Source organism: Gymnogyps californianus, chromosome 4 (genome assembly GCF_018139145.2).
Source record: "Gymnogyps californianus isolate 813 chromosome 4, ASM1813914v2, whole genome shotgun sequence".
NCBI classification, from domain to species: Eukaryota; Metazoa; Chordata; class Aves; order Accipitriformes; family Cathartidae; genus Gymnogyps; species Gymnogyps californianus.
In genome coordinates this window covers 38,318,338-38,606,695 of record NC_059474.1, presented here as the reverse complement: position 1 = coordinate 38,606,695, position 288,358 = coordinate 38,318,338, and the positions used below count along the sequence as shown (strand labels likewise).

The following is a 288,358-nucleotide window of genomic DNA, read 5'->3' as shown; positions in this document are numbered from 1 at the left end:
ACCAGTTATGCTGCAGTTGAAGTTCTTGAAGTGACAAAGCAACACTTACATTACCTATAGATCTTAAAAAGATACATTAAAATGAACAGGTGATGCCCTCTGCTTGCTGACATGCAACAGGATATGAATAGATGTAATAAATACAAGAGAATACTAAGTTTTAAAATTTTGCTTTATGAATATGTTTTAAGAAAGTCTGTCATCTAGAACATAATAACTTGCATTTATTATTCAAAAACTATTATTGAACATCTATTGTGCATGATTCCAACAAAATAATCGAGACATTATTTTAAATTAATTAGTATAACCCATTGCCCTTCATCCCTGTATCCTTTGAGGACCTGTTAGCTAAACTATTCATTTTTAAATTGCAAATCAAATTTATTTTTAAAAGTAACTGATGTTCTGTTTGATTAGAACTGCTAAATTATTAGCATCTTGATGCTGCCACCTTCAGGCACCGAGGAGGGCAATAGGAAGCAAAAACAGATACTTGGTTCTAACTAAAGCTGAACTTCTGTTATGCATAGTGGGGAAGAAAAAAACCCACACTACTCATTACTAGATGAGAGCTGCTTCAGCAAGATCTCTAGTTTCCTAGCTTATGTGTTTACAGAGTGTCTTGAAGAAATATGTATTCAGGCATATGCTTAAAAGAAGTGATAGAGAAGCTTTTGTTTACTCAGGAGAAGGCCACAGCATTTTTATCCATAATGAAACTATTCCTGGACTCTGCAGGGTGGGCATGCTTGGTTATAAACTTCCCATAGTAAAATAGCAATGGAAAAGTGTACATAAAAAGGAATCAAGATTTTACACGTTCAGATATTGTCTGTTTTACTATTCAGAAACATGTAAGAACAGATACTCCCTTAGGTGAGACCAAAAGTCAATATTGTCCAGTATCCTGTCTCTGGCAGTAACCACTACCAGTTGCCTAATGAAGAGGGCAATCACGTAATGATGCTGCCCTAGAAAACTGTCCCATTCTAAAGTGTTTGAGATTCAGGAGCCAGAATGCGTACCTTCAATGGATTTTTCTTCCATAGATTTGTCTAGTGGCTTTCAAGCTCATATAAACTTTTAGCATTCACCTTTCCAGCTGCTCGTGCTTTTCTAGGTGGTTCCATATCTTGGCTCATCCTTGTCACCCCTCTGTTTCTTCACTGTTGAAGTGTGTCCCCTCAGAAGTGGAAGGAACACAACTTGCATAGCATTTGTGTGAATTTATGTGAAGGCATAATGATGTCTTCTGCTTCATTCTCTATTTCTTTCCTAATAGTTCCTAACACTTTGAGTTATTTCTTTTTACCGAGTATTGAGAAATGTACAAAAACAATCTATAAAAATCTCAAGATCTCATTCTGGAGTAGTAATAGTCAATTGATAGCCCATGTTGGGTTTGGTTTTTTTCATCTCCTTGTGTTGGATTGCATTTCTCTGCATTTAATTGGATATGCCATTTTATTGTTTCAGTTACTCAGTGTTGTAAGGCTCTTAACAGATAGTACTTGTTATTATGATCCTGCATAACTTAATATCATCACAGACTTGTCACCTCACTAGTCACTTCCTGGGTCATTTGTCGTCTGAATCTCTGGAACAGCATAGGTCTTATTCCTGACTCTTGTGCAACTCAATTAGTAATCCTCTTCCCTGTGATAATTCATCATTACTCTGTACTCTCTCTTGCTATATTTTCATCAAATTACTGCTCTATGTAAGAGACTTCTTTTGTCTAACAGCAGCCTGATTTCTTTAATGGACTGTGGTTGATGGAATTTACCATACGTCATATGGAAGCCTAAGTAAACCAGGTTGGATGGATCCTATGGTATGTTCATTCCTTAAAAAAATTCCAGTGGATCTGAAAGGCATGTCTTGCCTCTCAAAAGCTGACTCTTGTCCATAACTTCTTATTTATCTGGGTCCCTGCTAATACTTTTCTTTAGAGTAATTTGCACTAGTTTGTTTGGTACAGATGTCAACTTAATGGTCTGCAGTTTTCTAGGTCTTCTTGGAGCTCTCCTAAAAATTCTCACCAGGTTAATTATTCTCAAAGCCTCTGGTATGGAGACAGTGTTAAGTGAGAGTTTACACACCATCATTCGTAGTTAAGATCTTTCATCCTTGGGTTCCTTTAAAACTCTTAGATAAATACTGTCTGGTGTTAGTGATTTGTTACTACTGATTTTGTCTATTCCATGATCTCTTCCACTGGCCCTTAGTCTCACTTTTCTACCTTCTAAGTCCTCTATAAAAGGAGTTGCAGTATGGGCAGCTCCCCAGACTGCGGGTCACCACAGATGTAAAACATTCATTTGGCTGTTTGTGTGTCTTTTATACCTTGAGCCTTTGTTGACCTTAAAGGCACTGTGATGAGCTTCCTACTTCTGATGTGCTTTAAAAGGATCTATTACTAGTTTTTGTGCTTTTTGTACTTCTTCCCAAAACTTTTTAATGGCCTGTCTTATTTGCATTTCTTCACTTAAAGTGCCAGAGCTTATGGTCATCCCCGTTTTCCTCACTCAGACACAGCTTAACTTTTTCTTCTCGTTTCTGATTGCCATTTTAATCCTCACTCTTTAGCCACACTGGTTTCTTTTTGGACCTTCCTCATTTCTTTGTGACTCTGTTGCATTTGTTCTGAGTCTTGAGAATTTTATTCTTATACATTTTCTACAACATCTTTAAAGATTCAACTTTTAACTTGCATTTTTTCCTTCTTCTGAATAAGTTCTCATGTTTTACTATAGTACCCCTTTTGGAAATGAAGTATAACCATAATGATTTTTTTTTTTTTTTTTTTGCTCCTGCAAGGATATATTGAATGTGTGTGCACTGTGATTACTGATAAAGAGCATCTGTTCAATAGTAACATCCTATTCTGTCTTCCCTGTACACTGTGCATCCTGGTATTAATGTCCCATCGATTGTCATCCTTCCCTCCAGCTTGTGATCTGATTATTATGTCAATAACCTTATTCAAGAACAGGCATTCTCATTTCATCATTTTATTTCTTAGACTTCACATGTATCATTGCTTCACTGTCCTCTGTTTCACTGTCTGTATTTGGATACTTCTCTGTTGCTGCTTGCTTGAATATTTCCAACTTCCATCCTATCCTTCACTTGAAGATACAGGATATTTTGACATCGTGGTTGTCGGGTACATCATGAGCACAACAAACTTCAGCACATCTTGGTTGAAGGCATTCTACCTATTGGTGTTCCTCATTTTTAGCTTTAAAGATCTTGTATGACCCTTGTTGTGGTTTAACCCCAACCGGCAACTAAGCACTACGCAGCTGCTTGCTCACTCCTCCCCCTCAGTCGGATGGGGAGGAGAATCGGGAACAAAAAAGTAGAACTCATGGGTTGAAATAAGAACAGTTTAATAACTGAAATAAAATATTATAATAATAATAATAATAGTAATGAAAAGGAAGATAATAAGAAGAGAGAGATAAAACCCAAGAAAGACAGGTGATGCACATTGCAATTGCTCACCACCTGCTGACCAATGCTCAGCCAGTCCCAGAGCAGCGATTGGCCCCTCCCAGCCAACTCCCCCCTGTTTATATACTGGGCATGATGTTCTATGGTGTGGAATACTCCTTTGGCTAGTTCGGGTCAGCTGCCCCGGCTCTGCTCCCTCCCAGCTTCTTGCACACCTGCTTGCTGGCAGAGCATGGGAAACTGAAAAGTCCTTGGCTTAAGATAAGCGCTACTTAGCAACAACTAAAACATCAGAGTGTTATCAACATCATTCTCACACTAAATCCAAAACACAGCACTGTACCAGCTACTGAGAAGAGAGTTAACTCTGTCCCAGCTGAAACCAGGACAGTACTCTATGAGCATCTGGAAGAACATCTTTTGCTTTCTTCCTTGGAACTGTTCATTACAGTCACACCTGAGGCTGTATTTTTATTTTTACTTTAGTTATTAAACTGTTCTTATCTCAACTCATGAGTTTTACTTTTTTTTCCTTTCCTCCTCCCCACCCCACTGGGAGGGGGGAGGGGGAAGCAGCTGCATGGTACTTAGTTGCTGGCTGGGGTTAAACCATGACAACTACCTAAAATATACTTCTGAAAATTCTTTTACTTCTCAGGCACATAAATAAATTTGAACAAAACCAGAGTGGAAATTGGCATGTAGTGTTGGGGTTGCTGAAAGAGAAGTAGGAAAATTACCATTTTTGAACCTACTTTTATGCCTTTTTTGTCTTCTAGGAATGCTTGCCAAAACACTGAACACCATGAGGTGAAGGTATGAAAAGAATATGTAAATAAAGGAGTCTAGGATTCAGTTGTCAAAATGTAGCCAACTAATGCCATTTAAAATTCTTCGTATCTTGTCTGGCCTCTGGCTTCTGCTCCAGAGGCATTTCAAAATGCAATTGCTAAAGTTAGTTCCTGTTGACATGAAAACACCTTTAGTAGTTGTAACAGCATCCCCTCCATCTTCTCATACATTAAGTATTTCAAGCCTTTACTTTATAAACCTCCTTAGAGTTTGGGTCATCTGTACCGTTGGGACTTTTTTCTTACTGCAAGGTTATCCGCAGCTTTTAATCTTCTTTGATGTCAGTCTCAGTTGTTTCTCTGTCATAAAGTTCAGATTTAGGTAAGTACTTAGGACAATATTTAATGTAGGCCAAACATGTATGACAGCCTAGAACAAACAAATAGAAAACACTAAGCAGAATGATAGAGGTGGAATTTAAGCAATCTTAATCAGCATCATGCTTTTCTAAACTTTCTCCATCTCACAATGTTTGGGAGATGTAACCAATAAAAGCTTGGAGCACGATGATGCGAATTTTCTAAACTTCAGACTGTTTCTTCCAATGCTTATACATCAACTTGTAACATGATGATAGCAGTTGGTAAGTTGTGAGAAGAATTACTGATGATCTAAGAAAAACATGCACCTTAATGTTGCTTTGCATTTTCTCTTCTTCAGCTGCCATGCATGATTCATTTGTTCAGCTGCACTGTGATGCTGTCTCTCACATTTTAGAATAGGGAGTTTTGTTTGGGGAGTACCCACAAAACGAAGGTTTTGAGGATCAATAAAGTTAATTGATAAAGCTAAATGTAATTAATATTAAAGGTCATTATTTTTTCTGGCTTGTGAATTTATTACCCACCATTTTTTCAACCATATGATTAAACAATAATAAACAGTATGTTCTTTATAAACAGATGTCATCAATTCTTTTTATTTAGATGAGATGAATTAAGTAGGTAAACTTTTTTCCCCCTTTGCGTGTCATAGTATTGCTGAATGAATTTTGTCTTCCTTTTGCATTTTGTTTTTGTGTATTCATGCTGTACATATAATCCCTATGGAGAAAATTGATAAATTGGTTGTTAATATAAAGTCATTTGTGAAGTTGAATATGGTTAGATATAGGTCTTTTCAACATGTAGGAAGAATTTAATTAAAATGAAATTAAATTCTAAATTAAATTCAAGTAATAAATTGATGTTATCCAATATAGTAAGCTATTCTCATAAGAAATTAACACTGTCCAGTAAACGGATTTTAGGTCTTGAGGCTAGGTTTTCTGGCAAATAATTGTATGACTATAAAATAAAGGAACTAAATTAGGAGTTTCTAGATGCCTTTCTTTCAGTGTAAAGTGCCACAATATAGAAAAATTAAATTCTTCTCCCAAATTCTTAGAGACTGCTAAAATTCATTATTTCTTGTAAAATAAATTGGATTAAAAATTGTAGCTGTGGAGAAAAACACTGTCCATATTAGTGGACAGCTAAATTTGCAGTCCATTTACAGTGTATGTGCTTCTTATAGACATCCCATTATATTTATTTCCAGTCATGACTTTATTTAGAACTAGCTAGTAGTCTAAAAGCTATGAAATAAGAAGAATAAGTAATATATTACATATATTTTACATCTGAATCCTTTTACTGTTAAAATGGCTAGGCAAGAGAGACATTGGGTTCTAACACTGTTGGGAGTAATGTAGAAAACAGTAATTGCATTATTTCATGATGGAAAAATATTAACATTTTAGTCTTTTCATATGTGAGAATTAGGGAATAAAGGCGGGCAAACAATGCATTTTCTAGAGCTCGTTATATTTGCTCTGAAGTCAGTAAGTGTGCTGTAGTTAGAAGAAACACAGACTTTGATTTGAAACCAACTTGCTGAAGTGCCTCAAATACATTTATCTGCTCTAAGCTGGAAATAATAAAATTATTGCATGCTAGTTTTGTTCTGCAAGTAAAGACTTATTTACACAGCATTATTTTATCCTTCAGAAAGGAGTGGAAATATCATTAGAAAGAAAATAACATTATGGATTTGAGTTTATTATCATCAGCATGCTTTACTTCAGACTGCAGTGTGGAATTTTGTAGGAAGTAGGATGTTCACCTTAGATTTATTTCCTCTTAATGCAGGGGAGTTTAAATTGCTACTTTCTCTTGTTTGCTTTTTGGATGAATGATAACAGGACAGGGAATCTCATGTTTGGCATATTTTAAGCCATATTTTATGTTAAGTAAAGCATGTTATACTTACATCTTTACTTTTCTAGTGTGGGAATTGTACATAGAACACAATAACAGATCTTGTTCTAAACAACGGAAAGGATTACAGAAAAAAAGACAGGGAAAATCAGGTAGATTATGTAAAACATTTTTTTTACCTTTTGGGTCTTCAAATATTTTATATTCACTGACAAATTTGGGTAGTCTTTCTCATGTTAGCTGATACATGTTAGGAATACTTTCAGCTCTGTGAGAAATATTTTAATATATTGAATAAATAACAGTCAAAATGTATGTGTGCTTTGCTAAGTAATCCTCTGCAGAAATATTTTCTCTCTCTTGATACACACATACATAAAAATTTTGGTTTTTTAATAAGTAGATATTTGTTATTGTGTCTTGAGGGATTGAAGTCAGGGTGTTCGACACTAAGATTAGATGAATTCCAGTCAGGGACTTCCACATCCCGTGTTTAATGTCCAAAAATCTTGAAAATTGTATGAAATCATGAAGCTGCCCCTCTTAACAGACGGAAGTTCACTAGTTCAAATGGCTGTGACTAGTTTAACTAATGCCTATTAAAATAAGGAAGATGCAGACTGAAAATGCTACAAAAATTATGCTACAGCAATGTGCTCCTTCTTGAAAGGGACCAGAGGATCCTGTGGAATGCAAAAGTGTCTCAGTCATGGTTCTTAAGCCTTCCCCCCGCTAAACAAAAAGAAGCAAAATAAATAGTCAACGTAAGTTGGTGTGAATGCTTGCTTCCTCCAAAACACATTTTTTTCTTCCAATTCATTTTTTTCTGTATGATGCAACTAGAATTGTGAAACTTCAGGCAATTTCTGTTCATCAAATAGCACATGGTATCTAGTCAGTTTAGAATATTTACCAAAGATAACTTTATAGAATTGATATCAGTCATCCAAAGACCAGCCCTTAAACTGACAGTTTAACTGATCTCTTCACAGGAAGTAGTTTGATGGATTTTATTCAGCTTCAAAGGATATCATGGTAGTTTATAATGACAGTAAGGAAAACAAAAACAACATACACTCAAATTTCTATTCTGCTAGAAAAGCAACTTTTGGGATGCAATTTTTATAGTAGTCTGCTTTAATCTGTGATAAATAATGTCAGCTGTTATGTTTAAGACCTAACCACTGATACCTAACTATATATCACTTGAACAATAGTCTGACTATAAAGTGTACTAAATACAGAATAGCCACATTTCAACTGTATATGTCAGAACCAAGGTCATAATTCACTTTTTAATCCAAAATTGATTGCTGAAAATTTTCAGCAGCTACAAATCTTGCTGACTTCATGGGAATCGGTGATTGTGATATCTGTAGTCCTCTTTGTTGGTAGTTAGCTGTTTAAATGTGTTGATGTCTTCTGGTGGCTTGTCCTACTTTCCACTTGTAAGATACTTCTTCCTTTTCCAGATGTATAACAGAAAAAGGTTTTCCATTTAAAACCAAAGAAAGGGATAAGTTTTAAGAGAGAATGGTTTGCCATAATGATAGATTTATTTCCATGCAAGTCCGGGAAGTTATGCCTGTACTGGTAAGAAATGAAGGTGCATGTGCATCTTAAAAAAGAAAAATGAAATTTCTTTGAGCATTATTACTATTTTTCATTCCTTGTGTTCACTGCTTAGTGATGCAACTAATCCTGATTTCAAACACGAATGTTGAATGAAGATCACTTACAACCTACAAATGAATACTAAGTCTGAAAAGTGGTCTCTAAAAGATGAGAAAAGAACTACCTTGTAACCAGAATGAACCTTAAATGAACCTTCATTAAGAATATTAAGCCAGCTCCTAATAGATACAGGTATTGATCTAATTAACAGGAAGTGCCTAGCTGAGCGGAAAGGTCCCATAGAATAAATCCCTTCTTGTTGGCACAGTGTTGGCACAGAATTTAGGCACTGGGGAAACTCTCAATAATATCTCTGGTCTGTTCTCCCCACCCCTGCCCCCAAATTCTCTCATTTATGGTGAAATCGACTGGGAATGCCTTTCAGCGTGCGTACGGACACTGTGCTTTCATTGCAAAGAGTAATTTAATAGGAAAAAAAAAAGAAAAAAAACATTTACAGCTTTTAGGTTGCCTTATATTCTGAAAATGAGAAGTAAAATGTATTATTATTATTATTATTATGGACATTTTATTATTTGATGTACTTAACATCTTCTGAGTAACTGAAGCTCTAGCAGGCCAATATTACCAAAAGCCAGAATGTAAGTGTACATGTCAGTCTCCTTTGTCTGTAACTCAGAGCTAGCTCAAGAGTTTTGAAGACTAAAGATCTTGCTAAGGTGAGCAGGACTCAAGCTTTTTCTAACTTAAGCAGATTTGATCCTGAATTTTGAACAGCTTAGCCAAGGGAATTTTAAAAAGTGTGTGTATTTGAGTCTTTACTTTTCATAGGTTTCTGTGTGCTGTATTAACTTAAACCTGTTGTGATGATTACATTAAACAGGAACCTGGACTGCACTAGTTTAATCAAAGTTAAGATAAAAATGGTCACTCTGGGCACAGTCTCAATGGTAAATAGGGAGGAAATTTCTGATAAAGAAAAAACAATTTAAACATGTGTCTTGAAAGTAGGAGTATATGAGATGATATTACCAGGTCTTCTTTTGATGGAGCCATGGAGATTTTAGTTTTAGAGCATACATTTACATTTTTCACCTCAGTAAGTTGTATAATTAGAGAAGTAGGCTAGCTGAGGTATTTCAAGTTTTACCAAGTCTGTTTTCATTAGGTGAACAGGAAAATTAAATGTAAGTGCCACCAATTTTATACCATTTCAGAACAGCCTTAAGATTTTCATAAATTCGTATTTTATTCTTTTTATTTTTGAAACCATTTGCTAGCTCTTGAGAGAAGATGAATGTAAAATATATTTTTTTCCTGCACTGTAAGTATTAAAAAGGAGAAAATGGCTAGATTTTTCCAGTAGTGTAAATCATGGCAACACCATCCATTTCAGTGAAATTGTAGTAGTTCTGCTAAAGGGAACATTTGACCAAAAGCTTATTCATCTCTCAGCCAATATGCATTTTATTCATCTATCAGCCATTTTAAGGACTGGAAGACTACAATATACTCCTTATAATATACTACTACACTCCCATTCATATTGATTGGTGACTCTCTATGTTCTTACAAGGCAGAGGATTAAAGAGCATTATTTTTTAAAACGCTTACTTTTGTGATAATAAGAAGGCGAAATATGCTTTTATTGGTTTCCTTTTTTTGACTCTCACATTCCTATTTAGTTTGCCCATTTTATGTTGAGTTTCAAAAGAGTAATTTATGTTACAGATGGATGATACTTGTTTTAAAAATTTATCTGATGTTTGCTTGACTATAGTTGTAAGAAAGGTGTAGGTACTGACACTGCAAAGTACATACATTTTGTATACCAGCCTACCCACATGCACAGTTATATGTACACTCTAGAATGCAGTATACAGGAGAGACAGCCACAGACATGTGGAGTGTGTATAGAACTCTAGAATTTGGATGAAAATGGGAACAAATGGTTTTCAGGTGATACACAAAAGTAATTTCAAAGTCTGTAAGCCTATGAAATGCTTTCAAAGATTTTGGGAATCATTACTTACAACAGAAAGTAATTCCTGCTCTTACCCTAAATGCGGTTTGCTCAGAAAAATGTATTATGAAAATCTTGAAGCCTAATCAACATAAATAGATAAGACCCATTCCCCCTTTTTTTTACTCAAACCCATGTGTGAACTCACAAAAAATAAGTATAAAACACTGCGACAGTGTATGATAATGAGCATCTCTTGTTCTGTCAAACCACCTACATTTCTGATTATTTGTACCAAAAAGTTTCAAGGACAACCATTGTAACTGCATGTTCCAATTAGGTAACATACTTGTGCATGCATTATTTTTAACTTTGACTCCAGAATTAATAGTAAATAAAGTCACATAGTAGTTTACAGGAAAATACTTCAGAATTAATATAAAGGAACAAAAAACATAGATAAAGAGATTCTTGGTTTTTTGCTGTATTGTAGTCCCAAAACTGCATTTTCTTTGGGACACATTTTATAGCTTTAATTTGCTACCCTTTGCTACCTTTTTGTAGATATTTCCTCAAAGTTGCATATGCTCAATATTACTAGAATTTTCATCCAGAATAGGTTTTGGATGATCTGCAGTGTAGATACAGGTTTTCACAAATCAATTGTATTTTCATTACATTATATAGTAAGCATGGATTTGCCAGCTTTCATCTTTGATTCCTAGTACTGATCAAGATCCTACTTACACAAGAATAATTCCATGCGGAGTGAGGTAATTCCAGCCTTCAGTGAATATTTTGTCACTTCGGTTTCTATCAAAAAAAGAAAAAGATACGAGTTTTCTTTATTTGTATGCATATTTTTGGCCATTCCGCCATTCCACATTGCTGATGTATAATAGCGATAATAATTATGATCGCACATTTGCAATCATTTTAATTTATTCATAGCTAGACATTACTACCCACAAAGAAAACTTTCACGTCTAATGAACTCAGTTTGTTTACTGCCCCTCAGCAAACCTCATTTCAATCTCATTTGAAAGTTAAGAAAACTCTTTCCATTATTTTAGGGAAAATGGGATAACATCGCTAAAATAAATATTAAATGTAGAATTCCCTTCTAAAAATATTGATTCATCTGTCTTCTCTACATTTCAGAATAAAGAGTATCATACCTACAAAACAATGCATCTTCATGCATAGCATTAAAGGATGATAATTCCTTAACACGATTTAGGCCTAGAGTATGAAATCTACTAGCTGCATGTATATAAATATTTTATGTATAGCTGTTTCATATATAAATGAAACCAACAGATTTTCTCTCAGTATATGAAGATTTTCACTGAATGTATTAACCGTCTAATGACAATCTCAACCAAATTATGGTTACATAATTGTACTCTTATTTCTGTCAAGTGTGTCGGTGGCCAACCTGTCTTGCTGAGAAGTGCCTCCATCTAGTGTATGTGAGGTATTTTTGTAGTTTATTAAATTGATATAAAAAATGTCCTGAAGCCCAACTGTCTAAAATACAGCTTACAGCACATTAGTAGGGTAGTATATGGAAGCTTACATTACCTCTATGTGTCTATAAATATTCTGTAAATAAAGCAATTCAGTCTCCATTGTAAACCTAGATGTTTTAAGGAGTATTCTGTTTCTGCCAGGAGTAAGCACACGAATACAACCAATACAAAATCATAATTTAAGATACTGCGATATCATTAATTGTGTATTTAAGACTATATCCAGTAAGAAAGACTAGCCTTTCTGTCTTCACAGCTATCCTAATATACTGAAAAACTCGTAACAGAATTTCCAAGGCTTTTTTTTTTGAACTGTTAAAATTGCTTTGAGTCACCTCCCTGGGTGATGCTGAATCAGTGTGAATGCTGTAAATAGATCAGTTATTTTTGCTGCATGTTGAAAGTATATAATGCATCTTCTGTTTGATTCAGAATTCGTATAGTTCATGAAAAGGAGGACGGCAAGATTCAAATTTCCTCTCTGGTTCTGATGGATGTACTGACCTTGGGTAGGCTTTGAAGATTACTCGTCTGTTAACTGATTTGAACTTTCCTAAGGAAGTAGAAAATACAGGAGAGGGAACCTTCCAGTTTCTCATTCAGAGGGATACTAGTCAGTGGGAGCTCTGGCACCCCTACCAGTTTCCACTTAAATGGTGGGTAGGTGCTTTATGCAGCTCACCTCCTGGGTATTTACATTAATAAGCATAGCCTACCACTTAAATCCACCTCTTCCTTCACATTAGAATCACAGAAACATAGGATAGTTTAGGCTGGAAGGGGACTTTGTCTGAGACACTATTCAGAGCAGGGCCAACGTCAATGTTTGGTCAAGTAGCTCAGGGTCTTTCCCAGTAAAGTTTAAGGGTCTCCAAGGGTGGAGGTGGCAGAGCCTCTCAGGCGTCCTGTTCATTCCATGCTTAAGGACCCTTATGGGTGTATTTTGTTTCCTTTTATCTAGTCAGAATTTCCCTTGGTCTTGAGCTGCAGAAGCTGAATTTCTGGATATTACTTTCAAGTTGCTTTCCTGAATTTTTATGTAAAGGTGATGAGAGTGGCTTTTCGAATCTCATAAAACATGAGACTGTTCCTTATTACAAGCAGTATTCTTGCAGTATTTGCTTCTCAGATATTATCCTGTATTTTTCAGATATTATTTGACATTCTTGATTGAAAGTAAAAAATATTGCTTCTTATCTTGGTGTGTTCTAGTTAATCTTGTTTCTTTAAATCATAACTCAGACCTTTACCCTTCATGTAATACACTAGTGGCAATTTTACATTGATAATAAAATAAATTCTGAGGGCAAGAACATACATATATACAAGGGAAAAAACAAAATTATATATGAAAAAGCCACACATAAATGTTATGTTAATGCGGTCTATTCTAGTAATTCTTGTCTATAGATAAGTAACGCGTACATCAGACAGAAATAAGCTCTGAGAGAAATAACTGAGAGCTATATCTAGTTGTGAAAGATCAAATTCACACACTGGAAAATTAAGAAGAATGAATGTGAATGCTCTATTTATGTTCCAGGAAGACATCTATATTTCTTCTGTTTGTTTTTTACTTATTCATTTACTTATCAGAAATATTATTTGCCAAGCCTGAGCCTTAGAGGGTTATAAATTGGTAACAGGCAGGAACATTCCTAGTCAAGGGAGCTAAACTGGCTTTTCAGAAGGTGCTACCTCAACCAATTTGTCTTGTCAACAGGTATAGAGCCTTTAGGACTACAAAAGGACTGAGAGTGAAAACCAAAAGAGATTCAACTATATTGCCAAAGAAAGCCAGAGACACTTTAAGAGATTAAAGTGAAAAGTGAGGCTTTTCTTCATCTGAATTTTTAACATTTCAGTCATATACCTTCCATGATAGACAGCACACTAACCAGTGGGGAAAAGATGATGCAGCACAATATTGCATGATCTGTCTAAAGTCCTGAATCCCTCTTATTGGTGAGAACAGGGGTTTGAACTACAGCTAATGTAAGTCATTCCACTGGCAGGCTAAGGAATGTGTTGTATTGGTTTAAGAACTACACTAATTTAGGTCAAACTGATTAAAAAAGAAGATATTTTAATGTCATGATGAAAATAATAAAATTTTGGAAAAATCAAGTTTTTATTTTTAGAAGCTGTGCGTCATTCTGACAGTAAATAATAGAAAAAGAAATATTTGTATAGGAACTGGGGTTTAATGAAAATTAAGGGAAAAGAAAATTAATTTAAAAATTATGATCAGAAAGTATCATACTGCCCTGCAAGTAAGAAGCATCTCTTCTAATTAAACGTAATTAAAACCTAAACAGGAGATTATGTTGTACAACAATAAAGCTTATTTACAGTCCTCAGTGATTAAACTATACTGTGCTGAAACTCTATGAAAGTGACTGGTAAGGCAAATTTCTACGATAAATAATTAAAGGAGTTTTACCAACCTGATGTTTTGTACTGCCAACACTTTTCTTCAATAATGGGTGAGTTAAAAAAAACTTTCTAGTGCCCAAATCACAGTCATGTAATTCTCTGGATGAGAAGCTGTATTGGGTTTGCGTGGCAAGGTTTTGGTAGTGGGGGGGCTACTGGGGTGGCTTCTGTGAGAAGATGCTAGAAGCTTCCCCTGTGTCCGATAGAGCCAATGCCAGCCGGCTCCAAGACGGACCCACCGCTGGCCAAGGCCGAGCCCATCAGCGACGGTGGTAGCGCCTCTGGGATAAGATATTTAAGAAGGGGAAAAAGCTACTGTGCAGCAACAATTGCATCTGGAGAGAGGAGTGAGAAGATGTGAGAGCAACAACTCCGCAGACACCAAGGTCAGTGAAGAAGGAGGGGGAGGAGGTGCTCCAGGCATCAGAGCAGAGATTCCCCTGCAGCCCCTGGTGAAGACCATGGTGAGGCAGGCTGTGCCCCTGCAGCCCATGGAGGTCCACAGTGGAGCAGATATCCACCTGCAGCCCATGGAGGACCCCACGCCGGAGCAGGTGGATGCCCAAAGGAGGCTGTGACCCTGTGGGAAGCCCGCGCTGGAGCAGGCTCCTGGCAGGACCTGTGGCCCTGTGGAGAGAGGAGCCCACGCTGGAGCAGGTTTGCTGGCAGGACTTGTGACCCCGCGGGGGACCCACACTGGAGCAGTCTGTTCCTGAAGGACTGCACCCCATGGATGGGACCCATGCTGGAGCAGTTTGTGAAGAACTGTAGCCCATGGGAAGGACTCACGTTGGAGAATTTTGTGGAGGACTGTCTCCCATGGGAGGGACCTCGTGCTGGAGCAGGGGAAGAGTGTGAGGAGTCCTCCCCCTGAGGAGGAAGGAGCGGCAGAGACAATGTGTGATGAACTGACCGCAACCCCCATTCCCCATCCCTCTGTGCCGCTCGGGAGGAGGAGGTAGAGAAAATTGGGAGTGAAGTTAAGCCCAGGAAGAAGGGAGGGGTGGGGGGAAGGTGTTTTTCAGATGTAGTTTTTGTTTCTCATTATCCTACTCTGATTTGATTGGTAATAAATTAAACTGATTTCCCCAAGTCAAGATTGTTTTGCCTGTGATTTAAATTGGTGAATGGTCTCTCCCTGTCCTTATCTCGACCCATGAGCCTTTTTTTATATTTTCTCTCCCCTGTCCAGCTGAGGAGGGGAGTGATAGAGCAGCTTTGGTGGGCACCTGGCATCCAGCCACGGTCAACCCACCACAGTCGTATTTGCAAATAATTCTGAATACCTTGACCTTCATCTGTTTCAAGAGAGGCAGTCCATACAAAGCTAGGTGTTTCTGATGGGTTATACCTTCCATATAAAAAAAACAAAACAAAGTCATTTTCCTTAATTTCTTGATAGCAACTTCAAGGTGATTTCTCTTTCTAATGCTGAAAATTAGCTTCAGCTGGCCTTGAGACACTTGAGTCATTGCTGAAACTGTGTATTTCTCTTCACAGAGTGCACAGGAGTCCGTAAAACTCTTCTTCTCATGTTTTCCTTCAGTCATTATTGGTCTCAGTATCAGACATCCCCTGCAACATCTGATATAGTTTTATAAACTGGTGGAACTGTTTTCTGTACCTCTACCTGAAATTGTATTACATGTATAAGGTATCAGACAAGAATGAGATATCATATTTGATGTCTGAGACATTTTTTGTATCCAACCTTTCTGCCATGGGCAGGGACATCTTCCACTGGATCAGGTTGCTCAAAGCCCCGTCCAACCTGACCTTGAACACTTCCAATGATGGGGCATCCACAACTTCTCTGGGCAGTCCTTGACTTCCTCCTCAAAAATACTGCATACTTGATGAAAGATTTTAACTGAACTGAGAAATGCAGAGGAAGAATGTGAGCATAGCTATGCGGTATCCTATGTGCCATTCTCTCATCTTCCTTTGGAGAAAGATAACTTCTGATCTGGAAGGAGAAGAGGAGTTGTGTGTGTGTGTGTGTACACTCATTCATATATTGCATGAGGGTCTTATCTGGATGTTTTGAAGCCTGTTTTTTAAAGGTCTGGTTTGAGAAATAGGCAAAATAGGGCACATGTTTTTTTCTGAAGAACTGAAGTGGGAGAGGTGTCAGTATTTTTTGCTAGTTTAGTTTGATTTGAAACTGAAGAGGAAGGGGAAAAAGGTTTTGTTTCTTTGCTTTTTGCAAGGAAAAGTCAGAACTGAGCATGTCTGAGATGGTAGGTGTTTTGCATACTCATCCTCTGCTGTTTTTCTTGTCTCGCTAATGTTTGCTGCTTTCCATCCAGCCACCTTTAAGGATGAGAATCTCCCAAATCAGGTTTATGCAAATGTATTTCATTAGTTTTGGACAACAGCTCAGTTACTTGTATTTTATGTTGCATTTCAAGTTAATTAATTTTAAAGCTTATGGGAGATAACCTCAGAAATTATCACTGTGTATGTTAAAATCAGAAGGTGGATTTTTAAATTATTATTTTTATTTTTTAATATCCCTCATAGTAGCATTTGACTATTGTGAAGAAATTGCTCAACACACAGAATTTTTAGAAACTTACTGGAATCCAACCAACCAGGATTTTTTTTTAAGGGTGGCCTTCAACAGATGTTTTTTCACCTCTTATCTACAGGTAGAACCTGATAGCAGGTATTAGACTGTCAGCACATCTCTAAATTTACTTTGATGCAGGCTGGCAGAAGCAATAGGTACTGCAAAACTAGTCTTTCCAATAACATATGTCTCCTAGAAAGAGACAGGACTGTATGTATTAAAAATAGCTTGACTGAAGGAAAAAATATATTGAATAGGATTTTCTTATCTGATATTTACTTTTATGTACTGGCAGCCTTCCTTCTTTCTCTCTTCTCTAGTCCCATGAGGAATAAAAAGAGGCCTGTGCTCCTAGGAGATCTACTTCTATATTTATTTTTTTTATTTTTCATTTTTTTATTAATAGTGTACGTACTATCTTTTGAAAAGGGAAGAAAATCTTTGGGTTTGTTTTCTTCTTCCAGTTTCTCGGATGAAAAAGTAAGCTATACCTACTTTTGAAACAATCACACTTCTTTCTACCTCACTGTTAACTAGTATCTACCTCCAGAGTAATATGGTGAATAGTTCTGTAGAACAAATATTTGAGTTAGTTACTGCACATGTTCCTTTTAATAAGCCTACAAAATAGGCTTAGCTTCCAGATACTGCCATATTAATTTAATTTTTTTTCATTTATTAATATGAATAAAAATCTATTTGAGATTATATTTTTGAATAGGAAAACCTTGCTTATGTATATCTAGAGGAGGAATTTCCGGGATCAGGGTTGTTATTTTAATACCAAATTTGGCTTGACTAAAACCAAATTATAAATAAAATATTAATTAAAATCTAATTATGGAGACAAGTGAAATTTTGAATTGTTAGGAGGACAGCACATTACTGTTTAGGAGTCATCCATTCAGTTACATTGTTTTGTTGTAGTAATCTAAATTGTAAGCAGGATGTTCTTGTACGAATGTTTCATGCCCAGATACAGATCTTTCAGATTTCCATACCACCCAGATGCCTGAACTGTCTGAACAGGAAGGCATCTGTCTCCTTGATAGTAGTTCTGGTATATCCAGGTTCCCTTTTAGCTGTTAAAAACCTGGGACTCACCCATAGCAGGCAGACAGCTGTCTGCCCTTCCCCTGCAACTCTGCCTGCGTTTCCGCAAAAATTCATCAAGCCCGATTGTATTTTTTTTATCAGATGGCTCTCACCTGCTCCAGGTATGCCCTCAGTTGTACAGCTGAGATTCCTATTTCCATCAAAGCAGAAAACATATTAAGTACATAAAACTGGCACTTACTCCTTAAAAATTACTTCCAGAATTTGTTTAATTGCTTTTGTGCTTTCGCATCTATTATATGTGCTGTAAATGTTGTTGCTGGTGCAGTAGCTGCTCTTTCTGTGTTTTTTTTCTCTGAAGCAAAATAACAGTTAAACAGGCTACTCCAACTCAGCGACCGCATTAATTCAACTTCTAAAAATGTCTGAAGTAGCAAAATATTTTTCGCATGTTTAGAGATGAGCACAAGAGAGATGAAGTGACTTGTCATAACTTTTGAAGTGGGAAAGAAACAAGCTCCTGTAATTTTTTTCTGGTTTTGTTTGGTTGGTTTTTAAGTTCAGCCATCCACCTTTATCCTGAAGAAATATTCCTATTTTAAAGCAAGTGTCTGCCTGGCACAGACACCTGCTGTTGTTTAAGACCTTTGCCAGGTAAAATTATAGAGATAAGATTGTTTCTCCATTCATGGTTTCTCCAAGTAGACTGCTTCTCCAAACTAGAAACCAAACTCAGAGGAAATGTCGTCTCAGAGATTAATACAAAATGTGCATTTTTCCCCTCTTGTCTCTGCACCACTATTTTAAAGGATAAGACAAAAATATGTAAGAGCATTATTCATGGTTCAGGGTGAGTCTGGTTGAAATTTGACAATAAAAGCCAACCCAGTTCTCAACTCTTAGCACATTGGTATAATTTTCTTAAAATGTCACCTTTTTATTGCAATCAGTGAAAGCGTCAGTGTAAGTGATATTCCAGGCCTGTACATAACTCTGATCATCATGGGTGAAATACTTTCCCTCTAACTCGGGCAACGCTTCACTGGAATGTCAGAATCAGGGTCAGATGCTCCTGACATACGGTATAAATGCAGTATACACAGCAGTTACACGGTTTGCAATCTGCTTAAACTCCTTACCTAGTTAATGGAGGAAAAAACAGACCCTAAAACCCTGAGAATTGTCAGAGGAATCAAGTCCACCCAAATTTAAATGCTTTCCTTCTCTAATTTATGCTGAAATGAGGTACTGCCAAAAAGTGTCTTCCTCTTCCACGGGAAGTAGATGGAGGTAGCAGGAGATGTCAAGCTCTTGCCTCTCTCAATTTAGACATCCTCTGAGACTGCGACAGGAGTTGTGTTCACTTTTTTTTCATAATAACCTAGCAGCTGGAGCAGAATAATCTGGCATGTAGACCTGAGCTCTGAATGCTTCATAGCCCAAAGCAGACTGAATCCAAATTGCAGGGGAATACCAAGGAGTGTTGTGGTTAGAAGCATTTCTGTCCTCTTGCTGAAGCTGAGCCAGGAAAGCAAATTTATGGGTCATGAAGAGAACAAGCAATTTGGAACCTGATTCCCACCTAATTCAGCTGAAAAGAGAACAAATATTTGTACTGGTTTTAGAAGGCCTTGTTTGTGTGTGTGTAGCTGTTTGGTTTACTTCAATGGTAGAGTAATGCAAAATTTACCAGAAAGCTGGGTCTGAAGCTTCAGTTTTACTCTTCTCTGAGCTAAGTATCCAAAGGACTCACAAGCATGACTGGGGGCAGGACACAGCCCTGCCTTGCCCTTGGGTGCCCCTTTGCTAACACATCTTGGCCAGCAGCTGCTCCACTGGGGAGCAGCCACCAGCAGGGTCCCACCAGCAGCTGACCTCTCCCATGATGGAGAGATACAAGGAGGTGATCCTGGACATGCTGGCTGATATTTATGGGAGGTTTTCAAGCTGAAGCTGGGCTCTGACAACAGGCAGCACATGGTTCACTTTGCACAGGATCAGCCTAAAATCACCTGGTAATTCTTGAGGCTTATCTGACCTGCCCAGAATAACATCCTGGTTTAAATCTTAGCCAGCAAGATACAGAACATGAGGAGCCACTTGCCATCAGTGTGTCTCAGCTGTGGGACCAGCAGACTAGCTTAAGCCAGAATTGCTGTGCTATCATGGTGATCATCAGCCTGCTGCATTTTGCCACACAAGAACCTGTTCCGATGGTGTCATCAGTCCTGGCAGCTGTACAATACTGGATACAAAGCTCTGGGAGAGGAGTCCCAAGTTGGAGCTGAGGGACATGGGGAAGCTTCAGGAGCTGGCCGGTGCTAATTCACTGTGCCTCGACTGTGTGCTGGGGTTGCCAGAATTCACTAAATCACAGTTTCCTGGAAATGGGAGATGGAGGAAGAGTAACCATGGCTGGGAGGTCAGAAATTATGTCCCAGATTCCTGGGAGAAAGAATAAAGACTACTGAAGAGTACAGGTTTGATCATTGTGTCTGCAACTTATGTGGGTTTTAGAAAATATGAGGTCTAGACACTAGGGTAGCGTCAGTCACACTGTCATGAAGATTTTATCTACACAAACTCTCTTAGCCATACTGTTTGGTAATATACAGTACTAAGAAAGTTTAGGGTAGGTAAGTCCCTTATCTTCTGAACACTACGTTTTAGGATGAATTTCAAGGATCACACCAAAAACTACCTGGCCACTGTTCACTTACAGTTTGTGAATGAAGCAGATTTTAGTGATTTGAACACCAGGGGTGGATAGGGATTTTTCACCTAAAGGACTTCTCTGACATGGGATAGGTACCCATAGGCAAGTCATTTAGCTTGGATGTTTTTACTTGCTTCTCTGAGAAAAGAATTATGAGATGAACCTCACAACTTCAGTGAATATTTAGGATTTTATAAAATAATTTGAGTAATTGAGTTTGTAAAATTTTAGAGTTTCAAATATATTTGCTGTTATTAAATTAATATAAAAAACAAATACAGATTTAATAGCATGCAAGTAGTTTTTAACAAGAGTTGTACATTCAGCTAGTTGAAAAATATCTATTTTCATACACAGATTATATACTTCATTGCTTTTTTATATTCTGTATTAAAATAATACCTTCCATGCATGAATACAGCTGGGAATCAGTCTGTTTGGCAATCTAGCAGAGATATATTGTCAGCTTCCTCACTAAGTTGTTCCTCATAACCCTCTAGTAGCAAAACTGAATACAATATTGAGGCATGTTTATAAAATCACATAATGGAGTAAGGCAAATTTCTTATATTGAAGTGTCCTTTTTTCAAGTCAGTTATTAAAAACACTAGTTTGTGACACTCAAACATTGTTAATTTCTGATATTCACAGTTTGTAAGCTGTCTCCTCAGAAAGCAAGTGCTAATGTTTGCACAAAGCCCTTCTGACCTCATTACTTAGGCTACACTGAAAAATCTGGTTGTCCTGCTTCTCTCTTCCTCCTCTCCCTTCAGGAGGCTTTCGAGCATGTAAAAGGAACACTTTTATGGGTATTTTTTGGCTCAATTGATGCAGCAATATATTATTAGCTTAGTGTAACTCTCTCAAAATTTTATGAGGCTTCACAGAGTAGCTGAGGTGAACATAGGTTTTATGTTCCATACCTAACAGATCATGCAAGTTTCTGTCATTATCAGTTACGATATGCTTGATCAAGTTCAGACAGTTCACAAATGATGGGGTATTTTTTCTTCACTGTGTGATGCATCTGAAAGTCAATAGATTATTAAGGGGACTGGTTCACAGTTTCAAAATACAGAGTTGTTATTATTACTAAAGCTAGATCTAGTTAAATAGTAGCAAAAATTGTGTTTTCTTAAATTCACTCACATCTAAGCAGCTGTTTCATGTGCATATCTATGTGATCCTCCCTGTTTGACTGCTATGGACCAATACACTCCCTTTCACAGAGCAATGATTATTTATTTGTAGGAATGAAATCCTATCCTCCTAGAAAATCTTTATATCAACAAAAACTATGGTCATGTAAATGGTATTTGGCAAAGGGATTTTTACTGTAACTGCATAAATTTCTGTACTGTGTTTCCTTGTGAATGAAAGTTTCAGTGTGCAAAATGATAATCTCTCCCATTCTTCTGTTCTGTAATTTCCGTCCCTCTATAAAAAGTATAAAAAAAGATACACAATTATCTGTTAGGATTAATTCAGTCACTAAATGGAGAAAAAGTAACAATTTTAAAAAGTGCGGTAATCATCATGTAACTCTTTTAGATGTATATGAAATATAGATAGTTAAATAGATGATAAATAAGATATAATGGTTTCTCTGGAAAATTTAATACATGGACAATGAATACTACTATAACTGAAGATTTTAGCAATTCCGAATTTAATCTTGCTAGATAATTTATAACCCCAGTTTTGAAATAATGCCATGCAGGTGCTCTTTGAGGGACTACTACCAGCATAATTATGTAAAGAAGTGACAGAATGTGACTGAAAACAGTTCTCAGTTTTCAGTTTATAGGTATTCTTTCACTCAGGATGAAAGCTGACTTTCTGACAAGGAATAAACCATGAAGCAAATACCAACTATATTTTGTTCTTGGTGAACAAATATTTTTAAGAAAAATACAAGAAATTAACAGAATAGAAAACTATTAGAAAGAGAAAGATAAAATCTTACACCAAAATTCTAAATACAGAGGTAAAAAATGACATAAAGCTATAACTCTTTAATTCCTCAAATCTTTTCCATGCAAATACCCAAAGGTAGGCAGTTACAGTTATGTTAGTTTCAGTGAAAAAGAACATAACAACATTTCTTTGATCCCTATTCTTTTAAAGGTGTGTTTAGTATACAACTGCTTCCCAGGAAGACTCAGTATGTTTTAAAAGAAAGTTATTTCACTTTTCTGAGAGTACATATGCTACTGATAGCAATAAGCATATGAAGCCACTAAGGCAGCAGAATGTGTCTTTTTTTCTTCCAGTCTTTCTCCATTATGTGCTTCTGAAGTCGTATGTCAGTTTTCCTATGAAAAGCATGGTAGAGTCCCCATGATCAATTTGAGTCTACCAAAAAAATGACTTTAAGTTACTGACTTTGAGTCTGGAGGAAATAAATCTGCAGCCAAAAGCCACCATGCTTTATATCTACACTGTGGTTTCCACCTCCTTTCCCCAAGTATGCCATTGTTCCTAAGGGTGGTGTACCTGTTAATACCTAAGTATCATCATTTGAAAATTGAACTGGTGGCATGTTTCCCCTTCTTTCTTAAAAAGATTTTGTGCTTGGAATTTAAGCAGAAATTTCACTGTAATATGACAACAGGAATAACTGCAAAATAAACACATACAAGTCAGTGTACAGAAAAGGAGTGAGAGCATTGAGTAAAAAAATCCAATATTTAAATGTACACTATTCTGAATATGAAGTGTAAAGTTATACACGAATAAATTCCCTTTTTAAAAGGTTAGTATACAAATATGTACACTTTCAAGAAACAATTTAAAGAAAAAACAACAAAAAGAAATCCTGTGGTGAACCTGAATGCAAAATCTAAGCTAAGACTTCTGAAAACAGTGTGCAATATTGATATGTTGAAAGGGAAGCTGTAAATTTGTCCTGCAATAATTATACAATGTTTATTACTCTGTTGCTACCACAAGCAGAGTACAGTGTCCAAAAGGTGGATTCACAGTTGTTGAATTTCAGCAGGATCCATCTTCAGTGTCTCTCACCTCTCCTAAATGAATAGAAGCACTGGTTAATTAAACATTCTCAGAGAGGTTCCTAAAGGGTTATTTACTAAATCCTTTCTTTCTTAGCTAGATCTTTAGGCTTCTTCCCTAGTTTTATGGAATAACACATGTTCTTCCTCCTGGGCTGGCTTCCATTCTCCAATCAAGTATGGGTGGGCTCGAAGTTCTGTAGAAGTGTTTCACACAATCCTAATGCCACGTTATGGTGGGCGTAGAGGCTGAAAAAGGAAAGCAAGGGGAAACAGGAGCTCAACTGACAGAAGTTCAGAAAGGTATTAAAAAGCAAGTCACATGATGCAGCAAAACATCCTTAGCACATTCACTTCTCACATCTGGCAAGTATGGTGCCTTCAAAGCCACATTCTGTGTCTTACCTGTTTTGACTAAGACTGTGTAACTTAAAGGCAATGAGGTATGTTGTAAATAAACATGCTTATCATCTTTCCTTTTATTTTCCTTTTTTTAATTTTTCTTAGAACTCTCATCCTCAAAAGAGGCAGAGTGGTATCACTGGAGCATAGAAGGAAGAACCTTAAACCTAGTAAGTGAGCTTAGAGTAGAGTTTTCAAGAGGGAAAATTATGCAAATAAAACAGGTCCTGATGTAATTATTTTGTTTATCATGAATCGGTGCATTTATTTTTTACTTCACAAAAATGTTTCTGATTCTTTGGTACCTTACATTGGCATTGGCTTTTTGGGTGATAGCTAACCAGGGAATAAACTAATCCAGCCCAAGCCAGGTGAGTTGCAAGCTTTAGCAAACTACCCTTCTGTGCATCCATCCTGCTTTGTGGGGCCCTGTCAGGACAGAATAGTTCATTCTCAGTGTTTGGTCTGTTCTAGAAGAAGAAATAGTTCTTTTTTTAATAGAAATCAGGAAAGTGACACATAGGGAATATTGGGTCATAAGCTGCTATTTGCATACTAAGATCTTAATTATGGGTAAGTGCAACTTTCAAAAGTGATGTTAATTTCAATTATATGCTCCAGTTGGTCCACTTAAGACCACATTACTTTGTTCACTCAGTTATCACCATCATGAGGATAAAATTAGGTTGTCCTGTATTGAAGAAACAACTGTACTGCGCTAGTTTTGTGTGAGGCAATGCACACATACTGGAGGAGACCCACTGCCTCTTTTATCATGGAGGGTGTAACAGTAGCAGCACTTTGTTCTGTGTTGGAAGCGGAAGTACTCAACTGTGCAACATGAATCACTGCTCAAACAGTTGTCTCCAATTTCTTTTTACGCTAAAGCAGTGGTTTCCACTAGGTATGTGTACACTAAGGTGTGACTTGCTCACAGAACAGAAACTGTACAAGACGGGACGTTATTTACTAAAAGCAATTTTTTCCTTATTGCCTATTTTTATATGCCTATTGTCAGTAAAATACAGAAAAAATAACTCTCTCTTTTGAATTTCCCTGAGGTTTAAATACATAATAGTACAATACGAATGAATATATTTATATTAGTTTGATTGAAGCTAGAATTATTATTTTTTTCAGTCCAGAGCTGGGTTTATACTAAATTTCAGCATAAATGACCTTCCCAAGTGTATTTCATATCTGAAGGACCGAAAACAGAATTAATTGTGTCTTGAATATCTGACTACTTGCACGTCAATGGCAAACATACCTAATGCAAGTTTATTGTGAAAAAGGAAACCTTTATGCCCTTCAGCCAAGGTACCCTCCACTACATACATTTACATGAAGTAAAGCATCCCATGAGACGCAGGAAACGTCCAAGGTAATAATCTTCGTTGTCCTGGCCAATATATTATTTCTGAGTAAAATAGAAACAAGTAGTTGAGATCTCTTAGTGAATAATATGACCTCCCTTGTTTGCCTACATAATGAATTGGCAAGCCATATTTAACTTTGTGAAGTACATGGCAATGATGCAGTAAACCCAATGTAAAAATGAATTTTATTTTTTAAGATTATACATTTCCTGGGCATTTTAATCAAGACTACAAAATAAAACAATCTTAAAAATTCGTTCATAACTTTAGTGTTATTTTTCTTTACTAATATTTTAACAAATATAATTTTGTTGTAATAAATTATGGTTTAAAGAAGATCACATTTACAATTTTACACATAAATGATAATCTCATCTCCCAGATAGGTAGTTAAATAGATAGCTTTCTTATTAATAACACAATGATACAACCAAATGATGGGTAATTTCTATTATCTTTATAAATAGATAAGTATATAGATGTGAAAGAAGCATTGATGTGGAAAATGTTAAAATAACAAATCTTATTAGAAGAAAGAATTTAGAAATAACTTGTCAGGAGGGTAATGACCTCAATTAAATTTTATGTGAAATTATAATTGGCATTTTTAATAAAGGAATGCTATTGCAAATTGCATATTTGATATAATATTGCATGACATCTTATTTCCTCTGGCTTGTATTTATATTAAATAAAAATCTTTGAGATGATCAAGGAAGATTCATAATTTAGAGTTTTGGGAATCTGCTCAGGTGATAGGTTTAAAATAGCTTTCAGTACAATGGAGAGGAAAGTGGGAAAGTTATCTGAAAGTGATCCTTTTGTTCTTTTGACCAAAAAGATGTTGATATTCAACATGGTGTGGTGTATATTCTTAGATGTAGTCAAGATTGTAGCATCTTTAAGATGTAGTCAAATAGAATCTTTTTTTTTTAAAACATCTCATTTGAGGCCAAAAAGTTCACTGTGTGCAAACTCTCTAGATGAATTCCTGAGAAGGTTCTAAAGATGACCCAGTTTTCATCTTTTGTACACATATACATAAGGAAAGTATAATGTCTCTCATCATTCTGGTCATGTGCTAATTTCTAATCCCAAACTAATATTAGAATAGTAACTTCGAAGTAGTTCTACAAATAGTATCAAGATGTATGTTGGGGAGGAGGAGGGGTTGCCTGTGGAGTCGTCCAGAAATCACTCAATATAAGGTTTTTAATTATTTATATTGTCATATACTTTTATTAAAATTCAACCTAGATACACTTAATGATACCAGAATAGTGCAGATTTCAAATCTGGGAAAAATATTACAAAGAGAAAAGTAATCTTAAACCATCTCTTGTTTAATGTTTCTCCTTTCCTTACATAAAATAGTAGTAGAAGGCTTGCAGTTATAGACGTAATAGTAGAAGTGATGAGTTAAACTGGTGCAAGAAAAAGCAACAACAAAAGTCAATAAGGAATATTGGCTTGGGATGACATAGCTAAAAATAAGCTATAGTAGTTGTTAGGAAACAACATGTTGTTAGTTGTTAGTAATTGTTGTGGTTTAACCCCAGCCAGCAACTAAGCACCACAGAGCCGCTCGCTCACTCCACCACCGGTGCGATGGGGGAGAGAATCGGAAGAGTAAAAGTGAGAAAACTCGTGGGTTGAGATAAAGACAGTTTAATCAGTGAAACAAAAGCTGCGCGCACAAGCAAAGCAAAACAAGGAATTCATTCACCACTTCCCATCGGCAGGCAGGTGTTCAGCCATCTCCAGGAAAGCAGGGCTCCATCATGTGTAACGGTGACTTGGGAAGACAAACGCCATCACTCCGAACGTCCCCCCCTTCCTCCTTCTTCCCCCAGCTTTATGTGCCAAGCATGACGTCATACGGTATTGAATACCCCTTTGGTCAGTTGGGGTCAGCTGTCCCGGCTGTGTCCCCTCCCAGCTTCTTGTGCACCCCCAGCCTACTCACTGGTGGGGTGGGGTGAGAGGCAGAAAAGGCCTTGACTCTGTGTAAGCACTGCTCAGCAATAACTAAAACATCCCTGCATTATCGACACTGTTCCAGCACAAATCCAAAACATAGCCCCATACTAGCTACAGTGAAGGAAGTTAACTCTATCCCAGCCCAAACCAGCACAGTACCTAATAGAAATTCTAAGCAAAAAGAAGTGGTGTCTGTAGCATTTGCAAATAAGCAGCTGCTACCATTCACAATCTACCCCAATTACCTTCTGTTAATCTGGCACATCTTTAAAATGGAATACTGTGCATAATTTTTCATGGTTCAGATACTGCAGACTTTTCTTCAGGCTCACCAAGAAAAGTCACTATCACAAGTGACCTGTGTAATTGAATATGAGTTATTTTAGAAACAGATTTCCACAGAGGGAAGGAGAACTGTGGCCATGGGGAATTCTCAGCATTTACTTTTTAAATTCTGAGCTGATACATAAATGTAAAAAGAGATAAATTGGTATTGTTGAAAAAGAAATGATTGTTCTTATATGGAAAGTTTATCATTTACGTACTGTCATATGTATGTAGATATGTTTGTAGATACGCTTGGGATTTACTGTAACCTAAGGACTAGATTCTGATATAGTTTTGAAGATGAAATGTTTTATGTATGAAGAGCAGAGTACTGCACCATCAAAGCACATTTCAACAGACCACTCTGGGGAAGAGCTGCTATAACTTCTTCACAGATTAGGTCAGATTTGGACATTTAAGACCAAAAGCAACCCAGAAATCCTATGTCTCGCTTAGCTTTGGAGATACCTAAATTGATCTTATATTCACATTTTGGACTACAGTTTTTAATTCATCTAAATTGAAGGTCCTTGCAATCCTTGAGGCTAATGCTTAGTTCTCATAAAACACACTTGTGATCCAGTATGACATTGAGAGCTACCTAACTCTAGTGTGACCTTATGCATGAAATATGGTCATAGAAGAGTCAGTTGTAACAAGGATGAAACTTATACCAGCTGATCTTGCAGCTGAGTATTCAGTTGGTTCACCTTTTTTCACAAATAATAATTATATTTAATTCCTTTACAGAAGAAAAAAATCACATTTCTCAGAACATCAATGAAGGGATTAGGTTGCGTTAGTAATCCCGAGATCAAAACTGATCACCACAGTCCACTGTGCTGTCCCAGGACAGTACATTTTCACAGTTTTACCAGAAGAGTTTTGTTTCTTCTTTTTTCAAGATTGTCCCTAGAGCTCCATTTCAAGTTTTCATTCATTCAATACAGTGTTTGAGATTAAAAGTAAACTTTTTACAGACTACATGTTTGACAGGTGTTTCTTTGCTGTATAAAATTTGCTGAACTTGTCTGGAACAAGCAATCTGTAGGAATCAGTGTTTCTAGAGACGAGGAGTGCTTGAAGTTGCAGGAAGCTGAGATGAGTAGAGATACTTTGAAAGCTGTGCTTTTGCTTAGTGAAACTTTTCTCATGCTTTGTGTAAACTCACCCAGGACACTAAATTACTGAGCAATATCCTTTAAGTTAATGTGTGTTGTCCTGTTAATTCAAAACTTTCTTTTATCAGCAATTTTGCAAATTTAAAATACCTTACTGCAGTATTTATTGTATTTTTAAATTCTGAAAATACTGTTATTCAATATATGACTAGGCAGCTGATTACCAACAAGACATGTATTTTATTCATGTCAGTCAATGCTTTTCTACTCGATGTACAGTACTATAAAATTCATTATTACATAACATAAAATACCACAAGAGAAATAGTGGCAATATTCTAAGTTACACTTTTGCAAATTAGTTCCTCTCCTATATCACCCTTTTTGTATCTTAGTGCATTATTATTAGGTTTTTAGAATATTTTAAATATGATTTTAAATATGAAATTTATTATAAAAGCTATCTTGTAGCGCCATGACATACCATGGTGATGCACTCATGGTCAAGTTCCCATACTGGATGAACTGAGGGATGAAAGCTTTTGGAAAGTACTCTTATTCGCTATCGCTACAGCCTACAAACAGTCTGTCAAGAGTACTTCTAGCACTGAGGCTGTGGTGAATTTGTCTTTGTCAATGAAACTACCACTTTCTACTAGCCCAGTAGGAGACTTATCAGATGTTTTAAGAGCTTAAAGCAATACATACTGCTATAACAATTCCGACTGCCCAACAAAATCCTGACAGAGGCTACTATAACTTGGAAGCCCTGAATCATCTAAATAATATCAAAAAACATTTCAAACTGAGAAAAGGCCAAAAATCAGAGGATGGAAATGTAAATCAAGGATCCATTTATTATCCCATGTTCATCACCAGATTTCAGTTATAACTTCAGAAATTGTTGGAGGAGGGAGTCTGTTTATACAAGAATAGTAACATAATTGCACCTCCATTTACATGAAAATAATCTGATTTCCAAGTGGCTAAACTGTAAGACCATAGGCTAAGTATTGTATTATGATAGCATAAATTGATTATCTCTTAGAACAACGTTGTAGCAATGATATTACTACACTTCTAAACAAATACAATTATTTCATAATAAATAAACCTCTCTTTCACACACACATAAAAAGCCCTAAACTCTTGACCTTTTCTGTGGTATCTGCAACAGACCTGAAGTAGCTTGTAAACTCTGATTATTTCATGTCACTAGAGTGTAAACTTTTTATTACAAGGTTATAATTGAAAATATTGGTTCAACCAAAAGAGTGCATAATGCTGATATACCTGGTTTCTGATATACCACCAGAATGATTGCCATGAAATACTTATTTCCCTAAAACATAATGTGGAAATCACAACCTGGGAGGCATCTTCTAAACAAAGGCCTTTGAGATAGTGTGCTAATGGCCAAGCCATTGAGAAGTATGCAGTGCCAAATCATTGACATGCTCCACAAAGTGTTTGGGTGAAGCCTATAGATGCTCTTCAGTATTCAGTACTATTTTAGGTTTTTCTTTTTCTGTTCTTTCTAATTGCATGCTTAGGAATTATGTTTGGGGCTTTTTTATTTTACTTTTTTGTTGCTGGATACTCATCTCATATTTATTTCTTCCCGTTTGCAAAGAAAGTCCGCTAGCAAGATATACATAATATCTAGCTAGGACTAACGAGCCTCTAGGATAAGCATCAATATGCTCGCCAACCCCCATGTGAGACTTTATGTCTATGTTTACTCAGACTGATCTTCGATGCTGCTGAGTTCTTGTCTTGCAACTCTTTCAGTATACTTCAGGATTTCATACCTTTCTCTGTCAGTATTTTTCCTCTTGAATTTTTGGGCAGCTATCCCTATCTCAACAGTCTAACCTCTGCTGGCAGTATTGCCTTTCTTACTGTTTGTGGCTGCTTTCTGTGGACTTTCTCGAAGTTCTGCATAATCAAGCAATTTTTCCTAAGCCAAGCTTAAGCAGCTGGACTTTATCAAAAAGACTTTGGATCAGACAGTGGAACCTCTTGGAGGAGAGTTAAAATTAAACTTGTAAAAGAACAGTAGTTTGGAGGGGGTAGAAATAGGAACGCTGGTAAAAGTAAGAAGCAGAGTAATACTTTATAATAGATTTAATAAAGTCATTATGTGAGCTCCACCTAATCCTAGCTGTAATTGAGAGCAGAACAAACATAACTATTTATGAGGCTCTTTGGATTCCTTAGTTAACACAATATGGAGAGGACGGGGGCATATAAAGAACTTCATGTTCTTAATTCTGTAAAAGTAAATGATAATTTTAGCTACCACAGAGGAGAAAGACAGAGAAACTCTTTCTCTTGTGCTGTTTAAGAATTTATAAAGAGAGAAAAGAAAAAGTTCACAATGGGGAAAAACCACAAGCTCCACCTTTCGTTATTGTTTCGTGATCTTCAGACTTGAAGAAGCTCATCTGAGAACTTAGGCTTATGCTAAGCTAAGATAAACCTCTGTTTTTTTCTACTGGGATTTGATTTTCTGTTCATTGAGGTTTTTGCAAAAATATGTCTTGTCTTTGTCACTTGGCTTTTTATAATCTTGGCCAGTATACATTTAAGTTGTTCATCCCTCACAGTCAAAAACTGTCTTCATGAATCACCTCTTGGTGCCAACGATGATCACTTATTTTGTAGGCAACAAGAAATTGGCTACTTTTTCAAGGTAGACTTTTCATTAACAATTTATCCTCTGAAAATCTGGATCATTCTCAACACTTTATAGACTATGTTCCAAAATCTATAGATTCCATAGACAATGCATTAATTTTCTTTGTTCATGATTAAATTGAAAAAGGTTTTCATTTTAGAGAAATATTAACTTTAAAATAGCAAACTAGTCTCTGCTACTTTATATAAAAGATCCATACATTTAAGAGTAAGCCTACTTATATAGCTGTTTTTAGTAAAGGTTTTATAATTAGATTTATATGACTCAGTTAAGAGTAACAAAGTCATGCCAAATGTCATACTGAAGTTGTGTTGAAAGTAATCTCAGGTTTAGATAGGGCAGAGATGAGTAAGGAGAGTTGATTAGTTATACTGCATTATGATGCAAAGCTATAAAAAATTCATTTATAATATTGCTGTTTATATTCCAATAAAATCTAAAAGGTTCACATTAAGATCATCCCCCCAGCACTAGACCTTGTACAATCAGAGAATAATAATCAGTGTTTGCTAAAGAAGCTCTCAGTCCAAACAGATTAGAAAGTGTGGGAGGGAAAAGATTATTTAAATCTCATCTCTCATAATTATCTCTAGGATGATTGCTAAAGTATATTTCAGGTATGAGAAAAGTCAGTTTGATAAAGGTAAAGCATCATATTAACATTATTAATTTCTCACATCCTGTGTGAATGTATCCTTGGGCTGCTCTTTAACAACTACTCTGTTTTGTCTGCAACTCATAAGAGATCTGGTCAGTGGTTCTTAAAAAAATTGATGTTAGTGAATCAGTCAGGATAGAAAGGAGGTATTAAAGTATACCTTATGACATTATCTGTCTTCACAGTCTGACATAGCTGTCATTAGATCTGTTGATAGACTCCCACTGTGAAATCAGTGTCTATAAATATAGTAAAAGAATAGGTAGTGCAAGTTTCTGTACTCTTAGTATTGTGTCCCAGTTTTTCAAGGATCACTTAAAAGAATGACTTAGTGGTTTCATTTTCATCCTTATTCTGCCCTATCTATTCACTAAGGCTACTCATAAGGAAGAGATTTACTTATGCTTGCTCCTAGCCTTTAGGAACTTAAACTGAGATCATCATCTCCCTTTATCTAAATTTCTGACCAACTGTTAGAAATTCTATTTCTTTCGCAGGATGGGTTAGAATTGATGACTTCTATCCCTGCTACTGAAAGATAGTACTGAATAATCCTTCATACTAAATTCGATTTCTCCTGTTCATGTCTTGTTTCACATTAAATGTGCTATGTGCAAACAAACACCAAATCCCAGAAAACTGAGGTTTTCAGTCTGTAGCATCTTACATACTGTGGCTACTTTAAAATATCTAAAACAAAAACCAAAAACCAAAACCACAACCAGAAAGTAAAACGTGAAAATTAAAGTTTCCCTTTGGAAGTATGAATTATAGGCCCTTATTCAGGCCCTATGGAGAAAGTATTTTTTTATTCTGCTCAGTTGGTTCTGAAAGTGGTGCAGGGGTATCAAGAAAATGATCATATTCATAGAGTCACATATGCTAGTGATTTAGTGCTTATTCCACAGCAACGTTGGGATTTCCCCTCCCCAAAACAAAACACCAAAACCAGACCATTGTTCTTAGTTTTTTATAGGAGCAATGTTTAGAAAAGTTTTCACAACTTAATTGGCAGAAGGTGCTGACTTATACAGAAACACACATATATATATTTCTTTTTAAACATTGGCGTAAACCCATGGACTTGAATGAAACTACTCACATAAAACCGTGTTCAATACTTTGATGAATGAGGAACATAGTACTATTTTTATTTCTGCTGTGCCCTACAGCTGAGCATAAATTTAGAAAAGAGGAAAAAGTGTGAAAATAAAAAATCCTTTTCCATAGTCACTACAGAAGCAGGAAAAAATATAGGAAATGGCTTATTACTACTGTGTTTTCTCAAACTATTACATATTACATTTTAATTTATTGGCTGAATCCAAGCTTGTATGTGGTGACATATTGAGTGAAGTATTTAAACAGAAGTAACATTAAGAGATCTGAAGTTAAAATGCTTTACTTGAAGATACCAAAAAGTTCAACTGTATCTTTTTCAAATATCGTTATCTTGTTTGACTGTGGCATCTTCAAGATGCCCTGGTAAAAATTAATATGTTCCTTAGTATTAGATAATAGCTTCAAACTTACAATCCAATCAAAGCTTTTTCATATACCCTCGTTCTGAGTGAAAAAAACCCCCGCAATTCATAAGAGGTTGTGAACCTGGACATAATCCTAATTACTATGGGATTTCTGCATTATGATCTGCACGACGTTTTACAGAAGCCTACAATTCTGAGTCAGATTTTGTTACGGATAGTTTTTGTTTGGATACTTTTTTTTAAGCTAGATAAGTAAATCCCATCTTCTCCGCTCTCATCATAGTTTTCCGCATGTTAGTGCCATAGGCAGGAATTTATATGTATTGTAGCAACTCTTAAAATAAGTGTTGCCTCTTCAGATATCCTAAAAGATCCATGAATTTTAAAATATGAATCATAAAATAAGTATATATATACACACACAGATGCATGAAATTGCACTTGCATGTTTTTCATTACTGCATTCTGTGATATTAACCAGTTGTATTGGTTTATGTACTGCCATAAAACCACTGAAATGTGAGACACGTGAAATACAGTTTTAAAATGAAAAACAATAATGCTTTCAGCTATATCTGGATGTAGACCTGGAGATCCATCAATAACTTGCAATAAAATGAAATTATGCACACATCTGTATACACAACATTTATTTGAACCAATTTCTAGATGAGACAAAAAGGATAGGTCTTATCAATCTGTTCTTCAACAAAGCATTTAATGTAGTGACGCCTTACTGAATACAATGAAAGTGTCTGCTGATAGAACATTAGTAAACATAGAAGTTAGAGTTACTGTAATGTGGATAAAGTTTTGAGCAAAAGAAAGGGCGAGACAACACTCTGGACTTATCTTGCACTGAAGAGAAATTAATCACCAGACTTTCTAAAAACTTGGATGATTGATCAGTATTTTTATGGAGGATGACACAAAAGGTAGAAGCAAGCTGGTAATGTTTTGTAATAGCCCAGGTTTGAGAATCTTCCTTGATAAGGAGCAGGATTAAAATGTCATACAGGGAGAACTGAATGATCTGAAGTGGATTAATGTATGTGAGAACACAGTTAGTAGTACAGAGTGCACCCTCATGTATCTAGGGACTGAAAGGAAGAATTTCTGCAGTTAAATAGGTTTTCAACAGATACAAACAATAAAGAAGAGAAGGATGTGTATGTTAAGCATAGTCAAGCCATCACACCATTGTTAGCTATGAAAAAAATAACAGCAGACAAAATACTCCTGGGACGAATGGAAAAATGGACAAATAATCAGTGTGCTTTAGAACACTTTGTCTGGAATATAAGTTTTGGTTATAATAGATGTGAAGGTCTGAACCAGTTTTTCAGTGGAGGATGTGGAAATATAAAAATCTAGTTATACCTAAGGTACAATTTGGTATCAGGATTGTCTGAGGAGATGCCTTCTAGTCTTTTCTTTTCTTTTTGTCCCCTCTTACTCAACAGTAACTACATGTTGCAAATATGTTTTCTTTCTCAGCTGCAGTTAGAGGACTGCTATCAGTGTCTGACACCTTCATCCCTGGTTCTCAGTCAAATACTGACTAAAAGTCATTCTGAGTCAGTGTGTCAAGAATATTCTGATAAAGATTCAAATAAGTACAAGTTACAGCTTGGTTACAAGTTACAGGGAGACTGGGAGACAGATTTACAATTGCAGCAAATGGACCTTGTGGACATTTGCTACAAGTCAATTCCAAGTGAACTGGAAACTTGGTGCTGGAAGCAATGGGGAGTACAGTGAGTGGATAGGCACAGCTGTTAGGCAGCAACAATTTAGATCAAAAGAGAAGACTTTCATGTTCACAGGAAGGAAAGAGGATTTATAAGCTAAAATACAGCAATGCAGGCATGCTGCTTCCAGACTGAAGCAGTGTGATGGCATGTTGCACTAACTGGGCCAGTGAGAACTGAAGGATCTGTGCCACACTCGAGTGGTATATTCACTTTTCATAAAAGTACAAAAAAGAAATACCATGTTATGATACCAGCTTCTATCACCTTCTTGTTACATTTTCAAACCAGCACTTCCATTCTTTCTCTCATGGGAGAAACTTTCCTATAAATATCCACAGTACTGTTTACTTGACAATAATTAGGCTGCTGATGTCTTGAAAGCACTGACTAACATAATGTATATTAATAGTGTATTATTGTTTTCTCACACTTCACAGTTTTCCTTTACACTTTTTCTTGCCTCGTCTTATAAAAATAATAATAAAACCAATTCAAGCCAGGTGTTTTTGCTCTGTATTTGTTTAGTGCTGCCAAAATAGGATTTAGTTCCATGACTTTACAATTAAAGTGCATGCTACTGGGTAAAAAACATTCATAAACGTGCAGGTTATACAATGTCTTTTGGAGGTTCTTCTAGATTTACTCTCCACTTTAATGCTTTTGATATCTTTGCTACAGAATATTGCAAACTGCAGAATGTAGATTGAATGTTCTTTCATAAATTCCTTAGCAGTTGGCTAGAAAAAGACTGGCCATTGCAAGAGTTATGTTAGACAGAGGGGAAAAAGTGTTCACTCTCTTACAATTTTTGTAATTTATCCCTTTTTCCATTTGTCTTTTTCTTAACTTTTTTTCAGGAGCAATAAAAATATGTTTCTCTTATTTTACCTAACCAAGACTATATCCTGTATCTATTTTTCAGTTTCAACACTTTCAGGATTTTTTCTGACTTCTTCATTTTCTAAAATCTAATCTTATTTTACTAATTTCAGTCGCATGTAGAAGAAAAAATCTCATATTTAAAAACTCATAGTGTACATTTGATGCTGTAAATCTTGGTATCTCAATAGCTGCCAATAATCTTGGAGTCTCCTATTTGTATGATCTCTGTCAAATACTTAATGTGTTTAGTTACTTTATTTCAAAACATCTATGTATAATATCTATTCTTTCCTTCCCCCTGCAAATGCCCAGCAGAACTTATTTTATTTACTTGTTGACAGAATGTGCAACAGCTTACTTTTTGCTCACTCCTTTAGAAGTGAACTCTTAGAATAAAATTGGATCCTTTGCAAAGGACTGCACTCGGGGAATACAAAAGAATGTGCATCACTTAAGCCTCATCTAAGATTTAAAACAAATGATTTAAATAGATTTTTAGATGAGTCATAATTACTATACAAGCTTTCTGCACATAAATGAATGTGATTTACCTGCATATTTTTACTCAGAATGTAATTACTTGCCAATCTATTACCACTCAGTTTTGCTGAGTCTATTTTTAGAATTAAATCATTACATGTGCTTCTCCTATCACCACATGGAGGACCTATGCTAGGATCTCTGTGCTGCTGAACTTCCAAAGACAAGGCTCTTGGAGGAGGCCTCTGAAGTGGAATAAATTGCCCATAAGACAGGATTTAGAATAACTGAAGTGATTTTATACATAAATTGATTTTTGAGAAATCCTGAGAAAGGATGTTTTGATTACTGAAAGTCATGTCACTGGATTAAATATTAATTGTCTCTAACAGAAGCTCTCTTAGGAATCAACATGCTAGAATGATGCAGCAGGCAGAACCTTGTATCAGCTCTAAATAGATGAGGCCCTTGGCTATGAGATGGGCCATCCCTGCCCTCACCTCAGGCTTTTTTTGTACTCAAGGAGTAAGCTATTCCCGTTCAGTATTTCTAAAACCAACATAGCTTCCTAAGTCTTTTGTCTTTTATTTGAGCTAATGAAATTTTAAAAAGATTTCACCTTTTCATCTTCACTGCCCTTTTTCTCAAGCTGTGCTATTTTACGTATTCTGTTTTGAACCTCCTGAGCCCAACCTTCCTTCCCATTTCTGGGAACAGCACCCTGACTGATTTCTTCCTACAGAGACAGAAGCCATCACTCTATTTCTGGACTTCTGCTGTGGGTCACTACACAATGGTCTAGTTAGTCTGTTACCTGTTCTCATGGGGTTTTAATAACCTAACTTCCTTTAGGAGCTAGCTAGGAAAAATTTTTCCAGTTCCTGAGGTGGTTCTGGGCATGTGATGTCATATCCATGACCTGGATTTCCCAAACTGCCTTCTCTAAAACTCTCTTCTTGTTCTCCTAACTGCTTTGTGTTTTGTTTTGGTTTTGTTTTTTTTTTTCTCTTTCCTGTGTTGATGTGGTCTTGTCTGCATCTGATTAATTCAGGCACAAAGAACAGTGTAAATACCTCCATAAAGTGGTCTTGAATCGCCTTTACCTCATCAGGCTTACCCTGAAATATGTTATTTGCAGGGAAACTTCTTTGTCAAGTGTAATCTCAACATTGATTTCATTAAAACAAGGAACCAGAGAATAAGCTATCGTCATCAACTCTTTTGTATTTGTCATTCTAAGGATTGACAATATGAAGCAAAATATTTCTGTACTTCAGGAAAACATTCCAAGACTCTTTCAGTAATGATTATAATGGAAATGCAAATTCTCTGAAAAAAATTATTAACATCTTTAAATCATTCTGATTTATGAAAAGAAACTGTACTGTATTTTGAATACAAGGCCTCAACTGTAACAGTTTTTCTCTACTGACTTTATAATCTCAGCACTGCAGATAACTTTTTCGATCGATACAGATTATCCAAAGCGGACAACCAGCGTGGTGCAGTGTCACTGCACTTGTGTAAAGCAATTCCCCTCGCCCCCTGCCCCATATTTCCAGATCTTAGTGAAAAGGTACCTGAAAAATTAAGTGTTTTCTGTCCTTTATATGTCTGACAGAAAAAATGGATAAAGAATTGGCTATAGACAGCAAATTATTTTACCATTGCTACGTAAGGCTAAGACAGAAAAACATCTTTCTACTGGAAGTACAACACAAGGGCTTCTTTGATCCATAAATATACAGTCTAAGGTCATTTAACACAGCAGATAGCTCAGCCTGATTTCTGGTCAGTCACTAAATGGTAGACCAACGTACTCAGAAATGGTTTCCAAGGCTTCAGGGGTGATGAAATAAACCACCAAGACGGATATAGCAGACCATACTTTCCTGGGTGTGGAGAAAGGAGAACAGAACTCTGAATTGCCTTACCACAGGGAAGGTTTCTGTTTGCTTTTGTCCAGCAGTTAGTATATTATCCCACAAGAACACAATTTTCCTTGCTATAAACACATGCATTTGTCATTTGTCCACAAGTGAGGACATCTTAGGTAGCAACATTTCTATTCCTCTATTGTATTGCAAATGAAATTTTAACCGTAGTCCTGTCTTCACACTGATTCCTCTTCTTCCTTCCCATAGATTTCCTGATTATCCATTCCCGATCCTCCCATATTATTTCAGTGATGCTATGTTGTTTCTTTTTTTTTACGTCCAACTGGGAAATCACTTTTTCTTCTCTTTTTTTTCCTTGTTTCAGAAACTATATGAAATAACACATTAACTTCAGAAATTTAACAAAAGGGAAACCCTACAGCTTGTCTAATTCATCCATTCTGTTGCGAACCAGACAGAAATTATTATTTGTCAAGGCTTTAGTTTTCATTTGGGCAGTTGCCTAAATATGACTGGGTAAAGCATGTTTATTTAATTTTACTGCAATGTACTATTCAGGATGTGCCCCAAACTGTTCCTTAGCATTTGCCTTGAGGAGCAAAACTCCAAATATCTGAAAGCTACTGATAACCTCTAGCCAAATGAATAAATCTGTGATTATGAATTTTCTCTGCAGATGAATTGCTAAAGGGAGAGCACAGCAATTCCAGTTGCTGTCTGCTATAAATTAATAAAGTTAGTGAGTGAATTACTCCAGTCCAATAGGATATCCTGGAAAAGTCTTCATTAACTAATACTTTTTCCCAAGAGAATCACTAAAACTGTTTGGATTCTAGCATAATCAAAATGGATTCTGGTAGTGCCTGACTAGGCATGTACCCAGAAACATTTATTTTTCTGTATTTCAAAAATGTAATATGGGAAAGGCATATGCCAAGGCGTATGCAAAGTGACTACATTCACTTCTGAGATTAAAATGACATTCAGTTTTACATTTTGATGTCAAGTGAACTTTGACCTAGGATGTGTTACGGTTGATTAAGAAAAAATAACAGATCGGAGAACAGAATAGAACAGTTTAGAATTGTGAATTCTAAGTTTATTGGTCTCCCGAAGTGAGATTTTTTTTTAAAAACTCCTGATTTAGATTGCTAAATTAATGCGTCTTATTTTTGCTCAGTTTCCTGCTGGTATGGAGACTTTGATTTTATAACTTTTTCTCCCCTTTGCTGAGGTGCTGGTGTGTGACAATGTTCTCTTGATTAGAAGGATGACTGAATGTACTTCAACAAGAAACGGTGCTTTATAGGAATGAAGAAATAATGATATATGCATCTGTCTAATAAAAAGTGATCTTGAAGAGGAGGGAGACTTATTTTCTGAAGCTGTGAAAGGTTTTGTTTCTCTTTAACGAGGCCTGATCGCTGGAAAAGCCAAGTGCCAGCCATTCCAGTGCCGATGGTTGCTTCTGTCTGGCAAGGCTGTGCCTTCCACTTTCTTTTTCAGTTCTGAATAATGTGCATGTTTGGAATATGGTCTAACTTGACATTACGTCCTGAGGACCCAAATATATCCTAACGGAGGATTAGAGAAGCCATTCAGTGGGCATTTTTGTGAGCGTAGTCACCTTAGAAGACCCAAAAAGCAGTCAAGGTTGCTTGGCTTTCATTTGCTTTGGTCCTTTGCTTTTCCTGCCTTGTCACTATTCATAAGCCTCCGGGAGAAGTTCCCTGGCTGCCTGGTGGCTCTGAAACTCCCCTTAATAAGAGCTCAGGGAATTCCTCACTGCTAACACAGTGAGCTACTGCAGTCGAGCTCAGTGCTACTGGCTGTTTCTGAGCTGGAGCTGCTCACATTGCTCTCTGCCTGACACTCCTGGTGCCACAGAATAGCTCTCAAGATGTGGGGATAGGGGAGGCTGTTTTACATTTGGCCAAATGACAAGAGCTGCTTTTTGACGTTTTGAAATGTGTTTTCGTTTTAGGACATGAACGGCATCTTTTGAATACGTTGCAAACTGCGTGTGCAAATGCTGCTTTTGATATGAGTCAAATATTTCTCATTTCCAAAACACCCAATCTCCTTCTCACCTTATACTCTAGCATAAGTTTTGTCAAACTCAGTTCATCTCCATTAATATTTTACCTTGAGAAACCAGCATGCTTTGTGATTTTCCTGTACATATTACTAGATATAAGGAAGACACAAAGATTATAGCTCTCCTTTTCTCATAACTCAGTGGCTGAATTCCTTTTCCTTCTGGCCATGGGAACGGATCTCACAATCGGTACCTGTATCCATTAGATTTTTTAAAATAATATGGAGTAATCTTTAGCTCTGTCTCTGAGTATTTAGGTCCCATTTTTATTCTCTGTTACGGTGGTTTTCGTACAGATGCTAATATTATGACACTACTTCACAAATAGTGTCAGAAAAATATTTCTTGTCAATTGGATTTCTTTGTGAGTTTCAGATATACATTCAATTTTTCCATATTTGACACATGATATGAGAAGAAATATTCTAAAAGATTCCAGACAAGGAAAGTTTATGTCAGCTATATTTAAATATTTTTAAGAGGAGGCAATGCATTGGCTACATGTCCAACTGCATTCTTCTCTTTTATATCCTCTTACCTCAAACTTTAATCTGCCTTGTTTTTCTGAATACTGCAAAGAAACTATATCACGTGAAACTGCCACTAAGAAAAATTGCCTGAGGGCATTCTGACTTTCTGCTTAAGCTTTATTTTGTAATTTATTTCTATTAACAATCATTAAGCAATTTAATAATTATAAGCCTCATTAGCATTTTAATGAGACTAGTGGCCATTGCTAAGTGTAATTGAATTAGTTTTATTGTATGATATTTTGAAGCTGTGATTAAATTAAGTTTTACTGTGCTTTGAAGAATAAACCTATAGAGATCACTCTTCAGTAATGGTCTTGTTAACTTATGAGGAGTCTGTAAAATAGACATACCCAGGAAAAAAAGCAAAGTGTTCCCTACTGAGGTTAATCATAAAAATAGAAAAAACAAATGCTCCTGCTGCCACCAGCTCCAAGATTACCAATATATTCTTAGTGATAATAGTAGTCTGTTACATAGCATTCATTGTGAGTAGCTTTGTGTAATCTATTTTTAATTTTTCAAAAGAGCATCTAGATGCTGTGGTGAATTGTTCTTTATAAATCAAGGAGAGAATCCTGTAGTGCTTGCTCAGACAAAACTCCCATTGAGTTCAAATGGAATTTCACCACAGTAAGAACAGCAGGGTGTGCAAAAGCTAAGTATTATTGGTGGTGGTTGTTGTTGTCGTTATTATTATAGTTTTAGAGAGATAAATCGGGTAGTGAGGAAAGACAGTGAGAAGAGGAAAAAAGGTACTACAATCAGAATCAGTTAAATTCCTATGATCTATCAGTTAAATTCCTATGAAAAGATGTACAAACAGAAGATTAGACATATCTCTGTCAATGCCCAACCTCTGTGAAATCTTTAGCAAAGTGTAGCGTACTAGAACAGGTTAAGCACTGGGTAAACATTGGATAGTGGCTTGTCCTCACCCATTTAACAGGTAAGAACTGCTGTCTGTCTTCCACTAGCTAGTGCTCATCTTCTGTTGTCGTCATGATTGTACCTGAATGTGGTGCACCATTTAGCTGGACTTCAATGAGCATAAAGTTTGTTAACAAGTAAGTTTGCATTTGGTTACTATGGTTTGAGATGTTAAGTATATTTATGGTTGCATAACTTTTTTCCTTCTTAAAACCATTCTGTCCAAGGTTTGTCAAAGTTGAACTATTTGGGATTACATTTTCCAATTGCAATGTCTTTCTTAAGACTGGATTTTTTTTTTTTTCTTTTGATTACGATGTTCTGCAGTGGGAGAAAATATACAGTTTCTCTGTTAAAACACACAGCTATGTCCTGGTAAGCTTCATGCCTGAATTTTTTGGAGCAGTGACTTAATTTTGGACAAGTTTCCTCATGCTAATGCCCTTGTGGTTTGCAACTTCATAAAAATTTCTAAATTCGTTCCAGTTTGGAAAAGATCATTGTATACGTATGTACAATACAACTTTGTTTCAGTTTGATTATTGCCGAAATTAATGTGTTCTGGGTGTGTTTCAGTTCTTCATAGCTTCAGCATGATAACTTTTGTGTGGCCTGTTTCTAGAGTGACGTGGGCTTAGCAAGACCTGTAGTTTCTCCTAGCAACACCACGATGTCAGCCGAGAGAGTAAAGGAGGAGAACTGGAGATAAAAGGCAGGGAGTTCAGTAAGAAGCACAAAGAGAACAAGAACAGAAAGAAGTAATGGAAAAAAAGCTGGGGAAATAGTAAAAGGGCAGAGAGGAAGAACGGGAAAAGCATAAGGGACAGTAGAGAATAGAAAATTTGGGCAGGAAAGGGGCAGAAGAGCACCACTAGCACACTAGAAGATGAATGAGAGCAGGAGAGAGAAGCATGGAGGGGAGGAACAGAGACAGGAAACAGTGGAGAAGTAGCTGGGGTTGGGTAAAGAAAACATGAAGCAAAGAACCCAGAGTAGAGCAGAAATAGGTATGGGGCAGGGCCCATGGACTGGATTTTTGAGAAACAGATAGTCTGTAACTCTTAAAGACCATTGCCTGTGTAGGAACCAAATCCAGGATCCCCGCTAGTTTCATAATTTCTGGTATAATTGTGCTTCCTCTGCCATTAGTGATTGTTTCCTGTTAAAAAAAAAAAAAACAACAAACCAAAAAAACCCAAACTTAATATGTTAGTTCAAACAGCAGCAGGCAGGGATGCAAATCTAAAGGTTCCAGTCTTTTTTTATAATCAGTAAGGATTAAGTATAGTCAAAAGGTTACATTTCTAGGGCATTCCCTTATTTTTCTTGTTCAATAATTAGCATGTTATTTCTTTTTATGTGATTTTACAACTGCAAGTTGTAAAATTCAGGTAAGATTCAGGTAGCCCACATGCATATATGTTAGCTGAGGTCAAGACAGCGCTTAGGATAGTGCAGACCAGGGAATCCTTAACAAAGTTGTTATCAGATCAAATAATTGTAAGCTGTAGAAAAACGTAGCAGGAAAGCGACCAAAGCAAAACTGTGTGATCAGTTGTAATATTGGGAAGTTGTTGCCATTTTCAACCTCAGATTTGCTCTCCTAAATCAAATGTAATACATATTTGTTTGTACTTTAACTTATCTGTACTTTAAAGAAGGACTATTTAGCATCCGTAAAACTAATTATGTTGTGATAGCTGACAGAGTATAGACCACACGGGACTTCTGCCAATAAGGCAAATGACTGACTAAATCACAGATCAACACTATTAGCAGCTACATTATAAGCTGGGAGAAAGCCTCCAGCTTGGATACATGGGTCCTGGTTATACAAAAATACTTAACCTGTGAATAGTCTCATGCGTTTAGAGGGTTTCATCCCAGCCTGGAAGAAACAATTTTGTGGTATGCACTTGTATCTCTTCTTTTAATATGCCCTGAATCTAGTCAGGCTTGTACATTTGAGTACAGAAGTGCTTCTGCATTCAGCTCACATATTAAGAATAAAACATAGCACTCTATTTTTAGCTACATTGTAACATTTGATGAACTGCAATTCATCAACGTTAGGGGTATTGCAGTGAGTAAGTCTTTTTATCGTCGCTAGACTGTTCCAGCAGTATTTTTATAATAAAGTAAAAGTTCATAGTACATAAAACCACTAAGAGTGTCCTCAGTGCCTGTGAGAAGAATATGGGAGAAGCAAAGATTTTACATTGAGAGAAAAAAGCTGGATCATTTATTACTCATCTCTGACACTGTAAGCTTGTTCCCAGAAAGGTATTTCTAAATCTTTCTATGGTTTTTAATGGCATGAGGAACCATCTCCGCTTCACTTGTGAGACGTCTCCACAAGCCATCCATCAGCGCTGAGTGTGGAGGGAATTCCTCCCATTGCAAAGCCCAAGCGTTCCCTCTAAAATTGTTTTTTCTCTTTCTGTTAGTTACAGATAGAACAGAGTTTAGGAATTCTGTTCCTGTGATGTTTGTTTATTGTATTCAGATACCTGAAGAGGGAACTGTCAGGGCTCCTGCTTGCTATTGTTTGCTCTTAGACCTTGTTTTAACTGATACTGCTGGTATTAAGGAATGAAGTTTTGAAATACTCTCAAGAGCTTAACAAGATAGTTGTGTTTTCTGATGAATTGCTTTACAGAGAATGTAATTATGCATTTTACAGGATAGCAATTTGTATACCACATAAAGCACGTGCTTACTTGTGGGAATTGTGTGGTTTTGCTGTAATTATTAGAGCCTATTGATTGTCTTCCATTATGTTAATGTTTCCAAATTAAGCAATATGAAGCAATTTTCTGCCATGCTGTATCTCAGAAGCCTTAGGGATATTATCTGCAACTTTTAGTGCAAGTCTAAAGGCCTTTGTGAATAAAACTTATAATTCACTTCATTGTAAGTTTTTCTCCTGATTGTAATCAATGAATCTTATACTGTGGAATATAAATAAGGTGACAAAGGAGGTAGCCTCAGCCCTTCTGAGGTAGGAAAAGGATGATGGTAAAAGGCACAATGAGCATTCAGTTGACTTCTTAAACAAAAATACTTTTGCCCTTTCTTTTGAAGACTGGCTACTTTTGGATAATCATAAGCTGTTTGCAGCTATGACCACTTTAGAAAAGAAGAATCATTTCAATGATGAGTCATTACCGTAATTGCTTCAGCATTTCCTGCACTAGTTAAGATAGCTTATTTCTGGCCATATAGTACTTTACTGGCTTTTGAAATACTGTATCATCTGTTCAATTTGTGGAAAACTATCAAAGGAGAATAACTGAATGTTAGGGGTGGAAGCACCAAAAGATTTCTGGCAATTATTCCAAGATCAGCTACAGTCAAGTTGTCCTGGTTTTACTTCTTCTAATCTTACTTCAAGAATTCAGACATATTCTCTCTTCATTTTTGGTTCTACAGATTTCTTTTAGGCTAATTCCTGCCACTCACCATTCCTGTTTCATAGGTTTGTAGTTTATTCTCATACTTTGTATTATTTAATCCGTTCTCAATTTTTCCAGTCGATTCTTATTTGACTTCTACTTCACTTCATTTCCTATCTTACGTATCTCTGCTTTTCTTTCTATTTCTTCTTCTCTTTTCTTCCTAGATTTGTTCTCTTCCTTAGCATCCTTGCTGTTTTATTTTTCTGCTTCTTGTTATTCTCTTTTTTTATCTTTTTCCCTTCCACTTTTGCGTACATTTCCTATTTTCTTTCATGTGGTACCTCGTACAAGAAAGAGAGAAGCACAACTTGTGAGGTCACAGACATAATTAAAAATGAAAAGGTGGCTTTTCATTTCTGTGTGTCCCGAAGTCCTTGGAAAATTAAGGAAACAGAAATATTCAAAGGGGGGGGGGGGTGTTATGTATCTGTGTTTGTAAATGAATGTGTAAACACATGCACCACTATTTGTATATTGCTTTTGAAAAAGGAAAGAATTATCTCAACTTCTTCAAGTAGTCAGAGGATCAGAAATAAATTTATTGGTAAATTTGTGGACAAACAAGTCTGTAATTTCCCACCAGTTATTCTTAAATAAGAAAGATAATGAAAATATTTTTGCATTCTGAGCCCTTCCTAGCAAGAACTTTAAATCTGAAAGTTTGCTGATACGTCAGGAAAAATATGATTTGTTTACTTTTTTCCCAGAGTGATCATTGGCACAGAGCAAAGTTTGTGCTCAGAATCCAGAGGAGAATATCTATGTCCTTTGTTTAGAAACTGTAGTATAGTAGAAATGTATGAGTTAGTTAAATACCAGTTTCTCCCTTGATTTCTTTTGTGATGGTAATTGTGGTCTTGTTGTTCTCTTGGTTTTTATTTTGCTAATAGATTTTATACATCATCCTTTAGAGTGATTGATCTATTTGAACTGAAATGCTCTATCCCAGTTCAGTTCTAAGTGAGCTAGCTTTGATAGAAAGATCTACCACCAAACTGAAAGGAAAAGGCTGAATAATCATAGAGACAAACAGGGATTTTTTTCACTGCATTTGTGGATGTTAACTCACATGCCTAGGATAGGAGGCTTGTTTCCCTTGGTTGCTTCTGTATTTGAGATTAAAAGATAGGCACTTTCAGAAAGATTAAAAAAAAAAACAACAAAACCAAACAGGATAAAGAACAGGACCATGTATTCACAAGTTTTTGTGTTTGTACACAGAAAAATGTAACCTGTAGCCCATAAGAGGCCTGAACCCTGGTCAGAGGTTGCCTGGTTACAGAAAATATTCCCTGCCTGGAAAACATCCTCACACTAAAGTGGATATGCATAGGAACAGTACTTTATCAAGTCAAAGAAGCTTAGGTACATATAAATCTACACAAGAGAGAGGATTCAGCCAGTAGCATGACTGACTTACCCATTCTGGGATAGGTTTAATGGCATCTATTGCAAGGAAGCCACCAGAGCCCATGGCTCTATTCAGTCCTATGTTTTATGTTACAGAAATAACACTAAAGTAGATTGCGGTGCTGCCTTTACACTGTTCAGGCATACTGAACTGAAAAAGCAAACACAAAAGGATAATTACTATGTCTTAGGTCCATAGCGTGCCACAGGGTGCACACAGGGCCACCACCACCACTGCAGCTTGGTCAAGCACTGTATTGTGTGGGCGTACCAGGCTGCTTTAGAGAACTAACCTTTAGCAATATGGACATGGGCCAAGCTGTATGACTGCTGGTGCAAATGCATTGATCACTGTAGACACAGCCTCTATTTACCAGGTCTCTGAGTCCTGAGCAAGACTTTGAATCCTACTGTCAGCACAGGAATGTTCTAGAAGCACTAGGAGACAGCTGGAATGGATTACTCTTTTGGGAACAAATATAAGACGTTAACTGAGCTTCGATAGGTATGGATAAGCACTTCTGCACAGTAAAAGATTTTGTTTATTTGTATTAAATCAAAATTAATTTTCTGTTTTCTCTGTTGAGTCATTTCAGCAGACTCGTTGCCTTTTACATTACTTGATCATGCACTGAGAAGGAGTAAAACAGCGTACAAGAAGACTGATGTAGGTTTGCTTTTGTAAAGGCACTGAATATCAATGATCCTAAGTTGCACTACTTAGGGGGAAGTCTTAATAGAGGAAGCAGACTTAAGAGGACACTAGAGTTAGTACCAAGCAGATGGACTCATCCTGACTCTGTTGTTTTTTTTAAAGGACCCCTTCCATACAATTTGGGCAAAGAGGGATAGTAATTTTTTTTTTAATACAGTAGTATTTTTTTAACAAATGCAATGGTAGGATATGGGAGGCATGTATCCCCCATTTTCACACTCAGGATGTCAGGAGAAGAATTGCTTTTTTCACTATCATAGAATCATAGAGTGGTTTGGGTTGGAAGGGAACTTTTAAAGATCATCTTTCATTAGATCAGGTTGCTCAAAGCTCCTGATCATACAGCTGTCTTCTTGGTACCTATCCTAAATACATCTTTCACATTTAAAAGGAAAGAATTTATGTTGGCTCCTCTTACAATGATTAATTTGGAAGATTTTGAAATTTTGAAGATTTTCCTGGAAACTCTGCAGAATATTTTGGTATACTCCTTCTAAAGAAGAAATTCAATGAGCACAAACACAATCCTTTTAATATGGTTCTAATGCTGTACCAGTGACCACACTTGCACAGCATCCATGTGTCAGATTCCCTAATGCTTGACAAGGATTCACCGACTAAATCTCCTGAAGAGATGTAGCCATACGCAAGCCCTGAGATTAAATAACCATTCATACGTACAACATCTAGTAAGGACGCCTTTTGGGTTATAACTGACAATGAGTGCATACAGTCCGTTTTAGTGCGAAGGTCAAGAAGGAGAACTTAAACCACTAGTCAATATGTTTCAGATAGAATACAGTAAGGAACAGCCTCTTAGCCTGCCTTTCACCAGATTAATCCACTGCTGCTACATCTTGGTAAAAATTCATGCTGCTGAGCATGGGCATTTCAGTCCACATGATAAGCAAAGGAACAATTTTTTTTAGCTTACCAGAATCCTTTCTGTTCTTTGACAATACTAATGGGCCAGGTACCTACTAACCTACTGATGTGGAAGCAGTTAGTTGACGTGTTGTGTCTGAGTCCAGGATTAGATAAGTAAATTGAATGACTCTCCAGACATGACCTCTGTTTTTAAGAAGCTGTTGTTCACTAGAAAGGCTCCTTGCAAACTTTCAGAGTCTTTGAACATAAAAGTTCCTTTCAAGTTAATAATTAAGCCATTTAAAAATAAAGAAGTAGAATGCATTTGATCTAGCTTTTCATACCTTCTGAGTATGATAAATAGAGTGCCTTGAACAAAGCTGCTTAATTCAAAAGGTTATGGGTGTGAAGTAAAATAGTGCCATCTGGTTTAGAGGAGGAATTCATGCAAGGGAATGCTCAGACAGCATTATTCCGAACAACTTACACCAGGAGATAGAGACTATATTAAATATTGTTCAAACAATTTCTTATATAAAATCATACTTTTCAAAATTAATAAACCAAATTTTTTTCTAGTAAAAGACAGCGGCAATATTCATTCATTCTTTTCTCCCAAGATTTGCTAGTATTTCTGTAGAAATTGCAGAAGGACAAATATGAGGGGAAAAAATTGAGAGCAAAAAGAATTCTTAGTTTAATATAAAAATTATTCTTCTGAGTTTGAAAAAAAGACATTTTTGCAGAAAAGCTTATATACCTTTGTCAAAGGCAGTTTTAATTTGCAGAATATAAAAAGAATTTTTTACGTTTTGGATAAATGCAAATACAGCATTTAAGAAAATGACCTTTACATTACTTACTTCACTAATTACCTCCAAAGCACCTCCAAAGCATACAATATAATTTCAAATCATGTTAAATGGGCAAAAATTGCAAAGTACTTTCCTAAAGTTCAGGTGTTAGAACTAACATCTTTGACATATTTTTATTTACTACAATTGTGCACCGTGTCTTGAAATTTTCTCATTACAATGATCACTTCATGAATTGTTCACTTGCTTACCCAAGTATTTCTTCCATTTTCTCTCTTTGCAGTCTATCCCTAATACAGAAACTATGTACTGGTTTTTAAAAGCAAAATTATTATTTTTATGATATGGAAGAGAAGTTGGTAAGAATGCAAATAGAGAATATTTCCATATAATAACAGCAAAGTCCATAGAATTGATTCTTCATTTTTCTCTATAAACAAAGCCCTCACTAGTATTATTTAATTTCTGATCAGAATATGATTGCATAGTATTAATGGCTATGGTAGACAATTAAGCCATTTTTAAAACTTTTCAATCTCAGAAAATATTAAGAGTAGCACATCTCTGAATGCGTATTAACAGCTTAGTGGTAATACTTATTCAGTCTGTAAACTTCTATTCATTGTCAATGACATTCACTGTAAAGGGAGATTTTCGTGATAGAGGTAGGAAGTTATGCTGCTATAGTTGCCATCACTAATCTTATCTCAAGCATTAAAAAATTATCTTCAGTATCCTGTATTCATTGAATGTAAACATCTTTGAACCATTTTACTAGCGGTGTTTAACTTTCAAAGGTAAATTCATACAGTTTGTACAACCGTAGAGGTTTTGAAATAAGTCTTTTGGGAGTAGTATACAGAAACTAGAAAAATCCTAGAAAGCACTACAGATCTGCAAAAAGATAAATGCTGTAGACCTGACCCTTCTTCACTACCGATGGTCAGAGTACGTAAGATGAAATATTGCATCTTATATAACAAAAAGTGAACATTTACTGGAACTGATATTAAGAAATGTTCATATAAACTACTTCAGAAAACGTAAGCAGAGATTTTTTTCATTAAATCTGCTTGGAAGAGCAACCTAAGTTGTATTTTCTGATTGTAATGGAATATCATAAAGTTAGGTAAGATTAATTTCCTAGGAAATGCATAATGTAGTCAAGTAAGCAGAGCTGGACATGAGCAAAGAAATAAGCATAGATTATATAATAACCAATTTAAACCTCTGTCTAGTAGTGTGTCAATGCCAGTGTGCAGATACAAAAGCTGAGGTCATAAAATGAAGGAAAAGCAGAACTGGTAGCAGTTACATGTGTAAGCATCATGTATCTAGAGATACTTAGAATAGTCTTTTCCTCATTTTTTTCTGTTCAAATACATTTCCCTTTTCAGCTTAAATATTTTTGGCATATATTTTATGAATGTCTAACCTTGCTATCGCTATTATCTACAAAGACAAAAAGCTTCCCATGAATAGTCAGAACTGTTTGATCAGTAAGACAACTACTTTACAAAATGTAAAACCATTTGAACTGATTTTTTGTGTCATACTGACATTTGCAATTATAGTTCTTTTCATGAAGATTAAAGCTTGAATAAATTCTGAACTCAAGCAATTTGTAGAAAATATTTTTCATTTTACTTTGGAGCTCTGAGAGGAAAAGGTAGGAATCCACTTTCTCTGAATATTTCAGGAAAAGGAAAGTTGGAAACAGTTGCATATGTGACATTGTCAGGGAAACAAAGCCTCAGCATTTTTTTTTTCTTTTTTTTCCTAACAATTAAAAAAGTTACTTAAAACTTTATAGGTTTGAATTGTTTCCAAAGTGGAATTTTGTTTTGGGAAAATATGAATAGAAGCAGGTCAGTTCCTTTAATTTACAAGAGTATAGTATGTTTACATGAGCAAATATGTATTCTTGGAGGGAGTTTCTGTGCATGAATAATCTAAAACAACTTAAACCTTACATCATAAGCAGCTTTCCATGTTACTGAATGCACTTCCTTAGTGTTGTCTATACATCAAGGTTCTCCTAATTCCCCTATTGATAACTCCAGTAATTGTCTGAAACCACAACCTTCCTACATCCAAAGTAAAAGAAATTATCTTTATAATGTATGTGATGAGCTATGCTGCAACTTTCCCTGTCATTACTGTAATTCTTTCCCAACAATATATTTTCCCTTTGTTTAATGGTAAGCCATGCTTCACATTACTGTTTCCATTTTCTCAGAAAAGCATCTGGAGATAGACATGTAATGGCATTACTCTGGTAATAATTGTGTTAAATAACTGCAGAAAAGAGATAGCACATAACTATTTATTATTATAATTCTGCTGCTATTGCACTCCAGTGAAGATCAGGGCTCCAGTCTGCTATATAACAATATACTAAGAGCTTGACAGTGTAAATACCCAGATGAAAAAAGGGTTGCTAAAACTAAAAGAATCATGAATAGAGTGATGATTTGAATATACCATATTTTTGGTTCCTTTTTTATTTTTTAATTAGTTTTAGATTAAGTAATACATACAGAAAAAACCTAGAAAAAGCATGATGAAAATAGAATTTAGAAAGTAACTAAAAGATGTAAGAAAAAAAAAAAGGAGAAAAATGTGGAAGTTTGGGCAAAAAGGATGTTCCGAAGCATTGTTCAAGATTTACACTCAGTGGTACATGAGAGCGAAAACCATTGTCTAATAACATCCTGGTAACTGCAGAAGCAATCTCTGCAGCTGCTTCTGCTAGCTACACTCTGCAGCTGATCCCCCTAAGAATACCTTTCCCAGTAGGTTAGGAAAACTATTATTCTGCTACAGAAAACAGGCTCACAATATTAAAATGCTTATCATAACAGTAACAACATATTTTCTATTCTAAGCCCTTGCAAAGCAAATCTAGCATAAAGTCTTGCTTTAGTTCCTCTGTGGGGTGCATTTTTTTGTGTACAAAGTCTCAGAACCGTTGCACCTGAGCAGGTGGTGTGGCATTTGAGCAAAGAGGAGGTTGGGTCAGGCAGGTGTGTTGCGTTACGCGGCAAGCTGGGAAGTTTGGAGCAGGGAAAGAGGAGCAAATGCAAGACAAAGAAGTGAGAGAGGGAGAGCAAGCAGGGGATACCTGTCAAGGCTGATTGAGCACACCTAAGAAGACCACTTCCCAGCATGCCTTGGGAGATCACTGAGGGCTTGCTCTGAGGAAAACACAACATTTCTGGGGTTTGTTGCCTTTATCAGCTGGAGGAAGAAGGCTGTTTGAGTTTGGAGAGTTCTGTTTTGGTTTGGTTTTTTTTAAATAAGAACTGCTATATTCTGAAAGCAAATGAAGCAAAGTACCTCTCTAGGAAAACAGACAATGACATAGTTACAGATTGTCAATGATTTGTGGAGATGGCTGCAAAATGGAGAAGCTGAACTAACAGAGAAGAAAAATGAGAGAAATCTGGAAAGAGAATTGAAAGAGATGTAGACAGCGCCATAGTCTGCTAATGAAAAAACTCTAAGAGTAGGTATTTGTGACTGAGGGAAAAACCTCAATGAGCCTAGATGCTCCTCCCGTAAAGTCAGCAAAAAACCACCAGGGCTGCATACCTTGTGGCTGAGCGGAAGATGGCACGTCAGCAGCAGGGTATTTGCAATGTGTGGAGCAGAAGACCGAAGAGAGCCTGGCTGATTCTGGAACTAGGTAGGTGTGGGCCTGGGTGATAAACCCAATTGCTTGAAAATACTCTTACGCTCTGCATGAAAAAAGGAGCTGATGCTATGATGAGTTAACTGGAGTGAACTGGTCCCATCTTTTGTTTTGTAAAATTTAGTATACAAATCCTGGAGGATCCTAGAGGAAGGTTTGCATCTTCATTTTACCCTGCGTCCCCCCACTAGTCTTGCCAGAGGGGAAGACACTGCCTATCAAAACTGCAGAAGATCTTGACAGCAAGATGAATATGCTGGCAAGCAAGGCACACCAACTACAGATGGCTCGGGACAGGAGTAGTCTTAACAGCTTCTTAGCTGTGCTTGGTGTGAAGCAGGTGATGGAGATTTGCACTGAAATGTTGGGTATGGCAAAGAAGGGAAGTCAGTGTGGGGATGAAGGTGAGGTGCTGTTAAGTTGTCCTGCTTTCTTCCATAGTCTAGGAGCTGTTTGCAAGCCCATTCTGGTAAACTAACAAATGTCTTGGGAATAGCAAGGTAACTGTAAACAAGAACTACCAGAGGGAAATATGCTGCTGGGTCAGCTACAGAAGCTACAAGTTAAAGGCCATGTTTCTGCAACTTGTGCTGAGCTACTCTGTGCAGTATTCTTAAATTAATGAATGTAGCTGTGAATGAGTGATGCTACAGGAGTTCTTCCCAGGCTGGGCAGCTCTGTGGAACAGTTCCCTTTTCCTGGCATAGCGAGCTCTGAGACTTAACAAGTAGATGAAGCACGAGGAGCGTTGCTGCTATTGCTTGCTTCTTCAAGTACTATTCCTAGCATGCCTTCTTTTATTCTTGCACTGCATTACGCTGTGCCGTGTAACATTTGCCATTCTTTCCAGCTGAAGTCTATTCTAGTCCCTTTTCTATCCTGTTCCTTAACTCTTTCTTTCCCCTATATCTTTTTAATTTTCATACTTTTTTGATGTTTTCCTCCTTGAGCACGTTCTTTTATCACCATTCATTTTTGCTTCCAATTCCCTCTTTGTGTCATTGTCTTTCTAGTCCTGTTTTCCCACCTCTCATCTTGTTCTCGTCTCATTCTGTTCTCATTACATGTCTCTCAAGGAGAGTTTGTTAAGGTAAGAAGAAAAAGAACTAAGTACTTTGCCAGTTCCCTCTAAAGGTCTTTCCTCTAATTACTAGCAAACCAGTTGTACTTGCTAAAACAAATTACCAAACCATGTTTTCTCCTGTGACTCACTTGTAATTCACTTATGTATGGAATGTTAAAGATAGAGATAGGCTGGTTCACAACGTAGTCGAGCCTAAGCAAAGACATCTGTGTAAAAGCTTGCAAGAAGCTAGTATTTTTAACATGAAGTGATTTTTGGTGGGCACAATTCCTAACTGCAGGTGTCCATGTGGAAACTGCAGAATAAGCTGATGCCTCAGTCTGGTGAAAGCTACTTGGCCAACAAATATTTGTCTGGTGGGAGGGAAGTTGAAATATGGGAAACACCTGAGAGAGTGTGAATTAGAAAGCTAACTGTAAATAGGATTTTTTTAAAAGGCAACTTCAGTGACAAAATGAGAGTAAATATCAATTCACTGTTATGTCTATGATTTTTAGAAGTTATTAAAAACAACTGGCAACCATAGAAAGCTGGGTCACTCCAATTAGTCCTTCTTTATAAGAAAGCTTGTTTCAGACTGTCTTTCAAAAAAAAAAAAATCAACTTTCCAAAGGCATAGGGACACTTTTGGAAATCTCAGATGCATGAGAAGTAAAAGAAGTTTCTTTATGTTCTTTTTTGATGCTTTTAAAAGATTAATTTCTTACTCTCATTTCCTGCTAATTATCACTAACCATAATACTGCTTCTTGTAACTCTATTTTAAATGACATTCTATAGACCTCTAACCTATACAGTAGAAACTTTTTCAGAAGTATTACTTATTTAACTATCAATACTTTGAAGCTTTTTTTAAAGTAGTGGTGGGTTGGGGTTTTTTTAATACATCTATTGCACTGTATTGGGTTTGTGTGGCAAGGTTTTGGTAGCAGGGGAGGCTATAGGGGTGGCTTCTGTGAGAAGCTGCTAGAAGCTTCCCCTATGTCTGACAGAGCCAGTGCCAGCTGGCTCCAAGATGGACCCACCGCTGGCCAAGGCCGAGCCCATCAGCAACAGTGGTAGCCCCTCTGGGATAACATATTTAAGAAGGGGAAGAGTTACTGAGCAGCAGCAACTGCAGAGAGAGAGAGGAGTGAGAAGATGTGAGAGCAACAGCTCTGCAGACACCAAGGTCAGTGAAGAAGGAGGGGGAGGAGGTGCTCCAGGCACCGGAGCAGAGATTCCCCTGCAGCCCGTGGTGAAGACCATGGTGAGGCAGGCTGTCCCCCTGCAGCCCATGGAGGTCCACAGTGGAGCAGATCTCCACGTGCAGCCCATGGAGGACCCCACACCGGAGCAGGTGGATGCCCGAAGGAGGCTGTGACCCTGTGGGAAGCCCATGCTGGAGCAGGCTCCTGGCAGGACCTGTGGCCCCATGGAGAGAGGAGCCCACGCTGGAGCAGGTTTGCTGGCAGGACTTGTGACCCCGTGGGGGACCCACACTGGAGCAGTCTGTTCCTGAAGGACTGCACCCATGGATGGGACCCATGCTGGAGCAGTTTGTGAAGAACTGTAGCCCATGGGAAGGACTCATGTTGGAGAAGTTTGTGGAGGACTGTCTCCCGTGGGAGGGACCTCGTGCTGGAGCAGGGGAAGAGCGTGAGGAGTCCTCCCCCTGAGGAGGCAGGAGCGGTAGAGACAATGTGGGATGAACTGACTGCAACCCCCATTCACTGTCCCCCTGTGCCGCTGGGGGGAGGAGGTAGAGAAAATTGGGAGTAAAGTTAAGCCTGGGAAGAAGGGAGGTGTGGGGGGAAGGTGTTTTTCAGATGTAGTTTTTGTTTCTCATTATCCTACTCTGATTTGATTGGTAACAAATTAAACTAATTTCCCCAAGTCAAGTCTGTTTTGCCTGTGATGGTAATTGCTGAGTGATCTCCCTGTCCTTATCTTGACCCATGAGCCTTTTTTTATATTTTCTCTCCCCTGTCCAGCTGAGGAGGGGAGTGATAGAGCAGCTTTGGTGGGCACCTGGCATCCAGCCAGGGTCAGCCTACCACATGCACTTTAATGGCTGATTACTTTAGGACTGAACAGGTTCTTTTAATTTACAGTCCTTGAAGTCTTGCTGTCCTCTGAGGACTCTTTTTCTCCCTCTAGGAAAGGAGTATTGGTGGAAATGGGAAAAATAGGCAATAAGCTTGGTCCTGACTGTAGGTCATGTACTCTCAATAGCTGATGAATAGACAGCAGATATGGTTTAGGGGAGAGGGAGAAAAAAAAAAGCGGGGGTGTGATGTGCTGCAGTTACAGTATGTTCACTGGTTCAGGTGGCTTCAAGATGTTATTTGTACCAGGTTCTAAAAAAAAAAAAAAAAAAAACCACCAAACCCCAACACAGGTAAGGATATGTTGACACCATTCAGTGGAAGGTAGTGTGGCCATGTGAGCCAGTGCTGGCCTGAGTTCCTGCATCTTGATTCTGTGCAGTGCAGCGTGGTATGAGTATATTGCATAATGATAATACATCTGCCTTACTGATGTGATGGGTATGCACTAATATAAGCCTTGCCCCTGAAGTGTAGTATTTGTTAGGTCAGGTGCAGATCTATACTGAGTTTTCTATGCTAATACATAACTTTGGAGTCGGTAACCTCCAGGAGACACATTTCTCTGCAGTACTCTGTGTTGTACCGAGGATGTGCTTGCGGTTCCAAGCCCTTTTCTAGATAATGTTTGGCTTCAAAAATTATGTTTCTCTGTCATTTTGTTGTTTTTGTTTAGTCATATTTAGTTACTTCTATTTACCAATGTGCATATTTTCAAAAATATACAAGAAATTTCTATCCAGTCAGTTCACCTTCTCACTGTGCCTGTGTTTGAGCTTTTGTGAATGAAATAACTGACTGAGAGACTGTCTTAAATGAGTAGATGTAAAATATGACTGAAGCACAAGTGGGGCCTGTATTGAGTCAGAAATAGAATGAAGTTTTCCTTTCAGTGTCCTATCACGTAGGGACATACCTTTGCTCATATAAATGTGATAAATTGCCTATGCATAATAAAAAAGTTTCACCTCTTTATGATTCGCCATATAAAAACTGATTTCTGTAGAACTCTTGCTGACTCTTGTGTGCTTTTATTACTGCTTTTTAGATTTAGTTCATCCTTAAATTGTTCCTTAAAGCGGTATTTTTTTCTGCCTTTGTTCTTAAGCGTGTTCATACAGTTGTCACGAAAGGGAGCTCCCAAAAGTATTTAATATCTCTAAGTTTTTATTAAGTGATTTAATAAACCATTGATTAGCAACTTTGAACTCATATGAATGTACATATGCTTATTCTGCATGATTTTGTGTGTATGTTTTTATATCCACAAGTTCAAGATCAGATACGTGTTAAATAGATTGATAGCTTTTGACTAGCAACCTAGCAAGCTGCCTGCTGTAAGCTCCTGCCAGCAGCAGACATGAGGAAAGGAATTGATTATCTTGTGGTTAACTCTTTTCTTTTAAAGCACATTTTTAATGTGTTTCAAGCCTGTCAGCACAGCATGCTGTGTGCACCTTGGTATCTTAAGCCCTGTCAGCCCTTTATGGCTACCAGTCACTGGCAGACACTTCTTACTGCTCCAATTTCTCTGGTGCCAGCCCTCTACCTAGCACATGAAGCTGAAACAGGGGCCTATGTAGCACTACTATGTTTGAGCTAAAGTGGAAGGTGTGCTTGGCAAGTAGGACACTTCTCAATGTGCTCCCTTGCTGTAATCTGCAGATTTACAGCTGCCCTATGTGAGGAAAGTCTTGCTGTTCATGTGGTTGTTGTGGAATTAGTGTAACTCCAGGCATGTTAAGATAAAATGAGTACTTTTTTATCAGATTCCAAATAGACAAGTTAGTTACAAAGCTTATAAAGTGTACAAGTCAAGAAATGGTTTTGATCTAGTCAGGCTGAAGTTCTGTCAAGTCTCCTCTCTCATCTCCAGGGGTTCTGCTTTCCCTCTTGGGCAAGGGGCAGTGAGGGCTTTTGAGCCAGTTTTCCTCTTCAGTCTGCCCAAATCTCATGGACAGGTTCAGTCTTTCAGTTAAAGTTCTCTCTTTATATTGGTTTCTGTCCTGGAAATAGTCTGGCCATTTAATTAAAGTAAACATTTCTTCAGTCTCTTATGAATGTGTCTATCTCTCTATTAGAGCAATGCCATCAGCTCTACTTGGCTTGCCATTAAATAGCTCCTTGCTGCATTTCTACCAGCAAGTTGCAAGTCTTACGTTGCACTTTGCATTCCTCATTAAGGTGTACATGAGCATTTTGTGATACAAAGGTTCAAAAAGAATAAATGTAGCTCATTACTAACTAGATATGGTGATAATTAATTGCTTTGGAATACCTGATCTCCAATTTCTTTCTTCAAAGTAGACAGACCTTCGATATTCACAGTTTTCTGTTGCACAGATTCCATTGTGATTTGTTGTGAAAAGCAGTTATTTTGGAGGATATGGATTGTAAAATTGGAAGTAAATTCTTACAGTTCAGCCTCTAATTTTATGTGTTTTGGTTTGCTCTTTTAATAACTTATTTTCAGTTTTTGGAGAAAACACATGCAACTGCATGTGAACTTCACAATTTCTTTTGTGTTGTAGTTTTTATGGCTGCTAGTGAGTTATAGTGATCAAATATACAGATTTGTTGCTATGTAAGATGTGTACAATGTAGACTTTGATCTGGTATAAAAAGAACAAATTCTAGCTCTGAAGTTAAATATTTGGCTTTGTTCTTAAATCTTGCCCACGTCTCAGTTGTGTATACATTTTTTTGGTTATGCTTTTACCTTGCCTTTCACCCGACCAAAAAGAAAAACACCCACCCACTCCTGCTTATTTAATAAAACAAAGAAAGAAAACACCCAAGGAACAAAATGTGCTGATGACTATCTTTTCTCTTTAAACAGAAAGATCTATAAAATTTAGAAATTATCTGAAAATAATTCAAACAATGAAGTAAATAGAGCATTTCTACTTCAACAGATTTTGATCAGATATCCTTGGCCTAGCAACAAAGTTTTGAGTTTATCATTGTATTTTTTTTCTAAAAGGGGAAAGGAGAAATGTAATATTTAGTCAACATTGTGAAGAACTAGCAATTACTGTGGGGCAAAAAAAAAAAAATACAGCATTATGATCCACCCATCTTTTAAATGCAACAGCTTAGAAAATGTAGCTTACAGGAGTGATCTGGGTACTTTTAACCTCAGATGTATTTATTAATCATGCATACATAATGTAAAAATTTAAGTTTACCTGTGATTCCGTAATCTATGTACAGATCCTCATGTTTACTACATTTTATTGTAGCTAAACTTAGTTTTGTTCCTCTAGTTGCTAAATGGTTAGTTCACTCGCCTACCTGTAAGATAAAATTTTGTGCCTCTGGTCAGTAATGTTAAGTGTCTTAAAAATGTGCACTTGTTCATTTAATACTGCCCTTGGTGTAGAACTCAAGTTTTCTGTGTAAGGGGGGAAAAGTAGGAGTCCAGACATGCTCTCAGAGCAATTGATGGCTCTTCTTTACTTGCTTGTGTGCATACTTGCGTTCAGAGGTGCACAGCAATGGCCTTTGATAGCCATAGAGAACAAACCAGAACTTCCATATCTTACAGAAACTAAAGCAGAAGAGTTGAAATGTACTTCCTGCTTAAGCAAAAGGGTTTGGGAGGTGAAGGCAGGCAAATTGGAAATGTGCTAGGACTATTAATTTTACAAAGTTCAAACACTGATGAATTGCAGGTGAAGAGTTGTGGGGTTTGGGGGTTTATTTTTACAGCTCTAGACAGAACTGTCATGTGGTGACACTTGTCATTATTTGGCAGAGATGTGTTAAGTAATGATGAAATGGCTGGTGTGATTATTGGAATAGAGTACCTTGAGTAACTCCCACATGAAGTCCTAGCACTGAGACTGAATTGAAGCTTAACTTTGAGAAAAGATCTTGTCTTCATGTAAGGTCTAGATGGATGGAGAATCTTCTCAATATCTTGATTAATCATTCCCGTGGTTATTAATCCTATTCTGTTGGATACAGTTTTTAACCTTTTATTTAACTTCTTTTTTTAGACATTAATCCTTTAAGCATATTAACAAGATTAGAGAGCTATCTTTTCTCATGTTGCTATTATTTTTCTCTTAACCTTCTCATTGATAGGCAAAATAGATTGAGCTTCTACTCATGGATGGTGTGTCTTCTAGTCCTTGTGAGCAATTTTAAGTGTTACTTTTAAGATCGTCTGCTCTTTTTATTAAGTGTGAGGGGGTAAACTAACATGGCACACATTCTACTTCTCTAATCCTACTTTTACTGTGTATATTTTGTAATTGGGCCCTTACACCACATGGAGTCAGTCCCAGGTGGGTACCACCTGGATGCTTTTAAAGTCTGCTGGATTTGTATATTGTTTGTCACTGTATATAGCTTATGGAATTCTTGGCTGTGAGCTTTTTTTAATTTTCTTTTGATATAATAAGGCAGCTATCTGTATGTCATAGTCCAAGTCTAAATGCAGTCCAAAAAGCAAAGTCACTACATGCACTGGCCCAGAATTTTACTGAGACAAGTAAACAAGGAAAGCTTTAGGAGTGGTTTTCCTTAATCAATAGAGTAAAAGATATTTGCAGATATCAGTCATATGGTTGCTTTGCTCTCACGCCTGCTGCAAGTCTGAAGTTTGTCAGTGCAGGAGTGTAAGCAGAGCTCCATTGTTCACTGCCACTGGGTTAGCAGGAGAGATGTCCAAAGTTGATAACTTTGAACAAGTTGAGTTCTGAGATTAATGTTGATCATCTTTTCTGGGATAAGCATCTTCGCAAGGTAGCTTATTAATATTCCTGTTCAAGGCAATAAACTGATGTTTACCAGGTACTGCGAAGTATTTCAATTTCCAAGCATGTTTTTTAACCTCTGAGTAGCACAGTTTTGATGTCATACTGCTCCTATTCAAGCAGAAAGCTTTTATTTGGGAACCAAGGCTTAAATAGAATAACAAACTTAATTAAAAACTGAAAAAATTATTTTACCATTGGGTCATGCCCAGTTTCTAGGGTTTATTGTTCTCATTTTGTTAGTAAAGACTTGCTAATTAAAATGTGTATAAATATATATGTATCTTTAGCAATGGTAGTGTGAGACTTGAGAGAAACCAAAGAATTCTGTTACAGGTAATGCTAATATTATAAAGAACTAAGGCTATCCTTTGTTAATTCATATGTTGAATAAAATCTGGTTCTTGCTTCACAACAATAGTTAACTCTGTTGAATGAGAATATAAAAAAAAAAAACCAAAACCAAAAAACAGTAAACTTTGAGAGACAGAGACTGTTTATCTTGCATCTCAACCTGTACCAGAACATCTCCTATTTTAATGACCTTGCAAATCTGGAAACAGTGATCTTTAAATTGTCTAAGTTCCATGATCTGAATGAATATTACTGAGTAATATTGGAAAGAACTCTGTGTATGATGTGAGTTATTACATGTGTTGTTCAACCTGTACAAGAAAATAAAAGATGACTTCTGTGTGTTAGAAGACTAATTCCTCATAATCCTAGCATTTGAAATGGGCAAAATGGGCTTTCACTTTGGAAGGTGTTTCTAGGTTTTCTTGTAGTGGAAAATATGTTAAAAGAAAATGCAGGTTTTAATTTCATTGTTTTATTGCTGAGCAATTTATGACTTTCATTTATTACTTCTTATCATGCAGTTATCCTGACGCTCACCCAAAGTTCTGCTGGTCTAAACTCAGTTGCAGTCTTTTATCCAAAGCTCTCCTTGTAAGATTTACTTTTTTCCCCATTTTGATCTGGAGGCCAGATGAAATGAAATGCAGAGTTCTACCTCAATTATGTTATATATAAACCTGCAAATAAGGTGTTTCTGTTGCAGGATAACTGTGTCTCGCCTTTTGTATTGAATCTCAGCTTTTATGTTACATGAAGTATGTAACATGCTGGTGGAGTTTAAAATAAAACATAATTGTACTTAATCCTAGAACTTGCATGTGGAGGGTGGAAAATGGAACAATACTCGAAACTAAGATGTTTTAATGGGTGTAAATACATATTTACTTGGACAGATCATTTTAGTCCAGAATGACAATTTTTATCTTTATTTATATTGCTTCTATAATTTTAGGGTCTCAATAGCTGAGGGCACATGGACATGGATTTTTCGTACTACTGTAGCATGTAAGGAGTCGCATTAAGAATTCAGAGACACTTTAAGTGTTAGAGCATTAGCCACATCTGTGGGCTTAACTATTTTCATGGATCTTAAAGGCTTCACTTTGTCAATGTGTAATACAATTCATGTTGTTTGCTATTTCAGTTACTAGAAATTGGTATTTCTGTATAAGGAAGGGAAAATACAAGTAGCATTACCTGTAAGATAAGCAAATGATATGAAATGCCTTTTGCTTTGGTTTTCTGCTTGTTTCTTTCTGCTGTAGCAATACCCCTTTTTATGTCAAAATGGGAATATAAAAATGTAAGAGAACCTATTTTTGTGCTATTTAATTGCTGATTCTAGATATTGTGATATTGGCAATGTGATCAGATTTACATTTTTCTCAGATCTGATACATTTGATGAGTCTAATGGAATAAGTGATAAACTGGAGATACCATCATCTTGGTTTCAGTGTTTTATAAAGTCAGCAGAGTTATGTCCAATGCATATCTTTATTATCTGGTCCTAATCTTGGAATTCACTTTGCCAGTAATAAAAGAATGTGTCCTTATTGTAATAATTTGTGTCTACTGCTGGAGTACTAGAATAAGTTAGAGCTTGTTTTTCATTTCATTAGGTTTTTATTTGTGCACATTCTGAATTTTTTTTTTACTATGGTCCCAAGGCGGCATTTCTTAGCTCATTCTGTGACAGTGTCTCTATTAAGAGATAATTTCCACTTGTCCTGCATTTGTGATTCTTAATTCACGGTGGGGGGAGAAACATAGACCTTATTGTGGGTATATTTCGTATTTATGGTCTGAAAAGATTCTTATTAGCTGTTGCAATTCAAAGTTTATTCTATAGTAAATTAACATATTCATGTTGTTTTGACTTAACAGGCAATAACTTCGAACTCTAACTTCATGCTTTCATTGAGAACATAGATTCTACAGCAAGGAAGCAACAGTAAGTGTTTATGTATGTGTTATAACGTCTTATTTTTTTATGAAGAATTTTTTTGTAAGTCTTTGACGTTTACCCTAAATGTGTTCTGGAAAGCCATTGTGACTACCAGCTGTGGCCAATGCTGAAATGCTACAAGTAGGTTCTTTCAGTGGATCAGATGGTTCTTGTTCAGAATATTTAGTTATCTTTCACAAAAAGGAAAACCAAACTGGAGTAAAGGCCTCCATTTCAGTTGGCTGTAATTCTCAGTACTTTCATTGAATGCCATAATTGTGTTTATGAAACAAATTTCTGAAGTTGTTATTAAATGAAAGTGGAAGAGTTACTATACCTTTACAAGAAGTTTTACTATGTTTTAATGGGTAATAGGAAACCTGGAAAGAAGAAAATTGTTATGTTAAAAGGAGAATGTCAGTGTTCTGAAAGACTAAACAGAGGTACAAAACTGGTTCATGATAAGCTATTTCCAGGTTATTGCATTTGGGTTTTGCAGCTGGAGTTAAAAAAAACACTGGATGCATGTCATCAACAATCATTTTAAGAAGTCTTCATCATCTTTCATGAAGACACTATTCTTAATAGCTTTTAAGAGTCTCCGTGCAAAATAACGCAATGTGAAATTACTGTGCACATTAAGACTTTATATCCTTTGTAAATGAATTTTAAACACATACCTGTTGTACGATTGAATATAAAAGTAAATGTGTAGCAGTTGCTGTGTTTATCACCAAGGGATTGATTTGGGAAGCTTATATATTTTATTAGCTTCCAGTTTGGCTTCAGTTTTCATTAGACATTGAATAAGGATTGTTGGAGGGAAACAGGCAGTCTTGCACTCAGAAGCAGAGTGTGATGCTGCTAGAGGATGTTTCTGGCCTCAGGACATCATAGCTTGGGGCAATGTCTGGGCAAGATCATAAGAGTAAGCCCTGTAGTATTTGGAGGGGTCTGTAACAATCAGTGTTGTTACAAAACTGTGTTATTAAGGCTATTTTTGGTTATTTGTTTTTGAACTTAGTATTAATTATCTACCTCTTTTCCTAAACTCATCTCTACCTCTGAGTTATCAAAAACAATTATACTAGTCTTCCACCTTCACAAGTCGTGGTACAGTGAATTGAGATAAAAATCTAATTAAATCTTTTAATAAAGAGGGATACTGAGTATTCTTAAATCAACTTACCTCCAGCAATTTTGGTGGATATATATAAATTGACACAGATGTTGAATCAGTTGTTCACTATTCTTTTAAAGGAAGAGTCAGCGATCTTTGGGGGGGAACGGAAATCAGCTTTAATTTGCAACGTGAAAATCGGGCTGATGTAGGATGCAGCATCTTAGGAAACACTTATAACCTTTCCCACATCAATTTCTCTTTATAGGTTTTTTTTGTAGAGCTTTTTTATTTATTGCTAGTGGTCTGTTGTACTTGAAAGCAGTAGGGAACTCTTGAAGGATTCTGTATAAATATTTACGTAAATGCAAACTACATCTCTCCTGATCATCACAAACTTGTTTAAACTTGCTTCCTGATGGCAGTGTGGTCTGTGTGGGGAAAAGTGGTCTTTCTGCATCACATGATACTATTTTTTTTAAATATGCTGAGGGTGTTCAGGTTTTGTTTTTTAATTTGTGCAATTGAAATGAGACTGGAGGTGGGTGGGGGCACAAAAACCTACCATGACTGTTTGCTCAAGCAGTTGAGTCTCTTCCGAAGAAAACCTGGGCCTTGAGTTGCAGAAGAACCAATAGGAAGAATTAGGCTTTCATTTTAGAGCTTTGTGGTAAACTTTTTTTTTTTCCCCTTGATACCAGCTTTTATTTTTAACTGGACAATCTGTTTGTCCCCACATGCTATGATATTATTGAGCCAAGGCATATCACTTGCCTCTCAACTAAGCAGTGAAGAAATGTCAGAGAAGAAAATATCTGCTAGATGTAGAGGTGATATTTTGTTCCAACGTAGAGGCAAATGAATTTGAAAGCTTCCCAGGAGTTGCTTAAGAGACGGTATTTGATCTTGGATAGGAAGATCCATTTTCTGCTTAATCACTTGCAGTTCTCACTTGGATAAAAAGGGAAAACTGCATTGCTTTCCTAAACATAATACTGAAATGTGCTTGCTTCACTACCACTAAAGAAATTTGTTTTTTTGAAAAAATCCTGTTATGCATAAATATTTTAGGTGACTTTTCAGGAATATATTCTAATGTCCAATGCATAGACCAAAATAATAGATGGTGAAGCAATTCTGTCCCCTTCTTTCCCCAATTCTTAGTACATCTAGAAGCCCTAGTAGAGTTTATCCTGAAAGCTCAGCTGTTCTAATACATGTTGTTTAAAGAGACCCTTTGAGGATTGCTCCACTGACTAGGGGTAACTCTTATTTACGTTTTCTGTGTTCAGCTATATTTCTTGCCTGTGTAGAAATACCCTATGACTTGAAGGAGACGAAGAACAGCAGGGAGCCCATTATCTGGCTGTCTCTTTAGGTTACCATTCTTATGCATACTCGTTATTTCACTGGAGAAAGCTGATTACTAGAAGGGATATTGCATTTTCAGTATGTTACACAATACTGTAAATAGTTTGTTTTGATTGAATTAGTAGCCTTATATTCAAATATGAAGGGAAAGCAATAGGTGATACTATAGTCAGTCTCTCAAAATCAGTGTTTTTAGATGCCGCCTTGGAAGTTTGATCAGTGGGAGTATAATATTAAAAAAAGTTTTAAATATTTGAATAGGCAAATTCACTGTAATTTGTATGGGATTTTTGTTCCTTTTTTTAATACTACAGATTCGGTTGCCAAAAGAAATTACAAAGATTGTTATTTCAAGGATGAAGAGCTAACATTTATGAAAATCATGGTGTTGACACAAATGTGCTTCTCCCTTGATTTTTACGTCTCTTAAATGTTAGGAAACTGGATAATCCATTAGTTATTTGTTTTTACAGAATGCCCTTTTGCTCTGTCTTCCAGAGTAACCCATCTATTTATGGTGCTTGCACAGTTCAAAAGCCTGTTGTTACAGGTAGGCCCGGAGTGCAGAAACCCAGGTCCTTAAAAGGAACACTGCTATATTTAAATAAAAGCTTTCTAAATTATGGTAAATTAAGTAATTTTTGGAGACATTACTTTTACTTTCAGATGTAAAATAATTAGTGTACTCCAGTTCACATAGATGAGACTTTTGTAGAGCAATAACTGAAAAAGAGCCTGTCATGCTATTCAACCAGATGAGCTTTGAGATAAGCGCATGATGCATGTGGATTTGGGGGTTTTAGCTTTTTTTTGCATAAAAGAAGCATTGTTAGCATGGAATCAAAATGATGATGATAGTCTGGAAGACATGCTTTCAAGGGTAACTTTCACAAATGAGGGTCATAACTAAAAGCTCTTCAACTAGCAGAGAACACATTAAACTGGAAGAACAAACAAAAAGCTGGTGTTGGCAGATCAAAGAAAATGAAAGCATAAAAGATACTCTTAGAAGATCAGTTGGCCTAAATATCAGAATTGTAGTAATATCTTTTCTGTCTTATTCTCCTCTGTTTTACCACTTTCATGTATACCTTGATTATTTTAGCCTCTGGTATCGTTTCCTTTAAAAAGTTGCTCATTTGCTGCCTGGAATTTAATGGGATAGTGAGTGTTCAAGCTTATGAGAAGAGACTTATATTTTTGTTTGAGAATCAAGTGTCATCAGTCTTAGGAGAATTAACTGAGTTCATGTTCTAACGGGAATAAAATTTTTAGCTGATTCTCTTCTACTTTGTTCAGTTAACTCTAGCAAAGGTAAACCAAACATTGAGGACTGCATCTGGCATGTATAAAATGTACTTGTGTGTGTGTATGTGTATATATAAACGCACATGGACTTTGGCATATGATAGCTGTAGAAAGTGAGATAATATCTGCCTGTTTACCAATAGTGCATTTGTACAGATCAGTCACAACATGCATTTTTGTATGATCAGTAACTTAAAAGCTTTCAGGTATAGGTGCTTCTAGACTAGATAATGACCATCTATGGCCTGAAGACTGAATCAGATCTGTAAACCCATAGACCATTCTTTGCCTCCCTCTTTTTTTTTTCTTTTTTTAAAAACTGAAATTCTTTCAAATAGACAGGGAGTGAATGAGGGACTAGATGAATTGTTCTTGCAGCTCATTCTTTCGTAAGGCCTTTTCACTTTTCATTTGACTGAAAATAGGTCCACTCTGTAAGCAAAATAGTCCACTGTGTAAGCACTTCTGTATCTTTTGGTGTTCTGATGAATATACATGTTTAACTAGTCATGCAACTGGCTTTCTCCATGTGACTTGGGCTAGATGCCAGCCCCTTCATCAGGCACAAATGTCCTATGTAAGAGGGTTGTCCTGAGCTTTATTACAGCTGTCCTTCTGGTCACATAGGAGATGAGGGGTCAGGCTTGAGATTTTAAAGTGCCTCTGAGAGACTGTATGCCTAGGTCCTGACTAAAACTGAGCAGACGGTCACTCTCCCAGCAAGGGAACCTTTTCCTAATTAGGCGGAAATGAGCTGCTCCATTACAGGGAAATCTGTGTCAAATAGACTGAAGTGAAATATAATTCATTTGGCTTTTTATCTTGAAATAAGATGGAATTAAGCTACCACAGAGCTTCTATATAGCAAATAAAAAAAAAAAAATCTTGGTTGGTGACTAGAGTTTTAGTAGAGAGATAGCAGGAGAAAAAAGCACTGGTCTCTAAACTATGTATGTAAATAATAATAAAGTCATATTTTGAATGTTCTTGCTCACAGCTTTATACATAAAAGTGATTTGCTATTATGAATGAACTCATTCTGGTTTAGCATAAAATATTATCCTCCTCTTGTCATAGAAATGGAGATTGGAACATATAAATCAGTGGCAACTTTCAAAAGACATTCTTGTGGGGAGCACTGCATGTTGTACCATAAAAGCCACTGCTAGCTCCAAAATTGAATAGGACACAAATATATCACACTCACAATATTAACTATAAAATTTGAAATTAACATCAATTTCTGCTTCCATTACCATGTGCTGATTAGCATAAAAGAAACTTTGCCTTAAGAACTGTGAGGTAGTTAACACACACACACATACACACACACAAAAAAACAACCAAAAAACATTTCTGACTCAGGAAAGGCTCTAAATGAAAATAGCTGATGGGAAAGCACCGAGGCAAGGATGATACATTTTTTTTTTCTGTTATGCACTTCCCAGGTGTCTACTTTGGGCCAAATTTTGGGGGGGGGGGGGGGGACACGTAATTTGCTGGGCAAGGCAGACCTTTGATTCACTGCACATGAATATCACCACAGAAAAAAAATTAAAAAAACATTATTTCAGATTGCTGTAGTAAAAATACATTTTAATTGCTGCTTCCCTTCTGGAAGCCCTTTGTTATAGAGTGGCAATTATGCGAATGATGCTACAGTGTGTGTTAGTTGTCATTTCTAATGCTCAGCCATTAGCCACAATGTTGAGTTAAATTATGAGATTTTGATCTTTTCAGATCATCTGACAGTGCTTTCCCTCAAGCATCCCAATAGCTGTATGCAGAACAGTCTACAATTTTTCCCCTTTTTCTAAGAGGGGAATATTTTTATATTCTGGTGGAATGCACTTTACCCTTTAGTATGGAAGGGTCAAATGGATAGAGAAGCCTATCAAATCAGGGTTTTGCAAATCAACTAGCAAATAAAAGCTAGTTGACTTGACACTGTGTAATACAAAGCATGAGATGGGAAATAAAAAACAGTGGCTTTCCCTAGAGAGCTACTAGCACTTGTTCTGCACTGAGGTCCTTAGCTTCACTAGGAAGCGCGAATAAATCCCCTGCAGTCACTAGAGGTTGACTTATTTATTTATTTAACAAACTAGTCCAACAGCTGGACTTTTTAGAAACTATTTATAACTTTCTCCGCTGTTAGTAACAGGAAATACTGCTTATATAGCATTCAAATGTGTGGGATTGCCTTATTCATAGTATGTAGCCTAATAATTTTAAAGATAACCTCAGCAAATATCCAATATGCAGTTCCAGTGATTAGTATTACATATAGCATATTTCAAAATAAATCAGTATAATGCTGCATCAGCATTTCAAAGAGTCCTCATGATTACTAAGGCCACAGAGGGGAGAATAAAGTGTGGAGAAGGTAATTAGAATGACCTTACATTACCGAGCCGGTGAGTGGTACTGGATCTTTGTCCACAAGTAATGGAGTTTTTCTGTAAGACGCTGCTTATCAACAGCACATGCATACAGATATCAATGAAAGGTAATGAGAATACCTACATGTGAATGTAAATAACAAACCAAGCACTGCTTATGTTTTCCAAAAGCATTATAGTTTTAGCTCAGCTATTCACAAAGTATTTTTTCTTGTTCTTATTTTTATTGACTTAAAGCTTTTAGCACACTAAAAATCGTTTTGAGGATATTCCTTAATTATTAGTATGTTAACAAGATTTTTCTGTTGTTGATGCTTTAAATCAGGCAGTGTGCCTTCTCTAACAGTTAATGGCTGGGTTTGGGGTTAAACTAAACACATACTAGTGTAGTGTAATAATGGTTTATAAATTAGCATACCTGAGAACTACTACAGAGGTAACACTAGATGCTAGGTTATCTTTAAAATAGATTATTTATTAATATACAAAATCTACAAATGCTTGTTTGCTTCTTAGTTTGCATTTTGTTTTTAGAGTTAAGGAAATTAAATAAGTGTCTTAAGACAAATATTAGAAAAGTAGACTACAGAATGCTGACGATCTTCTAAAATATATATAAAGGAACAGCAATTTTAGCTAAGCATTGAGAGTTGTGTTTTCTTTTTCCAGTATTTCTGCCATTGACTCTTATTGCAACTATGGTAAACTAGCCTGAACTCACTGTGAAATGATCTACTCAGAATATGCCAAGTTGTCTATAAGCAGCCTTGGGACACAAATCTTGAACTTTTGCAACTATGTAATTACTGTATCAACATTTACCCAGGACATGAAGTGACATAATTATTATGTTACACCTTACAGTTTTAGCATTATCAATCAACTTAACTGTTGATCCAAATTCACCTTGTGTCTTATGATAGGTTTGTTTTGTTGGGTTTTGGGTTTTTTGTTGGTTTTTGGGGTGGGTTTGTTTTTGTGGTGTTTTTTTTTTTTTTAAACTTCTGGTTGCTGTTTGTGTGTTGACTCAGTTTTGAATACATGAATCTTCTAAAGAACAATTGGACTTTTTGTCTAAAGTATATTGTGTAAATTTGTCTTAAGATAGTTGTCTACATGAAAATTGATGTGGCCTCTGATATGGGATTTTGAAAATTAAACCTTGTAGAATGGGTTAAATAAGTTTCCCACTTTTGTTACTTTCTTTTCATGCAAATGGATTCATGTCAGCCCGATTCCTACCCGTATTTCACAGTCTTTGTGGGAATGAGATATCAGCAATGCAATGCCTAATACATGCTTTTATGGTACAGCTGTCTGCTTTATATCCATGAGCTTTCAGTATTTTGTATGTTGGCTAATAAGCTACTTCACCTCTTTCTGAGGTGAAGATCATCCATGTATACCAAATAACTTAAAAGTACTATCCGAGTGGGAAAACTACTAACAAACTCCCGAAGTATTTCAATGCAAAACAACAGGAGTTACCAAGAACAGAAAGGTGCTTCAGCCTCACAGAAGGAAAAGCTAATTCTCAGGCAGAGGGGAAAAGGTCTCGGGAGACAAAGATGTTGCTAAGGGCAGAATTTTCACCCCAAGTATAGGGAATTTTATGGAGGATTAATGTAAAAAGCCGATAACTGAGGCAGTGTTAACTGTTTCAATGCTTATCAACACATGAATAAACTGGGAAGATTTCTTTGCAAAGGATTTCATTGCTGTCTGAGGATGATGTCCGATTTCAATGTCCCAGTTTAAACAAGCTCTACTGATGGAATTCAAAAAACAAAGAAATACTATAGTCTCTTTGCATAAAGAGTTAAGCTAAATACGAAGCCTACTGAACTATGAGGTCCCCGTCACAGGGTGATTTGATCCTGTGAGCGGGTACAGTTTACAGGGAAGGGAAAAGATTAGCAAACTGCCTAGCTTTTCTTTTGCAAATAGTTATTGAGAAAATGCTTCATTTTGACAGTCTTCTGATTTTATTCTGAATGAAATTTTCACTTGGGCTTTATCATCCGGTTTAAAAGATTTAAAGGCTTACTGGAAAAAAACAAACCAAACAAACCCCACTTACTATAGAATGCAATGAGTCTCTTTCAGATAAAGGGAAAAGTAATGTGTGGGTGTTTCATTTTGACTATTACAAGTTTCATTACACATCCACTGAAATTATCTTTGCTTCATGTATCTTACTGGTCAAGTGGTGTGCTGAACAGGAAAATTTATCATTTGTACATCTCTAATCTAAAACCTATCTATGAGGAGACTGATGTTTACAATACAACAAATGTAAGCCTGTTCTAAAAGTTGTCAAGAAACTATTGTGAATGGGGTTTTTTTCAACAATTTAAGTGGACATGTCTTGGCTTGCAAGTGATGTATAGAGCAATCCATTCCTCCTTCCTTATGGTAAACAAGGTGGCATTATGGTTTGGCAAGGCAGTGGATTTATATAGATAAAGACCATCTCAAGATGATAGTAGAATCTGAAGGGGAGCCACTCCTGTTAGTGATTATCACCTCTTAACTGGGAATTGTCCTCATTTTCATATTTGTTCTTTTAGCTGGTGATGTCCAGTATTAGTTATTGCAACAGCTTACATGATCATGGAGGCTCAACCAGCAAAATAGTGCTTAAATTGCTTCAATTGTGACTTGAACCCCTGTTGAAACATTCCTGAGTACATCTCCCTGCTTCCAGATCTCTTCTGTTGGGCATTACAAAAACACTAGATTCAGACTTATGCAAAGTCTAGTGGATTAATTATGAGACTTGTGATGAAAGAAATGTCAGAGTTTAAATAGATTTGATTTAACTAGTTAGATTTTTGCACAACATATATACACAAAGGATAATTCTCCAAAACAACAAATTTATTTTTTCTTTGGTGTATATAGACTTCTAGTTTTACTCAAAACTGAGAAACTACAGAAGTTATTTGTTTCTACTATTTAAATGTAGGTTTTCTTTAAAGCCAAGTTGGAAGGAAAGCAGTGGCTGAAATTTGAATGAAGTTTCTTTAAAAGCATTTCAAATGTCCAGGCTACTAGGGTTCTAGTACATGAAGAAACTATGATAGGATGTGTGGGTATTATTCCATGTGAGGCAAGCTGCAAAATCAGGTACCTGCACCTGTAATGAGAGGAAGAAATAGGTTTTCACCTAAACTCAAAATACTGTCAGGTAAGTATTATAAAGGTTAGTACAAATGCAACATAGATCTCTTCCAGGTGTGTTCTGTACTGCAGTTTTAAAAAAAAAAAAAAAATCTGTTCCAGTTTATATTAATTTGTTGTCTGAACTGCAGTCTTGAGGTCTTTTCCTCTAAAATTGGGAAACCACTTTCTTCTTTCTTGAGACTTAAGCTTCAGAAATCATCTGCATTCCATGCTTGGGTACTCCCATGTTCATATTTTAATGTGGAAGTGGTCCTTCCTAAGGGAAAATTTCTAAGTATAGGTAAATTAAACTTCTGCTTTCTATTACTGGCTTGTTTTGGATACAAGACTTCAACTTTTTTCTTATTGTCTTGAAAGATTCCAAGCTTGCATGACAGAAAAAAAAAAAAGACACAACTTGTATGAATTAATACTTTGTATAGTATTTTAGTTTTCTGTTCCTTGCATTTATTCTCTCTTCTTTTTGATATGCGGTGAACTCTGTGAAAATGTGATCTATAGATGGGGAGGGGGGAAGTGATAATTCTAGAATCTTACAGCTTCTTTCTGAAGGCTGTAAGAAATACAAGAGGAACTGGCAAAAATGCCATGATCTGAAAAAGCATTTTATCAGAGCAATTTCACATGGATCTGTGTAAAGAATCATAGCATTAAGGCAGAGTCTGGCTTTCTCCTCTAACAAATCAATTACATTATCTGGCCACAGCTGTCTAATGGCTAGAGATGGGTATGGCAGTGTTGCAACCTGGTCAGTTTGAAAAGGAGGAGAAATGAGGGTAGTTTTATTCAGTCTCTTCCATTGTGTAGCAGCTCCGCCACTGGTCTTCCATCCATTGCTGTTCAGAATTCACTGAAGTCTTTGGTTTCTCCAGCTCCACTTTTTACTCTTGGGGTGACTTCAGACTGTAGATTACTCTGAGACTTATGGTGGATATCTCAACCCAACCCAGAGGTTTCCTCTTCCACTTGCATCTCTCAGCCATGCAGCAGCTCTGTTGCTTGAGAACTTCTGGGGTTTACAGAAGGGTAGTCTTTTCCATTATAGAGATTGCACTGATAAAAACATGCAATATGAAAAAGCTCAGCATTTCATATCCAGTGAGGAAGATTTTCAGAGGTTCTGCATTCTGAAACCAAAGCAGACCCAACATACTGGAGATTAGTTATTACACAAGCTAGAATGATTTTTGGAAATATATGCAAAGCTTGCAGGACCATATTATAGTTTAAAATTTGTGATGCTTTACAAGCCAAGGTAAGCTTGGGAATTCTCTTCATTAAAATATGCTCCCCTTATGCGATTTGCTTGATAATAGATTGTGCAGATCTTCAGATCACTTTCTTAAAACTTAATTGGACTTGAAAACTGATTCCACTGAATTTGACTTCAATGGGTTTTGTGTTAAGCTTGTTAAAGTAAGAATATGTAAGTAGGAGCATGGAGGTGTTGCTAAATTCAAAGTATTCAAAGTGAGAACAATCAACATGTAAATTATTGAGCTGTCAGATTAAATGAAGCTGAATATTTTTAAGTGATTCACAAGCAGATTGTTACAAAAGGCACAGATTCTGCATTAGCAAAAATCAGGAACTCAAGTTAGCGCTCATTAGTTTTCAAAATCAAAGGAACAATAACTTTTTCGAAACTTAGCTGTGCAGAAGGAGTGTTAGGGTAGCTCTCTTTTTTTGACAATACAACAAGTTCTAAAGAAACATCTGTTAAAGAGTATTTTCATGCTTTTTATATATTTGTTTAATTAGTCATTAATCTACATGGATATAATTCTTAATGGTTACACATATTGCAGTTATTGGTTTTGCAAAGTAAAACTTAAAAGTACCTTCTTGACCTTTCTTTTTGATGAGGAATTAAATAGTTAATAATGCTGACAAGTTGTCTTTAAGTGTGCAAGTGAAATAGTCTCACTTCATAGAGCTGAATGCAGCTTTTCACATCTTAAAGCTATTGCACCAGACTTTCTGCAGAGCAACTTTTATATTTGTTTTAAGGATTTTGTCAATGTGAAGACTGAGTCTAAAAATAAATAATCTGTGTGAGATGACTTTTAAAAAAGTATGGAAAATATTTTCATATATGAGTTGCTAGTGTTGTATACTAATTCATACAGATTGCCTCAGAATTCTGCTAGTAAGAGATTAGAGGTCACTTTCTTTGGTGTAACAGTGTAAAACACTTCTTTCTGTACCATGTATCATCCTTGGGGGAGGGGAAGAAGTCTTAATTTTATTAAATATGGAGCTACTGAAAATATGCTAGGTTATGCTAAACTGAGTTCTGACTCAACCTCTGTGGGTAACAAGAGTATTTCCACTAATGCAATGTGCATTGCTTAATGTACAGTGGAGTTGAACTAGACATACAGTATTATTCCTTAAAACTGTCAGTTTTGTAATTGCTGTTTCTGATTTATTTTCAGCTGTTTGCCATGCAGTTCCCAAATGTATGCTGCCATATCCCATTTTCTCTAGCAAGTGAAGGATTTGGAGTTTTATGAGCTTATTGATCTCTGATACAACACATAGCATGGACACAGCCTCAGTTAGAAAAAAAAGTTGGGTTTTTTTGGTTTAAAAGTATTGTTTTGTATCTGATGGGCTTCATCTTAGTAAGGTACTTCACTTAAGAGGTAAGGAGAATCCTTCAAGCACCCATGCATTCCCTGTCTGAAGCAAATTAAGTGGTATAAAAGGAGGTCCTCAGTGAAGACAAGCTAAATGACCAGCACTGAAGATTCTATTTTGTGTGAACTTGTTAGCAGTTTTTATTTGTGTACTATTAAAATCTATTAAAACAAACAAAAAACCACAGAATACACTAACTCAGGCATTTTACACAGTATTTCAAAGACAGTTGTGTGAAGGCTCTTTCTTCTTTTTTTTTTCCCTCCCCAATTCTTCACCTTCCTGAGTCAAAGAAAATAAATATTCATTCATCTCAAAGATAAGGATATAATAGTAATCTGTTTTTAGAGACTTGGATCTATACTTACCACTGTGGATGCAGACATGGATCTATACTTACCACTATGGATGCAGACACATGATCAAACTGTAATAGCCTAATGAGCTGCAGCATTTAGGCCACTGTAGTGGTATTGTGGACATGCCTAAGAGATTTCTGTTGGACAGAAAAGTGCATTTTGGAATACATATGGTCAGAAATGTCTGCTCACTGACAAGTTTCAGCTAACCTAGTTCCTGTTATGCTGTGAAACTAATGGTGTTTGATTAAGTTCTTGTGCTTTGCTATTGGTCTTGCTTTGGAGAAATCGCTTCTGCTCGGTGTTTGTTTGCCTCTGTAAAACACCACTACTATTCACTTCCTTTGAACTGTTAGTAAGTATTAGTCAGTATAGGGTTTTCTTTGAAGATTCAACCTCTGTCTGGAGTGGGATGCATCACTTAGGAATGTGACCACCCTTTCCCTACTCTGTTATATGCAACCTGCACTTTTAGGGGGATAGGGGATGTTCCCAAGAGTGCCGCTTGTCAAAAGCGCTGCATGGCAACACCTGAATTCAACCTGCAGCTCTCAAAATGTGATAGGCAAGGAAAAGCTTTTTGGATACACTGGTCATAGCAAGTAGGGACTTCAGCTCAGGGGGAATCTAGTATTCTGGGAACTTGCATGATGTTAGTATCACAGGGAATATACTAGTAATTGCTCATAAAGTAATTGTGGCTTTGGTGACTGTTACAGCCAACAGAACAGAGTGCTGGTACCAAATAACAGAAACAAGGCAAGTTAAATGGGAGCCTGTTAGCTGTGTTTGGAAAAAATGGTCAGATTCCAAATTGGGATCATGTTCTTTAAAATGGCCACTGGGAAATTTATTTTGTTAAGCAACTGCTCTTACTTTATGCTTGCTCTTTCTCAGGGATCCCACTCCATGTATGTGTACCGAAGTGTATGTAAAATATGCTTATGCTAAATTTAAGTACTCTAATTGGGGTGATGTAATTCTATATTAATTTAAAAGTTAACACCCAAAAAATTAGAAAATAATTTTACAGTTAGAAAAGACCAAATTTGGTTTCTTATTGTGTTGTTCCTCATTATTCCCTTAATCCACGGTTCTCAGATGAATTGTGTTTTATTTTAAGAATGGGAGCATAGACCTCTGAACTAGGGCCTTGGGACGGCTGAGTCTTGGACTTGGTTTTGTCTGTATTTTGTCACTGATTTGAAGTCCATGTGTAGTACTGAAATATAATCAAATTCCTCAGGAGATCCATGTTCCTACCCTCTGAAAAGTGTTTTGAACTTTTGAAATGAAGTGCTATAAAAAATAGGCATTTCTTTCTAGTATATGCAAGGTAAGCTTATTCACAGCTTTATATGTGAACCTATGAAATTTAAAGAAGGAATTTTCAAGGCTAGTTATAGGGTCTGTAACATCATTTAAAAAGAAAAGGGTCTTTTCCTTTTAGATAAGCGTGCCACACTAGTAGTTTGTGTTGGGTTTGTGTAGTGAAAAGCAACTGTTTTTTTGGGAGGTGTAATAAATGTTCATTTATTTACTGTCGTCTTAGCCTCAATTTCTGCACAGCTAAACTTTCAGGATAAATTAGGTATATTGCTGTAGCTTAAGAAAGCCAAGCAGTAAAACAATTGTACACACTCTTTACCTTTGAAATTACCTGTAACATGCTTTGTGTTAGCACAAATTAAGAGCCACAAGAAGTAAGTTATTGCTCCTACTTTAAGCCTTTGCTTTCTGTGTGGTTCAGCCTCTGTGGATGGCAGGCAGAACAGCTGGATGTCTGTGTAAACTGGCTCAACAGAAGCAAGCTGCAGCTCAGCGCTGTGCTCCAATTGCGGTAAGCTGTTCCGAGGCCATGGTTCAACAGCAGACTGAATCTGGCTTTAGGGCTCCTACTTCTAATCAAGAATGTTGCAGCTACATGATGGTAAGCGCTGATCCAGTACAAACATAACTGTTGAGTTAGCAGAATATCTGGAAATTTTGACAAGTTAACATTATTGTCAGGCTTTACGCCGGATTGACTATTATCTGTTCTACTATAGCTGTCATGTAACCAGTGTAGAGCATAAAGCTATCACAGAGGCTATATTGTCTGCACCACCTAATTTGAGGGAAAAATGTGGTTGTGTTCTCATGTCTAAAACAAATCAAATCTGTATTGCTGTGCACAGATCCAGTATTAATGGTTATGGAACTATAGCTTGAGAACATCTTTTTTTTGGACTGTTGTCTCCTGTCTAGGTGTAGGCAGGATGAACATGTATCTTTGCAAAAGGCCTTCAGTGCAGCACTTACATACATACATGGTATAAAAGCATGGGGATAACAAAACATTCTGTAAACTTCAGTGGGACAGAATAAGTAGTGTCTTGCATTCGTTGTAGTTCACTGCCTTTTATCCTGCACTCTTTTTTGTATTCATCATACCTGTCTACTTTATGTACATAGCATAAGTGTGTAGTCACAAAAAAGATAAAGTTTGGTAGGTAAACGTCAGAATGAAAATATGCTCATTCATCTCAATAGAGTTTAGAAATTAATACTCTCAAAGTGTTGGGTTCCCTATATTACTAATGAAGTGTTAGGGGGAAAAGGCAACTTTTATGTTGCAACAGATTATTTTTTTATATCAATGCAGCATAACAATACTTGGGTAATACTGTGTAAATCAGTAAAATAGAAAACGCTTACCTTTGGTCGTGATTTATTATGCTTGATCTAAAGGATAGTATGTTTTCCCTTCTGTTTACATTCAATTTATTTCTGCTTGTGTTGCAGACAACATTACAGCTATAATGCAGTGTTGTGTTTTCTGTCTGCAATGATACATAACTGTATAACCTGTCAGGCTGAGTCTTTTTTAAAATATCAGATTCACTCAAACATGAACAGCCTAGTTTTTCTCAGGTAGTGTTGAGATTTACAGTGCAATGTAAGTTCCTGAATGGTGAAGACTCCTTAATTTGTACACAAAGAAGCTAATAGCTATGACTGAACTGAAAATATGTAAAGGCTATAAAGAGGGTTCCTCAAAGCAAATATTGTGTGATGGTAAGCCCATGAACATAGCATTCTTTGGAAATGTTCTATAGAAAGCTCTATTAAAATATAGATATATAATTTCTCTTGAGTACAACATTCTAAGAAGTGATGCCCAGATCTTAGGGATGACTAAGAGCTTTATTTTCTCCATCTCTCCCTAGCAATTCTGAGGTGTCAGATATGATTTCAGCTTTAACAATATCATCTCTCTTTCCTCTCTCTCTTTTTTTAGCAAGAAAAGGCCCCAGAATGAAATCTGATCTCTGATGTCACTTTTCCACCTCTTCTCTCCCCTTCCTTCCCTCTGTAGTATAACCATGATTTATTTAATCTTTTTCTTTCCATGTTTCCCTTTATTCTAATTTGGGGGACAGGGATGTAAGAAGAATGGCAGCAAATAGGGAATTGAACTGTTAGGAACCCTCCTGAATGGCCTGTGGAAATTATAGAGATTGATTACTGCAGGCTTCTAGCAGTCATTTCCATTATCCCGGTGCTCCTGCCTTGAATTTTCCTAGACTGAAAATAGGAACAACACATTTAAACTCTGTAAAATGATATGCAAGCATAAAATGCACTTGCATACACCCATGCATGCATATATATATTTATTTTCCTCCCTTGTTTGGAAAGTTTTAGCATTGGTAAGCATGCAAATCATAAAATCACTGAATTTGTTTTTCTTGCCTGATCTAAATATACTTTTATTCTTATTTATAATAATGAAGTACCTAATCAACTGCTTTTTGCTTTACTAATTTTTACCAAAATCCATAGGTAGGCATTATGCATAGCAGTGTATTGGCAGAGGAGAAGAGTTCATAATGTTTTTATGTGACAGGTACAACTATTTTCAGTTAGTTAAAAGTTGGAAAGATATCAGTATCCATTCCATATATTTGGAATAGAAATGGTTGTGTTTTGACTGAAAGGCAAAAGACTAGTACATGTATTTCTCATTTCCCTAGTGTACTTTTTTTGCAAATCAAGAGTCTTTAAAATTGTCACAGTTAAGGTTTCATGACCCAACTATGGGAGCTTCCAAAAGCTGTGATGTGCGGTTGATGATAACATGAAATAAAAGACTAAACAAAAAGAAAATGTAAGTTATGAGCAGCTGATTTTTTTATTGGCAAACTGTGACTTAAACAGGAATTTATTTTCAGAAACATTTTGTCTCTTGCTATGAAAATTAGATGTCATCATCTTAAGTGTCTGTAACATGCTCTTTGGTTAAAAGACCTACAGTAGATATCAGGGTTACATATTTCCAATTAGTGCTAGAGGTCATAAATATATAGAGTGAGGATATACTTTCAGTGGTGGTTTTTTTATATAAAAGAAAATACTGTCTACCAAAGCTATATGCGTAGAACTCCATGATGATTTTTTTCATTGCAATGCCTCCCTTCCAAAGCCAGAGGAGAAAAAATATAGTTTGACAGGTACTAAGAAACTATTTCTGGTAAATTGGGAGGTAACTGTACCCTTCAATAAGTAATCTTGAGTACTTTTCAAAGTGGATAATATTCTTATCTAGACACAAGAGGAAAATACACTATTAAATAAAAGAGGAAAAAGGCTTCCACTGAACCAAAGGTAATACATTCATAAATATTTCTATTTTTTAAGGAATAATTTCTCAATCTGAAGCAGTGCAGTGGTAGACAAAAGTACCTGGAAAAATCCTGGACACAGACCTTTGAAAGTAATAGTAAAAAGGATAATTTGACCTGTTCCTTGTTGTAATATCATTACAACAAGCAGACTTATACACATGAATGTCTTGTGTTTACATTAGTGAAAGAAAAAATGGATTGGGAGAAATAAAATATATGACAAAGCAGCATGTATCAATGACTTGCTTCCTGATTATAACAATGTTTGTTGTGAACTTTGAGGTCCAATGGTATTCAACATAATGAAGCTATTTAGTTCATGTTTTACAGCATCAATAAGTGGGAAAAATCGTAAGACTTTCTGATATTGCAAGCATATCTGCATCCATCTACCAGCAACCTTTATAGTCTAACCACGTCACACCTGTTTCAAATAAGTTCTAATATGACCAATAGAAAAAATTCTTTTGCATGTAACTTTATAATTTATTTGTACAGTAGATGCATCCCAGCATTCTTGAGTTTTAAATTGTAACCATGTTTAGACATGGTGTCTCAAGGCACTCCAAATTTTGATCTATAGGTTTTCCTATCAAATATACACCTCTAAGTTCAGAACCTGAGCGTCCCTAATGTTTCATGAAATCTTTGTGTGGGATTTTAAGCACAGGGTATCACTTACATTGTGCCTTATCTCTAACGAGCTTTACACTAATAGACGTGTCCTGGTTTCGGCTAGGACAGAGTTAATTTTCTTCCTAGTAGCTGGTATAGTGCTGTGTTTTGGATTTAGTAGGAAAATAATGTTGATAACACACTGATGGTTTTAGTTGTTGCTAAGTAGTGTTTATACTAAGTCAAGGATTTTTCAGCTTCTCATGCCCAGCCAGCAAGGAGGCTGGAGGGGCACAAGAAGTTGGGAGGGGACACAGCCAGGTCAGCTGACCCAAACTGGCCAAAGGGATATTGCATACTGTATGACGTCATGCCCAGTATGTAAACTGGGGGGAGTTAACTGGGAGGGGCAGATCGCTGCTCGGGAACTAACTGGGCATCGGTCAGCGAGTGGTGAGCAACTGCATTGTGCATCACTTGGTTTGTATATTCTAATTCTTTTAGTATTATTATTGTCATATTATTATTATTGTCATTCTTTTCCTTTCTTTCTGTCCTATTAAACTGTCTTTATCTCAACCCACAAGGTTTCTTTTTCGGTTCTCTCCCCCATCCCACTGGGTGGGGGGAGTGAGTGAGTGGCTGTGTGGTGCTTAGTTGCCGGCTGGGGTTAAACCATGACGAGGCTATATTGATAGGAATGTTATTATTGGGAACCATGTTCCTCCTGAATTCTGCATAAATGGCTGCAGTGAACAGATATATAGTATTTTAATCAAATACTTCTCTTCTGTGCTGTGCTATGATGTTTCATTGTTGGTGTTGAATAAACAGAAGTTGTAAGTATTTGAATTCCAGCATGATCAAACTACCTTTTACTCTTTACTCTTACCTTTTACTCCTTTACTACTAGTGCTATTTGGACAGATTGTGCTTTTAAATTAAAAAAAAAAAAAGGGCTATTTTGTTTGGATACTTAATGTGCTATAACACTTCCGTACTATTAGGGTATCTTTCTGGTGCTCTGCCTTCTACTGTCTGTGTATTATGGCACATGGTTTCTGTCTTGGAGCTTGAAGATACTACACTACAACATTTTTCTACATTCAAGCTCAGATCCTGTAACTGGATTTTACACATATAGATCCTTGGGTCTTGAGAGGTACACTGCATGTAGTATTGCTCAATTTATCTATGTTGGTCAGCGTGTATTATCAAGGCCCTTAGTTCTGAAGTGGCTCAGAATTCTTTATATTGGAAGATACTTTATCTTATAGTTCAAAAAAAAAATCCTCTTTGTCAGGATGCAGGGTGATGTAAACACTGACTAGAAGTCCAGCATCAAATAAGTTCCAAGTATGAGAATTATGAACTGAACCATATTGAAAATGCAAAATTTTAAGAATATTGGTGGTTCAAGACTCAGTGGAAAAGGGGGTAAATACTTGTATGCCATAACTACTATTATGAAATTTATAGTATATGAAGGTATCTGATACTAGTAGTAGAATCTGTGACTCTCTTAACCCATTGGTTTCCCAAATTTTCTTCCAAATATGCCATTTAAGGATGAGTTTAAATATATATGCATGTCCTTTTTTTTTAAAATGTAACTATCTCATTATTGTCTAAACTGGAGGATTTTTTCACTAAATGCCAGCTCTTATACAGGGGTACTTCAAGCTGACAAAAAGTGCTAGTGTTTCCAAAGTACTGTTTTACCCTCAGAAAAATGTCTTCGAATTTTTTTCTAATTACTGTGTATGTTAAACCTGATGTTGGTATGAGTCAGATTAGTGTAAAATGTGTTAGGAGATAGAGGTGAATAAACTATATCCATACAATTCAAAATGTTTTTAACAAGTATACAGGTAGGGCAGCTTTTACTTCAGTTGTATCTGTTTTTCCTGAAACAGTTGCATTTCAGATGTAGCTTTGTTAGAAATAGTACTACTTTATATTCAGAAATGCCAGTAAAATTGCTTTTTGTAATCCCCTACAACACTGACGCTTGTACTAAAACACCCTGTCTGTTTGTTTACTGGAGATTCATCAGGCCAGCTACAGATGCTAGTTCTACAAGATCTTCCCTAGAGTAGAGTTTTAATTAAAACAACTCTTTTTACCCCAGCTGTCAGTGCAACCTATATAAAAGACAGGAAGCCTGTTTTTAGAGAAGAGTTTGAATATATTTAGCTTGTCCTAAAGTCTATAACCACAAAATAAAATGAAGCATTGTATTTTCTACTTCTCTGAATTCTTTTCTCTTACCAGTTTGCAGTAACTTTGTCTGTTTGCAGAAGTCATTTTAGCACTTCCTAAAGCTTGCTTTCTTCATAAACAGGAGTTCACAATGCACATCCATTCCATTCAACTGGGAAATATTTTGCAGGAAAACTTTGAAGATTGTTTTAATGTAATCCCTACTTTACAGATAGCAGGAGTTGTACAGCACCTTCTACAACACTTTTTTTTTTACCCCTTGTCACCTTTCATATGAAGTAATATCTCAAAGTTTCACATTCTTATTGAGCCAAACCTTCCTTCAAGCTGGAAGGTAGTTGAATATCAACTTAAAAATGCAGCACAGAAAGTGGAAGGTAGCTTGAAAAAAAAAAAAAAATCTGTTTTCTAGGTAATGCCAAACTCAATTGTCATTTACCTGCCCACTCACGATTGCTTCATGAAAAGACCTGGGTTGAAACAAGTTGCATGATCTGAATCAAACCTAGGTAGCCCAAATTCCTAAAATCCTTTAATCCCAAAATCCCTTCTGATCTTCTACCCCTCCTACTAATGCTAGCCTTCTGCTTGCTCAGCCCGAGCAATAGCTAAGCACAACAGGTGAACTTGTCCTCAAAAATATTTACCACAAAAATGGATTACTATAATGCCACTGAACACCTGTATTCTCTGTCATCTTTCAACTGCTTTTACAGGGTTTGGCTTTAATTCTAAAAACATGTATGAGAAAATTTCTAGTTGTTTTGCCTTTAGTTTATGGCCATTTCAGAAGTGAAGAACTTTAAATAACCTCTCTTTCACCATTGGTTTTTACTCTTTGACCATAGAGTATGGGTCTACCTAATGACTGACTTCTTTTTTCGGTGGTGAAGTTGGTTTGAGGATCTTCCTCCTCCCAAATGTTTCATCCTGTTCTCGCTCAACCTCATATACCTGTCCTGCTGTTTAGCAATAGATCTGTAGTTCCTTTGTAACTACCATTCCATGGCAGCCTACATGACTGATGTCTGCCTTCAGTCTTCTTCCCAGAGATGAATGGGAGTTGTGTGTGACACTATAAATGCTTTTCTATCTCTGTGCTTAGCCTAAGCTGCTTTAGGGCACTGAGTTGGCAGGTACCTTAAAAAACCATGCTAAGCAGCGTTTTTAATTATTTATTTTATTATTTCTATCTGTAATAGCTATGCTGAAATAGCATGTCCTTTGGAGCCAACAAGTCTTAATGCAGTGTTTTGGGTGTTTTTGTGGGTTGGCTAGCTTTTAAGTTTGAGCACATTGTAAACTGGATAACAAAAGAAACTCGCGTATAGCTGTAGCAGCTGAGAGAACAATAAACTGTGGTGTTGAAGATTGGTTTACAGTATCTGGAAGCCAAGATATTGTGGAAAAACTGGCTCACCCTTCCTTTTAGAAAGGAAGCCAAAGAAGTTTGGATGACAGACTCATGACTCACTTCTCAATGAAGTGAAGCTTTGTGTGGCACCTATTACTTTGAAAACCTGCTCAATATTTGATCCCTACAAATGTTCTCCCAGGTCTCACAGAGTTCAAATCCTCACCCTAGAAGACTGCTTTACCAACTAGGTCTGCACTTTGCTGGTAAGGGATATTCTAAGCAACTGCTATTCAGAAGCCAGGCTGTTTTACAAAAAGATAAAAATATTCATAGTCCTAGAAAGAGCATGATTTTTGTCATCTAATTGTGAAGGCACTCCTTTATGCAGGAGGAGACTGTTTTCAGTCCTTGCTTTCAGCACATGCATTTCATCCAATAATTCAAATGAAAAATGTGTTTGCAATCGCTGTGTTTGTGCCAGGTGCTCGATAAATCCTGAAAATGCAGCTGAAGCAAGAATCCGGAGCTCCTAAGTATATACAGCACTTGTATTCCTCAACAACCTTTCACTGAAAGAACTTGATCCTGTAGACCCTTGGTCACCTAAGAATGTAAGGAGCTATGCTCTTTGACATTTCCTAGAGTACTGTATTAGACTTCTCGGGAGGTGCCTATGTGCTCTATCAGTTCTTCCTGTAGCTGAAAAGTTTTGAGACTTCTTCAAAATTAGAAAATTAATTTCTCATGCAGCATAACTGGATGTATGTTTATATGGTGTGTAGGAAATAGAATATTTTATTCAGGTTTATCTTTCTATCGTTTTGGTTTCTGAGTAGCTATGATGAGAGTCGTTCCTTAGACTCAAGAGCATTTGAAGAAAATGTGATTTTTAACTTTAAATTTGAAAAGAATACATTTGAGCGCTTTTCTGCACTTGTGGAACAAAATCAGTGTTTGCATGCAATGCTTTTAAAACCATGAATGGAAATCAAATTGCAAGAAAATTTCTGAATATTTTTTGGTTATGAAGCTTTTCAGTTTGTTTATTTTTTTGCATCAGCAAATACCAATAATTCCTTCCCCCCCCAAGCAAGATTCATACACTGGGGGGGTAGGGGCAATGTCCTTTCACCCACTCACTCTAGCAAGTTTGGCATAATTCCTAGAGTGAGAATGTAATAGAGGTAATGTACCCTCTAAAGCACTGCCCAATGTGTATTATTTCAGGTTTTGAATACCAAGAGTTTAATTGCTTATTAACAACACTTTAAACTGTCTGATGAATTCTCATTATGAAGAAATTATCTAAAATTATTTTCATAATACTAAAAATGTGGTAATTATTTACTGCAGACTATTAAGGAATCATTAGACAATGTTTTTAAGTAGGCATTATCTAAGAGGAAGCTACTTGGTTATTCTTTATATAAGCTTTTTTAACACAAATTCTTAAAGACAACTAAAGCATTGTCTTTGCTGTGTACACGAGACTACAGGCAGTGCAGTAGTGTCTCTGAACAGAGACACTGCAAACAGTAAGGTATAAGAATTGACGTGGTGGTTGTCCTTCAGTTCTGGGTCTGTTCTTCCCTAGAGGAACTTAGGGGGAAAAATAGTCATTTCAGTCAGGTTTGGGACAGGAATTCTTGGAAGCAGAACTAGGAATATATGGAATTATCTTTAGTGTGTTTCAGTTCTCCAGTGACTTCAGGGACCAATTTTACCTTCAACATCCATTTTGGCATGATTAAAATACTGTATTATTGAAGACTACTCTTTCCTTTGGGTTACGTGCAGAAACACATGCTGCAATAAGCCCAGATCCTTTCCACATCTCTCAAACTCCTTGGACTTCTCTTTTTCACAGTACCTTCGGGGTCCTACCCCTGTACTTCCTAAACTCCTGACAGTGTGTTTAGCTAATTTTCTTACCCCTTCACAACCAGATGGATGAGGGAAAATGTATTCTTAAGCTGCTTTGGGACCCTGCATAGACTAACCAGCAACCTAAGCACCAGAGGTAACTCTCAAGCTATTCCTCAACAGGGACTGCCTGTTCAGCTGGGGATGTGGGAAATTCAGTATCATAAATATTCAGTGTTTATTAAAAATGAGCAAAAGTTTCAAAACAGTTGTGGAGGAATTCAAATAAAACGATTGCAGAAGCCTCACTTCCACAGGTTAAAAATCCCAGCTCTATAGTAGTATAAAGTAAGGCCCATATTTTCCAACTCAGATACAGCTAGTTCCTCTTTATAAGATTAAGAATGCCATTAAAATGTATTTTTATATATATATTTATCTTCCACTATTGGAATCACCAAGTTATATTGTAAGTGTGTTTTAGAGACAAGATTTCACTTTAGAAGGACCATGAAAACCTTTAATAGACTGGAATCTCTAGCCCACTCTAATAGGTATCCGATGTTGGGGCTTTCAGACTCTCACCAGAATTTCTTGTATGAAATCCAGTTTGTTGTGTAAAGGTCTGTAGACCAATTCAGACATTTTGGGGAAAAAAGGCAAAATAATTTTTGAAGTTATAAAATGAAAAGCTGCATACATACTGGGTTAGGTAAGTAATTTTCAAAGTGCTGTGTTCCTAAGGAGTGATCCTTTCTAGATATATACATTGCTAAAAGTGATATCTAATTTTTTCTAAATCCTAGCTATACAAAGCTTCCAACTGTTGGAGAAATTGGACAAATCAACCTGAAAGGCACACTTATTTTTAGTTTGCACTAATTTTTTAGTTTGGTTCTGTTTCTCAACTACCTACTTATCTTCATGGAGCAAAGGACAGGCAGAGTAATTTGCGTGATAGATATGGATAGCAGCACTTCTAGATTACTCAGTACTAGTCTATTATATGGATATAGTACTTCTAATATGTCATGCTTAAAGGTTGCTAGAAATTTATGCTTAGTAAGATCTGGCTAAGGGATTTTTCAGTGGTTCAAGCAAAATAACTTAGTGATACCAAGAATGAGTTTACATCATGTTTTGGTAGGTTTTAGTGATAATATTTATACAAAGCTGTCCTAAAACAAATTTTGCTTTTGACTTGAAACTTTATTAGCACAAACCATGAAACAACTATGTATTTAGATAACTGAAAGATTTTTTTTAAATAGCAATGATCCTGTTTTCAGTAGTTGCTAATAGATAAGGAGACATAGAGTTGGAAAGATTTCACTAATTCATAGTTATTTTTATGCTTATATTCACTTTAGATATTTTGTAATTGAAATGCAACATTCAAAGTAACTTGATTATACTTTGTAACTATATATGAATAAGTTTTGTTTTAGTGGAGGGAACAGAAGATTTGTATGTAAGTTCCTTGTAAGTAGGACAATAGTCCTTATTTCAAGATCAATATACTGAGGAGACAGTCATGATATAGCAAAATACAAAAACCTGAATGTTATGTAAATGAGTTGGTAACAACTGAGAATATAGCAGTTCTCCTAATAATGTCATTATTAAGCTGACTGGTTTATATTTCTTTTTCACACCTTCTCCACAATGCGGTTGATCTGAATATTACAAGAGGATTTTTTTCATATGTTTGATTTATGTCCTTATTTTTGCTTTCTGAGCAAATTTTGTTGTTTGGGTTTTTTTGTGTGGTTTGGGGTGGGTTTTTAATTCTTGTTTTTGTTGGGTTTTTTCTTTTTTGTTATGAGATTGTTTTATATGTTTTGATAGTATTTTTTTATGTAACACAAATTTTCCTAATGGAATTTTTCTTGGTTTCTGCGTATTATAGCATCATTTACCTTGATCAGCTATGCTACTTGGTGCCTAAGAAAATACGAATAACTTATCAGATTCTCTAAATGATGACAATAACTATTTATGGAGACATAAACTGAGACTTCTAAATATGGGGATCTAAGGCTATGTCTATGGGTGTGTCTACATCAGCATTTCCATTCAGGTGAGGCATGTGCTTGTGAATCTCCTCATATAAGACATCTCAGTTCATATCGTGGAGCAGTCTTCGAGAGCACAGCTGGGTTCCTCACAAACAAAACTGAGCCATAAGGTGCCTTCCAGGGGCAGAGGAAATGCGCTCCAGCCTCTGCTGGGTATTCACGCACAGCACTAGGCTCAACTGGCCTGGGGTAGATCCTCCTGAAATGCATGCAGTGTGGGCACGGTTTCTTCAGCACCAGCTGTGAATGCATTCATCTGGTGTCACACTAGGTATAGAGAGAGGAGGCGTTTTCTCTCCTCCAATTACAGAGGTGTCCTAGGAAGGCTACCTTCTTAGTTAAAATTAGTGTTTCTGAATATTATCTTTTACAGTACTTCTGGTTATGGAGAAATGCTATTTTTCTTGAGGAATCTGGGTTTAAACATATAAAAGTCTTTGAAATGTTTTGCGGTATCTTACTGTACTGCTGTCAGTAACCACTGGTAGAAAGCTGGGGAACAGAACAATTATTAATTTCCTTTGGCATACACTCCTTTGTGGCTTATCTTTAGGCAGGGTGTAGAGCAGGATTGGTTAGAAGGGGAAGCAGATGGCAGCGTTGGCCAGGAACACAGATCTTTATATGGGATTCATCAGTAGTTGGATCAGGTGGTAGAAATCTGTTCTATGAGTTTGGTTGCTGTTTCATTGGCTACTTAATGCAAAATTCATGAAGAAGTCTTTGTGCAATGGAATGGATCACAGGTAAACTTTTTCTTTTTTTCCTTACCTAGCAAATATTGGCTTCCCTTTGCTGCGGCACAACTGTGATGGGAGAATTGTGATCAACAGTGACTGCCTGTCCTAAAATTAGCCTCAAGCATGGTTAGGAGTAGAGAAAGGGACTCAAATCTCAGCAGTAGGGAACTGCACCAGAAGTGCTGTATGAAAATTGATTGTCATAGCTGATAATTATTAAAAGAAGATAACATCAATTTATTTGGAGTGGTTTTTAAAACAAACTGATAGCAGCTGAATTCTGAAAGAAGGTTAGAGGGTTCAGCTTCTGTTAAAACTGTGTGGCTTAGCAGACCTGTCTTCCAAGTCCTGGAAGACACAGATTCAAATGAACAAGGGGCTGGGTCACCTCAGTCAGTTTTTTCCACGTATTCAGGCCCACTCTAAGTACCTGGACACTCCAAGAGGGGTTGGTTTAATGTCTGCCACTGAAATTGTTCAGGAAATGGTTCACTGGGTCACTGGAACCTGGCACCAGCTCTAAGCTGGAATGCATCAATGGAGAGGATGGGATGCTGGCAGCTACCAGATTATTGTCAGGCTGCAGTGGAACTGCAACCTAAGTCCAAGTTTTAGGTGCCAAAGTCATTTACAGGTCTGGACTTGTCTGTTTTTGTCAGGTGGAGTGTTGCAGGGAAAAAAAAACAAACAAAACCAAACCCAACCCCAATGTCCTCCCACCACTAATCCTCCCCCCCAAAAAACCAAAACTTCTTGATTCACATGGTTTCCATCAAATTGGGATTGAAGCAGTTCATAATCCCACAAAGGTGCAACTCCCCACCAACAACAACCCCTGCAGGTGGCATGCATCTCCTTCCCTCACAGAATGTGTGGGTCAAACACACCTCCTCTTCTGGGATTAAGGTTTCCCCTATTTACACATGCCTCATGTTGGAGATGAGTGTGTTTTGTGTGCCTGTGCTGCCCCTACAATCCGTGTGCTGGTGAGAAAACACCTGAACCTTCACATGCCCAGGGCAGGGGGGTGGGTGTCCCCCTGCTTGTTGCGCTGTGTGTTGTCACTCCAGCTGCTGGAGGCTGTCTCAGTGCCTGGCGAGGAAGGTACACCTAGGTGGAGATGGCAAGGTCAGTGATTTCTGGCTTTGACAGGATTCAAACCAGGCTTTGTTCTCTACTCAGTTATTCTTCTTTGTCCCTACTGTTACAAATGTTTGTTATTCTTTTACACTTTTTGGAGATGACTCTTTAAAACCTCTTTGTAGTCTCCTGGTTAACGTTTAATCTGACCAAGCGTTGTAATCTTCTCTAGCATTATAATTTTGGGGCAAATGCATCATAGGCAGTTGCAGATGTTCCTTTCACATGCTCTTTACACTCGCATCCCTGCCATATCAGCTGCTGTTATCCATACCATGTGGATACCTCCATAGTGGAGAATTAAATGATTTTTTTTTCTCCGTGTGTTACGTTCAGGAGGAAGACTTTGAGATTTTAATTACCCAAATAGCAGGGAACAGACTGAACTGTAAGGATAGCAGCAAGAGTAGGTGAGAAAGGGGGCAGAACAAGACCTGTCTTTCAGCAGTGGAGACATTTTAGATCTTTTTTTACCATACTGTGCTCTGAGGCCCAAGCCATCTTTCTGTCTCACAATTTTATATAGCGCTACTTACATTTACAGATTTTTTTTTTTCTTGCAACTTAAATAAGTCTAGCCATTTTTCTTCCTTAGAGCTATTTGGACACTTTAAAACTTTCTTTTATATAAAGCTATGTAATATGTAAGAGAGCTGCAAGGATTCTTCTCACCTTCCAAGGGGCCTTTGAATAAACTCCTTCCTTTCAGTTTTCTAATAGGTTCTCAACCTATATCCCTGCATTTTTTTTGTCAAACAGACAAAAAAAAAAAAACTATGAGTAATATCTATGTCACTAAAATGGAAACATGTGATGAGTCTTAATGTTGTTTTAACAGTTCTAAGGGTCTGGGCATTTTTTTGGGAGGTAGGGGAGGAAACAGGAAGAGTCTGGTTGCATGGAAATAAATGACTGAGTTATGTTAGAAGTTAATTTAACTCTCCAGTGGACCTTATTATTTAATGTTTATAACTTGTCAGAGTATTCCGACGACAGAAATCTTCAAGGTCTTAGCTGACAGTTGCCTCATTGCTATAAATCTTTATGGATGCACCTGTTTTTATGTTGCTATCTCTGTCAGGAAGTGGAAGGGAATGAACTCCAAATATGCAGATTTTCTCATAGAAAGTCATTGGAATGTATAACAAGGCACCCTGAGATGTTAATGTTATGGAGAAGATGCTTCTGTTCAATTCAGAGCCTTAAGCAACAACGTTAACTAAAACATTGGTCCATGGAAGGAGGAGAGAAGATGCCTGAGTTCTCTATACACTATCATTGGTCCTTAAGCTGTCATCTCACATCTGAGCTGAAATAATTGGTTGAGAGGTTTTATCTTTTGTGTTAATTTGAGTTGGAAAATGCTTTCAAAAATGTATATTCTACCAACTACCCCCCAAAAAAGGGAGAAGAATTCCTCTCTCCTTTTCCTCTGCCATCTTTGTTTGAGGCTGTACTCTACCACTTCCCTTCTGGGCTACCTTCAGAAAATCAGCAAAATAACTCACTAGTACTGCATACAACTGCTTGTAGTTTGGGGGATTTTTTTAACTATTCTACTGAGTGAAATCAGCTCATGGAAGAGATCCAATTAGTGCTAGAAAAGGCACAAGGAATGGAACAAGGTTAGGTATGGCAAAGAAGGAAGAAAGGAATATCAGAATAGAAGTGGGAGGAGGAGGGAAAAGGGACAAGACCACCTTCTTTTGGCACTATCAAATTACATGTTTGTTATGTATTTACTAGCTTTCAGGGAGCTGAAATCAGTTCAAGGCAGGTTCCAGTGGAGCTATCACAAGGCAAACTTGTGTGGCCTGAAGAGGAGATACGAGGAGGTAATTGAAGTGCTACCCTTTCAGTATTGTTGGGCTGTTGTCAGTAAAGCCATATTCTTGCTTTCCTCATCAAAAAGAGTATAATAGATTTGCCTTAAAATTGTTCAGTGGTATCACTTAGTTTTACAAAAAAATATCCAAAACTTTGTGGAGCAAATACTGTGCAAGTTATCTAAAGTTAATCAAAAGCAACCCCTCCAAAGAGTCAAATGCAACTTGAAGTGTGTATTTGGAAAGGACAGAAAGTATCTGCTTCCTGTTGCTTTATGTAGGCAGAGCACTATAGTTCTTTTAATGTTACCTTAAAGAACTAGCTTGCTAAGGAGCAATGATTTAACTCGCCCTGAGTATTGTGGTAAACTATCTCTAAGGATATGGTCACTATCCTCTTTAAGGCTACGATCCTAATGCTGCCACCTTCAAGGTTTGTGTGTCCCTTGTACAAATGAAATATGATGTTGCAACACAAACATATCATGCTATTCTGTCCACCCTGCAGAGACAACACAATTGAGGATAGTCTGTTGTGTTTGGTGAAAGGAGGATTAAATGTACTCTTTTTAAGTGTACTTACTTTTAATCTTGTGTCTTAATCTTAATGAGTTTAGTTCCATATCCTGCCTATATTGGTCTTCATCCTCCCTCTCAATTCACCAAATATTTGGACCATGGGAAAACTAAGAACAGTTTTACATAGTTTTTATAACTGAGTAGCAGAAAGCTTAGTACAGATAGTGTTTGGAGGAATGATCAACCCTTACGCCTCTGTTTGTGGAACTTGAGGTTTTTTCAGGGACTTCAAAGGAAGAGGGATTTTATTTAATTTTTTTCTTTCAGTTTTGTGTGGAGTTCAAGTAAATCTGTCTAACTGCAAAGCAAGTAGACACCCCACAGTCCTTTTAAGATTGTTTAATTATTATATTTACATAATAAGCCATTGCTCTCCTCCCCATAGCTAAATATTTCTGGAAATGGGCTGGAGCATTCTTTATTTTGTTCAGAAATGTGTGAAGGCTGATAGTAGCATACAAAACTTCAAGATGAAAGATTGAAGTTTGGTGAAGCTTATAAGCACCTGCAGACAGGAGGAAAAAAAAGGTAAAACCCAGATTTGCCCGCTTTTGAAGTGGAAATGGTATCAGAATCTTCTAGGAGTTACATTTATACACATAAATGTAATTCATAATAAACCAGAAAATAACAATCAGAGGGCTGAATTAAAACGTATATCTAAATGGCATCTAGTGAAATCTATTTAGTTAGGTATTTAGTTGTATCTTTCAGTAGGTGGCATTATAAATTGTAACTTCTTTATTCAAATAAGTATTTTTTACTTGGTAAACCTAGATTCGACAACAAAGTATTTAAGCAGAAAATACTAGTAAACTATGAGTCTGGCAATTACTAATGTGGCTTGAAAGTTTTCTAATTCCTATTTTTGATCTGACATACCTGTTCATATTAGTTCTTATTTATCTACTCCTATCTCACTTTAATCTTTTTCTTTTATCAATGTAATTTCACAAGAAGTTCACAAAAACATCAGTTTTGCAAAGGATTTGGAGGATATACGTTATTATTAATTTGTGAGATTGTGATATTGTTTTATATAGGTCATAGCTGATATGCACAACCCTTGACTGTTTAACTGATTAGAGTGGTGATTTTTTTGTTTTTATTCCTCCTGTTCTGTGACACAAGTAACAATAAAAAAAACATGAAAGCATCTACCCAGCCTTCTCCAGCCACTTCAAGTGACTCTTTGCATTTACAGTTCCTGATAAACTTCACTAAGACATTTTTGGTCCCAACGCCCCCGTTCTACTTCAGGGACTCAGTCTGGTATTTTAAAATGCTTTGAGTGTTTCCACTTCTATGTAACTTCTGGTCATTCATTGAAGACAAGTGGAGTCATATTGCCCCCAGCAGGGAAAGTGCAGAACATAATTTCATTCCTCTATATCAAGCCCAAAGCACAGTGCTGGATTCAAGGAGTGTGTGTTAGCAGAGTGATTTTTCAGGAATATATAAATGTAGCATATAAACAACCAATCTGAATTTAACATGTTTTAATAAGCAAATTTTATTTTTTCCTTATCTTTTTGAAACTTAGCTTGTTCCAGTATGCACAGCAGTAGTTCACATAGAGAAAAAATAACTTATTTTGCTTTCTAACATCTGTTTTCAAGATTGGTTGAATATATTTTTCAGGGTTTTTTAAGACATATCTTGATAATCCTTCCTTAAGTATATACAGAATTCCTTTTTGTCATAGTGGCTAGAGTCTTTTCAACAGAATTTTAAAAAAATATATAATTATACAATGAGTTTTTTTAAAAAAAGTTTTTCATTTAGAAGGAGGGAAAAATCTCCTCATAGGGTATCATTTAGTAAAGAACTGGAGATAATTGGTTTAGTTCACTTATGATTTTTATTAATGCTGAATATACTCAGTTTTGTGTGTAAAAATTTGGCATCTGTTCACTACATTCTATAGCCACGTTGACTTTATCCTGTACTAGAATCCTATTCAGAATCACTGTGCCATGATTTAAAAAGCTACTTTAAAAAAAAAAAAAACCACGAGGCACGGCATGATTTTTATCCCTTACCTTGAGTAAGATTATCTTTTGATACAATTTTATTTTCAGTTTTTCTCTTAAACTTTTAAATTTAAGAAAAGTTCACATAGATAAGTCCTCTGACATATCACTTGATAAAATGGGATAGAATTTGCATATGTTAAACCTTAAAAAAAAAGTTGCTGCCAAATATTAAAGAATGTCACTTTAAATTACAAGGTTCATTAAAGCTTGTGTACCTTCTTTGGACTTTAATATAGTTAAGGTTAAACATTTCTTTCTATTAACATTAAAGTGGTTGCATCTGTAAGTAAGACTTTTTAACTCTGCTTGAATAACATCCTAGATTTAAAAGCTTATTTAAGTATAGGTGGATGGACTGAAAACTTGCTGTGCTTGATGTCAGGCTCAGGTTGATTTTTATCTTATTTGTTTGAGTCAACAGGGAGGAATAGCTTAGTCATTTCTGAGAACATAGCTAAGGAAGACTGCTGATTTTGCATGTTTAAAAAATTTGATGACACTTTCTTTGCAACTGTCTGTGGTCACTGTGATTTAGTAGGTATTTAAAAGTTAGCATAGTACTGGGATTTGTGCCAGGCTGCGAGTCTTGCCATTTTGTTCTATAAGCCTCTGGAAAGAAAATCATAGTTTGAACATGTTCTGTTGGCATGCTGCTGGGACAGCGATGGGACTGAAAACTTTTTGTAACTAAAAGTACTTGTAAATCCTACTGCTGAGTAGTTTGTGTGTGTGCTCTTCCATTCTATCATGGCATGTGGTCAGCCAGAGTATGTGCTAAGCCCAAACACCTGTTTTTCCCTGAAAAAAAGGCTAATCCATATTGTGTTTGTTAAGGATTTGGTACAATGGATTTATGCTGGGCACGTTCAAGAAGCAGAAGTAATATCTGAGACTCTCTCTGTCTCTCTCAAGATCTCAGTAGCTTTTTTAGCTCATGTCAAAATCAAGAACTTGAATTGCTTCATGCAAGAGTTAAGAGAAAACGCGATTGGAAGTATGTGAAGCTGGAACGCTCTGTTTTGGTGGCTAATCCAGGTGAAGCGTTCATTGCAAAGGTTAGAATAGGTTGTCAAATTACACTGCAACAAGTATGGGGAAAATATGTGAATCAGGTAACTTTCAAGTTGTAATTTGCTGTTCAATGATTAGCACACAGGAACAGTTGAATGATAAGGCTGTATAGTATAGTGTCTGCAAAATAATCAGCAAGGAACTCAGTTTCTGTAATTTTCTTGTTTTTCAAAAACAAAATAAATATGGGGGGGGTAAATTGTGACCTAATTTCCCCTGTTAGTGCTCCTTTGAACTTGTGTTTTGTGAAACAGTAAGAATACACGTTTAAAAGAGAAAATTGTATCATAGAAAAGAATACTGTGTCCGCTTACATAGATATCCACACAGGTAGAAACGTGTATTTAAATTGTGTTTATATTCGTCTATGGTTGTAGTGCTTGAACTCAAACTGTCAAGCTTTCATCTACACATGACTTAAGTGAGCTTGGTTGCTGATATAAAAGACACTGATTTCTCTAAGTTTATAACCAGCCACAAGGGGCCAAGTTATATGCTACACCATTACAGTTGTGTGCAACTTACTTTAAAACTAATTTTCTGCAGTCACTAAGCACAAGTTTCAAGGAGGTTTAACTACAGACAATATGAAATTGCAAATACAAATTGCTTCTGTGCAAATGCAATAAGCAAAAAAATATTAGAGAGTCTGGAACTGCAAATTGGAGAATTTTTAATCTAGTATTTTTCCAATATTTTTTTAATAGCACCTGGGAATGACAGAAAAAATGAAAAAGGGCCAACAATTTAGTTCTATTTTACTGATTTATACATGCTAAAAGAAAAGCAGAATACATAATTTCAATTGTGATATTTTTCTGTCCTCCTGAATAGGTGGACAAAATAAACCTAAATAAAATAAGCCTAAATAGGCCTAATAAATAGCCTCAATAGATACACTGTGCTGAACAGCTGAGCCTTTCTATTTAAGCTTGTGTCATCATAAGTCAATTATTTGAGTGGAGATGATTGCTGAAATACAGAAAATCTTATTTCATAATCCATTTCTAAGGATAGTAAGATATTCTATTAATTTCAGAGCAAAAAGGAGGGAAAAATCACTCTACTGCATGATATTTAAAATAAGTTGCACAAAACTGGAGAAAAAGTTAATACCCATTTACGAAATGTTAGTGTAGAAAATGCACTGATTTGTAAAGATGCAAGCAGCATGAAGTATTTTACACAGAAGCTTAATCACTGACATGTAGTGAGGTGTTGTGAGTAAAGTCTCATATCAGGTTTTTGAGACACTAAAATATAGCAGAAAAACAAGAGTTAGTGGCATGCTGACTTACTGAATATTAAGAAGCCGTTAATGGTTCTAACTGGATTGCAACAAATAAAAAACCAGAAAGCTCAAAAAAGTTACTGTCCTGGAGATTACTGTCACGCATAGAAATAAACAGAATCGTTTGAAATGTGTTTATCCTAAATTAGGAGATGGTACAGTTGACTTCTGTCTCAGCATCTGCTCTAAATATGGTTGCAAAAGTGCAAATAGCTGTTATTTGATCCTGCAAAGGCTAGTTTCTTTGAACTTTGTACTTTGGAACTGACACAGAAGAAAATTTTAGAAAATATTGAATTAGGCAAATAGCTCAGGTCAGATTTGTGCATGCAGTTTTTACATATTTTATTGAAATCAAACACCTGATGCCTCATGAGGTTTTTTCAGCTATGCTTTTGTTATGGTACTTGTAAACAATTTTGTACAGAAATAAAATGTCCTGAAGTGAGAAGTAATGCAATTTTAGTAAGCTTACTTGAATTCTCAAAAAGTATACAGAGCCGTAACATCTCCAAGGGCAATCATGTACTACAATTCACACTTATCAAAATGATTTTTTAAATATTTTAATAAATTACTTGGGAGAAATAATAATTGGACAAGAACATGTTTTCATTAAACTTTGGACACGTACCACCCACATATAAAATACTTGAGCACTATTGTACTTAGGATGAAATCCACACTTCTAATAGTACTCAAAAGAGTGGCTGTACAAGACAATCTCCTGTGCCTTCTAGATTGGCTCATTCCATTACATTCCTTAGCACCTACTCTTTGCAACTCCTTGCATCTTTCAAATGTTTAAAAAAACCCAAAACCCTATGAAAATTTGAGATGCCTTATTGTCCTGGTTTCAGCTGGGACAGAGTTAACTCTCTTCTCAGTAGCTGGTATAGTGCTGTGTTTTGGATTTAGTGTGAGAATGATGTTGATAACGCCCTGATGTTTCAGTTGTTGCTAAGTAGCGCTTATCTTAAGCCAAGGGTTTTTCAGTTTCCCATGCTCTGCCAGCAAGCAGGTGTGCAAGAAGCTGGGAGGGAGTGTAGCCAGGACAGCTGACCCCAACTAGCCAAAGGGGTATTCCATACCATGGAATGTCATGCCCAGTATATAAACAGGGGGGAGTTGGCCGGGAGGGGTGGATCGCTGCTCTGGCATCGGTCAGCGGGTGGTGAGCAATTGCATTGTGCATCACTTGTCTTTTCTTGAGTGTTTTTTTGTTGTTGTTGTATTCTTTTTCATTACTATTATTATTAGTTAGTAGTGTATTTTATTTTTATTGTAGTTATTAATCTGTTCTTATATCAACCCATAAGTTTTACTTTTTTTTCCTTTCCTCCTCCCCACCCCACTGGGAGGGGGAGGGGGAAGCGGCTGCGTGGTGCTTAGTTGCTGGCTGGGGTTAAACCATGACACCAATATTTTTAAAAGTATATTTAAAAAAAACAAACAAAAAAAAACCCCAAAACCCACATCAAAAATGAAACAACCCTTGATCTTCTGTTCTTGGAAATCTAGTCAACGGTATTATTCCTCTACGTATCAGCAAGTATTCTAACAATTTTAAAGTCTATATTTTGTATGTCAGATCAATTTGTGATAACATACATTGTCTAGATATATTAGTGTTATGCTTTTTACTGTCTAGATTATGTTTGTCCAGATAGTGACAACTTGACACCAAAAGTAGTTTTGTAATAGTCAATTGGATTTGTATACTGATAAATAATTACTTTTATAAGTTTTTCCTGTTCATGGAGGTTAAGCAAGGAATTGTGTATCAGATTTTTACCAGACTGATCCTCTGACATGGCTGTTCATCACTTACATTCTCACTTTGTTCCGAGACTCCTTACTGAATGGTAGGCATTATAGCTGGATGGGGCAGAGAATTCCCTAAATCAACATAAACCTTCAGTGACTAATGTACAACTCCTTGAGGAAAAAAGATCTACAATATAAAAAGCAGAGTTCATGGTTTGCTTTTGGAGAAACTTTGTGTATTATTACTGTAAAAAGGATTTATCTAAAATTAAATTTTAGATAAAAATGAAACTCTTGACTTTCCTTACTGAATTATGCTGTGGTCATCTTCAGTTTTAATGACCCTCAGCATTAGTGAAACTGTTTACTTATTTCACTGTATGTAAGTAGGTTTGGCTGTTTAAATATAATCAGGAAAATGTTTCCCCTATAGAGTTAAGCAAGAAGAACTTTTTAAAAATTAACTTGGGAAAGTATTAGTCTCCAGGAATTTAATATATAGACTCATTGTACCTTGTGGAATCTAGAAAGGAAATGAGAGGGCAAAATACTCGAGCATATATTATTTACTGCGAATCACCAGTATTAAATGAAAAAAAAAAAATCTTAAATCCACCATCCAGTCCATTCCCTCAGGCAAACATGTATTGAAATGCAGAATAGTTTTCTTAATTTTTATCCAATTTCTTGATGTTTACCTGGAACTATGAAAATATTCTAAATGTAGCATTTAGAATCTAAGCCCTTAGGGGCTTCATTTAATGTAGAAGTTTGGATATCATAACAATATTCACACATAAAATTTAATATACTGCCCAGGTTTATTTGGATTGAATAAAAGGATAAAATATTGCTAGTAGTGAGAGACACATTTTAAATATCTAATGAGCATCAGCATAGAACGTTAGCCTGATGTTCACCACTCACTTGAAAAATATGGATTGAATTTAAACAGTAGTTTTAACAGTAAGACAATTGTATAATAAAATGCCCAAGTTTAGCTGTATGTAGTCATATGTTTTCTTTACTATTTTTCTTTTTTCTTGCTTTCCTGCCTCTCTTCACTCCTCTAATATTCTTTCTTTGCCAACCCTTTCTGGTAAAGATTAGGACATAAATAGATACTTATAAAACAAAAAAGTTTTCTTAAAGAAATTTTACTAGATCTTAGCAGAAATTGCACAGGTTTTTTTATAATTAGGGAACAGAAGCAAAACTTGATTTACTTACATTGGCGATTAAGCCATGTTGATCTCAATCAATTCTCATTTTTCTTTGGCTCAGGACAATGAGAATACCCTGTGGAGGAAGCTACATTTGTCAGTCCTCCGTAGCCAGCAGAAAACTTATCACAACACACAGAGCTCATGGGAGTAATGTGGTTATGGTGGGAGAGAATAAAATGAAGGGCAAGTTGTTGCTGAATTCAGCAAGCAAAACATTCAGTTACATCAAAACAGCATAGCGTTATTCCACATTAAAGTAGTTGTCTCATAGGGATACACTGAAACTTTGGGTTTGCTTCTATAGTCATCTATATGTGGAGAAAGGGAAATGATGCAGAGGGATTTTAATAAACATATAGTATAGATAGTGGGTTAGAAACTACATTCAAGCCCATGTTTTGTTTTCTTATGTAGTGAAAAAACTACATGGGGATAATTTTCATCCTGAGGATGGATACCCCAAAGTACTAGCTTTTTCCTGGCAATCTTAATAAATAAATGCTTAGTGTGGTAGAGTCTGTTCCTCCAGCATAGCAGTGTTTTTATATGGCCTGTTTTTTTTCTTGTATCCAAGGAAGTCAATATCTTTCTTTTCTAAACTTTTAACTTTAAGAAGCTATTTGATTTGTTTGTTTGCTTTTACTACATTTTTGAAATACTGTTTAAGGGTAGAACTGAGTCTGTGTTCTATCGTAATAGACCTTTATCATATATTTTGCATGCTATTTTAAATCACTCAAGTAGAATATCAGTAAAAATACATGAAAGATTTGTTAGCTTCTTTTCCACTAGCTGTATTTCACAGCAGTGGTGATTTGCCTGATTAAGAGATTAGTCTCTGAGAAGAGCATATTTGAATGAGAATGAACTCCAAATGCTCAGTGGTACCAAGTAGATTATTTTCCACATGATGGAGGTGGTTCTAATTATTTGCACTTTGATTGCTATATTGTGTATTACTATTTGGATTACTGTATTATTGCCATAAAACGTGCTGCTGTGGTGGCAAAAATAAACTTTGTGTTATACAGAGAGGAGCAGAGATGCAGACGAAATGGAGAGGTATTACACAGGTTTTAAAGGATCATATGAGTTCCGTGCTAGTTCCTGAAATGAAAGAGTCTACAGACTTGGTGACAGCATATACATTGAGAATTATAAATCATTTTGCAAAATGCTGTGAAATCTAGAACAAAACTTCAGCAATTTTTTTAATGCAGAAAACTTTATATGACTTCATTATTTTCCACCATCAGTCTCTAGATCCTTTCTTACATTGTCAGTTGTTTGTTTTAATACAACCAGACAGCATGCTGCGCTTGGTGGGGTGTTTTTAATGCCACAATATTGTTCACAACGGACAGCGTGTGTCCATGATAGCCCAGGGAAGCCTAGAGAGTGCCCTGTAGCCTGCAGAGCTCCCAGGTCTCGGACCAAAACTAGCATGTTAGTATTCATGCTAATGAATACTAACTAAAAATATAGTATTCAGGCTAAAAATCTTCACTAATACTGTGTGGCATCAAATTAGTAACCATAATTTATATTTATGTCTCAGTTTGCCCTAGGAGGAGCTCTGGTAGAATTTATTTAAAGCTGCGTGATCTTTTATTTCCTAGGGATAATATGTGAAAAGAAAACAGCTCTTCCTCCTTTCATAATAACTTTGGAGTTACATTTTTTCAACTTACTACAGGGAAGCATTCTCTCTTTTTCTTAGATCTTCTGCATGGTGGGAACTTCTGAGGGAAAAAAATCTTTCTTTTCTTACAACACCCCTTCAGTTTGAACTCCAGCAGCAACCAAACAAAAGTTATCTTCTGATTTATATAATAGCATGGTGTAGAATGTCCTATGTGAGCAGAATTTATATGAAACAAGTTAACATTAAATGGGTATTTTGCAGACTGTGGGTGTGTGGTTAAGGGGTAGAAGCAGCATGAGAAGTATTTGTTAAGATATCAACTGTCTCCCAGAACCAAAACCAAATAGCTGTGTCAGCACAGCCCTCTGCCTACACTAATTACGAATAGGGATATGCTTTCAGAGGTGGTAGGGAAAGAGAACACAGTGAAGAGCAGCTTGGGAAATGCGGCATAAATAATACCAGATCATGCAGCGTTGCCGAAGTAAAAATCCTTGCTGAATCTATCGGTCATACTGCAATACAGTCTCTATAGAGTAGTTGGAAACCTTCAGGTGTTGTAAGAAATATAGTTCCCCACCTAATATCATTATCTAGTGTTGAAAAGTAGGGTGTTACTACACTACAATATGGAAACCCACTGAAAACCATTGTATCCAGTCTCTCCAAGCCATCGGGTTTATATGACTTACTCTAGGAGCAGGAAAGCTTTATAAAATACAGCTGTGGGGAAAATGCATTGCTGTGCTCAGGCAACAGGCCCAACATGTCCCGGAATCATCCAGCTGACTGTCCAGCTTTGTACGGAACGGGGGAGGGGGGGGTGCGCGTGCATATATATGCACATATCTCACTCTGACTTGTTGAGGCATTTGTCTGTCTGTCCTTCCTTTCTCCTTGACTTATTTTCATTCATAGTGAGTATACTGTGTGTGATGAGTGAAGGTGTTATTTTTTTAATTTGATCAGTATTCTATATCAAACAGTGTTTATAAGAGAATGTGCTGAGACTTAACGTCTAATATAATTAGCTGAAGCTTAATCTCAGAAGCTAGATGAGGAAGAGACCATGCTTTTCTAGTGTTGCTTGTGTAGTTCTGCATTTTAAAAACGCTTTTTTTTACTGCCACTTTCAGATTTTTCTCTCCTCTTCATTTTTATATTTTTTGCCTCAAAGCAAAAAATGATTATTTGAACAGCTTTAAGAACAACAGAAAATATATGGTTATGTATTACTTGCTATGATCATATTTCTGCTTTTGCGTGGTTATGACACAGCAAGATTAATACAATTGTAAGTCAGTGTATACACCAAGTTGATTTGCCATGCATAAAAGGAATCTAAATTAAAATGGCAGCTTGTAAACTCAATATGGCATGTGACAAGTTGACAAATAGTAAATAAAGCCTAGTAATAAGACCCAATTAATTTCAAGTCTGCAAATGTATTGAAGTGGTTGATCTGGCAGACAAAGTTATTGTCTAATCCTCAGAAAATGAGAAATTAATCTGAAAATTGCCCAGATATATATAACCTGTTATCTCTGATCAATTTGTAGAAAAAAGAATGTGCATACTGTTACTCTAAGAAAACTGTTTTATATATCTGAACATGCAATGTTTTTCAGAGTTTCAGATTAAAAAATAATCAAGCCTTTCTTAATTGACTTGGGAAGAATACTTATAGTTGCTAGCTAATACCCCATTCCTTGAAATTAATTGTTAAATTAGAACAGCAATGTTTAGACCTTCATGTTCATTAAGGCATAGTAATAAACACTTAAGATAAAACTCCTTTTCTTTATACAGTAAATGCCTATATATGTGTTCTGTAACCACTTAGATTTATTTTCTGTTTTGAACTTCAGCTGTTCAGTTTGCTTGACGGAGCACAGACACACCGTAAGTACAGTATGCGAAGCACTCCTCCCATTTATTACTGTAGCTGACTTCGCAATTGCTTTTCCTTTTGGGAATTCTTCTTCAAAGTGCTGTAAATATTTATTCAAAGAGTGATCTCATCTGTGCCACAGCTTTCTATGGACACATTCATAACCTTAAGAAAAGATGTCTCTTCTCCTCAAAAACATATGATACAACTTGAAAATTACCTTATGAGAGGGAGGGGGGAAGACCCTGCACCTTTTAGAAATACATTAATTATTCTTGAAATATTAATTTGTTGAAAACCTATTTGTATATTTTTTAGAATATTAACAAAGCAAGTGTATATCTATATCTTGTGAGCAATAGCACCTGAAAAATTCTGTGTTTTCAAGTTCTGCAATGTATAAACCTTTTATTCCATTTAAATACAAGACTTGATGATTCATTCTAATAAAGAAAAAGCTAGTTGAATGATGCAAATTGGGTGCAGATATTAAGCCATGTGCTATTACTGCTGGTAATTAGTAATCTTAGAAATGGTTTTTCCTTAATGTTTTTCTTAAATATTGTATAACAGCTTCTGACTTGATGAACCCCAAGGCTTAAGAATATCAAGCAAGCATTATACATTCAGTGTAGATGCAAATTACATTTAGTGCTTTTTTGTAGTTTAAAAATTATGGGGTTTGTATATGCCATCAGACTGAGTGTTCTAAAAGCCCCTTTTAGTTTTAAGCTACCCTGAGTAACAAAGCTTATGGAGGATGAGAATGAATAGCTGCAGGAAAGGCTGAAAAATTCTGCACTGCAAAAAAACCCCAAACAAACAACAACAAAAAACCACCAAAAACTACACCCACACCCACACACCCATATATAATGTTTATGCAGTGGTGCATTAAGGTAGGCAATACTAATGTATATGATGCTTACAGTAAAATTCTAAAAACTTTGAATTACGTCTTTTAATTTCTACTTTGTTTTCAAATATAAAATTGGAGGGAGGATGACAACAAATTCAGATTAGTGACTGGATGATTATCTGGCTGAAGTTTGAGAATAAATACAACATCCGAAGTATTACAGTAACTCACAGCTTCATCATGTTAAGGTGCTATATGACAATGTGCTTTGGATTTTATGCGTCTTACACATTTTTCTGCTTTCCTGGTACTGACAAATGTTAATGAAGGTAGACCCTGCAAGTTTAAAGCTTGATGTACAATTGTCAAGGAACAATCCTATTTTACAGGATATTCTCTAATATAATAGTCACTGCTCCACTTTAGTTTGCTATTAGGTATTTTGATACTTATGCTGTTATTCGGCAAATACAGAAGTATGTATTTTATCTGATGCTGTTTAGAATTACCAAGTGCTTAAAGATCCACGTAAGCTGTAGCTATAAGAAAGGTTTTGTGTTATTCTTAATCTTCACCCTGATTCAAATAGTTGTCTTCCATTTGTCATCTGTCCTTATCCCTTTTACTTTAATTTTCAACTTCGGAGTTTGTGTCTGCTGTTCAAGACTCTTGTACCATTCTGTGTCCAGAAGCCAAGTGATTCCAATGAGGCATCATTTCAGAAGTAGAGAACTGCTGTGCCAGAAGTAATACTAGCCCATTTCATATGCTTTTCTTGTAAATTAAACTTTTTAAACATTGGCCAGGAAAAAAAAAATATGGTTATTCCTCCATGTTTCAACAAGAGAAAAATACATGGCAAGCAGATAGTGAAGCCATAAATTTCTGACATTGACTTGCTCTGCTGCTATTTTTGTATGTGTCAGCAGGTGGTGCTGAAATGCAGTGTAGTAGCTGAGAGAAAGTCATACACACAGTGAAATAAAAATAATGCTTAGAATCTGTTTTGCTTTCTGGACTGTAGGAGGTTTTGTTCTTCGGAGCATCTTTGAGTTAGATTATAAAACTATTTTTATTTCTAAATATTAGCAAATTGTGAAAACTATAGTTCAATTTTCTTTTGCAGCCAGTGATACTAAAGTATTTTTGTAAAATGCAAATCATTGTCACACGTGCACTGGTTTTGTGACAAATATGACAATAAAGGACATGCAGGCAACCCAGGCGAAGGATGAGAGGGGTGTATGGGTTCGTGAACTGAATAGTTAAAGCAACAGAGACAGTGAACTCATTCCTGTGATGCTTGCCATAGATCCATTAAGAAATTGTACTGGAAAACCACCAACGATATTTCTTCCCAGACTAAGGACGGATTTACACAGTAAAAATGACAGAGTAACGGTGTCATCTAGGGATTAATTTTCTTAGTGCTCTGTCACTACTCTTTCTCTGGGTGTGGGCACTTCAAAAGTGAGCAATGCTTTTAAAGTTGTTTTGCCAATAAGTAACACTCCTACCTTATGTGCTTCTTCTGAATGATATATATTGAAAAATGTCAGTCCCATTTAAGGAATAAGGAGGAACTTAATTTCTTCTAAATCTTGTATTTTCTCTTTTCGTCCAGAAGCAGCTCAAGAAGTAAGTAAGTAGAAGCAGTGGAGTTTGGGATGCTGTTGGCAAAACAGCACATGCTGTTGATACAATACTTAATTACACAATTGAGTAGTATTTTCCCTTCTGTCTCATTCAATGCATTGGGTGATTTAATAGAAATATCGGCTTTCTAGTATACCTTTTTACTGCCATTCCATTGTAAACCTTGAGCAGAAACTCCTGCCAGCTGCAGTCCTGCTCTATTCAAACTTTGTATGGGGTTAATGGCAATCAAGAAAGAGAAAAAGCGGTAAAGTGTTTCCTCTCTTTGCCACTCCACATTGTTCTATGATCAATGGTATTATATGTGAGTATTTTGTTCAGCGGCAAGAGTGATCTTCTTGCACTGGGGAATGTTAACATAGAGGTGAATGTTGAGTGGTGTCTAGGGTTTAATGGCAGGAATGTGAATGAATGTATCATTAGGGTTTGGGGTTTTTTCCAGATAAAATTATAAATGGAACTATAAGATTTATTGTCCTAGGTAATATAAAACATAGGTAATTTATGATTGGCATAAATTAATACCTGAAAGTCCATTTTTTTCTTTATACTGAGATTCATTACATTTTGCTATAGTTGTTACATGCTTTGTTTGCTTTAAGTGCATTGCTTACAAACGAGCAAGTATGTTTCTTGTGGAGGTTGTGGCTTGTTCACTGGGCAATGCAAGCCTGACAGTGCATGTGTTTACCTACTTCTATCTCCTGTTTTTCAAATAGTGGCAGTCTAGAAGGACAGAAGGCAACAGGTGGCCTATACTGAGAATTAAGAGGTGATTTTTGTGTTGTGTAGTTTGAATGGGTCTGCATTGGCCCAGCAAATGATCCTAGGTTCTTCACTGTTTCAGCATTTCTAGTCTCACTCAGGCTACCTTAGGTATTGACTCTTTGGAGAGTGACAGCCAACAGACATCAAATTGCCCACGCTTTCCAGAAGGAAAGGAGTTCCCCAGAAATGAAGACGAGTTCATACAACCTGATGAAGAAGAGGCTGCTTAAATGTACTTTCCAGATAGGCTGTACCATCGCTAAGAGGTTTACTCTATGCCCACCACAGATTAACACTCCTAGTAACAAGTCTATCTCCTTTGCCTTCAGCAACCATTCTTACATGCAATTCATTTTCCCCCAATAACAACAAGTCTGTTCTGCTTACCTGGGATGAAATATAATCTAAAAATTATAAATTTAAAATAATATTTCAAATTATTTCCCTCTTTTCCTTTCTTCTGATGTAGATTTCCTGCAGAGCTTTTCCAGACTTGGATCAAGAGTCAGCAGCTGGCGAAACTGCTGTTGGGTAAAAGTAGATGGCCACAGCCTGACACTTCATGTCACTTGTTTTGATAAGAAATCCTCTGTGTTATTTGTGAATACATGCATGTTGCAAACCATTGGAGACACAAATAATACAGAAATAAGCTCTTTTTCAAATACTTTTTAGTTTTGTTTTCATGGATAGTTGGGGGTGCTGTGAACCATCTGAGATAAATGTGTATGTAGAAATCAAAACATTATTTGAAGAGATGTGCAGATGAGGAAGCTATTAAGTGGAGATGAAGCAAGATTACACATCTATAATTAAAATACAGTAATGCAGACTTTTAAAGAAGCTCAGTAATTTATAGATCTTCAGCAAAAGATGAAACATAAAATTGTTATATGCAAGCTTTTTGCTCAGGGATTCATTCTAATAAATAGTTTAAGCACTGCGTATCAGCTCTCAAATCAACTATTATATCGATTACTATGTCATATTTTGAAGGGAACTAAACACCCCAATGTCAGAAGAATTCATACGCCATATCTTTAACTTTAAAGAATTGTTAAAAACCCAGCTGCACATTAACCACTCTTCTCATGAAACACGTGTTATCTACTTTACCACTCTTGACCTTATCATATGGTAATTTTCTAGCTTTTAAGATGTAATTTTTGAGATTTTCAGATGTACTTCCAGTTTCTTCCTAAGGTGCTTTTGCTATCTTAAGTAGTCTTTAAATGATTTACTTCTAGTACTTTCACTTTATATTTCATATGTTGATTGCTTGCTGAACTCTTGCCTTGATGTATGAATAGTAAACGAAGCCATAAAAAGCTTTAAATTTAATTTGCATCAGCTTCTAAAGTCAGATTATTTCATGTTGCAAAGATGAGTTTCCTAATCTTTCCTACATAAACTATAGAGAAGATTTAATAAAATAAAAAAAATAACTCAAATACTTTACTACTTAAAAACCATATGTTGAAAAGGCTTTGGGTTACCAATGATTTCATTAAATATTATTCTTCTGTTGGATGATTTATATATAAACCTTTTCCTAGAAAGGAAGAAAAAATTGTATTTCTTTTTCATGCTCTACCAACCTTATCAGCTCTGTACTTAATAGTTTTCAAGGTTTTCAAGAAATTTGAAGAAGGCATCTCAGCCTTTAAAAAAGTGAAACATACAAGTAAAACATAAACAACAGCAAAGACTTCATTGAGCTGATTCATATTTAGGATTTTAACATATCCTAAAGTTCTTATTACTGCTTTCTTGAAAATGTTCTTATATAAGGCTTACAACTTGGACTCTCCCATTGGATAGCAAGATTTTCAATAAGCCCAGTTAGTTGTGTGGCAACATTTTCAGTGAGCCCACTTGAACCATAGAATCATAAAATCATATAGGCTGGAAGGGACCTATAGTTGTCATGTAGTCTAACCTCGTGCTCATAGGTAGGGCCAATTGTGGCAGGTTGCTCAGGGCTTTGCGCAATTGGGTTTTCAAATATTTCCAAGGATGGATGTTGCACAATCTTCTTCTAGCCCCTGTTCCAAGACTAACTGCCCTCACTGAGAAAGCTTTTTTTCCTTTATTGAGTTAAAATTTCCCATGTTCTAACTTGTGTCCATTGTCTCTCATGCCTCTGCTGTGCATCCCTTAGAAGCGGTTGACTTAATCTTCTCTATGTAGTTGTAAACATCAATAGGTTTTCCCCCTAGCTTTGTTTTAAGTCTGAACAAACTTGTTTCAGCTTCTTGTATGTTGTGCCCCTGACCATCTTGGTAGCTTTTGGTTGGACTTCCTCCAGTGTGTCTGTCTTATACTGAAGAGTCCAAAACTGGTCATAGTATGTGGTTAATAATATTGACCATTAAAAGAGTGAGCTTATGGAAAAAAATAAAGATGACAAAATCATGGTCTGAAATAACAACAGGAAGCAAGAACCGCTCTTGTGCTATAAATAGCATTTAAATAAAGGCCAATAAATTACAGTAAATGATGCTTCTGTAAGGTTCAGAGTTCTGTAGGAGAATATCTTTTGGAAAGTTACCGGATACAGATTTAGAGAAACCTCAGAGCAATTCAAGACAGGTAATGAGAAAGATTAGAAATTCTCACTATAGAGTATACTTTACTATTAGTCTGCTTTTTATCTAGCTTCAACTTCCAGCCATTGAACTTTGTTTGGTGTCTTCCTTCTAATACAAGAATTCTCGACTAATTCAGTCAATGTTCTGATATTTGTCAAAATCCTTCTGAATTGCGCAATACGCTTTCTAGAACTACAAATAAAAGTTTCTTTAAAAATATAGTTTAATTCTGGTACCTGACAACTCAGAGTGCAATTAAAGATAAGAAATGAACAATAAAATATTTCATTCAACACATAATTATTATTCAATATTATAGGTGACTGATGATGAGAAATTGGCAGGCATGACTTGCAAACGTTGTTTTCTTAATTTCTTCTCGACTACTACTTACAATATCGCCATCTAGCCTGTTCCTGGGCCAATTAATTGAGATTGCTCCAAGTTCTTCCATCCAAAATATATCCTAGTCCCAAAGACTTTTTCTGAATAATACGTCCTTTCTATCAATGTAGTTGAATTATGTATGATCGTCTGGCTTCCCAGACATTGCAGCTTCCATTCCTGATGCGTATGGCAAATGTGATTTTTGACCTGCATATAGCCCTTCACAATGCTGTGTTCTTCTAGCCAGCTGTTTCTCAGCTTTCATTTTACATCTCTGGCTCATCAACTGGCTTCTACTCGGAGCTAATGCCCCCCTCATGATCATTCACATCATGAAACCAGCACACACAACTGAATGTTTTGTGATATTGGTCTACTTGTTACTTTTTTTTTTTTTTAGACAAGTCCTTTAAGGCATTTTCTCATGCAACCTGGACCCTTGTGAAGAGTTTTCTCTAAACAGCCTCAGCTGCTCCATTGTTCCTTTTTAAATCCCTCCTTAAAAACTTGTTTCTGGGATGCTTAAAGAAACATGATGGTTGTTAGCTGTGTCTCTGCTCAAGCCTGTCCAACACTCTAAGTAAAATGCTCTCAGTGGGAAATGGTTACAAGTTACTCATACCTACAGCTCTTGGTCATGAAGCAGCATTTCCTGCTCCTTTTTCTGACCCACGAGCTACATATCCTGAATGACAGCAGAGGCAGCGTATTTAGAGTGTCTAGTTGCTTCATGGGATTGGACTTTTGGGCAGAAAGAGGCTACTCCAAAGAATAATTTGGGAACAACTACATTCATCTTTCTTTGGAGGAAGTCTTTTTCCTATTGACTGTAGAGGAAGTCAAAGTAAACCACCTCTCCAAATGGAGTGGTAAATGTATTAGGGTTAGTACTGACCTTTATAATGGTTTTATTAATGATCTCTTAGCATTATGCCATAATGTTTCTGAGCCAAAAATGGGCTTTTTTTAAACTTATTTACAAACAGTGCTTCTATAAGCTTATCAACTTATTGGCTGTGTTTGTAAAACATAAGTATTTCTAAGATCAGTGAATTGTTACGGTGTGACAAGGAGAAATTTAGAGTCATTCTGTGCATCTGATTTACTTGAATTGTCTCATTAATTTAGACAGAATTCTGTAGAATACCCTGGAACTTAGTGTAAAGCTATATAGAGGAAAAGTGTTTAGTCCTAGATGGCCGAAGAAACATTAGTGAAAGGTGGAAAAGAAAAAAGGTTGAGCCCATAAGAAGCGATTATAGGAGCTTTCAGAACCAACAGAAGCCACTTACAGATGGAGAGTTAAAAACAAAACAAACAAAGTGTGAAAGATACCAGCCATTCAAAATACAGAGTGATAGGCATCAAGTGGAAACCTCATTTATTTAAAATATTGTTAGTGTGAAACTGTTATATCTCAATGTTCTTTAAAGGTCTAACTAAAATTATTTACCTGTAGTCTCAAAGAATAGAAGCAAATGAGCTGTAAAAGTGCATGCTTTCTTTTAGTCCAATATGTTTCAAGGGTGGTAAGGGGTGATGTCAAAGTATTAATGCAAGTTAACTACGTAGTTCTTTTGGTTGTCTCTTTAGTTTGAAGTGACATTTGTATTTAATGTTATTTAATAATGCTAGGGGCTTAACAGAATTTGGTTAAAGCAATTCAGTAAAGGTATGGTCTGTTTTACTGCTGCATCCTGTTGACCATAAAAGCCCAAGAAAACAGGTAGTAGGTCTCGTGTCTTGTAGATATCAACATCTGAAAAAATCTTCAGTGTAGTGTGCTAGGTTTTTGGAGATTGGAAATTACCCCACTGCAGTGGCTGTGGGAGATTAAAAAAAAATTAATAAAATTTCCCCTTGGAGAGACTGGCTGCTAAATGCGCTGGATGTAAAGATTGCAGTTGTATTACAAAATCTCTTCTAATCTTTTTGCAGTTTTTATAAAATTATATTGCAAAGAAAAATGTCTAAGTAATAGTTTAGATAAGAAATAGTCTCTCATGTCCTGCAGATTCCTGAATCACCCCCATGAACATGATTAAGTGTTTTCTGTTTGTGTTTTTTGTTTCATATTTAAGTGTATCGTTTATTCACTTTCAGAACAAACAAAAAAAACCCCAAACCCTCAACTCCCACCCCCCAAAAAAAACCCCCAAAATTATCACATTTAGCCAACCACAGTAAAAGGTAATTAAATTAATTGCATTTATTAGGGGGACTTCTAGACAAATGCTATCCCACAATTGATCAAAATGAATTGAAAATTTTAAGTTTCTACAAATAAAACCAGAACTTCAACTTCTACTGCTTGTGAATTGTGATTATTTTTAGCAATTACAGTATGCAAAGGTAGCACTAGAAAGTATTCTAAAGCAATATATTTAGAAGTTGTTTTAAAATAGTAATGAACAATCCACTCTTTTTTGAGTAAACCACAATTTGTCACCTATAATTTAATTACATGCCCCTGAAATTAACTTCTCTTGTCATACAGCAAGCAGTAAAATACCTGCATAACAATAAAAAAAGTATGATTTCCTTTACTACATCTACTAAATCTGGTCTTGACCAGTTCTTCCAAAGCAGTTCCAGCTACTAGATTACCATAATGCAGTCCTAGTTTTCCAAAATTCATAAGGTTTCAAAGTTCTTAAAATTATCCCGGACACAAATGTGCAACTCCTGAGCGCACCTCAGACCTTTCACGTCTTGTTTTGCTTATGAATTTCTAACTGGCTCATTCTTTTTGTATTGATGTTGCTCTCCTGACGTACAGAAATGTTCATATTTGTATAATTCTTTGTTGCTAATTATCCATTTTTCCTTTCTACCATTCATACATTATGCATGTGTGGTGTATGCATACTCCAAACACACTGTTTTGGGTGATCGACAGGGCCATGACGTAGCCTGACTTCAAGTATCTCTAGTTTTACTGTAAGTGTATTTCCAGGAAGTAAATACAGAAAGGCAGGCACTACAATATTTTTTTTTTATGCATAGTTTTGTAGCTGAATAGTTCCCCTTTCTATAATAGATGGCTGTTTGTGTGCAGCTGAGACCTCCACTTTGTAATCATAAGAAAGGGAAAGGAACAGCTTTCAGGTTAATGCAAGCTCAAGTTCCTGGGCCTGGTAAAACCCTCTCAGGCTACTTGGCCAACCACCACTTCACAGTCCATTTTGGTTCCTCACTATAACAAAAGTTCCTTCTGCCCTGCACTGTTTGTATAGCTAGGATTGTTCTGCTTTCCCCTTCTAGAACTCCTTCATTCCTTCCATAAAAATATTATTTAAATTGTATTTAGGAGTGACAGCTGTAACATATCCTCATGCTGGTTTTAGGAGGAACACCTACAGGAGAGGAACATCAACTCATTCTCAGAGGAGTCTCATCTGAGGTTTCCAGTTGAATAAAAAACAAAACACAAAAAAAGAAACTAATTACTGCTCTAATTCAGCTGGACCACTTCAAAAATACTGCAAACCTTTCGTGCTGTGCAGCAGCCATGCTAGAAATCCCTGTGGTTTCAGCAGGAAAGAAAATGTACAGATTACTGTCGCAAGATATTTGGGTGACTAAGGAATTCACTTCCAAGATATAGAGCCAGTTGTTATTAACCATTAATTAATATTAAACCCATCAAACTGTCTTTACTTAATGTTTTTCAGTTAGACAAGGATTTCATAAAATGTTGAGTAGTATTTCTGAGAAAATACAAATCCCTAGCTACTGTTGCAGAGTTAAGAAGAAAGGAAAGAGGCCAGTGCACCCTAAACAGTGGCTTACAAGAGCAGCAGAATCATTGGTGGTTTTTATTTCTTTTCAAAAGGAAAAATGTTATTTCCTGACCAACTCTTAACAGGAATTTTATAGAAGAAGCAGAACCATTGTTCATGTCCACTGGTAGTTCACTTATAGAAACACTGTGTTTTGTAGTCCCTTGTTACTGTATTGTTATCGTCCATAGAAGTCCCTGACAGCCACTCACTCAGAAAGCCCAACAGTACAAAGGAGAAAATAAAGAAAGAAATAACTGTATTAAATTTGTCTACCCTTTAAATAAAGTTGCCATTTTCCCCACAATCTGTCACAAAGTAATTGTTTTGCTATCTAGCTGTAGCAAATTTTAACAGTAAGAAACTCATTATTTAAAGGGCTTTTAAATTTCACATTTTATCTCATTCAACAGTAATCTTTCAAATTCTGTTCCTTTATTCTGCTAATAACACTGACTAAATTGCTAGCAATGTATGATTTCTCATTTGGGTTGATGTTCAATGCTGAAGAAAGCTGTAGTCCAACATGCTCTCATTTTTGTTTTCAGGGCATTTTTAGCACAATATTCTTGAATACTTTTTACATAAATTGTCTCAGGGAGCTGAATGTATCTGTGAGGGAAGGAGAGAACAAAAGGTCCACCTGTTTAGGTATGGGGCTATGTTGAAAAGCTCTTTCCTGCACTCAAGCTTGAATTTTTTTTTTTTTTTTGCCTATGCATAGTTTACTTGCATTGCTCTGAAATAAATCTAGAAGTGGGTGGGTGATACGTGGCTGAGGCAATAGGCTAGTTTCTTCCTTCATATGTCATAGTAAGACAATAACCACCATTAAACCTGGTTGTTCTTATACTTTCAAATTCTAAAATAAATCATATAGTGATTTTATGACACATGTATGGTGTTATACATATTTACGTCCATCTGGAAAAAATAGATTAAAGAAAGTTATAGTTTAATGCGTGGGGATCTGTATCGTGCTGAGAAGCACAAATACTGCCCTCAAATCTTGGCTAAATATGTGGAAATACCTTCTCTAGTATTTTATGCAATTATGAAAAAAACACTTATCGACCTCTACATCTGTCTTGTATTCTGTCTATTTTGGTGGCATTTACAATCAATGTATCTTTAAAAAAAAAATAAAAAAAATCCCTGATTTCTAGGTTAAGTCTCAGTATTATTAGAATTATATTGAATTAAGTAAATGACATCTAGTGCTTGGAAATTTTTCTAAGCAGCTTCTTCTAGCTTCTACTGAGAGTGAATAATTCTTTTTACCAAACAGTATAAGATTTTTGGCACGATTTTGTATACCATTCTATATGTATCTTATTTACAAAGCAATTAAATAATCTCATAATATCATAATGTTTCTCCCTAAACATTCACGTGACTAAGGATAACATATAATTAAACTTCGCTATTTTTTATTATTTTATGCAGTTATATGCATCTGTATTTTTAACGTCATCAATGTGCCTTCATAATAAATACTAAAACCTGTTCAAGCCATTAAATTAGTATTGAGGCATCTTGCACCATGGTTAATCATTAGAAAGATAAGGGTTTTTCTTTAGATGTTGGGGGCCTCATACCTTTTCTCATCATTAGGTATGGGCTACTGTCTCAGTAAAAAGACTTATATTAAGATTTCAACATCCTCTTCTTCCTCCCTGCTGTCAATGACTGGATCCTTTTAAATACTCAGTATTAGTTCCCTGAAGACTAAGTAAGTTTCTGAAATGTACTGCTCGTAAGGACATAAAGGCATTTTGCAGCTGCACAAGTCTGAAGGGAGCATGTGGAACTCAGTTCACTGGAGTTATTTTTACTCTTTTAAGTGAAATCAAAATCTGATCTTAGACGGTTTAGGTGGGGAGTTCTCTACTGCATTTTTATGAAAAAAATGTATTTTAAACAAATAACCCAATGTTTTTCTCTGAATGAGCTGACCTACCAGGCCCTGGGGGGGGAGGGGGGCAGGGGAGAACCAGCAAAGTACTGGGATAACATTTATGCCCAAAATAGGAGGACAAATTAATGTTCTAGGACAACATCATCATGAGGTTTAAAGCTATTCATCAAAAGTGATAACCTTGTGCCTTTTCTTCTTGGTTCAGAAAGATAGTCCATACACTGTAGCCTTTGTATGGCAAATGAGATACAGATGCCCTTTTCTGAAAGGAACCAGTTTTTATCCAGATTTATCGAAGCCATCTGCAGGAGTTTATTTGTCAACTTAATTAGAGAAAAAACAAATTATCAGTAAGGCATAATTTACTTAGACCCTAACCTTGCTAGGATATACACTCTGGTAACGTTTAGCTGCTTTATTAGGTGATTGTTCATATAGTTTATGCTTAGGCAGTATATATTTTGAACATGCATGTGTAATATAGCTACAAAACCTTAGGCAAAATATGCTGCAGTATCAGCCCTTCAAGGTGACTTTCTTTCACGCTTTGGTGCTTCTTGCATTTCCATTCATCTGTGTGCCATATCTTGCTTCATATCCAGCTGGATTACACAGAAATTGATCATGATTTTTAAGATAGAGCCAAAACTCCCAGGAGATCGCCTTTATGCAAATCACATTCTCTAGAGGAGTGAATAGATGCTTAGAATAAAGGAAAAGTGGATAATTACCTGTTGGGTGGTAAATAATCATATGCCTAAAAGAAGACAGAAACATAAGCACTGCGTGTGTTTGTCTTTGATATTTTTGCCTTTGATATAATTTAGAATTCTTAGTATAGTACTTAATATTTAGAGACAAAATGTCATTTTACAGACAGAAGAAGAGTTTAGTCCAGTTGTATTTTCTTGCTCTATTGCTCAACCTTCCTTTGTTTTCCCAATCTGTTTGTATATTATATCTCTGTAAACGTGGTTGGTTGGTTTGTTTGTTTTGGGGGTGGGTGGGTGGTTGTTATTGGTTTTGATTTTTTTAAGAAAAATATACGCATTTCAAACTTCAAGCAGTACGAGATTGGAAAATCCTGCCTGTTAGACAACAGTTGTTCTGGTTTGGGTTTTTGATTTTTCTTTTTTTTTTTTGAGGCAAAGCCACTCACAAAAAATTTAATTTGGAAAGCTTAAGAAAAATTTTATTTCATTATCAAATTATAAATGCTATATATACACACACTGACTTTACTTGTAATGACAAAATGAAAAAGATTAAAATGACTTTTTAAATTTCTCCCCAGTTATAAAGGGACTATAAGGGGTTTTGTGTACATAAATTGTACGTGTAATACTTGAATGATAGAATTTATAATTTAAGGCACGTTTTCAAATAGATGCTTTAGAGTATATATCTAAATTTTAGCCTCAAAGAAAACTCTGTTGCTCTTTCCGCTGACCATTCCTCAAGTGTAATGTGTATGTGTGAGGAGTAGCAGTATTACAAGGTGCAAATGGAAGTGAAATGTATAAGTTGACTGATTTTAGCAGTTTGCAGTGAAAAATATACGTCTGAGTCCTGAAAAACGTTATCAGTTGCTTAATACATATCTATATCTCTCTATATATGCCTAATACATGGGTGTATGCGTATATATATTCCTAGTTTGATTACTTTGATTTTAGGAGGATTATTCCTATGCTTCAAATTAAGCAAACATATAATTCTTTTCAGGATCAGAATCCTGTCTACTTCTTACAGGAGCTTGTTAATAACATACTTATGAAAACAAATTCTAGTCGTCTGTATAAGTTCTAAACAAATATTTGAAGCTGTAAGAATTGCACTGTTGTTTTTTACTGTTTGTAGTTATGCTACTATTCCTAGTTGCTTTTTGTTTCTTTTGTTTACTTAATGACAACTACAAACTTGTCAAAGACCTTGCTAGTATGAATTCATGCTTAAGCCAGTTCTACAGATTTTTCATGTGAAATGTGAATAGGTAGCTGCAAAAAGGGAAAAATAGATACCATAAATAAAGGTAAACTGTTTTTTTTCTTTAGAGTATACGTTAAAAGATTAATTTTTTTTCCCTCCTAAAATAATTATCAATCTCTGCTGATAATGAGTTAAATCCTGACTTCCATGGTAGATAAGGTTCCTCTTGACAGGTTTCATGAACCCACTAATAATTAAGTAAATGAGCTTTTTAGTTCTTAGATGAACAAACTCATGGTTTTCATTTGTAAAGGTAGTATCACAGAATGGTTGAGGTTGGCAGGGACCTCTGGAGGTCATCTGGTTCTACGCCCCTACTCAAGCAGGGCCACCTAGAGCCAGTTGCCCAGGACCATGTCTAGATAGCTTTAGAATATCTCCAAGGGTGGAGACTCCACAACTTCTCCACAACCTTTATGCTGAGCAATCTGTTCCAGTACTCAGTCACCCTCACAGTTAAAAAGTGTTTCCTGATGTCCAGAGGGACGCTCCTGTGTTTCAGTCTGTGCCCATTGCCTCTTGTCCTGTCACTAGGCGCCACTGAAAAGAGCCTGGCTCTGTCCTCTTTACACCCTCCCGTCAGGTATTTATATACACTGATGAGATCCCCCCTGAGCCTTCTCTTCTCCAGGCTGAAGTCCCAGCTCTCTCAGCCTTTCCTTATAGGAAAAGTACCTTAATCACCTTGGGAGTCTATGAGAGTCCCTTAATCATCTTAGTGGCCCTTTGCTGGACTCTCTCCAGTAGCTCCATATCTCTGTTGTGCTGGGGAGCTCAGAACTGGACCCAGCACTTGAGATGTGGCCTCAGCACTGCTGAGTAGAGGTGAAGGATCACCTCCCTCAACCTCCTGGCAATACCTTGCGTAATGCAGCCCAGGATACCATTCACCTTCTTCAAGGCAAGGGCACGTTGCTGGCTCATGTTCAACTTGTCCACCAGGACCCCCCAATATGTATCTGCAACTTCAAAATGTAAGTGGCTTTGAATTTCCTAGATATTTTTCCGAAAACATTGGCGAGACTTACTTATCTGTAATTTTACTTTGGAAAGAAAAAAAAAATTAATGAATTTGATAGGTAGTTAAAAACTGTCTAGTTGTATCTTTTGGTATTCATGACTGCTGTTATATTTTGCCTTTACAATTATTCTGGTTCTATACTGAAATACTAAGTAGATTGTTGTGTCAGATATTATACAAAATTCAGGTTGTCTTTCATATAGATTAATATAATTTTCAAAGAATATTAAATGCAGTATAGTCTCTATTTTGCAACATATCAGAAATGGTGTTTATTACTGTTTTACAATAGTTCCCAGAGCACAAAGAGTAGATACAGCTACAGTAAAAATTGAGCAGCTTACTTTCTGTAAATCATCAGCTTGTGGAACTCTTACTCATATTGATAAACACTTTACAGGTAATTACATTCTACTAATCTGCTATTCAGTGTGACGAGACTAACAGGGAACGGCCCTCAAACTTCCAGTTCTTTTGGAACAGTTGAAACCAATGTTAACAGGTATCTCAATGATAAAATTGTTGACAGAAAAGAAAATTACAAATATGTTATGATAGATAACTGCTTTCATCCACAATATAATGTGGCTGTAATGAAATATGCAGGAAAATTATTAATTTATTCTTCATAAATATTCACCAAATGTTGAAGAAAATTATATTCAATAAAGGGAACTTCACACTGTACTGTGTGACTTAAATATAACCCAGGACCGCCTTCTCTGACATACAGCTAGAATTGCATGTGTCTGGGTCTGTCAGCCCACTGTTGACACATACCATATAATTTTTCACAAGTTCTTTGAGCACCAGTCAAAAAAACAGTTATTGGTCCTTGTTTCTGCAGTTTCAGCCTCACCTTCTGATATCTTATGTGTTCTATACATCCCTCTTACCAACTTTCAGTACCCCTCTCTATAGGATTCTGTATAGGTTTTTACATTCTCATCCTGTAGTCTTACAAACATTTTGACTGGGGGAAACGTGGTAGTTAAAAATAAGGAAAATATGGTTCCTCCTTTCTGGATCTCCATCAACTGATCTAAAAGGGTGCAGCCTTGAAATCTGTCTGCAGTGTGTTTTTCTTTTCTACAGTAGTTATCGCTTCGTTTCCTATGAGGGAGCAAAGATGTGATAAGATAAAAGAAATGAAGCTTTAAGTTATCTTTTTAATCCTTATTCCTGAGATTACTTTTAAAGAAGGTCTTTTCTCCTCTCAAGGGATGCTCCAGTGTAACTTCTACTAAAATTTATTTTAGAAAACATGTTGTTTGTAGAGATTACAAAAATAAGACTAACACAAAAATTCATATCATGGTTGGTAGTTATGCAGAGTAATACAAATGTAATATATTTTAGTCAAATCTTGGTTCTTTACAGAGAAAAGCAAGATGTCTCCACTGTTTTTTCCTAGCAATTTCTTAAGTAAACTTAGTCTTTTACCCTTCTATCTTAAGATTCAGCTAAAGTAATGTTTTGCCACTAAAAAGGTCATCTGCTAGTCCATCAGTTATCTTGTTAGAAGCAGCATTAGGCTTATCCTATGTTTTTTAATATTTCATAGGAATTTCATAGGTAGCTTATCTAATAGTTATATGTTTTAACCAAAAAAGGCTATTTTATAATGGGAAAGGTTAGGATCCTAGGCATCAAAATTATGTATCGGTGTCTTTAGCTTTAGACTGGAAAAGGTTGGATTAGACAGTTGATATACAGCACGACTGTACCTTGTGAAGAAAGGTCTCATAATGTAGAGAAAAACCATCAAGGTAAAAGCTGGCAGAAATATGGAATTAAGGGCGAAGCAGGCATTCAAAAACCCAAAGTAAAGGAATTCCTTAATATCTGGAGTCAAACTCTGCCTACTTTGAGACTTTACATGTCTTTTCCTTCTTTGAAGCAACTATTAAAAATAACTAAGTTTATATTATTTTAAAATGAGCTATGCTTTAGCCACTTCTACAAGCATAAAGTAGACTTTTGATGCGTTGTTTTTATCAAACTTATATACTGTCAAATTCTGTGCAGGTATTTCAAAGCATAATTTACTACTTTGAAGGAGTAGGGTTCGACCATGATTTATCAGGTTTGTCTTGTTATTTGAAGAGAGACACACCAAAACAAACTTTCTCGCCTGAAAAAAATATGGACATGTCTTTTTGTCTTATCAGGAAGGCTCGCCCAAGACTGCTAATGCTAAATCTTATCCTTTCAAAATTTATAACTTCCCTCTTAAACATTTCAAACTGAACTATCACAAAGCTATAAAATTCTCTTGCTATAAAGTTCTTATTCTTTAGTAAGAAACCATTTGCTATTAGCTGTTTGGAATCTAGTGTAATATTAATTTTTATTTATCCAGTATTTTGTATTCAAAATATACAAATACAGTGGGTCATTTCTTTTATGGAATAATAGTATTTCCTTGCAGCAATTTCCTAAATACCTTCAGTCTGTTTCATTAAATAGAAACCTGTCCTTTATCAAAAAGGAGTATCATGATATGACAACATGCATGACTGAAGATTAAAACAGTATCAGAAAAATTATAGGAAGTGTTATTGGAAGGAAAATGCCATATTACAATGCAGGAGAAAGCAAATAAAGGAATTCAAAATTGCTAGCAAAACTGATTATTAACAGTAGTTCAGAAGTGACTAAGAAAATTAACATTATTTTATAATATTTAATCCATAAAATCCTTTCTTCTATACAAGAAATGTCATGTGTGTGAAGAAACTGCAAATGTAAACTTTCAAATTCAGATCTTGATGAAATTGGTTTTGTCTTCCGTTTGGTTCTTCATTAAGGCATGGTACTTGCTTTATATTTTCTTCTATCAACTGCACCATCATCCTTCTGTAATAAAAGATTATCTTTAATCACAGGAGGATTATTTCAAATTTTAGAATAATGCTTATTTTTAAGAGTCTAGTTCTTTCTCGTTTTGTTTCATCAGGTGTTTCACTGTCTTCTTTCCTACTTCTTGTTGACTTTGCACTTAATCCTGTATACAAAATGAAGCCTTTTTCTTGCTTTTTCTTTTTTTCATCTTTCTTAAAGTTTCTCTTAAAAATATAATTGTATTTTGCTGAAACATCCTTAGACAAAAAATGAGAAGACTGGGTATTGATTCAAAGGATCCGAATCACAGACAGACTGTAAGCCAAAGCACCTTTGTTTTCGCTAGCGGGGAGAGCATAGGGTCCATCCTACAAAATTGCATCTCCGCCGAGGTAAAATTTCAGTCAGCTTATATAGCAGTTTTATCAAACATTCCATACATTCTGTGGTTAATCCCTGATAAGCAAGCAGTCTGGTTACAGAATTTTAGTGCTCTATTTTGTCTATTGTAACTAATTTTATGGTTACCTAGATAACAAGGTTTATATCCAGTTATCTAATCAGCAACAACTAGTAAGAACGCGCCCAGGTCTGCACTCATTGGCTGGTGATGAACATTTCATTCATTACTGGTCAGTCGTATTTAAATGAACTCCGCTTGCCATGTAGATGAGCATCCATCCTCCCAGCGGGTGTGGGGGGGCAAGTTTCTTCGGTCTTGAACTGAGTTGGCGGTCGTGCTTCCCCCCCCGCCGCCTCCACCCTCCCTCCAGTTACGAAGGACTTCTCTGGGTTTGGCCCACCCTGCAATTCAGTCAGCAGAGCCAGGGGGTACAACACCGATACTGAGGAACATCTTGCCCTTTTAGCATGTATTGTTTCAGTATGCAGACTTGCTAATCTTTGGTACGTAGGCCTGCTTGTCCTTGGTACGCAGTTTGTCACAGCTTTTGCCTTTCTTTGTCTGTTCTCACCAGTTTCTGATATTCTTCAAGGATGCAGGTGTAGAAATGGCATACCTTCTGCATAGTTGGTTAATCTATATCTAAATTCTTTTGCAACTCTGGTATGGTATCATTATCCCTCCTTTTCTTTTGAGGATAAGAATTCACAGTATTTGCTAACTCATACTTATGCTTGAGAGCGGCCTAGTTATGTCAGGCAAACCCTCAAGCCACCCCAAACTCCATTCCTTAATTCAGGATAAATAAAGTTGGCTTCTACAGGGCATTTTTTTTATCATTTCTCTCACCTTCACAATATAAGTGCATGTTTATAAGCATGTTGGGAAAACTGTGGGCGAACTTGGATGTGTCTTGTGTGCCAGGAGGAAGTCATCCTTACCAAATGTAATAATTACCTCTTTGCTAGAATCATTTCTGTAGTCTGACTAATCAGTATGTGAAGACAGAACAGCTCAATATGTAAACCTGATGCTGGTCCTAAAAGAAAAAGCAGGCAGGAGGGAAGCAGAGAGGGGGGCAGCACTAGAAATACAATCAGAGGTAGCAAAAAAAGCTCATCATTGCCCTGTCTTCCATAGTGGAGCTGATCTTTGCCGAAAGAGGCATCATCAGCGCTGTGAATGTTTTTATGATTGCTTGTATCAAATGGTGAGCAAGAGTTCTGAGGGTTTCTTCTGAGGGGTGTTGTGTTTTTTCCTTCCTGCTAACACGCTGAGCAAGCCAGCTTATTAATGATCCTTCCCTTTATGGGGAGTTCAAAAGTGACAGGAATTTGCAAGATGCGTTTGGATGCTAGAGAACAAACAGAACTCCCATATGCATAATATAAGCAGCAAGCAGATTTTGTCTTTCATACGTGCATGCTATTAAACACCAACTGGTTTTGTTATTTTGAAATTATTTTAGAAATCCTTACAAAGTCTTGTCTGAGATTTCCTTTGTGTTTTGAAGCAAACATCCCTCCCAGCTAATCACGTCCAGCATTTTAAAACTTTGGCGGCTGTTATGAGAGGTCACAAGGATTTTATAGCTGCTTTAGAAATCATGAGAGAGACTAAAGAAGCAACCTGTGAGTGGAAGTGCCTGGGGTTTGTATCAGTGCATTGCAAATGGTCCATCAGATTTAACACAGATTTAGCAAAACTGACAAAATCTTCTGTTGCCTGTAGATAAGTACTGTATTTTGTAATTACAGACTACATAAGATAGTCTTTTAAGAGGGTTGGTTGAGAGGCTGCGTGAGTTGTGTTGTTAGCTGATGATAATTGGGTGTTGGGTTAAAACGTCAGGAGGCCATTGGACTCCCTTAGGAAAAGTCATATACAGTTTCAATTGTAGAAAGAAAGTACTTTTAACTTGTTCACTGAAGTACTCTGAGTTTAAAATGTAGAGCTGCTGTATTTAGCTAAATATGTCTTGTATATGAAATATTTCTGACACAGCTTTTCACTTGTGTCAGAATTTGTGGCTTCCTAACCAAGTAATGTAGGCAAATTGTTCACATAGATTTTACAAGTGTATTTTCTGGCAAGCTTTCTGATCAGTGCATGGGATAAATTTCAGTCTGAAATTTGTATTTTTAGATATGTTCTTCAGCAACTTTTTTAGTTTCTCAGTTTTTCATCAGTTTTTGACCATATAATTTGAAACTTTGTATTTACTATAAAATATGTATGTTGGCCCCCTGTATTTGAAGATGGTGTGTTTCACTATGTTAAAAAGGCTGTCTTTGTGTTAGGTCTGTTTTTTTTTAAGCTATCTTGATTGCAGGGAGTAAATGGAAGACTGAATTGATTCAATGGAATAAGTTTTGGCATGCAGGAATCATTAATAAATAACATAGTATTGTAGTAAGAAAAGAATAGGCTGAACCAGGAGGGTTACCACATAACAACCCGTTTGATTAATTCAATTAAATATATATATCTGTGTGTACATATATATTGTAGTTTTCATATTATGAGGTTTGAGCCTTGCTAAAGGAAAAGATGTATCAGGGAACTGTGTGCGTTGTATTGTTTTTCAAAGCTGACAGGAAGAAAATGGAATTAAATGTTTTTAAAAGCTTTGGGTTTCCAAGACCATTACATTGAAAATAATTATATTGTTCTTAGAAACCTTATGATATCATCTTCATTAATTCGTGAGAAATCACAAGTTTCCTATCTGTTTATGTTCCTTTCCTTATTGACAACGAAACAGTAAATAACCAGTGAGAGATCTCAACTTCAGAGGAAAAAAAAAAAGCAAATTTGTCTTTGAATAACAAATTCCTTCATATAGGCATATAGTTACTACTTTTTCAGTCTTAGGGGCGAGTTTCATTTAAAGTATAATCATAACAAATATGTGGAATAAATTGCTTTCACGTCTATAGTAGCTAATAAGCCCCCTTAACACCATGATAGCACTTAAATCTAGAATAGGTTTGAAAGAAGAAAATAAAATTGTATTTTTTCCACCTTGGGAGGTTTGGATAGGCTTTAGAAGTTCCCAACAGATGAAGGTGTTTTTCTGTTGATTGTTTTGTGCTTATCTTGCTGCTGTGAGTAATACTGTGTTCTAATAGATATTTGGGGTCAAATCCCTGCAGGCAAAAAACATGAGGAAACTCTTAGCAAGTAGTAAATTCAGTTGCTGAGTTACTGTTACTGTACTACTACATATGTCTTGATTTCGTCTAAGCAGTTGTGTTTTGCTGTGTTTACTGATGTAAATACACTTTTACATCACTGCGTTTAGTGATGTAAATACACTTGCTGTCCTGTATACGATGTTCTTTGCACGTGCAAAAGAACATTGAGCTGTATAGAGAGCACCCTGTTAATTTCTGCAGATTTGGGATTAAACCTCTAGATCTTCCAGTACCTAGAGTTTCTTTTCTAGCACTTCCTTTTGTGAGCATTAGCATTTGGTATCTATTCTGTTCCTTGCAGACAGCAACACAAAAAAACAAAAATTACTTTTTTTTCTTTTTTGTAATGTAAACTGAGAAGAATCTTGTTACGTGGTTTGTTTTTTTAAAAAAAAAACTGTGTTTTGAGCAGACTCTTAGTTATTTGAATATTATTAGCTAGAAAGTGTGAATTCTAGTTTTGTTTTGTGACTTTTTGGAGTGTGGTTGATCACAGCACTGTTTTTCTTAAAAAAAAAAAAAAAAAAAAAAAAGACTGAATTAATAGTCCATAATCAGTGCTTATTGATTTCTGATAACTACACTGGTTATTCCCAGCTGGTGTAGCAGATTTTCTTTTATCACTATCTGTATATATTCTTGGCCGAAACCTGTTGTGTTTCATCTCAAGATGTAAATTACTGAAATAGCAAGCTCAATTACTAATTAATATTAGTAATTAACATTATACAAACAGTATGCATTACTCTTGGCAAACAACTGGGAAGGTGAAGTCCCTGCCTAGAAGAGCTTACAGCTAACAAAATACAAAATGGGTACGATCTGCATAGAAAAACCCTGACATATTTATAAATACGTGTGTCTGAATGGATCTAAAATGTGTGCAACTATAGATGTACACAAAACTTCTTTTCATAATTTTGTAAAAATTATAATTTTGGTCTAACTACTTGTACATATTAACTAGTAATACAATTTTTTCTTATTGTATTTATAGTCATGTTTGTGGCAGGAACAGAGGTTTTCCCAAGAAATGTTGGATGAAGTAGGTATAGAAGTAGAAACAAGTATCTTGAATGTGACAGTTCTCCTTGTGATACCTAAAAAGAGCGCATATATAGAGAGAGTCTCCAAATGCATTTTCACATGCAGTCAACATGCTTTCTTGATAAACGGTTTTGTCTTTCAGCCTTCTATTCTACCCTCTACATCTTTGCATATATTTGTGTGTATGCTTGTGTGCACTGTATTTAGTTTTCCAGCGTATATAGTGGCATTCATAGTCATTAAGTGATGAAGTATCATACGCAAAGTTAAGTAGCAACTCTGTTGGAGGTTCTATTTGTGAGCTTGAGTTTGCCATTTATGGTTCCATGCTTTCTGTACAAATGTTTTAAACCTTAAATTCAATTATTCCAATTCATGGATAAAGATTGTGAGAGATCCTTATTTGGACAGTTCCATTAGAGTTGTGGCCTTTGCCTCAGCCTTACTTCAAACCACCCTTGTACCATGATTGTCTTACCCTTTTTGTTTCCCTCACTTGCAGCTCTGACTCATTTCTCTCCTCCATTCCATGCTAAATGAGTTGCACACCTTCAGAATGACTTCTTCATGCAGTCCTCCCGATTTCTAAATTAATACAGCCATATGTATATAAAATGGTAGCACTCAATTAAAAATATAAATTCTGAAACATTATCTTTACATCATTTTGTCCCTGTATGTTTAGTTTTCTCCTCTGTTTCTTTTCCTCTATTCTTTGGAGTCTTCTCACAGTAACAGGAATTAACTCTTTCTTATGTCTTTGAGTTTTTACGGTTTGTATTCCCAGCCATGCCATCTGTGGGTCTGGAGCCTGGATGGCAACAGACTTCCTTAGTTCCATGTTCTGTGCTTGACAAGAGGTAGTCACTACTCAGAGTTACTATAGCTAGGCAAAGCCTCTATTTTCCACCAGTCTCTGTACATGTCACAGCACCTGTATAGAGAACTGCACATGCTCTGATCTTGTCCTGAGCTACTTGAAGATCTGGGGATATGGGTGCTGCCTGTCTCCTGCACTCCACTGTACCCAGGGCAGAATCTATACATGAGAAATCTGACAGGCTGCCTTTCTCCTGGCAAATCAGGAATGGCAATAACTGCTTGAATTGCATCTCATATCAGAAAATACTGCATTTAGTGTATCCCATCAGCCACAGCTTCTAGTATCTCTAATTAACCAGCGGGTTTCTTCAGGAGGAGGCTCTGTTCCCCTGATCCAATTGGGGGTGTCAGAACTACAGCCATTTGCTACAATGGAGACAAAGATGCTCCATGAACCATACAAACTCACCAACAGGCAGTGAATATCAGCTATATGGCGGTACCTTGGGACTCTTCTGTCATTTGAGAAATTTCCTTTGGTCTCTCTTCCTACCATGCATAGCTGCTGTAGCCACTGCTTTGCCTAGCTGGATGATAGTAGTTTTACATTAGTGTTTGCAAAGGCTTTTTACTGTTGGTTCACTGTTTTTTTTTTCCTTAAACTGGACTAAGTAATTATTGTGATGTCATCACTTGCTTTTTTCTTTTTTTCAGTATTTATGAAATAATTTTTCCACTTCTATGTTTGTGACTTTATACAGTGTGTTAATTAAGGAAAGCAGCAGACCTATATCAGTGCTGGAGCAAGAAAGCTTACCAACCAATGGTTTGATATACTATATTAAACCTAGAGGAGCACAATTCATTAAGTCTCTGTCTTTTCAATACTGCCAGCTATTAGTACTATCTTTAAGTTAGTTAATTTCAATTATTATGGTTTCTCTGATTGGTGCGAAGTCTGTAGACATTCTGACATTATAATCCTATAGTGTTGCCAGAAATATCAGCAGGTTTTGTGTAGAGAACTAAGCAACAGAGAATTAGGTAGGATTGACCCTCTCCCTATAGGGAGAGGGACTTCTGGGTCCAAACCTATGTGAGTATGAGAAGAGGTTGTACAACTGCTGGACATGGGTGGTTTGGCTCTCAAGAGAAAGGTAACCAGTCTTGGGAGTGGTGCTCACAGGAGGCTGCTTTGAACAGCCCGGTCAAGAACCGTCTAGGATTTCACTAGCTGAACTTAGTGAATTGAACAAAACAACTTTTAGCACAACCTTGATTTTAAGTGCAGTCTGTTGCAGATAAAAGTGCCTTAAGGTGGGACAGAAAAATTCAGTGTTCAGTAGCAGATAGAAAGATAAATTGATTTAAGCCGTGTACTTCAGAAGTGAAATGTTACAGCAGTCAGGCTCAGGATGGCCTCAGATTAGACATTTCTGCAGGCAAGTCCAAATTCTGCCCTATCCACACAAGTTTTATTGCTGATACCATTAAGAATCACCTTGCTCTCTTCAGCCCACCACTCACTTGCTATTAGTTTGTGTTCATTATGTTCATTTATCCACAACTGCCCTTGCTCTGCTTCAAGGCTACCCTGAGGCATCCTGCTTCCTGCCCGTGTCATGGTACCATGATGCAGCTTCAAAGTGTGAAGTCTTGAGGCATCCTGGAGCACAGCAGAGAGCTGTAGCTGGTTGAATAAAACAAACACTGTTCAAATTTCCCAAACTTTGGTGCCTTGGGCAAACACCCTGTTTGCTTTTCCATCGTTCCCCTTCAGGGCCTGCTTTGAAGGAAACAGGGCTGTGCCAGACATCGACTTAGGAGGAGCAATGGTACTGCATGTATCAGCAGATCTGAAGACTTTTTTCAGTGATTAGAGGATTGATCTAGAACTTAAAGTGTTTCAAGGGCTGAGCATGTGCATAAATCAGTGAAAGCATTTGCAATTGAGGCAGTAATAGCAATTTGACATAACATATTTGTTTTAATACCAATTGAATTACAAGAGGCAGTAGGTAAATATTTTGTTTGTCTACACCATTGACCAAAATGCAGACCTTAGTACCTGGAGCATGGTTTTGGATTTTTTTTTTTTGAACCTGAACAATCCAATATTAAAATAAAGATATTCTAAAATATCCGAAATAAAGGACATCAAAAGCTAAAACAACAAAAAATCCCCCTGTTGTTTGACTGCAAGTTGCAATATGTGGGACTAAAAGTATCTGCATATTGCTATAACCATGGTAAACTCATTATTGAAATGACAATGTAGTTAATTAAAAATTATTTACAGGCATTTGCCAGCTACAGAATTACAGAATTCATCATAAGCTGCAAAATCCAGCTAAGAAACAGTACATATTTGGATAGTTAACCCATCTCGAGTCTATGTTTAATTATATTGCTGACTTGAACTTGGAAGCGAAGACTGAAGAAATGACATACCCCTAAGCTGATTAAGTTGCTAACAGCCACTAAAACGTGTTACATGGCCATTCCACTCCTGCCTGCAGCTTCACGCTTTTCTTACGCTGACTCACACTGCATCCATGTTAGCCGAACCAGCGAGTCAAAACAACAAAAAATCAACACAAAAAAGAAGGAAGAAAACAATAGAGAAAGGGAAAAAGGAGGAGGGGAGGAGAGGAATAGTTTTTATTGCTTTAGATTCCTGAACTGGGACCGGTTTAGGAAAGATCCAGTGCTGGTGCGGAGGAGGGAAGCATATGAGAAAAATTTACTGAGATTGCCTTTTGAATAACAGCTTGCATGTGTACCAGCGTAGCTGTAGTATGAATTGTATTCTAGATTGTTTTAACTGTATTGGGTATGCTTACAGCATAGCCATGATGCTGGCTGCAGCGGACACATGCAGATATACCTGGGGAAAAGCTCAGATTTCAATTCAGTTCATTTTCTAGCACTTTTTTAAAGAGCCCACTTCTTTTACTGGATAGTGAATTGAATTGACATCACTCTCCAGGTTTACATTTGCAATGCTTAACACACATTAATTCTTCACTTCTGCTCCCCTGAAAAAGAAAATATATTTTGCCCTTATCACTAAGCACTGTAACACTGATATGCCCAGAAAGAAGCTGAATTTTCTTCTGCCAATTACAAAGTCTGCAGGCAAAGGATTTTGTTTCATTCCAAGTAAATGGTGCATGGGGTTGTATAGCGCAAACAGTAACCTTGAGTGTACAAGAAATCTTATAAATGATCTCATGTATGTTGCTAATACTGGATTCCCTGCTAAGCCAGAGTAAACAGAAAGGATGTAAAAACAACTGCAGAAGAGATCTCAGTATGAAATACAACCGTGGCATTTCATCAGAATCACAGTTTACTTTCAGCATTAAGGACCGCAGTAGGTAAACTTACCATCTGTAAATTAAAAGCTAATCTATGGAAAATCGTGGTTAAGGGGCATGAATTCTTTATTTGCATTTTTAAATGAAGGAAATGGAGGAGAATAAATTGCACATTTCAGATATTCTAGAAGGAAATAGATTTTATTCTCATCTAATTTTCTTAATCATACTCTTTTGCCCAAATAAAGTTGATTTTACTAGTCAAGGCTTTGTGCTAAATAATATTGCAAAAATGGTCCCATGTTTTTTCAGAGCTGTTTATCATCTAAAGCTCCTATGGACTTTTACTGGAGCTATGCATGTTTAGCACTCCGGAAATCAGGTCCATAATAGCTGCATCCCTCTGTACTACTGATATTATTTTAAAAACCCTTTGAGAGAGACTGTCTAAAAGGAAATTACAAATTCAAACACTTCTCTGAGAAAAATGCCACCAATTATAATTCTTTCTCGGTCTGTAATAAAAGTCACAGCAATATTTTTATTTGCTGCACTTTTGCACACACACGTATAAAAATATATACAAAGATGCATGACTCAAGCTGTGCAAATAATGGATTTTTGGTCCAGCTCCCAAACAATGTAAAAGGCCCAAAGAACCCTCAAATGATTTATTCTTACTGAACCCAATTTTTTCTTTCAAAGTTCATGATGAATACATTAGTTGAAAAAAGGTCTTGTGTGGAAAAAAAAGCCTCTCAAATTAAAAAGTAATATATGTGAGGGAAGTGTTAGTTGTCTATAATTTAGAGAAGATGGATGGTTTTTCTGAAAGTAACAGAACGGAAGGTTTTAAAAGTGAGAAAAATGCAATTACAAATCAGTCAGTTTTAATGAAATAAATAATTGGGGAAAAAACCTCAACTGTTATACATTGTTAGAAAACAAAGACATGAATAACAGCCAGAATAGCTTTATCAAGAATAATTCATACTAAACCAACTGATGTTGAATTTGTTACAGAATAATGGGCTTTGTGGATTGAAACATAGTGGTGGGTGTCACATATCTTAAATTTACTAAAGCTGTTGATACTGTCTCAGATGAGATTCCTATAAGCAAGCTAGGAGATGGTAGTTTAGATAAAACCAAGGTAAGGTAGATGCAAAACTGTTTGGGAGACAAGGTGTTTTCAGAAAGGTTAGATAGTACCTGCCTTCTAGTTAGATAGTATCTACCTTTAGAAGGGATGTAGGTTGCCAGATTGACTTCTTATAATCCTTTCTGGTCCAATTCTCTGTTTGTGTATAGTCCTATCATTTGGTGATGACGTTTGTAATACAAAAAACCCCTGTAAAGACATATTTAAATGACTAAAGATATTCCAGTATTCTCTGGTAGCTCAAGAGAATGGAAAGTTAAATTTTGTTTCCAGTTCTAAGGGTAAACCTAACCATAGTTAATCAAATTGTAACCTCCCTTCATCTTCCACCTGTACTGTAATTAGGTTCACTGGCTGTTATTGCAGTTTAAGTTTTTCTCTGTAAGGCTAACACTGCAGAAAGATGGGTCAAACATCATTAAATTCAAGGGGAAACACAAACCAGAAAAGCTAACAGAAAATATTATTACTTTTGCGTTTCACCAGTAATAAGTATATCTCAATAGAAAATGCAATAGATAAACTTGGTAGACTATCTTAAGTCTACACATATAGTTTCCTGCATAAACATTATTTAAGTAAGTTTAAACTTAGTGTCTTTTTTCCTCAGCTTTTGATACAGTTAATATTTTTGGTGATTAATTGAGTGTGCTTAACTGTTAGACATCTTTAGCTTCCAGACATGTTTGGCAATGTGAAAGTTGTAAGATATTTAGCTATGGACTTTAATTTTCTCTTTATTCTTTCATTTCCTTAGTATTGGATTATTAGTATTCTCTCTGTATATGTACATTGTCAACCACACTGTATTTTAGTATTATAGAAAGCAACTTTAATTTACCTTTACAGCTAGATTTTTTTCTATACATTGTTTTGTATTGTCATTTGTCATTTTGTAATGAGACTCACCAAATCTAACAGAAATTCACAAATATGTTAAATTTTCTTAAGAATTTAATCAGGAGTTCTTCATAAGGTGTTATTTTTTGTATTAGAATAGGGAAAGGAAAGGCATGCATTGCAGAGTATTGATTTTTAATTGAGAACAATGTTAATTTAGCTCTTTCATTATTCAGTACTTGTTTTTAATAATTTTATTAGATCCTTCATAGTTTTTTGAAATATTTTAGTTTTTAATTGAGGGCATATCTTGTAAATACTGAATTGTTTGCCTGATATATCAATTGCCTTATAGACTGTAATCCTGACCATGAGATAAGTGTCTAAAATAGTAAACTATATAGGAAAAAAAAAAAAAAGAATGATGGAAAAGCAATTACTTGCTCTCAAACCTGCATAATGTCATGGCTAGCGTGTTGCACCTTTTGGCTCCTGCCTCACTCTCCTCTCTTGTCTGGAAAACGTTAAAAAGAAATCTAGATGAGCACTGGTGTTTAATTTTCCCCATGCTAAGTTTCAGACTTCTTCACAAAAAGGTTCAGCTGCTGAGAGTAAGAAGGGAATATTAGATTTTTGATTGTCTGTTCCGAACACCAGAGACCCAGGATTCCATTTAGTGACCCTTCTGAACCTTCCTCACGCAAAAAGTGTTCAAGCTCTCCCTCGTGGCTGAAATGCACTTTTCACTATGCTTGGAGTTTATTTTCAGGGTTTTAATAGAGCAAGTGCCAGACATGGGATTGTTTTCCGGATCTATTTTATTTCAAATTAGTTTGTCCAGTTCTAGTTGAATATTTCTTCCTTTACATGAGCAGGTGGAATTTGCTGCATACCATCATCAGCTGTTTGATGATTCGCGCTTCAGACTCCAAAACTTAAGTCCTACAAGCTATTTCTAAAAGGACAATGTGCTTAGGAGTTTCATTTAGACTTCATCTAAGGCCACTACAGCGTAAGCGGTAGGCTTTTAGCCTTAGTAAAAGCTGCTTTCCTTATCAATTTCTTAACATTTTCACCTCTTTAGTTCCTAAGTTATATACAAAGAATTCTTAGAGCTTTTTTTAACTGGTTCCAATTCCCCTCAAAACAGTTAAACATTTTTTTTAAATTATAATTTTCTGTTCCAGAGATGGAGATCCTGAAACTAATTATCTGATTCTCACACAGAATAAAATATTTAGGACACATTTTAATGTAGTACTACAAGTTTTTACAACATTTTCAAAATAAGTGAACTAATGACTTAACTTTTACAATTTTTTTTTAATTTATTTCTTTAATGACTGCTACTATTTGACACCTCTAAATCAAAAATGAGAATTAATCCTGAAAACTTTCAATCATGGAAAATATTCCTTTTTTGCTAACTCTGTGTCATTAGTTAACAAAAATTGATGAGGATTTTTCAGTGTTGGCTCTTCAAACTAAAAGGCCATGACTAAATCTGTGAGCAAAATATCAGAGGCTCCTTAATGTCCTGTGGCATTGTGGAATTCCATCCTACAAGCAGTTCAAAAGAAAACATTTTTAAATCCATATTCTATCATTTTAAAATAAATATGCATAATCAACCCAACTTTGTAAGTACTATTATGTTGTTTGTCTGTTATTGTTACTTATTTCACTTGAAGGAAACACTTCCTACTGCCAACTGAATCTCAGAGCAAAAAATATGTCCTGAGGTCTGTGTAGTCTGTCAAAGTATTTAGGTAGGACTTCATCTCATCTTAGGTTGAAACTCTTAACCAACATTATTCATATGTCTTGTAAGTGTAATATATTTAATTTGAATCATTAAAGAGTAGTGCTGGTTACTTGGAGAGGAGGAGTGGTCCATTAAGTTGTGCACACAATCCATGCAGGGGTCTAGAATCATAAAACAACCTCACATCTTTCTCAGCAGGAAACCCTTTCTGGTTGGAAATGGTGTTTAATTCTTGTCAGTAGGTTCTATTGATGTTTTAGTATGTAATAATCTTAGACTCCTATATTTTAAGATATTTTGAACTTTGTACTTTGAGTAGTATTTTAATTTTGTTGTCACCATTGTTGTGCAGCAAATTTTTTCACCTTCCAGTAGCTTGTCCACCAAGTTAGATACTAAGACACTGCTTTGTAAGCTGGGTTAAACATGCATAAATTGTACAAGTCAAACTGCTTAAGTGCAGAATTCTGACATGCTAAAATGAACTGTTATTGTAAGTCTGTTCATTTACCTTAATTAAAAATTTACAAAGCCTTTGTGAGCTATTTAGGCTGTCAGTAATACGTATACAGGGGTGTTTGTGTGAGTTGAGGAAGTTTGCTGTACACAAGTCTAATAAACAATATGAAGCATGTATTCAGATGGATTCATCTGGTCATGTATATGTAATAGAGTTTGCTGTTCACAAAAGAGGGCTTCAGGCATCAATCCAGGATCTAGGAAACTGTTGTAAAACTGTTGTGCAAAAATGGAAAATGAGATTTCATATGAACTGAAACTGTTCTGCTGAATCACAAATTCCAATGGGTTAACTGTCTGCCTGTCTTTTTTGCCTGTGAAGTGCACTGTAAGGCAAGAGAACGTTTTTTGGAGCATCTAATCCTCAAAGGTTAAAAAATTATTTTTGTACTCTGTTCATACGTAACACATAATAAAGACAGCTCTGTTTAATACAGAGCTTCAGCCCTGAAGAATTTGTCATGCATAATATAGTATTGAAAAAAATCATCTTTCCTCTGATAAAATATTCTGAATGCTTTCTGAATGCATTGATGCATTTTAGTTAAATAATTAAGTCTCTCTGTTCTGCTATTATGAAAACTATATGAGTGAGAAACATTCTGCAAAAATGAATATATACAGTGCCAAGTCTAACATGAAGAACATTACATTCTTACTAAAAGATTTTATCAACGTAATAAATATGCTTGCTTTCATTTCTAACAATTTCCAATGTCTACTAATCTTGTTATTATAGCTAAATAGCAAAGGTTTAGTTTGCTGGTAGTTCCTGTAGCATTAAACCTCTGAAATCCAATTAATCACTTGTTTCCCTACTAAACACTGAATTCTGTGAAAGGTAAGAGTAAATCTGGATGTTGAATGAACCTGGTCTTACTGGGACAGATTTCAGAAGGCAATATTATTATAATTTTTTTTTTTTTTTTAATGTGACTTGGCTGCTTTTGCTTTCTACTGTGGCATTTTCAAGAAATTTGAGTTTAATGGGTCTTAGAGCTGGTGAAGACTACAAAAGGAAGGAGAAGGATGTGATATCCAGCTGTGCAGGCAGAGCATTGATTTGCCATTTAGAGAAGTTCTTTTGACCTTACTGTGGATTGTCATGTGCAAAAATTAAGCTCATACATACAACTTCATAATATCAAGCTTATGCATTGAGAGCTATATTGAAGCCTTTTGGTTTCTGGGGCAGGGCATCAAGCTCTCTCCTTTCCTAGTGTGTGCAGGGAAAGAGGTAAATAAGGTGTATTTTTCTCTGTTCCTACCAACCAGACTTGTCTGCTTAGGGGTTGACCTTACAGTGCACTGGATTTTGTTCCCAGAAGAAATGAGATTAGTGATAGAAAAGCAAAGGCAATTTTCATTGCTGTCCTCTGTTTAGGCTTTAAGGTCTCTGAACCAAAAATTTTTATTGTTCTGCTATTGCTTATGGAATTTATTTCATATCTTGAATTCTGTGTGTGCTAGCACTATATAAATCCAGTCTTTGAGGAAGTATGTAGAAATATCTGAAAGGACATAACAAAGAAAAGCCTCAGTATAACAGCTGATACAGTGGGAGTGCTGGGTAGCTACTTTTTCTGATTAAAAAGCTAATGCCTATTATTTTTTATGTACCATTACTTGACATGAAGGTAGAAAAGAAATAAAGTTCTCTGTTCTTCTCCCTTCGCCCAGTTGATAGAGAAAATTAACAGACACGCAGCATATAAAGTGAGGGCACTGCACATGCCTTTTCTCTGTTTGAGACCTATTACTCATGCTAAGGAATTAGAAGTGTACCCTTACAGACACAAAACCTGATCACAGTGCATACTACTCAATACCAAGTTAAAATGAGTAACTTATAGCTGTACCCTGGGGAAAAAATTGTAGATTCTGTACCTGAGGGCTATATGCCCTTTCCACAGTGCACTTCGCTATGAGTTTTGTCTTTTTTTTTTTATACTGTCCTGTTGGGTAGTTCAAGACCAAATAAGATTCCCCCTTAGCTTTCTTTCCCTGAAGCTAAACAAACCCAGTTCTTTCAGCCTCTCCTTGTACGTTGTATTCCAGCCACCTAATCATCTTGGTGGCTCTTTGCTGGACTTACAGAGGGCAAGCAGAAGACCAGAGGCTACTCCCAGTAGAAAGCAGAAAAATAGAAAATCTTTTTGTAGATTAACTCAATAAGAACCTTTTAATGTTGCACATTGGGACAAATAGAATTACCTGTTGAATGCCTGAATGTATTTTCTATAAAATCTCAGAAATGTGAATGGATATGAATTATTATTATCTCAGGAAAATCTCATACAAATTGGCTAAATCTTATATTTTAATCTTCTCAGTAATTAATCAATTTTTATGTACAGAATTAATCAATTTTTCAAACTTCAGATTGTAATGGACTGTTTAAATAAAGTCCATTCTAAAGTTCTGCAAAGCAGTTTGTCTTATGGTTAAAAGGACATTCTCATTGTCTGTTTGCCACATCGTTTGCAGTGTCTTTGAGATACATAGCAAGGAAAGGAACGTACAGCACTAGGTTCATATGTAGGAGATACAATGAGGAAAATTTGTGGTTATTCATCATTTTGTTACTTAATGCTTTTGAACCCAAATAATCCATGACATTTATCAAATGTAGAACTTCTATATGTCATGAGTCAGCAAGAATACATTGAAGTCTGTATCTGCACTCTTGATTCTTCCTAAAGCTAAATCAATCCAGTGTGAAAACCAATGCTAGCAATTGTGGTTTTTAATACTTTAATACTTTCACTATTTCTGTCTTTTAATTTCTTTCCCTTTCTATTCTCTGCATAGATTAATCCACACAGTTGTACTAATGGGTGCCTATCCAAGAACACTCAAGATATTTTAGTCAAAATTATTCCATTTATTGACGCCTAAGAATGGGGGGGAAAGAGGAGATGGAATAGTTTTCTGAATTATTGCCTAATAAAGTGGCACAAGATAATCAGTTTAATGGCAGTAGAAATTAATATGGTTAATTCTGATTCATGAAGTAGGCTTAGTATTCTCCACTGGGAAAGGATCAAAAGAACCCACAAACAAACAAGCTTGTAGACAAATGGATATTAACCTGAATAAAAATAGGTTGCAGTTAGGCTTCATCTGTAAGTTTGTAAAGTTTAACTATCTTCTGCTTTTTTATTCATACACTTTTTATCTGATGTTAATAAGCGCCAAATAGCTGAAAGCAGCATTGCAAACTGGTGTATTTCATATTTAACAGTAACTTAAAAAGTGTTTGCTATCAGAAATATTATTTCTTCTTAGATACCCACAGGAGTCTAATGAATAGAAGTATCTCAGAGGGGACAGTTTGGGTCTCATTATTGTTTTTCACCTTTATCAGCATTCTAATGCTTACAAGCTGAAGTAAGCCTCGCGCACCTCAAAGAGACAGCCCTCCACCTTCAAAGGGTGATTATTTCTTATTTGAGCCTTCTATTTTTATATTATCAGTCTTTCCATCTGACTGAAGATCAGCATGTAGGCTTGGTTTGAATAATTTAAAAACCAGCTACTGTTAATATTAACAAAAGAATCTGCTTTTATCACCTTTAAGCTAACTTGAAACAAACTTTATATATTAACTGAAATACTTAGCAGAATTGTAAACATTCAGATTAATCATATAACCACTGATTTCTTTCCATGCTGCATTTGGCTATTCACATTGAGCCTATAATTCGAGACAGTAGTTTAGATTTAGACCCATTTTAAAAGTCTGATACATTTAGAAGATTCAGTTTCATGATAGATAATCAGCACCTGTCATCCACACTAGCTGTTTTATATCAGATTAATACATAATTACATTGTGGTATTTTTAATATATTAATGATTTTAAAAGTTCTTTTTCAATGCTTAAGATCGGTCCCCAATCTTGCAAAGAAAGATGCCTGTTTCTCTTCAGATGGTTATAGTACATTACCTCATAAATCAAGAAGAACTGATGAATACTTGTGTTTACACTAATAAACAGTATTTACTGATGTAAATCTGAATGTTGGCAGATAATCAATCTATGATTTTTTTCATAACTTTGGTCTCTTGAAGCATATATTTGTTTCATGTGTAACACTGGATGATTCTTGGGTTTGCATCTTCTGTGTCTTTTTCCATCCATAGAAGAGTTGTTTTTAATAGCTCATTCCCTTCGACAGGTAGATGATAGCCTTTGAAAGACATAGCACAACACGTAGTACGTAATGTAGAAGAATGAGTTTTGTAACTTATTGCTTAGAAGGGTTTTTTGGAAGGATCTAGACATATAAGTTCAAGACACACTAGGTTACAAACATTTTAAGTAAACATCAAGTTAGAAGTTAAACTGCTGTCAGCGTTGCCTTGATTAAATAATTTGAATGTGTATTAGTGATATATGGCTGCATATAGAATAACGCTTGTTCTTGTAAAGCACTAAGTACTCTCAGGTTCCATTATAATCAGCCATGCAGAACTCAGAAGAGTAACTAGAGAAAAAAATATATTTCCTCTCCTTGCTTTAAGCATGGTAAGAAAATACTTTTGAAGTTCTATGTTTTGCTTCAGAGATAGAATTGCATAATGCAATTTACATAACAATAGAGACCTTTCAATAAAAAATTTTGGAAAAACATAAATGGGAAATAACTTCATGCCTGCAGTACGTAGAACATTAATTCTTATGTCAACAAATGTTAAATCAGATGTTTGTTCAAAAAAAAAAAAACCCCCAAACCCCAAAAACCTATTGGTAGCTAGGGAATGTGCATAAGCAGAAAACAGCATCCTGACCAGTGCCTTCAAGTAAGGCAGAAGTAGATACAGAACTGAGCTGAAGACTAATTTATGATTACATATTTATTCTATAGAATGTATTCTATATTTAGATTCTATATGGATAATATCTTTCCCAGCTTGGTTTATTTATTGCTAGAACTAATATATCTTCTTTTACATCTTGGAAATAGTTGGAAAAATTTAGTCCTGAAAAACATGGGATAAAGTAGAAAATGTAAAGAGCCAGTCATTTGATCGGAGGAAATTGAAAAAAAGATTGTAAAAGACACAAAACCGGAACTTCATATATGATTTACTCATCCTCGTTAATTAGGCTTAGAAATTATCTCATTTTATAGTCTAGAGAGACAGCAGAGCAATATTCAGAATTTCTGATATAAATGCAGGAGCAAACATGTATTTGCTTTAAAGCAAGACTGCTGGATGGGAATAGCCATTACAGTCAACAATGAGGCAATGAATTTGTGCCTAAAGCAGTGTAGTAAGGCTTTTCATAACTTTTTGTATGCATAGTAAAGAGTAAATTTGCTGGAGCATCCACAGAGATTTAAATTAATTTCAGAAAGAAAATTATTACATTAATTTGTTTTCTACAAATATAATTTTGAATTAGTTATTCAGTATGAGTTTTCCCAGTTGCCTTTAATAAAATGATAGAGATGGGCTTATGGGGAGAATCTTAATTGTTCAGCTTTCCATTTCTGTTTGACTCATTTTCAACCTTAGTTATTAGTGGGAAATAGCTGAAGTAAATGAGTGTTTGTGAACTGTAGTGCCTGATTCTAAGCTTTTGCTTGGGCTCATTAGAAGGTTAGTAGATGTTTAAGAACACAGAACATTTTAGTTTCTATCACAGTAGTGTCCTCCATGGAGCTCTGTTTTAGAATTTCACTGTGTGTAATGTTGCATAGTCACAGTTTAAAGTGAAGTTTATAATTCTTTTCACCTTAAGAGCAAAGTAAGGTAATTTAAAACAGCACGGTCTGTTTATGGTGCAGAGGAGAGTAAATGAAAAATGGTCAGCTGTCAAATACAAAGGAAGAATCAGGATGATTATAAAAAGATTATTTTTCATTAATAATTTTCACCTGAAGGACATAATTATACAGACCACTGTATAATTTCTCATTTCTTCAACAGTTTAAAAGTTTTTTTATTCTTTTGCTTTATGAAGAAACTGTGTGTTTCTGTAAAGGTTAAGTTTGTACAGACAGGGAAAATCAAACTCTGTGAATGCAGAACATTATGGTATCAACACAACATAACAGTATTGCTAAGATGAAAAAAGGGTCATGTAGAGCTATGACTGTAATTCTGCCTGTGAATTCAATTTTGTAGGTATAGAAAGAAAATTTAATTATGACCGTATTATTCATGTGTTTATTCTTCCTAATGCTACTGCTTGGTCATAAAGTTATAGATAGAAGTTTATACCAAACTGAAAACTAAGGAGATTAACTAATTATGTTTTATAACAGAAGTTATAATAACAATCACTTATAAATACTCTTTTGTTTTATTCTTCTTTCCTGACATAACTGTTCAGGACAGCACTGCACACTTTCAGCTAAGCTTACAGACTTTTGTACAAAGAATGTAAGTTTTTTCACTGTTTGTGAGACAGACTTGAGCAGTAAATGCTTTCTGTGATTTGAAACCTGCTTCTCTCCTTCCATTCCCACTAACGAAAGAAAGAAGGAAAAGAAATTCTGTGCTTTGGGACAAGCTAAGTCTTTTCAAATGCATGAAAGACAAAGAGAGTGCTAAGCGTGCAATCTCAGCTACTTCTGAATAACCCAATGGCAGGATACTCACTTGGGATGTAATCTGGACTGGTACTGAGATGACCATAGTCTTCGTTTTTGTTGTTAATCTTTGTCAAAAGCAAACAAACAAATGAAAAACCTATTTACTGGAATTAGATTACTCTTATCCATATCATAGATTCCACATTCCCATTCTCCATTTGGTTGAAACATTTCCATCGAGTTTCCTTGAGATTCAGCACAGGATCTCAGTTTTTAGGTGAGATTAGGTTTTTTAGCAGTATGGCACACAAGACCTGTAGTTTCTAGCTTCAGAGGCTTGCTAGCTATGACTTTTTAGTTTTGCGGTGTATGGACTATGAAAAATGACTATGTCTTGGTGACTATGTTTTTCCCCCCCCCATGAATTTTTTGCATCTAAAAGCATGAAATACGGCTTTTGGACAAGTACCAAAATATATCTTAGAAAAGGAGTAATTGTTTGCAATTAAGGCAACAAGATTTTGGAATTGACTTATTGTGTAAGATCGTACATAACTCAAAATCGGAATAAAAAATATTTTTCCTCTTCATATATGTCAATATTAAAATGAAATTAAGTTTTGAAAAATTTGAAATGGGTATCCATGTGACTAACTTTCTGAAGTTGTGTGGTCAAAAGTTTCAGTGAATAAACTAAGAATCAAGTTCTAGAATCAGGTGTCTAAAAACCAACCTGTCTTGTGTGTAAAATATGTAGTAAATAAAAAGTTAATTTTAAAGTAATGTGGATTATACATGTGTGGGCAATGCAAGGACCTTTTACCTCAGAACCTGGGTGGCAAAGCCTTTCTGCTTGTGCTTTTTCAGTCTTTATTTTCCAAGACAAACCTGGTGCATCTTCCTGAAGTCATTGTTCTTTGCTTTAAAGAAAAAAAAAAAAGTGTTTTCTGGGGAGTTGCACGTAATGTCTTCAGTTAGATTAAGAACTAAAAATAATCTAAATTTAAAAGTAATTAAAAATGAGCCCTTTTCAAATCTAGCACATTGCTATAAATTCGTAGACCAAATGATCTAAATAGAAGCAGTACAAGCCAGTCACGTTGCTTCTGAAAGTTCAGCCTTAAAAATATGGCTAAGATATACCAGTAGGGCACTGCAATGAATTTTCTTTTTGCAAGTAGCTGTTTTGCCTCTCATCAGCATAATAATTGAATGTTGGCGTTGTCTGTGCTACTCCTATTGGGAGGATAAACAGGATGTTATTCTCTGTAGCTCCCAGTCTGTTGCTTTTTGAGCTTTAGGCTCATTTTAAAAGATAGAGTGCTTCTCTAATAATAAATTGTTTTTAAAAATCAAGTTTTGGAACGAAAAAGTGATGAGAATTACTTTTTATTACTTCCTTGATATTTCCAATGTGAGTGATGTTCCATTGGTGTGGGCGGTGTTTGTTCGGGGGGGGGGAGGGGGTGGTGTCAGCCTTATTATAAAGCTCCAATTAGGCCACCAATTATTATGTTTTTATTTATCTAAAATAAAATTGTCATTTCTACCATCTAGAAGTTAGCCAAATGGTGCAGTTTCTGTGTAATGCCCCTGTACCAGGTATAGCAGCATTTGGAGGGTAACTTCAAGGCACAAGGTTTTAGTACAATAGTTGCTAAATCTTGCTGTGAACTGTGTATAGTTTGTCAGTTAAGGTTCGCATTAGTCAGATGACCTAAAAGCGTTTGGGGCCATTAACCTTGTTTGAGTAACTGAACAGAAATCAAGCAAGTGGTGGTACAGTAATTATACAATGGTTTTTCTGTAGATTATTGTGGGTTGGACATATAAAAAATATCTTTCACTTCCTGCAAGAAATAGAAGATGCACCATAATCTAGAAGTTGAACATCAGCATTAATAAGGTTGTGTGCAGTTTAAAATAGCTTACTATTTTTTTGTTTCTTAGGTGCACTTCCTGTATCCGCTATTCCTTTTTTGTACTGTAGTGCAAATGAGGGGTATCTAGTGTGAGTGTTGAAAAAAATTGCTCGTATTTGTGTACCATTCTAGGTGGACAGCACACATATGTGCATATGTCTGAAGGTTACCACATGCAGAGATGTGCTGCTGGTTACGATCTATGACATACTTTTGATAGTATTAGAGTTAACCTGTCCAAAAGGATGAAAGCTCCATGTATTAATATACATTGCTTTTGTATTCTTGCACTATATATTTCTGGAATTCTAAATTTTGGAGGGAAAAATTGTTGAGTGATTTTTGGTTGGGATTTTTTTTCAATTATTTCAAAGCATCTTAGAAACGTTGGTTGTAAGGGCTCTCAGAATGCAGGTCATTCTGTCCAGCCTCATACTGGGATTAAGGACTATTGCCAGCACTAGGCCAGATTAGCTATGGTTTTGTCTAATCAAGTCTATCAAATCTTTAAGGGTTGGAGATTCCACAACCTCCAGCACTATGACACCCTCCTAGTGAAAAGTCATTGTGTCATAGAAGAAAACTTTTCTAATTTTCTTTATGAATCACCCAGCTGCTGTGGCTATTGTCCTTTATTTTCTGTTGCTACTATGAAGAGTTTAGCTTAGTCTCTTCCTCCAGTTCATATGTCCTGAACTACCAAATGAGAATGCTGTTGCCACAGCATCAAAAGTTTTACTAAAGTCGAGGCATATTACTTATGCGGCTCTCCGACCATCCATATAACCAATCATTTCACCACAGAAGGCAGTCAAGTTGGTGATGTGTGACGTGCCTTTGGTTAAATACATGTTGACTGTTCCCAATTATCTTCTTGTCCTTCATGCATTTAGAAATGGATTCCAAGAGGACATGCTTCATAATCTTTCCAGGGACTGTTCTCTGTTCAAAGCTGATGATAAATACATCAGTAGAGCAATCGTTCTCAAAATTAATGTGTGGTACCTTGAAAATCTAGGTCCCATCATAGTATTAACATATATTATATTGCCTGTAGTAAATTAGCCACCTTTGTGCTACTGATTGGTGGCACAATAGCAGGAGGATATGTTTAGCTTTTCAAGGAAAGATCTAATAGTTTAGTTCCAGCCTCTGTATAGTTGGGACTGATAAAGCTTAATTTCTCCCTTACATTTAAGGCAGATTTTCAGATGAAGGTCTTTACACAGATAGGAAATAAAGCTTCCAAGAAAAGGGAATAAAACTGTTATCATAGTAAAGGTTACTATTGCTCTAATTATAATTCATATCCAATAATGAACACCTTGTTCAATAATATTTAATTCAGATCATGATGCTGAATATAGAATTACATATTGAGAGAATTCATTAGAAGTTTTTAAAGTAAGCTGAATAAATGTGCCTCAGAGAATGTGTTTGATGAATCTGTAAAATTATTTAAACTAGATCTGTAAAGTATTATGAAAAATCCACAAGGGATGCACAATTAGGCGAATAAGCTGTTCAAGGCCAGGAGCTATTGAGTATTTATTGTACAGTGCTTTCTTGTATACTGTTTATGCAGAACAGGTGAATGGCAAAAAAATAACAGTACGCAAAGTTTAAAAGAAACTAAGCAGCGGTGAGGCCTTGAATAATAATAAAAAAAAAAGTTCCCTTATAATTAGTTTTCCAGTCTTTGCCTACACATTATTACTATACCACTGAACTAATTAAATGTAGGACAAATGATTACTTAATGTATGCATGTTTTATAAAGCATATTGTTTATTGGCCTTTTGAGTTAGCCCATTCATAATCTGGTTGTCTTTTCCTAAACATGTACACTGGCCTTTCTGAATCAACAAAAATATATACACGTAATGGTTATAATACCTTTATTGGGAACATTGCTGTCTGTAACTATACACCATTTTAAGAAGGCTATTTTCATTTTTGCATACTTCATATGATATTTATTGAAGTGTGACAGACATATTTGCAATAGTTGATAAAGTATGATGCGTATATTATATTTGTCTTTTCAGGGTTTCAGTGGATGTTATGAGACTTGATACTTACCTGTTCTCTCCCACTTTTTCTGATAGGTTTGCAACTGAAGATATATCTACATACAGTTAGTATGCTATTGTAGCATGAGTAGGCGTAATCAAGCTAACCTTGTGCTAGTTAATTCATGCCATGTAGGCTACAGCACAGGGTTTCAGCTGTCTTTCAATGGTGAGCATCCTTGCTAGGACTGTATGCCGTATTCTGTACTGCCGCTTTTTCTCGGTCTTTGCTACCAAGCTAACTAGAAAAAGGCCAGATTTTATGCCTACCTACATGGAGTCATACCTGCTAACTCTAGTAGAGACATAGCTTGAGACCTTTCCTCCTACTGTTGTTCACACCTGTCCATCTTTTGTTTTCCATGCTGCCATAATACATCGTTAGAGGTCAGGGACTATAAGTAATTACATCAGTCATAGCATTCATGAGTCTAGTTATTTTTCAAATGCAGAACAGCTGAAAATATATTCAACTGTGAAGTCTGAAGGTCTAGATGTTAATTTTTCCTCCTGTAAACGTATTTTGGCAATTGTTTTTAGTGAGATGTACTTATTTTTCCAATGGCTATTACCTCATAGTCTGTGTGAGCAGACTTAGAAGCAAAACCAGCAAAGTTTGTAGTGTAAAATCTCTTCCTAGAGATTAGTTACTATTAACAGATTATCAAAAAAATGCATCTGAAGACCTTCCCCGGGCCAGACTGTACCTCCGCTTCTCTGGTAGGAACGGTTGTTCTAATCTTAAAATCCTGTTGTTCCCTAGGGAGCCACTCCTACTCCCTTTCATGCAACAGAGGTAACAATCCACCTGCCTCAGTGAATCAGCGGCATCCACTTAACCTCTTCTCAGCAGGATAAGCACCTGCTAACAGCATGGGGTATTGCTGGGAAAATTAGGAGCCTGCTAGCTTATATGTTAACAGTGATTAATATTTGGTATTACTGTTTCAATATGTAGGAGGCATTACCGCTATTGAAAAACTACCTTAACTCCAGCTGCTGTTCCTACAGAGATCACTCTCATTTAGAAGATGCAGTTATGCACTGCTTCTACCAAGAAAGGAATCGGAAGCATCTTTCAGGGCTTAGAAAACAGAGACACAGTTAAAATACTAAGTGTTACAGTTTAAAAAAAAAAAAAAAAATTAAGACAGGATTTGAATTTACATACCGTCCTTGTGAAGCATTAAAAGCAGGGACTCTGTCTTCTAAAGTGTGTGGGGGGGAGAGGGGCATTAATACGTGTTTGCTTTTCCAGAGATTGAAATTTTGTGATAGTCTATGGAAATACTTGTTTTAGTTTCAAGAATATAAGCACACTAAGATCATGAGAACACAGTAGTGTTCTCTATTTTCATCATCACCACCCATTTTTCTTCACTAAAAGATAGCATTGCTGTTTCCTTAAGTATTTTGTTTTATGTAAATGCATCAGATGCCTGGACAGTCTTGGTCATTATTTTATAAATTGGTTGCATATTGCCGCTGATCCACCTAGTTACTAGGTACAATTAGTTTTATAGACGTTTTTAAACTATATGTAGCAAGAAGCCATGAAAATACATCAAAGATTCGGTTTTTCTTTAACCTTTAGGATGATACTATGAGCCCTTCTACTGGGATTTTAATATCTGCACCGGCAAATGTTATCAAAACTTACAGGAAAACTGCAAAACTTGAATTGTATCTATTCTTTTTATATCTACAAAAAGATAGAATTATGATTTAATCAAGCTTCAAAATTATTTCATTAAGCCCTTAAGAGGGTTTTAGTTCAAACAAAAATAAAACATTAATGAATATTTACATTTTAATTGTTGTAGCAAGCTACTACTGATTCTTTTCCAAGCCTTTGTCCCTCTTATAAATAAGCGCAACTCCATTTATATTTGTTCTTTTTTGTATATATGATTGCTTCAAACACACACCAGAATGCAATATTCATTCATTTTCACTTTTGTTTCTTTCCCTGCTTTTTTTGTGTCTGTGTCTTTAATTTCCATAGTGCTAGGCAGTCTGTATCACCTCCTCTCTTCCTTCTCTTAAGTCTTCATTGACTTCATATTTTGGTAACATAATAATTAGTAATATAGTCGTCTTATTATCTTGAGTATTCTGTAAGCACTAAAAAAAGTCATGATTTTATTGAATATCTGCCTATTTAAAATGATACAAAAATCTTTAGTCTGATTTTTGTTATAAAAACCCCTTACATCCATGTTAATCAACTAGACTGTTTTTAAATATTATTGCATTTTTTTAAAAGGCCATCATGCAGCAGCTTTGAAATGTGGCAGGCTGATTTTGTTTTCCCCATGAATCTCCATTCCAGATTTGGTTGGCTACCAGAGACAGATTTATTCTAACATATGGACATTTTCTGGTACTTCTGACATGGATATTTTCTTTGATTGTCAGTCTAGAAGTATACCTCTCCTTTTAATGGGTTTTGTGTATAGATTGCAGTGATTGGAGGAGCTGCAATGTGAAGAAACAACACCAAATGTATCATAGTTTTAATAAATGAAAACTGGCAGTAGCATTTTTAATGATTACAGGAGCTGAAGGCAAACCTGTATTTGCAATGCCCATCCACCTGACCATATCTTGTGAGGAGTACAGGGTAGGTGACGGATGCTGTGCTGATTTCAACTTAGTTGAAATGCCCTGACTCCTTGATCTTACATGACTTTGTTTTAAGCCCATGCTTCTGGAAAATGTCCACACTTTGGAAGTGGTTTCTTTCTGTTTTTGTAATGTACTCAATGAAAGAACTAACAAATTAAAGGAATCTACTGACAATATACATGTACATGATTTATCAGCTGATAAAATTCCGGCAGCCCTGCAGCTTCTAAATGTATGTAAGATGTAAAACCTAGACAATTTCTAAGTATTTATTTAAGAGGAAAAGTAATAGTGCAAGATATAGTGCAATTTTTGCACTTTGGCATCTGGAAGCAAACACTATGTAGCCCTTTATTGCAATTTCATAAACCGGTGACCAGGAAGAGAGACTCAAAAAAAAAAAAAAAAAAGAAAAAAAACCAACCCCCCCAAAAAACCAAACCCAAACCCCTGCTATTAATTTGAAACAGCTAAAGTATGTTCTCTCATACTACAAACATCCATACTTGGCAAAGGAACATAGTTTGCCAGAGTGGCTAGACAAAGAAGTAGATTTTATTCATTATTAGTTTGTAGAGCATAAATTCAGCATGTGCTTTTAGATTGTTTCATAGGGTGATTTCTAACAAAACCTGCTGTCTAGCTAGGAGTAGAGCAGCTACTGGGGAGAGGAGGGAAATATGTACTTATGGATACTTCATGTGTAATTAAATATATATTATAACCAAGAAAGTGTCTGGTTGTGCCTTAGCTTGTTATGACTTGTCTTTGAATTCTTTGTGTAAAAAGTATTTGCTATTTTTCTATTTCACAACTGAATTTTTCTCAAAGCTACAGTCCATTTGTAGCTGTACTGAAAATATATAAAATCTCAAAAATGCATCTTTTTGTATGAAAAGTTATCAAAAATTAAGCTGCTGCAGTAAAAGATCATTGGTCATTGTCTATTATTATTCTGCTACCACTGTAGTTTTTAGGTATTCCAATTATATTACACACTGTTAGCCTAGAGGCGGCAATGATGTGGACCCAGTTTTAAAATTATCATATTTAAAATTATTCAAGTCTTCTCTGCCAACATTTCTTGAAAAACAGAAGGGGAAGAAAGGAGAAAATGACTGTTTTAAACAGAAAATATGCTAATCTTTCACTAATTTTTCCTAATAAAGACAAATAAAATAATTTCTTCTAGCATAAAGGCTTTGCTGGGGCTTAATTTCAGAAGGCTTTTCCACAAAGGGAAAAGGTGACATTAAGAAAAAAAACCCACGCCCTTGCTTTGAAGTTTGTTTGCTTCCAAACTTTACTTACTGCTTGGGAATAAAACTGAGTATCAGTAAGGTTTTCTGGTTCAGTTCTTTGGCGTCTTTCTACGTGTGTAACTTCCAGGGAACTGTGTATCTCCTAAAAACATTTAAAGAAGCTCTTTTACATGGAGCTTACTAAAAGGGGTTAAGGTATTGTCTCCTCAAACGTTTTTTTTTCTGAGAAGAAACTTGGGACAGATAAATGCAGTTCTTAGTGGCTCCCTATGTAAAACAGGTGTTCATCACTGTGTAATTTCCCTTGGTGATACGTAATATTACTACAATAAATACGGAATATATACATACTCATAAGTACTATTTGCTGATATGCTGCTAATTAATTTCTTATGCATAGATGGAGCACTCCTGAAACATACTCTAGGAATAGTATTTTGTGACTTTTGTCATCCTATTGTGTCTAAATATTTTGCATGTTTTGTTGTTATATGGAGTATGCATTCCTCCAGCAGAAGTGTCAGGCAGGTGCAACCTTAAAATGCAGGTAGCTTCTAGCCAAGAACAGAAATTGAAATTCAATTATTATTCATAGTAAGATGGATTATCTTAAAAGGCAACACTTTTTTCTTAAATAGGAAGGACTGAATTTTAATTATAAAGTTACTGCTTGGTGATGTATGTATGTATTTTATAAACACGACTCAGGTACATAATTTTATAAAATACATGATTCTGTTGAGTTTATCTCCAGCACCGTATTGTGAATGCACACAGACTTCATTCTGATGCTCACAGTGGTACAGTTTATACTAATTTAACTCTAGTAAATAAATGACTGGGAAAAGCGTCTCCTCTTTAAATCCAGGATAGATTTTGAAAAAATTCCTATGAGTGCAAGCTGTTAGCACACACAATGAACCATATGATTTTGGTTCACATTAGCACTTGTACCCTAGCTTTTCATTTCTTTTTAGCTAAGCTGGAAAGCAGTTTTTGCTCATCTTAGTATTGTCACAGTGCTTTTATTTCTTATTAGCATTGTAAGGTTGCAAATATTTGTAAGTGCTCTACAGTGAAACATAGAACTCTCTGCACCTTAGCACCCATTAATACGGTTACTGATCTTCTTTCTTGCTCATCTGTCTAAATCCTGACATTCGGTACTCGTTGATAGGCTGTGAAGATGTCAGGTTGCATCAGTTCAATACAATTTTGGCTAAATCATAATGCATTTGCAGCTAGAATATGCTTGTTTAAAATAGGGTGATCCTACAAAGTTTAGAATGGATGACAGCTGTACTCAAAGAGGATCATCTTAAGTTTTAGCTTGCTGAATTAGTACTTGTGCGTAAACAGGCTTCATCTCGCTAAGGAAGGTGAAATGTGTCAGGGAGCCTTTAAAACTTACTGTTCCTTTTCTAAATTATAGAGTAGTTCATATGTCATGGTGCCAAGGAAAAAAGTATAAAATAGCGTCACTGTGGAAGTGGCTGATTTCCTCTAGCTTTGTCCTCTTGCCATTTATTAGCCCTGCCAAAATAGGATATAATACGTATTTTTACATCACAATTTTAAAGGAAAGTTTTCTGATCATAAAACTGGTAAGAATAATATAGTTTCTTTACTATTTCTAGCAAAGAATTCCTGTTAGACATGACATGGAAATTGGATTAAAAATACTGCTATTTAGGAATTTACATGCATCAAGATGAAGAAACTATTTGCCAGCAAAGTCTGCTTGGAAATGCTCATAGACAGTCCTGAACAAAGTGTGAAAACAAAACTGGGGCAGTGGACACAACTGCAACTAGCCGGTCTTTCACCTTCTTTTTATAGGAGATGGGAATGCTGGGCTCTTTCTCAAATACATAGGGATAATCAAAGACTGAAGAAGGTCTAAGTAGTATATAGTCTATTTGGAGTGGCATTCCCAGATGGTTAAATTTGCAAGCTCGTTCAAATGTGAGCAGGAGGATATGAGCTGCATGAAGACATTACAGCAATAAAACTTCCTTAATGTCTAACACTGTGGGCTAAATGATTTTTTAGCATGATGGGAAATGTACATCTAATCGTTACTTTGGGAAAATTTGTATTGGACCAAGAAAAAAGAAAGTGAGCAAGCCTATTAAAATATCTGCAACAATAAGCATGTAAAGGCATGTAACATAACTATTCAATTTGAAATTGAAGTCTTGAAGAAAATAATGTGTTGAAACTCTAATGCAACCAGGGTTTGGTGGGGTTTGTTTTGTTTTTTTTTTTTTTTTTAAATCCATTAGGCATTGAAAGAAGAATCAGCAGCCTTCTCTTCAATATGAGCTCTTCGGATTTTATAAAAATTCTTTTAGCACTGGTACCACATACTTTTATCAGCTGAAGTTTAAAAACATAAAAATATTAAGATCTTATTCTGCAGAGCTGTTTGAGTGAATTCATTGCTTGTAAAACTGGAAAACAGAACCTTTAACTGAAGGTCAGATAGATGGTGTAATATTAGGACTTTATAACTTTCTTGTGCAATCCAAACACTATCTGACTGGAAGGAATAAAATTTACATGCCTATTTAGCTCCTAGTAACTTTGAGTTACCAAGAGAAGCTGCACTTAATTACAGGTTTGCTAATGATCTCTGTAACACTGATCTGGATCCACATACTTTACTCTCGATGAATTCAAAACAGCACAGATGATAAAAGGTTTCATGATTGTTCAACTCGGCAGGAGCCAGTGCTATATCTGCTACAACCAACCCTTACTTCATGTATAAAGATTTGTCTTTAATAACAATAAGCATCATTGAGTTTCAAGTATTTGCTACAAAAGCAGAACTAAAGGTCACTGCAGCTAGGTGGACGCCCAGAACTGGCACTTGCTTAGGGATACATCTCCAAATCCATATATGAGGTAAAGAAAGAGAGTAAAATGAAAAAGACATTAGCCCTGAATTATATTATTTGTAGCTGACCGTACTTCATCGCAACATAATAATTTCTACTAATCTAGAAAACTCTTTCTTCTCCAGTAGAAAACAGAAACTGACAGATATCTTTAAGGATGATGGTAAATAAATTAATTATCTATATTTAGCAGTTACAATAGTGAGTGTGTTCTGATAAACAGGCAGTGCATAGCAAGTTTATTGCAACACTGGTGGATGCTGATTAGATGGTGATAGATGAAATAAATTTATCCATAAAGTTGTATGATGCCTATGCAGTTTGTAGCAAATAACTTTGCAGGTGTGCAGTGTATTCCTGCATGCTAGAACCCGTTTCTTGTTGAAGGTGACAAGACTCAAAAAGCACTCTTTTCTCTCAGCCTGAAAATATAAATAAGTAAAACTTGTCAGTGGGCTGAAAGAACATGAAGTGGCATCCGTGCTTTAAAAGTTCACGAAGTTCAAGTAGCATAGCCTTGTCCTGAGTACATATGACCTGCGAAGTCATAGAACAGTTAGGTTGATCAGAAACAATTTCCCTAGCCAGTGTTATAAAATGAAGTGCTGTGACAGGTGTTGCATGAAGCCAGCTTTGCATATTCAACTCAAATGGCCATTTACAGGTGGATCAAAAGGCAGTCACCATCTGTGCAAATTCAGGAAAAAGCTACGAAATCAAATCTCGCAATCCTTAACGTGACTCTGAGCCTACCTGTTATCATGCAGGGGCAATCTGCTCACATGAGGTGCAGTGTGGAATCAAAGATGTGACCATTCACCCAGAAGAACTGAAAGTCTGCAGAAAGTGCCTGGAAGTGTGTTTATCCTTTCAGAACAAAGGAAAAAAACATTTGCCACATGTTCCAGGAAGGTCACTGATAGCAGTTTTTCTAGGTCACTTTAAACTTCATCCAGTACCCTTTAATGGGTACTGTCTAGCCTTTAAGGATAGTCAGTATTTTTGTCTATTGTTGAGAAAGAAAAGAAGCAAAATTGGAAGAAGCTTCAAATTTGTTTTAATATATGACAACACTCTGTGGTTGTGGACACAGACAAACCAGTTTCTGATAGTTTTTCCTTTTTCCCCCAGACACAGTTTATGCTTTGGAAGTATTTGAAACTAACTTCAAAGGAAGTTGCTGACCAGCAGTTTTATGACTTGATTTGTTTTAAAGCCTAAATGGCTTAGGGAAATGTTTTACAGAAGATATAATCCATCCACACGGAATAAAGCCTGGAAAATTAGGTGGCATAAACCTAAAACACAAAATACATTCTCATGACTTTGCACTTAAGCTGTTGCTTACTGGACTAATTTGACAGTGGCTATGTATTGTTTATTGCCTATAACTACACTTTCTGGAAGTTGGATGATGTTTTAAAAGTGCCTTAGTCAAAAACCTTTATTAATAATGTCTTTGATCTGGTTGTTAGAATGGCTGACTGACATACGACTTTGATCAGCATGTGGAATAGCTGCAAAGCCAGTAACAGTGCTACTGTCTTTCCTTGTGTAATGATTTCGTCAGCAGTGCTGTAAAATCATATTTATCTGTCCTGTTGATTCCTCCTTTTATAAATTGATTCCAAATTACTTCACTAATGCCTTTGCCTTTTTGCCCTCGGACACAGAAACCTTGCCACATCTAGGCAAGGGAGGATATTTTGGAGTGCTCTGTAACCTTTTGCTTGTCACAGTTTTGTGTATATTTTTAAATGCGAACTTGGTAATAAAGCAGTTACCAATACAGCTTTTTGTGGACTCGGAGCTCCTAAATCTGAACAAAGGCAGTGTTGATTTTACATCAATAATGCATATTTACAAATTGAGTCCTTTGAGTTATAGGTGTACATCTATATATCTATTTCCACCACTTTTTATATACTGATATGCTTAGTGTTGGAATGATGCTGGGGGAAATACTGACTTATTTGAAAGCAGCACTACACAGTTGTTTGCATCTGTTTGTGTTGACACGTCCTGTGATACCAAAGTTTTTTGAAATAGTCTGCTAGATGTTTTTCTAAATTTGGTGCTCAGTTGATTTCAAAGGGGGCTAGGATGATTATTAGTAAATAATCAAGGACTGATAAGGAAAGTGAGGGTGGTCAGATCCCTAGATATATCTTTTGCGGAAAGACAGCTAGAACATGGTGGGATAGCAGGCAGCAGAAGTTACAAAACCTGGACCAATTGAGGTATTACCTATTTGATTATCTGCCTTGAATATTTAGTTAGGCTATTTGTGTTCCTTATTTTCTTTTGTAAAAATGAATATAACCATTTTAAAATCATTTTAATGGGCTAGCATACAATTGTTTGCACATGGATTTGTATTAAATGCTTTATTTATATTGATTTGTATTGATAGAAAGACTATTGTATTTCTTATGCGTTTTCAGTAGTATACCCGGGAAAAAAACAAGCTGGTTTTGCATAAGCCTAACTGAACTGATATGTAAGAGTTTATTATTGACAATTAGCAAAGAAAAACTGTTATATTACAAACACTTAACTCTTTATACATGTTCTTGAGCAACATATATATTCTATATTTAATGTGCATAAAGCAGTTAATTATTTTAGTGGTTTCTTTATTACAAATACAGGGAGCATCTTAGAGATATTGTCATGGTTAAGCCCAGCCAGCAACTAAGCACCACACAGCTGCTCGCTCACTCCCCACCCCATCCCCCAGCAGGATGGGGGGAAGAGAATCAGAAGGGTAAAAGTGAGAAAACTCGTGGGTTGAGATAAAAACAGTCTAATAATTAAAAATAAATAATAGTAATAATAATAATAAATTACAAGGAAAAGAGAAAAAAACAATAACAGGGAGAAAAATGAAACCCAAGAAAAGACAAGTGATGCTACTCACCACTAACCGACCAATGCCCAGCCAGTCCCCAAGCAGCGGCCCCCCCGCCAACCTCCCCCCTGGTTTTATTGCTGAGCATGATGTCATATGGTGCGGGATACCCCTTTGGTCAGTTGGGGTCAGCTGTCCTGGCTGTGTCCCCTCCCAACTTCTTGTGCACCCCCAGCCTCCTCGCTGGGGGAGTGGTGTGAGAAGCAGCAAAGGCCTTGACTGTGTGTAAGCACTGCTCAGCAATAGCTAAAACATCCCTGTGTTATCAACACTGTTTCCAGCACAAATCCAAGATATAGCCCCATACAAGCTACCATGAAGAAATTTAACTCTATCCCAACCAAAACCAGTACAAGTATCTATCAAAAGCTGTCTTAAGGCCTGCGATCAAAAAAACCCATCTAGAACTTAGCTGTTTATGCTACCTGTGGCTAGTCCTTTTGGAAGGACTGACTGCAATGCTCCTAAGGCTCAACCTCAATTAATCAGATTTTGGGTTTAAGTGAGATACAAACAGTGGTTGAAAGTAAATTGAAAAAGCTTAAACTTAAATCTATTAGCTGCCTTTATTCTTTAGAAGCCAAATTGTTTTGAGGGTTTCCTAGAAAATGCATAACCACTGAATCTAGTAGCGTCTAAGAAAAACATATTGCTGCATTGCAAAGTCAGTAAAATAAGGCATGGATCTGTTTCTCTTAATTGGCTTCCTTTGAATATAAAGTGGTTATTTTGTATTGGTTCAAATAGGAAATATTTTTTTCTACTTTTTGAATATATCCTGAAAGAGATCACACTGTATCAGTATAGCCCTCTTGTTCTAAGTGTTTTATTTTTGGTTCCAGTTTGTTTTATCCTGAGCTTTAAAAACTACTTTATCTCAGCTGTGCAGTTGTCCTAGTATGTCACGAATGGGTGACATAGTTGTTTCAATAGTAAGTTCTGGACTGTTTGAGGTCCAAATATTTTAAACAACTAATAAAAGGAATAAATAAAAGCTCCAAAAATTCTGGAATACTTCATAATTTGTCAGTTGTCCTTATTCTAAATGTGCAGGGGCTATTGTCAAAATAACTAGAGAAGAGGATGACTAGTTATCTGTAATAAAAATACTAGGCATATTAATGTGCGCAATCAACACGGTAACATCAAATAACTCTGTAAAACTTATTTGGTTATAGTAATTAGGATTACCTGGAAAAATGAGTAAGTAATATATATCCTGGCCACTTAAAGCACAAAATTTCTCATGAAAGAATGACATAAAATGTATAATTGTGTGTTTAAAAAATATATTCAGAGAAACACTGCTGTTTGTAACTAAATATTTATATTCATATTGATTATCTCAATGTTATTTAAAGTTAATATAACAAATTGGTATTTGCTTACATATCACCGTTGCCTTTTTCAGGCATATATATGCATATGGGTAAATTTCAAGAAGATTTGGCAATTATAGCAATTTCCACGAGGTGGTGCTCAAGCAATAAATTTCAAACTGGTAAAGTAATAACTATGACTGTTAACAAGCTGAATTTGAAAATATGTCTGTCAAACAGATGTTCTTCTCTTTGATGCTGTATCTAACTTAAGGTGGGAATGATGAGGTCAGGAAGGCTAATGAATTTATTATGTGGTGGAAAAGCTATTTCTCCTTGCCCGAAAGACAGAAATACCATTATTTTTTTACAGCATAATACCAGGGGTTTGTGTCCATTTTGACATGGAATTCTCCTAATCCTTTTCATAGCTTATAGTTTTGTTATTCTTTGTATGCTGTCCACTTCTGGTTATGAGTAAAGGAACTAGTATTCATAAAGAGATTATAGTAGTTGCTCTAAGCAAAATGTTATTCAACAGATTTAAATAAATCTGTCATAGAAAAATACACTGGACGCTGATTCACTGATCATTCAACAGTGAATAAAAAATGTAGACGGTACGATAATGCGAAGAGGCAGTTGATGTGAGAGAATGGCAATGACTATAAACAAAGCAGACAGTTTGGCATAAGTGTTTTTCCCATTTTGATCAAATAAAGCATCCTTAGCTGTTCTGCTTGCCAAAGTGCTGCATCTGGGTTTTTTTAACATCCTCCGCAAACCCCTTATTCATCTCCTCCTTCAAATTATACAGACCATTTATAATTTAAAGTTCACTGTGACTACCTCTGAAGAAGAGTCAATAATTAACATTGCAAGCTTTGTTGTTGTGGTTTCATTCTTAACCATCAAAATGGCAAGAGCCATATCTGCAATGAAAACTTGTCTCTTCCACTTTTGTTTCTTTTTTTGGCTGGTTTGTTGCTTGTTTTTTTTTTCTTTTGTTTTTAACTTGTGGCCTTTTTTTTTTTTCTTTTTTTCAACTTAACTGATCAACACACATTCTACCAAAAGCACAACTAGCCTTACCTCTACTGCAAGCAATGCTCTTGGACAGCTGGCGTGCTCAACCTAATACGATAGCCACAGTTCTAGTAGATTTTTTTTTTTCCTTGTAACAATAGTAACACATTTAAAATACAGTATGCTTTCTTTTTTGTTCATTGCTTCTAATCTCAGGGATGTAAAATACAATTTGTACACTCTTCTGGAAAGAAAATTATTTTTAAAGAGCAAACAGGTCTCTCCTAGTTATTTTACTTTCTGACAGCTGATAGAGCAGTAATCATCCTATTTGAATAAACTTGAAGGGTCTGTGAATAAGGAAGTCTCATATACTTCGTTATGCAGCCGGTTGGGAGTAAAGTGATGACAGATCTGTGAAAAACGAATCAACCTTCCCCTTCTACTTTTATTTAGCTATTGCACATGGAGGCTGCCTGCTCCTGCAAGGTATTTAGTCACCGAACTCCTACCCACATATGTTTGAGAATCTGAGTCCAAGTTCATTGGTGGTCCATTTTATAAGTATTTGGTTCAGCCAATTAGAAAGAATGCAATCATTTGCAAGACTTCTGTCTACATTCAGATGTTGAGCACTTTCATTGTTGGAACCAATTTGTATCCCAGATGTAGGTTTTACCTTTATTACCAAATTATGTCTATTTATTCACTGGATCTTTGTACAGGTACATTTAATAAGAATTTTTGTTTTGGCTGGAAAAATCAGTTCTGCTAGTGACTAAACTGAAATACTAATTTCTCTTGCATTCTTTTCATTATTTTCTAACTTATATTTACAGTGAGTAACTACTGACAAAAAAAAATTAACTGTTTAGCTACCAATCAATAAACGCAAGAAAGAACAGAGCAAAAATTATACTTCAATATCTTTGTAATCCATTGTGAATATACTATAAACATCCATTAATATCTAATGCTCCCTGGCTTGTCTATAACATTTAAGAATAGATTGTGCTTGTTCTTTCCTGTTAAGAGTCCTGTTAGAGAGTCTGGTTAATGTTTGTCATTCTGAAGCTCTGTGATTCCTTTTGTCTTTGAGACGTGGTAGTGGGAAGAAAAGATTTCATAAATGCACTTTGATTATAATTAATATAAGTTTGAGGGCCTCTTCTATTTAGATTTTTTCCACGACCATTTTTGTTAATCTTTGACAAGGCTGTACATGTGCACTCTTGCGGATGAGAGCGCAATATGGACTGTCTGTGAGTAAATGAACTCATCTCTTCAGTACTGGCTCATTCTGTCTTCTAATTCCACAGTACTGTACAAAGGTAGAATTACAGTTTTCCCACTGGTACTGTTAAATTGCTTCATTACAGGCTCCTTTGCATCTTTCAGTGTTTTAACAGCTCAAAAAATGGTTTCTTTCAGTTATTATCTCGTGCTCTGCATAAACTGCCTTCACATTTGCTTTTGACCATTTTAACTTTGTGTATTTGTATTTTCTTTCATCCTTTTCCAGTTCTTGTGGGCATCTGCCTTCCCTATCATGCCAACTGAAAACTAATTAAAATGCCTAGTTGAAGTATATGCAAAGTTTACTTGGCAACTGTCTCCTGGGGGTTCACAAAGGCTGTATGTGTATGTAGGCTTTAAGCACAACCTAGCAAGAACTTGAGACCCTCATTCTAAAATCTCAGATAGCTGTGGTACACAGCCAATAGCTCTGATCATTTAATTATTACACTGAGTGAGCGAACAACCTACTCGGAATCAGTAAAACTTGTGGCTTAATTGCAGGTGAGAAAAGGTTAAAGGAGGTTAAAGGGTCAGTGATTTATTCTTAAGATGGGAGAACAGCCAAAGAAGACTGAGTGCAGAAACTTTCTATATTTTACACTGTGGTCTGTAATTATTTTTTAATTCACAAGAGATGAATTGTGAAAGCAGATGGAATAGAAAACACAATTCTCAATATAAACATTGAGGTCTGCCCTTTTGTTTTCTAAAATCAGTTTAGTACCTGTATTTCAACTAATGAAACATTGTACTCATTTTCATTACATTATCTATGTCTTTTTTTCAGTTATCAAAATAAAGTGAAAATACTAAGAAAATAGTTCATATAGTAGAGATTCATTAGAGGATACGTCTTTGTAACAGATAATTGGAAAATTTGTGAAGTGAATGCTGACATAAATAAAGTACATGCTGTGAGTATTTATCACTGATCTGAGAGTGCAACAGTTTTCAAGGCCATTTGACTTTCTTAGAAAAGACTGGATAAAATCAGTGGTATTAACACTACGGTTCCTGAAAGCCAGAACGCACTAAAGGATAACTACTAAAGCCAGTAAGGCTCATGCAGTGTTTTGAGTCCCTAGCAGAAGTCTGGCAGCGTGGCAGAGGAGTGGGTTACCCTTTCAAGGTATTAGCCTCCTAGTAAGCTGATACTAATTCTTCTGGAGGAAGCAGAGCAACACCTTTCTGTTTGCACCTTCTAATTAAGAAGTGAATGTGAATTTGTTATGGGTGTATGGGTGGGAAGGTTCATTCCAGTTCCCGGTATATGTCCTGAAATTCTTGACAGCAGTTGTTATTGTTTACTTACTGCAAAAGTGGTTGCTAAAGTCTTTCATCTAGATGGTGATTCAGGAAAACTAGCAGAGTCAAGGCAACCTAAGGAAAAATTTCCCGTGTTTTCTCCACCTGAGAGTTTTTTGCTGTTCACAAGAGTGAAAACATGTCAAGAGCTTTAAATGACACATTGCCTTGAGAGCATGTCTCTGAGCAAATATAGATGTTCTCTCACTGTTAGTCCTTTTTTCCACTGTTTTAAATTTTTGCAAGAATTAAAAAATTATTTATTAAAATACTTGTTTCTGTGTTTTAGCATTCCTTTGATTCCCTATACTTTTTTAACAGGAACTAGCTTTGACTAATGATCATATCCTATCATATTTTTAAATGCATATGTAGACATATATATGTATAAAATCTGGGCTAATTTGAATGTAACTAATTGCATTTTTGTCTTGTACAGTAGGCCTCTTCCAGCAGGTTTAGCAGAAAGCTTTTAACACTCCTTTGTTTTACAGTGTTCAAAATAAATTAAAAAATGTTGTGCGGTTCAAATGTGAGGCGCTTATAAGAAACAAGCCTTCCTTGGCTTCAGGTGGAGAGTGAACAATTCACATGCTGACTCTAGCTTTTTTTCCTGACACTGCACAGAAAAAAACAAGTCATACAGGCTGGTAACAGAAGCTCCGTACCTAACTTATTTGTACATTGGCAGTTGACTGAAAGGGCACGCAGGTTCAAGAATGGGTCAACCATGCTGTTAGTTCCTCTCTCAAATATTGTGAACCCTGTGGAACTTTAAAGACTGGATTAGTTTAAATTGTTTACCAAACAGCAGCTTGTGTTCCTCAATGTTCCTGACCTAAATATGTCATGATAACAAATATATCATATAAAGACATAGCAAATCACAATCATTAACTGGTGTGCGAGGCTCAAATAGTTTTTCCTTTTAACAATTTAAAGACATCCCTACTTTAATATGAAAAATAAACTAGCTGAAACTGCTGGTTGTCATATTGACAGATTGATTGTTACATTGTTGTCATTTTTGATTTGTAGATTAACAATTTTCTCAGACAAAAGTTGTGCCTTGTTTTAAATTTACCTTTTACTTTCATGTTTTCTCTCTTCTTAATCACTCTACTAACTCCCTCAGAAATTACACGAAATTATAGTCTCCGAAATGTTTCTATGAAAGCTACCTCTGAGTCAGGCCTTTCAAAAGCACTCAGAGCTTTACTGCAGCATCCCACTCGATGAAAAGTCATGTAGCTTTTCTATGTTTCCCTTTCTCTTTTACACATAGTTTCATTTTGGTCATGGGTTACTACTACAAAAATCTCTTTGCTACAGCCATCACACACACAAGATTCGATTCTGTGATGTAAAACATGTAAACATTACAGAAAGCCAATTCAATGATTAAGACACTGGCCGTAGGACTCAAAAAATTCTGCGTTCACTTTCAGCCTTCTGCAGATGTAATTTTGAAACTAAACCTAAAATTTTAAATATGTAGAAGGCCAGTGTCCCCAGATGCGGTCTGTTAGCCTCTGTTGTTCATGTGTTTAATTGCTGTCTTAACTCTTCATCAATTTCTTTGTTTGGGGTTTGTTAGAACTTCTAGGCACTGAAATACTACAAATGTTACCATTCTACACTGTATCATAGATGTGAGAAATGAAGACCACGAAAAATGCTAAAGCTATTCTACTTAAAAGATAAATCATATCTATGGAGTTATTTTTGCTCGTGTTCATTTTTATTTCCTAAATATTAGAATGGAATGTAAATACCTCTTTCTAAAGAAAAGAAACTGAACTAGTGTTTAAAACTAAAACACAATGATTTCCTCAAAATTTCAGTAAGTAAATCTCCTGCTCATCTAACTATGCTGTTTACCTCAGAAAATCATACATGAGGATATGCATGCTGAGTCAGCTGAAAACCATATTTTGTGCCTAAACAATCACTTAAAAAGGAAAAACTTTGCATTCTTTCTAGAGAAGCATAATTATATTCCTTCTAGGAGGAAGATTAGAAATGGTAATTCTATAAGTAGGTAGTCATTATTTTATCATTTCGTATTAGCTATAATAATGTTAGTCATGATGAACTAATGTGGTATTAATATGGATTTCATATGTACTCTCTTAGGAATGTAATAGCAATTTACCATTTTATTCATGTTCAGTCATTCTAAAGTGTTGCTGAATTAACAGATCCACTTAGTCTTAATCACTACTCACCTCATTTTATATCAAGGACAACTTTTGCTTATGAAGGCCTTGTACCACTAATAAAATTGGGGTGGAACCAAGAGATTGCAAGCATTTAAACAAAACCAGAAAATAAACCAATAGTTGGGAAAAACTTGGTTGATTTTTGTAGCCCTTTTGCTGGGATGGAGTGAAAAGGTAGATGCTTTGCAAAGAACAGCTGGACTTACAATGCTCATTAGCCTAAGGAGAGTCTTGCAGACTCTGGAGGTAGCTATAAGTCAGGAAGGAATGACTGAAATGAAGAGTGGCTTAAGCAACATGAGAAATATGAACCTTGTTTCTTTACATCACTGCAGGGAAACCCCCTATTTTCTGAATGCACAGATAAAGGCTTGTTTGCTTATGGAAGAAACTCTTCCTCTTCACCATTCAATTTTATTGCTATCCTGTGATTAAAACACTGTGCTGGTACTCGTGGCGTCTTCAGTTTCATTCAAAAGGTTCTCTGTAGCACAAGTTAAATGCACTTCTTTCTGATTTTATGAACCACAAAAAATGCTGTCTTTTTTTTTTCTTGTAGTTTCATAATCTGCTAAGAGATAAAGACATGTATTTCAGTAATGCTCAAGATATATTGTCATGAGAGCACAAATACACAAATACCATACACATGAGAGCCCAGGACTCCTAGCATAGAATCTAGGAGGTGACAGCACAGGATTTGTGGGTTATAGATTTATTTACTTGATTGGAATAAAGATTAGTGTTTATCATTTTTTTATTCAACTTGAATAGATGCCCCCTGCATAATCCAGAAATGATCCAGAAATACCATTCTGTCTTTTGTGTAGACATAAAATAAAATCTTTGAGTGTAACTGGGATAAAACCCAGTAGACCCAACTCCAAACTCCATTGAGCTATAAGAAATTTTGTGCTATGAGAATTTGGCTTATCCTTCTCTGTAACTGTAAAGAATTTACTAGGAGGTGTCAAAGTGCTGAGCTATTAAGGACAGCAGCAGCTGCAGCTTGACAAGCCTAAGTCACAGTTCAGAGCTCATTAGAGCAGCAAAATTTTGCTGCATAATTGTCTTTATTTCTATTAAAATTTGAGAAAATCTCATTGTTATTAAGAATCAAGTATAACCAAGGCAAAAGATACGCATAGGATGGAAGGACAATATGCTGAAGTCATTGCACAGGAGAAACCTAAGTGTCAGCAAGAACTAACAGTCTGAAGACCAGTTTGCGATGTAATGCTTTTGGTTCAGGGGGCAACATAATATTTGGCTACATTGACAAAATAAATTGATTTAGCCAGTCATGTTGAGAAATGTAATGTTGTTTTAAAGGTGGAACTACTCTTGCAGATTATCAAGGAATGTGGTAAAACCAACACTGAGTCCTGTAACCAATACTAGTTGTCATTTTGAAAGATTTTCCTAGAAGGCATGGTATTAGTGCAGGAAGCACAGCGTAAATTCTGTAGTTTGTGCCTGAAGTCAGATGAGACGCTTACAGTAACACTTTTTGGCTTTATAAGCTAAGATTTTTTTTTTTTTTTACCTTTTCATAAATGTAATCAGTTTCAAGTTCTGGATGTTTTCGTAGTTCAAACTTTTAAAGAAGCTTTGCAATATGCAGGCGTAAACAATGTAGGTTTTTTTAAAGCACTTCAGGACATATCCAATAAATGTTTAAGTGGGTATTGCAATAGCTGATGTTATGCATCTGGTACTAACTATCGAAGTGCAGGATTAAGAATCCAGATTTGTTCTATAATGCATGATTAGAAGTTAAGAGGATGAAAAATGTCCTGGTTGAGTAAAGAGCCTTCAAGAGCTAATGAGTAGGAAATATTTTAACTTGGAGATTGTACCAGAGGTTCAAAGTTACCTTTGACATGAATAGATCCTAGGTCCATATTCCTCTCCTTCATTTTGCCATTTGTTGTCCAGACAATGTTCGTAGTCAACACTTAACACAGCCTTGCAACTATTCATTCCAATAACTGACAAATGTATTTAAAATTAAAATTTTCTCCTTTGGAAACCTAACAAGATACTAATGAGAATCAGGATGTATTAAGTTCTTTCTGGACTATATTAGGTTTTGTTCCACAGTGGTGCATTTAAAGTAACTGAGTGTGAGTAGCAAACTAAGGTTTGCCTAAAAAAAGCCTAAGTCAGTGTACCTGCGGGCACTTGAAATCTCAGTAGTATTTTAGTTGCCAAAATAGTGTTCTGAATCAGATTCCTTTATATATTTGTGAATAGTTTATAAATACATTATATTGACACAAAACTACATTGTGAACAAGATATCTCCCTTTATTTTAAGAATACAGCTGATTCTGAACTACAGAAATTTAAGTTCAAATGCTTTAAAAGGAAATATTCTATAGCATTTGTTTCTGGTTAGACAAACTCGGGTTGTATCCACTCTAGCAGACTCTTGCTACAAAATTATTGAAGATATATCATGATTCAACTTTGTACTATGAAACTTTGGCAGCGTCTGGTTTTTTACTTCAAAATGTAATTGCTGCTATTCATAAAAGCCTGCCAGGTTTTTTTTTGTTTCTCTTTTTTTGTTAAAAAAAGGATTAAAAAAAAGCAAGCCTTTGAATGCAGCAGTAATTACCATGTGATTTTATTCTGGAGGCTACCAATAATAAGATGTTGTACAAATAATCTTATCATTTATACTACTTAAAAAGAGAAAGGATTGTAAGGGAGCTCATCATTAGCTGTAGAGATGAAAAATGTAGTTCATAATGTCAAGTCCTACTATGGCTGGACGCTGGCTGAATATAGCATAGTAGTATATGATACGTTAACTGGAGTGAGGCATTTAGATACTATATCCTATCAGCAAAATGAGAAATATAAACTAGCTGCTACTAGAATAAGTAACCAGTTTCCTTTGTATAAGCATAGGCAAGTGTGGTGGGTTGACCCTGGCTGGATGCCAGGTGCCCACCAAAGCCGCTCTATCACTCCCCTCCTCAGCTGGACAGGGGAGAGAAAATATAACAAAAGGCTCATGGGTTGAGATAAGGACAGGGAGATCACTCAGAAATTACTGTCATGGGCAAAACAGACTCGACTTGGGGAAAAAAAGATTAATTTATTACCAGTCAAATCAGAGTAGGATAATGAAAAATAAAATCAAACCTTAAAAACACCTTTCCCCACCCCTCCCTTCTTCCCAGGTGTCCTGGTTTTGGCTGGGACAGAGTTAACTCTCTTCTTAGTAGCTGGTACAGCGCTGTGTTTTGGATTTAGTGTGAGAATGATGTTGATAACACTCTGATGTTTTAGTTGTTGCTAAGTAGCGCTTATCTTAAGCCAAGGACTTTTCAGTTTCCCATGCTCTGCCAGCAAGCAGGTGTGCAAGAAGCTGGGAGGGAGCATAGCCGGGGCAGCTGACCTGAACTAGCCAAAGGGGTATTCCCTACCATGGAACGTCATGCCCAGTATATAAACTGGGGGGAGTTGGCCAGGAGGCGCAGATCGTGGCTCAGGAACTAACTGAGCATCGGTCAGCGGGTGGTGAGCAATTGCATTGTGCATCACTGGTTTCCCCCCCCCCTTCCTTTTTTTGTTATATTCCTTTTCATTACTATTATTATTATTCTATTTCATTATCACTATTGTTAGTATTATATTTTACTTTAGTTATTAAACTGCTCTTATCTCAACCCACGAGTTTTACTTTTTTTTCCTTTCCTCCTCCTCACCCCACTGGGAGGGGGAAGGGAGAAGGGGCTGCGTGGTGCTTAGTTGCTGACTGGGGTTAAACCACGACACCAGGCTTAACTTTACTCCCAATTTTCTCTACCTCCTCTCCACCAGCGGCACAGAGGGATGGGGAATGGGGGTTGCAGTCAGTTCATCACACGTTGTTTCTGCCGCTCCTGCCTCCTCAGGGGGAGGACTCCTCACACTCTTCCCCTGCTCCAGCACGAGGTCCCTCCCATGGGAGACAGTCCTTCACGAACTTCTCCAACGTGAGTCCTTCCCATGGGCTACAGTTCTTCATGAACTGCTCCAGCATGGGTCCCATCCACGGGGTGCAGTCCTTCAGGAACAGACTGCTCCAGCGTGGGTCCCCCGCGGGGTCACAAGTCCTGCCAGCAAACCTGCTCCAGCGTGGGCTCCTCTCTCCACGGGGCCACAGGTCCTGCCAGGAGCCTGCTCCAGCGCGGGCTTCCCACGGGGTCACAGCCTCCTTCGGGCACATCCACCTGCTCCGGCGTGGGGTCCTCCATGGGCTGCAGGTGGATATCTGCTCCACCGTGGACCTCCATGGGCTGCAGGGGGACAGCCTGCCTCACCATGGTCTTCACCAGGGGCTGCAGGGGAATCTCTGCTCTGGCGCCTGGAGCACCTCCTCCTCCTCCTTCTTCACTGACCTTGGTGTCTGCAGAGTTGTTGCTCTCACATCTTCTCACTCCTCTCTCCAGATGCAATTGCTGCTGCGCAGTAGCTTTTTCCCCTTCTTAAATATGTTATCCCAGAGGCGCTACCACTGTCGCTGATGGGCTTGGCCTTGGCCAGCGGTGGGTCCGTCTTGGAGCCGGCTGGCATTGGCTCTATCGGACATAGGGGAAGCTTCCAGCAGCTTCTCACAGAAGCCACCCCTATAGCCCCCCCCCACTACCAAAACCTTGCCACGCAATCCCAATACAGCAAGTTAATGCTGAAATTTATTTTGACGTGTCAAACCAGTTTCAAGTGATTTGTACAATTTTAGTGGATATTTTGCTGTTTTCTTCTTAATTATATGTTTAGCTTTAAAAAAAAAAATCACAATAAAGCCACAAAACTAATTAACCTCAGGCTTATGACACATCTGCAAATATTTTAGAATGTTTAATTGTTTACATTCAAATGAAAATTTGCTTTTAGATTTATTGTTAGAAAAGAGTATAAAATAAGCTATTGGCATATTTTATTAGTTGGGTTAGGTTTTCATCAGTGTCTTTTTCCACCCACAGTTTCAATGGGAAGAACATCTGGCTCTTTTCCCGTAATCAATATAATCTCTTGAGTTCAGTTGCAAAATCAGCTGCAGAGAGTAACAATTAGAGGTTAGTAGACTTGATAGATTTTATAAGAAGCAATTATGTCATTAACAAATTATCAAGTTATCAAGCTGTCTTATAGAGATAATACGGAAAAAGCTGAAAGCTGCTGATTGTACAGAAAAAGAGATATGTCTGTGATAGGAAGAACATATTATTAATTGAAGTGAGCTATACAGAGTTAACCTTTAGAGCTTTAGTGATGCTGGGAGTCAGGTGCTATATCTAATGACAGATTTTAAAAGCAAGACATAGAGATCCTATTTTGTTACCTAAACAAGGGTTTAGGTGGACTACAGGAATCTAAATCTAGTATTTATGTATTGAAAACCCTTAGATTGCTATTGCCTGACAATTATTTTTATTTACAAGCTTCTCTGGCATAGAATCTGGTACCTTCTGTGGAAAGTCATAGATTCTGAGCTGTGGGCTACGTATCTGTGTTACATTAAACAGTGTTCAGACAGACTATATGCTTGGATTCTACATGGCCAGTGGAGCATGAGTTGTCTTAGGGTTTTTCATTCATGCTGGTATAGTGACTCTTGAAGGACTTGGGAAGGCTAGTTGTCTTGAGGGAGGAGTGTCACCCCATGGCACATTTCGGCTGGGATCTTAGTAGGTTTTTTCCTCTTCCATTTCTCAATTATCCATAAATCTGTCCCTAACCATCTGAAAACCTGGATATGATGCTGTCCAAGGAGATAGAATCTGTGGATTTAAGCCTTTCAGTTACAGCAAGGATTTGAATTTTTTCTTCCACTTTGAGAAATGCTCCAGCTGCTATTCTGAAGGTCAGCACCTCAACTAAAAGTACCCACATTGTAAATGAGGAAAATAAGTCCTGTTCAGTTCTTTAAAAGATGAGAGTGCAGGTATGCAAGCATTTGAGAGATTAGATCCCAAGTGGTTGAATGTGTCTCCCTAAAATCTTGAATAACACTGTTAAGAAGCAGGAGTTGCAGATGGCCTCCATCCCCAGAACTACCCTCTGGGCTAGTTCTCGGTGGCTCTTCTTCAGGTAGCTCTTCCCCTCTTCACTCTGCATGCTGTGCTCTTGTATTCTGTCCAAAAGTGTCCAGCTTTCCCACTTGCAAGGGAACAGAGAGGTACCTTGCTAAGCTTTTGGATTGCATCCGTAGTCAGGTGTCTACAAGACTAGGGATGCAGGAGTTAATGCACCCCTAATTGTACTGTTGGATCTGTTTCCCGCTGTAATTATTAAGTGGTGATAATTTTTTTTAAGAAAGTGAACAAATGGAATCACCGTTGTATTTACTGTCCTAGAAATGAGCTAGAAGAGCCAAGCTGACTTTTCAGCTCTTTCATTTCTGCCTTCTCTCCCACAATTTTTTCATTTTTTTAAAAAACACAAGCAAAACTTCCAGTCTTATTCTATCCTTTAGATGCTGATAACTCTTGAGATGCTATTGAGATGCTGATAACTAGATGCAGGAGAATCTTCTTGCATGATACAGGAATATTTAATATTTGATCTTTCTAACTAGTTTGCTCTCTTCTCTTTCAGAAATAGTTTTCTGCCCTGACTTTTTGGCCAACAGATTGGTTATGCTGCTAATGAATTAACATACAAAGCAATACTATTTTGATCCAAAACAGGTTGCACATTTTTATATAAGAAAATGCACTTTTTCTTCACCTTCTACGGTGTAAACTGCAAAGTATGTAAAATTATCTGACAAGTTATGTAAAAAAAAATAAAAAAAAAATTGGAATGAAAAAGTAAAAAAGTTATTTATTCTTTTTACAATGCAAAGAGATATGATGTAACATCAGATACGTGAGATTCATTTCCCAATATACAGCCAGTAACCTAAAATGGGCATAGGACTAGTGTGGGTCCTAATAACTTCCTACATGCAAACTCAAGTGATCAAAAAATTCAAAATTTTTGTACCGTATAAAGCAAAAGTCATAGAGGAACATAAGAATACAAAAGTACAACAGAAGGGCAATTTTAACTTGAGTGTTTTGGAGTAAGACATTTGGTATGACTAGGCCAGTTGAGCAGAATTGACTAAAACTGTTTGTGTGTATTTGTTCTACAAATTCATACACTTTAATGAGCACTGCAGGATCTTCAGTCCCTATTAACCGTAGAGATTAAATTGTTTTCAGATACAGTATGGAAAAATAAATCATGTATGTGTCATACTTTCTGTTATATCCCAAGATATGTATGTCATGTCATTTTTAAAAAAATGCAAATATCTAAAATCAGAACAGTGTTAAGCTATTTAATAGAAGTCATATGTAGCTTTAAGGATAAAGAGAAAAGGAAATGACACAGATATCATCTATACCATGGGATATTCCAGTTCCTAGCCCAGGACTGTACAAAAAGCAGAGGAAGGAGAAATAGGGAATTCCATTTAAGGTATAAAAGGAACAAGATGTTGAAAATACCTGGTCTAAATGGGTAAACATCATCTAAGCAACTGAAGCAGGAAAGTTGTATCTTTAAGAATTTTACAGGCTATGTCAAAAGTTGGGTAAATTACAGGGGCAAACTAGAGAATGGCTGAGCTGCTAGTTCTTACAGCTAAGTATAATTTCAAAAATTATGCATTTGGTCATTTTATCCTTTTGAAACTTTATTTCATTATCAAAGGTTATGTTATCCATGGATGTGACAGAATAATTCATTACATAACTGTTCCTATGGATTTGGCAATACTTATAATTCGGGTTCTGAGCAGTTCAAGCAGATTGCTGAGCTTTGAAAGACTAAAGATATCCATGGCACAACTGGATGCTCCTCTATTAAACTTTATGGTTCTTAATTCTAAGAGCTGGTAATGCAACTCACTAGAGTTAGGAGCAATGGCTTAAATGAGACTATCATAGGGTAATTCTTCAGTGTACTCAAGAACAGTATAATTCTTGTCCAGAACCCAGATTCCCTATAAGTGAATACGGCTTTGCAGTTCATTATTTCCGTTTGTCTTTCTGATTTCTAATTCTACTAAATGACATAGCACTATACATAAGATCTTATGGATGTTTTTTCTAATCACTGCTTTTTTTTATTTGTACTTAATTGGGTTTTTCCTTACTTTTAGAAATTTTATTCTTACTTCTAATACATTAAAACTACTAAAAATTTTCAAGTAATGGTTTACATGTGTTCTCTGGATATTGCAAATGATTCATTCAAGCCAAATATATGTTACAGCTAACATGCAGTAAAATTACAAGTATTTATATAACTTTGAAGAGTATTAAGGCTACTTAATCTTTGAGTGACATCAATATGGACCCAATTAGCACAGTTTTCAGCCACTTCATAATTCAAAAGAATGTGATCATTCAGCTGGAAGCATATTTGACAGAAACTCCATAGTCATGAAGGTAAAAGCTTGCAAGATCACCCAGTAGGATGGAGAAGCTGTCATTCTTTCATCGGTGCTGTTGAATACTAATGTCAAGGTCAGAAGAGTGTAATTTTAGGCTGCCAAAATACTGTTGGATTTGATCTGCTAGCAATGTTTAAAAATAAAGTAACAAAATAAAAATTTATATACAACTTTGATATGATAGCAACAAAGTTTCAGGTGCTCCCCCACTGCAAATGTTCTGAATCATTTAGTGCTTTGATTGGCACTTTTGTATGTATTTTTTCTAATTCTAATATTTGTTTTAAATATCATCCTCCTTGTCTAACATAAAAATTACAACTGTATACGTATTTTACAAATTCTGCATGTTATTTTAAATGCTGATGTGGGTGACTTTGTTCAAAATATGTCACAATTATAGCAAAGATTTGGATGTAGAAATATCTGAATGCTTAATTTAGACTTATCAAATTGGCATGTATAATAAAATGATAGATTTGTCTTTACTTACACTTTTCATTTACATAGCATGATCATGCTAAGCAGGGATTCTTGCTGCTGTCTCCATCTACCTAATAAGCACATATAGGCAAGATGGATCCAGGCTGTTTTCAGAGTATTTTCTGAATCATAAAAGGGTGAGAGGCAATGACCACAGCTTTCAACAAGGCAAATTCCTACTAAGTATTAGGAAAACCAGTTTCACAGTGAGGATGGTCAAGCATTGCAGCAGGCTGTCCAGAGAGGCTCTTAAATTTTATCCTTGGAGATATTCAGAACCCAGTTGAGTGGTTGCTGTCCTGGTTTTGGCTGGGACAGAGTTAATTTTCTTCCTAGTAGCTGGTATAGTGCTGTGTTTTGGATTTAGTAGGAAAATAACGTTGATAACACACTGATGTTTTCAGTTGTTGCTAAGTAGCGTTTATACTAAGTCAAGGATTTTTCAGCTTCTCATGCCCAGCCAGCAAGAAGGCTGGAGGGGCACAAGAAGCTGGGAGGGGACACAGCCAGGACAGCTGACCCAAACTGGCCAAAGAGCTATTCCATACCGTATGACATCATGCCCAGTATATAAACTGGGGAAGTTGGCTGGGAGGGGCAGATCGCTGCTCGGGAACTAACAGGGCATCGGTCAGCGAGCGGTGAGCAATAGCATTGTGCATCACTTGTTTTGTATATTCTAATTCTTTTAGTGTTGTTATTGTCATTTTATTATTATTATTATTATCATTATTATCACTTTCTTCCTTTCTGTCCTGTTAAACTGTCTTTATCTCAACCCACGAGGGGTTTTTTTTTCAGTTCTCTCCCCCATCCCACTGGGTGGGGGGAGTGAGTGAGCGACTGCATGGTACTTAGTTGCTGGCTGGGGTTAAACCACGACCGTTGCTCACAAGGTGTCATGAGCAATCAGACCTAAGTTGTCTCTGCTTTGTGTAGGTAGGCTCAACCAGATGACCTCCAGACTTCTCTTCTTCCTTCCAACCTCCAATGTTCCATGATTCTGTCATTTCCATTTTGATAAAACCATTTTTTATGTAATTGATATAAAATTTTCAAAGGTATCAAATAAGAGTATCATTTTGAAAATACTTAGAGGCTTTTTTAATCCTTAGGTTATGAAAGATATTTTGGAACCTGAAAGTCACCCCTTTTGTGAAAGAGTAAATCTCTTCCACGTCACCCTTCAGGAAGTTTAGCTTTAATTCTCAAGTTCACAGTACTTCCTTGCTGCTACCTCTACCTACATCTACTCTTTATTAATAGCTTCACTTACTCCTTTATCCAAATAGAAGAGTTCCCAAATGAATGAGTTAAATCTATAAAATGATACTGTTATAGTAGTTTAAATCTTTACATAATTATAACATAAATTTTGTTACTCAACTTTCTAAACACAGAAGTTCTAGAAAAACAAAATGATGCAACCTCATATTTTCATATCAAGTATGTAGCTTTTTTTTAGTTCAGTTTTGGGTTTATATTTAAGTGCTTTATGGTTTTGATTGATTTTACATTACATGAATATGTCAATGAGCAGTGGCAAACAATACCTCAGTAGGATTGCTATTCAGATCCAGATACATCTTTGAAAGATGTCTAAAATGACATGTTTGCAGTAAAATATACATGGCCGGGTGAACTTTTCTGGTCTTATCTTGCGCCTCAGTAATTTTAAAACAGAAACCAAAGCCTTTGTTCTGATAAACTAGACATCTTCCGAAAATATATTTATTAAAATGAAATATTCAAAGATTCCAAAGAGCAAGTATACATACAGCAAATGTATTCTTTTCCTCCTGTGCATGGTTAACTTTCATTCATATTAATGGGGTTATGAACATGCTTCAAGCAGAGAAGGCTATCATTTTTAAAACCTGTCTATTGAATGTTTGGTTTGGTTAAATTTATGTTGTCTGTTTACTACAGTAGGGAAAAATAGTTGCTGGAAGGTAATGCTTCTTTTGAGTTTAACTCTTTTATGAATATATACCACCCTTATCTCTGAATTCACTAGTGAGTATTTTGAGAAAGATTTTAGAGCCTTGAGAATATTTGAGAAAAGATAACTATATGGTATTTTCATAATTAAAATCTTTTTATACAGCAGAACTCCACTATCTGACAGTTTTTGCCTTTTTTTTTCTTTCTCCTAGTCAGACAAGTTTTTTTCTCCAAAAAGAACAAGCGAAGTTTATGCAAATCTAAAACAAGTATGCTGATCCCCAGTACCTTTAAAAGATGGCATTGACACCGAATTAAGAATCATAGAACCATGGAATGGTTTGGGTTGGAAGGGACCTTAAAGATCATCTAGTTCCCGCTCCCCTGCCATGGGCAGGGACACTTTCCACTAGACCAGGTTGCTCAAAGCCCCATCCAACCTGGCCTTGAACACTTCCAGGGATGGGGCATCCACAGCTTCTCTGGGCAACCTGTTCCTTTCTGCTTTTTTTGTATAAAGGAGTTTTTTAAAAAAAAAAAAAAAAAAAATTAAAAACCCCAAACCTAGTCAACTGTGAATAAGGATTGAAAAAAGATTGATGTAACTTGAGACTTAAGTCATAATTTGAGATTGCTTATTTGTAGTGAAAAACAGTCACAGAGGTTGGCAAAAATACGTATCTTCTCTATATTGCCTAATCATACTCATAATACAAGCCTAATATTTAAAGACACTCTTTTCAAAATAGTTCTTATGTTTAAAAAGCTATTTAGCCAAAACATCATTATGACTGGTGTCCATAATTTATTTGAAAACAAACTTGTTACAGTTTTATTAAGCGCTGAGGCATTTTCTGTGTTGCTGAATAGCAGACTGTGCGTGTTTGTTTATTATTGTTTTCCTGTCTAATTGAGATCAAATTCACCAAATCCTTAGGTTTTACATGTAGTTGAAAGACATCTGTAATCATATGATTCACATCTTATGATTCTTCCTTAAACTGTACACTTTAGGGTATGTATGTTGACATGTTAGTGGTATTCTGAATATTGGATAGGCGTCAAGGTAATTGTCAGTGACAAACACTCTATCAGAAAGACAAATTCTCACATGATTTGTGAGACAGTCTCAAAAGTATGTCTTTGTAACAGCCAATGCATGTGTGATACTGCTTTCAAATGCAGTTACATGTTTAAATGAGTTGAAGGAAAAGAAAACTATGACTCAAAGGACTTTGTTTTGTTGAAAATGTAGCGGAATTGCTATATCCATATCCTTTCAATTCACACTATCTTAATAGGATTCTGTAATTACTCTAAATTTCTTATTTTCTGCAGTGAAGCTCTTCTGTACAAAGAAGTGACTTCATACAAGCCTGGCACCATGCAGTGGCCTTTTTTTAGTTCAGGATCCCTAGCTGATCTCAGAAGCAGTGATACTTTAGACTGCGGAGTTTATTATTATAATTTAGAATTGTACCTCATTCATCTGAATTCAGTGCTTTCATACTTAAAGTGGTTATTAATCAATTAATCTCTGTACTGAATAAAAAATAATCAAGATATATACAATAATTGCAGTGTAAATTCTGAAAGTTTCCAGGAGTTCTCATGTGATTTTGGCACTCTGTAAATGAAACACTTTTACAGAGCTCTTGCTAGCAACCTGCTCATACATTTTAATGGTTAAAAACATGCCCTCAAACTCTATGGTGCATGTCTGAAATCTATGGCATACATGCATTTCTTTTATGCATCTAGGTAGGGATACACACATGTGTATAATGTTTGTATAAATGCATTTAGTCTTAACAGTTCACGTATATTTTCATATATTCAGCTCGCTTTTCCATTCCTTTTGGAAAGAAGCATGATTTCTATTTTTATTCTGGTTTTAGAGATTAACTTGTATTGAAAAGATTTCAATAATTTCAGTTTGTTTTCAGTAATTTAAGCTCACTGTTACCTTTCTGAAAATCTGAGGTGGTTAAACATGCAGCATGGATGATGCATACACGACCCTTTGGCACAGTACATCTGATAGTGGCTGTTTATATGTGCAATAAAATCCTGATCAATCTCTGACACTTACTACACACTTCCTGCTGCTTAGAAATGTGTACTGTAATAGCATTTGTATGTTTTCTTTTCCCTTAAGAGTTCAGTATGCTGCTTCACAGGAGCAAGGAAAATTAGAAATAACATCACAGACACTGTGATAGAAATAAATAAAGTAGCAATTTGTAAACTCTTCCAGACAGATATTTAGATATGAATGCAGGAGTCTCTATGTATGGGTATAATGTGAATATAACATAAGTAGGGATTATATTTATATGTTGTGTGTATAAACACAGTTATTTCATTTTACACATTACTGTTTAAATTGTAAGAACCTGACCTTTTTCTCTCTTACCAATAACTAGACCACAAGAGACACCACTTAGTACACTACTTGAAGATAAAATTAATATCTTCAATTTTTAGAAGTTTTTTTTTTCCTTTTTTAAGCATTTGAGTTGAAAGACTAAAATTCATTAATCATTTTGTGAAAGATAATCTGCTGAATTTTAATAGGACAATAATGGGCAAAAATTAGCAGATTGTCATTGATTTTACCTTTTTAGTGTGGCAGACAGGTAATACAGTTTTCCTGGATATGTGAACATACAGAAAATAAATATAGGGAGCATACAACCATTTAACCAGTTTAGAAGAATAGAAATTAACTGGAGAGGGGGAGGATAAAAGATGGGAAGGGACAGGGAAAATTACTTAGAAAAAAAAAATAACCCACTATATTCTAGTATCAGTACAAATTAAACTACAGGAACCTTGTCTAAGGTTCCCCCATCCCATGTAGCATCAGTTAATTTTTCTGACTTTTCACTGAGATACAAAGCTGATTATATGCACCATAGAAAAATATATATTTCACTAATCAATTCTTTTAAATAGAATTATTAATTTCTGTTCTTACTAATAAGCTATGTCTGAAATCCTGATAAAATTGGAGTTACTGAAAGCTTCAATATCATTTTTAATGGGTAGAGGATTTATTTCTGTGAAATATAAAGTGGGTGTCCAAGGAATATCTAATGATTCTATCTAGCTTCATATCCAGTCTGAAATCTGTGGATGACTGTGGGAGAGCATTTTATCTTCATGTTGCAGATGAAGAGCTGCTACAATGCTATACACAGTATTTTTTGTACATTTTTGTCCCATAATTTCCCTTTTTTTTCTTTAGCAAACACATTCTTTGAAAATTATATCTGTTTAAAACCAGAGAAAATTTAAAGCATGTGCACAAAATACCATTGCAAGGAATTATGCTAGGTATTTTTTTTAATCGTAAATAAATGTTAAGCTGAAAAGTTAGCTACTGTAATTAATTATGATAAATATATGTACAATTTGAAACTGAACAAGCTTTTTAAGTATATACAATGTTCCCATACTAATTCCCTCATGTAATTTATTTTAGTTAAAATATGCTGGGCTCCAGTGAGGTACAAGAATGGCTATTTAGGGAAATATTTGATACTTTCCCCATCTTAATAGTGTGATTTCCATGCAACTGAAGTTTAAAAAAGTGCTTGTTTCCATTGCTAAAAAGGGAAGTTTGTATAGGGAGTCTCTTCTTGGGTTTCTCCTTTTTTAATCTCCCTTAGAATGCTGTGCTTCAAAAACCTGCCTAATAATCATGATCTCTAATCTAAAAATTAAAATTTTCATAATATGGAATATTACCTAACTTCTACTAACAAACCATTTAACTACATGAATCCAATCCACGTGAAGACAGGTGTTCCCTAAACTGTACAATAATCTTTCTGTACTTCTCTGTACTATGCTCTGACTCATTTACAAATAAAAAAATAAATAAAACCCTATCACAACATAATCTAATTTTTTTTTTCCAAAAAGAATACAATTGATTAAGTCTTCACAAGTAGGATCAGCTTTCTAGAATTATGGCTTGCAGTGGGAAAAGCTGTGTTTCTACTGTAGGCTATTGCTGTTGCTAACAGGTTATTGCTACTGCTAAACACCCAGCTGCATGGCATACATTTAAAGTAACATGGAACTGTTACAGTTAGCCTACCACAGAAATTTGATTTTAAAAAACTCATGGATTTGATAAGGTAGTCTTTGCTACATTACTTTCAACACTGGATGTGGTACCAACTTTTGTCAGTTAAGCAATGTATGTGTACAATTTTGTATATTTCTGGGAAGTAGTACACAAATCCTAGCCTTTTAGTTCCAAAATTCCCACATTTCTTTTCTCAATGAGCTACTTGTAGGGATTGTTGGTCCCTTGCCTTTATGCAAGAGACGCAACACAGGATAACACGGTAATAAAGAAAGCTGGAATGTTCTACTACAAAATCTTTATAAAGTGTTCAAGATCCTTTGGGGCTTTTTTTTTTTTCTTTTCACCATTTAAGTGTCACTTTTCATCAGTTGCAGGAATTCATTCCGTGGTTTCTTTCTGTGCTAATTTAGTTTTACCATTTCTATTGTACTTTGTGAGGCTATTTTCCACTCCCTTTTTTCTATACCAAGTTAAGGAAAAAGTGCTTAGGTACTGGTAAAGGCTCCTCTGAACACTGAGTTTCTGTGTATTGATCCCAATCAGGTCTTCATGACTTGGGGGTGGGTTGGTTTTCTGTTTGTTTTAAATCTTTTGGTAAGTATCTTCAAGTTCTGAGTGAGGGTAATGAAGGAGAATCCAGAGGAAAATACTATCAAAATATTTAGACATAAAATGCACACGCATAAAATGTATGTCTGCAGTCATTACTAGGAATTTTATCAAGGCTTTAAATGGTACTTTATTAGCAGATGGATTAGAAGACAACTAATAAAAAAAGTCTCTAATATTTGCTTTATTAAAGGAAGCAAATGCATGCACCTTCACTATTAAATGTATACAGCCTATGGGCAATCATTTAATTATTCATATGGGAGTCATATTCATTCCTCGTTTCTAGATATTTGGAGTACTCCCTAACTCTTATCGTTTTCCGTTCATGCTTTATGAGGAAGGGGAAGTTGCCTTTTTCTGATATAAACCTAAATATTGTCATCCCTGATTGATCAAGTTGTATTCTTACTAAAGTATTATAATGCATTCTGCAGAGGCTATAGTGAAACAGCCATACATTACCACATTATGTTTGTTTTATTTATTAAGTAGTGCTTTACAAAGTGCCTTGTACCATTGCACTTTAGCATGCGCTGGCTTCCAGGGTGCTAGAGAATAGGAGGTTGCTCGTGATCAACAAAGCATTAAGTAGTGTAGTATTTGGCTGTTGAGACCTTTCTTTGTTTAAAATAAATTTATAGTGACTATGAGTGGAGACAGAACCTGAAGGTGGTACCTGCTAATATAATGTTATCAAATTAAAATGTGCACGTCTCTTAATAGCTTTTACCTACAATTGTTTCCAGCAACACAGTGGAATTCTTTCAAGCTGTATTATGTGCACTTGCTAGCAGTTTGAAAGGTGTGTCTCGTTGAATGTACTAGCCATAAATATGTGATTACAGGTAATTTAAAAACAGTAAATTTAGATGAAAATAACAAAATCGTTAAATCCAAAATTATTTTATGAACTGAATTCACAGAATCGAATCAGGCATATTTAATTCAATGAAAAAGCTATTAAAATAATCAGTTCACATCTTGAAGGGGAAGGCAAATCTCACTTGAACCTGCATCTCCTCTCCTCTCCTGAAAGTACCTTAATCATAACACCTTCAGACATTTTCTTTGTTGATGTATTTCCACTTTGTATGTAATATATAAATATTCATTAGTATAGTAATTAGAACTTGGGTTTCCCACGTAAATTGCTTCAACAAATAGGGAATAGAATCATTTTTACTGTCTCTGGCTCATTGAGTAGATGAATATTTATTAAAAGTAGTAAAAAGTTTCATCAGGAGAGTCAGAAAAATACTTATCAACAAACTCCCTATAGTATTATAGTTAAGAGAGTTTCTGGGAAATAGGGGTTAAATAACTTTCAGGTAGAGCTGAAATGTAAAGGTGAGATTTCCATATAATTGACGATTGTTTGAAGAACTGTGTGATTAAGCAAAAAGTGAGCGACATATTAGTGGTATCTTTTTCTCCTTGTTTTTGTGAATGGTATCTATGTTAAAGTTTACCATGTCAATGAAAGAAATGGGGGGGGGGGGGGGAACCAACATTCAGTTGATTTTCTTTCAGCTGTAGCTCACTGATGAAATATGTGGAAATTCATTTGCACAGTTCCCTAGTCTCATTTCATTTTTGCCAATAGATATTTGTAGGGAGTATTCTTCTACACAGTGAAAAACACAGAATATATTAAGCTGGAAAACTTAAGGTAACAGGTAAAGGTAGGCATCTTATATACTGCTGCAGCATCAGAAATTACTATCACAACCTTTTAAACAAAATTGATCTTAACGTTATGGATGTCTTCTCAAAAGTAGGGATCGTTATCAGACCATTTTTACTTTAGAGTATTCTCATCCTACAACATTATTTAACATAGTTTAGACCAGTTATATTGGCAGCAAACTGCATAAAGCAGATTCTTTTTTTAAAGCTTTTTAGACGAAGGCAAGATCAGGGATATGGGAGTGGTTTACTGTATTCTGGACCCTTATAATTTTTGTTTTGAGTTATAGATGGAACCTGGTGTAGCCCTTTGAAGATTTAAAAAACCACACAAGTATGTTCTTGATCAACAAGCAATAGATAGAGGAAATTCAAAGAAGGAAAAAGATAATAGAACAAAGAGGATTTTGTATTTGTGAAGATATGTATTGTACCTTTTCCTTTATATAAGTACAATAATTGGAAAGGTGACTTCTGAGAGCTCATGGGTCATATACCTGAAGTAATAGCTGCAGCAAAGTCACAAATCTGGCAGGAACTTTCTCTTTGACAGGAAGACACATTTTTCCCTAAAAAATAAAATAAAAAATTTTAAAAGTATGAGTAATTACAGAAGAACATTCGAAAAGCACTGTTAAAATCCTAGGGGAGAAAAAAATCTGTAAAGATGATTAATGGTTACCAGCCATAAAATAAGTGTTTTTAAGCTCTGTCAACTTTGCTTTTCTAATGAGGACTTAACTGCTCCTGAAGTAAAGCCTTTATCCAAGCTGTGTTTTGTATTTCATTTAATCAATGTTTTGTATAGACACGTTTACCATCATTATAACCTTTCAGTTCTTGTGTTTTGGCACCTCACAGATTTTGTACGTGAGTTTGAGGCTCAAGGGAAGTAAATTTAGCTGAAATGTCCAAGCACAATTTAATGTGTGATGCAGAGCCGTGGAACTCCTCTCAGACTTGCTTATTGTTGCAAAGAGAGCCTTTGTAATTACCAGGGGATTATGGCAAAATATGAAAGACCTTGAAAGCAGCTTTCTTGCAGATCAGGAATGTGTTCTGCACAAACTCCGAAACAATCAGCTAGAGTAGTGAAGCAGAAGTATATTAAAATGTGAAGAGTTCACTGAAAAGGTCGTGATAGAAACTCCTAATTAAAGAAATAAAAACTGACGTTAAAGATTGTAAAAGATTCTCTCTTCAGTAAGAAAGAAGGGCCTTATGAGGACTGGAAATGAGATGACAACACGAATGCAGTGCATTCTTCCTCTTTTTCCTCAGCAACAGAAGTAATGAAAATTGAGTTTAATGGTACATAAATAAAAATAATTAAATGGAAGCTAGTTGTAGTGGTACATTACCTGAATTAATATACAAGATTAAGGGACCAATAACCCAGAAACAATTTAGTTACTTTTCTGTTTTTATATAAATTAGTGAACAATTTTGAACAAGAATATGTTGCAGTGTAGCACCAAGCTACTTATTATATTAGCTTTGACTTCTTAATTATTTTTTCTCTAATTATTTTTTTAGTCACTAAGGATCACTGTATTGCTTCTGAACTAATTTCTACCAAAAAAAAGCTGCATATTGTCATACTGAGCCATAAATTTTTAGTTTGTTCTTTTCTATTTCAAAGTTAAAAACCAACAAAAGCAATACAATATTTTATTGTGTTATGTGATGAAAATAGTCTGCATCAGTGTTGTAGATGGGATTGTTGTTGTTTATTTCTGATAAATTCATGTGCCCAATCCTGATCATAGAGGATTCAGTGATAAACTTTCTCTTCTATGGTGGAAGCTGCATTGGCCTGCATTGAGTTTTCCATTAATGCTTTCTTCTCAGTGATGCTGAAATTAAAGCAAGTTAAGGTGAATTATTATTCAGTAGTGAGCAGGTAGGAAAATCATACAGTGCTTTTGGAAAATTTCATCTGTAAATTTAAGTAATACAATTCTGAACTGAATTTTTTTACAAAAGTAATTAGCGAAACCTGAATCTTTTTCCAGTTTGCTTATCTATTGAATGCATTAACATATTTTCAGTTTATGAGTATGTCTGAATAACGTCATAAGAAATGCTTTTTTGGTTTATTTACACACTTTATTTATTTATTTATTTACTTTATTTATTTACACAGTTTATTCCATAACATGTTCAAAAAATAGTTGAAGCCCATTTGGCCATATTTTTCTTTTGTGAAATACTTGTTATATAGTTAAAAGGCAAAATTCTACAAATGTGTCAGGTTATTGTTTATGTGAAAGCACCTGTAGACCACCATGTGTTTATCAGTAGTCAGTGACCTGTTACAATAACCAATAAAACCTAAATAACAAATTCCACTATTATCAATACTGACACCTGCTCCATCTGTTAGTCATATGAGGATGAACTTCCCAATAGTACCAACTGTTTTTCATTGAATAGTTATAGATTGTATTATTTTTGCATGCACTCATATTTTGAAAAAATAAGGAAAACTAAGTGGTATATGAAAGCAGCAGCATGTTCTTATATTCTTAAGAACTAAATAGTGACTGTGTGTGTTATATAGAGACGCGGACCAGCAGGCAATAATATTGTATAGCGGTGGCCTAAGAATGAATATTTCTGAATATGTAACATTTATATAATCAGCAAATTAAATTATTGAAGTAATTATATTAAGCTGAAAATGTTCCTTTATCCAAAGCCATGCTGTATTTCTAGCTTAACATTTCAGCTTAACCAGACTTTTGCTGTTGAAACCCACTTTCTGTTTGAAAGATTTACATCCCGTTAACTTGTCATTGATATCCCTGGAGCTTCTGAATGCTGTCAGAAAAACATGAAGGTTTTAGGAGTGAAACAGTGACAATGAAAGAAAAATAAGATTTAAATACCATAAATGAATTATGCTTTGTTCAAATTTAAACAACAACAAAAAAATCTGTATCTAATCTTCAGGAAAGCAAATGAATTCACAGGTCAGTGCTGACGGCAAGTAGTCAGGAATTCAGGTATACTTTTCTGTTATTCAGTATAATGATTTATTTTCTCATAGAACAGACTCAGATGTGTTTGGAGGCAATATATAATAAATGAAATATAAAATACTGCATTAAAATAGGAGGCTTACAACCATGATGTCATAGAAATTCAAAGCTAATATTGCCAGATGAACTACACTGACTTCTTTGTGTCCAGATACGATCTCCAAAAAAAAAGAAAAAAAGCATGACCATTCCTTTCTCATGCGCTAAAAATCATGATGAATATACCCTGCACAATTTGAAATGTTAACTTAATAGAGCTTCTACTGTATATCTCCCTCTCACCCCACAAGTTCTGAGAATGTAATTTGTAAAATAGTTCTTAAATGGCAGTCAATCCTAGCTCTACAAGGGTTATTAGTGTATATTACATACATATATTAAAAGAAAGTTCAAACTCAACAGTCAAAAAAAAGGGGGGGGAGGAGAGGGGGCAGCTTTATACATGCAAAAATTTTTAATCCAGTCTTTAATTGCCAGTCTAATCTGAGCCTGCATGGAGGACAATGTGTTTTTACATCAAATATCTGAATGCATTTCTGGTGAATAAATCGATCGCTGAAGCTTAAAAAACACTGTCAATCTAAATTTTTTCAAAATTCAGACTGAATTTGGAATGACTTTCTTTTTTCTTTTTGGAAAAGAGAATAGATTCACAAAACTAGCAGCGAGGAGACAACTGTTTCTCTTCTTCATCTTCCCCTCTCCACCCACTCACCTCTACCCCCACAAAGTTGAAGAACTTACCATATGTTTTTTAATGCAGTAACTCCTATATATAGGAGACTAGGTTTCAATTCCTTCCCCCTGACTGAGATTTAAACCCTTATTTTCTACCTTCCAGGGGAATCACCTAGCCACTGGATATTCTGCAGTGGTATGCTTTCACCTGAGCTATTTGAACTGCTACTTTGACCTAGCTATGTGCCTCCCAAGTGAATGCTTTAACCACCAGACCAAAGAGTCATTCTCTCTCTTTGACTCAGTATTTAAATAATCCATGCAGAACAGCTTTTTCCATGGGGATCGAGAGAAGCCAATTATAGATTTCTCACTGGTTTAAGAACTCTTCTGGGAAAGTGAAAGTGTGGGTTCAAGAACGTGCAGACAAAGAGGGTCTTGAACCTGATTGTCCCACATTGTATATCAGATGAGGCCCTAACCACGGAGCTATTGAATAAATGAAGAGAGGGGGGATTCTCTTTACTTCCATGAATGATTTACAAAGAGTGTGTAAACCTAATCTTTCATTTCCAGTTCTTTAGTTTTGTGTTTAAGTAGCTTCTGCAGAGTTGCCTATGTCTCTGGCAAGTGTATAGATTAATGATTGGACAAAAATACTGATTTTAGGAATGGTGAAGGGTAATTCTTCTCCACACTTTTTTTCCTAAATATTTCCTGAATATTTCTGCCAGTCCCAAATGAAATCAAAGTATGGTTTTATTTGGCAGTAAATGCAAGATTTTAGTTAAATTGGGGGGTGGGGGTGGAGGAGGAGGAAGATGACTTATTTTTTCAATACCCCTTTTGTTAAAGCATCTAACTGAAAAACTATTAATACACAAAGCGCTACTGCATATGCTTCCATATTTCCTAACACTTAATTCAAGAACCTGTACTGAACTAGCATGCTTTCATTGAGAAGGTCTAGTAGAACTTGCTAGCCACAAGAGTGCTCATTTCAATTCAGACACAAAGATCAATACAAAAACAACACTGCCTGTTTATGAATTCTGAGCCATCTTTCTCTACAGCTTACATTGTGAAAGAATGTGAGGAAAAGGCAAAATAAAGTATAGGTGATTTTTTTTTTTTTTTTGGGGGGGGGGGGGGAGCGGGGAGCCAGCAAAATCTTTCAGGCAAAGGTCAACTATTGACCACTTGCAGGAAAATGTCTCAATAGTAGTCTGCATGTACAGAACAAGTTGTTAAATATTGCAAATCTGTCACACAGCAGGTTTGCTGATACCAGTTGTGAAACCCAGAGTTCCTGAGTCTTAATTCAGTGAATTATTTTCCCTTCCTCTAGGGCTGTAGTAAGGGAATAAGAATGGTAGCGTGATATCCCCTAACTAGAAAGAGAGCTTGTTTTTAATCTTGATTTCCCAAGCTATCTTTTGCTTTATATCAGTGAACGAATGGTCAAGAACATAATGCACTTCCTTCTCCAAGAGATAAACAAGAGAAAGATCAAGACATAATCCAAAGAACAAAGTCAAGCTTGCTAAACTTCATGACTGGGTTTCTTCAGCTCTCTCATTCAGAAGTTTACCTGGGAAAAGAAAGAAATCCTTTCCCTTCCTGGTTACACATATTCACAGAGATCCACTGTGCATTTCATGGGGGAAGGGAATAGTCTTTGCATAGTGTCCTAGATATCCAGATCTGCTGTGGAAGGCAGTTATACCATAGTAGGTATTTAGGCAGCTCTGATGCTCTTACTTAAAATCAGAAGATTTTTATGAAATATCTAACAGATCTGTTGTGTTGCTGCTGCTTTTTTATTAAACGCTAATAGGAAACGTACTTGAACTCTGAGTTGTTCTCATGTGTCAGTTCTCACAAAATAAGGCATTTTTCTGAAAGACTTTCTAATCAGAATCTCCAAAGAAATCGACATTCTTGCTGGAAGAGTCAGTTTGTATTTGCTAATTGTTAATTTGTTGTTTGTTGACTTTTTTGCAAAAGGATATAGTACATTGGATTCTTACAGTTCACTGTTCAAGCAAAACCATTGTTAGTAAAACATCCTGAATTCTGTTTTTAACTAAGCATCTGTCATTCTCGATAATGCTGGACCTTCTTAGTCCATAAAACTAAAACCAGTTTCCGTTCCACAGAGATTAGGATATTTCAGCCAATGTTTTATTTTCAATACTGAAAATGTTTTCTGAACTACAGGAGTGAAAACAATCATAAAATGCAAATAATCAATCTTTATTTCTTTCCTCCCACGCCCACTCCCTTGGATTTAAACAGCATATAAGAGAAACGGTAATAAAAACTTGTAATAATAATTCTTATACACATTCTGTATGTTGTTTCTTATCTAAGAATCTTCTCTTTATGGATTTCACAAAATAAGAAAAAAGCATATTTAGCAATACACAAAATAAGCATCCAAGATATAAATCTTTAAAGTGATTATCCATTCTTATAAAGCAAATACAGATATGAAGCATTAGTACATGGACAACTTCTGCACTGACTGCGGGGTTTGAAGAAACCTGTAACCTGTCTGTGAAATCAGCAGGGCACGCAAATAGGGATGTGTTTCTTCTGTAGTGCCCGTTCAGCACAGTAGGGGAGCTGACTGGCAGCAGCAACCAGATGCAAAGTTGACAGAAACAGAGCAGGAGAAGGTGCTGGAGGGATCATAAAGTGAATTTTTGCAGTGATTTTTTTTTTTTTTTAAGAACATTTTTTCAGGACAGCCCTCAGTTATCTCAGCATGTCTCTTTCAGGATTTCCCACAGTTAACTTCCTCCTGGTACACAGTATGTATTCTGTATCAAATCTGTCTCCTCCAACTTAAAGCTTGCGCTATCATTATTCAGGTAAAATCTTCTTCAACCACACTTGCCACCTGAAATTGTTTTCTTTCTTCACCTAGTATCAGAAGACTAAAATTGATATACAGGAACTTCCAAAAAAAACCCAAACTGAAACTGTTGCAAACATGGGAACCTTTCCTGGCTTGTTTTTCTCAAAAACAAGCAAAATTTAAGAATGAAAACCATGAAATATAAAAAAAAATAACATAAAGCCTGCTTTTTTCACAATAAATTTATGTTGAGCACATATGAAATTGCAATTCTCTATGTTCTTCATTAGTAAGAAAGTTTTTAACAATGTATTGTTTGGCTTAGTTGGCGTTAGATGATCAGGTGCCTCTAGCTTTCTGCTTCAGGGCCTCTCTGTCTTGTTGAGTCAAGCCTGTGCTGGAGCCTTATGTATTTCTCTGTCTTTCTTTATATTATTTAGTAGATATAGTTAATCTCCAATTAAATGAATGATGCTTTGCAAAACAATTTTCCAATCCCATAAATATTTACCAATTGGAATTGAGTTAAGGTAAGTTTTCAGATATGGACTGCTGAAGTACATAGATATTTATTTTGTGTGAAATTATGCTTAGATTCTACAAGATGTCCCTTCATTCACAAAAAATAATCAGAAAGTCTCTTTTTATGATCTTGCTCAAACAGTAAATTATTTAGGTCTCAAATGAGGAAGTGGGAATATATGACAAGTGCAACTTTTAATAAAATATTTCAAACTAGACCTTTTAATTTGGTTTATATAAAGCAGGCAAATGTTCACTCTTTGTAGAACTGATATACTGCAGTTAAAATCATGGAGTTTTTTCTTTTGTACTTACATTTTATTTTTACTTTTCCTATAAAAATGGGACAAAATCCACATTCACCTGAAGCATAGCTATGTATAGTAGAACTGAATCTTTCTATTACATATTCCCTGCCTGAATGTCACACCAAGGCCAGGCCACTTAAGTCACTTCAGCACCGGAGATGTTTAGGAACAATTCTTCTGAGTACTTTAATTGTTCATCAAGACCTAACCCTTTGAACGTTGCTTTAAGGCATTTTGGCTCTGCTCTGAGTCACTGAAGCAAAATTGGAGCATCTGGATGCAGTGTCAAAATAGCCCAGGCTGCTTCAGTGCAGCACCCAAGTGGATAATCTCGACACAGAATACAAACACTGCATTAGTGATTGCCAGAAGGCTACAGTTCATCTTCCTCTGAAATACAATACAAGAAAGTACAAGAAAAGTTAAAGGATGATACTTTCTTTGTATCTTCTGTTGTGTGAACAAAGAATCCAGCTGTGTTTTGATGCTTTGTCAGGTGTTTGGCAGCATTTTCAATCCTTGTTTGCCCTACTAATCCACTGATTTTTCTCTTCTTTGGACAAAGGAATGAATGTTTTTTACAGTTTATGCAGTATTAGATATGTGAATGCAAAAGAAGGTATCTAGTTGATGATGATACCTCTGAATCAAAGCAGTGGAAGAAAGTATGATAACATTTTAGTTGCCTATTAGTAATATAACATCTAATTATACTCTGTTAAGTTGTACATAAAATTTCCATAATTCTCTGAGTTATGTGAAATTATATTTCTTTTGCTTTGTTTGCTCTCACAGATGGCAGCAAAATTGCATTCCATTGATTGAAAAGTGCATTGTAAGTAACTCTTCTTGTTGCTCCTGTTGAATTAGGCTTCACATTGAATCTGCTAAAATTTTACCTCGTGGATAAAACTGGGTTCTTTCTTGAAAACTGGTGCACAATTGATACTCTAAAAGAGCCCATGAGACATCTGGCATGTGGCTACAGACACAATCCCCAAGACAGATTCCTTTTGCCATAGGCAAGAATAGTTTATGTAAGGCTTAGGCCAACGGGTCAAGAAATATGAATGCAGAAGCATGCTAAACATACCACCTGACATCAGGCTCTGCCTGGAAATGCTGTATTCCAAGTCTCTAACATGGTTGATCTGTAAAGTGCACACCACCACGAATACTGGAGTAGCAGAACTGGGGCACAGCAGCATATATAATCTATTTCCTGACTACCTATTTTTCTGACTCTGCATCTAGGATTTTATACTTATGTGAGTATACAGTGGAACTAAATACAAACAGAAGCATCAGACTGATTTGAAGCTTTGGGTTTTTTATGTAATTCAGATAATACATGTCTTTTTGTGAATATATATGTATAGAAAACCAACATACAATAAAATCAATGCTTGTTCAATGATACTAAAAAAACTCTGCTAAACACACTGCTTCACACTACTATTCAAACTATTCACACTACTCTTACAAATGCAGTACCAAAATATATTCCATTTGGAACACGTCAAGTAAATGGGTGACACTTTTTCTAACATGTCTAACTGCCATTAATTTAGTTAGTATTCATTGTAATTACACTGATCATAATGAATTCATTTAGTATTAATGTGAACATTATACATCTTTTTAGGAACTCCATTATAATTCAGCAATAATTAATGTACATATAAAATGAAGTGTTACTACTCAATGCTATTATAAAGCCATGTTGTTTCATTTGAAAAGCTTTAGAGCAAGTTGTGTTTAATCTGATTGGTATTCTGATTGTTGCCAAGAGGTATTCTGCAATGGCAAAGGGCAATTCACATTGGGAGACTTGTTAACTTTTCAGAGAGATTCCATGTTTGCGCTTGTCTATTCATCCACTTATAACTTAGCATTTGAGGCAAGATACTTCATGGCCATGATAATGCAAAAAAAAGTCTGACTATCCTAAGAACATGAAAAATTTCTTATGTTTCAGACCTTATCGAATAAAGGAGGCCTGTGTTTAGAAGTGAAGTACTGCAGCACCTACATTTTGTGATTTTTCTTCCCTTCTACCCACCAAGAGTAATCCAAAACTGAGAACAAAGTATTTTCCGTATATCACACATCAGCACAATTAGGTGCCTCAAAGGCATCCATGCCCGCTTCAGGGAGTTACATAAAAATAATGAGTAGGAGAAACATAGCAAAAGAAAGAGAAAAGTAAGAATAAGAATTACATTATACTTTTCCAGATATTCCCCAGCCTCCAACAGTTTTAGCTGAAGAAATTTCATCAGATATATATGGTTTCTAAAGATTAACGTTTTGTGGTTTTCTTTTCCATGAATCTATTCCCATAAACCTATTTAAACCTTAGAATAGTGTCCTTTGACAATGAGTTGCATGGGTCTACTACCCTGTTCATTTTGTGCATAAAGAACTATTTTATTTGTTTTGAATGTGGTTTCTTCTAGCTTCATTTGAATCTACATTGCATTGGATTTGATTGAGCTGGAAAAACAGTAAACAGTTAATGCCTATCCATTCCCTCTTTGCCACCAATGATTTGTGAGCCTCATCTATATCCTTCTTTGGAGATCATCTTTTCAAGAGAAGTATCCTACTCTGCTACCTGTACGGAAGCTGTTGATCACCTTTGTTTCCCCTTTTTGGGTTTTGTATTCTACACGTGGTTTTCAAAGTATGAGAGGTTCTTAGGTTTATACTATTTCAAAATTGTTCCCCCAGCTTTTCTTCTCAGTTTCTTACTGAATACTGACATTGAACAGTTATGCAACTACTGGCTCATTTTTCCATGGTAATTGTCAGCTCCAAGCCCACTATGTTACATGCAATGTCAGATTCCCCACCTCCACGCCCCCTCCTTGCACATCGCTTTACATTTATTTACAGGGCATTTAATCTGCCATTGTATTGCCTTGTCACTCAGTCTTGTAAGTTGTTTCTGGAATTCTACACTGTCCGTACTTGTCCTGACTATCCCAAATAACTCTGATCAGGAACATTTCTCACCAACTCTCATCCCCTTTCCCAGATCATTGATGAATGTTGAACTGCACAGGTATTAGAAAAGGTCTTTGCAAAAGTCCAGCGGCAATGTCTCTCGATTGCAGGAACTGGATATTTACTCCTAACTCTCTACTACTTGGCCTTTAAAGTATCAGTTATACATGCCTTCTTTCTTATCCGCTTAGGTTTTTTGATAGCTTTATTTTTTTAATAGCCTTTCTTGAGAAATTTTAGTAAAAGACTTTTGCAAATCCAAGGTAGACTCCAACTAAGCAACTCCAGGCAACCAAATCACTCGCATTCATGTGTCTGTTCAACGATTCAAAGTACTTCAGTAGGTCTGCAAAGCAGAAATTTCCTTTCCAAAAGCCATCTTTACTCGTCCACAGTATAGCATATTTATCCAAGATCCACTCTTGAGTTTTCATTATAGTTTATACTAACTTGCCCAATAGGGACATCAGTCTCACAGACTGTCTTTTTTGCATCTGCTGTTTAACTTTTTTATTCAAATTTATTTTCACTGCATTTCACACCTTCTAGCTCTCAGTACCTTTGCAATTTTAGGTGAGAGATAATGCACCATCACTAGTCAATAAGCTGTTTCATCTGTGAATTGTCTTATAACTCTTGAGTGAATACTATCTTATCTAATGATTTGTTACTATTCGTTTTCTCATCACTTCCTTTCTCCTTCAAGTGGATATTCCCACTGAGAGTTATTAGGATACATTATTACACAGCAAGCAATCTTTACCTGTAGTTTTACAAAATATGTCAATGTAATGCTAATTAATAAGAAGTCAGCGAATCTATGAACTTCTGACTTCTCTTCAGCTGATATATTTGACCTTGGGCAAATCACTTTAAACTCTGCGCTTCTTTATTGTTTCCCTTCCGAAAATTGAAATAATGGAATTAGTGTTCCCTTTAAAACAGTTGAGCTTTACAGATTACATGCATGCTAGGTATTCTTATTTATTTTTCACACTAAAATGAATTAAATTTTGGAATAGAATAGTGGATAAAATAGAATAAATTTTAACAGTTATGAAATAGTTAACCCTATGAGAGAGAGAAGAGAAACTTACTGGAACTAGATTTAAAAAAAGTTCTTTGTTTACTTCAGAAAAATAAAAGATGAAAACAAATGTTTTTGTACACTACATGCTGAATTTCCCTACTTTCTTTTGTAAATGTCCTTTTTTCGACTGATGCATTAATAAGGAATTCATTCTCCTCCTTAGGCTTTATTGTGGTTTTATGTCATATAAACATATACATAGAAATTCAAGATTTAGTTTGCATTAATTACTCAGAAATATTGAAAATACTTGCTGATATGGTGGATTAAAGTAGACCAGCACGCTCACTGCAAGTATTGCTTCTTACTGAACTCAGCAGTTGCCACTTGTGAAGTGTTAATGAAATTTTTGTCCTCTTCTTGTATTAGAATCTTTTCTGTCTTTCCAGTGTTCAAGTATCCTTCTCTCTTTCTCAGGCAAAAGTCATTCATCCAGTAGCTAGCTTCCTGCTTCTGTATAAAGGAGACTGCAGCATTAAACTTTAAATAGATCAAAATCAAATCTAGTTATGTTCAAATACATAATGTTGAAGTTTACATGTTGAAGGCTTGGTTTTCTAAAGTAAACCAGATAAGCGCGTCTCAGTACTACTTTTCCTATTGTTGTATGCCTTCCAGCTTTCAGTGTCGTCAAGTACTTTTCCGTTTAGATCTGATCTTAGGCTCTATGGAAGTCTTCTACTAATTCTTTCTTACAGGCTAGTGATACTTAGTTAAGAACAGTCCTGTCTACCTTAATGTTGTTCCATAACATGTCATTAGAAATCTTTTTTTATAAATAATGATTCAGTTACTATTAGTGACTTATGACCCTGTTTGCAGAGATACTGAACTCCAACAGCTATGGTTGAAATGGAGATGTTGATTCAAAATACTTGTAGAAATAAGATTACTAACACATAGAGCTGGTCAACATTTTCTAAAATTTTTCTCTCTTTCATTCTGGTTTTAAATTTTAGTAAATATATGATATAGTCTTTATGTAAAATCCTATTTTGTCCTTTCTTGTGAAGGATGAATTCTATGTTTCTGACTGTCTTCAGAGGTGGCAAAAATGTTTACAAGGTTCAATGACAAAATTAATGGCATTTGAATTTCTTGTTGAAAAAATAACAATCTTTAGGAACAATGTAATTTTTTTTATGTCATGCATACTTTAGGGGAACGCTAAATGTGATTTTTACTAATGCTTATTTGGTGGCACAAACGGAAGTGCAGCTTAGGCTCACTCCTACCTTTCTGATTTGGACTAGTTTGGATAGATAGTAGGTTATTCTTCCTTTTTAATCTGGTACATTAATCCATATTTTCCAGGCAATTATACTGTCTCTTTTCTTTTTAAATGACACTCCATATTCTCTCTTGTCTTGTTTCTGTACATCTTCATTTTGGATCTCACTCTATTAGCATTTGTTCTATTGGTGCCTTTTTCTTCCAACTTGTTTGTGACTTTTTAAGGCCTTCGTTCTTATTCCCAGTTTTTCCTTTCCTGACTGATACTGATGTTTACCTTTTTAAGTACCTGCATGATGGCTGTTCTGGAGCTATTCTTTGGAAATGGGAATATTTCAGTTAGATCAGTCTCTCAATGGTACATCTAGTTCTTCTTTTACAATAGCATGAAGGAAAGATGGAGAAATGACTGCGGGAATACTGAAGTTTTCTCATGGAAATATATGAAGTAGGCTATTAATCCAAATAAAAATTGTCTTTAAACTGTGGTTGTCTTGAATCAATTTAATTAAAAGGAATTTCAAGGAACCAGGAGATATTTTTCTTTCTGACTGGGACCCCAGCAAGGAGGATCAGATTGCAAGTTGCATATTGTATGCCCAGTGCTTGAGCCTTCTTAGGGATTCTGTCCCATTGCTTTCACTTAAGCTTTGCTTTTCAAGATTAGGATTTGGACCTATCTCAGTAGAGGAATTAAAAAAATAAGTGCCTAAAGATGCGCTGTCTAATAGATACATAATACACCACATTTTAGCCCAGAGCCCCTTTCTGTAGAGTTGTTTAAGCTCTCAGAAAAATAGTATTTACAGTGAAAACCTTTAACAATCTTTTACCATGCTTGCTAGCAGGCACTGGTTTAATGCTAATGTGACAGCTAAGATTTTAGTGAGAGACACTTTTATTTCCCTGATAAGAGAAGTGTTACACATTCTGAAAACCAGACAGATTTTTCTGGCCAGTGTCTTCTCATGTTTGTGCCAGTAGGGATTTGCTGACTACTCAAATTATCTTTCACAGGTTAGCACATGTCTATCTTATATAGAAATGTTTATCTTCCTTTCTGACATTTCTCTAAATGGTCGTATTTTTGTAAAAAATGAAAACAGACTTTGTTGTTGTTAGTAAGTGGCTACCTAATGTTCCCTCCAAAAAACTGCTAGACTTTCATAGTGCAAGACATCAATTTAGGATGAGCTTGCATTCTAGCAAATCAAATTATATTTCTTAAAAAATACATTCACAATTTGCAGTAGACTCTTCTCTGGAAAAAAAAATTGAAAAGACAATATTATAATCTCGATAACATTTATAATGTTAGAAGAAGGTGCTGATACATTAAATTAAGCTCCATTGTATTTCGACTGTGATTCTGGATGAAAAGTGCTTTATTTTTTATTTGTTCTAGCAAGGCCCATTTATACATTTCTACAAACTACAAACCATATTACTTAATCTTTCCTGTGGTCACTCAGAAATTGTTATATATCACACCAGATCTCTATTTTATATATATATAGTATCCTAATGCGTATTTTCAAATCTCTGTGCCACCTTGATCTTTTTCATTTGTATGTAATTTTGTATTTTTGAAATATATAATTGAACTTGTTTTATGCCTTTGCCAGTTTTTTAACATTTGTTGCAGGAGTTTCATATAATGATAATTGCACTTTAAGGGGAAATCTCGATGTAGAATCTGAGTGGAGGAAAGATAGTACCACTGTCTTTCCACCGTTTTTGAACAAGAATTGTGGATTTGCTTCTTGGTTTGTGTTTCAAAGGTGATGTATTTGGACCAAAGCAGAAATTACCAGCAGTAATTTCTGGGTTTGGGGGCAAAATTTTCAGTTCTTCTCTATGTTTCACACTAACCTTTAAATCCTTGATCGAGTAAAATGAACTTCTGAGCTTATTTTATTATATGCTGATACATCCACCAGTCGTATTAACGTGTTTCCACTAAAAGTCATCAGTTCATTCTGGTATTTAGATGTCAAACAGAATTCAGTTACAGGCCCACATAAATGTATGGAGCATTATAGTTAAATATCCCTAGATATTTACAGATAGAGCAATTGATTATTACGAATTGCAATCTATTTATATAGATTTATATACAATTATAAGAGCTACAGATTAATTTTCTCTTTGTGAACGAAAACGGAGATTTGGAAGACTGGTTGTATTTCAGCTAAAAAGAACTCTTCAGTTAGGCAGTGATTTGGGCATGAGGCTCTTTAGTATGACTTTGCAATGTTGTATTACGTGTTTCAGAAACAGTGAATCATTTCTTGGTTCACTATTTTGGTCAGGGTAGACAGATTATTCCTACTATTGTCACCAACATCATCCCGTATGACTTTTTAATTCCTCAATGCAGCATCTAACGCCAGTTATCCTGGAAAGTGTGATAAAGTACTCTTATCTGTGATAATTCTGAATCGAAAGAAACATGTTTTCTGTGTGTTTAACCACTGTGCCGGTTTTCCTATTTTGAAATTTTAAGAATTGTTTTAGAAACATATGGTTTATTCAGATAAGCATTTTCAATAGAGGTAATGATGGAAGTGATCCATTGATCTTGAAATGGCCATGGTTCTTTCCTGATTTTTCAGTTACGTTTCTCACCAGGAGAGATTGTGAGAGCACATATTTCACTTGGTATCAAATTCCCCCATTCAGATTACTGAACTGTTACAACAGTACTAATTCAAGCCCCAGGTCATTATCAAGCCATTACTATTACCTTGATGAGATAAGGTATCCTGAACTACGGATACAGTAGAATTCATATTGGTATTACAGCTTGCTTCCATTACCTGAAAGGCATTTTCTTATACTTACGTTTAGCTAAACTAGTATTATGTTCTGGAAGGTCTATCAAAATTTTTAACCTATGAAACAAATGCAGCAATTACATATATGAACTATAAAATACCACCAGCTTCCTCAGATTAGCAGTATTCATACTTGCTTACTGTTTTTTGTTTCAAGTAATGCATTTGCGTCTGAAACTATTTCTTATTAGAATTCACTTGAAACAGATATTTCAGATGTCTCTAACACATTAGATGTTACTCTACCAGTCCTTTCTTAACGCATAATTGCATGTTTAAGCATAGCTCCCATTTAAAAGTACTGTGGAGTTGAATCTATCCTGTGGAAACACTGGAAAAAGTAAAGCTATCTAGAGGTTCCAAGCTTGCAGCAGTCATTAGTCTTCAAACAGCCTCTGCCTCAGACTAGGGCACAAAACAAGTGGTTGGAGCTACAGTATTGTTTTCCTTTGAATCCTCCAGCCTAAGTTCATATTTTTATCTTCTTCCATGTGCTAAGTAGAGGTATTTATCAGATTTTGCAGAAGAAAGATAGTAACGTAGGAAAGTCTTCTTGCAGCCAGCTTTGCAAACCTCACAGCAGCCTCATTTCTGACGTACATCATTCTTTCATGCTTTCTCTGTTGAGACTGCTTTAAACAACAGTTTCATTTATACTCTAGCAAACTTCCACACAAATTCACAACATAAATTAGACCCAGAAGTTCACTGGCCAAGCTAAATCTATTTTGTATAAATTCAGAACTATCAAAGGAAAAGTAAAACATTTCAAAGAAAGATTACCGAGTTTGCAGTGAATTTCTTCTGGAGAAAAAAACACTTTCCAGGTAACTTTGTTTTTATTATAGTTCAAATAGCTTTCTTACTGAATTAAATATGCTTAAGACAAACTGAAGGTCTCTTAAGAGGGAGTGTGTACAGTTAGCGCAGTGCAATAACTTACACCATTTTCCATATTGCCCTCTAAGCCAGATGTTAGAGGATAAGAAGAAAAAAAGATTCAATTTCATGACCATCACTGAAATACTTTCTTCACTTCTGAGAGGCAGGAAATAAGTACCTAGATTTAGCAGATGAGGGAGCTTCTGTTATATCTTATTAATAGTACTTTATTCAGTCACTAAAATGTAAGACTATTAAAGCAATAACTGACCACGTAATCAAAGTAAAATGTCCTGCCTTGTAACGTTTGGCAATTTCAGTTTAATTTTTAAAAATACAGTTACATTAAAACTTATGCAAAATGTGTAGGTATATTCTTATGTAGAAAAAGCTGTTTTCTAGGTTTTTCTCCCCTTTTTGGTGGGGAGGGATTCTAGATTCTGTTCACACTTCTGCTGTATAATGGTAATAGAAAAGACAAATACAGTCTGAAACTTATTTCTTACAAAGTTAAATACATATATAATGGACTTGAGGTTTAAGTTACTTTAGCCACAGGTTAAGCAATCTTTAGAAAGATTGCCCTGCTTCATCTTATTCTTAATGAATAAAGCTACTAGTGATGAAAGGATCTGAAAAAAATGTAATAATATCTAGAAGGATGACTTTCTATACAGTGTTCTTTTTTTTCAAAAAATATCCAATTACTGTCTGAAACTGTTTTCCTGCATGTTCCTGAAGATAAATTACTATACCACAAATTGCTGTAATCTACACCCAAAGATAACTGATTTGTTAAAATTGCTTAAATGTTGCCATTAGTTCCAAAAAATAACTTCTAACTGAATATCCTGCACAGTGACACAAACTTGGTGCAATTTTTCTTGCTCTCGTACAGCAACTGAGATGTAATAATGCACATTGCTGAGAGTACACCTTCACAGAGAGTTCGTTTTTAATTTTTATTAAGCCTGTTCTCATTTGCCTGCAAGGGTTTATTTGCATACATTTAACTCAATACATGCCAGTCCACATTTGTTTTTAATGCCTAATTAATTGTGAAGAAACCTTGACTTCAATATCATGCTTTAAAATTAACTCCAGTGAACCGTGACTGAAGATTATGTTATAGGCTGTTAGGTATGATGTGGAAAAATAAGCACTTAATCTATATTATTATATAGCTCTTACTGCAGATGACTGAAAGACTGTTTAGAAATGAGTGCCAGTGTTCTTACCTTTGTTGACAATTTACATGCATGAACCATGTAGGTAAAAGGGAAAACTTCAGTACCTCTTATAATCTCATATATATTTAAGTTTCAATAGAAAGACTGTACAGATATAATGAATTTTTTACATGTAACTTTCATTACGTGTGAATCTGCTTGAGCATCTGCTTTAACAAATTTGCAGCCAAATGCTAGAACAATTACTAGGCCCATCTAATCCCATACATAGATTCATGTGGTTATATACTGATCTCTACAAAGCAACTCCCTGCCTATCACTGACTTGAAAGTGTAATGCTCAGCAAGTTTTATTTGACCTTAGTTTTGATTTCCACGTCTTTATCTCCTGTCCTTTCTTTGTCTTCATCCTTAGCAGTAAAGGTCATTTACAACAAATCATTCTTGAAAGCAGTAGCAAATTAATTTTGTAAAGCAGTGTCAGCACTGCTGCAAATCTCTGCCAGTACTAAACTTTGCAGAGATGCTAATAGTTCCTCATTTCTGATCTAGATATCATAATCTGAAGCTCTACAGAATATATATCCTAGTTGGTATATTACAGTCTTCTTTATGCTCAGCTCGTTAGTCTAAGACTGCAACATGTAACACTTTTTTTAGTTTTGATCAATTTATTTAAACTTCAATTCAAAGCAAAACTTAGTAATCTGCATATAGACACTTGTAATTTGATCTCAAACAGTTCCCGATTCAGATGATAGTCACAAAACTTTTCAAATATTGCATCTTATTATAATTGCTCAACACTTGTATTAGCATAGCACACACGACTTCTCAGTCACAAATACGGAGAAAACCCACTATCCAGAGTCACTTCCAGTAAACTCTAAGACATAAACTGAAAATATAATTTACCAGGTCTGATGAAAAAGGGAAAGAGTATAAATATGTTCAGTTGCTTCAAGACAGCTGCTCAGTCTTCAAGTAAACAACTTTTCTAAGGAGCAATAACCTATATTGTAGTCAGGGGTTAAGAGCTCTGAAGGCTTAGTGCCTATATTCCCTTCTACTAAAAACCAATCCAACCTTACAAGCCAAGTTCTGTTAACAGCGAGTCTTTCTAGAGCACTCTATAATGACTTTCTGTCCAAATGCTCTTGCTTCTCACTAGATTTGGATGCAGCTGAGATAGAAATTTATCATTTTCTTCTACCAGTGATTCTGGGCCAGCAGAAGAGCCAAACGTCTATAGGGCATTACAGGACTGCTTTTCAGTGGGAAGCCATTTTGGTGAAATTGTTAGCTCTACCACAGTATGATTATGTGTCGCTAGTGTATTAACTGCAAATGCAGTCCTGAGCAAAAGAGTGTGGGTAACCCGATTCATGCTACTACATGCTGCTGTTGTAAACACTGTGCTACTTAAAGAAAATTGATAAGTGAATGCCAGTAGCAATTTAGAAAACAACTACTATGAAAAAAGGAGTAAAATCATAGATCCATTAAAGTAAACAGTGTAACTCCCACTGGTTTCATCCCAAAGAGTCAGCTGATGCTGAACAGCACTGATCTATACTGTCTCAGGATACAGTTTTTTTAATAGCTTATTGTTGTTGTTGTTGCTGCCATTTTTAGAACAGGTGAAGCTTTACTGTCATGCTATTTTTTCATACATCTTAAAGTGTTTTTGCTTAAATATCCTGAAAAGTAGGTAGTGTATTTTCTCCATTTGTAGATATTTGCAAATAAACAAAAGGAAAAGAATTAACAGAACCATTACACTCAGTTCATATATTCTTCAAGAATTCAATCTGAATTAATTAATTCAGTCTGAGAGGATTTTTTTTTCACTTTTCCCCTTACTAAAAAAATCATATGTAACACTACAGAATGATAAAAGTAACATTTTCTCCCAATATTTGGCTTTGTCAGTATTAAGAATTGTGGTAAAACTAAGGCCACTTTTATACCAGTATCTTCTATGCACAGTTATGGATTTTCAGATAAAATGCACCAGACTGAGCTCTTCCTTGATAGAGGAGCAGCTTTAGTGTTGTCAGCTGCAGTGTTTCAAAATTCAGTGGGAGATTGACCAAAAAATTTCTGGCATTGAAAAATGCCATTACAATATAGATGTATCTGTCTGCATGTGCATGTACGTATGTATACATGTGTGACAATCAGTGCTGCTGGCTCGTCTAAATGCATTTAGAACTGTCAATTTTGCTTTGTTACAAAAGTGCTCTCATCCTCCTCATCCTCCTGTGCTTTGTCCAGCAATTATTTATTCCCATCCCCAAATTCCAAATCAGTCTAGTCCGCTCCATCTCTACGTGAGTTCTGCCCTTACCCGACTCAACTCTAGGCCTACCAACAGTCTTCATGTCTGCCTCTCCTATGTCTGAATTCCCGCTCCCTTCTGTCACTACCAGCTTCCTTCCTGGCCACAGTGCCACACCAGCTTGCCAGCTGAGTTGTCACCCTTCCTTTTTTATTTATTGTTCCCTCCTGTGCACAGTGCCTGGGAGGAAGCTGAGGTACTGGTCCATTGCTCATCAGGAGGTGAGAAAGAGGACGGGCTATACTAAACTAAAAGATTTCACAGCTCTAACATGGAATAAGAGTAGTCTGAAGGAGTAGGGACAAAGCCATGCCTCCTTCCTGCACTGGCTAAGAAGATGGCAACTGGATAGCTGGACAGACAGCTTTTTTTCAGGCAGGGCAAAAATTCATTAGATTACCTTAGTTTCCTTTGTGGCACACGAAAATCTTGTAACTCATTACAAAAAAAAAAGCATATTAGAAATAGTGTCTTTATGGGAGATTTTTTCCTACTGATACGAATTAATAGGTCAGCTGTGAGGAGAGGAGATTTTGCCAAGAAATGTTCAAAAATTTCCAGTCAGTTTCCATTTTAATTGAAATATTTGCTACCTAAAGCCAGTTTTAATTAATCTACAGGTACAAAACATCCTTAATTATTTCTTCTTACTTCCCATTGTGTAGTTTCTGATTTAAATCTATCCAAAAATGTCCTTTATTTTTTCAGTATACATAAATTCTTAAAATGTGTCATCAACAATATCAGAAATGCATTGTGTTGGGGTAAAAAGGCTCAGTATGTAATAAACATCACAACTCTTTCACAGGAGCTACAGGCAAAGAAGAGGGCTGACTGCTACTGTACTTTATAATTTCCAAGCAGGATACAAACTCCAGTCCTGCAGAGTTGTTAAATCTCACTTATCTTGGTTATTATAGGGTATTAGAATAGTAGATGGTTCTACCTTCAGATATCCCCTGCAGAAAAATTCTCTTATTTCCACTAAAAACTAAATACTTCAAAATTATAGGAAAATAATTCTTATTAAGGTAGAACAATTTTTTATTGTATCCATATGTAATATACTGTTTATGTTGCTAGAGCATTTTCATTTGTTTACAGACGCTACTGCTATTTTGTGCTTGTTGTCATAGGTGATCTGTTTTTTACTGCCCTTGTAAAAAACAGTGAACATACAGAGAAGTCAGTAGGGAAAACAGAAAAAGTCTGAATCTGTAACTGATCCTTGCCTCTTTTTACCTCTTGGAGTAAAGCATTGCATAATAAGTTTACTCTAGACCTTTGCCCTTTAGTCTAGTATAACTGAGAATTTTCCAAATGGGAAAAAACAAAGAGGAATCCTTAAAGAAATGTAAAATGAAATAAAGAAATGAAGTAGCAGCACTGTAATTTAAAAAAAAAAAAAAAATCAACAAACCAAACACCACATACATATAACTGCACAATTGCAATAACCAAAACATACAGTTATCTCAAAGTTTGGTGTGTCCGCCGGGGCTGCTTCAGTACATCTGTTTTTTTGTGTTTAAAATATTGTGTACAGAAATATTTGAGCCTGCAGAGTTTACTTGTTTCTCAGAAGAAAGACTCTGCAGGAGAGAGTTTCTGTCCTGTGGAGCTTATAGACTCTGCAGGATCTTTTGCTCAGTGACCCTAGTTTATCCACAATTCATTTGTGTGACTGAATCTTATGTCTCCCAGATAAACGAGTTTGAGATCATTAAGGTTATACTGTCCTTGTTAGAAGGAATATATTATTGGCCAGAGGAATGCCATAATGTCCTTTTCCAAAACACAGGGAAATAGTGATTATAGAATTTGTTTTCAGTTTTGTTTACAACTTATGAGCTCTTTCTTGTCCTGTCTCAAGAATAAATTATTGACGAGGTTTCCCATCTCTGGACACATTTTTTTTGTATTCTCTTTGATCTTAAAGAATGTGCAGGCTTTTATGCAACATGGGGTAAATTTCGATGTCGACTAAACCTTCATAAGAAAAGAAATAAAGGATAGCAACAGTATCTATATAGCTGTGCAATCATAATGATTTAGAAATAGAAATCCCCACATATAAAAAAGGAGATGTCTTCTATCTAATGTATTGTATGACTAATGTGTAAAGATTACAGGCTGGAAAAAAATTGAGAAACTAAAAAGAAAGCTTTGTGGCAGAGAAAAAACCCCACCTTTTTCTTTCATTTTCTTTTGCATTTTTTGAGATCTTTGGCATACAATATCAGAATGACATTTCATTTAAAATTGCTAAGATGTAAAATTTGTCTTTGCCCATCTTAATTAGAAAAATATAGTAAATTCTAAAAAAAAGTTGTCTAGAAATCCATCATGTTAAATATACATTAGTCATATATCTCAAAAGAAATATATGATCAATAATGTTATCTTATAGAATATTGAACTGCAGCAGTATTTGAAAATAGAATCATAGAATGATTTGGGTTGGAAGGGACCTTAAAGATCATCTAGTTCCAACTCCCCTGCCATGGGCAGGGACACCTTCCTCTAGACCAGCTTGCTCAAAGCCCCATCCAACCTGGCCTGGAGCACTTCCAGGGATGAGGCATCCACAGCCTCTCTGGGCAACCTGTTCTAGTGCCTCACCACCCCACAGTGAAGTTCTTCCTTGCATCTAATCTAAATCTACCCTCTTTCAGTTTAAAGCCATTACCCCTTGTCCTGTCACTACATGCCCTTGGGAAAAGCCCCTCTCCATCATTCCTGTAGGCCCCCTTTAAGAACTGGAAGGCTGCAATGAGGTCTCCCCAGAGCCTTCTCTTCTCCAGCCTGAACAACCCCAACTCTCTCAGCCTTTCTTTGTAGGAGAGGTGCTCCAGCCCTCTGATCTTCTTCATGACCCTCCTCTGGACTCGCTCCAACAGGTCCATGTCCTTCGTATGTAGGGGGGCAAAATACTATGTTTTTAATGAGTGAACTGTCTGATGAGCATGTCAGTGTAGTACGCAGCATTGCATAGTCAGAGTAGTTCTGCAGTCAGTCTTATGTATTCATTAATATGTAACAGAATTTATTTCACATTAAGTAAATCTGTGCAGAAAACATAAAACAGGCTTTGTTTGATTACCAAATATAATGTGTGAATTTAAATTCTGCTATTATCATTCTGTCATGATATTAGAATGAAAGCTAAAAGAGATACTGATTTGATTACTCATTCTGTTTTAAAATTTGCTTAATTTTCAGTACAGTGAGCAGTAAATAAAATTACCTGCTTAAATAATTGGGTTTTTAAATTCACCTATTCTTATAAAATATTTGGAAGAAAAACAATCATATCATTATGAAGGCAACATAGATATTCTCCAAAAAGATCTCATTGATACTCACTGATACAATTTCAGCTTGATTCTGCATACTCTTTCTGTTTTCCCTAGTTTAGAAGATTGGGTTCAGCTTGGGTATTCCAAATTTAGTTGTTTTAAGGAATGTTTATATTTAGAATTACATGCATGACAATTAAATGACTGTAAATAAATAACCATTTGCTTCTATTTGTAATGGTCGTGTATATCTAACACAACCGGCTTACACCAAAATGCAAGCCTTCAAAAAATATGGTATTCTGAGATTAAGAAGAGCAAAGGGGTATAGAAGATAAATCTGTAGTGTAAAATTTCATCTTATGCTCCCGGTCTTATTTAGATCTCAGATTTCACCATATATTTGGAATAATACAGAAAAGCAAATTTTCAGAGGTGTGATTTATTGTCCTTGACCAAATGATCATTCCATTTTTCATCCAGTATCATTTTTTTTCTTGACTTGTCCTACTTCATGTCGCTCTTCATTTTGAACAGTAAAATATAATAGCAATTAGGGCGTATATGCTGCTATATTTTCTGAACTTCTTTAAAAAAATTCTCATTTTTGGCTTTTGCTCACCTTTTTGTTCTCTATTTCTTGCGATGCACTATTGCAAATACAATTTAAATGTCAATCAGCTTTTGTCCTTGCATTTTTTCACTTCTTGTCTTTCAGGAAAAAAAACTGACACTGACTGTAGACTTGCCAGGAATAGCTCCTCAGTGTTTCTGTGAAACAAAAAGAGAGGTAGGGAAGGGAAACAACAGAATAAGATTTTTCTAATGGAAGAATAATAGTCAGAAAGTAGATTGTTTCTTGACTTTCTGAGCTCAATTTTTTTCTCTCTTTTTTACTTTGCCCACAATTACCTCTAACTTTTTAATGTGCTTCATATACATGTTGTTGCCCAGCAGATGCTTTTCTCCGTTTCCAAATGGCATTTTCAACTTCAAGGAACTCAGCTTCCAGTGAAGTGCCATTCTTTGGTGCTTGTTCATCAGAAATGAAACACTTCAAGGAGGCATGTCAGTTCCTATACATTTCTGCAAAAAGGTAGGAAGTTTCAAGTGGCAGCCTGTCTGGTTTCCTGTCAGCTTACACGGCAGTGCTCACTTCGGTCAGCCGGAGCGCCCCAGGTACCTGACTGCTTACAGCATTATGACAGGGACTGCCCTGTAGTCTAAGACCTAGGGCTTTCTCCTATTTTTTTAAGTAAAAGAATTGGTTTGTGGTCTACTAAGCCTCCAGCTAAAACTCTTCAAGCCTGGAGTTAGTGACAGGCTGTTAGGGACTCTGAAGGTTTAAGATCTCAATTCTCAGCAACGCTCCCATGCCCAGCCCCAGCCAGTACCCTCAGCACTCGGTGGCCTCTTCCACCCTCTCACGGGGTCTCTGCCAGTTCCCCCCACAGTTACAGGATTGAGTAGTGAACACCCGGTTCTGATTGGCTGAAATTCCTGTGACACCTGGCGGCTGGCTGTTGCTGTGCAGGCACTCTCTGCCTGCCCTTCTGGAAAGTTCTCCATGCACTGGCCACAGCGCAGCCATTTGCAGGTGAGTGATAGGGAGGTCATATGAGGGTAGAAGTTTAACTAGTCTCAACCCTATGCCAAACTACCACCTTATCCACCCTGCATCCCATACGCAATCCTGTAACTGTTCATATAGATTAGTTTATCTATTACATTGCAAAACTTCGTGTATGTTCATTATAAACTCTGCCCTTCATCCCTATGGACAAGACAATAGAAATTAATATCCCTATTATGTCTCACAAACTTCACCCTTTTCCCTTGAGAACTAAATTATCAGGGTTAACATTATACATATTTTGAAAGAAGTGTAATTAAAACAAAATTCTTACTTTCAACAACTTCTGTTTTATGGCACGGTGATTCAGTTACCTGCAGTTCTTTCTGCATACTGCGTGTCATCAGCTCCATTGGCAGCCTGTCAGTCTTGATACAGTTTATAGTGGCAAATAAACAGCTTTTTGAGTGGCTTTTAATGTAGATTTAATCAAATTACTAAAAGGTGAAGATTGTTGAAAACTTGTCTAGGGCTTAGTCTGAAATTAACTTGATTTGTTTCTGAGAACAAAAGACACAGCAGAAGTCTTTTTATGCCATCCTTTGTGCGGCAGTTCTTCTCGTGTCCTGTACAGTCAGTTTTTCATGTGAGCCTGCACAGATATACATTCTTTAAAAACTGAAAAAGGAAGGATTGCTTAGTTAAGTTTGACAATAAGGCACATGTGCTACTACGTATGTTAAAAAAAATTGAGTGTCTGAATTATAAATAAATAGGTATGTAAGTGCATAAATCAGTAAATCAATAACACAGTGATTTTGAGGTTTTATTATACATGTAAGGCACATCCTATATTACCTACAATTTAATAGTCAAATATTCTGTCACTGTTTATAGACATTTTCAAGACATGAAAAATGAACATTTATTCATAGTTAATATGTGTTGATAAGCTACCATTCTCTTACAATAATAATAAAGCCAACTTGCATCAATCATCTTAGTTTTTTTCTCTTTACAGTTAGAGATTATAAAAATATTTTAAAACATGCTGTGAATTTTGGGGTAGTCTTGATTTGCTTGGGCCTTGTATCTAAATATTTCTAGAAACTAACAGAATAAGATGTATTTTATATCTCGTGTGTGTATGTGTGAATACATGTACAGATACATACTGCTTGTTCTTTGAGTAAGTCGCATTTATATTCTTACAGAGAGGCATATGTTCATGCGTCACAGCTTGAAATGAGGAAGATTGCCCTTTTAGTATCCACGGAGGACTTTCTCTAATCTGCTCTTTCTGTTTGCTCAGGGTTTGGCGTACAAAAAGGAACATCACCACCACTTCAGCTCCTATCTTACTGTTTGCCTATCATACTGAGACAGAATCCTTCTACTTCTGTTGTATCTTGCTGTTCAGCTACCTTTCCTTCCTCCTTGGCATTCGATGACTTCACTGAAGGCCTTTTTGGCCTTGTGCTATCTGGGACAGTCACATCCCATTTCAACCTAGATTGTGGGTGCTTGTGCTGCCTCAGAGTCCTGTGGCCGAAATCCTGCCTGTGGTTCAAGCCTCAGGCAAGATGAGCAGGGAGTCCAGCTCTAGAGCGTTTTGCTTTAGCAGCCACAGAGGTCTCTTCTGACATCAGAACCAGACAGCTGCTCTAGTTCAGCCAAACTGCATTGATCTTTCAGGCCTTGATGACTCAAAAGGCTACCAGAACTGTAGGAAAAGGATCAGTTCTGATTAGATGTCTGCATTCTTTCTTCCCTTCTCTACATCATGCTGTAAGACTTGAGCTTTCCAGGGCTATACAGTCACTGTGATGAATGAGGCAATCCTCTTGACACCATTTAATCTGACTAAACTGAAGCTAAAGAGATACAAAATTGCATCATCCTGCTCTCTACCGGCACTGAATTATCATGCGAAGACTGCTTTGGCACTGCCTTCTATAGCAGTAGTTGTGCCTTTTCTTCTGTTCTTCATCATACAATAGTATTTATTATCTGGGCCTATACTCAATGATATTGTTATATCAATTCAATCATTCATGCTGTGTACTGGGAATGAGAGGATTTCAATGTCAAACTAAATGCCTTCTCCTCTATCTTGAATGTAGTGATACTGGCTCCCAGAATAGGCCTGATACGCAGATACTGTACATCAATGCATTTGATTTCTGGCTCAGATGAAAGAGAAAGGTAATCTCTGTTTGACCCATATTCTTCTAGAACCAGGAAGGAACGGGGACCAAGTTGCACAGATGATCAGAAGGGCTTTTAAGACCTTACCAGAAGTGCCTGTCAGGACATTTAAGTGCATCTCCTTCAGAGAAGTGCCTGAGGTTTATCACAGGTTTATGGATATCCTCCACTGTTTTATTTCCCCTAAAGTTTCTGTCCCTATCAGGGGAGTCTCTTTGGAGCGAGTGTATCTAGTGTTGCAATTGCAGTCATCACCTTATCAAGTAGGAAAGATAGTGGACTGAAGGAAGATGAAATACTCGCATGGGCTCCATTGTCCTTTTTGTATGCATACCTACCATCCTTTTTCATTGTAGCTGAGAGCCAGAAATACGCTGCTTTCCCTCAGTAAAAGAAAGACAGAATGAGAAGAATTGGGGTTTTGGGTCTTTCATTCCGTTAATGCATTGTTTGGTTGGGGGTTTTCTTCTAACTGGAATTTTACATGCTTTTTCTCTCTCAAAGTTCACACCATGCTCCTGTCAATTGACCCCTCTCAAATCTCAGGTCTTTTCTTGTTCCCTCCCAGCTGGTTTTATAACTTAAAGAGAAGTAATCTACGTACACCATAATAATACAAGGTATAAGCAAACTGTCATTACTGTATTGCTTATATAACAAGGCAGAAGTCTGAGCGTAAGGAGTGGTAGTTGAAATTTTCGTTGCAAAATGAGTGACATTGTCGTGGTTTAACCCCAGCCAGCAACTAAGCACCATGCAGCCGTTTCCCCCTCCCTCCTCCCAGTGGGGTGAGGAGGAGGAAAGGAAAAAAAAAAAAGTAAAACTCGTGGGTTGAGATAAGAACAGTTTAATAACTAAAGTAAAATATAATACTAACAATAGTAATAATGAAATATAATAATAGTAATGAAAAGGAATATAACAAAAAAAGGGGGGGAGGGAGAAAAAAAAAAAAACAGTGATGCACAATGCAATTGCTCACCACCCGCTGACCGATGCCCAGTTAGTTCCCGAGCTGCGATCCACACCTTCTGGCCAACTCCCCCCTGTTTATATACTGGGCATGACATTCCATGGTATGGAATACCCCTTTGGCTAGTTCGGGTCAGCTGCCCCGGCTATGCTCCCTCCCAGCTTCTTGCACACCTGCTTGCTGGCAGAGCATGGGAAACTGAAAAGTCCTTGGCTTAAGATAAGCGCTGCTTAGCAACAACTAAACCATCAGCGTGTTATCAACATCATTCTCACACTAAATCCAAAACACAGCACTGTACCAGCTACTAAAAAGAAAGTTAACTCTGTCCCAGCCGAAACCAGGACAGACATATACAAAGTTTTCTGTCTTCTGAAAACTCTGTATTTTAAATCCACCAGTGAAATATGTGTTGTTGATGCAACTGTATAAGCTATTTTCTAAACTAATTAAGCAATATTAAATCCTGTACGCACAGAGACACAAGGTATGCGTGTGTTCTCTCTCTTTGTATATAGTTCATATATAGCTTATAGTTTTATATATACATCCACACACTCTTACCATGTGGTATTATTATGAAGTAAGGCCTGTAAATTGAAATTAAACTCTCTCAGTTCTGATGTATTTGCTTCAAGCTGCAGAATACATCAGGATGGGACAGAACAGTGTCTTTTAAAACCTTTACAGAGGTCAGAACTTGGATTAAAGGAGATATTTTGAGTGAATAGAATTGGAATTGCCAGAAACTCCTCAACTTGATTTGCTATTGTAGTTGGAGAGAAGAAATTTGGGTATCATAGTGGGATATGGAATAATAAGAAGCCATATTTAAGTCCTTGTTGCATGTCATAAGGAACAATGATTCTTCCCCTTTTACCACTTTTTTTCTAAACCTACAACCTATGGGAAACAGAGCAAAGGCTCTGCTTTGTTAAAATTCTCTCTTTAGAGGTATCCAAAACCCAGCAGTTTTCTTTCTTAGTCCTTTGCATCTGATGTGGTCTTTGCACCTCAGGCAGAAGCAGTATCTTTCCTGTTCCTATTTCTCCTTCATAAATTCTAATTCAGTGTTTTAAGTTTCTTTGCTTTTAAACATTTGGGGGCTCTTTTTAAGCTGAAACATATTTTAAGACTTTGAAAAAAGTTAGTGCTTTTTCTGGTTAGTTTAGCTGCTGTTACTTGTCTGGGAGGTAACCCTAAAATTCTTTTCTTTAATTGCACTGGAGATCATTTACTCCTGTCCTGTGGGAACGTTAGGTGAAAAAATTGATGTAACTATATAGATTACCTCAGTAAGTATTGATATTACTTTCCTTCTTTCTAGACTAAATTAAAATCCCCTTTACAGTCTGTTACAAATGTGTCTGACCATCTATCTTGGTTTCACAAGAGATTCTAAAATAGAATATATGTAAAACAGATTTACATGTACAAATCATTTCAACCTCCATTATTATTGAGTTTATAAGTTATAAATAATGAGTAGTCACCTAAGCATATTGTCGCAGAGGCTCACACAATCAAATTAAACAGGTGTTAAACTCAACAAAATTTATTCTTTATTCAAAATTGTTTAGAACTCTGATAACATTAGTAAACCACAGGTTCAGTGATGTAAGGGGAAATTAATACTGCACAACCAACTTAAGAATTATTAAGCTTTAGAAATGACGACCCAGAATGCCCATATCACTCACCCAGAAGATGAGGGCTCTCAACCTCAAGGAGTTTCCTTAGGTGGCGTCCCAACCCAAGGGGAAAGTCCCCAACTGCAGACCCGCTGCTCCAAGGAGGACTGGCTCAATTTGCCCTCCAGCAGGGCTCCATTTATACCCTAGTCAAATCTGATCTGTGGTCGTATATGGTCAACGGTCGAGAAGTTTCTTTCAACCAAAGTGTTTCATTGGCTGAGGGTCTTGCCTTTTGACTGAAGCGTGTACGTGATGGTCGTTACCGGCTGAAGTGTGTACGTGACCACAGTCACCACGCGGGCCAGGCGGCTCAACACCCAAACCGTGGCTTCTAGGTTTGGGTTAGGTTTTTTTTGGTTGAAGAGTTTCAGTCTCTATCAGGGCGGGTGTACCTGCCACACATATATTTTGTGAAGTGAAATGAAGATAGAAATTCTAACACAGTGGAAAAATTTCAATAATTACTGTAATTAGCCATATTTCTTGGTTTGTTTTGCTTTCATTTTTTTTCAGCTGAAGTGAAGTAACATTGAAATTGAAGTGAAATAACTTTGTTGAAGTTAAATAATATTATAAAGCTAAGTTGCTATTTGGAATGAGGGTCGGCAATAATGCAGTGTTTCTTTTCAATTTCTTGCATACACTTGCTTGTGCTTATCACAATTGGTCTGCAGTAGACTTGCTATTTCCAGGTCTTTTAATTGTATGGGCTACTTCAAATATATATTGAAGAATTATCTTAAGAGGCAATTTATGAGAAAGCTGTTTATTTCCCATGCAGGTAAAAACAAGCCTGAAACAAGGATGCAAAAATGTGATGCAAAATATACTTATTACCAATCTTAAGGAGAGATTTATATTTTAGCAGTAACTAAGTGGAAGAGTGGTTTACTTACACATTAAGATGGGCTTAATATAATGACTTATTACTTAAGGAACTTAGGTTTTAAGTGTTACATATTTAAAAATATAGATATATTGATTATAGATTATTAATTCCACTTTTTCCCCCCTGAAAGTAACTGTATTGCATGTATGTTAGTTGTACTAGTAAAATATAATTGAAATGACATTATAATTTTGGTAGTCAGATTAATATTTCATATTTTTATTCTCTGTATATCCAAAGTGCCTATTTAAAGTAATAAATTAAGGGCTCTCTTTCAAGAAATAAGCTTATGTGCATTCATCTTTTTCTCTCTAGGACACATCTCTATTTATGAAAGGTCTAGTGGCCAATCCTACAATAGCATACCCAAATTAATTTGTGTGTTATGATCTTGTACAGCATAGACATGTTAATCTAAATGCAATTTCAAGTAAACTTTTATCCTATTTGTATTGAAATATTTAACTTCTTGTCTTCCAAAGTGATGTCATTGCTTTCAAGACAGGGTTAAATGTAACTAAGATCAGAAAAATCGTGGAACCTATATTTCTGAAAGTTTTGAACCTGAATTTTATTCAGAATTATTATATCAACTTGGATATTTCACGTGAGTGCTGCTGGTGTTACGTTACATGCATCCTGCCCTCTGGTGTAATCCTCATTGCTATGGAACACAAATAACCGTCTTTCTCAAATAATCACAGACTACCAACAAGAAAACACAACACAGAATAGTGTTCACTTGGGTTGTAGTTTCTTCTCTGAAACAGTAAGAATATCTAATGAGACCTCAACTTATAGAGACAGGAAATAAGGAAGTAGAATGATAACAAAATGCTGACAATGGACAAAAATAAACTGAATCAAGTCAGATTTTCTCTCTCATATGGGTATTTGAAATGAATTTGTGGGTTAGCTTTGTTTTTTCAGTTTTCTTTCACTTCATCTTTTTACAACAGTATTGATAATGCCAAAAAAAAAAAAAATCGTCTTTCCACTTAGAGTATTTTTCTGTGCCTTCTGAGTTGTGACAGTTTTTTAGTGAGAAAGAGATGGTTATAACATGCTTGTTTGTGCACTGGTTTTATGTCATTCCTATATAAACACACACATATATACATGCACAGGTTATGATTCATTGTGAAAAAGCTTGTACAAGTCAATACAATATCATTGTAAACCAAAGGAACTACATAAAGTAAGTCAGATAATTTTATGTGTTCCTTTCTGGCACTTTTATTTTCAGTGTTTCCCCACTATTTATGTTAGAACTGGAATTTATTACTAGATAAAACATAATAATTATGTTTTACATAATTTATGTCATAAATGACATAAATGACATAAATGACATAAAACATAATTTATGTCTTTCATTTAGCGATTTTCTTCTCTTGCCATGAAAGATGACTACTTAAGTATATTCTGATGGTCCTCCCAATGATTTTTGGCATTACGGTTGAGAAAAGGAGCTATATAAAGTATTTTAAGTTTTAAAATGAACAAGCAAGCACAAAGCAGTGTTTGAGTTAGAGATGGGTCTGGGAGGACTCATGATGCAAATTCAGTCTATTTAAAATCTCAGAATTTGGGACTTCTCATGGTTTATTTGGGCCAGATTTAAATCTGCTCTTTATATTTCTATGACTTTCCCAAATCAAGAGTACGTTCTATGCTAAGTGTGGACTAGATTCTGTGCTAGTGGTAAAATTGTTGTTGGCTTTTATAATAAAAGATAGATCTATGAATAAACAATCTAATGTCAGAGCAAAATTTTTCCCCAATTTAATTATGTAGAATCAATAAACGTTCAAAAGAAAAAGTCATCTAGAAATCTAACAAAACCATGTTGAAAATACTTGTCAGAATTTTTTTGTCTGTGTTTTTAAGAGGTAAAAACTGATTGAAGAATTACATTAAATAAAAATTAGTAACAAAAAAAGCAAAGACCATTTATGCAGAATAAATAATATTTTAAAAGACTCAAGGAAGGCAATTATATTAATTATATATAGCACTTAATACCCATGTGTCATTTTTTCCTCAGTTAAAATAGTTTGTTTTTCTTATTTTGTTCAAAGATTGTTTGTGATCTAGTTTGAAAGAAAAGCCAGAGGAGAGGAATTACAGCAAGTATACTGCAGAGATGACAAATGCTCTTGGATCAGTTACAGGCTTTGGTAAGGCTGTGCTGTAGGGAACCTGCAGAGGTATCACAGCCTTTTTCTAATCAGAGGATAGGTCTGATGCTGAGAACATTTTGTCGTTGAGTGAAAGAAGGAAGAAAGGAGGAAAAAAGGACATGTTTTCATTTCTGCACAGAATCTGCTTATAAAAAAATATTTTGGATGGACCTCGAAGCCTTTGGAGGGCATTCCTTTTCATTGTATGTGATTTTAAATTTGATGTACACAATGCAACTTCCCCTATTTTTCTACATTTTTGGGTATCTTAATCAGGTTTATTGGTTATTTTTGCAATCTCTTATTGCTACTGCACAGATATAATGATAATTTAGGAAAGTATTGTCTTTCTAAAGACATGAAAAACCCCTTATTTTTTATTAAGAATTGCACAGGAAATTACTGTGGCTGGAAATAAGTTGGTAAAATACAATTCTTCAATATAGTAAAAGAATAACAGTTAATTAACCTTCTAAATTACATTACTGATAATTACCCCAAAACTATTATTTTTTAAATGGTGTTTCTCTTCCATATGTCAAATCCTGATACAACAGAACTAGATTCCTCAAAAGACCACTATAAATATAAATATAGCATATTGTATTGGGTTTGTGTGGCAAGGTTTTGGTAGTGGGGAGGGCTACAGGGGCAGCTTCCATGAGAAGCTGCTAGAAGCTTCCCTTATGTCAGATAGAGCCAATGCCAGCCGGCTCCAAGATGGACCCACCGCTGGCCAGGGCTGAGCCCATCAGCGATAGTGGTAGCACCTCTGGGATAAGATATTTAAGAAGGGGAAAAAAACTGCAGCCAGAGAGAGGAATGAGAAGATGTGAGAGGAACAGCTCTGCAGACACCAAGGTCAGTGAAGAAGGAGGGGGAGGAGGTGCTCCAGGTGCCAGAGCAGAGATTCCCCTGCAGCCCCTGGTGAAGACCATGGTGAGGCAGGCTGTCCCCCTGCAGCCCATGGAGGTCCACGGTGGAGCAGATATCCACCTGCAGCCCGTGGAGGACCCCACGCCAGAGCAGGTGGATGTGCCCGAAGGAGGCTGTGACCCTGTGGGAAGCCCGCACTGGAGCAGGCTCCTGGCAGGACCTGTGGCCCCATGGAGAGAGGAGCCCACGCTGGAGCAGGTTTGCTGGCAGGACTTGTGACCCCGCGGGGGACCCACACTGGAGCAGTCTGTTCCTGAAGGACTGCACCCCGTGGATGGGACCCATGCTGGAGCAGTTTGTGAAGAACTGTAGCCCGTGGGAAGGACTCACGTTGGAGAATTTTGTGGAGGACTGTCTCCTGTGGAGGGACCCCACGCTAGAGCAGGGGAAGAGTGTGAGGAGTCCTCCCCCTGAGGAGGCAGGAGCAGCAGAAACAACGTGTGATGAACTGACTGCAACCCCCATTCCCCATCCCCATGTGCTGCTGGTGGGGAGGAGGTAGAGAAAATTGGGAGTAAAGTTAAGCCCGGGAAGAAGGGAGGGGTGAGGGGAAGGTGTTTTTAAGATGTAGTTTTTATTTCTCATTATCCTACTCTGATTTGACTGGTAATAAATTAAATTAGTTTTCCCCAAGTCGAGTCTGTTTTGCCCGTGACAGTAATTGCTGAGTGATCTCCCTGTCCTTATCTGAACCCATGAGCCTTTTTTTATATTTTCTCTCCCCTGTCCAGCTGAGGAGGGGGAGTGATAGAGCGGCTTTGGTGGGCACCTGACATCCAGCCAGGGTCAACCTACCACACGTAAAAAAAATCCCAAAGAACAAGCTGACAAGAAAAGAAGACTAGCATATTTTATCTTTTCTCTAGTAATTTGGTTTTAATGGCATAACATGATTAAGTAGTTATTTATAATTCATTATGTTTAAGGTGACAGATTTTGCAAGAGCTTTTAAGGACATATGCTAAGATGCCATCATGAGGAGTAAAAGAAAGTGTACTAGGAATGGTTTAAATCTCAAGCAGCTTAAGAAGCAATGTTTAATCAGAAATAGGAATAGGTAGAGCACAATTTGTCCACAAGTATGCCCAGTTTTAGTTCAATTCATATTATAACAAGATTTTTCTAAACCATCTAACAGAAAACTGAAAGTGTAATAGAAATCTCCAAGTTGTCAAAATGATCAAAATTATATCACGCAAATTTTCTCAAAAGAAAACTCGGAGAATATCAGTGATTTTGGTTTGAGGGTCGAGGTTTTGAGTGATCGTAGTAGGCTTAATTCTCTGTCCTGCAGTTACAAGCAGATTTCATCTCCCAGCGCTCCTGTTAACTCACTTAGAGAATATAGATAATTGAGTTCTTTACTAATGTAGAATTGATATTCAAGGAAGAAGAATTAAAAATTATGACAAACTGGGATACTACTTATGTTAGTGACCCCAAGTAAATAAGATAGAAAGGAAGTGAAAAACGGTGATGAAAGCTCAATGAGAGATTCATGATTGTGTCATAAGGGAGCCTGAGAGTCTGTTACCTCACAGTTTAAGCAAATCAGGTTCCTGAAATAAAATGGACATTGTTGTTTTAGAATCTAATAAGATAATGAAACACGTAAAATCCTCAGCTTTAACGGGCTTTGAGCAGAATGATTCAATCTTTCCATCTCCAGAATAGGTGTGTAGTTCTTGAGTTGAAAGAGGTAACTCAGAATGAAAGCTTTGGCACAGTCACTGAATTGGTTGCACTAGACAGTACATTCAATGTTTCTGTGGTAGTTTTATTATTAGTGTGGTTAAAAATTATATTCAATGAATATAGCAATAGGAAAACAATTTATTCAAATGTGTTGAAAAATAGCAAGTGTGAAACAACTCTTGGGGGAACTAAGAAAAATTATTACAGAACGACTACTGGCAATGCCCCTCATAGCTTTCATAATTATATTTAGGAAAGTCTAGATTTCTCTGAACTATTGGAAACAGTAGCTTCTTACACGTAGCATAGCTGCTGACAGTGAGGAAGATCCAGGGTTTTTTTCTACCCTTTGGAAGATATTTTGGTCCCAGCACTTTTGAAGTTTTCGTTTCTTCATCTGTATGCAGACAAAGATGTTGCTATGTACTCACTGGTCCTCCTGTGCCAAAGGCAGTGCAGAACAGGATATGAAAAGACCCTGAAGGGGAAAATTATTGTATTGTGTAAATTAGCTTATGCTATTGGTGATCTGTCTCATGATTGTTGTCCATAACTGTAATATCTGACAGAGTAATTCTAAAAACTAAATTACTTCATGTATGATGGAATGTTGATGGGAGTTTCCCAAAGAATTTGCTGGTACAAAAATTAATAGTCATGATTCAGCAACTGTCATTCTTCCATCTGGGTCAATATTGAACTAGTTCTGTACCCATGACTTTGGGTCACAGTGTTGCTGAAGATAGATCTGAGATAAGATAGAAAGCTGAAGACTTTGTATCGATTATTTGATTTTCAACCTTGAGGTGAAGGCACATAGGGAACCAATGTAATCTTTACAGAATGTTTCTCTGTCCCTCTTCTGTTTGCAGTCGTCTGATGTCTGGCCACAACTACCCGAAGTTTTGACTCACTGAAAATTAAAGATGGAACAGAAAGTTGCTCCAAGAATGAAAGAGAAATAGTTACATTCTGATATCAGTAATCTCAGTTTCAAAAAATAATACAATTTAGCTATGTTCCAATAATTCAAGCTTAAATTTCTTTCTACATTCTTTTAGCTTAATCCTAATTGGAGCATCAAAATGACTAACTGAACATCTTTAGCAAAAGACAGAAGCCTATCCTAAATTTAGGTTGAACAGTACCTTCTGTCAAATACTTTTGCAAACACTGGGGAAATGTGCTGTGTTTCACATTTTCAATAGTTATAAGTTTCATAGCAAAACTCTACAGGAACAAGATTGTTACTGTTTGGTTTAATTTTTTTTTTCCAAACCAGTTGTAAGGATTTTTAAAAAATCTTCTCCCAAATTATATGTTTTAAAAAGGGATAAAACTATGGAATATTGTAAAGTAGGTATTAGCATGTAGCAAGATATTTTGCTGACCATCAGGCACAGAATATGTCTACAAATTCTGTCGTTAGACAGCTCAGGTTCCTTGCACTAAATCTTTTAGAAATTATCTAAATCCACTGAGGTAAAATCTATTTTGGTTATTCCTCTAATCCAGCCCCTAGAGCCACTGTTTTATGGACATCTTACCCACTACATTAAGAAGCCCATTCTTGTTGTTTCATGTGTGCTGTATTTAGGCCATCAACAATGAACATGGAAATTGTATTTTGTAGCCCTCCAGGGAAGTAGAGACTTGATAAGTATCCACCCAGTGCACTTACTGCAAGTGATAAATTAAAACAGAAGTAGAAAAACACAGGAGCCACAAAATGATACTGACAGTCTGAAAATCCACACCGAGTTGAAAATGCTAGTTGACAAGAAACCTGATCAACAGACTCAGCTTAGGCCTCTTGGGCTCAATTTGGAAATGGAAAAGAGGAGCAGAGAAGATATCTTCTGTTAAAACAATATCTGCCAGCAGTGCTATATATGGTGTTGGCATTTCCATTAAAAACAATATCTTCAGGGAGTTCCAAGGTCTCAGTCTGACCCAGAGTGGTGGGATTTTGTATATTTATTTTCTGGTTTTGCTTGGTTGATTTGTTGGGTTTGGTTTTGTGGGTTTTTTTTTTTTGTATTTGCAAGACAAGGAAAAATATTGCTTGTATTTTTTAAGCTGTAAAGAATCATTAGAGTATACAGTTCTTAGGTTTAGGTGTTTTCCTGGTTCACCACTGAATTGAAGGACTGGTTTTGCAGACATTTGGTCTTTTGTGTAAATTAGCAGGGTTACATATCTATTGCTAAATGAAAATTAGGCTAATTCTGTTTTAGTCTCTTAGCATTTGATTTCTTTATTTCACTGATTAATATGTAATATTGTGGTTTGTAAAATGTGATTTTTTACACCACAGCCATTTGAGAACTATAACAGAGATCTGTACTGCACATAGCTATACAAATATTTATGCTGGCCCTCTGATTCCGTATTCAGTGAAATAACCTGTGTATTGCACACTATTTTAAATTAGGTATCAAAATGGCTACTCATCTTTTGTGCTTTCAATTTCTTCTGTGCTTCAGCTTAAAAAGATACAAACGTGTAATGTTTATGGAGTCACTGTTTAGTTTTGAAATTCTGGTTTAGATTACATTACCAAAAAATGGAAACAAAAAGTAAGAAAACTGAAATGCAGCAGGAGAATCAGATTAGCTTAATTATTTTACAATATTAAACATATAATTAGGAATATCATTAATTTCCCATCCTGGCATGGTAGGTGATATTTAGCAAAATAACATTTAAACTTGTATAGTACATGAGAATAATTATTTTTCCATACATGTATGTATATGTATAAATACCTATATAAACAAGAGAACATCTTCAGAATTCAGTGTCTGAAAAGAGAAGAAAATGCTGTTTGAGCAGTTGTGACAATCCAACACAGCAGCAACAGCAGCATCCCAATATAAAGGAATCTCCAAAACTCACAGCATAACTGCCTGTGGAGTCTGTCATGAAACCACATGCTGCTACTCGAAAAATACCTTCTACCTTGCTGAAAAGTGGTGAGATGAAGTAGCAATTAAGAATAGCAGGATAGTTTTGTTCACCTGCATGGCTGAGCATTTTCAATTTTTTTTTTTTTCTCCTGTGTGAATGCACAGAAAATGCTCATAAAATGAGCTGAGGATGGTCCTTTCAGTATTGATTCTGGTTGGTTCTCAGTGCCCTTTAATAACGTTAGGTGTCTTTTCCAGTCTTATTTTTAGGGAATATTCTTAGTGTCTTTGTCTTATGTTTTTATTTTTCATACCAATTTTGGAGGACTGGAATGAATTATATGTAAGCTTTTTTAAAGAAAAGCTTGGTGTTTTGTAAGTGATCATCCAGGGTAATGTAAACAGTTACCAAGAGCACTGTTAACTGTGCAACAGATGCAGGCTTCTTGTCAGCAGAAGACAAAATCTGCCATCTTTTTGTTGTATTTTTAGTGCTGCAAAGTACAATTAAGAATAGAAGTAGAATATTTCTGTGCATATTAAATATAAAGATATTATGTCTGGCTCAGAGGAAATTCCTAATCTGCAGGTCACTATTTCCTGTGGAGGGTAGGACCATGAAGTTTTGCTTTATGTGTGCCCTGGTTTTATGCTACTCTAGACACATCACTGGCCACTGCTGGAGGCAAGATACTGACTATATAAATCTTTGATGCGATACACCCACCTTTATATTTCATAGAATTCTGAAATTTAAATTTAGTTGATTGACAAAATTCAGATTAAATAATTTGGGCAGCTGCTACAGCTGTGGAACTTGTCCTTTGAGTTTCTCTGTGTCCTGCAATACTGTGCAGTATTCAGTTTTACATCCTAGCTCTTGGTGATTTTTTTTAAAACTTGTTGGGAACTCTTCCATTATAAACACCATTTCATTGTTTTAAACTCAGCTTTCCAAAGTACTTGGTTGAATTGGAATGTTCTCTTCAAAAAACATATTGTTAAGGAGTTAACGCTGCTGGCTGATAAATGCCTAGCTGATTACATGGCGTTTTTTGCTACCATAGATAGTTACAGAAGTGTTTCCCCTCATTTGTCACAGATCCTATTGATTCCACATGTCAGAGCTCTCTAAATGGCTCATTTCAATGGCCAGTCTCTCTTTCATATGTCCACACATCATAAGCCTTTTTTTGCACATGGATATATTTTGGCCCAGGACTCTGCACGTAATACATCCTATTTACATAACACTATTCCATACCATGTGAGAGTTACTGGATGCTGCATTATCTGAATTTAAACCAGCATTCAAATATAGTTTTTAAGTTTTGATAGAAAGCATATTGTAGTAGAGTTTTTTTCAGACACAGTAAGAAAGAAGTTTTATAGAATTTAATGATTTTTTTATACATGTGCATCTTCCATTAACAGTATTGTCTGTTACACATGTGCATTAAAGGATAATTATGGATTAAGAAAAGTACACAGAGCACAAAAAGTATTTTAGCAAATAATTTTCAAAGGCTTATTCTCTACACTGGCATGATGTGAGTATTTCAACTTTCTTTGTGTTTTTTTTCCTTTTTCTGAGTTTTTCTTTCATCTTTTGATCTGTTTTTTCTTCTTTTTTTCTTCATTAGTCATCACCCATTTCTTTCCCAAGGTTAGCGTCATTGTTCATTTTTAACATGAGTGTACTTTAGCAGTCAACTAAATAGAACTCTCTAATCCCCAGTAGGTACGATTTTATCTAAATACTGGCAAATCTATATTATCTAAGCTATAATTTCTCTATAATAGATATATCATGGGTTTGTTCATTCTATTAGTTTACAGTAAAAATTCCCCAAAACTCTGTTTGTGATTCTGTTTTAAAAATTCAGTCTTTAAAAAACATAGCTTTTATTTACTATCCAGGGTGTGGTAGAGAATTGCTGACTATTCTTTTTTAATAATATAATGTTATAATTTGTGTATTATGACCTAAATAGTCTCTCTGATGTCAAGGCGTTTTATAGGTTTCCATCACAGTACAATACTTCTGTATCAGTCCAGTTTCACTTAACTTTGAATCATTTTCAATTGTTTATATTTCATTTGCTTGAAGACCATCCTGTCCAGGACTTTTTCTGTGACATGCTTTGCTGATAGAGAAAAAGATATGTGTTAGTACCCCACTAAGAACTATTCTGACTGTAGCTAGATCAGAAAGCGTGGCCTCTTATTTCCTTCTCTTGATTTTTAATGGAAACATGTATTCATACACTCAAGAGCAATCAGTTATTGAAAGATGTTGGAACGAACCAAACCAGAAGTGATGACCGAAGCCTATTTTTGTAATTGTGCACTCTAATATTTGTGAGAGAGGGATCATTCCCCTTCAGTTGTGTATTTCTTTCAGCCTTAGCTAGACACAAAAGGCTGATTTTTGAGTATCTTGTGAGAGAAGAGATAGACAGGTTGGTGAGCTTGGGCATGTGATGTGAGAAAAAAAGTGTCAATAAGTAGATTACCTGCCAAAAACTATGCAAATAAATACTTCGTTTTTCTTCCCACAATGCTTTCTGTTTGGGGGCAGGTGGTGTTTAGTTCTGTGGCTCAAGCAAGTTCATTATTATGCGTTATTTTAAGTACGTAGGCATAAAGGTCTGGTGGAACATTTTGTTAAAGATCCCTGTTATCTATCCTTTCAAACCATGTCATGTAATTTCTTGCAGAAACTGGCCATACCCCCACACTAAAACTAATTATGGTTATCTCTGCACTATGACTAGAAGGTTGTAACAAGAATACGTTAATCAGCTGTTCAGAAGTTTTCTAATTTCCAATATCAGCATATTAGTGGCCTGTTTATAATCTTTATTGCTTTCTTTATATCCAGTGTTTCTTACATTTTTTCCTTACAGTGTTTTTAAGTGTAGTAAATAGACAAGATGGCTTTCACTTTAGTTCATCGAGTTTTGGACAGTTTAACCTTTTGAGCTTTTACCCTAGAACATTTTTTTGAAATTCTGGAATACATACACTATATTACATATTTATACATATATATGTTTGAATATTTATATTTTAGTATATATTCATTTACACACACATATCTGGTTCCAAAACAGTTATTAATGAAAAGCAAATTCAATAATTCCTGCTAATATTCAGGCTTGATTTGAGAAATAGTTTTCTTGTGTATACTGAAAGAAACCTGCCTATTAGTGTGCATAATAACCTACTTGATAATTTTCTGTCTTCCTTCAGAAAACCAAAGTTTTTGAAAGCTGTTTTTTGTGCTTCTTTCTTTCATTGTTTATTTACAAACTACAGGTGTAAGATTTCATCTTTGTTATTGTTAGATGATGGAATATGTACACTGTATTGCTAAGCAGAATAGAAGAGAGTTGAGTAAGTGCAGAGCTTCTTCAACCCAACAAAATTAAAACTGTCGTGAAGATGCAAAATAACACAATTCCTGTCTCCTAATAGCCTGCTCATCCTTTGCTGTTGATAAGTTAAGGATTAAAGGAATTTCAGATTGTTTGTGTGTGCATGCGTGTTTGTGGTATGGAATATAGATAATAAACTGTAATCCAGATGATCTGCCAAAAAGATGCTCATTGTAGAACTGCAGAAGAGCTCTTGGTTATTACAATGTGATTTCTCTATTTGCTTCAAGTAAGATAACTCTAAAACAACAGAGCAGAAAAGGAAGTAGCTGCTTGTATATGACTTCAAAAAAAGTGTCATAAGACTTATAGATGGCAAAAACTTAGAAGGTCATTTTGCCAGTCCCCCTGCCTGTAGGAGATTGTTCCCTGTGGTATATTAAGTTTTATAACTTTCCAAAAGATTTTATGGGTTCCCCAGGAGAGGATTTTGGTCTGTTGAGAGTGCTAGATGAGGAGTCCTTTTACTGTATTTTACAGCTGGAAAACCTATCTTTTATTGACAATTGGTATTGACACTAGTCTGAGGAACATAGCGAGGCTCTATGTTTCTGTAGATGTGATAGTTTGGCAGAAGCATTCAATGGAGTGACTGAATTTTGATTGTAAAACCTGGGAAGCTGAAGTTAGAGATTTGCAACTCCAGTTAGCTATATTAATCCTATTGATGCACAGAGATATTTTTTACAAAACCCAGGTGTAATAAGAGCCACTTTAAATGGTCTCCACAGCTATGCAGAATGAGGAATGGAGGGGATTAAATATTTCTGTAGTCATAATTCCAGAACCTATATTGACAAAAGTAAATATTACACAAATTACTGCTCATTTGGAACAGCTTGATTTATATCACTGTACAAATGCACAACCAAGATGAATATGCATTTAACTTCTGAGAAGGCTTAGTCTCACTGAGTGTAAGGGATTGCTCACTTGAATGAGGGTGAGCAAGTAAACAGGTCTGTGGGATCAGTGCCAAACTTATAAATTTATTTCAGATCTTTAAATAATTTTGCAGTATAAACTTACAAGTGTTTCACCCACTTTCTAAGAAGGACAGTTAGATAGTGAAAAATTTTCTCATTTTGTAATATTTTTCCTATATATGTATTTTTATTAAGACTTAATGTATTTAAAGAAAGTAGGAGAACCTAAAAGTTGAAATATATATGGTACTTAACCCAAAACCTTATGGCTGCTTATGCACAGCATCCTTCTTTTGCATTCTTTTGGCAGATTCTTGATAGCACAGTTCCAATGCAGCAATGTAGTCAGGACCTTTCTTACCCTAAAGCTGTCCTAAGAATTAGAGTTGGAAGTTTTGCTGGCTAAATAACAGTGAAAGACATTGGTAAATGGAGTTGACGGGAGTGCATCTGCTGACTGCTTGCCTTAATCAGTTTTCACTGCTTTTCAAAAACTGTCCATAGGTCTCCCAGAGACACTTTACATCTGGAGGTAGAGCTGATGCTACAGGGGTATCTCTTCATGTATTGAGTTACAGAGTTTGATCAGGGCCAATAAAATTGTCTTACTAGATTTTTTTCGGGAATGTGTACTGAGTGCTTACAAGCATCAACTTGGGCAATTTGGTCTGGGGTATGAACTTTTAACCTTATGTGTATCGGGAGTACTCAGCTTTTAGATACTATGGTGCTTTATGATAACAAATTTTTAACTGCGGTTTCCTGTGAAAGGGTAAATATGTAGACTCTTATCTTCCTTGCACCAGAGAGAAAAAATCTTAAAAAATGGAAGAGTATCTTCCACATCTCAAACCAAGATAAGACAGTAGCAGGAATTTCTTGCATATTCCCTCCTTTGATTGTGGTGCCTCTGGCTGTTACCTCTCAAACGTTCCTTCAGGTACCTAACAGAACTAATCTAAAATTAGTTTAGTGTTGGTCTAGAATAAAGTCCTGTTATTCAGTTTTGTGAGGTGGATCCTTACTGAATGTCTTGCTCCAAGGTCTCAAAATTCCAATCACATTGGATGTCCCTGCAATTAGTTTTTGTTGTCAGCTATGTTATTAATGACAGAAGTATGTCAAAACTGAGAAGACATGAAGTATAATCTATTGTATTCTGTTTTCAAAAAAATACACTGTTTATTTCTGCCTACCTTCTTATACCTAGCCCATACACAATAAATTCTTGCTTTAGGAGCTTTAAAAGTTTACCCGTTTAAGGATTAAGAGATTTGACTATGTCTATACTTTCATCCTTAATTAGTAGAATGCAATATAAGTTCTCTTTTTGCCTCATGAAACACTCCTATCAGCATAACAATGCTAATCATCCATAGTAAGCTGGAATATCTTTATCACAAAACAGTGTTAGTTTCATCTGTGTCAGTATTTTTCATCACGGACTTCCCTACCATTGAATGTGCCATAAATATTCCAAATTAAGTTTCTTTTAGCTTTTTATACTCTAGACTTGAAATTGAAAGTCTTGTTTTCAGAGAAATAATTATCTATTTGTCTATGTGCCTTGTCAAACTACATTTTTTTATTAAGAGTTATATTTTTAGTGGTATCTGGCTTGTTATGTTTTTTCTTTATAGACAAAAATCTAGATTAGCTGTGTTAATGGAATGATGAACCATCCAATAAAATTAGCAATATTAAACTTTCAGACTTCATAGTTTAATTTTACATCAATGTTATTTTACAAAATGTGTTTAGTAAACACATTTTGTTAACCAAAATACAGAACATATCTCTTTTACACATGAATGATTCCATAAGTAGTTCTGTAATGGACTGATGAGGAAATAAACTGTCTGAAAGTAATTGTCAGCACATCATAGCTACTGGTGTGGTTTGAATTTGCCATTATATGCTAGCACTGTTGATAGAATCTGGAGTTTTTTTGGGTTTGGGTTTTTTGGGGGAGAAAAATGTGTAGTAGATTAAAGTGTTAAAGTAGGACAATCTAATTTCTAGGTGGAATAGATTGGAGATGTTACATTCATTTCACTGAATGTACATGTGTGAAGAAGTGAATTCAGTTCTCTTGCAAATTAATGGTTCCTGTTTAGGATAAAGGATGTCTCTTTCTGTTATTTCACTTTTCTTGCTTCTTATGTATTGTGTCATTTTTTAAAAAATATGTTATGAGACAGGTTTATAACATCCTATGAAGAAAATATTAATTTTACATGGTTTTGATGATGCCAGAACTGTATTTAAGTCCTACATTACTAAGGTTCCATAAGTGCCTCATGGGTTACTCTCTCTCTTGGAATAGCCTTCAAAAGTTGAATGATTCTGGAATAGAGCCAAAGGCCTGGGTATAACGTGAAGCTCGTGAAGTTTGCCCCCAGATATGGCGTGCTTGTTTGGACCATTAGAATTTATACACTCTTTCAAAGCTAGATTATATAGAGTCTAGAATGATTTACCTTGTACAAGTGGTACACATTTCTGTATAACATATCTGAGTGACTGATATTTTGGTTGCATCAATTGGAAAGGAGATTTGATTAAAGACTGAAGGTGTCTGCAGATGTCGGAAGGAATTAGCTAAGGCAATTTTTTTTTCATAAACCTAAGAACTATGTAGAGATCATGTTGAAACAACCACAGTGGCATGCTACATTCTTTGATGTTTGCCACCAAATGCTTTACAAAGGCACATTGGCCTTATTCATGAACTGTTACTATGTAGTTCACACAAGGAAAAGATTTATAGAAACAATGCATGCTATCACACTCTTCCAGCCCAACAAAAATCGTATTTTCAGTACTTAATATGAAAATTCTTTAACACGGTCATCAGTTACTACTGATGGTAATAAATTCATGCTCTCCTTCTCTAGATCTTCCCTTCATGTAACACCAATCTACTAACCCCTCCTTTACATTGGAAGTCAGGAATGTTCATTGCCTTCATAAGATAGTGTTCACTTTCTGAGTATACCCAGATAGGATTCAGTTTGAAAATATATTTAATTTTACAAAAATAACACAGCAATTAAAATTCATAAAATATGCAGATGTGCAATATATGTAATACCTATTGTGCTTGTTAATCTTTGAGCCACTATTTATTGGCAAAATAATATGAGTACCTGGGTAAAGACTTCTGAGCCTATCAATATCTTTGAATGAGTCCCAAGTAAAAGATTGCAATTACTTGGTAAAATTTGAAACAGATATTTGGGGAAAAAAAATTAGTTGAAACCACTGAAATGGTGCCCCTAATCAGATACCATTTGCAAAAACCAGCTCTGTTGCTTTTGGGCTTTTTTACTTGGTATCAAGAACCTATTCTGTATGGTCACTTTCAATTGTATCACTGTGCTACTTTCAAACATATTGCTAGAAATACAGTTTAAAGTGAGAAAAGATCAGCAAAACAAAAATTACATCAATATATCTTCTATCAAATGTCAGTACTTGAAGAGCAAAAGTATGCCAAACCATGAGATTTTGCTAGAAAGCAGGATTTGGTTGCTAAATACTTTGAGTTTTTTCCAACTGCCAGCCTGATTAAGCCAGTGCTTCATTGCTTTACTTTCTTTTTTAAGGCTGATTATTGATCTTTTTAATTTTTTTAAGTTCCAATCCCAGACATCCCGTTTGCCAGTTATAGTTGTTAGGGATTGGGTTTTTTTTTTCCTAAGAATAATGTAAAAACAGTTCAGTTCACAAACAATTCTCTCTAAAGTGGAATTTACATTGAAGAAATTACTGATTTGGAAGTGCAAACCACTCTTCTAACAACTGTTTAAATGCATGCAAAATTTGAGGATGTGAGCAGTCCAGTGAATTCCAATATATGCCTTGGGTATATATTTTATATTTATTTAAGTCTTTGGAGGGTGTGAGCCTTAAGATATTCCGTACATTTTAACACAGATGAATCTATTCACAGTATTCTGCCCAATGCAAAACATTGACTACCATAAAATAGACATATGAATTTTTAGAAATCATGTAATCATTTCTAAAACTAACAATAGATTAAAACCACAAGAGTACAATTGCTCTTGAGATCTTTAACTTCTTCCTTTGACTGTAGTGATGTTTGTTAGCCACTAGTGAGCAAACACTGAGTTTTAAGATTGGAAAAGCAATGCATTTTGATTTGAACAGTTTGGTCACACTTTCAACTGTCTCAGATCATCTCGGTTGAAGGCTGATTTATTAAAACAAAGAATCTCAAAATACATGCTAACCAAGCGAAAGTCATAGTATCTGATAATCACTTAAAAATTTTTAAAGATTTTCCTACTTTCCTCTGAGTTCATATTTTGTCCTTCTAGGGCATTATCCATTTGATTTTCTTTTTTTTTTTTTAACCAATCTTGCTGTGGAATGCAAGAATTGATTCAAATCTTTTCACATCAGAACCCTTTAAGAAATTCATTGTTAATCTTTTGCTAAGTTAAAAGAGGCATTCAGTTCCTTAAATGATACCTGGATAAATATTTATCTGAGGAAGGCTTTTATAACATTAATGGATTTCTAGATTGAATTTTCAGGGAGAATACTATGTACTGGTACAATGTAAGTTCCTGTAGTAACTGTAGAATTTTAAGAAAACCAGTCTGTACCAACAGATACATAGGTATGCTTGACTGTGGAAGTGACAAGAGTACAAGCACACAGTATAAAATTTGCCTTTAAGCATCATGACTGATTCAACAACTGACATAGATGTGTGTTTTATTTTTAATTTTTTAAGCATAATTCCTAGCATCAATTCAGTGGAACTCAGCAGGGCTACTCACATATAGAAAAAGTCAAGCATGTAGCAAAGTGGTTTGCTGTATAGCGGGCACAAGTTGCTAACAATACAATGTATCAAATGCTTAGTATGCTGAATATTTACAGTTGGTTAAAAGTAGTAGTAAGTCCAAATTATGCATATTGGATGATATTTGCAACACACATACATGTATTATGAGCCAGCTCTGGTTGATAGCACAGACGTCTTAATGTATTCTCAGCATGGCAGACCTCTGCACATTCACTGTAGCGTTCCTTTGTGTGTTTGCTGTGAATTTTACATGTGCAAAGCACATCATACTTAGGATATAAGTATTCACCACTGTTGCAGCATGTATGCAAGTCTGACGCATACTGTGCTATGAGATACCAGCACTCCCCAGTATGTTGCCAATTTTTTTTTTCTGATATTATAGTATTATACAAATAAAAATTACAGGGTTTTCTACTCTTTATAACAACTAATGAAACAAAAATCTGTATGAATTTTTACAAGTTCTTTTTCTTTATAATTATGTAATTGTATTACAGTAACACAGTATTTGTTATAGCATAATGACTATCATTGTAGTAAGGTAATATTAGGCATTATAAAATTGAGCAAACCAATTTTTATTTAGATTAGTATTGTAGAACATAGAGGTCTTGGGTTTTTTTTCCAAATTAGCTGGTACCTCTGCACCTTCATTGTTAAATATTATTGCCATCTTAAAGCTAATTTTGCTATTCTCACCTACCTTTATTTTGTGATCATTACCAGGTTTTTATTATATCTTTTCTAAATGTTACTATTCCAAACACTTGATTTATATTTCAGTCTAACCTTGTCTGTCTGTGGTATCACTCTCATTCTCTCCATATGTGAACACTTCCTTGGCTTTATGAAAAGCCTAAATATGATAACATTTTTTAGGGACCTTGTTGTACTGGTGATGTCACATGATCAGCAGTAATTCTTCAAACCTTTATATTATAAATAGCTCAAATATTGCACAGCAGTATGGAGAAAATGCTGTACAGGTGTGACTTTCAGAATTAAGCATGAGCAATTTTTGTTATAAGGCAAAGCTGGTAGTGAAAATATTTTTAATAACTTGAAAACCTGAATCTTTCTCCTTTGTTATTTCTGTTTCGCTGCTAAAAAGCGAGCTGAAGTTCCTCTTGTTGGGAATAGATTTATGGCTGTATTTCACTTTGTTAGAAGGTTTGTGTTAGCAAGGCTTCCAACACAAAAAATCAGATTTCAAATAAAAGTATGAGGGTGAGAGGGATGAAATTTAAAAATGGCAACATCAAGCTGGGACTGTTTTGCAGTATTTAGTGGCTGACAGCATGATTTTATTAACCTCTGTTAGCTTATTAAGAAAGCAGACGCTGCATTTCGCTATCATCTTGAAGCTTAATAAAAGGATTCTTTGTTACTGTTGGAAGACTCCTTTTGTCCTAATTTCTTGTGCGGAGATTCAGAATTCAAATAAGTATTACCCTTGGTAGGTAACCTCATGAAAACGTCATTGTTGATTTTTGGAGAAGGATTTGCATCATTTCTTATGGTGTTAACTAGTTCAGTATGGGTCCTTTGCCCATGTAAACGCAACTGTACTGCTCATAGCAATACTGGTGGTAGTATAACAAACTAACTTAGCAAACAAGTATTTGGAATAGTTTCGTAAACTCAGTTCTCAAAAAACAAGCTATATAGCTGATGTAGTTGAAACGGTATCAGGAAATTCTGCTGGCATGACTCTATTTGTTTAGGAATCATGAGAAGTATGTGATGCATACCACTTTTCCTCTCCTACAGTGAGGGAAAGGAGTATTATTCTGCACAATTTCCTGCCAGTGGGAGAATGGAAGAACACCATAGATGGGGTCATCCCTGAAATGTGGCGTTGGTGAATGTGGTCTATTGTTTTCCCATATTTCACAGTACTAGATCAGTAGCATTAAGTAGGACAACTGCCCAGTTCTCTTAAAGTGAAGTGAAAGTAGCCAGTCTGAGAAAATTGCTAATAGCAAATAGAGCGACTGGGCAGTTTAAAGACTGCTTTGTTTTTCAGTCTGTTCTCTGAGCTTCCGGCCTTCTCTGTTGCCCCCTTCACAAGAACAAAATTATTAACTATTAGTATGCTTTTTAAATAACTATGAAGAAAAAAACAGCCTATTTCCCAGATGTTGCTAACGCTTACAGCTAAACTGGAAAGAAGTCATTGGTTTATTTGAAAAATACTTCCTGACTGGAAGATTAGCCAGTAGATGTTCAAAGGAAGAAAATTGCTGCTTTCCCTGGCAGCTGGGATAGCTTAGACTCAGCTTTTTAAAATTGCTTTAAAATGGCAAGCAAGAACAAAAATGATTGTGTTTTTTGTCTCCTCTTCCCATCCACTAACACATTAGATATACTAGTAGCAGACTTGGAAAGAGCAAACTGATCTGACAGGTAAGTCTAGATATTCTGTGTAATTTTACAAAGATGTTTCATTAGACTTTAGATTGTACTTCAAAAATTGAGAACTGTAGCTGAAACACACCAAATAAATAAAATTGAACTGCAGTGAATGTTGTTGTTTTCTAATTGGGAAAACACAACTGCATTTGATTATTTTGATCAGTCAGTATAGATTTTAAAATGTACACGTTACATTTCTTTTTCAAGTGAAGCCATTTTTACACAGTTGAAACCATACACTAAATGCTAGAAAAGCTGTCAGGAATTAACCCTGTCATTACAAATGTATATGTCTAGGGAGAGGGAAAGGGGGGTTAAGAGAGCAGTGACACTCCTGCTTAAAATTCACTTCCAACTCTTCACGATTGTGTGGGTTATATTAAAAGTAAAAAGTTGATATTGGAGTTACCGTTTTCTGTAGATGGTATCTTTCATGAGGTCAAACAGTTTTCTCCAAGTCACAGCATTTGCTTAAGTTCAAATAACTTCTTTTTTTCCTGTCAATCAATTTAGATGCAGTAATTGTGTGTTAAGGGTATGTAAAGGAAGTCTGTTGAAGTGTGAAGTGATTGTTTTATTCCTCTCTTTATTAACAATATTTTCCCTAAATCCCTTTTTTGTTTTCCAAAAGACAAAGGTGTTCTGCTAGGGATGTGGGACATCTTACATGATAAATAATCTAATACTTCGAAAACCAAAGAACTAACTATGGCTGAGGAAGAAAAATGAGATCTTTAAGATACCAATAATTTCAACTCTGTCTTGAAAAGATTTGCTTGCCTAGTTGATTTTTTGAAGTGCAATCTATCATCAGTCACAATAAGGCAATCCTGTTGACTTTAATGGATTTACTCCTAGTAGTAAAATACCAACAATTAACTTCTTTCTTGTTACGGTGTGACCAGTACCCCCTGCTCCTGATGCCTGGTAATAGATCAGATTTCTATTGGCATCACAGGAAATGCAACAATAAGCTACACAATTAAATACTGGTGTTTACTGAAGCAACAGTTAGTAGGAAATGAGGGTATATCTTTTACCTTAGTCATTTTTAATGTAAATGGATGTTTTGTATAGTATATGCAAAATGAAGATTTAAAAAAAAATCTCCACATCTCAATCTTCTCAAAATCTTAATTTTTTACACAAGAAAAGAATGGCTATATTCAGTTTGATTAAAGCACCCCCTAGTCTGATGCCCTAGTCTGATGGCCAGTAGTGGCCAGTCAAAAATGCCTAGGAAAAATAAGAACAGATCAAGCATAAAATGAAACTTTCTGGCATGTGGCAGTCCACAGCTCAGGGATTTCCCAAGCTTAACGTTATATTTTGAAGGCTTTATTCCATGAATTTCTGATAGGTTTTCAAACCTATCAGTAAAGTTTTGAATTCCAGAACACTAGAGCTATAGTGATTTTCTCAGTTTAACTTTGACCTGTTTACACAAGTACGTCATTTATTTTTCTTTTTTGGTTTTTATTTGATAATTTTATCTGAAAAAAACAGTGAATACCAGTATTGATTTCCCAGAGATCTGTTATGCTCCATCTCAGTTACTATTCTTCTAGGCAGAAGGGTCTTCAACTATTGAGTTGGCTCTCCCGCAGAAGTGGTATTATCTCCCCAGTGATCTTTTGATGATCCTGTATTTTTTCTACTTTTTGCTATTAAGGAATGTAATAGATTGTAAATTTTAGAAGTAATTTTAAATTGCATAGCTACTGTCTATTTAGTCTTTGTTATGAGGGTCATTTTCAACATTAAAATCTGTAGTCCTAGCATAAAAGATTTTAGTACCTAAGTAAAAAAAAAAAAAAAGTTTTTTTAAAAAGGACACAATAATTTGACACATTGATTAAGAAAATCTGTATTTCCAAAAGCCTTGGAACAATGTGTTGATATATAGCATGATATGGTGAATATTCTTGTTACATATGGTAGGATGGGCAGAGATTTAGGCCAAAGATCCTGGAGGTAAGGGAGTTTAGGGGAATTTAATCTTTAATTTTCCAAAACAGAAAGGTCTTGGACTTCGTGGATGAAAAAATATTTAAACAATTAACTTTGTGCGCTATGGAGATGAAAAGTAAACAATGCAGTCCAGGGGGTTATGGAAGCTTTTTAATTATCCCAGGATTTTTGGAGTTGGAAGTATTTCAACAACTTCATTCTTAAAACGTTTCCCTGAGGAACAGAATCTCTTGCTACATATTACTCAATGTATGTGAATTTAGTATAACAAGTCCAGGAACTTAAGAAAGTGTAAAATCACAATGTGAAATGAGGTTTTGATTGATATCAGGCAGACAGTGTGATTTTGAGAGGCAACTTAGATACATGCCCTTGAAAAGTTTCATATACTAGATGAAGTGTAACAGTGCAGTTTTGCTGCATTTTTTTTAAATGGTTCTGCATCTCTAAATATTAATATTGTCTTTGTTTCCTAAGATTACATATTTCCAGAGAGATCATATCTTACAGAAGGAGCCAAAATGTTCCTCAGTGGTTTGGAAACTGAAAAACTGTTGCTGTTAAAAGTGAGAAAGTTCTGCAGAGCCTTCATGATTATAGGTCAAAATTCTTTAACAATAATCAAGAAAGATATTGTATATTTTAATATTGAAAACACTGATTTTAAGTGCTGATATTGTACAAATAATCTGAATTTTTTTTGAGGTTTTGAGAAGAGATGGGCTAAATCCTTTGTATGAAAATTCTTGAATGAAATAAAAAGAAGTATGTACTCCCTAACAAAATGAAAATCTGCCTTTAAGGTAATAGCTCCAATAGAATCATAGAATCATAAAGTCATTTAGGTTGGAAAGGACCTTTAAGATCATTGAGTCCAACCGTTAACCTAACACTGCCAAGTCCACCACTAAACCATGTCCCTAAGCACCACATCTACACGTCTTCTAAATACCTCCAGGGATGGCGACTCCACCACTTCCCTGGGCAGCCTGTTCCAATGCTTGACAGAAGTTTGTAAGGAAAAAAAAAAAGAAAATAAGTAGTCTTACTGAGGACCACAAGTACATTACTATTCCTGGAATCTCTGAATGCATGTGAACTGCTAGAAGAAAAAAGACAAGCACAACAAAGATTGTCTACTGTTTCTGCTGAATTTCTCTTGTAAAACAGATATGATTTAAATGTTCATATCTTAGCAAATAACTAGACATGTAGTTGAATAATACAATAATTCTGCCTTTAAAAATATTAAGCAAGTAACCTGTAGTAAATTCTCCATTTTTGCCAATCATGTTGATAAAGTACATTAGTATTTTTCCTCAGAAAAAAGTTTAATAATGATTTCTGTGTTAAAATATTTAGTTGTTTTCCATTATCAGATCTTTCAGTAAAAAAAACCAAACAGAACAGTCTTTGCTTCCACTTCAATTTCTGCTACAGCTTGCGTCATTGCATTGTTTAAAAATGGTTCTAGCATGACAAGTGTTTTCTTTTTGTGGAAAAAAGAGAACAATTTTATTCTTTTTTAATGCAATGTTAGAAGGCATTAATTTTTATTTTAAATTTGTTTTTACTAGCTTTATTAGTAACAGTAGATTTCTGAAGGTGAAAACCAGACCCCAAAAATTCCAGTACACATCAGGAACCAGTTTTCTAAATGTCTTTGAATAGGAAAAGGTATTTTTTAATAGAAAGTGAAAGGAGACTATTCAGTGGCTGAAGCTTCTTTTCCTCTTCTGTAAAAGCAGATGTACTACCAGGGAAGAGGCTTAAATTAAAGGAGTTTAACTATTTAATTCTCAAAGAGAGCACAAGACCACAAATAGCAAATATTAAATTAAAAGTAAATGTATTCAGAAAAGTAGAGGAAGTGATGACATGTTATCGCTTCTTCCCCCACCCCCCACCCCCGTATTATGCTGGATATTTTTTTTTTTTTTTTTTTTTTACATAGGCAGTTTGCTGATCAAAATACTGTTAAAAGCACTGGATGAAATTTTTAAGGAATATATGGCCCTCATTTCAAGTATCATGTAGTATTCGAAAGTACTCATACTTCACACTATCACCTACTGAGGTTTACTAGCCCTTTTACAGGCCCTTAAGCCTTATTGTGTTTTATCAGTCATGAAGTTTGCTTCTGACTGTATTCTGTCTTGCTATCTAGTGAAGAATTGCTTTCTAAATGCATATTTATGGAGTATGCTGTTTCCTGTCTTTCCACCGGTATTTTTTAATAGCTTAGGGGTTTTTTCAAAACATGTTTAAATTATAGGTTGATACTAAAATAGTAGTAATACATAGTAGTTCTCTTGGTAGTAGGCAGTCTGTGGACTTCTTGAGTGGCTGAGTGGAGACGTCACCTTTGTCCTCTCCTGGGTAGTTCTTCCAAGGCATATATCACTAATCGGTAGCCCAATAACTATTGCTGTGTCATGCTGGATATTTTTAAAAGCAATTTGTTTTTCCCTTCCTTGGCTTATAGTATATGTTTTGTTGTGTTATTTTATTATATATAAACAAACTTAAAAAATTGTAGCTGTAAAATCTGAAATATGATAGAGTTCAGAAACATTATTTTTTGCTTTTGCCTAATTTTCTCTTTGTTTTTGTCCTGGGTTATCCTATAATATTCTTGAAACAGCGTTCTGACTCTTACAGGAGAAAGATCATCACAATAGTATGATATTAATGGAAAGGCTGTACAAGGATCACGAACATGTTATCATCGTGGGGTTTGATCCCCTCTTGTGGTCTGTAATCTTCCACTTCTTGTGTTTAATGCAAGTTGTTTGTTCCTGCTGGTTCCTGCCTGTCTGTCCTCCAGCTGTGCTGAATCAGCATCTAAAGAAGCAGCGCAGCCTTTCTCTCAGGGGCCGTCAGCAGCCCTGCACTGAAAAGCCCTATTTGCTGTAGTGGCAATTCAGCGCTCTGGGAGAGAGGTGTCCTGGTTGCACTGGGCACATACATTTAAAGCTTGCTAAAGTAAGAAAGGCACAGAAATATGGGCGAAAGGAAGAAATATTAATGGAGAGAAAAATGCAAGGACAAACAGTAATATCTGGAAGCTACTATTAAATGAGAAAGGAAGACTCATGGATACTACTGTGATACAAAATTGTGCAAGAGTCCAAACGCCACTAAAATAGAAAGTACAAAGTTTTTGTATCATGGAGGGAAGAGAGTGAAATGGTTTAGGGGACCAAGGAGTTTAAGTGGTCTGTAGAGCTTCACAGTTTCATACACTCTGTGACACCTCTCAATGACTGTTTTACAAGTTGCTTAGCTTTTCTCTCTCTCATTCTTCATGTATCAAAAGAGGATAATTATAGCTGCAGTAGTGGAATTTATTTCCATAAGACAACATTTATTTGTAGGACAGAGTTCACAGAGTTGATCCTGATGAATTCATGGTTGATTCTGATGAGCTGGGGTGTGACAGCAGCTCAGGTATGTGATCACACAGTTTAATCACAATTGGCCAGGATGCAGCCTGGAAGCCTGATAAACCTTAATACTCTGTTACAGAAGAGCCAGCATATGCTCAGTGTGACATACTGGTCTTCAGCAGCCTTTTAGTTCCTGTGGGAAGTAGAAATGGTAGTAATTTTCTAGTGTAAGTGTCCTGAGCATTTTGGTAGACATGGTGGTAGGAGTTCTACCACTGTATGTGGAGGGAAGATAAGTGCAGATTTCAGAATTAGGCTATCTTTGATTGAACGTGAGAAAGAACATACACAAAAATACAGTCTGCATTTCTCATCCACCTTAAGCTCAGCACACTTACCACAGATAAGAACACATAGAATATAAAACATAAATAATATCTGTTGGGTGAGATTTGAAATCACCCTGCTAGGAGAGAGTAAAAGACAAGGGGTGTGTTAGAGTGGAAAAAATATGAGCAGAATCATTGTAAAATCTGTCCCAAAACCACACTTTCTACTAAACACAAAATAGAACACAGAATTGTTGGTGGGTCTGAGCAGTCTGTCCTCTCTTATACTATTGGTTGAAAAGGATGTTCCTGAGAGCAATATTCCTGATGAAACTAAGTGGATAAAAGAATATATATTTTCTCAGATTGAAACTTACAGATAAGAAGTGCAATAAAATTATGCATAGTTTTTGTATTTTCCATTCTGCTGTTGTTCCTCTGTAAGAACAAATGCTAGGTAATAATTGAAAATTTTTCCTGAACTGAGGACAAGCCCCTACTATGTCATAAGTTCCTGTTCCATGACTAACTGTTCTTATCTCTGTCAGTTCAATAAAAAAGAATCCCCAGTTTTATTTTCAAAAAGGTATACCTGCAATCTCAACATCATTACAAAAGCTGTTATGGTCCTAAGGTTAGTGAGATTAAAGCTGACTTCTTCGTGTTGTGACTGTTTATGGGAAATTATTTTAAAAGTAGAATGCTAAAGCAGTCTGTAAATGAAAAAATAGCCAATTTTTCAAGCTAATTTATTTTAAAATACGATTTCACATGCTAAAAGATGTCAAAATGAGTAGATGTGTAACCTGCTTGTGTTGTGATTGGATATAAAATTTAACTAGCTTTTAAGATATTAATATCAAAACACCAGTGGAATGTGGACCTTGAATAATTTAGTTTGAGATTATCTAAACAGAAAAAAATGTATTTGCTTCTCATTCAGTACTAAACACCCCTGCTTAAGCATTATTCCTCTAACTTGGGGGTTTGGGAGAGAAGTGTTAGAAAAAGTCTATGTCTTTTAAAAGACAAAACAACAGAAAGGCTGGAGTTATTTACCATTTAGACTTGCCACCACCTCAAACCAGAACTACTACATTATTGTGCAAGATGCTGTTGTTCTGAAATTTTAACTAAGGATTTGTGGGAAAGGAGTCAATTCATAATTTCTGCTGCCTATTTTTGTGGGTTTTGGGAGATTCATGAATTTTAAGTGGAGGAACTATTACTGGATTAAGAGGGAGAGAACTTTGTCAAATATGGTGAAATGAGTGGGAAGGAGGTAGTTACAGGAGAGGATAAAGAGAATTAGAGGGTCAAGAGGAAGGAAAGCTAATAGTTAGTGGCAATTCATGAAGTGAAGAAAAATGTCTGAGTTTAATACTTGGAGTGAGTGATAACATAAAGAAATTACAGTGATTCTTCCTGAGCATTACTGTTTTTTTATCTGAAGTGGTTAGGGAAAGATTCCATTTAAAGAATGTAGTGGTGATGCAGGAAGATGCTGATTTTGCCTCAGATTTGCAGTTATCTTTTCTTCTTGGAAGGATCTCCAAGAGGCCAGTTTTAAAGTAGGGTTTCATGGAAATCCCATCCAAATCTTAGTGCTGCATTCCGTGCAAAACTTTAAGATATCACTGTCTTCAGGTTTAGGCTCAGGGCATCATATTTAGCACAAAATGAATGAAAAAGGAGGTCTTAACCTTTTTATGCTTTCCATAAGTCAGGTGGTTAGGAGCCCAGAGCAGATGACTTGGGAAGTGAGGTTGAGGGAGCTGGTTTTTTTCAGTGTGGTGAAAAGGAAGCTAAGGGGCAGTCTAACAAAAACTTACAGCTGTTTGATGGGCAGCTTCACAGCTGGTGGAGCCAGTCTGTTCCCCGTAGTGGTAGACTATGAGGTATGATGATCACTGTTTGCTCCTTGGGAGATTCAGAATAGGTCAGTAGGAAATACTTCTCCCTTAGAAGGGTAGTGCAGTATTGGAATAGGTTATCTGGGAATGATATGGAGGTCCTTACCCTCTGAGTTTTTCAAGATTTGGCTAGACACATCTATCACCTCATCTAGTGATTGCGGTATTTCTGCTCTAAGCAAGAGATAGGAATAGGTGGCCTGCAGGGATCCCTTCCAATCAACATTTCTGTAATTCTGTGGTAGCCTTCTGCTTCCACAGAAGCCTCGTATAGTTTTTCCATTGATGTGGTTAGAATAAGTTGCCACTGGCAAAGATTTGGGGCACAGAATTTCTCTTTCTGTCACCAAAATATTGCATACTGAGCATTTTGGCAAACATAGCCATAAGGCATAAAATATGCAAAGAGACATTTTTGGGTTCACCACAGAAGGTCTTCAAAAAAATGGTGATTTGTTTTTCATTTGTAGTATGTGCAAGAAGCAAGCAGAGGAGTACAGTGATCAACTGAAGGACTGTGCTAAATAGTTACATCTCATCTAGCTTTTCATAATCACTCATAAGCATGGTAATGAGCTAATTTATTGGATTTCAATCAATAAATTACAATATATGTAGTGCTGTCAATGTCATTTCTTTCAGAAAGAACAATGCAGATAGCCTGGGTGTAGCAGAAGTCAGTCTATGGTTCTGGCAGGAGAAGCCAGAAACATAAAAATTTTATTAATAATTGTTAGTAATTTATGGTATAATTCTGTATGTTTAATTCCCTCAAAACTCTATACCATCTAAAATTAGGCAGATCTTATGTAACTTCTCTAATGAAAGACATGGTAGCCTTTTATAGCTTATGACATCTTTATTGTGGAGTGGGAGTATCTCGCTGGCAACTATTTCATCTCAGAATTGTCTTTGGTCTGTTGCTGTCAGTATCCTAGAGAAAATTACGTGTATTTCTTAATAAAGAGGAACAGAAACTGTGAGTGAAAATCAAAGTCTTGGGCTATTATCCTGAAATTAGTTACAGTGATGACTCAATAGACATATTACTTGTTAGCAAAATTAAGATAAAATCCTGTGTCTATGGGAAACTTCTTAGTGGGACTCAGTGTCACCTTAATGTTATGAAACTGGGGAAGCCAGTCTTAACTTTCACCTTATAGTTCAGGCTCTTGCCTTAGGAATTTTAATTTTAATATTAAAAGCAAAATCATTCCTTTATTTGAAAAACTGCACAAACTGCTACTGCCATGAAAAATTTTAAGATTTTCCACCATAGCTGTGTTTGCAACCAGAACTATTGAAATTATGAGCAGTTATACAAAATTTGCTGTTTCTTATGAAAAATGATTCTGAAATTTTCAAGTCAGTCCCAAACTATCTTAATAAGAATATTTAAAGAGTAATTGAATTATGAAAGTCTTTCCAAGCCCTCTTAGGTGACTTACACTATTCCATTGACTGTGGTATGCAACTCTCTCCTAAAACGTCTTTTTTTCTTTTTTTTCCCCCAGAAGTGTGAACAGTTAAGTATTAATATAACTGTTTGGAGTTTTTGTTCCATTGTGCTGGAGCAACAGTCTGATATCTAAACAGTTAAGTATGCAAACTGGCATAAGGTCCCCGGGTTCTGCTTTTCCTACTCACACTAGAATCCTTGATATTACAAAACAATGTTGTTAGGCTCTGCAAAATTTTTACTCCTTTGCAATTTTCAATCATAATTTGCTATCGTGCAAAATAATATTTGGTTGATGTTTAGAAATTGAAATTAATTCATGAGTAATAATAATTCAATTGTAACCCTAGATTGTGCATGTTTTCAGTAGGAAGGAAGAAAAAATTCATGTTCTTATTTTGAAAAAAGTTTCTGCTGTAAGAGGAGGAGCTCAGGATGTGTATTTGACATTTTTCTCTCTATTTTCATATTGGTTTGAAGGGACTTTGCTGATTTCTCCTAATTTCTTGGATATAGATAAAAATGGTCTTGGTTTCCTTATGTCAAGATATTCTTCACTTTATTCTGGAAGTGCTAGTACCTTTTGGATTTTAATATTGATTCATATTGAAGACATTTCAGTGTTACTGTTTGAGTAGAAATTGGACTTCACTAACCAGAATGGATGGCGTATTTGTTTAGTTTTTGCTTTGGCAGAAATTTAGAAAGTCTTTGTTATTCACCTTAGTGTTGTGAACTGCCATGCTAGGTTGCCATTTGTTGTTGGGATAGGAGTCACTCAAGCCTCTATATACGTACACTGCTTGCTATACTTTCTAATTTCTCTACTTTTTATGCATCAAGTACTCAAATGAAAGCAAAAGATACAAAGGTGAATGAGAAATTGCTTTATGAGACATGAGACGTGTTAGAGCCTGCGTCCTAAGTAGAGGTTCTGTACAGGACTGCAAACAGCTGTAAAAAGGCGGTACTTGCTATGCGTGCACATTTTAATTGGGTTTCTCCAAAAGTGTAGGAATGATCTTTTCCTGAGAAGGTCCTTTCCAGTTTTCTTTGACTACTGAGTTTAATTCTAGACTTGTTTTGAGTCCAGGGAGTGATTTCATACCAGTTTGTTGTGGTCAGTGAGTCCTAACATTTACAGTTTTCATTTTCATTACATAGTGTTTCACACAACAAGGACACATGGTTTCATACACTGTGTGTGCTATATAACGTTGCTTGTTCTATGACTCTTTTGGGAGCCTGCTCAGTCATTATATCTCTGTATATTAAATAACAGAGTTACAGAGATCATATTGAAGAAACGAAGATTGGTTCTTTAGCCACGTCCACCTTCATACCCAACATAGCAGTGGGAATAAGCTTGTATTGGTCATTGGGGATAGTATTATGTCTTTTTACCCCTTTCAGGAATACAAACATTCAGTCCTATTCAGAGTAATGCCTCAGAATGGTGGCAGTGTTTTTTTATCTTCAGTACAGACAAGACTGAGTCACTTCCTCATCTCTGTTCTTTCCTATTTCTAGTACAGCTGTGAGATCACTTCTAATGATTTCTAATTCTGTTGACATTTTTTTTTTTTTTTAATTTCTGTACCATAGGTCATCGATGACCATAATCATGCAAGGGTAAGGTTAGAAAAGGACAGAGGGATGTATGAGGTTAGTGTAAATTATGTCAGGCACAACATGAGTGTATCTTTTTTATTAAACAAATCCACACATTCTGAAATATTTTGTTTGCATTTTTTTCAAAGGGGACAGACAGTAAATGAAACTAATGAAATTTTAAGCCAAAGGAATAGCATCTGTGGTTAAGATATTATGACATAATTAAATTGTAGTACACGTTGCCAGATGATGTTATGGAGGCCAAAACCATAGATGAGCTCAAAAAGAGATTAGTCTAATTTCTAGCTCAGGAATTTGTGTGCTAGGGATTGGCAGAAGCTTGAAAGGCATGCCAGGGAAGAATTACTGTACACATATTTCTATATGCATCAGTTAATATGGACTGTCAGAGGTAGAAAACTGGACAAACTGAGGCTCAATTCAGACTTTTTTGTGTCCGTGTGAGAAGTATGTGTTAAAAACAGTATAAAACTTGACTTCCACAGTACCAGGACAGTTTTCAGATGCCGCTGTGACAGCTGACGTAGTAACGGACCCAAAAGTGCAGATGAAATGGCTAAAAAGGCATAGCCCTACCCTTCAGATTATTTCAACATGAACACTCCTTCCAATCACAACTAAAAATGATAGTAAAGAGGAAAAGTCTTCATTTACTTAAGTATTCATTGGAGTAATGTTAATGCTATAATGGTAAAATGCTAAAAGACATTCTTAGTCATGGCACAGCCTGCATTTGAAAACTAGATTCTGTCATATCCAGAGAAGAAAATTGAAAAACTGTCCAGTAGCTACAGATGTTATACAGATATTGTTTGAATATTGAAGAACAGCAAAAAACATGCAAATTTTCATAATACATATATCGTTACTAAAAGTGCTGCATATGTCTCCTATTTGGAATAGAAGAGTCAGACAAACAAATACATTTCTTTGAATTATAACAGATGAAGATACCAAAGCATAAAGATTAACACTGAGAAGGAATCAGATTAAAACTTAGAAAAACTTTTGTGTTCACTGGGAGCATTGCCTTTCACATGAAATATCCTGGCTGTGCCTAAAAACTACTTAACACAAAACACATTTGACTTTTAGCTACTTCATTCAGTAGTAGAAAAGGCATTACTATTCTGAAGACAAAACTAGGATTTGACTGTTTTCTGCATCCAAAAAAAAAAAGAGTGAACACATTAGCTACAGATTTCCTGGCACACAGTTGTTTCCTCTGATAGTTTCTTGAGCTAACAATAATCACATTCACACATTTTCAACAATAGAAATCTCTCTTAGATTTTTGAGATTTTAAGGTGTTTAGAAGGGTTACTGTAGTTATTGTATGCTTCAATGTGTGTCGGTAAAGTGTGTTAATAGTAATCATTTCCAATGTTCAGAATGGTTGCTATTTGAAAACTGTCAGAAAAAAGACTACAATAGAACTTTTTTTCGTGACTTTCTGACACTGTTGAACTAGCTGGTTGTTTAAGAAACATAGTGATCTATTTAACATATTAGCAAATGGAACTGTAAATGTAATACAACTATGGTCCATGTTTTAAAGACACATGCCTAAACTTTCAGTCACTGAAAAATGCCAATGGGCATAATTCTCCCAGGAATCATGCAGGTGTATTTTAAAACAAAGTGTTTTATTTTGAACCAGAGCAAAATGTTAGACCAAAATAGTATGAAATTGTGTCCAGACAGCTACATAATAGCAACATAAGAAGGAACTCACCTCTATGCAGAGGTTATCTTGTCAAAGATGGAGAAAAATGTTCTCTTCTCAGTGTTATGCTTTGATAAGGATCGAAGGGTTTTAATCATCAATAATATTTTCTTTAATTCACCAAAGTACAGTTTTGATTTCTCTCTGTTTATATTATGAAAAGTTTCTGCAAGCCATATAGGTGGACTTGTCCAGCATTAAGGAATATTGAGCTTGTAGCTGTGGTAGTAAATCTTAGTATTTGTTTGCATATAGTGTTCTGTAAAAGCTATTTTAAGTTTGTACTTACAGCAAATACCTTGGGAAACATCATTGTTACAGGCTGGGACAAAAAACAAAATTTATATAAGCTTAGGTAGTGCCTATTTTTTTTCCATTTCTTTGCTTTTCAGCCTGTATTTTTCAATGGATCTTAAATTTTCTGTATTTCTTTGTCCCTCTGGAATTCATTAACTCTAGTTCTAGAGTATAAAGGGGACAATTTAGATGTAGCAATGTTTGTGTTATTTTCCTTTTGAACTGAGATGTCCAATCAATACCTGCAGACTGTGTATGCATTAGTTTCCTCTGTATGCTGCCTAGGAAGTATAGTCTAATGAAGTTTTTGATAGAGTAAACATTTGTAAACAAGGTTTTTATTGTACATATTCTCAGTGCTCTATGAACAAAGCAAATTAATCACCCTGGCACCTCTTTTCTTGTGAAATTAACTTGCTCTGAATTTTATTTAATTCTCTTTCAATCTTTATATTTAGATCTCTGCTATTCAGACTGTTCAGAGCCACATATACGTTTATAGGTAAAGTGGATTATTTTTTATGGTATTTTAGCTTTAAAGCGCTTTTATCTAAAAAAAAGTTTCATCTAAACATATTGTGGCAGCATTGTCCCTATAAATGTAAGCAGTGATATTTATGAATCTTGTACATAGCAAAGATTATAGGAGAGTTCTCACCAGGAATGTATGATAGATTTTTTTATAAAGATATTACAGAAAAGTACCCATTTTGTTAGATGAAACTGTTTCAAACTTCTTTTATTACTTGAAGACATAACATTGTCTTTACAGATCTTTTGAAGTTAGGATTTTTTTAGATGGTTGAAAAAATTCTTCCAATATTTGAAAAGATCAACTAAAAGAGATGGCTGGTCATAGAACTTCAGGGCAAACCCCAAGAGGGTTTTGATCCACAATCCCTTAAGGTGCTGTACATTTGTGTTTTCATTCATACCAGTGTCTTCAAATACTTGCCAAGTTTGAAAAATATATATCTTTGTTTTATTTCACACTAAAGGTCTCATTCAGAGAGGCACTGTAAAACAGTATATCCTCTTTATGTTGCTCTTCTCGGGAGTCGAGGAATAGTATGGCCTAATGAGGTACTACATAGGTTATCAACATGATTTTATGATGGACTTCAATAGCTTTACATCAGAAGCAAACTTAAAAGACTTATAAGAAAAAAAATTAAGTGAAGAGTTAGTGCCCCATGATACCATTTTCCAGGAAGAGAAAGTTCAATAATAATACCAAATACAAAGTACTGATTAACAAAAGCAAATTCTTAATGGGGTGCTGTGTTTGTTCTGATTCGTTTATAATTACTGAATAAATAATGTCATTAACTAAATATTTAGATATTTCTGTAATCTTCAGAGCTAACAAGTATTTTGAAGAAACTTCAAAATAATTTATTTGAAGTAGTATAAGTGACAATTTTCAGAAGAGCTAAGGAAAATGGTAACATTTATGAAAACCAATAAACATGTTTAATGTTTTACAGCACTTGAAATGTCAACATGCTATATTGATAGTACCAAAACTGATTACATGAGATATATATTGTTTATTGTCACTCTGCATATTCCCCATAGTTATTTTTTATTTCTGTGGAATGCTCATGTCATTATTTGTGCTTATTTGACACAGAATCTTCTGAATTAAATACAGTGGGTTGAGAATGTTGGAATATAGGTTTTTGCTGCTTTTAATTAGTCTTTAATTCTGTGTATCCTTAGGTGACATATCAACTTAAGACTGAGCTTAGTCCAGTAGTTTGAATTCAACTGTGATCTTTCCTTTTAAAATGAATATATAGTTATGTACAGGAAGAAGTAACAAGGATGAATAAATCATAAGCTTCCTCTTAATGATAAACAAAATTAAACCTAATCACTCATAGCTTTTAGACCTAATACTTTATGAAGTCTTACATTGTTAAAAATATATTGAGGCAGTTTTGTTTACAATTAAATGCCTGAGACAGTATAATGAGATTTGATATGTTAATGTATAATTTTCACCATGTCCTTGTCCTCTCTTGCCTGGAACTGTTAGTACAATAATTAAAAAAAAAAAAAACAAAACAAAACCAAAAAGATTAAAAAAAAAATTGTTATTGTAGTGGTGCTCCATTTCAGAATTTTCTTGTCCCTTTCTCCATGGATAACGTGCAAATGAAGGAAATAGAACAATATAACCACAGGAAGGTTATTCAGACATTTTGTGGACTATCAGATAGAGCTTATATATTTAAGAAACCAGAAACGCAAATTGGAGACTTTGCACTGGATTATGTTTGGTTTTAGAAGTCATGGAAAAATTGAATTCTGAGTATGCAGTTTAGGCCAAATCTGATGTTTAACTCTGTTCAAATGCTGCATCTGAAAATACAGCTACAATAAAGCTACAGAGTGGTTCAGTAAAAAATGCGCTTGCGTTCTGTCAGGATACCAGTAGAACTGTGTCTCCCCTGATATATCTTTGCAGTTTAGGTATAGGAAAAACTGAGGTACAGCATAAACACATGAAAAACTTACGGTACTGAGATCAGATCAAAGCTCTGTCTTGCAAAATATTATGTTTGATCAATTATGAATACCTAGGGAATAGTATGAAAACAGAGCAAGTATATATTGATAGCTCCCAGCCTACTTCCACATAGGTGTCTGAATCCACTTCCAAATCCACTGCCATCCATTTTCCCTGAATGAGTCTAATTCATTCACAGCTTATTTGTGTGAGAAGATACACCCTCTTTGTTTGTTTTGAGCCTGTCACCCCCTAGCTTCATTTAATATCCCCTAATGTTTGTATTAGAAGAGATAATGAATTAATTATTGCCAGATGACTTTCTTCATACCACATGTGAATTTCTAGATACCTGTCAAGCAGACTCCAGACTTAAATTTTCCAGGCTAACAAGTTCTGGCAAACTTAGTGTGTCTGATGCATTTCAGTTACAGGGGATATATGGCGTCTGAATTGCAAATAGGGTATGATAGTGGCTGAGGCCATAAAGACTAACTTCAAAATGTTCAGCAAATGATAGAATCATAGAATAGTTTGGGTTGGAAGGGACCTTTAAAGATCATCTAGTTCAGCTCCCCTGCAATGAGCAGGGACATCTTCAGCTAGATCAGGTTGCTCAGAGCCCCGTCCAACCTGACCTTGAATGTTTCCACGGACAGGGCATCTACCACCACTCTGGGCAACCTGTCCCAGTGTTTCACCACCCTCACTGTAAAAAATTTCTTCCTTATATCTAGTCTAAATCTACCCTCTTTTAGTTTAAAACCATTACCCCTTGTCCTATTGCAACAAGCTCTGCTAAAAAGTCTGTCCCCATCTTTCCTAAAAGCCCACTTTAAGTACTGAAAGGCTGCAATAAGGTCTCCCCAGAGCCTTCTCTTCTCCAGGCTGAACTGCCCCAACTCTCTCAGCCTTTCTTCACAGGGGAGGTGTTCCATCCCTCTGATCATTTCTGTGGCCCTCCTCTGGACCCACTCCAACAGGTCCATGTCTTTCCTGTGCTGAGCACTCCAGAGCTGGACGCAGTACTCCAGGTGGAGTCTCACGAGAGCAGAGTAGAGGGGCAGAATCACCTCCCTTGACCTGATGGCCATGCTTTTTTTGATGCAGCCCAGGATATGGTTGGCTTTCTGGGCTGGAACCACACATTGCCAGCTCATGTCCAGTTTTTCATCCACCAGTACCCCCAAGTCTTTCTCTGCAGGGCTGCTCTCAATGCCTTCATCCCCCAGCCTGTATTGATACTGGGGGTTGCTCTGACCCAGGTACAGGACCTTGCACTTGGCCTTGTTGAACCTCATGAGGTTCACATGGGCCCACTTCTCAAGCTTGTCCAGGTCCCTCTAAATGGCATCCTGTCCCTCAGGTGTGTCAACCGCACCACTCAGCTTGGTGTCATCTGCAAACTTGCTGAGGGTGCACTTGATCCCACTGTCTATGTCATTGATGAAGATATTAAACAGTACTGGTCCCAGTACAGACCCTGAGGGACACCACTTGTCACCGATCTCCATCCAGACATTGAGCTGTTGACCACGACCCTCTCGATGCAACCATCCAGCCAATTCCTCATCCACCGAACAGTCCACCCATCAAATCCATATCTCTCCAATTTAGAGAGAAGGATGTTGTGGGGGACCATGTCAAAGACCTTATAGAAGTCCAGCTAGACGACATCCATAGCTCTTCCTTTGTCCACTGATGTAGTCACTCTATCATAGAAGGCCACTAGGTTGGTCACACAGGACTTGCCCTTGGTGAAGCCATGCTGGCTGTCTTGAATCACCTCCCTGTCCTCCATGTGGCTTAGCATAGCGTCTAGGAGGATCTGTTCCATGATCTTCCCAGGCACAGAGGCGAGGCTGACAGGTCCGTAGTTCCCAGGGTCCTCCTTTCTACTTTTTTTAAAAATGAGTGCAATGTTTCCCTTTTTCCAGTCACTGGGGACTTCACCTGACTACCATGACTTTTCAAATATCATGGAGAGTGGCTTGGCAACTACATCAGCCAGTTCCCTCAGGACTCTGGGATGCATCTCGTCAGGTCCCATAGACTTACGTATGTTCAGGTTCCTCAGGTGGTCACAAACCTGATCTTCTCTTACAGTGGGAAGGACTTTGCTCCCCCAGTCCCTGTCTTGTGGTCCATCCACTCAAGAGGTGTGGGAAGAGAGGTTTCCAGTGAAGACTGAGGCAAAAAAGTTAAGTACCTCAGCCTTTTCCTCGTCTGTTGTTACCAGTTTGCAAGTCTTGCTCATCAGGGGGGCTACGCTTTCTTTGACCTTCCTTTTCTGGCTGACATACGTGTAGAAGCCCTTCTTCTTATTCTTTGCATCCCTTGCCAAGTTCAGATCCAGCTGCACCTTGGCCTGCCTGATCCCATCTCTACACAACCGGGCAGCGTCCCTATACTCTTCCCAGGATACCTGTCCCTGCTTCCACTGCCTGTGCATTTCCTTCTTGCCTTTTAGTTTGACCAGCAGGTCTCGACTCAGCCATACTGGTCTCTTGCCGTCCTTTCCTGATTTCTTACACCTGGGGATCGAGAGCTCTTGTGCTCTATGGAAAGCGTCCTTAAAGATCTGCCAGCTCTGTTCTGCTGCCTGGTCTCTGAGGGCAGTTTCCCAGGGGGTCCTATTGACTAATTCCTTGAACAGCTGGAAGTTTGCTTTCCTAAAATTCAGGGTCCTGACTCTACTCTTCATCTGTCTCATATCCCTCAGGACTGCAAACCCCACCAGTGCATGATCACTGCAGCCCAGGCTGCTCCCAGTCTTGATGTCACCGATTAGCTCACTTGTGTTGGTGACCAACAGGTCCAGTATTGCATCCCCTCTGGTAGGGCTGTCTATTACCTGGCTTAAGAAGTTATCCTCAATGCATTCCAGGAGTCTCCTGGATTGCCTACAGCTAGCCATGCTACTTTTCCAGCAGATGTCGGGGTGGTTGAAGTCCCCCAGCAGGACAAGAGTCTGTGAGCGCGATGCCTCCTTTGCTGGAGTGAGAACACTGCGTCAATAGGCTCCCCTTGATCAGGCAGGCTGTAATAGACACCAACCACAAGGTTCCCTTTGTTGCCTCAGTCTCTAATTCTTACCCAGTCAGACATTCTGATTTGGATCAGTTCCTTCCCAAAATATTTCACCTTAATTGCATTCACATCTAATAAGGATTAAAGGAAATTACTCAAAATAATGAATTCCTGTGAAAGATTTTATTTTGGAAACCATACTCTGGTGGAAAAAAAAGAGATTTGGAAGTTTCCAACTGGTTCTAGACATAAAGAAAAAATAGAATAGAGAGAGACATCTCCATTCCTTAACTGTACAGCATCACTACAATCCAGATGCACAGGCACTGCAGTATTTATCATAAAGAAGAGCTATGACAGGATCACTCAAACTCTGTGCTGAATTTTGAGTAAGTAGTTATTAAAAAAATATTGGAATTTTACATACGTATATAAATAAATTTGTGTAAATTTGTATCCATAGACAAAATATATATAAAAATATAAGTTGGGTGTTAAATCTATTTTGTGATTACCCTCAGAAATTCACATTTTACTTAAAAAAGACCATTTCTTACCTACTTGTGAAGAAGGCATTTTTGTATTTTGTTTTATAATGTGCTGGCTTAGAAACTTGATATTGTCTCAGGAGGACACACATAATATCATGCTTCATCACTTTTTGAAATTTACCACTTCCTTGGCTCTCATAAAGCTTTTCAGAACAATGTTTTACATTTCCTCTACATGATAATTGTTTTAAATCTAATGATGTATTTAATGTTTAATGTAATTCACTGTTAGAAAAATACTTGTATTTCCAATTTAAAATATTATGTGGTAATATTTAGGAATGTATATCATAAATTGCATTTAGAGTAAATGACAATACTTAAATAGTAAATTTAATCATTTTTGTATTTATATATATTTAAATTTTAGGAAAAGATCTTTAGAGATGTTTCATGTCTGTCTGTATTTTATCTTAGTGAATAAGCAAGTTAGTTTAAAAGTACATGTTGGAATGTGTTTAGATTCCGTTTCAGTGCAACTGTACATTTCAGAAGAAACTGCTCCTGAGGTGATGCGGGATAGGTTACGTTGCTAATCTCACAGCTGTCTCTCTAGCTATCAGTACTCGTAAATCACACCATCTGTAGTAAGAAGAGTAAGTTGGAGAGGTTAGAAATCCAGAGAAAACTGTGACAGAGGTGATAGATTATATGAAATGACTACAATCTGAAGATTTTGTATGAAAGCGAATGTCTTGCATTTGAAATACATCCCTGCGTTTGTTGCCCTTAGGGGATATGTACCATATGCTAGATACATAGAGTATTTTTGAATTATTATCTGATAATTTTATAAACTCATAATAGAAAATTATGTGATGAAAGTTCTCCTAAATCTCATAGATCACATTCTTAAATATGTTCACACTTATAGGAAAAGATTGTTTGGTGTATTTTTAAAATCCAAGTTCATCAACAAGAGGGAAAGAATCCGAATACCCTATGTGGTAACACATGGTTACAAATGATTTTATACTTGGCTAGAAGAACTCACAGCTGATCTCAGCCACTGAATAAACTGTGAGTTCCATTCCTTGAACATCCTATGAAGCTATAAAAAGTGATTCTGTATGCATCTATTGCACATTAAAGGTGTGTGATCCAGCACTATATTTACAAAATAAAACCCAAGAAATAGCTCGAAAATTCTCATCTTCTGAAAACACTAGAAAATAAGTTTTTGCTTTTTCTCATACAAGATATAGTGATCAAGCTATATGTGTAGCTGGCTGAATAATTTACAGTGATCTGTCTTAATTTCATCATTAATGTCCACAGCATGTTTAAGAGGTTCGGATTATCCTGCATGCACTAATTATTCAAAATAATTTTTAAAGTATTTGTGCAAATAATTCTTGATTTGTATCTCATTTACATTTATCTTCAAAATACTGAGCTTTCATTCTGGACTGGACTGCAATTGTCCTGAGTCAACATATGTAAACAGTTTCTCACCCTTCATTGAATTTAAGAAGGACATAGAATATTATCAGGCTTCTATGCATATATCACTAATTTTATTAAAATGAGAAATCAGTTTTCATGGCTGTTATGTAAAATCTTAAAAAATTATGTAGTTCAAGCAACTGTATAAAATTAAGAATATTAATATAAATTTTGCAGTGTTTGCCCAATTATAGAAATGTACGTATGAATGACCTACAGAAAAATTCAGCTGCATGTATGGTATGGAATTCAACTTAATCATCTCTGTGGAATAGATGATAGGGACTTTTTTTTGTATTTTTAAAATTTTGTTCTATAATTTGTTCTTAACGCTGTACCTTGCTAATGTATAACCTACCCATTAGGTTGAAATAGTACACTGCGCCAGTTTCTTCTTTGATTGAGGCCTATGATGTATATTCAAGCTGCCAGGAAAAGCAAAAATTAAAACAAAAAAAATATATGAGACAGATTGAGACATTGCAATGTTTTGGGATACAGTATAAATTCTGTAAAACTGTCTTTAAAAATCTTAGTTTTAATTAACATTGGATTCAGTTCCGCATTTGCTGAACTGAAATATTTTGATGAATCTGATCATTTAAGTGCACACACATCATGGAGGAAAAGGATTTTTTCTTGCAAATGATTTTTTATTGTAAAACTTCCAGCAAAAGGAAACATTGCTAACATAAATATATGTCTCAATTTGTAGATGGAACTTTTCTACCTTCAAAATCAGAGCTGTAGTTATTAGATATACTTTTCAGTTTACTTACATATGTGGTTATCTAGCAGTCTCTTTTTGGTGTCTTGTCTTCCAATTTTCTTTCTTTCTCTGTAAAAGACAAACATTTGTTACTGGTTTACAAAGGATTTCCTTGACGTGCCACTGTACAGAAAGACATTTCAACATCAGCTATGAAATGGAGACAGGGATATCAGATATTTAGTAGCTAAAATGCAAGACATGAAGAAAATAAAACAGTAGAATATTAGAGCTCTAGCATATATTGGTCTGTGTACTTGTTGTTATTTATTACTTGTATTGTGATATTCAAGTACTGCAGTACTTGAACTACTGTCTCTGTTTCTTGTATTGGCAAAATAAATAAATAAATAAAAGCTTGATCAAGCTCATTCAAAACTACCGCTGATCTCAGAGTTCTGTGTGTAAGTGGTGGCTGAAAAGAATGCTTCAAAAATATAACATTTTGTGCTGAAATAAAATTCTTTTAATAATCCCTACTGTTGGATCCTGTGATACCATCTTTCAGCTGTCTCTAATTCAGAAAGGACAATTTAAACCATCACAGAGTACTTTAAAATACTCTTTGTAGTCAGTTTAATAATGAGAAGTTAGTCTTCAAATATGTGTTAGTCAAAAGAAAAACAGATGTTGAAAATCAGTGACTCATTTTTTGGTTCAAAACTTGTAATTTTACAGTAATTTGTATCACATGAAATGGCCTCTTCCACTGGGTATTGCTGGGGTGAATAGGAAGGTTTAACTAAGAGGTAGCAGTTCTTCCTTTCCACTTTTTTGAAAGGGAATAAATTAGCTCACATTAATGCAACCATTATATTTAGTGTCATTTTAACAACAAAACAGAATTTTAAATTTAGAAGGATTACTTGTCAATAATAGTCATCAGCTGCTGAAAGATTGGGTGCGGTTTCTAGTGTTAAGACACCTAGCTAGCTGACTAAATCTAAGGGTATTCTTTGTAAAAAATGTAGCCATTATATCCTGGGAAAAATCTTTGAGACTGCCTATGTTGTTTAGTAGCTTGAATTGCACTTGATTTCAGTGTGACTAAGCTCTTCTGAGAATTTTGGGTTTGGTGTGGAGACCAAGACATATAGGGTACATGGAACACTGCACAGAGCCTCAGTGCTATAAGGAGCTGCTGCTGGAAGCAGTGTAGCTGCAGCAATGGACTGCAGCCTTATTGCAGATGAATTTCCCTCTCTTAAGAGGCAACACTAATTAGCCTCTCAAAACACTGAGAAATGAAAGCTGGTGACCATAGAGAGCATGCACTCTGCCACATAGATATACCAGCTCTCAGAGAGCTGACTTTGGAATGCTTGAACACAGCAGTCTATTATATCATGTAGACATGCCCTGAGTAATTCAGTGAATAATGACCGAAATTAGTATTTTATATTCTTCAGAGTTTTTATGGTGTTTTATTTTTATACCTGTAGTTTTTAGAAGTACTTACTTTGGGTTCATCCGTTTAATGGCCACATCAAAATGCCCTCCTAACTTAGTAGAAAGGAAAGTAGAAAAAACCTGAGCACGTTTTTGTGGTAGTTTTGTACAGGTAGTGCAAATGCCTCAATTTTTTCTTTTAGAAGTTAATGATCACAGAGTAAGTGTTCTACAACATAACCCTGTTATTAATGAAGCCATGAAATTCTTGAATGAAAAGAACAATAGAAGAGTTAATCAGGGATAGTATTATTTCTCTAGTTATGAAAATGTCCTTGTATTTTGTAAATATTTCACAGAGTTCTGTTCTGTGTTCAGAGGCTGAAATTTCTTATATGTTTAAATTTCATGCATATGAAAAGTGGATGAATACTTATTATTTATACCACTGCGGGGTTGCTCCAACATTTAGAGTAAATACTGGTAGTGCCATCGCTCAGGTATTATAACTGAAACATTTAACTGTAAGTAAAGCAATATCAAAAGGCTAATGACATCATGTAGCAGCTGTGTTGCTTTCTGATTGAAATACTTCAGGTATTTCTAAAGCAATGGCGTTAAATATTTCTAGTCAAAAATCATTTATATGTGTTCTTCTAGGCTTCTGAGCTATACATACCCAATTATTTTTTCAACTAAGACAAAAATAATACTATGAATTTTTCATACAATCTACAGTAGCACAAAGATGAATACAGAATGTATTTGCAGTTGTTTGTTCGTATGGGAATTGTTTTTCAGAAAGCGCTGGGGAATATGAAGAAAGAATGATTCTACATGTACAATTCAAAATAGTCATTTGGAGTTTTACATAAAATGACTTGTTCTCTAGAAATGACTCAATAGGATATTTCAGGTGTACTTTTAATTATTATTTCTTTTATAGTCTACATGTAATTACTCCCACAGAGATGGCACTAACTAAACACTCTTCCTCTCTAAAACCAGTGCATATTTTCCCAGCTGGAGATTAATGCATATTAGTATACTTTACTGATATTTTGCCATTGGAAAAACATCTATTTATCTAAATTAGTATCACCAGCATATTGATTCCTTAGCTTGGAGCATTTGTAGTCCCATGCAGTTGTGGAGCATGAGAAATTACAACACTAAAACCTCAGTGAGAACCCTCACTATCTTCAGGTTTCTGTTTTTAAGAGTAGCCATAAACCATTTTAAAACTAACTCTTGATATATCTGTTAGGCCTTGCATAACGTTATAAACATTTCAGATTATTAGACCCAACAGTTAAAATTAACACAGGCATTTAACTCTGAAAATTATTTGAAGAATTCATTCTTTTGTCTCCATACTATCTGAAGTCCAGAAAAAAAACCAACAGTGAGCTACCAGAGATGCAGCAGACTAGAGACTCTGGAATTCCACCTCACATTTTATGAACACGTACAGAGAGGAAATATTGAAGCTCAGATAATATATAATCAGTAATTGAGTATAGTCCTGACTGTTTCCTTGACTGTTACATGGTCACTAGACGAGGGTAATGGTCTGACTTTACCCAGGCATACTTTCATAGGCAAATAAGTCTCAGCAGTTATCAATACTCTCATACTACCTAGCTAACGATGGAAAGCATCTGTTTTCCTGGACCAGTGGTCAAACTAATCAGAAGGAGAAAAAAAAAAAAAAACACCAACACTCTTAATTTCTCTTAAAATGGAAGTTTAAGGGATTTAATTTCTGTAGAAACGAATGACTGAACCTGATAGTCCTGAAGTCTTTCTCTCTGTTTCTAAGCCAAACATTAATTATTGTATGGTGTTATATATTTTCCCCAGGAGTTTATCGTACCATCTTGTAAGGTAAATAAAAATTTATTAAGGGTAGGATTTTGGTTCCGTTGCTACATCTCATGTCAAATCAGTTTCCTAATGTTCTTTAGAACTGCTCTCTGTTTTCTGCTAAGTAGTATAAAACTATTAATATTTGACAAGATTGTTATATGAAAGTGGAGCATTAAGTTGGAAGATGGCAAATTTACTTATGTTAAATTGATTTAAAATAAATATAGCAAAGAATTAAAACACACTGTTCCTTTCTATGATAGTGTGCAGTCCTGCTTGCGTAGAATGCTGTGAATGTGGGAGATGGGGTGACTTTGGCAGTTAGGCATACTGTTGCCTTTTGTTTTCAGTAGGTTTTTAGGCACAACTGGGAGTATTGTTAAACTAATGAATAGGCATGTTTTTATATTCCTTATTTTTTATTGTTTTGGTAAAATACAGTTGAGCACATATTCTTTTTGACCAGCAACAAAGTAATATTATAAAGTGAAACAACAGGCCAGTAGACACTAAATCACTGATACATTTCAGTATCCTGGAATACATAAAGGCCATGTCATGAGTCTACAAATACTTATTAGTGTGAAATAAGATAGTGAACTGTGGGAGAGCACAACTACCCCAACTGCTATACCCAGCTAGCATGGAAACTGGAGAGAGAATTCATTCCTGCTGAAAAAGACCCAGCAATCTATTGAGATTGTAAATTTGGTTTTAAATTACTCCTCCTAAGAAAACTTGAAATTTCGATTCCAGATCCCATAATAAGAACTGGACTGGGGAAACAGGACAGCATATTGGAGAGATTCATAATCATAGGCTCTGATTCCAGTAGTTCAGAGTAAGGAAGAGTTTTTCTGACTTTATGTGGCTTTAGAGGTTTAGTATGATGAGGTGAAGAGGGAAAATGAGCAAAGAATAGAGTTTGACAACAGTTTGATGCTGCCATTTTGGAATAAGTAAAACATTCTAGATTTCTGTAGTTCATAGAGATTAATTACTAGCACAGTTTGTTTACCTTTTTATTGTATAAAATTTTAGGTTGCCATAGTTGCTTAGGTAAAGTAAAATTAGAAAATATGGACAGTCTACAGAAGGTTTCTTAGGATGCTAGTCTCTCCTCTTTGGTGCCATTTTTTCCTAATTGCCCTTCCATGATTTATGAAGCTGGAAAAATGGGAATGTAATCTGCTAGTGTAAAGTATTTACTCACTGGAACAAAGAAGAAACTACGTACTAGTTGGATTTAAAATTACCTTGGTTTTGGTCTGCTCTTGGGGTAGAATGGCACACATTACTTCTTACACAATCAACTTCATGAAAATCACTTGAAAATTTCAGGATCTAGGTAAATTTCAGGAAGTAGTAAGGGAAAAAAATTGGGACTGAGTGAAGAGAACAAATGTAAAAAGAGGTATGCTGTTAGCTGTAAAGAGCAGAGTGTGATATTCAGAAAAAGAGCAATTGATATCCCGATCTAAATCAGCCTCTTGAAGGGATTTAACCCCTAATATAGAAGCATCCATCATGCCTAATAGTGTAAAGAGAAATCATGCCTAAAATTGTATGTCTGGTGCCTTTGAAAATGAGTCTTTTTAGAGTGTCTTTAAATATATTCTTTCTGCTGTCTTCTCCTGTCCTAAGAAAGCTAAATAGCATAGATCTGGACAGGATCACAAAATGATCAGCTTCTGCTATCCCAGGAAATGACATTATATAAATGGATCTCACTGGTCAGGATTTGCTTCCAGTATTCAGAATGAATTAACATTCCAGAACAACTCAGTTTTGATGGTTAGAACTTTTCCTCTGGGTCTCCACCTTTGCTATTGATTGCCAGTTATACGCATTTATTCTCATGTCTTAGGCTTAAACTTTCTTCAACAGCTTTTGTTTACCACTATGGATAGTAATCATATTCATTCTCAGATTTCTTTTGGGAAGGCTAAACAAATTAAACATTTTCAGCCTTTTCTAGTTCATAAACCCAGTACTTAATGCATACATTCTAGTTGTTTAGTTCATAAGTGCATGACTCTGAATTTTGCATTTTTAACTTTAATTTCATTTTGTTATGTTCTGTTAATGTAGTTGACAAAGTCATAAAGCTCTTTCTGTAAGATCTCCCACTCCTTTTGTGTGTTGAAAATAATGAAATCGTGTCAGCAACTGGTACGCTGCATTTTACCTGACTCATTAAGGTATTACGTAAGATCCACCTCATTGAAAGAGCTCCACTAGAAATCTTCCTTGAGACTCTAGCCAGATTCTCCTCTATATCATAATTCTTCTCCACACTCCAATCTTCATCTTAACTTCCTGTGAAGCCAATATGAAATGCTTTAACAAGATCCAGATAAATCAAATCTATCACATTTCTGTTTTTTTTAAAAAAAACTATTGAGCTTACTTAAAAGCTATCAGATTGCCATCACATAGTCTATGAAAATCTCTTTTTTTTTCCTTTTACCATGTCTTTAAATCTTCTTTGCTTCAATATTTGCTCAGGTATGTTTATTCCATAGTTTCATCCTAATACCGTAAATAAAATTATAGCAGATTTCTTAATATGTTACAGTTATGGAGGTACATACTACTGAATTACTGTTCACACAAGTAGCTTATAAACTTTTTTGTTTCATGATCCCTACTACATATGCTCAGTTTAGAAAAACAAAAATAAGTACTGTAGTTTATAATAATAAAGAATGATAAATGGTACTTAGATTTAATATGCTTTATTTAGAAAGTTATTTCAGGTTTTGTACAATTTCTCGAATGAAAAGTATTTTGAAGGAGTGGAATTTGGAAAAAACAAGATGCAAATCACAGGAATGTGTGGCAGGAAGATGAGCTGAGGTTCTGAGGCTAGTCCCCACACTTGCTGCTACCTATGCAATGCACGCTGAGTCCAAAAGGCTCTATAGAATGTCCACTCTGTATGCTTCCATTCATCACAGAACTCTTTCCAACCTTTACAAGGAAAGTTTTGACTAAAAGCCTCACTCTATATGATGGGTTTTTTCCAATTATCACATAGAGCACAACATGGAGTTATGACAGGCATATTACAGTTATAATGTCAATAAATTATACTTGGTGCCATAAAATTGAGCATGTGCATACCTAAAACAAAATGCCAAACTGAAATGAAAACAAAATGAATGCCAAAACAATGCCAGTGAGCATCTCTACCGTATGTGAACCTGAGCAAGTTATTTTATGGAAATATTATCAAAAATAAAATAATTATTGAAAATACTGAGAAGCAAATCTCAGTAAAGATGAAGAACAGTTTAATATTGTCATCTTGAATCTTTTTTTCATACACTAGAGATGATATTGCTGAATTCAAAAATACATGGGAACAAACCACCCCAATTGGTACATTGAAAGTCATTTAAATTGTGAGAGCATTCTTCATTAATACATGAATATAGCAAATAAATGGTTTGGTGAAATGGCAAGTGCATTCTCAGTGGAACATAAACTCATGGTAACCCATTCAGTGTGTTTAGATATAGACAAAATTCATATGTGACAGTAAAAGCTGTAGGGCAAGCTGTATTTACCATGTGCTATGATCAATTTCAACTTGTGCTTGTAACTAATCCACCCATACTGCAGCCAGTCTAACATTCATAGTGTCTAAGCAGCTTATTTACAGTAAAAGCTGTTCTATCATCCCAAGCCCCTAAACAATATAATGGAATTACAGAGTTTTGATGACCAGATACAAAGACATAGTTCTGCTTTGCATTTACTTCGTAGGTACAACTTAATATTGATTTTTAAAAAACAGAAGTTCTCTTTCACTCAAAAATTGTGCATTAAAAGGTCAGGAATTTTTTTGAAGATGTTGGTTTGAGATTAAAAGAAATATCCTGAGAGAGAAAAGAAACAATTTTTAAGAAGCCTAATTGCACAGGAGATAATATTATCAATACATATCCTATGCATCTAGTAGATGAGTTTAAAAGATCTAATGTATTAAACTTCCCATGCTTTAAAAAAAAGAAAGTGTATAAGTGCCATTGATGCACTATACAGCAACTTCAAGGTTAGCACATAAGAATTTTTTTCTTTGTTGATTCTCTGGGGCTAATATGTTTTTATGAGGAAGTTTCTAAAGATCTGGCATTTGCTTAAATTAATGACCCTCGGATTTCAAGAAATGAGGATAGTTACAGTGTAGTAACTCCAGGTAATGTATGAAAATACTGGGGTTTAGGAACTGAGGTCCAACTTCTGTAAAATTAGAAATTACACTGAGCCACTTTAAAAAATGGTATCCGTAAAAGCACTGTATAAGCTATCCATTTTATTTATTAATTGAAAATAGGAACTTCACATAATTTTGAATTCGAATGTAAAATATTACATGCTTTAATTTACCACATACAGCAATTCTTTACGCTAATGTATCTTTGAATACAAATATTAGCATTGCAGTATAAAATGTGATCACTTTAAGAGGTGTTTCGTTTTCTCTAAATTTCCTCCAGACTTAATTCAGTCTGCAAAGATATTTCGGAATTCAATATTTTTATTGTGGTCCTATTTACGTGAACATGTCACATCGCATTCTAACAGTATGCAATAATCAACAACATAAAGTTCTTTCCCGGTATAAAGTGTTTGCTTGTCATAACTATGTCAGTTTCCTGTTCTGTTCTTCAGCACCGAATTTGACAGATACACTCTGTGCTATCAGTGGCTTACTCTGAAATGTATAAAGGGGAAGCTGCCAGTGCAGTTTGCTTCAAAGAACTTCTAAATTGACTGCAAAAATAGCAGATTATACCCAGGGAATAAGATACCACAATCATGAACTTACTTTAAGAAAAGCACTGGTTATTAATATATTTTAAAGAGAACAAATATAAAAATATATTTGATGTATCTGTATATTCCTTCTCTATAAGTTTTTTTCCCATTTCGCCATATTTTGAATATGAGAATGAATAGCAGCGTGGAGACTCAATGTGTGAGAATCTTTCACAATTGATTTTTACCATTTAAAGAACATCTATATCAAAAGGGTAGATTTCAGCTTCCGTGTAAGATGCCTGCCTGAGTTAATTGGGCCTTGTACAGACAAACCCTTGAAAATTCTGCAGGTAAAATGGAGTGGGTCCATTCTTACCCCATTCTCAATCTCTTAGGTACAGTACAGCTGCTCTGTGCTCTTTGTTTTTCTTCACCCTTTTTGAAGGTTTTCTGTCTCACCAGATTGACAACAGTTTAAATATAATATATAATCCTATCATCAAACATTATTAAGAGCTGAAAATGATTTGTTAGCAAAGTAGATTTTCTTCTCTTCTTCCTGACAAATGAAGCAGAGACTTATCTGTCAGGCTACTCTGCTTTCATATCCAAAGAGTACCATTCACGTCACTGAAGTGATACAGAGTGCTTTTGCTTGAACAGAAGTGTTAGTTGTTGTCAAAGCTCTTTAAGGGTCTGATAGCTGTTAGCTTTCAGAAACAGCACAGAATGAGACTTAATAATGTAGAATACATGGATTTTTGCAAAACATGGAGCAAAGAAATTTAGGAATAAGAAGAATTAGGGGCCACACAGCTCCTACACAAGTGATACAGAAGGGGTATTAATGAGAGAATAGCAACCCAAAGAAAGCAGCAAATACATCAAGATATTATGGAAATTAATTACTTTGGCGAGTTACTTTGATGAATTTTTCTGCTAAGTGTTATCAATTCCTTTCTTTACTTTTGTGGCGAAAAGGGCATCAGAATTTCTGCACTCTATAATATGCACCTGCTTATGATGGTATGCTTGCTTAATAGAACCTCTAAAAAAATCATCAGAAAGATTTCACTCAAACTTTTACTTCATATCATTAATAATTACTTTCCATGTTGTAATTTTATATACAGACAGAATTGCCAGAAAAGAAATATTTTTTTCCTTTCCTACTCTAAACTTCTTTCTAAGACCTTCAGCCTAATAGCTAGATTAAGTGCACAATAATTAAACCAGTGTCTACTTCACTGATTATCTTTTTTCCTCATTATCATCTTCTAATATCTCATTCAAAATATATGGTAAGTGAAATTTTCAAGTACTTCAGATAATTTCTAATATTTAATATTATTGGGGAGAGGGTCATATTGCCTACATCCATGGGGGAGAGAAAAAGCAATGTGAAATAGTTCTTGAAACTTTTTTTGAGTTATTTTGTGATTACTACCTCATATGGAACATTAAAATCAGTACTGATGTGAGGAATTGAACCTGTTTACAAGGTTAAGCTTATATTTTTAATATTTTTAATTGAATCTATACAGCTTGTCATTTGATAGCAAACTTCGCTAGGGAGTTCCTCCCTCAGTCCCCCCATGGTTCTGTTTTAATCTCTGCTTTAAATCTATCGTATAAAGTTATGTTTTGTTGTAATTACAGAATATATGATCTAACAGTATAGTGAAAAAGCCATGAATCTGTATTAATCTAAATAATCAAGACACAGGAATAATAAGGAGGAGCATTCCAGTCTCCAAAAATTTAAAATTCTGATGTACGCTAACTTTGTACAGTATATGGAAAATTGTATCTTAGGAAATGGAAATTAAGCTATTTTGGAAAACAGAGCGAGCAGCTGAAATAGTCTGCCTTGCTCTTATACTTCTTTTTGAACTCATAATTTGGGTTTACATTCACTTACTCCCTCTTCTGCCATCTTCTGAAATAGCAGTACCTCATATCAAATTATCAAGGCAATATCTGCCAACAGTTTTGTCTCCAGAACGTTAAACTACTGGATCAAAACTGTATCTTGGAGAGTTTTACTATGGGTATCTTAATTTTCTACCGAAGTTAGATATTCGTTTTATGGCATATAAGAGGTAGGTGTTTATAAGCAGCATCTTTTGAAGGAATAAATTACTTGCATTAACTTCTTATGTGACTGTCCTGATTTCAGCTGCGATAGAGTTAATTTTCTTCTTAGTAGTTGGTACAGTGCTGCATTTTGGGTTTAGTGTGAGAATGATGTTGATAACACGCTGATGGTTTAGTTGTTGCTAAGTAGCACTTATCCTAAGTTAAGGACTTTTCAGTTTCCCATGCTCTGCCAGCAAGCAGGTGTGCAAGAAGCTGGGAGGGAGCAGAGCCGGGGCAGCTGACCTGAACTAGCCAAAGGGGTATTCCATACCATAGAATGTCATGCTCAGTATATAAACAGGGGGGAGTTGGCCGGGAGGGGTGGATCACTGCTTGGGCATCGGTCAGCGGGTGGTGAGCAATTGCTTGTGCATCACTGTTTTTTTTCCCCTTGAGTTTTATTTCTTTTTTTTTTTCATTCTTTTTTTCTCCTTTTTTAGTTATATTTCTTTTCATTACTATTATTATTATTATATTTCATTATTATTGTTGTTAGTATTATATTTTACTTCAGTTATTACACTGTTCTTATCTCAACCCACGAGTTTTACCTTTTTTTCCCCGATTCTCCTCTCCTTCCCACTGGGAGCAGGGAGGAGTGAGGGAGCAGCTGCGTGGTGCTGAGTTGCTGACTGGGGTTAAACCACGACAGTGACAATAGTATAAAAACAGGGTTTTTTTTCCTCCACTAAAAAAAGTGTCTGAGATCATCAAGATATGTAAGAACGTACAATACAACTGTATAACATCACTGTCATGGTATCAGCATATGAGTGGAAACAAACTTTGGATAATTTTGAATTTATCACAGCTCTTAAAATAATTTTAGCTTGGAGGGGAGAGGGGAATTAATATGAATTTATTCTGTTGTAAATGTGTTCCCAAATGTTATAAAAATGATTTCAGCTGCTGCTTCTTAGGAAAAAGAAATCAATAAAGGAAGTCAGACATAACAAATGAGAATTTCAGGCCCAGTGACAGTAGACAGAGACCTGGGTGCCTTATATCCACACACCTTTCAATCAAGTAATATGTGTACTGCAGTGGAATAAACTGAAGACGCTCTGGCAGCCAAGTAGACTTTGATCACTTCTGTTCATAGATGTGACTCATATTTCAGTAGCCTCTTTTTTTCTAAGCTACTGATCTTCCCTAAACTTTACAGTGAGTGCTCAGTGAACTTAAAGAAACCTTTACTCATTCTGCAAACAGGCATTAAATACTCATGCTGGGCCACACTGGTTTTTTCTTAAAATATAAGATACAGTCTCTTTGTTACATTTTTTTTGTCCCATGTCCTTTATGTTCTACAGAGCAAATTCTGGTGAAAGGTGAGTTACTTTTTATAATCACAGTGCTTTCATTAATTCAGTTTTATAGCAGAAGTGAAGTTTGAAAATACTAATTTGCCTACGTTTGTTTTATGCTATGGTTTTTGTTGATTCATGTTTTTCGTTGATTATGCCTATGGTTTTTGTTGATTTCATGGCACATTAAGATACTGTACACAATTAAAAATAAAGATGATAAATACGCTTTCATAAATTGCCCTAGTATGTCTGAAGGGAAGGCTAAGAAGAGTTCACTTTTTCCCCAATAAGGATACAGGGGTACAGAAAGCATAGTAGGGACTGCCTTATTCTTTTGGTTGTTTGTAATGGTAGACTGCACCCAGGTAAACAACACACTGGTAGAAACATATGTCGTAGCCTTTGGTCCTGCTGCTCTTGTGCCAATATGGTGTCTTGCTGGATCTAAGATACGATCATTATTTGTTATGAGTTTTGTTCAACTTAGGGCATAATGGGTGGGCTCTGTGCAGTCTGTGAAAGTTGTATGTGCACAATATAAGAGTGAAGCTGTATGTTGCATGTTCTGGGTGTGAGATGAAGACGTGGGAATCTGAGCATTTAAAGCCTGCTGAGGTAATGCGAGACAACTGCAGAAAATAGAGAGGGCCGAACTTGATGCACTGTTCTCTATATTGCCTGTTCAGCATGACCTCTGGAATGGGCTGTGCTCTATGCTGCACAAGTTTTTACTTAAAAAAAAAAAAAAAACAACAACAAAAAACCACAAAAAACCCAAAAAAAACCACCTAGGAAGTTTGCTCCTGCTAAATCTACTTTGACATTGCCTTTTCCAGTGGAGCTAACTGGATCCTTTTTCTACACCTCTACCAGTCAGAACAATTGTTGACCCATGCAGAATACAGACTGTGCTTTCCCCCCCAAGGATGAAAAGCGGCTATGTTAGCTATGTTGTCTCAGGTCTCCCAGATGCATCACAACTATCAGAAGCAGAGTGCTACCCAGAAGTTGTGGGAGTAGTGCTGCCTTGCTGCACTTTTCTTTTTTTAATGCTACAAGAATCATAAATAACTTTCTTTAAAACATCTCAATATCCAGTCTCTCTAGGGAAAAACCCTAAAAAAAATACATTTCATATGGTCACTTATAGCCAGAAGTACCAGTTTAAAAACACAGCATGGAAAAAAACAGGTGAAAATTGAAGCTTTTTGCTTTCAATTGAGAGGGATACTGAAAGTCACCCTAAAAGAGATATTCAAAAACATTGGGTTTAGATTTTGAGCTCTCTAGGAAGTCACCTTAGAGATGACTTTCTGAAACACTGTCTTGTCTTCTACTGCCTTTTAGTTAATGTTGTGTAATAATCCCTGGAATTCAAATCCAAAGAGATAGTTTTTCATTCCTTTTATACTAATTTGAAATTATTCATTATATCAGCACTTGCTTTTTTCTTGGCAACATCAAAAATACCTATTAGAAGTAATCATTACAATGTTTTACAGCAAGAGTGATCGCAGAAAATTAGCATTCTGTGCATTCAAAAGATTCAAAAGATTTTGCAACGTTGTGAATATTTACAATGGTTTGGATGAACGAAAGAGGCTTGCCAAGAAAATACAAATTCTTCAATAAATATATTCTTTAATTTTTTAGGGGATATATAAATAATGATTTTGAGAAATGAAGAATACTTTCTGCTTTGTGCATTTTTTAATAGTATACTCCTCTTTGCTGTTTCAGTAATTAAGTCTTATGACATTCCAGAAAGCATAAATCCTGCTGAGATGTTTAAGTTTGGAGCAACCTCTTGATGTACAAACAAAATAATAAAAAAAAAAAAAAAAGACATTTACCCAGGATCTTAACAAGCTGTTTTGCTTTTACCTTTGAAACAAAATTGAATGATAAAGCAATATGGCCTACTGAAACTGTTCTAGCCTCATTGTTAACTAGAACCATCTTTTGAAATTCATTGCCTTCAATTACATTTTTTAAAGAATTTTAATTATGTGTCTGAAAAGAATAAAGATGCTTCAGGCTCTGTTTGTTTATCGTGGAAGGCCTAAAAAAATGAGGACAGAGCTTCCCAGCTCATGCAGGGGTTGCAGAGAGAGAGAGATGACTTTTAATTCGACAAGTTCAGAGAGATTTCTTAGTTTGACGCGCACAGCAGGGGGTCTTTGAGTGTCTGGCAATACTTCAGCATTCTGAGCTTTGAAAGTCTTTCCCTGCAGCAGAAATTGTATCAAAAGCCAATGATAATATTCCCTGCAAGGTAAAGGACCCTATTGAAGATTTCTAGAGCTGTTTATTTATTCATCACAGTTTTTTCTTTTAGGACGTATCAGGCGTATAGGTGATAATTCACACAAATGCTAGGAAAATTAAATAAATAAATAAATAAATAGGAATCCCTCATTAATCCTTCACCTTTCCCTTAAGTTTTCCGTAGGCCACATTCACCTATAAAATTTCCTGTCATTCCCTGCCATGTATTCTGCATACAATCTTCACTTCAAATCTCAGCTTTTCCTTATTTTTAACAGAATTGTCATTTCTGTCTGCCTTCTACCACCAGCTGAGTACATAAGACGTTTATGGCCATTTCCTTCCACTAAACCCTCAAAGTGATTGATTAATTTTACAGAAGGATATTCAATTTCTTAGGGGTCTTTTTAAATCTTATTTTTAAAGTAGATTTGAGATAAATGTTTCAAAGCCAAGATTAAAGCGTTATTTATATTCCAGAGATCAGAGTTTTAATGTTTTGGCATTACTTTTATTTGAAAAGTATACCCATATGTTTTTCTTTCTGTTTTTGTTTTGTTTTGTTTCTGCAGCAGAGCTGGGACTGTGAGACTACGGCAACCTTTCCCTTGTGTAATGTCAATGTCGGCTATCACTTTGGCAGAATCAGCCAGCTCAGTGAAGACAGAAAAATCCTCCTTCCCTCCTGTTTTTTCATCTGCTGGTGGCATTCAAAGTGACCTTCCCTTATAAATATTGGTGAGTGACCACATGGGGAAAGCAGTTCCTTGGTGGAAAGAAACTTGTTTCAAAAAGCTCTGTTGACCTGAGGAGTTTCTATTTTTTTCAAAGTATTAAAAAAACCCACATATGCAGGTGTTTGTTTTTTTCTTTTTAATAATAACTTGAGGTATTTAACAACACTTATTTCTCTAGACTTAAAAGCATTTCTAGAACACTAGCATGTCGTACCTATTCAAACTATATGAAACAATCTTTCAAAATACTGTTTTAGAGAAAGAAATACTTCCTGACAGCAAACAAGAATCTCTCCTCTCTTCCTGTTACTTTCTGTTGGCTAAATGGTCTGGAATGCTATAAATTTATCATAACACCCCAAATATGGCAAGATGAAACTTTCCCAAGTGTAGGAATTAAGGAAGATAGCTAGAGGCTGCATTCTGGGACCCTTCTGGTTTGGGAAGCGTGCCTAGGATGAAATCACAGCACTGCAGAAATTCTGGTACCCGTAGGGCGGTCCAGGAATGATGTAGTAACTGTAGTAGTTCCATAAGGCTTCTTCAGCACTGAAAAAGTTTTCAGGTCATTTGAGGCTATCTCAGCTGATTTATCCTGTTTGAGACATCCAGTATGCCTAAATCAATTTTCAGTGTTGAAAACAGTTGTGTAGATAGTGAAATAGCCACCCATGGCTCAGGAATATTTACAGTACCATAACACAGAACATTACAAAGTCCATACTCAGATACAAAAAATATTTAACCTGGCTTGGAACAGTTTGGAAGCCATAAATATGTGCAGGATCTAAGGCTGGAAAGTATTTAAGGATTACACGTATTTAATCTAAAGACATTGCCATAAAGAGTCACTTAGCCGACTGCCATTCAGTATTAACTACTTTATTGCAATTATCTCCTATTCAGACTACAGTCAGACAACTGTGATGTATCATTTATGACTATATGATCAGTAATGTTTGATTTTTTTAAGATTTTTCTTAACCATATGTGTACTTGAAGTATGTCAGTTTAAAGGACCAGAGAAGCTTCAAAAGAAATATTAATAAGAGCGTTATCATGGCACCAGCCTAACAAAATAATGCCTTTTCATCAAAGGAACACTTCCAGCAAAAGGAAAGGCTGGTATACGTAGTGTATGTATCTCTTGCTTAAAGAATGAGCAGTGGTGCCATTTAGAAATTCCTCAGCTATGTGTTAGGATTGCCACTGATTTCCTCGGCTACTAGTAATCAGGGGACAGTGTGGAGAAGAGAAGGAATAGGGCAAAAATTTAGCAGAATTGCATAAATGGCTATGCTGTATCAATGTTCTTTCTTTCTGTATCAACTGTGAGATGGAGTCTTACTAATTTGGGGGTTAGCATTTGGGTATACAGGTAAATCAATATCAGGCTTGGTTTTGAGGATTTGTGTGAATCTCTTAGAACTGAATTAAGTCTTCATCCTGGTCTGGAATCATTGTAATAATGATTTCAAAAAATTAATGAATAAATAAATGTATTGGATGAATAAATTTTCTTCAGCTTTTCATCTAGTAACATTGTGCTAGTCATAACCACATACTACAGCATTTAGTTCAGTGATGTATGATGGTAAGTTTGCACACCATTTAAAACATGAGGGGAGGGTAGAGTTTCAAAGCATTCATCTTTTGAGAAAGGCCTTCTTTAGCTGTGTTTCCATTCTAAAGTTGTCTGTCAATTCATTTTTATATCTTTAGAGGGTGTTGCATAGCTTTACAGTAACTGTATGGAATAACTTGCTGTTTGATCATATTATGATATTTGGCACATGTAGCTGCTTTCCTTTAAAATGGATAGGACAGAACTATAGGCAGTCCAACACAGACTGTCTTAAAGACTCAGAATTTCTTGTTTTCCATGCAAGATTCCAAGCATACGCATACAGATCACAACTCATTATTTTAAGTTATAATGACATCTTTTGAAATCTTGCAAGAGCAGCTGGTATACTAATAACAGGTAATTGGATGATCATAAGCTCTGTTGGGACCACAGCAACTGCTCTATCCTCACTAAGAGAGTGTAGCAGCTTTGTAGAAGTTAGGATGTGACCAGAGAGGATCAAATATAATTGTTACTATTTCTCAGTGCATTTCTGGTAGCTCAAAAAATGGTGGCTTTTTTACTTTTGGCTACATCCAGCATTACAAAGAAGTGACAAAGCATGCCAATAATTTGTGATGTTATGTTTTCCTGGTTTAATTTCTCTTTGATACAACCATGTACTTCAGTGTGATCTGCCAGATGGTTCTAGATTCAGTAATATGCTGCTTCCATTGCATTTTGCACATATTTGATATTTTGTTCAAGTTTGACATTTTACAACGAGTAAGGGGACTTTATTCAAGAAAATTGAGTGGAGTAAATTGATAAATAAATATATTAAATATTGCATATATATACTTATAAATCTTCCCTCTATGTGAAGAAGACGGGATTGAACACATTCTTGGTTTTAACCTATTGTGTCAGAGTGGAACTGATCCACCTCTGATTATTTTATTGGGTTTTCTTTAAAGTCTCAACTATTTTTCAGGAGTTCGCTGAAAAATCCAGTGTAAGCTCTGACACAGAAAGCTTTAAAGACAAGTTTACCCCTTTGAAGCCTGTAGCTCTGAACTACATACAAAGGCTTTATGAGGACACTTCCTTGCAGCTTGGTTCAAATATCGATTGATTGTGCACACTGCATTAACTTCCAGAAGTATAAACTATCATTAGTCTTAAACAGTGTTGCTCTCCCCTAAGTAAAGGACTTTGCTATAAAAGAATGTACATTTTTCTTTGTATTTATAAGTTTTTTCTTCATTTTTATTTAATTTTCATGTGCCTAAACTGTAAGGAATCTGATGAAACTGGAATCATAGCACTCTTGTTTTTTTAAATAAAAAAGTCACACAAACTGCCAACTAGCAGAAACATGATGCTTCAGGAGCTAGAACTAATAAAGCCAGCTTTCCTTTGGAAATCTTGTTTTCTTTGTACTGTAAGATCACCAATTTCAACTGCAGCCCCTATTTCCCTATTCCTCTTGTCTCCTATTACCCTCTTTGGCTGAGAGACAAAAGAGCTGTGCTTAGTCTGCAGCTCCATGAATGCTGAGTAGCCCAGCCAGCTCCTTTCAGAATGCCTGAATTCTACCCACATTCTTCTCCCTGGGGATATTAATTTGGGTCTCCATCCCTGAAACTTCTATGGTCTCAATTATTTTTAAGACTTGCTTTTTTTCTGATTTGGTTAACACTTGACAATCACCCAGCTGAAAAATTAATAAGTGGAGAGAGATAGGACACATATACAGACTGGGATTTTAGCCTTAGGTAAGGCTAAAATGCGCAGGCATTAAAAAAGATCCAAGAAGTATCTGGGATCCCCATGCTGCCTTTGGGAGTAAGAGACAACTCAATTAAAAAAAATTCCGCAAATGTTTTTCTTAATTAAAAAGCAAATTTTTGTGAACCGTACTTATGACTCTTAATTCCTTATTTTGTCTTTTGTTTGTTCAAATAGCAGATAAAACAAAACAATTCCCCCTGCCCAAGGTTATTAACTTAGAAAATATATAAAAGTGAATTACTGATGTTAGCTTGAGATTTTACAGTGATTATTTAGCTAAATCATCCCAACTGCTCATGCGTAAGTCTAATTAACCAATAAGAATAGAGAACACTAGTCAGTGATTGTTTACATAAATTGTTCAGAGCTCAAAGGAATTCACAGATAATTCTGAGTAATCAAAATATTCATATAAAAATCACAAAAATGCTGGCAAATACTTGAATAACACATATCTGCAATTCATCAGATGAGTCATTAAGATTAATTTTAGCACATTGCAAACAAAAATGGAAAAAAAATTAAAATTATATACACACATAGAAATCATGAAGGTAAGTTATTCCTTTTGAAAAGGAAATATAATTTTGATAATATGATTTGTTTGAGTACAAGAAAAACTTTAAAATATGAATGGTGGTAGTACTTTCTCTATTAAACTACGGGGCAATCTAAGCTTAAGTGTGGAAAGCTGCTGTGTAAAGGAAGTAAATGAGAGGGCTCTGAAGAGGTGCCAAAAGCCTTTTGAGTGACAGCATTTAGGAGAAGCACTAGCTATTCATGTGGCAGTACTTTCAGGTAACTAAGTAGCTGTCTCCTCTGCTGTTCAAACATCCAGGTCAAAGTTATTACGCATATATTCCTGTTACTTGGTTACAGTTATGCAGCAAAGTTGAAATAAAGTTGTTTTTGTTGTTGTTATTATTATTCAGATATCTTATTGCAAGAGAAGGGAGGAAAAGATATTTCAGAAATTTATTCTGGTTTCTATTTTTTTGTTTCTCTTTCTTTGCTTTCTATTTTTACTTTTATGTGTGTAACAAATTTAATTTTTATTTTAATTTTGGTTCAGGTTAGATGCATTTTTAACTAAAGGTTTGGAATTATCAGACTGTGAATTTTATGGTTTTATGGTGACGGTAGTAAGGGACTTCTGTATGAGCACCACAGAGAATGACATCACTTAGCTTTCAAGCATCTGGTACTTGGACTGGCATCCAGCTCTATATTATGTGCTGTGAACGAAGTGACGTGTTTCAGCATAAGATGCTGAAAGGAGTCAGGCCTGCTGGTCAGTAGAAAATGTGGGGTAAGAGATATGCCACGAATCTCATGTTCTTGGGCTACAAAGAGGTATCTTTGTCAGAGCAGGAGTTACAGCTAACTAGAAGTAGAGTAGCCATGAGAACATTTGCAAGGTTAAGGGTGCCCATATTCATAGCTAAGCTTAAGCTGTAGCTCCCTGACCATTCATAATCTTAGATCTCTGGCCCTTACTATGTCAGTCTGTGTGTCTCTGGCTGCAGGCATAGGCCTTCCCATCATGAGGATCATGAGGGAAGCAAGCTTCTGAATGAGCTCCATCTAGACACACAGTCTAGACATCATTCTTACAGAAGTCTCCTGTATTCATCACTAATGTTGAGAAACTTTAGAAAATGAAAGGGAATAGAAAGATCAGAAAAAGCACAACTGTAGCCTCGTGGTTAGTGTGGTCTCCACGGAGAAGGAAGGAGAGGCCCCAATCTCAGTTTTAAGGACTGCTCCTGCATTTTTTACTGAATAGTCATTGGAAAAACACCTTTCAACTTAAGACCTTGATTTTTTGTAACAAAGAAGATGTTGACTTAACAAAAGTTCCTGAAAATTCACATAAAATAGAATTCATATTTTATTTGGTTTTATATGTTACAGATACAAGCCTTTGGAAGCAAATACACTTTTTCAATTTTTTTTTTTTTTTTTTTTATTTCAGCTGGTAGGGGAAAAAAAGATATCTTATATATCCTACATTATACTTTGCTTCACATGAATCCAGTGGGATTTCAGGGACAGCATTTCTTCTTCAGTACTCCATCTCTTTCTGTCAGGTATACAGCTTTTCTGTGTATGCTTTTCTGATTGCTTTGCAAAAGTATGTTTAAAAGGCATTCTGAACCCTTGACTGTGTAAGACTTAGTTAAAGAAACTTAATATGCATTTTATCAAAGTGTACTGGCAATAGGCAGATTTGCTGTGAAGTAGCTTCTGTGACTCCTTGGCTTAAATGATGTTATCCTGATTTCTAATGTATGCTAGTAAGCCATACCAAAACAGCACAAATATACAAGCAAATAGAATGCAATTAATCAGTTAAAAAGGAGGAATTTAAGGCCGAGGAGATTTTTGCTTTTCATTACCAGTTTGTTGCTTTTATTCCTGGTAACTTCTGATTGACATAGCCATTGCGTTACTGTTAAAGAAACCAAAATGAATAGAGCATCAGTCTGCCCTTACGCTTTTGAGTCGTCAGCGAGCTGTGACCAACTGACAGCAACCAGCAACCAAACTGAAGGTTTGCCAGCCAGCAAGATGTACATTAATTAGTTTCTTGCACAGCTAAATATTCAAGCAGTCTAAAGCAGACATCAGAGATGAAGATAGTTTAAAAGAATTATATTCTTCCTTTAGTGTCCCACTTCAGCCACTTTCAAAGTTTTCATGGTTTATAGTTTTATTCATCTCTGTGTCTGTTACACTATTCCTTACCACATTTTCCAGTCCCAGCTCAGGAAATGACTGTAAGATGTGCTAAGGCAACATTAGCACTTGCAGACATAATGGGCTAAATCATAAAGGTCTTCTTCCCTTGTGTGTCCACAGCAATATATGCCAACAAATTACTTCTCCACTAATTTAAAGCATGAATTTAAGCATATCTGGAAATCTGATTTGCCTTTAAGTCAAATTGCCATTCTACTGGTGCTAGTTTTCTCTGATCTCCACTACAATCCAGTTTGTGTGTATGCGTGCAGACTTTGTGGGCCAGTATAAAAGGCACATTCAGACAGACACAACAGGAGCCAAATTCTGTCTTCAGGGCCAAGTGTGTGATCTTGTAGGTGCTGCCCTGGCAGCATGGTAACATTTCTGACACAAAGGTTAATCGAGTGAATTATGCTAATTAAGTGAATATACTTCTGTACTGGAGGATAATATATTTTTACACCTTAGAAAAAAGATAGAAAATGGACATTTCCCTTTCAGTTCATTTTTAAATATACTCACATGCCAAGTACAGAAAAATGCAAAATGCATTCATACTAAAGGTATTTATTGTGTTAGCAAAGAAAATTCATGCTTCAGCTGGTGTGATCTGATCTACTAATCAGAACCATTTATGGTTATAGATATACTTTATGCCTTATTGTTTTCTGGTGCCAATATTAATAGAGATTTTTAACACATGATTGATTTCTATGCCAGCATGAAATTGTGAAACTAAATGTACTTAGCCTTCAATTGAAAAAGACAACAATAGAAAAATAAAATGAAAAAATTCAGGTGTTTAGGGCTAAATGAGCTGTCAGTCTGGTTTAAAATTTTCCAAAATTGTATATACCCAATTTGAACATGATTTTAAACACTGAGGAGGCTATGGTTTATTTGTTTTCAGATTTGAAAATTCACCTAGCTTCTTGAAAAGTTTCAAAAATACTATCAAGGGATTTTTTTAACTCATACGATACATTAGTGAATGTTACATTCATAGCAAACAGAGGTCCAAATCCTGAAGCTATCCTAATTCCTTAAAGACTTTCATGCAGGTAAAGTAATTTTCAAGATGTGGATGGTTATAAAGGCGAGGCCTTTGCTCTATTATGAAATGCCCTTACTGTGTTAGGGCAGAACTGTACCAGGAGAATACTGAGGTCAAACTAGCTTCAGGCATTGATAAATGCTAAGTTACCAGGAGCTGAACACTGGGAGGATGTATTTTCCCATCCAAGTAGTTCTTTACTCTCTAACAAGAGAGAAACTGGATTCAAATGAATGCACATCTTCTTTCTAAAAGAAAAAAACAAACAAACAAAAAAAACCCCACCACAAAAAACTATTCTTCCTCTGAAAAACTCCGTAAGTGTTTTATTTAACTGACTGGCTCTTACGATCTCCTTTAAAAAAGAAATTAGCTGTTAATATCCTGGGAAATATTTGTGTTAAAGGTCATATTAAACAAAAGTCAAATCTAGACTATCTGAGGAGTCTGGAGAAGATATTTAATGCAAATTTTTGTGAAAAAAAGATGTGTGTCACTGCAGGTCATCTCTGAATATTCTTGTTGGGGTTTCTCTGTTGGATATGCAATCTCAGCTAAATGTTTTGAAGAGGAGGAATCAAATAAATTGCCCTATTTTGGGTCTTTCTCATCTGTATACAGTTGTGCAGCTCTAGTAGACCTGAAAATTGCCCAGAGACAAACTTTTAAAAAATAGAGTGCTTTTGAGGCAGAAAATTGCTTTTCTGCAGCATGGTCTAAGGGACAGGATGTGACAGGAGGACAAGGAGTTGTCACTATGTAATGATATTGTAAAGCATATCTTATATAACAAAAAGGATCATTTGTCTCTTTTTTATTTTAAACTACAAGATACTTAATTGAAACAGCTGAAAGTATGCCCTAAACCAAGAAAAAGCCATTGTAATTTACAATTAAAACTGAAAGTTCCTCCCTTAACCCACCTGTAATAGCTATTTGTTGCAGAGCACATGTGGTGTGGATGTCTGTCCACCACTTCAGAATCCTTATTCTCAAAAGGAATAGTAAAAAAAAAAAAAAAAACTCATTGTACATCCATGTCAAATATTAGCGTGATTCTTGTAGTATAATGAGAAAAGAAAGTGGTTTGTGCTTTTGATTAGCCTCTTGATGTTTGAGAGTGGGTTTGTATGGCTTAATTTTCCTTTTTATGGCAGTTTGTACATATAAAACAAAATGAGGAAAGGAGTGGAGGGGGAAAGAAATGTGCCATTTATATACTAAGGATATGAGGCCTCCTTTGGGCCCATTATACATTAATGGGTCAGCTGAGATTTATTAGGATATGTATATTAATCTTTATACACATTCACATACTATAATTGTTCCTTTGGTACTATAATGTGATTAGCTGTGAATTTGTGCAATATTAACAACAATACAGATTTCCATATTACAGAACAGTAATAACAAATGGTTATTAAAAATACATGTAAATTATGGGATGTGAAAGCACTTCCAAACTCTCAGTAATCCGATTATGTTCTGTTGTTTTTAAATACCAAAATGGTTAAGTCTTTACTGTAAAGTAAAATCTTGTATGAGAAAAGCAAAAATTTTATGTTCCACAGAATTGAACGAATGAGTCTAAAACTGTCTGAAGGAAAGGTTAGTGTCTGTTTCTCATAAAGAGCTGAGATGTGGGGTTTTCCATTACTATTATTTAAAAATATAGCAAAAAATAGAATATAGAAGGTAACAATAATGTTCAATAGTAAAGTTTTCCTAGTAGGATGCTCTTGTATATAGGAGTGAGGTGCAGTGTGGAAGGAACTGTCTAGGATCCCTGCTGCTTCCCAGACAGCAAATTCGGCATTGATACCTCTATACTTCAAAACTGAGAGGAGCTTCCCTCCTCTGTCTGGAATGGTATGAAAATATTTCCACCCATAGAGCAATCACTGTGTGATATACAGATATGGTACAGTAGGAATATAGAAAGGGAGAACTCTTAATTTTAATTTTGTGAAGCTAATTTTTTTGTTTGTTTCTCAAATGGTGTAAAATAGAGCAGCCACTTTGATTTCAGATAGTTTGCAGCAGTAGTAGCTCTGTATGGCACAGGGTTGTACAGCCTCCTCTGTTACTCTGCTTCTGCTTTGTGATCAGAAATGACAGAAGTCCCTGAACTTGGCTTTGAGAGAGACAGAGAGGAACAACATCGAGACCTTTTATATTCTTCTTATAGGATACATACTGCTTCCTCAAAAATTGGAAGCTTTTCTGTCAAGTTATTTTCATAAGGTAGTGATGTTTGTTTAGTGTAGTGAAAGTTGGTTTACACTCCTTTTATAACCCTGTAGTGGGAGGGTGTCTTCTTTGGCCCCTCTTTCCTGAATCATGAACTTCTATGTTCACCTTGTGTATATTTGGGGGAATAGAAGGAATTTCTTTATTATTCCTTCTACTATTTGCCACATAGACTTCAGGTTCAGTCTTTGGTGATTTCCAAAGCTCTTACTAGCATCACGGTTCCCACTTTTCATTCATCTGATCTGAGAAAGTTTTAAGATTTATAAATAGATTACATACTGTAAAACCTGACCATTATGGAGGAAGACAATCACTCATTTTTGGCTTCATCTTCTAGAAGTGCTCCTTTTCCAACTTCAGTATGACGAAATGCTCTAGAAATGCTCCTTTTCCAACTTCAATCAAATGATAGGATATGCCCTTGATATGCATGGGGTAAAACAGAATTTTTTTTTTTTTTTTTGTTACGCATTTAAAAGGTGTTCCTTAGACTTTCTTTGTCCTCTTTTATTGTGTCATTAAATTGAATCCAATAACCTGATGATCTCAAACCTGAATAAGTTTTCATGGGCTGAAAAAGGCTACTCACAGACTTTGGGAATACCGTTTTCCCATATTTCCATTTTCTGCTCCAATATTCAGAAATCTTACAAAATAAACAATGTTAAATAGCTTAAGTGTCGGATTTCTAGCTGTTTTATTTTTATACAAACTGTGGAAAAAGACACGTATGTTATTCCTACTCATGGTAATACGCAATTTAAGTAGAGGGACTTTTGCCATGCATTTTACATGAAGATGATGAGCATTCCATTGTATTCAAATACTTGTGGAATTGCTGTAAAATGGCATACAGCAGGTGGGCCAGTGTCATTTGTGGAAAGTCTCTGTGAGCCTCAACTCGAGCTGCTGATGTCTGTCATTGGCATACCATACCGCTGCAAGGCAACTACTCTTTGCTTGCTTATCTATTGCATCTTATTTTGGTGCAAATTGATCCCTTATTTTCAATTCATATTTAGTCTGTCATTTGCTTCTGCTTATTAATTTGTGGCTGCAAAAGGGAACAAGTAAAAGGCAACCATTGAAAGCACAGTTCTGTGCGGTGTAGTTTCAACAGCAAGGTGGGATAGTCCAAGGCCTGTGTTAAAAGTGCCTTCTCTCACGTGTTGGCTGTTAAAAGTGCCTTCTCTCATGGTTGATTGGACTTGAAGGATTTTTATTTTAACTTTGCAGTAACCTAACTAAATGTTTTCGTATTTTAGCTATGTTGGACTATTCTGATAGCTGTTGTGAAATCTTCTTCAATATTTTACAGTGCTTCCTCATAATTTTAATGGTATCTTTGGGAATGTGTATAGCCAGGCAATATACGAATATGGATACTTACATACCATTATGGATTAAACACTATTAATATAATCTCAGCTCAAAGAATAAGTATGCATATGCATTAACAAATATATTAGAGAAATAGATTAAGAGCATTTTGAGCTGTTTACATAACTGACATAATTAGTGTTTTAGAAAAACCAACCATTTTGTGTAATGAAATTACATAAAATCTGCTTTCTTTGATTTTGAACAAATTTTCATTATCTGTTTAATTTAGATTTTCATATCTAATCTAGAGAAGACCATTTTATAATTGTGAACATACTGTTTTAAATAAAATAAAGTAGGAGGTTAAAACTCCTCATGTTGGAATATTGATTACCCAACCACATTCCCGTCATGCTGTTCTCTTCAACTATGGAATCTTCAACTAAGGTATTCTTTCAGAAACTTTATGGAACTTATGTTTCCAGAAGCTATAAAAGATATTTTCAACTATCTATGGTACTTTTGCTGCTTAGACCTCATGAAAACCCTTAGGTTGGATTCCCTTGTTTGCTATCTATACGTATTTAATGATATTTATGGAATTTTAAAACTGGTCAAAATACCTCTGAAATTAAGCCATTTTCTTTTCCCTGGAACGGAACACACTGAATGCTTTGCAAGCAGTGCAGGATGTATTGAGCCTAGATCTCTAGTGGAACTCCACTGCTTCATACTTACCCTTATACAGCAATTTCAATTCACAAGCAAGGTCAGGAATGTTTTTTCTTGATTGATCTTTGATTTTGAAAAGTTTATTAATTGTAACTTCTATTATATTAAATAAGCATTACGAATAATAATAATAGCAGCACTATCATATTTTAAAGTACCTTCTTGTCTGCTGACAAATTTATTTCCCAGTGTTCCAGCAGGCTTTTGTCTGTTGCATTGCCGTTTCTTAGGGAAGTGACATTTCTGAATTATCCAGAGAAATTGTGTTTAGAAGTGTTCGTTAAATGTTAGAGATCATACTTTCAACCAATTCTACTTAAAATGTAGTTCACAGTCTTACAGTGTGGTTAGTAAGCCGTGCCTTTCTTTTACAGGAATAATTTTTAAGGCAGTGGGGTACACATTGTGGTATATCCTTCTTCAACATGTGCTACAGACCTCTGCTAGTTATCTAACATAGGCTAGAGTAATCCTTAAGGTTTCACGAGCTGTGTCCCATGCTGCTGCAGCCCCTCAGGAAATGTCAATCCAGAATAGTGGAGCTTAATGTATCCTTAGCTGTCGTAGGCCAGAAGGAAGCTCCAGTTGCTGTTACCTGGGGTTAGAGATACTCCAATTTCCTCTGATCTCAGAACACTCTGGCATATCACTTACACCTGGCAAACAGACCTCATGTGCTAATTGTATTCACTGTGTGTGAGGAGTTATACATTATATTTATACCCTTTGGGACAGCACAGCCATGTTCAATTGCTGCTAAAATTCACAGCAGTCATTTACTGATGCTTGTGACGCATAATTTATACAATGATCACCTTTTAAAATGTGTGAACTTTCCTTGATGACAAAATTACAGTTCCTCAGTATTCTTAACAATACTGTGAATAGGCAGATAACATTATCTAAAGCATAGCTGGAAAATTCTTATATGTTATTTGTATAGTAGTGTAATTTGAAAATGCGATTTCTCTGTTTCATAAAAGAATGATCTTTTTTAAATTTTCAGAACTCACTGCAGATGTTGAAGTTTCTGATAGAGTTCAAAACAGGTTAAAATTAGGTCAAACACTGAAAACTAATAAAGTTTATCGCTGACATTTAGATCTGCAGGTGTGACTGTATTCAGCAAATGAATCAAACTGCAGCAGCTTTGCTACAGAACTTAGGTCTAATACTTGTACAGCTTAGGTAGAGAGGAGAGAAAAAGGATCAAAATTCCGAGTATATAAGTGCATAGACATTTCCATTGGGCAAATCTAATGTATTACATCTTATAACCAGAAGGTACCTTGCTATTCTGTTTAGAAACGTACTTCTTGTTTTCTCTACCTTTCCTGCTTCTTAATTCTTTCTTCACTTCTTTTTTTTCTTTTGGCTTTAATCACTTTGTTTTAAAAGCACCGGCAGTTTCTGACACCTACAAAAATAGGAAGAAGGCAATTCTGTGCTTCTGATGGACCAGATTTTCTGAAGCAGTGATCTATCCCAGTACACAATACAGATTTAGGAAATTACTTTTCAGGAGACATGTACTTTCAAAGTAACAATAAAATAATCAGTGAATTTCATGTGACAAGGTGCATTAATTTACTTTCAGCAGAAATAATTTGAGATCTGTATCAAGTCAGCTTTATAAAGATATTTTTCTATATATGTTTGGTCATTTGTCCTGCTTTTTACCTAGTTACCAGGTAATGTCTTCTACTTGCCATTAAAACAACATTACTTCATGACTGAAAACTAAATGATATGTCTTTCCATATTTGCATCTATAAATGATTTCTTTGGCAATAGGGGCATAAGCACAGATACATTTAACTTTGTAAGTTATTTTCAAACTTTTCCAAATACTATAATTTATTCTTTTTCTTCTAGCCTCTTGTGGTCTCCTAGCCTAATTTAATTTTTTTTTTAAAGCATTTATATTATTTATAGCAAGGAACAGACTGTAATGTATTTAGCGGAGAACTGAAGGCTCTCAGGGTGAACAAAAGAAAGATAAAATGTCTTTGGATTTTTCAACTCTTTTCTGTCAGAATAAAATTTTACTCAGTGTGGAGACAACCTACACGCAGCCTTTCTCCACCCGCCAACCAGCCCAATGGAGCTTTCTTTTGACTCAGCTGGATATTGCCGCTGCTTTCAGATACAGAATGATCTTCTTTGATTTTGTACTGTATTACGGGATAAAGAGCAGGGAGGGAGAAGTGAGGCACGCAGTAACTGTATTGTTGTTGCGTTTACAGTTTGACCATAATCTTGTGTATAGAATCTCAGGGGTTTTTTTATTATTAAGGGAAAAAACCCAACACTTCAAGGATATCTAAATCATATTGAGTGATACTAAAGATTCTAGAGTACGAAATCTAAAGAATCTGCATCTAAAGTATGATTTCAAACTGATCAGATTCTCGATTGACCTTCACTTCAGAAAAGAAAGAACAGATTGGGCTCTACCCTTATAAATGAAGAGAAGTAATTCAGGCTTTCTCTATCAGTGATTTCCTTTGTAAATTATATAATCTTTGCAAGACTGTTTCCTTTATGCTATATGTGATTTATGTTCCTTGAGTGCTTTTAGGAATACTGTGCTATAAGCTGTAGTATCTAAATATAAATACCTAAATCATTCAGTTTCCATAAGAATATAATTTAATTTTATACCAGTTTTTATTGTTCTTGTTGCCTGGCCAGCAGAAGTGTGAAGAGGAAGGCTACATGAGGCCTCTCCAATGTTTGGGCATCAGAATATCCGTGGACAAATACAGTTTCTTCATGTAGTGAAATGAAGATAATTATTTTGTCCAGTTTCTCTAGGAACACATCGATTGTTCGCTCTTTAGATCCATACTTTCCCAAAAAGGGGTCCTTGGAATATGACAAGAAGAAGGTACCCTCATTTTCTTGAGGTAGCAGTGGACTCTTCTGGATGTACCAGAACGATCAAAGAGAAACTCTCTCAAATGAGGCTGTTCTCACATATCACTATTGTGTCTCTAATTTGTGAGCCTTTCGGGCAGAGATTTTTTATCATGGGCATGTAACACCTTCAAATACCAACAGAAGTACTAATAATACACGCGTTACAGACAGGAGTTCTTTTAGCCTTTAGAAGAGCAGTTCTTCATGCAATTCTTTTTTTTCAGTGAAAATGAAATTCACCCATTGTGCCTTGTGCTAAGGACAACAGAGAAAATACAACCACCTAATTAGAAAGAAAAGGTTTGATGTTTTACTAGTACCATCCTGATGGATATCTGAGTTTTAAAGGAAATAGCAAATAAAATAAAAATCTGCCAGAGGAGAAACTGGCTATTTCAGCTATTGTCCACAGTTGCATGTTTTTTAATTATTTCATTTCTTTCATTTATCCAATCCACCTGCAAAAGTGAACAGAAAAGGCAAATGTTTCTTTTTTCTGATCTCTGTGCAGAAGGACCAAGCTTCATGTAATTTCAGTGATTGAAGAGAGAGGAAAAGAAACTCATTTTTCACCTAAATGTTTCTGTAATGTTATAGAGAGAAAATAATCCTCCTGATATGAGTCTTTGCTGCAAGAATAAAAAATTACAATTGAGAGTTTCATTTAAAACTGTTTCTGGAGTTTATACATTGTCTTTTACCAATAGACTGTAAGTCACAGTTTAGTCTGGCTTTCCTTGGAAACTGTATAAGTAAAAACAATAAACAATATTAACTATATTAAACTTGCATATAGAGGGGCAATTTACTTAGCCATTACCAATGGAAAAAACATTTTTTCACAAAACAAGCACTTCTCTGACTTGTCAATCTGATCATCTTGATGGACCCAGACAGAATTTTCATATCACAACAATGGGAACTGTAATTCATTACTTTACCATACACTGAAAATCATAGAAGTGGATATTTGGTTGATCCTAAAACACAATATATATTTCCCCTTCCTTACAGACTTCCACAAGCAAAGCTGCCAGTCTGTTTGTTGCTGTCCTAGAGGAACCACATCGATCCCTTGCCAATGTTTCTCTCTGTAGTACCAGTACCAAGTTCTCTCAAATCTTCTAATTAATTATGATATTTAAGTTAAACTCAGCCATTTAGGTCCATACCTACTTAAAGTTTTCTTTTCTGTCTCAGGTCTGAAAAATGCTGTGTGCCCAAAAGCCTGTAGTTAATTACATGAGATACAAATGGGCTGAACGCTAAGCAGTTCCTTTGTCACCTGACTTCAGGGCACTCAGTTTCTTTCAAGATAAGACCATTAAGGAGAGAAAGTCTATGATGTCAATGAGGAGGAGTATTTCTACAGTTACTGCTGTTAGGATTTTAGATTCATAAGATCGTACGCTGACTGACTTAGTAGAAGCTCGCAACTACACTTTTAATGGAGCTGCTACAGAATTAGAACATTGTTTGAAGAACCAAAAAGACAGGTTTTGCTTCGGTAAGTTCAAGTGCTGTAGGAATTAATATATATGCACCAAACTGAACTCTGTCAAATGAAGGTCAGTAAGTATACATACTTTATTGCTGTACTTTAACTTGCAGTACAAGAGTTTTTTTAACTAGCAAGAGCATCAGAAATGGAGTGATTTCCCTGCAATTCAGATAGGCAATACAAAATAGAACCTAAAATGTTTATCAGTGAAGAAAATGGAATCACCCTGCTAAAAACTTTGCACCTCTTAATAATAATGTCTGAACAGGTATTAAATCCAAATATAGTAGGAAAATTACCTTCAGGAAATATTAACATTCACCAGACTAAAAATATTTGTTTTTCAGGCAGCTGTAGGCACAATTTGTGTATCACACATGTTTTTTCAGAGACATTCCATATCTTGTAGTACCAGTTGTAATGTTTCTGCATTTCTTTTTCTGATTTTCCGATACCTTCTACATAACTCTTCTCTAATCAAAGAAGCTCTGAATTTATACCTTTCAAATTACTTAAATCTCTTTAAACATGTGACTTTGATACAATTTCAAATGACAGCTACCTCTTTTAATCATTTATTGTATGAATTTATAATTTAGTGGTAATAAATTAGAATTCTTTGACACTAAAAACAGGCTCTGCAGTGCTCTGTAGCATGTTGTTTACCACTTTCCTTAGAAGTAATTCTGTCTTAGTTGCATTTTTTCCTGCAAAGAAGTTGCTTGTGACCTTGAGGAAGTCACTTAGCTTCACTGTGCTTTCAGTATGTATTAACAAGGATAATTTTTATTAAAACAACCCACATTATTAATGAAAAAATATAAGACAAACAATACGTATTCCCTTTTCTTACTAACATATGCATTGGTTGATATTCCATGTTGCAATCAGTGCTTTCAGAACTCAACCTGAGGGAAAAGAAAGGATGTAATGAATTGCTTTTCACACCATTGTCATCGGTCTTGGGTTTTGTATCAACTTCATCATGCTTTTCACAGCTCCACTCGTCAACTTGTGCTCCAAAATGCCAGATGCACGTTGCAACACGGATCTGGTTCAGCCCAGTCCCCTGTGTGACTTCCATTTAAAATGAGCTTTGATTTCTCTGAATGAGCTGTGTTACTACTTCTGAATGTAGTATAGACATTTGCTTTTATATAGCTTTTTAAAATTATTTTTAAAAAGTGTAATTAATAACATATTAGGCATTGCAAACACTTACCTTCCTACAATCTGCTTGTATAGACACCATAAACCAGTTATGGCATTTTGATATCTGTATTTTAAATGCTGTATATAGTCTTTGTTTTCCTTTTTTTTTTTTTACAGGCTACTCAATGGGAGCATTGTTTTAGCTCATTTTGAAAAGGTTAGCTAATTTCTCAGCAGTGTTTATTTGTTTTGGAATGTGGTCTTAAAAACTTGTCACTTCCAGAAACACATAGATATGCATAATGTTGTGAAGAAAATCTGTTCAGTCTTTACAATTTAACTTACAATTATGATTTGCTAAGTGTTATTATGACAAACTGTTGATGTGGTATGTGTAGGAAAGAAAGGAAATCTTGAACAAAATCAGACATTTGGAAGGATGTTTTTAAAAATGTGATTAGTTAAGACAAAATGTGGGAATAACTCTCTTGAAGGAAACAACTGTGATGACACATTACCTAAAATTTTACAGTCCTTTTGTTTGCTTATACTGGACTCTGGGTAGCAGTATCCTAGTTGCGTCACGGAGTTTTTATGTAAGCTGTATCCATGAGGGAACACTTCGAAGCCGTGTCCTTTTGCACACTGTCCACGTAGTGAACAGAACTCCAGTTTCATCTTAATTCCTCTCATTGCTTGGCCAGATCAGAGCTTTTCTTCTTGATGTTCTTGAAGTCTGCTGTAGTCCACTGTTTCTTTGTAGCACATTCATGATTCTGCATTAGCTACCTGCTTCTCCTTCTGAGTCTTGCACATTTCTTTTCCTACCTTTGCTTTTAAACCAAACTGAATTCCTAGCTTCATACACATGCTTTTGATGCTGTTTGACTCTTTGAAGCCCTCCCCCCCAAACCAGCTCCAGTTTCTGTGAAGGAATCAGGTATACTAATGGTATATCTTGACCCAGTCTCTTAACTCTGTCATGCTATCTTTAGAACAGGACATAAAGAGATGTTGGCATCTGAGCTGCTTCAAAAGCCACAAAAAAATTCTCAGTTAAGTTACTGGCAGGTGGAAAGAAGAAATATAGCATCAGGTATTAAACTCAGCTTCCTTTATTAGCAGTACACCCTTGTAGTTCTTCTGAGACCACAAAATTCCTCCAAAGGAAATGTCATAAGAAAATCCCACTGGGTACAAGTTATATTCCCCTTGCAGCCATGCACACATATTTATCATTTTTGTGTCAGTATGCATGGTCTAAAACTTCAGCAGTGCTGATTCACTGAGTACCCTGGCATCCTCTTTCAGACTCCTTAGTTGCTTATGAGGATGCTGCTTGTTCATCATCTGCTAAATCATTTGACCACATCTGATGTAGAAATGGAGTTGAGGGACTCATTCTCTCTGCTTTTCCCCTCCACTAACTGTACATCTTGGAGAAGAGCAGACTGTCAGTGCTGAGAACCCTGCAGAACTCAGGTCTCAAATACAGGAAAACTACAAGCCCTTACAGGAACAGAAGAGTTGATTCTTCCTTAAGCTTTGCTTGGAATCATCTCACTTGTTAAAGGATATTTTCTACCACTTCTTTTTCCTTTATAGATAAGACCATTACTCTGAAGATAGAAATATTGATGCTCTCCTGGACCCTGCATGGGTCATTTTGTAAAGCTCAGCTTCTTGTGGGGCTATATCTAAAAGAATAGATAGACTAAGCCAGGAGAAAATACATGCATTTTCTTTCGTCATTGTCTACAGTGAGCTCCTGCTACAGTAAGAAGTAAGTTAACCTACTTCTTTCAGGGGATATAAACAAATTGATGTTTTTCTAATGTAATTTTCCATTTCAATTCAATTTGATTCATTTCAGTTCCACATTGGAAATGGGTTTGCTAATTACAGAAATAAAAGTTACTATTCCAAATAAGTTCTTTTCAGATCTCATCCTACCAGTTTTTAGGAGACGTCTTGATTTTGTCCTGCTTTAAATTAAACTTGTCTCTAGGACGCTGCTTCAGGGTATAGTTGATGCCTTTGACACCACAGTGTGGTCAATAGTGACAGCAGTTGCCCTGAGAAGACACCTCCTCAGAACATGCTATTCTGTGTAAAAAGTCTTCTCTTTCATGTTAAACACCCATTTAACACCCAACAGGTCTATGTTCAGCAACAGTCTCTACCTGAAGATCTTCTGTTATGTTCCCACCAAGAAGAATCGTTTCCCCTTAGATTATATCTATATGGGCTGTAGCTCTTCTGATAGAAATTCTGCCCAGACAAAGCAATCAGAATTCCTGTGTTCAATAACTAAGGATTAGTGGCAAGTGTCCCCTGGCACCTACACTATCAGCGCTGCAAACTCTGGCTTCAATTAAAAAAATGTATAAAAGTACACTGGAGGAACTCTACCTTCTTCCCTCTTATAGCAACCATATCATATTCTCTTTTTCAGGTGTTCTTCAGGTTTTCAGTTTGCCAGTTGAAATTGCACCGCCTGTGGAAGCTTAATGTATCTGACAAACAGGCTTTGTATACTGTACCCCACAGCTATACAGTCCAGTTTCTGGACATATCATCTTATAGCGCTCTCTCTCAGAGACTCTTCTCACAATATACACTTCAGTACAGATACAATCTTAACTGTATTTAGAGACGATAGAACCAAGTCGCTTAAGAGATAAGAGGAGTTTTATGACAACAACCCTATGTATATTTACAAAAAGTGATTCATGCTGAATACTTATTTAAAATATAAGAATCTAAATGCTTGAACTGAAGTTCAGTAACCCCCTTGCTTCCACAAGGGAGGTTGCTTTGCAACTCTCACTCTGCAGGATCTTCCATTGCTCAGTTTTCACATCAGAAATCCCTGCAAATCATGCTAGGCTACTAATAGTTGGCCTATTGTCAGAAATGAACAATTCATGTCCTTTATCTTCTTATGTGACAGCCTTCAGAATCTTTTGAATGCTGTCTTCTGCATTTGTCTGTGAAAACAGTCTTTATGATCTCTCCTCTGCAACAAGGATAGCTGAGATTCAAGCTCTTACAGTTAATTGCTTTGCACTGCTTTCCATAAGGACAAGTGGTGGGATCCATCTGAAGCTTTTACCTAAAGAGAATTCTGACTTTCATGTACTGAAGGAAGTTAACTTGCCTGTATTCTTTCTTACACTTCACATTTCTCTGGAAACAAATCTCCAAAAATTAGATGTTATAATGAGGACATGACCTTACAAGAACAGTCTTTTTTCATCAGAAGCTGAAGGACCCAAGGAACTGCCAGTCCCCTCTCAAAGACGTCTGGTGTGTAAAAGAACACCATCAAAATCACTAACTCTCTTTTTCTTATGAAAGGTCCACTTGGCTGCAATTCAAGCAGAAGCAGTGGCTTTCCCATGAACTTTTTCATCTTTGACATTTGCCATACAGCCACCTGGAGCTCCTTTCACACTTTTGCTAAATGTTATGCGCTTCCTGAAGTGTCTAGAAAAACTACAGTCTTTGAGAAGTCCGGCTCTGAGTCTTTACTTAACTAGAGAGTGTGAAGAACTCCTCCAGTTCATTGCAAGGGATACTACTTGGAATCGTTACCGTGTAAGTTTACAGAGAGACAGTCACACCACAGAAAAACAAGAATTACTCACCTGAAACTGTTACTCTTCAAGATGTTTATATGCATATTCAGTGTTCTCTCACATGCCTGTCCATCTCAAAATCTTGTATAACTTCTTGGCTACATCATCTTAGAGAAACTGAGGATTAGGAATATGGTCTGCCTCTTTTATTACTTTGCGGATAGCACACAGAACAGGGCATGGGAAGTGTCTTAATGGAAATTGCTAAGGTAAAAACTGTTGGACTACCAATGCTAGTGTATTGGTAACTGCAGTGTGAACTGAGGTATAAATAATACCTCTTCAGAAAAAATTGCAACATGATCTGTCTTCGTATCCTATTGATAATTCCTTTGTGCCAGTGCTATACAGTTGTTGATAAGATTATGTGTCGTCTTTAACAAAAGAGGATAATGTACTCTTAATCCACTTCTAATAAAGGTATTGAGAAAGTCATATTACCTCTTTGTAGACAGAACAGGTATAGATACTTCCCTTACATTAGCAGAATTTGCTTAGCCTTCCATCTTTCCACAGCATTGGTCAGTTTACAGTCCCCAAAGTATTAAAAAACAACTTTTTAAAATGGTGTCTTCTCCCATTAGGTAGATGTTAAAGGTGGCCTGTCATTTTCAATGAGTATTTACATCCCAGACCAAAGTTCTTTCCCCATCAGCAGTCCTCAAAGCAGGTAAATATATTTTACTTATTGTATTTTAATGGTTATACTGATCTATAGATCAGATGTAAACATCAAATGAAATAGTGAATTAGCTCCATGGTTCATAATCCAAGAGTCTGCTCCTGACATATATTTCCAGCATCAGATACTTCAAAATATTGTGTAATACACATTCAAAGTAATGTGTAAGACTGCAAAATTCACCAGGGATCAGTTAACCTCAGATGCAAATTTCTGTCAAATTCTAATTCATAGTAGTTGATATGTTTTGAAACATCTAAAGAGGGTTTTTGGTTTGGGTTTGGTTTTTGGTTTTTTTGACATTTTCTTTGGAAGGCAGGGAAGGTTTGTTTTGCTTTTCTAAAGAAACAGATACTTGAATTTGTAGTCAGTGAACAGCGGGAACAGTCGCTATAGGAGAGCATTATCACTGCCTGACCCACTACAGACCCCACTGCACTTCATTGATTAGTGTAGGAGAAGTGATTAGTTGATTAGTAGTGTAGAAGTCAGGTCTAATTCCTCCATTAATGTCAAGCCAGTGAGAATTTCACTAGAGGAATTAAATTCTCAGTCATTTCTGTCCAGGACCCTTCTATTTTGTGTTGCCTGAGTAGGATAGGATGAACAGATTGGTATAATCTGAGAATGCAATATACTGTAGAAATTATTCTTGGCTCTCATCTTCTTTTGTAGCTCTTCTAAAATGCTCCATGGCTATGAGTATCACAGGTTAATAATAATAATAATATATGTGAGAAAGGTTGATGGTTATAAGCATTACAATTAAACACTGTTAGTACTACATGTGTAATCAAAGTGTCTCTGTGTTCTTGGACTGAAGGAATAAATAGGTTTGCTTGATTTTTGTTCTTTATTTTGTATCCTTTGATAACATTCTGTCATTTCTCTCAACACTAAAGCTAGCGTTGCTTTTATTTCAATGTTTTTGGTCTCTCCAGGTTTGTCACCTGTGTCTAAAATACTTCTTTTTCTGAGCTCAGATGTTCATTATAGAACACAATTACAAATGGCAATGTACAATTATTTTTAAGTGTTTCTTTTTATTTCCTTGTTTTATGTGTTGGTTTGACAGTCACTGCTTGATTGAAGACATTTTTATTGGAACATTTTTTTCTGAGACATTACGGTTGGTTTTAAATTGAGCAGTGAGTGATTAATTCCTGTTCTTTGTTCCACTTACATTAATCTGGAAGTGGGGGGATTGGGATGTGGTTTCAAAACTGAATTTCATTTGCCATAATATTATTTATTCACATAGATTTGTTACAGAATTTTGAAATTCCTTACTATCTTCTCTGGCTGCAATATAAGCAGTTGTATAAAAATCTAAAACATCTCACAATTTGCCAACATACTTTCATAGGACTTGAAGACCTTATCTCACAGATCTCAAAGCATCTATTTCAACCATATTTGCCTATACTGAAAGACAAAACAGTGCCTAATGCTTTTTCAAATCAGCAAATTGTGCCCAGGTGATTCTAGTGGTTATATCAATCTGCATTCAGCATAGGAAAATTTCTTCTCATCCCCAAGTCTGACAATCTAAAGAGGTGAGAAACACATCATAAGAAAGCAGATATACCATACTACTTCAAAGCATTATCTTAATGCTATCTTAACCAGTGTTACGCTTCTAGTTGTAAATGCCAATGTATCATTATTGTTTGTCCATCTCCTTAACAAAGATGGCTTCTTGCCATGCTTAATTTAATTCCATCTCTGGAATTATGATTTGTGCTAAATTCAACAGGATGCCCTTCACCTGGGTGGTGTGTTTAGTGTTTCCATGTCATATGGCTGATTAATATTTTTAAGTCTTAGAGAAATAGTGCTTTTCGGTTCCCAAAATGTTATATGTTAAAATACAAAGTCATTTGATTTCAATTGAATTGTATCTCTTATGAATACTTAGTAAAGCACATAGCATTAATTGGTGCCATGTTTTATTTACACAAAGTAGATATAAATAGGACATTGAAATCTAGAAAACTGCTCATTTTTAAGTCAGTGGTGACTACTTCATTGTTCATCAAAGTGAGTCAAATGGTGAATTCACTGAAATTGGAGGAGAAAATTTTAATAACAGAAATTATTATCTATTATTTGCAAGAATTATAAGGGTATTTAAATAATTACTTCAAAACATTTTTCACAAATGTCTTTCAAATCTGAAATAACCCATGATTATGTATTACAGACACAGAACAGTTTGTTTTTAGAAGTGCTCATTATTTTAGTTTATAAGTTA

The 288,358-nt window shown here is 35.8% G+C and overlaps 1 long non-coding RNA gene across 2 annotated transcripts; it reads left to right on the top strand.

Annotated features, from left to right (window-relative positions):
* The first annotated feature begins 52,510 nt into the window (after positions 1–52,510).
* On the top strand, positions 52,511–264,806 carry LOC127016303 (uncharacterized). Of its 2 annotated transcripts, none has more exons than XR_007766471.1 (3): positions 52,511–53,016; positions 63,199–63,265; positions 264,574–264,806. It is a non-coding gene; the product is annotated as an uncharacterized LOC127016303 (long non-coding RNA). The 2 variants fall into 2 exon arrangements; XR_007766472.1 differs by lacking the exon at positions 264,574–264,806 and adding an exon at positions 107,416–108,183.
* The last annotated feature ends 23,552 nt before the right edge of the window (positions 264,807–288,358 follow it).